The sequence below is a fragment of the Aotus nancymaae genome, unplaced genomic scaffold (assembly GCF_030222135.1).
Source record: "Aotus nancymaae isolate 86718 unplaced genomic scaffold, 86718_ANA_hifiasm-v0.15.2.pri h1tg000011l, whole genome shotgun sequence".
Classification (NCBI taxonomy): Eukaryota; Metazoa; Chordata; class Mammalia; order Primates; family Aotidae; genus Aotus; species Aotus nancymaae.
In genome coordinates, this window is record NW_026988422.1 from 3,376,627 (window position 1) to 3,664,984 (window position 288,358).

At 40.9% G+C, this 288,358-nt stretch overlaps 6 protein-coding genes and 1 long non-coding RNA gene across 14 annotated transcripts; 3 read left to right on the forward strand and 4 right to left on the reverse strand.

Moving 5' to 3' along the window:
- Window positions 1-4,140: 4,140 nt before the first annotated feature.
- On the reverse strand, window positions 4,141-35,899 carry ZBTB11 (zinc finger and BTB domain containing 11). Its single transcript, XM_012476771.3, has 11 exons — window positions 35,143-35,899; window positions 28,178-28,413; window positions 27,318-27,549; window positions 20,927-21,768; window positions 20,507-20,683; window positions 14,390-14,635; window positions 10,242-10,386; window positions 9,434-9,551; window positions 7,493-7,651; window positions 7,212-7,387; window positions 4,141-6,668 (listed from the first exon to the last, which is right to left on the reverse strand). Exons 1-11 carry the CDS (start codon window positions 35,450-35,452, stop codon window positions 6,151-6,153), a joined length of 3,159 nt encoding a protein of 1,052 aa, XP_012332194.2. The 5' UTR covers window positions 35,453-35,899; the 3' UTR covers window positions 4,141-6,150.
- Window positions 35,900-39,053: 3,154 nt separating this feature from the next.
- On the reverse strand, window positions 39,054-45,631 carry RPL24 (ribosomal protein L24). The gene is made up of 6 exons (XM_012476762.2): window positions 45,547-45,631; window positions 45,358-45,433; window positions 44,662-44,772; window positions 41,050-41,186; window positions 40,342-40,405; window positions 39,054-39,178 (listed from the first exon to the last, which is right to left on the reverse strand). The coding sequence occupies exons 1-6, from the start codon at window positions 45,549-45,551 to the stop codon at window positions 39,098-39,100; spliced, it is 474 nt and encodes a 157-aa protein (XP_012332185.1). The 5' UTR covers window positions 45,552-45,631; the 3' UTR covers window positions 39,054-39,097.
- Window positions 45,595-102,424, forward strand: CEP97 (centrosomal protein 97). 5 transcript variants are annotated; one of them, XM_012476742.3, is made up of 12 exons: window positions 45,595-45,913; window positions 68,245-68,420; window positions 70,270-70,412; window positions 71,064-71,222; window positions 72,508-72,609; window positions 76,065-76,178; window positions 76,728-76,894; window positions 90,147-90,311; window positions 91,749-91,882; window positions 92,308-93,082; window positions 97,768-97,843; window positions 100,071-102,424. In XM_012476742.3, exons 2-12 carry the CDS (start codon window positions 68,378-68,380, stop codon window positions 100,773-100,775), a joined length of 2,583 nt encoding a protein of 860 aa, XP_012332165.1. In that variant the 5' UTR covers window positions 45,595-45,913; window positions 68,245-68,377; the 3' UTR covers window positions 100,776-102,424. The 5 variants fall into 5 exon arrangements, with proteins under 5 accessions (XP_012332165.1, XP_012332159.1, XP_012332172.1 ...); XM_012476736.2 differs by lacking the exon at window positions 45,595-45,913 and having other exon boundaries at window positions 66,567-68,420; XM_012476749.2 differs by lacking the exon at window positions 45,595-45,913 and having other exon boundaries at window positions 66,567-68,420; window positions 92,485-93,082.
- An 11,213-nt stretch (window positions 102,425-113,637) lies between these two features.
- On the forward strand, window positions 113,638-155,833 carry NXPE3 (neurexophilin and PC-esterase domain family member 3). Of its 4 annotated transcripts, none has more exons than XM_012476716.2 (7): window positions 113,638-113,719; window positions 116,552-116,732; window positions 119,466-119,751; window positions 135,674-136,428; window positions 141,526-141,599; window positions 149,669-149,875; window positions 154,416-155,833. In XM_012476716.2, the coding sequence occupies exons 3-7, from the start codon at window positions 119,659-119,661 to the stop codon at window positions 154,964-154,966; spliced, it is 1,680 nt and encodes a 559-aa protein (XP_012332139.2). In that variant the 5' UTR covers window positions 113,638-113,719; window positions 116,552-116,732; window positions 119,466-119,658; the 3' UTR covers window positions 154,967-155,833. The 4 variants fall into 4 exon arrangements, with proteins under 4 accessions (XP_012332139.2, XP_064230642.1, XP_012332134.2 ...); XM_064374572.1 differs by lacking the exon at window positions 113,638-113,719 and adding an exon at window positions 114,187-115,294 and having other exon boundaries at window positions 119,423-119,751; XM_012476711.3 differs by lacking the exon at window positions 113,638-113,719 and adding an exon at window positions 114,187-115,294.
- Window positions 155,834-164,079: 8,246 nt separating this feature from the next.
- LOC135274211 (ran guanine nucleotide release factor-like) lies at window positions 164,080-164,731 on the reverse strand. The gene has a single exon (XM_064374573.1). The coding sequence runs from the start codon at window positions 164,729-164,731 to the stop codon at window positions 164,171-164,173; it is 561 nt and encodes a 186-aa protein (XP_064230643.1). The 3' UTR covers window positions 164,080-164,170.
- A 16,363-nt stretch (window positions 164,732-181,094) lies between these two features.
- On the reverse strand, window positions 181,095-184,382 carry LOC105733993 (uncharacterized). The gene is made up of 2 exons (XR_001111402.3): window positions 183,725-184,382; window positions 181,095-181,668 (listed from the first exon to the last, which is right to left on the reverse strand). It is a non-coding gene; the product is annotated as an uncharacterized LOC105733993 (long non-coding RNA).
- A 374-nt stretch (window positions 184,383-184,756) lies between these two features.
- NFKBIZ (NFKB inhibitor zeta) lies at window positions 184,757-195,799 on the forward strand. Its single transcript, XM_021667016.2, has 12 exons — window positions 184,757-185,150; window positions 187,245-187,375; window positions 187,863-187,893; window positions 188,014-188,117; window positions 188,219-188,991; window positions 189,685-189,790; window positions 190,167-190,313; window positions 190,500-190,563; window positions 190,851-191,020; window positions 191,880-191,990; window positions 192,116-192,283; window positions 194,086-195,799. The coding sequence occupies exons 1-12, from the start codon at window positions 184,871-184,873 to the stop codon at window positions 194,137-194,139; spliced, it is 2,139 nt and encodes a 712-aa protein (XP_021522691.2). The 5' UTR covers window positions 184,757-184,870; the 3' UTR covers window positions 194,140-195,799.
- The last annotated feature ends 92,559 nt before the right edge of the window (window positions 195,800-288,358 follow it).

Here is a 288,358-nt window from a genome sequence, read left to right on the forward strand (position 1 = left end):
AAAAGAAATAATTACTTCACAAAAAGGATATCTGAATGGTCGATACGATTTGAGTGTGTCTCCACCCAAATCTCATGTCAAATTATAATCTTCAATGTTGGAGGTGGGGCGTGGTGGGAGGTGATTGGAGTATGGGGGTGGATTTCCTCCTTTAGTGCTATTCTCTTGATAGAGTTCTCACAAGATCCTGTTGTTTAAAAGTGTGTGGTACCTCCCCACCCTCTCTCCCTCCTGCTTCAGCCATGTAAGACACGCCTGCTTCTCCTTTGACTTCCGCCATGATTGCAAGTTTCCTGAGGTCTCCCCAGCCATGCTTTCTGCACAGTCTTTGGAACTGTGAGCCAATTAAACCTTTTTATAATAAATTACCTAATCTCAGGTATTTCCTTTTCTTTTTTATTCTTTTTTTTGTTTGTTTTTGTTTTTGTTTTTTTTGAGACGGAGTTTCGCTCTTGTTGCCCAAGCTGGAGTGCGATGGCGCGATCTCGGCTCACCGCAACCTCCGCCCCCTGGGTTCAGGCGATTCTCCTGCCTCAGCCTCCTGAGTAGCTGGGATTACAGGCACACGCCACCGTGCCCAGCTAATTTTTTGTATTATTTAGTAGAGACGGGGTTTCACCATGTTGACCGGGATGGCCTCGATCTCTTGACCTCGTGATCCACCCGCCTCAGCCTCCCAAAGTGCTGGGATTACAGGCGTGAGCCACCGCGCCCGGCAATTCTTTTTTTTTTGAGACAGAGTCTCGGTCTGTCGCCCAGGCTGGAGCGCAGTGGCACAATCTCAGCTCACAGCAACGTCTCCCTCCCGGGTTCAAGCAATTCTGCTGCCTCAACCTCCCGAGTAGCTGGGATTACAGGTACGCGCCACCACACCTGGCTAATTTCTGTATTTTTAGTAGAGACAGGGTTTCACCATGTTGGCCAGGCTAGTCTCAAACTCCTGACCTCAGGTGATCCACTGCCTTGGCCTCCCAAAGTGCTGACATTACAGGTGTGAGCCACGGCGCCCAGCTGAACACATTATAAAAGTTGAACATTTGTAACCATCTGACTGGTTCTTTCTGTGCACTGCAAAAACAAAATAAATTCATCTCCTTGTAGTAAAGAGTTTAATTGATATAAGGCCACCCATGCCACCACCTGGGAGACAGAGTTACTACTTCATTCAATCTCCTTGAAGGCTCATAAGTTAGAGATTTTTCTATTTTTTTCTTTTGTTTTTTTTTGAGATGGAGTCTCGCTCTTCAACTAAGCTGGAGTGCAATGGTGCGATCTTGGCTCACTTCAACCTCCGCCTCCCAGGTTCACGCGATTCTTCTGCCTCAGCCTCCTGAGTAGCTGGGGCTACAGGCGTGTGCCACCATGTCCAGCTAATTTTTTTGTGTTTTTAGTAGAGACAGGGTTTCACCATATTGTCCAGGCTGGTCTCGAATTCCTGACATCGTGATCCACCTGCCTTGGCTTCCCAAAGTGCTGGCCAAGGTTAGAGATTTTTCAAAGGCAGTTTGGGGAAAGGGGTAGGGGTTGCTAAGCTATGGGCGCTGATTCGATGGTTTGGAGGTGAAATCACAGGGAGTGAAGTTGTCCTTTTGCCCTGAGTCACTTGTGGCTGGAGCCACGGGAGGGTTGTTGGGTCCAGATGAAGCCATTGGGATGAGACATGCACAAAAACCTGAAAAGATAGCTCAGAACGCCAGTTTCAGGTTTATTTCTGAGGCAGAGTCTCGCTCTGTCGCCCAGGTTGGAGTGCAGTGGCACGATCTCCACTCACTGCAACCTCAACCTCCTGGGTTCAAACGATTCTCCTGCCTCAGCCTCCCGAGTAGCTGGGACTACAAGCACACATCACCATGCCCAGCTAATTTTTGTATTTTTAGTAGAGACGGGGTTTCACCATGTTGGTCGGGCTGGTCTCGAACTCCTGATTTCAAGTGGTCTGCCTGCCTTGGCCTCCCAAAGTACTGGGATTACAGGCATGAGCCACTGCACCCGGCCCATAATTTTTTTTTTGAAATGGAGTCTCCCTCTGTTGCCCAGGCTGGAGTGCAGTGGTGCGAACTCAGCTCACTGGAACCTCTGCCTCCTGGGTTCAAGCAATTCTCCTGCCTCAGGCTCCCGAGTAGCTGGAATTACAGGAGTGCTACCAGGCCCAGCCAATTTTTTTTTTTTTTTTTTCAGAGGGAGTCTCACTCTGTCATTCAAGCTGGAGTACAGTGGCACGATCTTGGCTCATTGCAACCTCTGCCTCCCAGGTTCAAATGATGTTCCTGCCTCAGCCTCCCTAGTAGTTGGGATTATAGGCACCTGCCACTATACCCAGCTAATTTTTTTGTATTTTTAGTAGAGATGGGGTTTCGCCATGTTGGCCAGGCTGGTCTTCTGACCTCAAGTGATGCACTCACCTCAGCCTCCCAAAGTGTTGACATTACAGGCCTGAGCCACCGCACCTGGCTCAATAAGAATTTTAAATGAACATATGAATAAAATCAGCAAAGTAAGTTGAATGGAAATGGGAAGCAGAAATAAGCATCTATGAAGAAACAAGTGGAAATTCTAGCATAAAAATATAATGTTTGAAAAAACAAAAACAACAAAAAAACTATATAATTTTTGAAATGAAGAATTCAATAGCTAATTGAATAAAAACAATTAAAAATCAGGTCAAGGGACTCTCATAGGTTATCAGGAAGGGAGAAGAAGATGGAGAGAATGACATACAAAGGTGCTGAGGGTGAAAATAAAACTGCCAAAATATGATGAATGGGAAGGAAGACTGCTAAAATACGACACCCCAAGGAAGAAGAGAGTAACTAGAGGGTAAAAATATTTTTAGAAACAACACGACGCCGGGCGCGGTGGCTCACGCCTGTAATCCCAGCACTTTGGGAGGCCGAGGCGGGTGGATCACGAGGTCAAGAGATCGAGACCATCCTGGTCAACATGGTGAAACCCCGTCTTTACTAAAAATACAAAAAAAAAAAAAAAATTAGCTGGGCATGGTGGCGCGTGCCTGTAATCCCAGCTACTCAGGAGGTTGAGGCAGGAGAATTGCCTGAACCCAGGAGGCAGAGGTTGCGGTGAGCCGAGATCGCGCCATTGCACTCCAGGCTGGGTAACAAGAGCGAAACTCCGTCTCAAAAAAAAAAAAAAACTGTGCTGAATTTTTGGAACCTTAACATTTGTTTCTACATGAGATTTATATAATTCCACACATTTAAATTATTCAAAGCTGATGGCTGATGGCACAATATTTAATTTTATGGCAAGATTATAAAACAGGAGAGTTCCCTGACACCCTCACAGGACATGCCATGGCGGTATGGCTCATCTATTCAGCCAAACCTCTTACAGAAGGGGGAGCACACAGACTGGGCAAGTGCAGGAGCTGGATTGAGCGCTTTTGAGCTCTGGCCCCATAGTAGCGTCTGGTTGGGGGTGCCTGCGACTCCTGAAGCCCCAGTGGGCATGTTACAGTGCTCCTTTAGCACTGCTGTCCACAGATGGCTTAAGTGTTAACCAGCTCAGTGCCCTCTTGGTATCTGGGTTCTTGTCTGGCATCCAGGAAGAATCAGGTCACATGGACAAATTGAAGGATGGTAAATGCAGGGGATTTTATTGCCGGATAATGGTGGCTCTCAGCGGGGTGGATGGAGAGCTGGAAAGGGGATGGAGTGGGAAGATCATCGTCCCCTGGAGTTCAGCCACCCCATGGCTGATCTCTCCCACCATCCCCAGCTGAACTCCTTTCAACGTTTAGATGCTCCTTCTCTTCTCTCCTTCTCTGCTGCGTTGCTCTTCTGCTCATGGAGCCTGGGGTTTAGGGTTTATATGGGTACAGGATCGGGGGCTGTGGTGGACCACAAAGCAGCATTTGGGCGTGAAAACAGGAATGCTTGTTCCCATTTAGGGCTGTGGGTTTTCCAGGCCTTTGCTGGGGAACTGCCCCCTTCTACCCATTATGTCCTTGCCTCCTGTCCATATCAATTATATTTAAGAGTAAGAAGTTTTAATATTAAGTGTTCCTCCGATTGTTATTTTTTCATGTTTGATTTCCTTTCCATTTTAAAATAAATTAACTTAATAACATCAGGTAACAACTGACTTATGAATTGAAAATAGTGACAAGCCCAACTCCAAAGCTCATGCTTTTAAACAAGATTCAACATCTTTTATTTACATATTTATGACATACATTAATGGTCATATACAATTTTTAAACTAAATTTAATAACAACAGTGAGGATGGAACATAAAAGCCACAATTCCAAATTTTCGACAGGTTGAAATGCCTTTTCACCAACTGAAAGATAAATGAGCAGCCATTATAAAGTTATGGGCTATATGTCAATTCACTTCTTGAAATTGAAAGTCAGCCACACAGCTGTTAAAACAATGAAAAATTTGCAAATGCAAATATATAATGCATGCACAGCTATCACATTTATTCTTTATTCTTAAAGCCATTTTTAAAGTAAACTGGGAGAGGCATCATAATAATATATGTACATCAAGGCACATTCTTTTCTTGTGCTTTAGGAATGATTTACATGTGATCTGCTTATATCTTAATTTTACTTTATAACAGCTTCTAATACTTAAAGGCTTAATTTTTAACAATTATACTTTGAGTGGTAGTTCCCCAGAGAGAAATGTGGCATCCCCATGGTTATTTTCAAAGTCAGAAAATTGGATAGCGGAGGTGGGATTTAAAAATCAAATATATGAATTAATATAATTTAGTTTTCAGGTAACCTTTAAAAATAATTTATCTTCAGTCTGGGCATGGTGGCTTACACCTGTAATCCCAGCACTTTGGGAGGCTGAGACGGGCAGATCACCTGAGGTCAGGAGTTTGAGACCAGCCTGACCAACATGGAGAAACCCCATCTCTACCAGAAATACAAAATTAGTTGGGCATGGTGGCACATGCTGTAATCCCAGCTATTCGGGAGGCTGAGGCAGGAGAATCGCTTGAACCCAGGAGGCAGAGGTTATGGTGAGCTGAGATTGTGCTACTGTACTCCAGCCTGGGCAACAAGAGCAAAACTTCATCTCATCAGAAAAAAATTTACCTTTAACAATTTAGTGAAATTGTAATCAATTAATTTCTTCAAGTATTATACTATGAGGGCTGCACTGAATAATGTTCAATATTCTGAAATTATCTGACAGTTACATGGTATCCACAGAGCTGCTGTGAATTTCTATATTGCTATCCGATTTCTCAACTGCAGTTTTTCAACCAAATTAAACAAACATGATACAAAAGCTGAAAACATACCAAACCTAGCTCATCAACTTGTTCGTTCTTTGCAAAGAATGAGATTTTTTTTCCCCCATTAATTGTCCTATGTTAACAAGGAGAATTTTTCCATCAACAGTGTTTAATAACAGTTTTCTTTTCTCATGGTCAATTTACTTGCCTTGAAGAGACAGTATAATAAGCATTTCATGCATTTTAATGGCATTTGAAAAATTAGCTATTCATTTATGGGTTCCCCATATAGATAAATATATTGTGCAAACTTGATTACAACATGTAACTCATTAAGTGCTTTAAAACAGAATAAAGAATCCCTGACTTAAAAGGGGATAAAATAAATAGTCAAGAATCACAGATCTAAAGCATTTAAAAGTAATATACCTATGCATCCTATTGAAATGCTTTATATTAGAATTTTCTTTTTAATCCATAAACAGGGCAAATAAATCACAGAATTCTATATTTTGAGAATAAAACAGAAGAAAAGCCAACTGGTGCAGCCTTTTAAATGCAAAATGTGTAACAATGTCAAATGCAAATGAAACTGTACAGTTTTAAATTCAGTACAGTCATTTATAAACATTAATTCATAAAAGGTGTACCGTGATAAACCATTGCCATCAAATATTAGGTTAGTGCAAAAGTCATTAATCAGTCAATTAGAAAAGTAATTACACCAACCTAATAGATTTGTTTTCAATTCCTTTACACTAAATGGACTTTTCTATAGAACCCATCGGCCGGACAGAATATTTGGAAATGTTATGTTACCAAACAGCCCAGAGCTTTGATATGTAAACTCCAGGCACATAGTCACAAAGAACTGTAAACAAATGTTCTGTGAGTTCAGTGTACAAGAGATGTTACTTTTTATCTTCATAACATATTCATTCTCCTTCTGAAATATGTGCTACCTCTACTTTAACAGTTTGAATAGCTTCTGCAACTTCAGATAGCTTCTGTCCTTGCTGTTGTGCCAATACATAATTAACCACTTGCATTATACTTTGGTCAGAAAGTGTAGACACCGATGGATACTCTTCGGTAGCTGCAACAGCTTCCAGAGCTTCCATAGTTTCTCCTGTCACTACTACAGTCTCAAGTTCTTGAGGGCCACTGCTTTCTTGTTCCTGCATGTCTGCTGTTAAGATGCTAACAGCATGTGCCACCTGAGTTCCTTGGTTATGAAACTGAAGGGTGTCTTTTTCCAGCATAATTTTGCAAGGCACATAGTCTCTGTGGAATTTAGTCATATGTTTACGGAGTGTTCGAGCATCTATGTAGGCTTCACTACATACGGGACAGACGTAGGGCCGTTCACCTGTATGTGTTCTGACGTGGCGTTTTAGAGATCGGGCATCAGCCCAAGCGACTCCACATGTTAAGCACTCAAATGGCTTAACTCCTAAAAAAATAAAAAATAAAAAAAGCATGTGTAGTGAGGTGCAAGTACCGAAATACATTTAAACTGCCTGCCAAATTTCCTTTTATTAAAAAGTACAGTAGATAAGCCTTTCTGTCTTGACTATGGCAATGTTTTATTTAGGCCCTAATGGTTTTCCTTAGAATAAACAAGATTCTAAACTATAAATCTCTCTAAAGATCTTTCTATGGACAGATGTGATTGAGAGACAAATTTTAGTTTCTTTGCATGATCTCATTTATTCCTTCATTCCTACACAGCAATCCTATAACCCTAGGATAATAAAAAAGAGGCTTCAAATAGTTTAGTTCAGCATAACAATGTTGATATGGAATTCAGTTCACTAAAATAGGAATCTGTTTGTATACACAATAATAGGTACTCAGGTTGAGGATCACTCTGTCATTTGAATAAAGATATAAAATTAATCTCTTACCAAGGAAGGTGAAACAGCCGGCAAAAGGAGAATCACTACTGGATTGGCTTTTATTCTATTTAGATACATATAATACAAAGCATAGATACCTTCATGGTTGTTCATGTGTCTCCTATACTCTCTTAGCTGAGTGAATTTTCTTCCACATTTCTCACACACCCGTTCCAGGTTTTGCTTTGCTCTTCCTTTTTTCCCATGGGTAGCTTTCTTTACATGCCTTCTGAACAAAGCTTTTTCATAAAATTCTTTGCCACATATATTACACCTAAAATAGGGGAAAAGACCGAATTATTTTGTCCAAAGCAGCAACAGCCATAACAATCCGAGAACATACATGTATCAAGTTCAGCTCCTTCTCGAATTTACCCACCTATAAGGCTCAGTGACAGAATGAGACTTCACATGAGAATACCAATCTTTCTTCCAACTATAGCACTTATCACAAAATTGGCACTGGAATGGCTTCACACCAAGATGTTTGTTCATGTGCTGGCGAAGATCTCTAGCTTCAAAGAAACTTTTTTCACATCTGCAATAAAGTTCAGTTACCCAAATGTATAATCTTATTCCTTTAAAACAAGTTTCTAAGAACTCAGTAACTATTTTTAGTTTTTTAGAACTTCAAAAGATGATCTCAGCCTAAAAGAATTCCCTAATTTTCCAATCTTGCATAAAGGCTACAGGGTTTCAGGTTCTTTTTATCCTAAGACCACTAGAAATGTTTTAGCAAGAATCGTGCATGTTCTCAAGTTATTACAGAGGAAATTTATTATTCTCTTTCTCCCCTAACTGACCCCACTTTGAGATCCCTATTCAACCCTCTAATTCTCAGTCCATGTGTTGAGGGTAGGCTTTACCTTTGACCCTAGGGAGAGAGCAACGACTTGGGCCTAAGTCAGCCACAGCAGAGCATTCCCTTACAGTGATTGACTCAGGGTTGACGGACTTAACTTGATGTAACTGGAGTAACCCTCAGGGCTGATGGAACTACCAGAGACAAAGTTTGACAATTTGGGATTTGAGAGGATGTGAAACTGAAACCACTGCCACTGCCACTGTCCTTTGAGGATGTGAGACTGAAACCACTGCCATCATCCATATGGTGCCTCTGAGAAAACAAGCGCTAATGAATTTGAATACAGTTTACATTAAACCACTCAGACTCCTAGACTTTACACTTAATTCAAGCCTGTTTTGGTTGGGTGTACTTTCACTTACAACTGAAAATGTACTGATGACAAACTATCTTTGTTTCAAAATAAGACTAATTAGAATAACATCAACAAATATGGCAAGTAGGAAACTCCAAAAGCCCATCTCTCCATAAAAGCAGAGGATAAACTAGCAAACTGTCAGAATCAACTTCACCAGGAACTCTAGACACTAATTAAAAGCTTATACTGACCAGGCAAATGTTTAATAAAGAAAAAATTACTGAATCCCTGTAAGAGAGCTTTCTGATATACCCCTGAACCTAAAATAAAAGTTAAAAAAAAAGAGAGAGAGAGCTTCCTAGCTTTTTTTTTCCCCAAGAGACAGGGTCTTGCTATGTTGCCTCCCCAGACTAGTTTTGAATTTCTGGCCTTAAGCAATCCTCCCATCTCTGTCTCCTGAAGTGCTGGGATTACAGGCATGAGCCACTGTACCCACTCTAAAATGATTTTTGCTTTTTAGGTGAGTCTCACTCTGTCACCCAGGATGGAGTGCAGTGGTTCAATCTTGGCTCACTGCAACCTCCATCTCTCGGGTTTGTGATTCTCCTACCTCAGCCTCCCAAGAAGCTGGGACTACAGGCATGCGCCACCACGACTGGCTGATTTTTGTATTTTTAGTAGAGACAGGGTTTCACCATGTTGGCCAGGCTGGTCTCGAATTTCTGACTTCAGATGATCCTCCCGCCCTGGCCTCCCAAAGTGCTGGGATTACAGGCTTGAGCTGTTGTTGCTTGGCTCTATTAATTCTATGCTATATGAATTTTACCTTGATTATAACAGAGATTTTAGGAGGCTCTGGAAATGTAGACAAGTAGGGGAAAGAAACTGGCTGCTAGTGAGACCCTTCTTTCCACAGTCCCCACCTCCAGGTAGTACATTTGAAAATCTCCTTAAATCACTTTAAATGAGTGATTTGTATGGCTTATAATTTACATCACAAAGATGTTTAAAAATAGTAACACTTAGGCGAGGAAAAAAAGGACTTTAAAATCAAGAGGAAACTGAAGTTACAGTTTAATATCATCTTCAAAATTTTTTTGAAACCTGAGTAAAAACATAATTAAATTAATTGAATGCCTCACATATTGAATACTTACTGAGTACAATGATAGCCTCGAACCTCAGGCTTTGGTTGGTGTTTCTTGAAGTGCTTGCTGAGTCCAGAACCCCTATGAAAAGACTTTCCACAAACTGAGCAAAGGTACTTGGACTCTCCTATTAAAAAAAATTAAAACCCGTCACATATCCAGCAATCAGTCCTCTTTTAACAGAATTCTTTATGTCGTATTTCAGAAGTTATTTTACCAAAGGGACATGGAAGCTATAACATTTGGCAGACATCTAAGAATAACAATAAACCACGTCAAAATCCCCCTTTCCTCTCAACAACTATAGTACTATCAGAGGCTACGATCCAAGAAATGTGAACAGTTGTATGACCTGTGGATTGTAATAGTAATAGAGTTGAATACAGGTTGCAGCAGGTATCTACCCTTCATTGGCTATTCCTACATTTCTATTTAAAACATCTAAAAATAAGTAAATATGGACAAAAAATATAAACCAACTCCTACGGTGACAATTATGTCTACCTACCGTTTAATTTTTTAAAAGCATGATTTCTTTATGCCTAGATTTAAATTATGCCGATTTTAACACTTAGTACACACTTTTCTACATTGAAGCAAACAATGAATATTCTGTACACAAACACAGCTGTAAAACCAGATTTAAGAAAATGCAGCAGTTAAAAAAAATGCTTTTAATTTTAAATACTGTCTCAATACAAAATTGAGCACACACAACTATCAGTTTATCAACATAATTTCTGGTATAATTAAAGCATAATCATTATAAATTAATAGTTTATGAAATGTAACTATGTCAATATAAATTTCTCATTACCTGTGTGAATACTCATATGTTCTTGAAGACTCCGTTTTGTAACAAATGACTTAACACACAGCTCACATTGGAACTGCTTTTGTGACTGATGAAGACTCTGGTGTAATTTTAGACCATGCTTATAGATAAAAGTCTTTCCACAGACCTAAGATAGAACGGGGGTGATTAAGTCAATAAAACAAAAAGGGAGACTTTCTAACAATGAGGACAGAGAAAATGAATGTTATTTTAAATAAATATTTAAGTTATTTAACTTATAATAAACATAGTGACAAAGTGAAAGTTGAAACCAACTTGAAAGTTGACCCCTCTTCTGATTCAGTATTCAATAGATATTGTTATCTTTCTTAAATCCATGTGATCACCAGAGACTCTCAAAATAGTAAAAATCAGACAAACCTCATGCTATCCTTGAGACTGGTAAATAGTATACCTTATATTAAGAGACATGGGAGCTTAATCAAGAACAATATACCATTTCCTGCTACACTAACTAGAACAGTACTTTTCAAACTGTGATGAAGAACTAATTACTTTTTTCCTTTCCACAATCCAGTGAGAGAAATTTCTGTTAAACACAATAAAAATGATGGTTCATGTCTGTAACCCCAGCACTTTGGGAGGCTGAGGCAGGCAGATCACCTGAGGTCAGGAGTTCAAGACCAGCCTGACCAACATGGAGCAATCCTGTCTCTACTAAAAAATACAAAATTAGCCAGACGTAGTGGCGTATGCCTGTAATCCCAACTACTTGGGAGGGTGAGGGAGGAAAATAGCTTGAACCGGGGAGGTGGAGGTTGCAGTGAGCCGAGATCGAGCCATTGCACTCCAGCCTGGGCAACAAGAGCGAAACTCCATCTCAAAAAAAAAAAAAAGATGTGACAATGGTCAAATTGCTATGACAGTTTGCACATGTTTACTCTATTTCTGTACTTATCTTCTACAGGCCACATATTCTGAGTAGTGCCACATGGGAAGACGAAAGGCCCAACTAATACTTGGTATTTAAATTTATGGTTGGGCACGGTGGTTCACACCTATAATCCCAGCACTTTGGGAGGCCGAGTCAGGCAGATCATTTGTGGTCATGAGTTCGAGACCAGTCTGGTCAACATGGTGAAACCCCATCTCTACTAAAAAAAAAAAAAAAAAAAAAAAATTAGCCAAGTATGGTGGCAGGTGCCTGTAATCCCAGCTACTCGGGAGTCTCAGGCAGGAGAATTGCTTGAACCCAGGAGGTCGAGGTTGCGGTGAGCCAAGATCACGCTGCCACACTCCAACCTGGGTGACAGAGCAAGAATATGTCTCAAAAAAATAAAAATACATACATTTATGAATAAAGTGATCCTAAGGACTTGGCTTCAAAATAACTGGCGGGGCAGGGGGGTGGTGGGAGTAGGGTAATGAATAAGAGTATACATAAGGTTGGGGGTGGTGGCTCATGCCTGTAACTCCAGCACTTTGGGAGGCTGAAGCAGGTGGATCACCTGAGGTCGGAGGTTCAAGACCAGCCTAAACAACATGGAGAAACCCAGTCTCTACTAAAAACACAAAATTAGCTGGGCATGGTGGCACATGCATGTAATCCCAACTACTCGAAAGGGTGAGGCAGGAGAATTGCTTGAACCCATGAGGCAGAGGTTGCGGCAAGCCGAGATCATGCCATTGGACTCCAGTCTGGGTAACGAGAGTGAAACACTGTGTCCAAAAAAAAAGGAGTATACATAAAACACATGTGACCACGAGCTGGTAACTACTGAAGCTAGGCGAAGGGTACATGAGGGTCCACCTCATTCTCTTCTAATATAATAAAAGGGTACAAAAAAGAAATATAAAACATCTTATTGAAGGCTAGGTGTAGTGGCTTTTGCCTATAATCCCAGCACTTTGGTAGGCCAAGGTAGAAGAATAGCTTGAGACCAGAAGTTCAAGACCAGCCTGGGCAGTATTATAGCAAGATCCTACAAAAACTAAAAAGAAAGAAAAAAATTAGGCGGGTGTGGTGGCATGCACTTGAAGTCCTAGCAACTCAGGTGACTGATACAGGAGGATTGCTTGAAATCAGGGGTATGAGTTTACTGTGAGTTAAGACAATGCCACTGTACTCTGACCTGGGTAACAAAACAGGAAAGACCTTGTCTTTAAAAAATCTCATTGATATATGAAAAAGGTACTTGCACATGCATATTTACAGCAGCACAATTCACAGTTGCAAAAAATATGAAACCAGCCCAAATGTCCATAATTCAACAAGCAGATAAAGAAAATGTGGTATATATGGGTGCGTGTGTGTGTATACATACACACACACATACACATACACACACACACACACACACACACGAGTGCAGTGGCGCAATCTCGGCTCACTGCAACCTCCGCCTCCCAGGTTATAGCGTTTGGAGATCATTACTCTAAGTGAAATAACAACTCAGGAATGGAAAACCAAACATCGTATGTTCTCACTTATAAGTGAGAGCTAAGCTATGAATAAGGGGAAAGGGTGAGTTGGGGGTGAGGCATACAAGACTACATCACCAGGTACAGTGTATACTGCTCAGGTGATGGGCACACCAAAATTTCAGAAATCTCATCACTAAAAAACTTATGCATGTAACCACACACCACCTGTTCCTCGAAAATTAATAAAATAAAAAAAGAAAAAAAATCTCATTGGTTCCAAAACTTTTTTTTTTTTAAGTCAGAGTTTTGCTCTTATTACCCAGGCTGGAGTGGAATGGTGCAATCTTGGCTCACTGCAACTTTGGCCTTGCAGGTTCCAGTGACTCTCCTGCCTCAGCCTCCCAAGTAGCTGGGATTTCACACAGGACACCACACCTGGTTAATTTTGTATTTTTAGTAGAAATGGGGTTTCTCCACATTGGTCAGGCTTGTCTCAAACTCTCAACCTCAGGTGATCTGCCTACCTCAGTCTCCCAAAGTGCTGGGATTACAGGCGTGAGCCAGCACACCTGGCCTCCAAACTGTTTTTTAATTAAAAAAAACTGAGTTAGGCCTGGCATAGTGGCTCACACCTATAATTCCAGTACTTTGGGAGCCTGAGGCAGGAACACTAGTTGAGCCCAGGAGTTTGAGGCCAGCCTGGGCAAGATGGTGAGATCCCATCTCCACAAAATATAAAAAAAAAATTAGCCAGGTGTGGTGGTGCACACCTGTAATCCCATCTACTTGGGAGGCTGAGGTGGAAGGATGGTTTAAGCCTCTGGGAGGTGGAGGCTGCAGTAAGCTGTGATCATGCCATTACAATCCAGCCTGGGTGATAGAGCAATACCTTGTCTCAAAATAGACAGAAAAAACCCAAACTGAGTCATACTCATATATAAGGTTACAAGTGCTACTAGAAATTTTTCACTGTTCCAAATAGCCCGAAGCGGCTAATTACAGGATTCATGATTTGGCATTTAGGTACCTTTTTTTTTTTTGAGACAGATTCTTGCTCTATTGCACAGGCTGGAGTGCAGTGGTGCAATCTGAGCTCACTACAACCTCTGCCTTCCAGGTTCAAGTGATTCTCCTGCCTCAGCCTCCCAAGTAGCTGGGGATTATAGGCATCTGCCACCATGCCCAGTTAGTATTTTGTTTTTTGATTTTTAGCAGAGATGGCGTTTCACCATGTTGGCCAGGCTGGTCTCAAAACTCCTGACCTTGTGATCCACCTGCCTTGGCCTCCCAAAGTGCTGGGATTACAGGCGTGAGTCACTGCTCCTGGCCTGGCATTTAGGTACTTTCAATCCTTAGCTCTAGAGAAGAACACAGCTTAGGCGGGACTTTTACGGACCATAGAGATTTGTTAAAGCCATGGGTTCCTTTCCAGTCCAGGTTGGTCCTGTTGAAGATTAAGGAATGACTGGAAGGATAAATTGGTTATTTTTTACCCTATACATTCTCTGGACCCTAGGAGGTTTTCACAAACATCATAAATAGATTTAAATTACAACTTCAGAGAGCAAATTAAAAATGTATGAAGATAGGGAATCACCTTTGATCTAGGCAATAAAGAAGTCACACATTTCCCTGACATTTTACAAATATGAGTGACTTGAGAACACTTATCTCACCAGTCTCTTTGGCGCCCATAGTTAAGTTCTAATGTTCTTTAAATAGCAAAATAAATGTTATAGCTTTACCTGGCATGCATGTGGCTTTACACCTGTGTGCTTTAACATATGTATCCGAAGAGAGTATAATTTAGGTAATGTTCTTCCACATATGGAACATATAAATTCCCGTTTGGTTCTGCCCTTCTCAGATGATGTTCCTGATGCTTCATTAGATGTGGAATTGGATGAAGATGAAGAGGGTGCATCTTTTCTGGTATGACGAATAAGGTGTGCTCGCAAGGAGGCACTGTACTGAAACTGTTTTTTACACAACTAAAAGAAAAGTAAACAAAATTCTCATTAAATGTATTACCATTACAAAATGTTAAATGAAACTCAACTCATTTGTTTCTGTTACAATTATATAATCAATAAACACATATACTATGTGAAAAACAATAGGTACTAGATTATAAAGATAAAAGGGATAAGACTCAAGCCCTATTCTGGAGAGGCTGAAGTCTGATGACAGCACAAGATTTTTGTTTTCTTAAATTTTATTTTATTATTATTATTTTGAGACGGAGTCTCACTCTGTTGCCCAGGCTGGAGTGCTGTGGCGCAGTCTGGGCTCACTGCAACTTCTGCCTCCTGGTTCAAGCAATTCTCCTGCTTCAGCCTCCTGAGTAGCTGGGATTACAGGTGCCTGAGACCACGTCTGGCTAATTTTTTGTATTATTAGTAGAGACGGGGTTTCACACTGTTGGCCAGGCTGGTCTCAAACTCCTGACGTCATGATCCAGCCACCTTGGCCTCCCAAAGTGCTGGGATTATAGGCATGAGACACCTCGCCTGGTCATTTTTTATTTTTCTTTTCTTTCTTCTTTTTTTTTAAACCTGAAATAATTGGAAGACATTTTTTATTTTTTTGAGACGCAGTCTCACTCTGTCCCAGGCTGGATGGAGTGCAGTGGCGCGATATTAGCTCACTGCAATCTCTGCCTCCCAGATTCAAGCGATTCTCCTGCCTCAGTCTCCAGAGTAGCTGGGACTACAGGCGTGTGCCACCACGCCCAGCTAATTTTTGTATTGTTAGTAGAGGTTGGGTTTCACCATGTTGGCCAGGATGGTCTCGATCACCTAACCTCGACAGCACAAGACTTGTACGTTAAAAAAGTGAAGTATCAACAAGGTTGGGCTTCAAATAGTTCTTACAGGAATGGTTAAAAAAAAAGAATACTATCATTAGTATGCGTACTAATAGTTGTCATGTGGAATAGAAGTAGGGGCTGGAAATAGAAATGTAAGGCCATGATTAATGGTCCTTAGATTTTATCTCATAGTTGAAAATTCACAAAATTTTGTTCTTTTTAAAATGAAAGTTATATACGCTTACCCTCTTCAAAACCTATTTTTTAAAACAAGTAAAACTGGTCTCCTGGCCAATCATCTCCACTATATTTTGCTTCTAGAGTTATCTTTGACTTTGTTTTTAAGTGCAGCTGTGCTTGGATGAAGCCCTCAATGCTTCTCTTTGTAACTCTATGTAACATACATAATGGAAGTTGATTCGCATTTTCACTCCTCTACTCCCTACTTAGACACGTAAACCATCTCCATTACCCTCTTTATCAATACTGTTAGATCATATTCTTGAGTAGACCAATTTCAAGGCTTGCATTTTTAGGATGTAAATATTATTACCACTGGGCCACATATAGTACACTATAATTCTTTTTCCTTTCTTGCTTTTTGTTTTACCTATTTCTCTGTGCACTTACTAGTTTGCCAAACCCTGCCCCCAACTGTACTGGGAGGAGATTTAAAACCCATCACCTTTTTGGAAATCTCTTCAAACCATTATGTCCTGGGCTGGGCATGGTGGCTTATGTCTGTAACCCCAGCATTTTGGGAGGCTGAAGAGGGCGGATCGCTTGAGTCCAGGAGTTTGAGACCAGCCTGGGCAACATGGTAAAACCGTCTCTACAAAAAAATACAAAAATTAGCTGACCATGGTGGTGCATGCCTGTGGTCCCAGCTATTTGGGAGGCTAAGACAGGAGGATCATTTGAGCCTGGGATGTGGAGGCTGCAGTGAGCACTGATAGCGCCATTGCACTCTAGCCTGGGTAACAAAGCAAGACCCTGTCTAAAAAAACAAAACAAAACATTATGTCCTGGGGCTAATTGTTCCCAGTGCCTGGTACATAGCTTCATCCTGGGATCTCCCTTCACTATTTTCCTGATGAATCCCCTAGGATTCTGTTGAATTGAACACCAAGTTTTCCATTTACCATGTCTTGCTCATTTTAGCGAAACATATATCAATAGCTTCTTGAGAAAATTTGGGTGGTAATACTTTAGAGACCTGGCATGTCTGAAATATTCTTATTCTACCAACGTAAGTAATTAAAAGTTTGACTGATTGGCTGTAAGATTTCAAGTTAGAAATCATTTCTCTTTAGATTTTAAACACATTGTAGCTTTGTCTTCTAGTTTCTGTTGCTGTTGTTGAAAAGCCTACAGTCATTCTGATTCTCATTCTTTTTGAAACTAACAATGTTTTCGTCTTTCCTCTGGCAATTTATTTTACTTTTGTCCCTTCATTCTGAAATTTTATAATGCACTTTTAATAGAGTTTTATTTTCATCCACTGTTCTGTGTATTCAGTGTACTCCTTTAACAGAAACTTCTAGCCTTAAGTTCTGAAATTTTTCTTTATTAATGTTTTCCATGTTGTTTGAAAATAATAATTGTATACTGAATATCTTAGACAAATCCTATGATTTTCTTTCACTGCCATTTCTAACTTGTCTTTTTGCGCTATTTTCTGAGAGATTTCATTAGTTTTATTTCCCAACTTTTCTGAGATTTTTAGATGGTATTGTATGTTTTATTCCTAAAAAACTCTAGTTATTTTAATGTGTCCTTTATATTAATAAATTTTTTTTTTCTTTTGAGATGGAATCTCCCTCTGTCGCCAGGCTGTAGTGCAGTGGTGTGACCTTGGCTCACTGCAACCTCTGCCTCCCAGGTTCAAGCAATTCTCCTACCTCAGCCTCCCGAGTAGCTGGGACTACAGGTGTGTCCACCATGCCCAGCTAATTTTTGTATTTTTCGAAGAGATGGGGTTTCACCATGTTGGCCAGAATGGTCTTGATCTCTTGACCTTGTGATCTGCCCGCCTTGACCTCCCAAAGTGCTGGGACTACAGGTGTGGGCCACTGTGCCTGACTAATAAAACTTTTTTTTAGACTTTTTTTTTTTTAACACTAGTCAAGTGCAGTAGTGAGAAGGGGGTAAAGAGTTAAACGAGTTCGATCTGTAACTGTGAACAATCAATGGAGATAACTCACTAACTTCGGACCAGTCAATGTGATCTTTTATTAAAAACATTTTTTTTTTTGGTAGAGATGGAGTCTCGCTATATTGCCTGGTCTTGAACTCCTGGGCTTAAGTGATCCACCTCTGCCTCCAAAGGGTTGGGATTACAGGGATAGGCCACCATGCTCAGCCTCAATGTGCCCTTTTAAAAACATAGTACTGCCTGGTGTGGTGGTTCATGTCTGTAATCCCAGCACTTCTGGAAGCCGAGGTGGGTGGATCACTTGAGGTCGGTAGTTCAAGACCAGCCTGACCAACATGAAGAAACCCTGTCTCTACTAAAAATACAAAATTAGCCAGGCATGGTGGCACATGCCTATAACCTCAGCTACTCAAGAGGCTGAGGCAGGAGAATTGCTTGGGCCTGGGAGGCGGAGACTGCGGTGAGCTGAGATAACACCATTGCACTCCAGCCTGGGCAACAAGAATGAAACTCTGTTTCAAAGAAAACAAAAAACAAAAACATAGTACCTGGTTGTTCTATAAACATAATTTGTTCATTTATCTCTTTCATAAAATCTCTTACATAAAATACTTTGAGGTTTTTTCATTTTTCTTGCTAGTCTTGGGTTCCTCAAAGTTGTCTTTTTTATTATTTATTTATTTTTTTTTTGAGACAGAGTTTCGCTCTTGTTACCCAGGCTGGAGTGCAATGGCACGATCTCGGCTCACCGCAACCTCCACCTCCTGGGTTCAGGCAATTCTCCTGCCTCAGCCTCCTGAGTAGCTGGGATTACAGGCATGCGCCACTATGCCCAGCTAATTTTTTGTATTTTTAGTAGAGACGGGGTTTCACCATGTTGACCAGGATGGTCTTGATCTCTTGACCTCGTGATCCACCCGCCTCAGCCTCCCAAAGTGCTGGGATTACAGGCTTGAGCCACTGTGCCCGGCCTTTTTTTTTTTTAAATTTTTAAGAGACAGGGTCTCACTCTGTCACCCAGGCTAGAGTGTACTGGGGCAATCTTGGCTCCCTTTAATCTTGACCTCCTGGATTCAAGCCATCCTCCCGCCTCAGCCCCCCACAAGTTGCTGGGACTACAGGTGTGTGCCATCATGTCCATTTTTGTATTTTTTTAGAGACAGGGTTATACCATGTTGCCCAGGCTGGTCCTGAACTCTTGAGCTCAAGCAATCCACCTGCCTCGGCCTCCCAAAATATTCGGATTATAGGTATGAGCCACTGTGCCCAGCCAAAGTTGTTTTCTTGAAATCTTTTGTCATGAGTCTAATAGTCCCTAATATCTGTTCATATTTTAGAATAAAACATTAAAAAATTCATTGGGGCCAGGCGTGGTGGCTCATGCCAGTAAATCCCAGCACTTTGGGAGGCTGAGGCGGGTGGATTGGGAGGTCAGGAGTTTGTCTGAGACCAGCCTGGTTAACACAGTGAAACCCCATCTCTTAAAAAAAAAAAAAAAAAAAAAAAAAATTCACTGGAATTTCCACCTGAGTGAGGAGGGGATTGTTTTTAACCATGAGCTTTAGTCAGTAGTATCTTTAGGTCTTTTGTTATTGGGCTTCAGATTTTTCATCTCTGAGAAATCCTGCTGCTTTACAGTTAATGTCTGGATGCCTATCTCCCACGACTTGAGTAAAGAACGAACTTCGGCTGGGTGCGGTGGCTCACGCGTGGTATCCCCTACCTCGGGGAGGCCAAGGCAGATGGCTCATTTGAGTTCAAGAGTTTGACACCAGCCTGGTCAATACAGTGAAACCCTGTCTTTACTAAAAATACAAAATAATCAGCCAAGCATGGTGGCTCATGCCTGTAGTCCCAGATACTCAGCTGGCTGAGGCAGAAGAGTCATCTGAACCTGGGAGGTGGGGGTTGCAGTGAGCCAAGATCATGCCATTGCACTCTAGCCTGGGTGACAGAACAAGACTCCATCTCCAAAAAACAAAGAAACCAAAAAGACAATATTCAGTATGCTTTTATGCTTTTCCCCTTCCCCCTTTTAGGTATTGTACATTTGGCTTCACTGTACATAGCACTCCCCAGTGGAGTTATGGTTTTATCGTTTCCTTTTTTTTTATCTTGAGACGGAGTTTAGCTCTTGTTGCCCAGGCTGGAGTGCAATGGTGCAATCTCGGCTCACCGCAACCTCAGCCTCCTGGGTTCAAGCGATTCTCCTACTTCAGCCTCCTGAGTAGCTAGGGTTACAGGCATGTGCCACCATGCCTGGCTAATTTTGAATTTTTTAGTAGAGACATGGTTTCTCCATGTTGGTCAGGCTGGTCTTGAACTCCCGACCTCAGGTGATCCACCTGCCTTGGCCTCCCAGAGTGCTGGGATTACAGGTATGAGCCACCATTCCCGGCTTATCTTTTCCAAGGAGTAGAAGATGGTTTTTTGGCTAAGGGGGCAGTGGTGGTGATTTAATTGCCTCTACTTTCAAGGCAGAATAGCACTACTAATTCCTGAGACATTCTGGTGGTTCTACAATACAATCTGTGTTGATTCTTAACTTTCCCCACGGAAAACCTGGAAGTGAATCCTTTCAAATCTGCTCAATCAGGTACTCCATCTATTTATTCATATCTAGAATTTCGTTGTTAAGATCTCCTGTTCTCTCTGCCTTTTTATGAGTTACATTTTTAAGATGATCTTTTTACTGTTGTTTTACTAGGGTATCAGGAGGAGGCAGAGATAAGTCACCACATATTTTGGGGAGGCAATTAATGGCATGCACATTTAAATCAGAAGATGACTCTTACGGCCATATAAGACAAGTGAAATACAAGTGAAAAGACAAGCCAGCAGTAAGTTGGATTCTATATAAGAGTAGAGTTATCTTCAATTAGCCTTCTAAATACTTACTGGACATTTATAATCTCTAGCTCTTTCATGTTTCAGTTTGTGCATTATAAGGGCATATCGTCTCTGAAAAACCATTCCACATTCCCCACATTTATGAGATGCTTCTTCGGTGTTCTCTTTAGCATCTCTTTTTGGCTGTTTCATTTTTTTTCCTCTTTGAACTAACTTCTGAGCTACCTAATAAGAGACAGAAATCATAATCTAAGTAAATATACTCAATTTTTAAAGTCATGCTGTAAATTTCTAACAAAAAGATTTCACATTCACATTATCTTATTAACATTGGTATTTAAAGCACCAAGTTGCTACCTTGCACCCATCTCCCCTCCCAAATAATTTTCACTATAGCCATAAGTTCATCAATAGAATGCTTTTAACCTAAAGCTAAAGCTACAAAGGTCTACCCTTTTTGCATCATACCTGTTGAACTGCTGACTTGGGAATGGTTTTCCGTTTCTGCAGCCTTTTCTCCATTCCCTTGTGTAGTCGAATATATGCCCCTTCATTAACAGAACGCTGTCGAAGCCTGCTTCTGTAAGTTTCATCATCAGGGCCAAAGTCTGTCTTTGCTGATGATGCAACTAGATTTTCCTGATCTTCTAAAGGCTGGTCAACATTCTGCGTGTGTTTTGGAATGTCTTCGGCACAGATATCCTCAGCTGATATATCATTTCCCACATCACTACCGTCTGGTGAGCTACTAATTACAGTCTCTTTTGAAAGTTTAGGATATGTATTAGAAACTGTGTTATTTTCTCTGTTGTTTGAAGTTTCTAATTCCGTCTGGTTGTTTTTTGTTAAATCAACAGACCCCATTTCAGGATGGGAATCAGCTATACATCCTACACATGACTGGACAGTTTCAGCCTCTGAAGAAACCTGGGGCTCAGGCTGTCGTCCTACCTCTCCATTCTGCTCAGCTTCTGGCAATTCTCCATTTACTAACAGTACAATTTCACAATCCCCAAGTTCCGTAGATAAAGTGGTTGTGCTTCCCTCATTGCTAGCCACAGAAGGTGCTGGACCTCCATTCTGTACTGGTAAGTCCTGGGTGGATGCAACTGTTTGTACTTCGCCCTTCTTATATACTGTAAGCTGCTTCTCTTCCATTAGCTTATGTACACTTTCACAAATCTCTAAGACTTCTGACATGAAAAGATGACGAGCTAAGATGGCTACATCAGCCATGCTACAGAAGTCAAAACTTAGTACAGAAGTATAGGCAAATTCCAGTAAAGGAAGGAAACTGGCCTTACAGAAACCTGTATGAATACAAGGAAGGTTAAGACAAAAAAGTCAATTACCAATGAAACAATACAGAATTATGACAACATAAAATATAATTCAAAGGCAAATATGACCATTTATTCTGAAACTAATCATCCCTGGATTTGCATTTTGTTCTGGTTTCTTATTAAACCTTGACTAACTCACTTCTATGAGCTGAGTCTCAGTACCTAATATAGAAAATAGTATCAGACTTACTACCTCAAGAGTTGCTGTAAGGCAGTCATTTTCAAACTGTACTCCTTAGAACCCCGGGGATTCCTCAAATTCCCCTCAAGAACAGCTGCTGGAGAATGGAGGGTTAAAAAAAAAAAAGAGGAAGGCAGGTGAGTAGACAGGGTTCAACCAACCTGTCCCCTAATCTCACTTCAGTAAATATAGCTGTACTTCCAAGTAATAGTGGTCCATATAAAAATGTGATTGAACAGTGTTATATGACTAAAAGTAAAAAAAAATAATAATAATAACCTAAGGGAGAGGTCAACAATATTTTTCTGTTAAGAGTAAGATAATAATATTGCAAGCCACGAGGTGACTGCTAAAACTGCTCAGCTTGGCACTGTAGCTGAAAAGCAGATATACACCACTGGTGTGGCTATATTCCAACACAACCTTCTTTACAAAAAGGGAAGGAAGGGAAGATTGGTCCTTGGGCTGTAGTTTGCCAATACCAGGTATAAAGAATGAAATAATTACTATATACGTGAGTTATTACATTCTTCTGCGAGAAAACAAGGTCAGTTTCTTTTCTAAAATTCTCAATAATTCACTTTCAAAACTCATTTTCAATTCTTAATATTCACATGAATCAAAAATCAGAAAAAATATTACACAGTCATAATTCTAACTCTACATCCATAACCAGAATGATTAAGAATTTGTATGGCTCTTCAGAGTTTCTTCATACAGCCAAGCATTCATTCATTCATTAATTCATCCAGCCATTCATTCATTCATTTAGAAATGGAGTCTCACTCTCTCACCAGGCTGGAGTGCAGTGGCACGATCTTGGCTCACTGCAACCTCTGCCTCCTGGGTTCTTCAAGAGATTCTTCTGCCTTAGCCTCCCAAGTAGCTGGGACTACAGGCGTGTGCCACCACGCCCAGCTAATTTCTTTATTTTTAGTAGAGACAAGATTTCACTATGTTGGCCAGGATGGTCTCTATCTCTTGACCTTGTGATCCACCCGCCTTGGCCTCCCAAAGTGCTGGGATTACAGGCGTGAGCAACCATGCTCGGCCGAAAATATTTTTATTTTTTTAGTTACTTTGAGACAGTGCCTTGCTCTGTCATCCAGGCTGAAGTGCAGTGGTTTGATCATGGCTCACTGTAACCTTGACCTCCCAGGCTTAAGTGGTCCTCCTGCTTCAGCCACCTGAGTAGCTGGGCAGGTACACATCTAGCTAATTTATTTTTGTATTTTGTAGAGATGGAGGTCTCCCCATGTTGTCTAGGCTGGTCTCGACCTCCTGGCCTGAAGTGATACTCCTGCCTTAGCCTCCCAAAGTCCTTGGATTACGGGTGTGAGCCATCACACCAAGATGGAAGCAACTACTCGTATTCCGCCTTCTCATACTAGGTGTCACATTACACATACTTTTTTGCTCTTTGTTTTTCTCACACAATAATTTATCTTAGAGATTTTTAAATATACAATTGAGAGCCCTATTTGCTGTAATTTTCAGTTTTGACTCAAAGTACGTAAAGTGTGGTTCTTTATGCAAAAGAACCTACAAAGGATGAACAAGCATACAGAGAAGACTTAAACTGTGAGATGTTAGGATTCAGGCTGAAAACTGAGGGGATTCCACATTAACATTAACATCATGGTGAATTCAGCCATTCCTAGGAAAGCTAATTCTTAAAAAGGCTGAAACCATATTAATCCTGCTAAACATTATGAGACCAAGTTTGAGGTAAATAATATTCCTTTAAAAAAATCACATACAAACAAAATAATGCATTTTGGTCTTTTACCTAAGTCCCTTTAAATTTCTTCCTTTCTTTTTTTTTTTTTTTTTCTGAGACAGAGTCCTACTTGGTCACCCAGGCTGGAGTGCAGTGGTGTCATCTCAGCTCACTGCAACCTCCACCTCCTGGGTTCAAGCAATTCTCGTGCCTCAGCCTCCTGAGTAGCTAGGTTTACAGCTAATTGCTACCATGCCCAGCTAATTTTTGCATTTGCAGTAGAGACGTGGTCTTGCCATGTTCACCAACCTGGTCTCGAACTCCTGGCCTCAAGTGATCTAACTGCCTTGGCCTCCCAAAGTGCTGGGATTACAGGCGTGGGCCACCATGCCTGGCCTACCCTTTACATTTCTAAGTCCAAAGTCCTAAGAAAAATTTTCAAATTCCTAGGAAAACATTAGCACTGCTCCAAATAGCATTTTAAATACCATTTTTACAAAGATATGCTCATAGGTTTAATGTAAATACCATAAAAGAAAAAGAAACTAAAAAAAAAAAAAATCACTTATAGGCTGGGTGCAGTGATTCACACCTGTAGTTACAGAACTTTGGGAGGCCAAGGGCAGGAGACTGCTCGAGCCCAGGATCAAGACCGGCTTGGACAACATGGTAAAATCTCGACTCTACAAAAATTACAAAAGAAATCAGCCAGGCATGGTAGTGTGCACCTGTAGTCCCAGCTACTTGGAAGGCTGAAGTGGGAGAATCACTTGAACCCAGAAGGTCAAAGCTACAGTGAGCTGAGATGATGCTACTGCACTCCAGCCTGGGTGACAGCAAGATGCTGTCTCTCAAAAAAAAAAAAAAAAATCACTTACAATCCTACCATCAAAAGAGAATAGGCAGATAATTTTGATATGCCATTTTTACCTTCAATCTTTTTACACACGCATGCCCTACAAAACATTTTAATCAAATGAAATGGACAATTTCCCAAAATGAAAAGGTGTAGACATCTATTACAGGACAATGTGAATATAGTTAACACTACTGAACTGTACACTTAAAAAAAATCATTATGGCTGGGTGACGTGGCTCATGCCTATAATCCCAGCACTTTGGGAGGCAGACTGCTTGTGGCCAGGAGTTTGAGAACAGCCTGAGCAATAGCGTGAAACCCCGCCTCTACCAAAATTACAAAAATTAGTTGGGCATTGTGGTGCATGCCTGTAATCCCATCTACTCAGGAGGCTAAGGCAAAAGAACTGCTTGAACCCAGGAGGAGGAGGCTGCAGTAAACCGAGATGGTGCCACTGCACTCCAACCTGGGCAACAGAGCAAAACTGTCTCAAAAAACAGTAATAGTAATAATAATCATCATCATTATGGAACTCTTACACAGTGTTGGTGGGAATGTAATTAGTACACCAGGATGAAAAATAATATGGAAGTGCCTCAAAAACTAAAAGTATAACTACCATATGATCCAGCAATCCCACTACTGGGTATTTGTTGTTGTTTGAGACAGGGTCTTGCTCTGCTGCCCAGAGTAGAGCGCAGTGTTGCAGTCTTGGCTCACTGCAACCTCTGCCTCCTGGGGTCAAGTGATCCTCCTACCTCAGCCTCCCAAGTAGCTGGGACTACAGGCATGTGCCACCATGCCTGGCTAATTTTTATAAATTTTGGTAGCCTCAGGATTTTACCAGGTTGCCCAGGCTGGTCTCAAACTTCTGAGCTCAAGCAATCCAACTGTCTCAACCTCAAAAAGTATTGGGATTACCTGTGTGAGCCACTGTGCCCAGCCTTATCTATTTAATATTTAAATCAAACATATTTTTAAAATATTGCCTATTTCACCTACGATTGGCTTACATAATATTTACTGAACAATATACAAAAATATGCATATGGAATGAAGATTTAATGATGTATTTTGTTGGACTATTAGGATGCTGTGCCAGTGTTTTCACGCAGACATTTCATTTGCTATATGCTGCTGAGAAATCAGAAAAGAGCAATATTCATGCTTTCTCTTTATGCTTCAGATGCATGAAATATAGAGAAAAAATTCCAACGCTAACATACCAAAAGAATAACCTGTGATAGGTTTTTATATTCAGATGGCTCAGTGTAAGATATATTCTCTTCTTTGAGTCACCAAACCCAGAAAAAAAACCCCAAATACACTAATCTAGAATGTAATGCCAACTCTAAGTGCCAAAAAGTTTTTGCTTACATGTATATCCCTAAGCCTAGACTAGTTCTTCGTATGCAGTGGATGCCTAAAAAATATTTATTTATATAGAGAAAGCTGTTATTTCTTTCTATAAACATAAAGCCACTGCTAAGGAAAAATTTATCTTCCCCAAAGATGTAAAAAAAATTAAGCACAAAAGGATCAGTGGTTAAATAATTAAGAGTTTATATATCTAGATAAAGTAACTTTTTGTTTCAAAAAGGAAAAAAGTATTTCATAATGATGTAAGTAATTCAAAAGTTATAACAAGTTTGTATTATGAGAAAATGTGTAAATAATGTTACCTATTTTAATTCTTCCTAAACTTTCATCTGTTGACTCAGAAACCAATATATAAATTCTAGTGAAGCCAAAAGAAAGTCGAACTATTTATCTGCAATAATATGATACACACAAAAAAAAACCCCTGGAATTTTGACTTTTCTATATTGATAATTTGATTATTGAACTTAATAAAGATGAATCTTTAAAAACCAAAAGACTTACAAAACACTCTATAATTACATGCCCCACGAAATAAGACATAAATAAGTCAATTTCTGTTCACTTTTTTTTTTTTTTTTTTTGAGACGGAGTTTCGCTCTTGTTACCCAGGCTGGAGTGCAATGGCGTGATCTCGGCTCACCACAACCTCCGCCTCCCAGGTTCAAGCAATTCTCCTGCCTCAGCCTCCCAAGTAGCTGAGATTACAGGCATTCGCCACCATGCCCAGCTAATTTTTGTATTTTTTTAGTAGAGACAGGGTTTCACCATGTTAGTGAGGCTGGTCTCGAACTCCTAACCTTGTGATCCACCTGCCTCAGCCTCCCAAAGTGCTGGAATTACAGGTGTGAGCCACTGCGCCCGGCTGTTTACTTTTTATTCTTAGAGGCAGGGTCTTGTTATGTTGCCCAGTCTGGAGAGCAATGGCTATTCACAGGTACAATGACACACTACAGCCTGGAACTCCTGACCTTAAGCAATACTCATATCCCAGCCTTCCGTGTAGGTGGGACTACAGGTGTGCACCACCATACCTACCTTAAACAATCAATTTTTAAATAACATATTCATTTAATGTAATAATTCTGATGCAGTTGTGGATTTCACTCAAACTGTTTTTAACAGTTTAAATCCCAGAAATTATTTTTCTGCTGTTAACTGTCTCACTTAAGAGGTAGTGAAAGGAAATGACAGCCTCTTCCATAATTCTTCCATAGAAATCTTGCTAAAAGGAACCTTTTCAGTTCAGCTTAGTCTGCTGCTGTACCTGGGCTTCTCCTACTACTTCAGCATAAAGTCTGTGTGTGCAAGACACATATCCCCCTCTTCTTGAATGTCATTACAAACAAAAAGCAAGAGTAACAGAAAATCCTTACCAGAAAGATCCACCACAGCCTCATGACTGGAAACAGCTCCTTTCTCAATAAAAAGGTCACGAAAATACTCGCTATTTGCTGACAAAACAGATTTATGAGCTTTGTATTCTTCTCCTTCAATTAGCAAAGTAACATCACAGAACTGGTTGGAAAGTCTCTGTTCGTTCAGCTGTTTTAAGACAGCTTGACAATGTTTTGGAGAAGAACGTTTTACCACTCCTTTGGTGTCAACCTGTCAAAACAAGTTTGAGAGCAGGAGTGATATATTACCTGTATTTTTTACCCTTAACAGGCTTTAAAACAAGAAACAATATTTACCTTTTACCAGGTATGAAGAAATAATATTCTTTCTTTGTTATCTATGTATTTAAATAAAAAGATATGTTGTCCTATCCTCCCTATTTTCTGCCACGTTCTTCATTCTGCCTGACCTAACGAAAACCTGTATCTCACTTCTGGCTGCCTCTTATTACTCATCAGAAATGTGATGATGTATGAAACTGATGCAGGCGAAAAATGAAGACAGATTAATTTTACCCTGGAGCATAACCCAGAGACTGCTTTCAGAAATGCAAATCTGTCTATTTGTACCAATATATTATCACAAAAGAAGGGAGGGGGAATAATTAACAACCAACCAACAGGTAATTATTAGTAAGTTCATCCTGAAAAAATAAACATTTATGATAAATGATGAGGCAGTATTAGCATAATTTCAGCTTACATAACAACACAGTACATTACCCATTTTGTCTTACTCAATACGAAGTCTTAGTGGTTTGAGAAAAGTAAGTCACCAAGGCTGCAAATACTAGTACACTAGTTACAAATGTTAAAGATGAATGGAGAGTACCACTTACAAACACAAGTTCATGTTTGGATACCGGCTTCTTTTTTGCAGGCTTGGAGGCTGTAGTTGGAGATGAAGTAAAGTTGCTCAGGTCATCTTCTGATTCATTACTTTCTTCTCCAGATTCTAGGTCTAGTCCCAATTCTTCCAACATTTCTGAAACATCTGATATTGGACGGGATCGATCTAGTTTCTCCTGGCATTTGCTACACTGTTTAATGTAATCTTTGACTTGCTTCAATATACCTACAATGAAAATGTTAACAAGTCAAATTTAATACTGTTCTTAACTTAAAACAGGGAATATATTTAGTCTGTGTATATAAATACATGTTTCAATACATATGTACAGACACTCACATCCCATAAAATATGTAGAGTTCATTAGAATGTAAGATACACTTTTTTTTCCCCAAAAAATACAAAATAAGTAGTATTTCCCAAAATACTACTAAATAACAAGGTTATTCAGTAGACAGAGGAAGAAAACAATTAAAAAATATATATATAAGGTTATAAATGATGTTCCCATGCTGAGGTAATGTTGTTTATTTCCAGTTATTTGTTTCCCCAATCATAAGATGACTATATAGGTCCACCCATTTCCATATAAGTTGCAATGTTTTCATGCAAAGGGGAAAATGCCAATATTCAACTGGTTTTGACTTATGCAAATTAACAATTGAGGCTGGGTGCGGTGGCTCACACCTGTAATCTCAGCACTTTGGGAGGCTAGAGGCAGGTGGATTTGCCTGAGGTCAGGAGTTTGAGACCAACCTGGCAAACATGGTGAAATACGTGTCTCTACTAAAAATACAAAATTAGCCAGGCATGGTGGCACACGCCTGTAATTCCAGCTACTCTGGAGGCTGAGGCAGGAGAATCGCTTATAAACTGGGAGGTAGAGGTTGCAGTGAGCTAAGATTGCACCACTGCACTCTAGCCTGGGTGACAGAGACTGCCTCAAAACAAAAAACAAACAAATTAACAATTTAATATGGCTCAAGCTAATACTTCTCCACCCCAGTGACATCAGGCATGGCCATGTGATTTGATGTGCACACATGTGATATGTACCATATCTGAACGGAACCTTAAGGGGTACTGAATATTTCACACCAGTTCTTGAATCTTTTTCCCCTCTCGCAAAGAACAGCATGTCTGAAAGGATGTTGTTCTTAAACTTGAATTTCAGATGAAAAAAGTTGAAACCAATCTGTAGCCTGGAACGGGACTATAACCAAAACTTGTAATGAAAGTTTAAAATAAATCTTTTGTTTTTGAAAGTTATGAGATTTTAGGGTTTAGTGAAATAACAGCATAAGCAATCTAACAAAAGTTGACTGTATACAAGCCACTCACAAAAGATGATTTTGAATTTCAACTTCTAGCTCCCGGACATGCTGGGGTAGGGTGAGGGTGCAGGGATAAGGATATATATATTTGTGTGTATATATATATATATATATATATACACACACATATATATATAGATATATAGATACACACACACACACACACACACACACACACACCATGTTGGCCAGGCTGCTCTACAACTCAAGTGATCTGCCCATCTTGGCCTCCCAAAGTGCTGGGATTACAGTTGTGAGCCACCATGCCTGGCCTCTGATTTACTCTTATCCACACATTTTGGATCCACTTAACTGTAGATACCCACACACCAGCTTTTGATTTAGGCAAAGGAGAGTCATTTTGAAACTCCAGCACACATAACACAGGATAAAATAGGAAGAAGCGGCAAAAAATATCAATATCTTACATTATGAAATGTTGGGGTAGCTAATATACATAAACTTTAGGCACTGAGCTAGTTTTTCACTGTCCCCAAACAAGGTAATCTTGCCTAAGCACTAGAATATAGCTTATGATAGGAGCTTTCCTGAAAAGAACAGCATAATATAAATTCTAGTAAACTATCCCTGGTACAACTTTTAGTAGACTGACTTGTAAACATTGCCCCTGAACAAATATGCCATAGCATAATTCTGACTAAAATAGAAAAGAATCAATAGAATATGTACTTTTCTGAGCATCTAAACCAACCAAATTTTATTTGCTCATATAGTCTACAATGGCTTCAGAATATATATCTCTGGAGAGCCCATTTGGAATATAAAACACACGAAAAACTAATAGTTAAAAATGCTTGTTTTATCAATTATCAGTTCTAGATCATTATCAATACCTGTTATAAATACCATCTCTGGAACTATCAATCAGCTTAAGATTTCTTAATTGCTCAGAAGTGTGCTATATAAGTTGCTTAAAAAAGACCTTTTAGGCCGGGCGCGGTGGCTCAAGCCTGTAATCCCAGCACTTTGGGAGGCCGAGGTGGGTGGATCACGTGGTCAAGAGATCGAGACCATCCTGGTCAACATGGTGAAACCCCGTCTCTACTAATACAAAAAATTAGCTGGGCACGGTGGCGCGTGCCTGTAATCCCAGCTACTCAGGAGGCTGAGGCAGGAGAATTGCCTGAACCCAGGAGGCGGAGGTTGCGGTGAGCCGAGATCACGCCATTGCACTCCAGCCTGGGTATCAAGAGCGAAATTCCGTCTCAAAAAAAAAAAAAAAAAAAAAAAAAAAAAGACCTTTTAAAATTTTGGAACAAATTACTTATGAAGAAATTGATTAGTGAAAACTCCTTCCATTCCACTAATGTATCAAGAATGTAATAATATTGGTCTAACAGTGTTTGATGCAATTAAAAGAGAACTGAGCTAGGATACACCTTCTTGAAAATTTGTCTTTAACACACAAAATTGTAGTTGTGAATTAACTGATTCCTTATTGATTCCCTCATGTACCCAAGTATAAAAATTTAAGTTTCTCTTGGCTTCAGAATACTATTTGGATTTTATTTCAGAATTTAAAATAAATAGTAGAATAGTTTTTAAAAGAGTAATCTTTTCTATGTAGTTTTGTTAATCTAATAAGCCTATAATAAAGAAACAATAAGCAAAGTGTTAACACAATAAACATCAAAATAAACAGATAATAATTGAGAGAAAACTGCTCTTATGCTTACTGACTAGGAATTCCAATTTTAAATAAGGAAAGACTAAATGAAAAATAGTAATATGATTAAATAATGTAGTACACCCATTACATGCTAACATAAATAGCACTTGTATGAAAAACAACTATTTTCCAGGACAAAAAAAGAGTAGTGAGAAAAATGGTACTCTTACATATTTATAAATCTTTTAAATATGTGGCTAAACAGAAGACGGGTCTGTTTGTTTGAGACGGAGTTTCGCTGTGTCGTCAGGCTGGAGTGTAGTGGCACGACCTTGGCTCACTGCAACTTCTGCCTCCCAGGTTCAAGTGATTCTCCTGCCTCAGCCTCCCAAGTAGCTGGGACCACAGGCGTGCACCACCATGCCCAGTTAATTTTTGTATTTTTGGTAGAGACGGGGTTTCACCATGTTGACCAGGATGGTCTCGATCTCTTGACCTCGTGATCCACCCGCCTCGGCCTCCCAAAGTGCTGGGATTACAGGCGTGAGCCACCGCGCCCGGCCCCAATTTTTTTTTTTTAAGACAGAGTCTCGCTCTGTTGCTCAGCTGAAGTGCAGTGGCATGATCTCGGCTCACTGCAACCTCTGTCTCCCAAGTTCAAGCGATTCTCTGCCTCAGCCTCCCGAGTAGCTGGGACTACAAGCGCGAGCTACCACACCCAGCTAACTTTTGTATTTTTAGTAGAGACGGGGTTTCACCATGTTGGTTAGGACGGTCTCCATCTCTTGACCCCATGATCCACCTGCCTGGGCCTCCCAAAGTGCTGGGATTACAGGCGTGAGCCATCACACCAAGCCAATTTTTTGATGGTGGCAAAGTGATTTTCATTCAGCAGAAACCATACTTCAAATACCCAGATAACCATTCTGTTTTTCACTTTCAATGTCAACAGTCAATAAATTTCAGGAGATACAGTATTCACCACTTTATTATACAAGAGGCTTTGAGGTAGATGATTTTTCAAATGTTAAGTGTTTTGATCATGTTTAAGGTAGACCAGGCTAAACTATGGTGGGGTTAGGTGTATTAAATGCATTTTTGTCTTATGATATTTTCAATTTACAATGGGTTTATTTGGCTGTAACCCCACTGTAAGTCTAAGAATATCTAAATACTCATCAGAGAATGACAGTGAAAAGGCAAGTGATACTTAAAGATTATGAAAATGATTTTAAACTTGTGGATACTGTGAAAGGATTTCAGGGCTTCCTTCCTCTAGGGGCTCCTGTACTTTGAGAACAGCTGTTCCAGATGTTTAAGGATTCTGAAACCTATCTCTTTCAGTTTTAAATTAGGTTAAAATATACATCGTCTCAGGCCAGGCGCAGTGGCTCACCTGAGGTCAGGAGTTCTAGACCAGCCTGACCAACATGATGAAACTCTGTCTCTACTAAAAATACAAAAATTAGCTGGGCATGGTGGCAGGCACCTGTAATCCCAGCTACTCTGGAGGCTGAGGCACGAGAATCGCTTGAACCCAGGAGGCAGAGGTTGCAGTGAGCCAAGATTGCGCCACTGCACTCCAGCCTGTGCGACAGAGTGAAACTGTCTCAAAAATGAATAAATACAGGCCGGGCGCGGTGGCTCACGCCTGTAATCCCAGCACTTTGGGAGGCTGAGGCGGGTGGATCACGAGGTCAAGAGATCGAGACCATCCTGGTCAACATGGTGAAACCCCGTCTCTACTAAAAATACAAAAAATTAGCTGCTCATAGTGGCACGTGCCTGTAATCCCAGCTACTCAGGAGGCTGAGGCAGGAGAATTGCCTGAACCCAGGAGGCGGAGGTTGCAGTGAGCCGAGATCATGCCATTGCACTCCAGCCTGGGTAACAAGAGAGAAACTCCATCTCAAAAAAAAAAAAAAAAAAAAAAAAAAATAAATACATAAAAATAAAAAATAAACATCGTCTCAGGTTTTTGTCTTTTAAGACACCGCACACTAAAAATTTAACAACAACAACAAAAACTGCATTAGAATTACAGATAATCAACTTAGAAAAAGAAAATTCTGAATACAAAATACCACGTAACACAGGATCAAGAAAAGTATTAAGATCACAAAGGTCATTTGTGTGAATTTTGTTGTGTTATTTCACATCCTAGTTCTTTTTAGTTTTTTCATCTGTAAAACAGAGATAGAAGCTGAAATGGGAGGATCATCTGAGCCTGGGAGGTGGAGGCTACAGTGAGCTGTGATCATGTCATTGTACTAAGCAAGAGCTCCCACCCCATCTCCCCCCACCCCCCAAAAAAAGGATTACGGTTTTATGAGGGTTAAATAAACGCCAAATGCTAACAACTACATCCTGTATATAAAAGCTTGGTCAGTGTTACCTACAGTTACAATTATCACCTTTAACAAATCCTAAAGTATTAAATCTGAGACCTTTGTTCAACAAACTAATGTCTACCCAAATCTATGCCAACAAAATGCACTATTACTTCATTACCTCATAATTTACTCTTCGCGTTTGTCTATCCTTACAGGAATTTAATCAGATATGGGTTTAAAATAGAAAATAAATGAAAAAACCTGATTATTCAATAGTTTGTAAATGAATAAACTTGAAACTATTCAGTAATTTCCTTATTCACAGACGAAGTAACCATGAATTAACTTTTCCGTAGCCATATGGAGAACCGCAGAACTGTTCCTAACAAAATTTCTTCAATAGGCCTGTAAACTGTTACTAATTCTCTTGGTTTGAATATTCATCAACTGCGGAAGGGAAGATGGTTAAGAAGCCAAGGAAGGACACTTGCTCTCCTCCTCTACAACTGGTTACTAAGGAGTCAAATAACTTTAGAGCTGTATTTTTTGACAATCAAAAAGTCACAGTAGGCCGGGCGCGGTGGCTCACACCTGTAATCCCGGCACTACGGAAGGCAGAGGTGGGCGGATCACCTGAGGTGGGTAGTTCAAGACCATCCTGATCAACATGGTGAAACCCCATCTCTACTGAAAATACAAAATTAGTCGGGCGTGATGGCGCGCGCTGTAATCTCAGCTGCTAGGTAGATTGAGGCAGGAGAATCGCTTGAACCTGGGAGGCGGAGGTGGTGAGATTGCGCCACTGCACTCCAGCCTGGGCGATAAGAACGAAAACTCCATCTCAAAAAAAAAAAAAAGTCACAGTAATCGTATCTTTCATGTGTATATATAATGCCCAAACGCGCTTTTCACATTAGGGGGAAGATTATTAAAACATTCAGAGTTATGAATATCAAGCTGGGCGGGGTGGCTCACGCCTGAAATCCCAAGACTTTGGGAGGCCGACACGGGAGGAGCGCTTGAGGCCAGATGGAGACCAACCAGGGGAAGGAGGCGAGACCCGTGTGTACTCAAAACAACCAAACAAAAAAACCCACGAAAACCAAACAAACAAAAAAACGAGTATCTGACATCCCTTACATTTAATTCTTCTAAAAAAGAGGCTCAAGGCCACCTCTCAATCACTCATCACTTCTACACATAACTGTATTATTCCTTATTTACGCCGCAGCGGCATAATTTGAGGAACACTAGCGAATGCGTCTAAAGCAGCTCACATCCGATCGCCAAAACCCAAGCTCAGCCCTAAGGAAACGCGAGACCGGGTTCCGGGCGAAGCCTGCCTCCCTCCAACCGTCAGCACGGCGTTAAAAACGCGCACCCCGCAGCCTCCACTGCCGCGGGCCAAACGCCACCTCGCGAGGGCCGGGGCCTCAGCCTCCAGGGGCCGCCCAAGGAGGCGGGCCTGACGCAGCCCGGGCGTGCGGCCCCTCCCCGCGGCTGGCCCGGCCTCCGGGGAAGCCCCCTTGGTCCCACCCAGGGCCAGGGCCCGCCCCCTGCTTCGCCGGCCTCCTTCCTGTGGGAAGTGCGGCTCCTTTCGCGTCCCCTACCCTCTCAGCTCCGCCAGCCCGCCCCCTCGCCGCGGGCGAGGTCTCACCTCGCCACCAGTACGTCTTGGACAGGTAGTGCCAGGTCTGATGCCGGGTGTGGTGAGTGCCGCCCGGACCCAGGTGCGCCGCTTCGATGAGGTCCCGGCGTCGCTCCGGCTGCAGCACCACCTCCAGCTCCGCGAAGGTCTTGCGGTGCCGCTGCCGCCGCTGGTAATACAAAGTCCCACCGCGCACCACGTAGCAGGCGGCAGCTTTTCGGATTTTACGCTTGACATTACCCTCGGTGCCCGGGGCGTACGGCTCGCGCTCATTCGTCAGGTAGCGCAGGATGGCCCGGTAGCTTTCCTCGCTTGACATCGCGGACCACGGCTCCCTGAGGGCGCCTGTCAGGGGCAGGTGAGGAAAACAGCGCACTACCTACGCGTGGCTGCAGCAGGAGCGGCGGCACCGTAGGGGGAAACGGCTGCGCCTTTGGCGAGCACTCTTCGACGGCTCCCTCAGTGCGAAGGGAAAGCGGACGAGTTGGTAACCAGGGGGAACTGCACTTCTCCAGCGCGCGGGATCCGCTGGCGACTGACAAAATGGCTGCTGCACCACCGGAAGTGACGCAAGCCAAGGGCGGGGACTGAGCCCTGATTGGAGCACACTCTGGTTTTCTGGCTTGATGGAGACGATCGAGTGACGTCAGGAATGCGGGTGGACATTTTGGAAGCGGGTAGAATCTTCATGGCAGCTCGAAGGGTCTTTAAGCAGACATCTTAAGTCCTGGCAGTTTCTCTTTTCATTTTTCCCTTCTTTTCCACGCTTTTAAGGAGCCACGTGTAGGGGGAGCTGCTGGGCAGTTGTGAGCTCATCCGAGACACCTAGAATGGTAAAGGAGTCTGTTTTTCCGTTTACCTTGAGACTCCCGACATCATAAAAGCATCACATTTTCAGGCTCTTGGAAAAATAATATTAGTCTCGACACGAGACCAGAGACAGCCCCATTCACATGGAAATTTAGATTCCAGTTAACAACAGAAAATTGTCAGTGTTTCCCTCAGTGATGAGTTGTTGTTTCTAAACTTGGAACTGCTAGCTCCAGGCTACTCAAGGAACTGTCGAGATTTTTCTGGAATGATCAGCATATATAGTCAATCTTATTGGGAGTGGAAAAGGGGGTCGGTAACACTTTTCCTAAAGCTTTATTTACATACATTTTTACACAAACGTAGGGGAAAACGTTTTCCATTTTGCACCCTTGTACTAATGGCACGAGAAGGGCAGTGGACTTGAACTGCGTTTCCCAGTGCGTGCTGAGAATCCTAATTCAGATATTTAGCTGGTAATCCCGGAGGAGCGATCTCGGTCACCCTTTCCTGGAACCAATCTGCAGCGCTCACAGGAGCCTCCTCTGCGACTGGGGTTGGCCACTGTCACCGCTTTGCTAAAGCCAGAAAATTTCAGGGCGAGGGCTCCAGCTGCAGACAAGGCTAAGTACACTTCCCCACCAGAGGGTCTGTAGTCTCTGGGTGAGGCCCTTTGACCTTGTAGAAGTACCTGACAGGTGAATACAATAGGCTCGAAAACGGAATGATACACCCAGCCTCTGGCGTTAGGAACGTGTGTTTGTGTGTGTGTGTGCACATGCAGTAGTTCCCAGACGGCCCGGACATTCTTGAAAGATTCCAGGTGCAGGGACGTGAGCTCCCAAGGCCCAGAAGAAAAACAAAACTACTAGGCCTGGGATCTACTTAGTTGCTGACTTTGCCACTATAGCTGAAAGGAGGAATTTAAAAACGGAGAGGCACCTCTTCCCCCATGGGGTGGGGCAGTGAGAGCAGAAGACCAAATGCACCCTCTGTGCATATCGGGCCAGCCCCACTCTCCTGTCACATTGACGGTCTTTAAAACGAAATGTTTTAAGTGAACTGATATTTAATATTAAACATTAATATATTAAGTGAATACATTCAAATTAAACAATACAGATAGGATGTATGAGAGCCAAGTTAAAGAATCCCTCCACTCAGTTTAGTTTTTGCCAGAACATCACCTGCAAGCATTGAGAAGCCCACTAATTTATGCATTATCCCTTGGACCAATAGAAACAAACGTTTTAATAAAATGCTTTCCCAGTGGTCAAATTGTCTTCCTAAGCAAAGCTAAATTTGCTGTAGTGAGATTTATTTCTAGCTTCTGGGTCCCAGGTTACCTAAGACTCAAGGGTAATCAGAATGGGCAGTTCCACTTTATTAAAAGCCAACATTTAGCCCAGAAAAGCAATACTTTAAGAGGATGTTTTATTCTCCAAAAATTAGCAAGCATAGCTTTCTTTACATTCAAGTTGGGTATAATGACTATTTTCCTAGTAATTCCCTAAATAAAACATAACATCATTACAAAAAAGGGTTTTTCCTATGCAAAATCTTAACATTTTCCTTTTATGAGCAAAAGCCTGTATTTTACATATATATATATATATATATATATATATATGAGAGTCTCGCACTGTCGCCCAGGCTGTAGTGCAGTGGCGCGATCTCAGCTCACTGCAATCTCCGCCTCCTGGGTTCAAGCAATTCTCCTGCCTCAGCCTCCCGAGTAGCTGCGACTGCAGGTGTATGCCACCACGTCCAGCTAATTTTTTTTTTTTAGGAGAGATAGGGTTTCACCATGTTGGCCAGGATGGTCTCCATCTCCTGACTTCGTGATCCGCTTGCCTCAGCCTCCCAAAGTGCTGGGATTACAGGCATGAGCCACTGCGCTGCATACACATTTCTTAATACTGATTTTGGTTTCCGTTTTCAGTTCCCCAAAGGACTTACTCATTTTATCCATAACACTTGGATGTCTGAATGTAACATGCACTAGAATAAGAATCACCCTGGACAGAACAGGGATAGAGGAAAATGTTGACATTGACTACATACCCTCACCTATTATTCTCTGTAAAATCATGTTTCCCTAAAGAGGACTATCTATAATTTGTCCAGTTGTATCCTTACAACTTGGCGCAGCTTAGCAGGTAAAAACGATCTACTTTCTGTAGAAGTACAAGCCTATTCTTCACATGTAAGTTCTGATTACTACTATCTTATCACATCTTAAATATATAAATATCTTGAATATCAGTTTATTCAGACATTTTAACACGGCTCTGGGAAGCCCCCAGCTCAACTACTCTGGGAATTTAGCTAAGGATACTCTACTCAAGCAGCAGTGCTTTTAATTTGGCATTACTTTCTGAAAATGAATGGATTAATACAGCTGATAGTTTAAGCACCTTCAACTCAGCTATTAGCAAATGGTAGGTGATATACCAATGGCTACAAGCAAACCAATATAAACTAAATTTGTCTATCATGGGAAACGGTAATTTAACAAGGAAATCAAAAGTACATCTTTTGTTTTTTTGAGACAGGGTCTTGCTCTGTCACCCAGGCTGGAGTGCAGTGGCACGATTTCATCTGCAGCCTCAACCTCCCTGGCTCAAGCTATCCCTTCCACCTAAGCTTCCCAAGTAGCTGAGACTATAGGCACCTGCCACCATGCCTGGCTCACTTTCGTGTTTTTGTAGAGATGGGGTTTCACCACGTCACTCAGGCTGGTCTTGAACTCCTGAGCTCAAGTGATCAGCTAGTTCACCTTGGTCTCCCACATGTTGGGATTACAGGTGTGAGCCACTGCACGAGCAACATCCTAGTACTGACAGCCATGTAACCGAAAAGTTAAGGCAATGAAGTTTTTGTAATGTGCCCTATACACCCCAGCTAAGGTAGCATCTGACTATACCCATCTTCTTACATCATTTTGCTTAACCTCTCTCCAAGGAAGCAGCTTACTTTAGGATGCATTATTCCTGAGCAAGACTTTTTAATAAAATAGCTACATCTTACATTCTTAACTTTACTAGTTCACCTATGACCATGTAAAGTCCAACATGCTTGTTATGAGAATAAAAAAATCCAGCACAATCTAGAGTTATAATCCAATCTTTATTTAAAAATCTAATCTGCCAGCTTAGCGTTTTCCACCAACTCGGGGAGCTGAAACTTTCACAGGCTTCACAATCTTTTGCTTAGGTGCTGCCTTTGTAGGTGCCTGTAAAAAGATAATGTGACATTATTCCACAAAACTTTTGTCACCCTACTATTACCCATCTTTCACATCCAGATTATTTATGTATTTTAGATCACTTTCTTAATAATTTAACTGTATTTCTAGTGTCAATCTTTTAATGTGAATCCCCTTAAATATTTAAAGCCCATCTTTACAATGAAAGACAAAGACTAAGACACCATCAGATTGGAAGAAAGGAGACACAACCAAGTGCAGTGCACAATCCTGAAATGTATCCTAACAGAAACTCACTGAAAAGTTCTCAGTAACAGTACAGTGTTGACTCAGCTTTTCTCAATGTTATCAATGTAGATAACCATAGTAACTAACTTTCAAAACTGGGCAGGGCGCAGGAGCTCATCTCAACACTTTGGGGCACCAAGGCAGGTAGATCGCTTGAGCTCAGGACTCTGAGGCCAGCCTGGGCAACATGGCGAAACTATCGCTATAAAATAGGTATTAGCTGGGTGTGGCAGCGCTCGCCTTAGTCCCAGCTACTTAGGGGGCTGAGGCAGGAGGATCACCTGAGCCCAGGAGGTTGAGGCTGCAACAAGCCCTGCACTCCAGCTCGGAGTACAGAGTGAGACCCTGTGTCAAAGGAAACAAAAACCAAAACACAAAACCAAAAGCCACCCTTTATTTTCCCAATTCCTAACAGTAACAGATGCTTTTGGCTATGGAGTGGACCACCTCTCTGGAGACCAAGTAATCGGTTCTAGACATCATTTCCAATTGAGCCTTGCACTCAATTCCTTAAAACTGTGAAACTTTCATTTATCACAATTTAGATTGAAAATAAATTCTGGCCAGGCGCGGTGGTTCACACTTGTAATCCCAGCACTTTGGGAGGCTGAGGTGGGGGGGAATCACCTGAGGCCAGGAGTTCAAAACAACCTGTCCAACATGGTGAAAACCCTCTCTACTAAAAAAAAAAAATTAGCTGGATGTGATGGCACATGCCTATACTCCCAGCTAAGGCTGGAATATCGCTTGAACCCAGGAGGTGGAGGTGGCAGTCAGCCAAGATCACATGCCACTGCACTCCATCCTGGCCAACAGAGAGACTCAGTCTCAAAAAAAAAAAAAAAAAAAAAAGAAATTTTCCTGTTGTAGTATTTAAGAAAATCAAGAAACCCCTTAATTACCTTAGCAGCAGCCATTGCAGTCTTTTTAGATGCTTGCTTAGCCTTTTTTGCTTCCTTGGCAGCCCTGTGGGGTAAAAACAACTTAAGGCAAAAGCACTTTACTCCTTAGTGGTACAACTTATTATTAACTAGGAGTTAGATGGTACTAGACAAGTACAATGATCATATATTCCTTCCTTCCCCACCTCCATTTATTTGTAGGCTAAATCCAAGGAGTTTGTCAATAATTTTCATTAACCACCAAATCAGCTTAACATAAGACTATATGGCAACATTAATTAGTTAAGACCCAAACCGGCCGGGCACGGTGGCTCACGAGGTCAAGAGATTGAGACCATCCTGGTCAACATGGTGAAACCCCGTCTCTACTAAAAATACAAAAAAATTAGCTGGGCATGGTGGCGCGTGCCTGTAATCCCAGCTACTCAGGAGGCTGAGGCAGGAGAATTGCCTGAACCCAGGAGGCAGAGGTTGCAGTGAGCTGAGACTGCACCATTGCACTCCAGCCTGGGTAACAAGAGCGAAACTCCAACTCAAAAAAAAAAAAAAAAAAAAAGCTGGGCCTGGTGGCACTGGACTCCAATCCCAGCTACTCGGGAGGCCAAGGCAGGAGAGTATCTTGAACCAGGAGGCAGAGGTTGCAGTGAGTGGAGATTACACCACTGCACTCCAGCCTAGGTGACAGAGCAAAAAAAAGGCATTCCTCACCTGATAGCTTGTTCTCGTTGAGCCTTTCTAACTTCAGGTTTCTGATTCCTCTTGGCCATTATATCAGCAAGAGATGCACCAGTAATGGCCCTCTGGAATTTGACTGCTCGGCGCGTTCTTTTCTTTTGAATTTCTTCCTGCAAAATAAAGTTGAGGGGCACACTTAGGAACCTTCCTTCAAGAATTTAGAGGGAGGAAAAATTAATTCTAAGGTTGATATTCAACAAAAAATTCATAGTTATTTGAAATGAAATAAAACATGTTTTCCACTTATGGATTAAGCCCTTTATTATGAATCCTAGCCATTTTTTTTAACTGAATAGACAACAAAAAAAATGAACTCTTAAGAAAAATGGTTATTGCATGGACTGCAGTAATATAAATGAAGACTGTTTACACTTTCAATGATTTACATATTGAAAAAAATTATGAAACTTTAATTCAGCTATTTTAACTCAAAAGCCAGTCACTAGGAGAAATACTCAAGTTAGACAATGACTTATGACGAGAGCCACCAAATGTTAGGCAGGGTATATTTAAGAATCAAGGCAGAGTGGAATCTAACCTAACATTTTTTGTAGATTCTATACGGGAAACCTATACTACAGTGTTTATGAGACAAAGATCTTGCAGTGCATCTTTAAGTCCAAGAACAAAGTATATTTGAAAAGTTGTTTATTAAGGCACAGAAACATAAAATTATCTTAAAAACTTCTAACAAAAATAAGGCACATTGGTGTTTTACAGACATCCTAATTTTAAACTTTTTAGAAAGATTAAATCTTGTTTCTACAGTAAATGGCAGTATTTACTTAATATTTTGATCTCAAACCCACACTTAAACATTTTTCTTTCAATATTTTTTATCTCAAACCCACACTTAAACATTTTTCTTTTAAACTTTTTTTTTTTTGAGACAGTCTTGTTCTGTTGCCAGGCACCAGGCTGGAGTGCAGTGGCACAATCTCGGCTCACCGCAACCTCCACCCCCTGGGTTCAAGCAATTATCCTGCCTCAGCCTCCCAAGTAGCTGGGACTACAGGCACGCACCACCACGCCCAGCTAATTTTTGTAGTTTTTAGTAGAGTTGGGGTTTCACCATGTTGGTCAGGATGGTCTCGATCTCTTGACCTCATGATCTGCCCGCCTCAGCCTCCCAAAGTGCTGGGATTACAGGCGTGAGCCACCACGCCCAGCCACTTAAACGTTTTTCTTATTGTGGTAAAAACATGAAGCTGACAATCTTAATCTTCTTTTTATTTTGTATTTTTTGAGACCGAGTCTTGCTCCACTGCCTAGGCTGGAGTGCAATGGCATCATCTCAGCTCACTGCAACCTCTGCCTCCCCGGTTCAAGCAATTCTTCCTCGGCCTCCTGAGTAGCTGGGATCAAAGGCATCTGTCACCATGCCCAGCAAATTTTCCTATTTTTAGTGCAAACCGGGTTTCACCATATTGCCCAGACTGGTCTCTAATTCCTGAGCTCAGGTAGTCCACCTGCCTTGGCCTGCCCAAGTGCTGAAATTACAGGTGTGAGCCACCACGCCCAGCCCATCTTCTATTTTTTTAAAACAGAAACTGGAGTCTTCGCTACTATGTTGCCCAGGTTAGTTTCAAACTCCTGGCCTCAAGCTCAAGGGATCCTCTTGCCTGGGCCTCCCAAAGTGCTGGAATTACAGGCGTGAGGCACTGCAGCAGGCCCATTTTAACTTTTTAAATTATAATTTAGCAGGGACGGATTGGCTCACGCCTGTAATTTCAGTACTTTGGACGGCCAAGGCAGGAGGATTGCTTGAGCCCAAGAATTTGAGATGAACCTGGGCAACACTGCGAAGACTTCCCAGTGTCTACAAAACATAAATCAGCTGGGGCTGGGCGATCACGCCTGTAATTCCAGCACTTTGGCAGGCTAAGGCAGGTGGATCACAAGGTCAGGAGATGGAGACTATCCTGACCAACATGGCGAAACGCTGTCTCTACTAAAAATACAAAAAAATTAGCTGAGTGAGCCGGGCGCGGTGGCTCACGCCTGTAATCCCAGCACTTTGGGAGGCCGAGGCAGGTGGATCACGAGGTCAAGAAATTGAGACCACCCTGGTCAACATGGTGAAACCCCGTCTCTACTAAAAATACAAAAAATTAGCTGGGCGTGGTGGCACGTGCCTGTAATCCCAGCTACTCAGGAGGTTAAGGCAGGAGAATTGCCTGAACCCAGGAGGCGGAGGTTGCGGTGAGCCAAGATCGTGCCACTGCACTCCAGCCTGGGTAACAAGAGTGAAACTCCGTCTTGGGGAAAAAAAAAAAAAATAGCTGAGTGTGGTGGCACATGCCTGTAGTCCCAGCTACTCGGCAGGCTGAGGCAGGAGAATTGCTTGAACCCAGGAGGTGGAGATTGCATTGAGCTGAGATGGCACCACTGCACTACAGCTTGGGTGCCAGTGGGAGACTCCGTATCAAAAAAGAAAAAAAAAAAAAATCAGCTGGGCCATGGTGGCATGTGCCTGCGGACCACCGGGTAGGCTGAGGTGGGAGGATCATTTGAGCCCAGAAGGCTGAGGCTGTAGTAAGCTGTCATCTTGCCACTGCTCTCCAGCCTGGGCAACAGAGAAACTGTCTCCAAAAAAAAAAAAAAAAGAAAAGTGGCCTTATGTTCATTCACAGTGCTGTGTAGCTATCACCATTATCCATCTAAATAACTATTTTTAAGGTCTCCTATGTTGTCTAGGCTGGCCTCAAGCAATCTTCCCACCTTGGCCTCTGGAGGAGTTAGAGTACAGCTGCTGCCACCAAGCCTGGATTTGCTGGGACACTGATGTGTAAGTTATGAATCCCCGCCTTCAACTGTTTTGGGGATAACTTAGAAGTGGAATTACTGGGATAATTTTTATGTTTACCCTTTTGAGAAAGCACCAAATGGTTTTTCACAGCTGCTGCATCATATTTAGCAATGCATAAAGGTTCCAATTTCTCCCTATCCTCACCAACACCTGTAATGCTTTTTCTGAACAGTCACCCTAATAGGTACATCATATCCACTTTTAAGATCCTCCTTCCTAACTTTCAACATATTTTATGTCTGATGGCATTTATTTCTCACAATACCTAGAAAAGTCCTTCATCAAAAAGGTGCTAAGTCTTTCCAAGCCTCCTGAATATTAGTTTTACCATGGCGCTCAAACTTTTTCTCACATACCTCCTTCACCCAGCTAAAAGGACACTTAACAAGGACCAGAAAAACCATTATCTTGAGAACGAACCAGTACGGTGGACTGGTTCACAGTCAACTGATGGCTACGCTAGGACTAATACTATAAATATTGTAATCAAAACCAAATTATGGCAACTACTCAATTTCCTCCCACTGGAAAACTTGAGTGTTTCCACCGTGCCTTATAACCCAAATGTGCTTAACGTTATTTATCTGACTTTAAAATCTCAACTCGGTATTGCTGTTAGCCTAAGATGTATAGAGACAGTTCCTATTGATGCTTTACAGTTTAGGAGCACTTTCGCATACAGTCTGATTTAATTTTACAGAGCAAGAAAGCCAACGTTCAGGGAGCTTAAACAAATTAAGAGATAAGCCCCACAACATCAAGGCCAGTCCACTTACCGACTGTCCCTTTTTGTGCTTTCTTCTGTAGAGGACAGTCCAGTTTATCTGCCGAGGATTCCTCTTGGAAAGGAACGCCGACTCGCATTTTGCATTAAGAAACTGGAAAACCTAAAGTGACAAATTCAAAGGAATTACCTAGTCAACTATACAAAGTACAAGAAGCTGAGTGAGCTTGAAATCCTTGGATCAATATTCTAGTTCTGGCTTCTCATTTTACAAAACTGAGGCCCACAAAGACCAGAAGGCAGGTAACCGTGTGTCATCATGAAGGTCCCCGCGTTTAGCTTTTCTTAAGAGCAGGAAATCTACGCTCATAGCGAAGGTCAGGGTGGTGCGTCCTCCTGGGAAGCATTCTGCTCTTGTCGGTCCTGGGATTCCAAAAGAAAACTGCCAGTTATCTCGGTACCTCAAAGAAGTTACTGTGAGCTGGTCGGACATCAGGAGGGGTTTATGTACATAAAGTTACATAAACCTACATCAGTTACATAAACCCCTCCCGATGTCCGACCGGCTCACAGTAAATCACGCTGGCTCACTTAGAGGCTTCTGGTCCTAACGACCAGTCCACAGAGCGTCCACGAAGCTTTCCAGAGCCCAAGGGTGATGTGGGGAATGAACCTGTTTGAACCGAATTAGACCAGCCTTTCCTCCGGAGAGTACAAGAAGTTAGGTGAAGCCGACGCGGCTTTTTACCTTCCCGTCAGTCCTGGCGTAGCGCCTCCCGTGTCCGGGGTAGATCTTGTAACCGCTGAAACTGCACAGCTCGACCCTGCAACAAAAAGTGAAAGTCCATCAAGGAGGGTGTCTACAGCCATGCTCCGGACGTTGGACAGGCGTTCTGCCCGAGGATGTAAGCGGATTGGAACCACAGGTCCTGCTTACTTCATGGCGGCGGCTCAACAAGAGGAGAAAAGATGGCGAAGAGAAGGAGAGAATCATGGGAAGAGACCTTATAAAGTCGTGGCGCGGGTGGGGGCCGGAAATCTGCCCCAATTCCCGCCGCTTCTTGATGACGTCATCGCCGCGAGGCGACAGATCTGGTTTTCCTTGACAACTGACTTCCACAGGTGGAATTGGAGGACTCGAGCCCAGAGGGCCTGCCAAAAAGGCAGTCAGTTGGTTTCTGAGTCATTCTATCTCTCCTACGCCAAGCGTTCTAGAGCCATCTTCCGGCTGCAGGGAATGTGAACTGAAGAGAAAGGTGTCCTCTCTCTTTTCATAAAGAGACCCAAAGACGAATGCCCTGCAGGTAAAACAAGTCACATTTTGCCTTCCCTATTTGCTCATTTCCTCAACCAAACAAGTTAATAGTTTAGCCATTTGTAAGAAAGTGATGACAACCGAACCGTCTCCCAGGCTGTGCGAATCCAACAGTGCACGGTGGTGCTTTGCATTAATTATAATTAACATCCATTCAGCGCTTTCTCTGTACCAGGAATTATGCCAAAGGCTTTGCAAACATAAGCTCATTCAGTTTCCAAAATTTCTATTGAGTACCCGCCTAAGAACTACAATTCGGAGCTTCTGCCTAGTGAAGTAGAGGGGGTCGGTGGAGCCCCGCTGGGAGGCCGAGGGCTCAATCTGTTGAGTCCTTCTATGATGCTACAAATTTCATCGTGTGACAAGGAGTAGCCAGAGGCAATTCTTGAGTTCTGTGGGAGGCTGGAGTATATGACTAGGAAACAAATGTAATAATTGATTTCTGCTTTCTGTGTATGCAACTCTAAAAAGGTTTTGTAAGATGGCTGAAGAGATTTGGAATGTCTAATAAAGTAGCTGACTGATGTTAGGAAAACTGTACAATTATGTTGGGACCAGTCTTAAGAATGAGTTAGGTGTCCTGGCACGGCGGCTCACTCCTGTAATCCCAACACTTTGGGAGGCCGAGGCGGGCGGATCACTTGAGATCAGGAGTTCGAGACCAGCCTGGCCAACATGGTGAAACCCCGTCTCTACTAAAAATACAAAAATTAGCTGGGCGTGGTGGCACGCGCCTGTAATCCCAGCAACTCGAGAGAATGAGGCAGGAGTATCCTTTGAACCTGGGAGGGGGAGGTTGCAGTGAGCAGAGATCGCGCCACTGCGCTCCAGCCTGGGCAACAAGAGCAAAACACTGTCTCAAAAAATAATTAATTAAATAAATAAATAAATAAAGAGTGAGGTGGCGGGGCGCGGCAGCTCACACCTATAATTCCAGCACTTTGGGAGGCTTAGGTGGGCAGATCACTTGAGGTCAGGAGTTCGAGACCAGCCTGGACAACATGGTGAAACCCCGGTATCTACTAAAAATACAAAAATTAGTCTGGCGTGGTGACGCGTGCCTGTAATCCCAGCTACTCGGGAGGCTGACGCAGGAGATTCGCTTGAAACCAGGGTAGGGAGGTTGCAGTAAGCAGAGATGGCACCATTGCACTCCAGCCTGGGAGACAGAATGAGATTCCGTCTCAAAAAAAAAAAAAATGAGGGGACTTTATAGAATCAAAAAGCAGAGCAAAGAGTAGAAATGTGACAGCCTAACCAACACTGACCAGTTGTTGAGAATACTTTCTACACTTGGAAGAGTTGTTTTCTCAGACTTAGATGGCTTGGATGGATGACATTCATCCATCTCTGTTCTGAATCATGGCTGATTGAACAAACGTTTGGTCATTTAAAAAAGTCTTTCTGAAATAGTCCTGGCTTCTACAAGATCCAAGGTACAGCTGTGTTTAGGTAGCTGGTGGAACCAAGATCCACCTGCAGGAATGCAGTCCTTTTTGCTCTGCAGAACCTCAGAATTCATAGTCCCTTCCCAATATTTTAGAAAGATTCTGTTTTATTGTTCTTTGAAATCACGTTTGGCCTTACTGGTTCTGTGGAAGAAATGCAGGAAACTGGGTCTTAGGGATTTTGGCTGTATTTTACTTTTTCCTGGAGGGCATTCTTGAGCTGGTCTGTCAGGGTTCCTTATAACACTCCCATAACAAACAAACTGTGCTCAAAATGCTCTTAGAATAGGGAGAAATTATGCAGAGAGAGACCCCTAAATGAATTTGTATTATACAGTGTCATAAAGTACAACTTGTGACACCATCTATAAATTATTGCTGACTTTATCCATGCTTTCTTTCTCTTTTATCATAGGCAAAAGGTTCAGCTACACTCTATTCTCTTTTTATTCATTTATGGAGCAATACTGAACCAAACTTGGTGCCCTTTTCAGCCTCTGTACCTCCTGAGAACAGTGTGTGCTTCCCTTCACAGTTTTTTCACTCATTTGCACATATTTCCCTGCTATATTAGTTTCCTGTGGTTGCTGTAACAAATTACTATGGACTTGGTAACAACACAGATACTTATTTTCTCATAGTTCTGGAGGCTGTAAGTTCAAAATCAGTATCACTGCTGAAATTAAGGTGTCTGTGTGCTCTCTGCATCAAGGATCTAAGGGAGAACGTGTTCCTTACCACTCTTGAATTCCTAACCCATTGCAACTGTTAGATCATAAATGTTTGTTGTTTTAAACTATATTTTGGGGAGTAATTTGTTAACATAGAAATAGATAATATAGGAGGTAAGGAAAAATTGACAATAGGGGCTTGGCAAATGGTGGTGTCATTTATCAAGAGAGACAGACAAGAGGAAGGGAGTAGGTTTGTCAGGGAAAGAGTTAATTTTATGGGGTGTTTTGTTTTGTTTTGTTTTTGAGATGGAGTTTCATTCTTGTTGCTCAGGCTGGAATGCCATGGTACCATCTTGGCTCACCACAACTTCTGCCTCCTGAGTTCAAGCTATTCTCCTGTGTCAGCCTCCCAAGTAGCTGGGATTACAGGCATGCACCACCACGCCCAGCTAATTTTGTATTTTTCAGGGTTTCTCCATGTTAGTCAGGTTTGTCTCAAACTCCTGACCTCAGATGATCTGCCCGCCTTGGTCTCCCAAAGTGCTGGGATTACAGGTATGAGCCACTGCACCCTGCCTGAAAGGGTTAATTTTGAAAAGGCTGGGTTCTAGATGCTGATAGATATATTAAAGTAAAACTGTAAGAGTAAAAGTGGGAAGTTAAACATGCTCAGAAGTGTGTTTGTAATCAAATTTATTTGATTTTATTAATTTTTTTGAGATAGGGTCTCACTTTGTCTCTCAGGCCGAAGTGCAGTGGTAGATCAGGGTTCACTGCAGCCTCTATCTCATGGGCTCAAGTGATCTCCCACTTCAGCCCCGTGAGTAGCTGGAACTACAGGTGTTTCACATCACGGCCAGCTAATTTTGTACTTTTAGTGGAGATGGGGTTTGACCATGTTGCCCAGGCAGGTCTTGAACTGGAGTCAAGAGAGCAGCCCACCTCAGCCTTCCAAAGAGCTGGGATTACAGGTGTGAGCCACCATGCCCAGCCAAGGATATATTTTAGTAGTAATGAACTTATGGTGACAGAATATGTGGGATAATATCACCTACTGTCACAAGCTGGCTTCTCTGGAAACCAGAGAAACAGACACTGAGACCAAGTTTGGGGTTCAAGATATTTGTTATAGATTAAGTCTCATAAAAGAAGCGGGAGAAAACAGTGTTAGGCAGAGGAAGAAGTCGCATACATTATAGGCCCAACTAAACCTCAGTCAGGCCAGGTGCTGTGGCTTATGCCTGTAATTCCAAGGCAGGAGGATTGCTTGAGCACAGGGGTTTGAGACTAAAGTGAGCTATGATCATGCCACTGCAAACCATCAATGAACAAACCTCAGTCAACCCTGTCAGGAGCTATGGAACAGTTATTGCCTGTTGGAGTGTTCTATGTTGGAAGAAATGGTGAAGCCTCTTTATACTTCTGCCTTGCTCAGTCACCACAAGTGTGCTGCCCCAGAGAAGTCATGACCTCAAGTGAGGGGGTACTCAGCAGCTGAGCCAGGCCCTACTGATGGCTGGAGGATGCTGGTGCCCATGCTGCCCACTGTGAGTCAGCAAGGCCTTGCTTGAAGGGAGATCTGGATAGTGTGTTTCTGTGTCTACCACCATGGAAATCATGACTAGAGGAAGTCATCAAAAAAAGAATTAGGATAGCCAGGCATGGTGGCAGGCACCTATAATCCCAGCTACTCAGGGGGCTGTGGCAGGAGAATCGCTTAAACCAGGGAGTCAGAGGTTGCAGTAAGGTTAGATCACATGACTGCACTCCAGACTGGGTGACAGAGCAAGACTCCATCTCAAAAATAAAAGAATCAGGAAATACTAATATTTAAAGGATAGATGAATGAAGGAAAATAATCAATTGAAGGAGGCTGAGCAGATGGGGCAAAGAAGATAGAGATCCATAACAGTAACCTCACAGAAGGCTATGGAAACATTTTGACAGCACTAAAAGCCACTTAAATTTCAAATAAGACAATTTCAGAAATGTATAAACATGAATGCCTTTGCAGTGACTTAAGTGTGATTCTGGTGTTTCCTTCTAAAAAATACTTCCTTCTCAGGTGTGGGAAGGATTCTATCGTTTTAGACTTTACCATCAGAGTTCTCTGCAGGGTTGCAATCCTGACTCAGGTTTGACTTCAGAAAGTGCTTTGAAAGGGAGGCCAGTTTTGGTGGCTTACACCTGTAATCCCAGCATTTTGGGAGGCTAAGGTGGGTGGATGGCTTGAGCCCAGGAGTTTGAGACCACCCTGGGAAACATGATGAAATCCTATCTCTACAAAAAAATGCAAAAACTATCTGGGTGTGATGGTACATACCTATAGTACCAGCTACTTGGGAGACTGAGGTGGGAGGATGGCTTAAGCCCAGAAGAGGAGGTTGCAGTGAGCCCAGGTCGTGCCTCTGCACTCCAACCTGGGTGACAGAGCCAGACCCTGTGTCAAAACCAAAACCAAAAAATGATAGACTGATGGATAGATAGATGGATACAAAAATGAGCCCAGTGTGGTGGCATGCTCGCTGTAGTCCTAGCTACTCAGGAGCCTGATTTGGGAGGATCACTTGAGCCCAGGAGGTGGAGGTTGCAGCGAGCCTTAATTGTGCCACTGCACACAAGGCTGAGTACAGAGCCAGACCCTATCTCCACATCACCCTTTCAAAAGAAAAAAAGTATAAGTAAATGAATGTTTATTGAACAATTCTTTGAATTTTTATGTATGTTTGAAATTTTTCCTATTATTTAGGGAAAATAAAGGGAGACATCTTCTGGAAGAAACTGGTATTACTGATTGGCTCAAAAAGGCAAATGCAAGAAAACATGTTTTTTATTTGTTTGTTTTTGTTGTTGTTTTGAGACAGCATCTCCCTCTGTCGCCCAATTGCGCAGGGGCACAATGACAGATCACTGCAGCCTCAAATTCTTGGGCTCAAGCGATCCTCCCATCTCAGCCTCTCAAGTAACTGGGACTACAGGCATGTGCCTGGCTAATTATTTTTATTTTTTGTAGACAGGAAGGCTTTGCTTTGTTGCTCAGGCTGGTTTCAAACTCCTGGCTTCAAGTGGTCCTCCCACCTCAGTCTCCCGGTGTTGGAATTATAGATGTGAGCCACTGTGCCTGGCCAAAATATGGTTTTAAAATATGATTTGGTATGGAATGATTGCTTATTTTTGACATACCCCATTGGTTCTTTCTCCTGTGCCCAGGCTGAAAACCTTTCTACTCTTCCACTGTCTAACTTCCTACCTAGATTTTACTTTATATAGAGCAAGAGTTAGTAAACTTTGTCTGTAAAGGGCCAGATGGTAAATATTTTAGGCTCTATGGGCTAAGGGGCAAAACTGAAGATATTATATAGATACTTGTAGAAAAACAGGGAAAACCAATTTCCACAGCATTTTCACTGATGAAATTCAAAATGTAATAATATTGAGTTCAAGTTTTTGAAAATCTGGTATACTAATCAGAAGAATGAAATTTTTTGGGAGGGAAGAGGTAGAGAATAACATTTTTCTTAATTAGGTTTCAAAGTTCTTAATCCCTATCAAAATCTATTGCAAATGTTCATCTGTTTATCATGATCTGAAACAAAAGTTTACAGATTCTATCTTTGAAAAATATCTTTTCATATAGGCATTGCCCAATATAATGTCAGTCCAAGGGCATATGATTTAAATCAAGCATATTATGCTCTTGGAAAACAATTACAGAAACACATTATTCTCTTGGTATCTGCCTTTTAGCATGTCAGAGGAATCATTTCTAACTGATAGTTAGGTGGAAGCTCCTCAATTGCACAGTTAAATGGATTTTGAAATATGAAAATTTCCTTTGTGTTTGCAGAGATCAGTAAAACACTACTAAAACTATAGTTCGAGCTTGAAAAATATAACCACTGCAAACTTGTGCAAGGATGGAGAGCTTGCTTTTTTTTTTTTTTTTTTTTTTTGAGGCGGAGTTTCGCTCGTTACCCAGGCTGGAGTGCAATGGCGCGATCACGACTCACCGCAACCTCCGCCTCCTGGGTTCAGGCAATTCTCCTGCCTCAGCCTCCTGAGTAGCTGGGATTACAGGCACGCGCCACCATGCCCAGCTAATTTTTTGTATTAGTAGAGACGGGGTTTCACCATGTTGACCAGGACGGTCTCGATCTCTTGACCTCGTGATCCACCCGTCTCGGCCTCCCAAAGTGCTGGGATTACAGGCTTGAGCCACCGTGCCCGGCCGCTTTTTGTTTTAACTTGTGACTCAAATAATGTTAGTTGTCAAAATGACTTAATCACAGTAAGTTTTGCATGTCAGTACTGTTTTGCTTTTTAATTTATGTTGACTTTATTAAGAAGCATCATCAAATGATCAAAATCAGCAAACTAGCAAAAATGAATTTAAAAGTCATTCAGTCAGTAGTGTAAACTAAAAATAAAATCCTGAGCCTGCTGCCAACTGCATAAATGTACCCCTCATGGCCAAGGGGGCCCAGAAAAACTTTTAAAATGGAGTTTCTGACCATAATAGTACAGGAGGTCAGACATGATTCATTACACTCCCTCCCTTTTGGAGTTTAGATACAACTGACCAGCAGTGATGTTAAAGAAGAGATCACACGACTGACAAAATGGACTTTTTGTGGCAATAAGATAGGCCTAAGGCCATGTCAGGTAAGGGTTAAGTCATACACCCCTACACTAAAAGAATAAACTGTTTCTTTTGCTGTGCAGAAGCTATGGGGTTTGATTAGGTCACATTTGTCTATTTTGGCTTAAAAGCGGGTAAAGGATATGAACAGACACATTACAAAAGAAGATATACATGAGGCCAACAAACATATGAAAAAATGCTCATCATCACTGGTCATTAGAGAAATGCAAATCAAAACCACATTGAGATACCATCTCATGCCAGTTAGAATGGCGATCATTAAAAAATTTGGAGACAACAGATGCTGGAGAGGATGTGGAGAAATAGGAACACTTTTACACATTGGTGGGAGTGTAAATTAGTTCAACCATTGTGGAAGACAGTGTGGAAATTCCTCAGGGACCTAGAAATGGAAATTCCATTTGACCCAGCAATCCCATTACTGGGTATGTATCCAAAGGATTATAAATCATTCTACTATAAGGACACATACACATGAATGTTCATTGCAGCACAGTTTACAATAGCAAAGACCTGGAACCAACCCAAATGCCCATAGATGATAGACTGGACAGGGAAAATGTGGCACATATACACCATGGAATACTATGCAGCCATAAAAAACAATGAGTTTGTGTCCTTTGTAGGGACACGGATGAACCTGGAAACCATCATTCTCAGCAAACTGACCCAAGAACAGAAAATCAAACACCGCATGTTCTCACTCATAGGCAGGTGTTGAACAATGAGAACACATGGACACAGGGAGGGGAGCATCACACACTGGGGTCTGTCGGGGGGAAATAGGGGAGGGACAGCGGGGGGTGGGAGTTGGGGAGGGATAGCATGGGGAGAAATGCCAGATATAGGTGATGGGGAGGAAGGCAGCAAATCACATTGCCATGTATGTACCTATGCAACAATCTTGCATGTTCTTCATATGTACCCCAAAACTTAAAATGCAGTAAGAAAAAAATAGGGTATGTTATAGGATGTGAGTATAACACCCATGAGTAATTCAGAGTAATTTTTATGTCATGATAAAATTATTTTGGCTGCCAGCTGGCTAATAAAAAATAATTATTTTAACTGAAAAAAAAAAAAATAAAAGAATAAACTGTGTTCTAACTGCCACAAAGTTTTTCCTTTTTTCTAACAGCTAAACCATCACTGGCCTAGAGAGAAGCAATATTACAACAATTGTAGGCCGGGCGCAGTGGCTCACGCCTGTAATCCCAGCACTTTGGGAGGCCGAGGTGGGTGAATTGCTTGAGCTCAGGAGTTCGAGACCAACCTGGCCAACATGGTGAAACCCTGTCTCTAAAAAAAAAAAAATAAAGAAAAAAGAAAAAAAAACATTTGTAGCTCACCATCAGACACTGAGTAACTGATCCCCATTCCACCAGCTTTGATTGGATAAGAGACTGATTTTAGTAACTTTCTCCTGATAAGAATACCACCAGCCAGGGACTGATTCTTGCAAGCTTGCAGAGGCTGCATACTTGCATGCCTTCATGTCTTGAAAAGATCTTTTGATGTATGGGAGCTAATTTTAATACATTCAACTGTTAAATCTCCACTCCGAAGTGAACATCGATCTATGTTACATGCATATTTATTCAATACCTATGTGTCAGGATCACCTTTATGAATAGTCATAGTTTCTTCAGTAACCTGTTGAATATATATGTTTACCCAAACTGTTCAGCATAAAGCTCCTACCCCAACCACTCCTCCTTTGAAGTGCCTGTCACCAGTCTCTCTGGAGGCTATGCTTCTCAGCCTATGGGATGGCCACCTTGCAGGCTGTAAGCCTTTATAAGACATAAAGTCTTTCTAAATTTATAGGTATTGTAAAGTTAACAGTGGTTAAGAAAAGTTCTTTTCATTTAGAAAAATTTCAATCTTGGCTTTAAAAAAAATCACAATAGAATGTTATCATTGCTAAGTCATCAAATGCTGTATGGCGGGGCAAGGCAGGATATTCTGCTATTTTGACCAAAAATTCATGGACTAACAACAGTTAACTCCATGAGGATGAATGAATTTTATCACTGATACTGCAGATTCAATAATAGCTGTATGTGGTAAGTTCAAATGTTTTCCACAAACTATGTTATTTAATAATCCAATGATGTTATAACCATAGGATTTAAACACCTTACATTTTCATAAGCATTGTAAATCTGTCAGGTCTTTCTGTTTTTATGTCATCAGTTGCAATATAGCAAAGAGATTCTAGTTCAGGTGTACTTAATTAGTGTTTTTTCACCTTCTTTAAAAATATTCTCACCTATTTCATGCAGCTATTTATGGAGCTAATTATTCAGTCGGTTCAACCGTTGACTCCTTGAGTAAATAGGAACAAATTAGAAACATCAATAACAACTGTCAATTCAGTACAAACTAAGAAAAACCATTTAGAATCACTTGCTGTGCTTTTTTTTTCTAATTGAAAAAAAATTTTTTTTTAGAGATGGGATCTCCTGTGTTGCCTAGGCTGGATTTGAACACCTGGGCTGACTCAGTTCCCTGAGTAGCTGGGACTACAGGCATAGGCCATCTCATGTGGCTAATTTAAATTTATTTTTAAATTTACTCTCCATGTTGTTTCCTGTATCCTTAACACTTTAAGCAGCTGTACTCACCTAAAGGCTAATGGTTTTAAGCAAAGTGTTTTTCTTTTTTAAATTAAAATGTTTTTTTTAATTTAAAAAAATATATTTTTAATTAAATTTAAAAAATTTAAATTACTATATGCTTATTGTTTGTTTGTTTTTTGAGACAGAGTCTCATTCTGTTGCCCATGCTGGAGTGCAGAGGGCACTCTTGGCTCACTGCAGCCTCCACCTCCCAGGTTCAAGCAATTCTCTGCATCAGTCTCCAGAGTAGCTGGGATTACAGGTGCCTGCCACCATGCCCAGCTAATTTTTTTGTTTTTTAAGTAAAGATGAGTTTCACCATCTTGGCCAGGCTGGACTTGAACTCCTGACCTTGTGATCTACCTGCCTTGGCCTCCCAAAGGATGACTGCTTATTCTAATAATATTAACATATAGCATTCCTTTAGCACATATATAGTTTCATTTGCATAATAAGCACAATGCTTTGTCATCAAATTTGATAAAATAATGCATGCTTCACTGTACCTTAGAGATGGGATATTTTGCCAAGCGTGGTGGCTCACGCCTGTAATCCCAGCATTTGGGAGGCTGAGGTGGGTGGATCATGAGGTCCGGAGATCGAGACCATCCTTGCCAACATGGGGAAACCCCATCTCTACTAAAAATATCAAATTAGCTGAGCATGGTGGCACGCCTGTAGTCCCGGCTACTCCTCGGGAGGCTGAGGCAGGAGAATTGCTTGAACCCGGGAGGTGGAGGTTGCAGTGAGCCGAGATCGTGCCATTGCACTCTGGCCTGGCGATAACATGAAACTTTGCTAAAAAAAAAAAAAGAGAGAGAGAGAGAGAGATGGGATATTTTAAGTCCACTTCTCTCTCTCATTATTTTCTTTTTTAGAGACAAGGTCTAGCGTGACCCATGCTGGAGTGCAGTGGTGTGATCATAGCTCCCTGCAACCTTGAACCCCTGGCCTCAACTGATCCTGCCACCTTACCCTCTGAGTAGCTGGGACTATACTGTGTGCATCTATTTTTTTTCACATGAGGAGTATATACTGGTAATAAAAATGATAAAATTTCAGGGAGTGGCAATATGCATGCTATGATTTGTAATGGCAGCAGTGTGAAGTGATGAGAATGGTCTCTGGTCATGACTACTCTGCTACAGTGTAAAAGCATCCATAGACAGTAGATAAATGAATAAGTATGGCTGTATTCCAATAAAATTTTTCTCATGGACACTGAAATATGAATTTTGTAAATTTTGTGTGTCACGAAATATTAATTTTTTTTCTAGCCATTAAAAATGTACAAAGGATAATTAGCTGTGGACTGTACAACAGCAGGAAGCAGGTCAGACATGGCTCTCAGGCCATAGTTGGCCAACTCCTGCTAGAGAACATCTATACATAGCAGCCTTTTGAGTATTTTTGTTCATTTGAGATCGTGAAAAGGAATTAGTGTTGGCCAGGTATAGTGGCTCAGGCCTGTAATCCCAGCACTTTGGGAGGCTGAGTCGAGTGGATCACCTGAGGTCGGAAGTTCGAAATCAGCCTGATCAACATGGAGAAAACCTGTCTCTATTAAAAACACAAAAAAATTAGCCAGGCATAGTGGTGTATGCCTGTAATCCCAGCTACTAGGGAGGCTGAGGCAGGAGAAGCACTTAAACCTGGGAGACAGAGGTTGTGGTGAGCTGAGATCGTGCATTTGCGCTCCAGCCTAGGCAATAAGAGCAAAACTTTGTCTCAAAAAAAAAAAAATTAGTATTTTAAAAGAGATTATTATTCATATTCCTTCTGTGTTGTAGATTTTGTATTGTAGTTAAATACAAAACTCCTAGCAATTTCAAAGTTTTAGAAGTCCAGTTTTTTTTTTTTTTTTTAATACCAAAGTGCTGGGATTACAAGAAGTCCAGTTTCTAAAGAGAAAAACACATTTGCCTTTCTCAGCATACTCAGCATACCAATATCTATTACATATTTCTGTGTTTGATATTACCTTCTCCTGACTGGAAAGGTAAAATCTGTTTTGTTTTGTTTTGTTTTGTTTTGTTTTGAGACGGAGTCTTGCTCTGTCAACCAGGCTGGAGTGCAGTGGCTCAATCTCAGCTCACTGCAACCTCTGCCTCCCAGGTTCAAGTGATTTTCCTGCCTGCCTCAGCCTCTTGAGTAGCTGGGATTACAGGTGCATGACACCACACCCATCTGATTTTTATATTTTCCGTAGAGAGATGGGGTTTCACCACATTGGTCAGACTGGTCATGAACTCCTGACCTCAGGTGATCCACCCACCTAGGCCTCCTAAAGTGCTGGGATTACAGGTGTGAGCCACTGCTCCAGGCCTGAAAGGTAATTATATATATATTTTAGACAGAGTCTTGCCCTGTTGCCCAGGCTGGAGTGCAATGGCATGATCTCAGCTTGCTGCAGCCTCTGCCTCCTGGGTTCAAGCGATTCTTGTGCCTCAGCCTCTGGAGTAGCTGCAACTACAGGCATGCACTACCACTTCCCACTGATTTTTGTATTTTTAATAGAGACAGGGTTTCACCATGTTGGCCAGGCTAGTCTTGAACTCCTGACTGCAAGTGATCCACCTGCCTTGGCCTCCCAAAGTGCTGGGATTACAGGTGTGAGCCACGATGAATGGCCTAAGGTTAAAAAAATTTTTTTTTTGAAATGGAGCATCACTCTTGTTGCCCAAGTTGGAGTGCAATGACGCAATGTCAGCCCACTGCAACCTCTGCCACCCAGGTTCAAGTGATTCTTGTGCCTCAGGCCCCCGAGTAGCTGGGATTACAGGCATGCACCACCACACCTGGCTAATTTTGTGTTGTTAGTAGAGGCAGGGTTTTACCATGTTGTCCAGGCTGGTCTCAATCTCCTGACCTCAGGTTATCTACCCACCTCAGCCTACCAAAGTGATAGGATTACAGGCGTGAGCCACTGCGGCCAGCAAACATTTTTAAAGGCTACATAGCATCACCAAAAATAGGTCACACAAAAATGTTTAAGGCATATTACTTGAAAATAGGTTGGGCACAGTGGCTCACGCTTGTAATCCTAGCACTTTGAGAGGAGAGACCAAGGCAGAAGCATTGCTTGATCCCAGGAGAACAGCCTGGGCAACATAGTGAGACTCCCTTTCCTCTCTCTCTCTCTCTCTCTCTCCCTCTCTCTCTCTCTCTCTCTCTCTATATATATATATATATATACACACACACACACACACACACACACGCATATATGTGTGTATATATATACATATACACACACAGTCTACAGCTTTTATATATATAAACATACACACACACAGTATGTATTCTTTTTTTATTTTTATTTTTTTGTGACAGAGTTTTGCTCTTTTGCCCAGGCTGGAGTGCAGTGGCATGATCTCGGCTCACTGTAAACTCCACCTCCTGGGTTCAAGTGATTCTTCTGCCTCAGCCTCCTGAGTATCTGGGATTACAGGTGCCTGCCACCATGCCCAGCTAATTTTTGTAATTTTAGTAGAGATGGGGTTTCACCATGTTGGCCAGCATGATCTCGATCTCTCGACCTCATGATCCGCCCACCTTGGCCTCCCAAAGTGCTGAGATTGCAGGCGTGAGCCACCCCGCCCAACCATATATTCCACATATATGTGGTAGGGGGAGCAGAAGGCCTAAATACATTTCCATCAATGAAACACTGCAAGGAAACACGCCAGTATGATAACAGACTATCTGTGTAGTGAGTTTATGGGAGATTTGTATCTTTTCCTTGTATAAATGTTTAAAGATTTTAAAATAACATGTTCTTTAAAAAAAAAAAAAAGGTGGGGCTGGGCAGGGTGGATCACTCATGTAATCCCAGCACTGTGGGAGGCTGAGGCAGGTGAATCACCTGAAGTCAGGAGTTTAGACCAGTCTGGGCAATATGGTGACACCCCATCTCTACGAAAATTAGCAATACAAAAATCAGTTGGGTATGGTGGTGCACTCCTGTAGTTCCAGCTACTCAGGAGGCTGAGGCAGGAGAATTGCTTGAACCGGGGAGGTAGAGAGGTTGCGGTGAGCTGAGATCGAGCCATTGCACTCCAGCCTGGGTAACAAGAGCAAAACTCCATCTCAAAATATAATAATAATAATAATAATAAACGAATGTATTCTTTTTTTTTTTTTTGAGACGGAGTTTCGCTCTTGTTACCCAGGCTGGAGTGCAATGGCACGATCTCGGCTCACCGCAACCTCCGCCTCCTGGGTTCAGGCAATTCTCCTGCCTCAGCCTCCTGAGTAGCTGGGATTACAGGCAGGCGCCACCGTGCCCAGCTAATTTTTTGTATTTTTAGTAGAGACGGGGTTTCACCATGTTGACCAGGATGGTCTCGATCTCTTGACCTCGTGATCCACCTGCCTCGGCCTCCCAAAGTGCAAGGCAGTAGAACTTTTATTAAAATGTTTCATTATATTCTCAATTGAAAATTAAGTGGCTGGGTGTGGTGGCTCATGCCTATAATCCCAGCACTTTGGGAGGCCAATGCGGGTAGATCACTTGAGGTCAGGAATTAGAGACCAGCCTGGCTTACATGGTGAAACCCTGTCTCTACTAAAAATACAAAAATTAGCTGCTGGGTGTGGTGGTGCACACACTTGTAATCCCAGCTATTTAGGAGGCTGTGGCAGGAGACTCACTTGAACCTGGAGGGAAGGGGTGGAGGCTTCAGTAAGCTGAGATTGTGCCATGGCACGCTAGTCTCGGCAGCAAGACTGAAACTCGATCTAAAAAAAAAAAAATTAATGCAAAATATCTCATTTTTTATATTGTTTATATGTTGAAATGATAATATCAATAAATATATATATTTTGTTTTTAAAATATGGCTATTAGCAAACTTAAAATTTCATATGAGGTGCAGCAATTTCTATTGGACAGTGCCACTTAGCAATAATTAAAAAGTCGGTACTTTGTATTGAATATTTATCACATGTTAGGCACTATTTTAATTTCTAACAAGATTTAATTGATTGGATTATCATAGAAGTGATACAGATTGGGAATTATTAATATTACCATTTTTCACAGGGCAGACCACAGAGTTTAAATTGCAAGTTAAGATATGCAGCTGGTAAATGATAACAATGGGATTCTTCCATGGTCCTGCTTTGTAGCCTGGTGCTCCTTCAGTATGCTAAATAACCTCTGTGTCTGGGGTCTCCATGGTTCGGACTTCATTAAATTTTTTCACACTTTCCTGATATAGAATTTTTTTAAAAAAGTAGAATCATAGTATACTTACTATGTTGCAACTTGCTGGGAAAAAGACAATCTTATACCTTGGTTATCTTCCCATTAACCAGGTGTGCTAGTTGGTACCCAGCAAAACATCATCATCATTGCCATGTTGACTCAAACATACTATTCACAAGCATTTCTTATATTGTGGTTTCTTTCCATTGTCATGCAATTTGGGCTCTAGTTTCTCTGGGGGTTTTTGTTAGCCATAGACACTGTAGTAATAATTTTTTGTCTGCTGCCATTATGAAAAACAAATTTTAAAAATTATTATTATTTTTTGAGATGGAGTTTTGCTTTTATTGCCCAGGCTGGAGTGCAGTGGCAAAATTTCAGCTCACCACAACCTCCAACTCCCAGGTTCAAGCGATTCTCCAGCCTCAGCCTCTCGTGTAGCAGGGATTACAGTCATGCGCCACCCAGCTAGTTTTGTATTTTTTTTTTTTTTTTAGTAGAGTCAGGGTTTCTCCATGTTGGTCAGGCTGGTCTTAAACTCCCAACCTCAGGTGATCCACCCGCCTCAGCCTCCCAAAGTGCTGGGATTACAGGCATGGGCCACCGCGCCTGGCCAAAAATTATTATTATTTTTTTGGAGATGAGGTCTTCCTAATTTTAGTACCATTCAGTTTTTCCTCATCATTTACAGGACAAGAATGAAGATGAGATTTAATCTATAATTGGAGAATCAGAAGCTGCAGCTTCATGCTATGTGATTCAGGCCACACAGCCACATTCCTGTCAAGGCTGAAAGTATTTTGAAGTTCCAACAGCTTTAAGTTTACATTATTTAATTTCATACTATGTTGCGCAGGTTGTAGTGCAGGGGCAATTCACAGGCATGATCATAGGGCTCTGCATCCTCCAACTCCTGGGCTCAGGTGTTCTTGTTTCAGCCTCCAGAGGAGCTGGGACTATGGTTGCATACCACTGCACCTGGCTTGGAAAACTGATTTTTCTATTTTTCTTTTCTTTCTTTCTTTTTACTTTTTTTGTTTGTTTTTTCTTTCTCTTTTATTTTATTTTCTTTTAAAATGTAGTATTTTGAATAGGCAAAATATTCATATGATTTTAAAATTTGTAAATATATTCAGTGAAAAGTTTCTCCCCAACTCTGTCCCTCATCAATCCCTCTGTCGCATTTCCATTTGCCCCTTCCCTCAGGTAACTACAATAGTTTCCTGTGGCTCCTTCCAGAGTTCTTTCTAAACACAAATATGAATATATATGTCTATTAAAATATTCATTAGGCTCTAATTAGGAAAATAAAATGTGCATCTGGCCAGGTGAGGTGGCTCACACTTGTAATCCTAGCACTTTGGGAGACTGAGGCAGGAGGATTGCTTGAGCCCGGGAGTTTGAGACCAGCCTGGGCAACATAGTGAGACCCCATGTCTATTAAAAAGTGAAGAAATTGTCAGATGTGGTGGCTCACTCCTGTAATCCCAACACTTTGGGAGGCCGAGGGCTGAGGTGGGTGGATCACCTGAGGTTAGGAGTTAAAGACCAGCCTGGCCAACATGGCAAAACCCCATCTCTACTAAAAATACAAAAATTAACCTGGTATGTTGGCATGCACCTGTAGTCCCAGCTACTCGGGAGGCTGAGGCAGGAGAATCACTTGAACCTGAGAGGCAGAGGTTGCAGTGAGCTGAGATCGCACCACTGCACTCCAGCCTAGATGACAGAGTAAGCCTGTTTCAAATAAAAAAGTTAATAATTTTTTTAAAAAGTGCAGCTAATAATATTTTTAAATCAGTTATTGGAAAGTTTATTTCTTTTGTTGTTTTGTTTTTTGAGATGGAATCTCACTCTGTCACCCATGCTGGAATATAGTGGCAGGATATCAGCTCACTGCAAACTCTGCCTCCCAGGTTCAAACTATTCTCCTGCCTCAGCCTCCCGAGTAACTGGGATTACAGGCACCTGCTACCACCCCTGGCTGATTTTTTTATTTTTAGTAGAGACAGCATTTCACCATGTTGGCCAGGCTGGTCTTGAACTCCTGACCTCAGGTGATCCATCCACCTTGGCCTCCCAAAGTGCTGGGATTATGGGAGTGAGCCACCACACCCAGTCGAAAAGTTTAATATGTAGTTGCACATGGATTCAAAATTCTGGCTGGGAGTGTGGTGGCTGATGCCTGTAATCCCAGCTACTCAAGAGGCTGAGGCAGAAGAATTGCTTGAATCCAGGAGACAGAGGTTACAGTGAGCAGAGATCGTGCCAGTGCACTTCAGGCTGGGTGACAGAGCAAGACCTTGTCTCAAAAAAAATAAATAAAAAAAGTTACCCAGGTATGGTGGCGAGCACCTGTAGTCTCAGCTACTTGGTAGGCTGAGGCAGAAGGATCTCTTGAACCTGGGAGGTGGAGGTTGCATTGAGCCAAGATTGTGCCTGGGCTACGGAGCAAGACTCTGTCTCAAAAAACAAACAAATGAACAAAACCAAAATTCTGTCTGTCCTTCTTACTAGGTTGCTGGAAATTAAGAAATTAAACATAAATGCAAATAAAAATATAAGACATCCAGTTAAATTTGAATTTTGGATAAACAACACTTAATTTTAAGTATAGCTGTGTCCTAAATATTGCATATAAGTATTGCACAAGATGTATATTGCAACATGGATATTTGGGACATACTTATACTAAAACATTATTCATTGTTTAACTGAAATTCACATTTAACTGGGTGTCCTTTACATTGTTTCCAACAACTGTAACATAATCTCTTGTCATCTACTTGTAGGGATTTTGTGAAAACTAGAGCTAATATATGTAAACTAGTTATCACAAAGCCTACCACATAGTAGGATACAAATAATAATTATAATTAATAATGAGAAAAGTTAATCTCATTTGGAGCATCTGGATAACCTGTGAATATTGGCAATTTCTCTTTCCATGCCATAGGTCATACATAAGGAAGCAGGACCTGAAGAGTCTAAACATGAATATTAATCAAGGAAGGAAATATTTATAATTTTATGCACCTAAACCTTTGCATGAATATTTTTTATTGTTAAACCCAGGCATGGTGGCCCACACCTATAATCCCAACACTTTGGGAGGCCAAGGCAGGAGGATTGCAATATGATGAGACCTCTGCCTACAAAATAAAACAAAAGCCGGGTGAGGTGGCTCATGCCTGTAATCCCAGCACTTTGGGAGGCCGCGGCAGGTGGATCACCTGAGGTCAGCAGTTCAAAACCAGCCTGACCAACATGGAGAAACCCTATCTCTTTTTTAAAATAAAAATAAAAAATAAAAACAAAAAATTAAAATTAGCCAGGTGTGGTGGTGTGCACCTGTAGTCCCAGCTATTTAGAAGGCTGAATTGGGAGAATTGTTTGAGCCCAAGAGGTGGAGGCTGCAGGGAGCCAGGAGGATTGCACCACTGCACTCCAGTCTGGGCAACAAAGCAAGACCCTGTGTTGAGAAAAAAAAAAAAGATTTTTTGTTAGAAAAATTTGCGGGCAGATCACGAGGTCAAGAGATCGAGACCATCCTGGCCAACATGGTGAAACCCCATCTCTACTAAAAAATACAAAAAAATTAGCTGGTTTTGGTAGTGCACGCCTGTAGTTCCAGCTACTCAGGAGGCTGAGGCAGGAGAATTACTTGAACCTGGGAGGCAGAGGTTGCAGTAAGCCGAGATCATGCCACTGCACTCCAGCCTGGTGCCTGGTGATATAGCGAGACTGTCTCAAAAAAAAAAAAAAAAAAAAAAAAAAAAAAAAATTCCATGTTTTCCAAATCTTTACAGTGTTAAAATTCTTTATATTAGTAACTTTTTCGTTTTAAAACTTGAATGAAAACTTCAAAGTTATATTCTTTCAAATATGATCATTTCAATCCTAATTAGAAAACCACCTTCATGTAATCCCAGCACTTTGGGGGGCCGAGGCAGGTGGATCACGAGATCAAGAGATTGAGACCATCCTGGTCAACATGGTGAAACCCCGTCTCTACTAAAAATACAAAAAATTAGCTGGGCACGGTGGCGCCTGCCTGTAATCCCAGCTACTCAGGAGGCTGAGGCAGGAGAATTGCCTGAACCCAGGAGGCGGAGGTTGCGGTGAGCCGAGATCGCGCTATTGCACTCCAGCCTGGGTAACAAGAGCGAAACTCCGTCTCCAAAAAAAAAAAAAAAAGGAAACCACCTTCATTTCCTCAAGGTAAATGTTCCAGTTTCTTGTCCACCTAGTCTCTTAACTCTGTGTTATCCAAAAACTTGTTTATAATATTCTCCTGAAACCGCTGTTAAAGGTTATCAGCCTCTATTACTACCATCTCCTTCCTGCCACTATTCTTCCTTTCAATTCATCCTTGTTATATGAGCAGTTTAACCTTTCTAAAACACAAGTATCGTTAAGTCAATCCCTCCCTCAAAAACAACAAATGAAAACCAGTGGGATGAATGGTGGGAGGTAGGGTGAGGCCAGATTATAGTGGCCCTTGCAAGTTGAACTTCAAGTGAGAAGTTTTTGAGAGGGGAATAATATGCTAAAAGGCATTGTTTTACTTAGATCATGCCAGTAACTGTGGGCAGATGAATTAAAGATGGCAAAGATCAGGGTAATCAGCCGTTGTAGGAATCAAGTGTACTGTGCTGAAAGGAAAGTCTTTCTCATAGAGCCTGGGCCTGCCAAAGAAACATTACCTTACTGAGAGGTTCGTAGTTTTAATAGTTTAGTAGAATCCTAATTTGGTTGGAGCCTATAGGGTTTAACATTATATACAAAATAAGGCAGTTTAAAATGTAGCAATTTGATTTTAGGTGTAAAGGCTGTTATTTGAAGCACAAAAGAGTTTCTGTGCTGTAATTTTAAAGGGTTGCTGAGTCACTTGGGCATGTGAGACCTTGCCCAGGAACATCTGGCTACTCTCTTTAAGAGCTGTGACTATACTTAGCCCCATTAAAAAAAGTCCTTTGGTCCTTTCCTGTGGATTCTAGGGCAGATGAACCAGGCAAAATAATGTTTTAGCTATTGCTGTAAACTTGCAGGAACCTGTGCTTCCTAAGTACCTTTTAAGCTTCCAGGACCTTCCTACCAAGTAATTACCTTGTGTTAGGGATAGGGCTGTGCTGCCTCAGAAAACCCCCTCCGCGCAGGCTGACCCCACTCGCGTAGGCTGACCCCATCCCACTCCAATTGTTCTGCAGCTGCGTTCCTGAACCCCTACCTAGGCGCCACATTAAGGTTGCCAGACAATTAAGCAAAGCCTAATTACAGCTATCGGAGCAGCACGGGCAGCTCGAGGGAGGACGGAGAAAACATGTTGGTTATCCATACTTGTAAATTCCTGTTGGACACATATCTGTAAAAAATTCTGGTTTCTGTCTTTTTTTTTAAAGACTGCTGCCACAAAAGTCACAGGATAATGTATTGTAGGTCTGTTATAAGTTAACAAACTATCTCAGTTTGTGCCTGTTACCAGTAAATAGATTATGCCCCTCTCACCCTATATAAACCCCTGGTGGTGTCAGCTCAGGGCTGCTTCCTCTGTTATGGAGCAGCCCGGCAGGTTAATAAAATTTTCTTGCCTGACTTTGGGTCTATTCTCCTTTCGCTCAGCTACCCTTACACCTTACTAAATTGGAAAGAACTGTAAACCCTTTCTCCCAGATCTGTATGGCCTATTCCAGGGAATGAGGGTTAACATAGGCAGTATTCAGGCTTGCTTTGTTCTTTTTTGTTTTGAGAAGGAGTTTTGCTCTTGTTGCCCAGGCTGGAGTGCAGTGGCAGGATCTCAGTTCACTGCAACCTCTGCCTCCTAGATTCAAGTGATTCTCCTGCTTCAGCCTCCCAAGTAGCTGGGATTACAGGCATGTGCCACCATTTTGTATTTTTAGTAGAGATGGGGTTTTGCCACATTGGCCGGGCTGGTTTTGAACCCCTAACCTCAGGTGATCCATCCACCTCGGCCTCCCAAAGTGCTGGAATTACAGAGTGAGCCACCTCACCTGACCTTGCTTTGTTCTTACACATATAGTAAGATTGTGTTCTCTAGGTAAGGAGTTTCTTGGTTAGAAGGAAAAATAATCTTACCCTTAATTTCCCCTTCAGAACTAGGAAATTTGTCTTTAGACCAAAACAGCAGGAAACAAGATTCGAAAAGAGTGAAAAAAAGTGTAGAGAGATAGGAGAACCCAGGAAGGAGGGAATGCTCAGAGAATCCAGTGCCTGGAAATCTAGAAGCATGAGTTACTAGATTTTCCCAAGCAAAAATAATCAGACTTTGGTGTTTGCTGTTTCATAAAGAGAGGAGTTCAAAATAAAGGTTGCAAGAGGAAATGGGAGAGTTGGGAGAGTTGGTAGTAAAAAGCAGAAGCTCTTTTGTTTCTTCCTTTTTTTTTTCTTTTTTCTTTCTTTTTTTTTGAGACGGAGTCTAGGTTTCTCGCCAGGCTGGAGTGCAGTGGCATGATCTCTACTCATTGCAACCTCCGCCTCCCAGCTTCAAGCGATTCTCCTGCCTCAGCCTTCAGAGTAGCCTGTGAGCACTACTTCGTTACCATCTGCAGCCTGTGCTAATGTCTTCATCTTTTGCTTTTCAACTGTTCAGTCTACCCATCAAAAGATGGGTACATTTCACTTCCTCCATTAAGTCTTCACTGATGATTTTAGATTCTATTTCTTTCTCCATTCCCTGAAATCTTACTGAGTTCAATCACAGTCACACCATTTAGCATATAATAGTTGTATCAAAAGAGGGGTGGCTCATGATTGTAATCTCAGCACTTTGAAGGGCCCAGGCGGAAGGCTCACTTTAGCTCATCATTTCAAGGCCAGCTTGGACAAAAAAAAAAAAGTCTCCTAAAAAAAAAGTGTGAGCCTGCTTCCTTTCAACTAGGCAACGTAATTCTTGAAGTTGGAAACTGTCTCTCTCTCTCTCTCTCTTTCTCTTTTTGAGATGGAGTTTTGCTCTTGTTGCCCAGGCTGGAGTGCAATGGCCCGATCTAGGCTCATTGCAACCTCCGCCTCCCGGGTTCAAGTGATTCCCCTGCCTCAGCCTCCAGAGTAGCTGAAATTACAGGCATGCGCCACCATGCCCGGCTAATTTTGTATTTTTAGTAGAGACGGGGTTTCTCCATGTTGGTCAGGCTGCTCGAACCTCAGGTGATCTGCTTCCGTCGGCCTCCCTAAGTGCTGGGATTACAGGCATGAGAAACCGCGCCCGGCCTGAAGACCATATTTTAAATTTATTTTGAATACTTCCTGGAAAAGCTCTTGGTTCATACTTATAGCCCTAAGACAAAAGATTTGTCAAATATTCAAGAACCACTTAAAAATACTGTATAAAATTTTCTATTTCAGCATGTTTTACTTTTACTTAAATAAATTCTCAAATAAAATGCATTCACTTTTATGATCTCAACAAGATCGCTCATTCCTATAGCGGAGTTGAAGTTCAGCTTATTCACAATCATCAAAAGAATGGAGTAGTTCCCACAGACTTCCAGCAATGAGCTGTCAAATTCAGTCTGCATTAAGTAGCCTCCTTACAATCGTCCCGACGGTAAAAGTATCAAATTCCGCAAACACTTGGACAAGGAAGTGAAATGACCATCAAATAAAGTAGTTAACTCATGTCAAGCGAGTGGACCAGGGTCCCTGAGCTCACTACTCTCAAATTCTAACTCCGGCTTCACATCATTAGGCGTAAGCAGCCAATTGGGCCGTCTGGGAGCCGTGCATCCTGGGAGTTATAGTTTCCGGCTCCCTCCTTCAGACTACAAGCTCCACAGAGCCGTGGGAGGACGGTTGCCTGGTATTATTAGCAAGCAGCAAGTATGGCGGTGGCGCGCGTGGACTCGGGTTTGCCTCCCGGAGAAGGTAAGGTGATGCCTACCCCTGAGTCCTAAAGTTTACTCTATGGAGCTGAATTAAATAGTGGAGAAGAGAAAGCCTAGGTTTAGAGGTGAGTTCTGGACCAGTTCTTTTGATGCGGGGCTGTGGTCGTCGCGGAGGCGCTCTACCCTCTGGGAGTTGTAGTTCGCCTGCCGTGCCCAGCTCTCCGGCGTCGCGGTGAGGGCCGAGGCGGGGACTACAGCCCCCAGAAGCCTTCGCGCAGCCCGGCGCCCTGGCTCCCGCGCTCCCGATGCTGAGGAGGCGGTGGGTTTCGGGCTGGGATGACATTTCTTGGCCATTTACTTTGAGTCCTGGGTGCCTAGGCGAAATGTTTGGGATCTCCGTCTTTTGGTTCATACATTCCCCTTTCTCCTTGGTTTCCGGAACGTTCAGGAAAACCTACCTTCAGAGACCGCTGCCGAGACTGACTTTGAACCCTTCCTCGGAGGTGGCCAGTGGCTGCGATAAAATCTAGGGGATGATCCAGAGTCCACAGTTCTGTACTCCTTGTTCTGCATACGGGTCCTAGGGTCGAGTTTGGTCGCTGCCCAGTAGAGCACAGGAGTGTGTGGGTGCTTCCGTGGCCTGAAGATACCTCTTTGGGGAGCCGGACGCGAGCTCCTTTTGTTTTGGTTACGGCTCCAAGGCTTGGCAGCAGTCAGTCCTCTAAATCGGAGACAGGGCCCAGGGGTCGAGGCCCGTCTTCACTGCTTAGACCAGGAGTGCATTTTCTGAGAGCCGTAAATTCTTGCGGAAAGAGTTGGTGGAACCCTCAGAGCTGTTTGTCGACCTCTTGGAATTGTGTACAAAGGCTGTGCACTTTTCTGAGACAGCACACAACTTTCACCAAATTTTCAGAGGGGCTCACGATTCCTCACATGCTAAGAGCCATTAGACAATGGGAAAACGTTGAAATCCTCCAGGAGAGCAGTCTGGCATAATTATTTCCTGCAGTAGTCCTAGTCTGGCTGTAAATTCGAAATTGGCAGTTTCTCTGGCCCCGCCCTCTTTTGGAGATCGGCTTTTCTTAAGCCCCACCTCTCTAGCGCACCAGGGCTACTTAACAGTTAATAGCAGTTAACATTGACAGAGTACTTTTTATGACCCAGACCGTGTTCTCAGTGCTTTATTTTTTATTTTTATTTTTTTAACATTAACTCATTTTCTCTGTAGAACTACAGTTATAAGGCAGGTATTACCCCATTTTACAGAGTAGAAAAGTGAGCCCCAAATAAATCAATAATTTGCCTACTATACCACAGTGGTTAACTGGTAGAGGCAGGGTTTGAACGTCTGTGTTGTACTAAAGTGCTTTATTGAGTGCCCTGTGCCAGGAAAGGGGCTAAGTGCTGTTCATGATTTCTTTTTAATTCCCATGTCAAGCTAGTGAAATTTTATGGGCGAATTAATTGAACTATACTTTGATTTTCAAAATCACAGTTTGGGCACTTTAGGATATATTGGTAGTTAGGCTGTAAGCTGGTGGATTGCAGTCAAAGGTTTAGTAACATTTAAACAATAGTATCATTACTTAGGCACAACAAATGAAAGCAGTCGTTCATATTTAGATGTGAAGATTTCCAAAGTATATCATACAAACTTGAGGAGAATATCACAAATCTAGTTTTAATTGGATATTTCTGAAGAAAAATGAGTAATCCAGTCTGGTCATTTAGAACTCAAGATTGCTTTAATTTTACAGTGTTGATATTTGTTATGCTCTACCGTTTTTTAACTTGAAATGCATAGAGATTTTATAATTCTACCCCTATGGTCAGCTGTTGTAGATGTTTTATTTTATCTGTATTTTCTAACACTTCCGTTTCTTTTCAAGGATCAGTGGTCAATTGGACAGGGCAGGGACTACAGAAATTAGGTCCAAATTTACCCTGTGAAGCTGATATTCACACTTTGATTCTGGATAAAAATCAGATTATTAAACTGGAAAATCTGGAGAAATGCAAAAGATTAATACAGGTAGGTATTGCAGTTTGGGAAATGGTTACATAGGACCAATTTATTATTAAACAAAACAATAAAATAACCTGACTAAAAGTAACTGTGTAGGCCTAAAAAGCAGTAATTGTTTGTTGCCTTAAATTTTTACATGACAGTTTCTTCTCAAGATGAACATACATGTACTACATTGAAAGTAGATTAGGAAAAGAAGCATTGTTAAGAAAAGGAAGCATTTTATGTTGGCAAAATACTGGGTTACTAAAGCAATCTTTTACTTCATGATGGAGGCAAAGAGTTCATTCATTCCTTCATTCAAGAAATGGTTACTGAGTCCCACTTATATGTCTGGCACTGTATTAAGTTTTGACTGAGAGAGTGTAAGAACCCTATTCCGTGGAACTTACATTCTCAAATTGTTGCTGTGTTAAAAATGTCTCAGTAGTGGGAGGAGTTCTGATCACTGAGCTTTCTCTGCATTTTCTATTGCTTAGGGACAATAACAAAAAACTGATAGTCATATTAGAATATTTAGACAATGTATGTGAAATATACAAAAGGAGTTTGTCTGTTTGAGAGTGTTTGGCTGTCTGAATAAACCTTTTAAGTCACTTGAAGGTGAAATATTTTATATATATTATTCCTAAAAATAACAATGTTTCCTTTTCACAGTTATCAGTGGCTAATAATCGGCTGGTTCGGATGATGGGTGTGGCCAAACTGACGTTGCTTCGTGTATTAAATTTGCCTCATAATAGCATTGGCTATGTGGAAGGGCTAAAGGAACTAGTACATCTGGAATGGCTGAATTTGGCAGGAAATAATCTTAAGGTGAATGGTTTCTTTTTTGTTTACAAAACTATTCTGCATAAAAAAATTCAAGCAATGTAGAAATAAGCCAAGTTAAAAAGTGAAAGTACCCACTCCCACTCTCCAGGGATAATCTCTGTTAAACCAAAAATAAATTTCATTTTGAAACATATGATATGGTATAATTTTTTTTTAATGTTAAAGAATCTATATTGTACTTAAGGAAAGCAGATCAAACCAGAGTGTTTAGGGAGACTATATCATGATGAATTAAGCTTTAAGTAGATGTTTAATGCTATAATGGAGAATACACAGTTTTAAAAGTCAGGAGATCTGAATTCTGGTCCTACTTCCACCATTTAGTAACTGTGTAATTTTGGGTAAATTAATACATATTTCTGTGTCTTATTTTTTGACATGATAGCTGAGAGGACTAGATTAAATGATACTAATAGCTGCCTTTTATTAAGCCATTAACGTACATGAGCTACTGTTCTAAGCATTTATCTGTATTAACTTATTCGATATCATGGCAGTATATGAAGTAGATATAGATATTATGCCTGTTATAAAGGTGAGGAAAGTGAAGCACAGAGAAGATAAGTAACTTGCTTGAGGTTACACAGCTAGGAAGTTGCAGGGCCAGAATGTAAATCCAGGCTGTTTGGTCTCAATCTAAAGTTGTAAACTCTGTTCTATACCAAATGTCATATATTATTACTATGATTTCTTTTTCTTTTTCTTTTTTTTTTTTTTGAGACAGAATTTCGCTCTTGTTGCCAGGCTAGAGTGCAGTGGCGTGATCTCAGCTTACTGCAACCTCCGCCTCCTGGGTTCAAGTGATTCTTCTGCCTCAGCTTCCTGAATAGCTGGGATTACAGGTGCCGCCACCACGCCTGGCTAATCTATTTTTTTTAGTAGAGATGGGTTTCACCATGTTGGGCAGGCTGGTCTTGAACTCCTGACCACAGATGATCTGCCCATTTCAGCCTCCCAAAGTGTTGGGATTACAGGCATGAGCCACAGTGCCTGGCTATTACTAAGGTTTCTTCAAACTGTAAATATCTTGGATGGTATGAACCATTTGGTAGCCCTCTACTCATAGAGAGATAATGAAAGTGTAAGTTTACAACGTGACAATCTACTAAATTCTGTTAGTACTGCCCCTTTTCTCTTGCTAAGTTCTTCTACTCTGCTTCTAATAATAAGAGGAGCCCAGACACTCTTTCAGCTACAAAGAACTAGGGAATAATTTTATGTTTTGATTTTGTTTTCATTAAATAATATGATGCTTTTCTTGTGATAGGCCATGGAACAGATCAATAGCTGCACAGCTCTACAGCATCTCGATTTATCAGATAATAACATATCTCAGATAGGTGATCTATCTAAATTGGTATCCCTGAAAGTAAGTATGTTTTCTATGTCATTTGTTAAGTTTTATACCAAAATATCAAGAGGAAGTAATCTTATTGACTTAAAATTAGCCTACTGTGTATGAACAGATTATTTTCTTTTTCTTTTTTTTTTTTGAGATGGAGTTTCGCTCTTGTTACCCAGGCTGGAGTGCAGTGGTGCGATCTCGGCTCACCGCAACCTCCGTCTCCCGAGTTCAGGCAATTCTCCTGCTTCAGCCTCCTGAGTAGCTGGGACTACAGGCTAATTTTTTGTATTTTTAGTAGAGACGGGGTTTCACCATGTTGAACAGGATGATCTCGATCTCTTGACCTCGTGATCCACCCGCCTCGGCCTCCCAAAGTGTTGGGATTACAGGCGTGAGCCACCGCGCCCGGCCCCAGATTATTTTCTTTATGATAAGAATTATTGGCCGGGCGCGGTGGCTCAAGCCTGTAATCCCAGCACTTTGGGAGGCCGAGGCGGGTGGATCACGAGGTCAAGAGATCGAGACCATCCTGGTCAACATTGTGAAACCCCGTCTCTACTAATACAAAAAAAATTAGCTGGGCACGGTGGCGCGTGCCTGTAATCCCAGCTACTTAGGAGGCTGAGGCAGGAGAATTGCCTGAACCCAGGAGGCGGAGGTTGCAGTGAGCCGAGATCGCGCCATTGCACTCCAGCCTGGGTAACAAGAGCGAGACTCCGTCTCAAAAAAAAAAAAAAAAAAAAAAAAAAAAAAAAAAAAGAATTATGGGCTGGGCATGGTGGGTCATGCCTGTAATCCCAGAACTTTGGGAGGCTGTGGCTTGTGGATGGCTGGAGCTCGGGAGTTTGAGACCAGCCTGGGCAACATGGCAAAGCCCCATCTCTACTAAAAATACAAAAATTAGTGGGACATAGTGGTGTGGGACTGTAGTCCCAGCTACTCAGCTGAGGCGGGATTGCTTGAGCCTAGGAGGTGGAGGTTACAGTTACCTGAGATTGGACCATGGCACTCTAGGCATGGCACCTGGGCAACAGAGTGAGACTCTGTCTCAAAAAAAAAAAAAAAAAAAAAGGAATAAGGAATTATGTTAGAATACCAGAAATTAAGTCTGGAACTTTTTGTTGTTAGTTCTGTAACTGATTTATTTGATGTGAAACTGGTTATTGTAGTTAAGGTTAATTTTACTGACAATTTTCTGAACATGATGGTATCCCTCTATGCCCAACCAACCAATGCTAGTAGCTTTGTTTGTTAGATAGTACATAATCTTTGGTGAGGTTGAGATTCATCATTCCTGAATTTGAGTCTGTCTTCATTTTTGAGACAGAGTCTTGCTCCGTCACCCAGGCTGGAGTGTAGTGGTTTGATCTCACTTGACTTCCCAGGCTCAAGCAATCCTCTCACCTCTGCCTCCCAAGTAGCTAGGACCATAGGCATGTATACATCACCACACCTAGCTAATTTTTTGAGTTTTTGTAGAGATAAGATCTTTTTTGAGATGGAGTTCTGCTCTGTCACTCAGGCTGGAGTGTAGTTGTGCAGTCTCAGCTCACTTCAACCTCTGCTTCCTGGGTTCAAGTGATTCTTCTTCAGCCTCCTGAGTAGCTGGGATTATAAGCGCCCGCCACCACACCTGGCTAATTTTTATATTTTTAGTGGAGACAGAGTTTCACCACGTTGGCCAAGCTGATCTTGAACTCCTGACCTCACATGATCCTCCTGCCTTGGCCTCCCAAAGTGTTGGGATTACAAGCATGAGCCACTGCACCTGGCCAGAGATGAGATCTTACTCTGTTGTCCAGACTGGTCTCAAACTCCTGGACTCATGCAGTCCTCCTGCCTCAGCCTCTCAAAGTGCTAGGATTACATGTGTGAGCCACCGAGCTGGCTGAGTCTTTTTTTTTTGTTTTTTAATTCAGGATTGCTATTTTTAAAGTAATAGGTATTAGTTAATTATCAAAATTAGTTTCACTTAAAAAAATAAACATGTAAGGCTGGGCTCAGTGTCTCACACATGTAATCCCAGAACTTTGGGAGGCCAAGACGGGTGGATCAGAAGATCAGGAGATTGAGACCATCCTGGCCAACATGGTGAAACCCCATGTCTACTAAAATACAAAAAACTAGCCAGGCATGGTGGCACGTGCCTGTAGTCCCAGCTACTCAGGAGGCTGAGGCAGGAGAATCAATTGAAGCCGGGAGTCGTAGGTTGCAGTGAGCCGAGATCGCGCCACTGCGCTCTAGCTTGGCGACAGAGCGAGACTCCATCTCAAAAAAAAAAACAACAACAAAAAACATGTAGCATATAGCACTTTTTATGGAGGGGAATGTATCATGCAGTCAAATAAGTAACAGTTGAAATCATAATCTTGAAAAACATATGTAGAACATTTTAAATATTGTTGCCTCGTTGGATATTATTAGCATCGGATGTATTCATTAAGCCCTAGAAGCAGTATCTTAGTTCAGTTTTTCCCAGATCTTTAGCAGAAATCATTTTTAGCAATAATTATTCTAAACAATTATATGTAGCCAGATGCTGTCCTGATAGATGCTGAGAGAATTCAAATGAGCTAAAGATGATTGAATGTTTGTTTTTTTTTTTGTTTTTGTTTTTTCCCTGGAATAGAAGCACGTTTATCTGATCAGAATCCTGGTGTTCAGTTTTGAGTTTATTCTTGTTTGTTGCTGACTTAATGTGAGTCAGCTCCAACTGAAAGTAACACATTCTACCTTCCTCTAGTTTTTAGTTACCTAGAGAATACAGTTGCAAATATGGGTTGTAGGTTATTGCTCTCTTTTTCAGAAAATTTACTTTATATGTGGTTGTTTTAATGCCTTTTGTTTTTTTAACTTGAGACACCAGAGTCTTGCTATCACCCAGGCTTGAGTGCAGTGGTGCAGTCATGGCTTACTGCAGCCTCAACCTCCTGGTCTCAAGCGATCCTCCTACCTCAGCACTCCCTAGTAGCTGGGACTACAGGTGCACCCCATCATGCCTGGCTAATTTTTTTATTTTTAGTAGGGAAAAGTTCTCACTATGTTGCCCAGGCTGGTCTCAAACTCCTGGGCTCAAGCAATCTTCCCTCCGTGGCCTCCCAAAATGCTGGGATTATAGGCAAGAGCTACCACATGTGGCCTGTATTTTGATGTTTTAAAAGAAACTGAACAAGTATGTTAGAAATTGCTTAGTGTCTCATAACATAAATCTCATAGCATGCCTAGTTGCCATGCCAACAATGTGTTTTAAGGCAAGTCTTTAAAGTATCTGGAGCTTAGGATGTTGGTATGGAAACAGAGAGTTGGACCAGAAGAACATCAAGGACCCTTCTAGCATTAACAGTCTTTGATTTGTGTGTGATGAGAAATATAATAAAGTAGATTCTTTTATTCTTATATATGCCATTTTGGTGTTGTCACAATAGGCCAATTTATTTGTAATCTTTTTATTTGTAATTTATACTGTTTTTACTTTCAAGACCCTGCTTTTACATGGAAACATCATCACCTCTCTTAGAATGGCACCTGCTTACCTACCCAGAAGTCTTGCTATACTTTCTTTGGCAGAAAATGAAATCCGAGACTTAAATGAGGTAAAATTTGAGGGCATTTTGTGAGATTCAGGAAGCTGGAAAGTCCAGGAAAGACAATGGAGAGGGTTGTGAGCTTGCTTTTAGACTGTGAGCATCTTGGAAGAAACTTCCCTTCAGATGAAGCGCTTGTGTCTAGATGATCATAAGTTTTCTTTCCACTTTTCCTTAGTGTCAGTGGGTCATTAAGATCTAATTTCCTTTGTAAAGTTGTAATTATCATTCCACTGGGAAGTAATTGGTGGTAGAGGGACATCTACCTCATAAGGGTTTATAAGACTCCCTGTCCAACTTTCCTGGCTGCTCTGATGTTTTCAAAATAGGGTTCTTTCTGCTAGGAAACAGTGTGCTGATACTTGCTAAGGGATTTTGTGCAGCAAGGATGGATGGCTATATTGTTGGAATTTTGGAAGTCAGTGGATACTTGTTACTTTTCAGAACAAGAGGGAAATTATCACATTCTCAAATGCTGCCAAAGATGTGTAATCAGTGGAAACCTTGTGCTTGACACTGAATAGTCCTTTTGTTCAACAAAGATATCTTTTGTTCCAGATCTCTTTTTTGGCATCCTTAACTGAATTGGAACAGTTGTCGATTATGAACAATCCTTGTGTGATGGCAACACCTTCCATCCCAGGATTTGACTATCGGCCGTACATCGTCAGCTGGTGCTTAAACCTCAGAGTCCTAGATGGATACGTGATTTCTCAGAAGGAAAGGTGAACATACCCTCTTTAACATGACAAATGTTACTGAAAAGACCATTTCTAGTTTACTACAGATTAATAGAGTATTTCTTCAAATGTGCATTTAGAAATTAAGAGTATTACTGTAGTCATATAGCAGACTATGTGCTGGTCGTTTAGGATTTTCTGTCATTTCTAAAAAAGGGTAAGAAATAAATATTGGCCTGGTGCAGTGGCTCATGCCTGTATTCCCCACACTTTGGAAAGCCGAGGCAGGAGGATCACTTGAGCCCAGGAGTTTGAGACCAGCCTGGGCAATATAGGGAGACTGCATCTCTAAAAAAAAATAATAATTAGCTGGACATGGTGGTACACATATGTAGTCCTAGCTACTTAGGAAGCTGAGTGGGAGGATTGCTTGAGCCCAGTAATTTAAAGTTACAGTGAGTTATGGTTGTGCCATCTTGGGTGACAGACAGAGACCCTGTCTCTGAAAAAAAAAGAAAGAAATCTCAGCCCCGGAGGTTGGAGCTAGTAGTCTTAGTGCCCTACATACAACAATTTGATTTCTAAAAGTTCTTTTGTTAATCAGTTGTTTGGAGCTTGGAACACTGTTGCATAGAAACCATCATGTTATAGAACCTGTGTAGGGTCTCAGATCATTCTCACAAAAGCTTGTGATCTATTAATCTACCAGGGCCACTTTCTTTTTTTTTCTTTTTTTTTTTTTTTTTGAGACAGAGTCTTGCTCTGTTGCCAGGTGCCAGGCTGTAGTGCAGTGGCGCAATCTCGGCTCACTGCAGCCTCCGCCTCCCGGGTTCAAGCAATTCTCCTGCCTCAGCCTCCCAGGTAGCTGGGACTACAGGCACGCGCCACCAGGCCCAGCTATTTGTTTTTTGTATTTTTTAGTAGAGACAGGGTTTCACCATGTTGGCCAGGATGGTCTCGATCTCTTGACCTCGTGATCCGCCCGCCTCGGCCTCCCAAAGTGCTGGGATTACAGGCTTGAGCCACCACGCCCGGCCCCAGAGCCACATTTTTATTCATTTTATTTTCTATTTATCATCTAACTCCAAGTCACATAAGGGCAGTATTAGTAATATCTTCAAATTCTCCAAATACTCATTATAATGATAACTCTGGGAAAATGCAGAGTTTTAATTTGGAACTGGTAGCACACATGGTGATTGGTCCTCTCCCCCTCTTTTTTTTTTTTTTTTTTGAGATGGAGTTTCGCTCTTGTTGCCCAGGCTGGAGTACAACGGCACGATCTTGGCTCACCACAATCTCCGCCTCCTGGGTTCAAGCGATTCTCCTGCCTCAGCCTCCTGAGTAGCTGGGATTACAGGTATGCGCCCATGCCCAGCTCATTTTGTATTTTTAGTAGAGATGGGTTTCTCTATGTTGGTCAGGCTGGTTTCTGAACTCCCGCTCTCAGGTGCTCTGCCCGCCTCGGCATCCCAAAGTGCTGGGATTACAGGCATGAGCCACCGCGCCTGGCCAGGTCCTCCTCTTCTTATACCTGTGAAGCGGCAGAAGTGAGAATTCCCCCATCTGTAGATCATTAATAGTTTCTGTGGCTTGGAGCTGGTTCTCCTACAGGATGGAGTCTTCTGGATCCTGGCACATGATCAGTGGAATCAGAGCTTTAGGGGAGGTAAGGAACTAGGATATGGGAAAGACGGAGTGGAATTGGGATAGTGAGAGTTGAGATTACTTTATTCTCTCTACTGTGTTTCATTTCACTTTTTCCTCTCAGTACATTCACACATGCATTCATGGACTCAACACATACATTCTCCCTCACCATTTTTTGTTCCTCTCTACTGTAGACTGGTAGTTACTTGAAGAGTTTCCTGATGGGAGAATGGGTTATAGATTACAGACAGCATCTCTGTTCTCTGTCTCTCTGCTGTTTTGTTTAGTTTCTGAGTAAAGCAGGGGGCCATCGGGAATGGCAGCCAGGAGCTAGATTGTGGTGGTACTGGTGTAGGGTGAGGGATTTGTCTGGTCTAGTTTGCCTGCAAGAAAGGGTAGCTTTTTCTTTTTCCTGCTGTGAATGTTGCTCTGAGAGTAAACCTTACTTTGTTTCAAACTGTGACTAGTTCTAGATCTGGAATATGGGTCTACTTGGATTATCCTCTCTACAGTTGTTGACTTTTTCTATGGGAGTAGGACTGGCAACATTTTCATGTCTGAGAGGCAGCATGGTGATGTGGGCAGAGATAAAGGTTTGGTGTAAAGAGAGACCCACAAAGAGAGGTGAGACCTGGTTAGGAGAGACAAGGGAAGGCTTCACTTCTTTCTCTGCTACCTGTTAGCTATGTGGCCTTGTCAAGTTCCTTAGTGCTTTTCTGAGCCTAAGTTTCCTCATCTGTAAAATGTGAATAGCAGTACTACCTAGCTTTCATGGATATTAGGATTAAGGATGATGTATAGAACATAGAACTGGAATATAGTAGGTGATTAATAAATGATAATTATTATATAAGGATAGAGACTAAAGGTTGAAGAGTTTGTTGAAACTAAAGAGACTGTTAAGGCAGAAAATATTTGTTGATTGGGTAAATAATGATACAAAAATCTATGTTGCTATACTGTGGAAATTGTTTTAATCCAAGTGACTTTAAGGTGAACTTGAATATGTTTTTAACTTTCTCCATAATGCTTTGCAAACATTTAATTTCAGGGACTTCAGGAGATAGGGAAGAGTGGACTCCCACCTGGGGTAGCCTCTCTCTCTCAGGTTGTCTTGCACTAAAGAAGTGTTGTGGGGTGGCTGGCAAGATGGCCAAATAGGAACAGCTCCATCTGTAGCTCCCAGCAAGATCAATGCAGAAGGCAGGTGATTTCTGCATTTCCAACTGAGATACCCAGCTTATCTCACTGGGACTAGTTAGACAGTGGGAGCAGCCCACGGAGGGCGAGCCAAAGCAGGGTGGGGCGTTGCCTCACCTGAGAAGCTCAAGGAGTCGGGGAACTCCCTCCCCTACCCAAGGAAATCCATGAGGGACTGAGCCGGGAGGAACAGTGCACTCAGGCCCAGATGCTATGCTTTTCCCACAGTCTTTGCAACCTGCAGACCAGGAGATTCCCTCCAGTGTCTACACCATGAGGGCCCTGGGTTTCAAGTACAAAACTGGGTGGCCATTTAGGCAGACATTGAGCTAGCTGTGAGAGTTTTTTTTCATACCCTAGTGGTGCCTGGAATGCCAGCAACACAGAACTTCACTTCCCTGGAAAGGGGGTTGAAGCCAGGGATCCAAGTGGTCTAGCTCAGCGGATCCCACCCCCACGGACCCCAGCAAGCTAAGAGCCACTGGCTTGAAATTCTCGCTGCCAGCACAGCAGTCTGAAGTCGACCTGGGAAGCTCAAGCTTGGTGGGGGGAGGGGCATCTGCCATTACTGAGGATTGAGTAGGTGGTTTTCCCTTCACAGTGTAAAGAAAGCCTCCAGGAGGTCTGAACTGGGCGGAGCCATTGCAGCTCCTCAAAACTGCTGTAGACAGACTGCCTCTCTAGATTCTTCTCTCTGGGCATGGAATCTCTGAAAGAAAGGCAGCAGCCCAGTCAGGGGCTTATAGTTCAAATTCTCATCTCCCTGGGACAGAGCACCTAGGGGAAGGGTTGGCTGTGGCTACAGCTTCAGCAGACTTAAACATTCCTGTCTGCTGACTCTGAAGAGAGCAGTGGATCTCCCAGTACAGTGCTCAAGCTCTGCTAAGGGACAGACTGCCTCCTCAAGTGGGTCCCTGACCACCATGCCTCCTGACTAGGAGACATCTCTCAGCAGAGGTTGACAGATACTTCATACAAGAGAGCTCCAGCTGGTATCTGGTGGGTGCCCCTCTGGGATGAAGCTTCCAGACGAAGGAACAGGCAGCGATCTTTGCTGTTCTGGGGTCTCCCTGGTGATACATAGGCAAACAGGGTCTAGAGTGGACCTCCAGCAAACTCCAGCAGATCTGCAACAGAGGGGCCTGTTAGAAGGAAAAATAAAAAACAGAAAGAAAGAGCATCAACATCAACAAAAAGGACATCCACACAGAAACCCATCTGAAGGTCACCAACATCAAAGACCAAAGGTAGATAAATCCACAAGGATGAGGAAAAAGGCTGAAAATTCCAAAAACCAGAATGCCTCTTCTGCTCTAAAGGATCACAACTCCTTGCCAGTAAGGGAACAAAACTGGATGGAGAATGAGTTTCATAAATTGACAGAAGTAGTCTTCAGAAGGTGGCTAATAACAAACTCCTCCGAGCTAAAGGATCATATTCTAACCCAATGCAAGGAAGCTAAGAACCTTGAAAAAAGGTTAGATGAATTGCTAACTAGAATAACTAGTTTAGAGAAGAACATAAATGGCCTGATGGAGCTGAAAAACACAGCGCAAGAACTTCGTGAAGCATACACAAGTATCAATAGCCGAATTGATCAAGCAGAAGAAAGGATATCAGAGATTGAAGATTAACTTAATGAAATAAAGTGTGAAGACAAGATTAGAGAAAAAAGAATGAAAAGAAACAAATGAAGCCTGCAAGAAATATGGGACTATGTGAAAAGACCAAACCTACTTTTGATTGGTATACCTGAAAGTGACGGGGAGAATGGAACCAAGTTGGAAAACACTCTTCAGGATATTATCTAGGAGAACTTCCCCAATCTAGCAAGACAGAAGAACATTCAAATTCAGGAAATACAGAGAACACCACTCCTTGAGAAGAGCAACCCCAAGACACATCATCAGATTCACCAACATTGAAATAAAGGAAAAAATGTTAAGGGCAGCCAGAGAGAAAGGTCAGGCTGCCCACAAAGGGAAGCCCATCAGACTAACAGCGGATCTCTCTATAGAAACCCTACAAGCCAGAAGACCGTGGGGGCCAATATTCAACATTCTTAAAATAACTTTCAACCTGGAATTTCATATCCAACCAAACTAAGCTTCATAAGTGAAGCTTAATAAGTGAAGGAGAAATAAAATCCTTTATAGACAAGCAAATGCTGAGAGATGTTGTCACCACCAGGCCTGCCTTGCAAGAGCTCCTAAAGAAAGCACTACACATGGAAAGAAACAACCAGTACCACCCACTGCAAAAACATACCAAATGGTAAAGACCATTGACACTATGAAGAAACTATATCAACTAGTGGTCAAAATAACCAGCTAGCATCATAATGACAGGAACAAATGCACACATAACAATATTAACCTTAAATGTAAATGGGCTAAATGCCCCAATTAAAAGACACAGACTGGCATTGGATAAGGAGTCAAGACCCATCTCATGTGCAAAGACACACATAATCTCAAAATAAAGGGATGGAGGAGTATTTACCAAGCAAATGGAAAGAAAAAAAAAAGCAAGGTTTGCAGTTCTAGTCTCTGATAAAACAGACTTTAAACCAACAAAGATCAAAAAAGACAAGGGCATTATATAATGGTAAGGGGATCAATGCAACAAGAAGAGCTAACTATCCTAAATATATATGCATCTAATACAGGAGGACCCAGATTCATAAAGTAAGTTCTTACAGACCTACAAAGAGACTTAGACTCCCACACAAAAATAGATAGAGACTTTAACACCCCACTGTCAATATTAGACATATTAATGAGACAGAAAATTAACAAGGATTTTCGGGATTGAACTCAGCTCTAGACCAAGAGGACCTAATAGACATCTACAGAACTCTCCACTCAAAATCAGCAGAATATACATTCTTCTCGGCACCACATTGCATTTATTCTAAAATTGACCACATAATTGGAAGTAAAACACTCCTAAGCAAATGCAGAAGTATGGAAATCATAACAGTCTCTCAGATCACAGTGCAATCAAATCAGAGCTCAGGATTAAGAAACCCACTCAGAACCACACAACTACATGGAAACTGAACAACTTGCTGTTGAATGACTACTGGGTAAATAATGAAATTAAGGCAGAAATAAATTAGTTCTTTGAAACCAATGAGAACAAAGACACAATGTACCAGAATCTCTGGGACACAGCTAAAGATGTGTTTGGAGAGAAATTTCCAGCACTAAATGCCCACAGGAGAAAGCAGGAAAGATCTAAAATTGACCCCCTAACGTCATAGTTAAACGAACTAAAGAAGCAAGAGGAAACAAATTCAAAAGCTAGCAGAAGATGAGAAATAACTAAGATCAGAGCAGAACTACAAGACATAGAGACACGAGACACCCTTCAAAAAATCAATGAATCTGGCTTGGCACAGTGGCCTCACGCCTGTGATCCCAGCACTTTGGGAGGCTGAGGCAGGTGCATCACGGGGTCAAGAGATTGAGACCATCATGGTGAAACCGTGTCTCTACTAAAAATACAAAAATTAGCTGGACGTTGTGACATGTGCCTGTAGTCCCAGCTACTCAGGAGGCTAAGGCAGGAGAGTCACTTGAACCTGGGAGGTGGAGGTTGCAGTGAACCGAGATTGCACCACTGCACTCCAGCCAGACTGTTTAAAAAAAAAAAAAAAAAAAATCCACGAGCTGTTTTTTTTTTTTTTTTTTTTTTAAAGATCAACAAAATAGATAGACCTCTAGCCAGACTAATGAAGAAAAGAGAAGAATCAAATAGATACAATAAAAAATGATAGGGGATATTACCACTGATCCCACAGAAATACAAACTATTATCAGATAATACTATAAACACCACTACACAAATAAACTAGAGAAGAAATAGATTAATTACTGGACGCATATACTAAACCAGGAAGAAATTAAATCCCTGAGAGACCAATAACAAGTTCTGAATTTGAGGCAGTAATTAATAGCCTACCAACCAGAAAAACCCAGGACCAAACGAATTCACAGCCAAATTCTACCAGAGGTACAAAGGGGAGCTGGTAACATTCCTTCTGAAACTATTCCAAACAATACAAAAAGAGGGAATCCTCCCTAACTCATTTTATGAGGCCAGCATCATCCTGATACCAAAACTTGGCAGAGACAAAACAGAAAAAGAAAAATTCAGGCTAATATCCCTGATGAACATCAGTGTGAAAATCATCAATAAAATACTGGCAAACTGAATCTAGCAGCACATCAAAAAGCTTATCCACTACGATCAAGTTGGCTTCATCCCTGGGATGCAAGTCTGCTTCAACATATGCAAATTAATAATTGTAATCAACCACATAAACAGAACCAGTGATGAAAACCACATGATTAATAGATGCACAAAAGGCCTTCGATAAAATTCAACACTGCTTCATGCTAAAAACTCAATAAACTAGGTATTGATGGAATGTATCTCAAAATAATAAGAGCTATTTTTGACAAACCCACAGCCAGTATTATACTGAATGGGCAAAAGCTGGAAGCGTTTCCTTTGAAAACCGGTGCAAGACAAGGATGCCCTCTCTCACCACTCCTGTTTAACATAGTATTAGAAGTTCTGGACAGGGCAGTCAGGCAAGAGAAAAAAAATAAAGTGTATTTAAATAGGAAAAGAGGAACTCAAATTGTCTCTGCAGATGACATGATTATATATTTAGAAAACCCCATTGTCTCAGCCTGTAAGCTGATAAGCAACTTCAGCAAAGTCTCAGGATATAAAATCAATGTGCAAAAATCACAAGCATTCCTATACACCAATAACAGAGAGCCAAATCATGAGTGAACTCCCGTTCACAATTGCTACAAAGAGAATAAAATACCTAGGAATACAACTTACAAGAGATGTGAAGGACCTCTTCAAGAAGGACTACAAACCACTGCTCAAGGAAATAGGACACAAACAAATGGGAAAACATTCCATGCTTATGGATAGGAAGAATCAATATCATGAAAATGGCTATACTGCCCAAAATAATTTATAAATTTGCTATCCCCATCAAGCTACCATTGACTTTCTTCACAGAATTAGAAAAAACTACTTTAAATTTCATGTGGACCCAAAAAAGAGCCTGCATAGCCACGACAATCCTAAGCAAAAAGAACAAAGCTGGAGGCATCAAGCTACCTGACTTCAAACTATACTACAAGGCTATAGTAACCAAAACAACATGGTAGTACCAAAACATATATATAGACCAATGGAACAGAACAGTGACCTCAGAAATAACACCACACATCTACAATCATCTGATTTTTGATAAACCTGACAAAAACAAGCAATGGGGAAAGGATTGCTTATTTAATGAATGATGTTGGGAAAATTGGCTAGCCATATGCAGAAAACTGAAACTGGACCCATTCCTTACACCTTATACAAAATTAACTCAAGATGGATTAAAGACAAAGATAAGACCTAAAACCATAAAAACCCTAGAAGAAAACCTAGGCAATACCATTCAGAACGTAGGCATGGACAAAGACGTCATGACTAAAACACCAAAAGCAATGACAACAAAAGCTAAAATTTACATATAGGATCTAATTAAAGAGCTTCTGCACAGCAAAACAAACTATCATCAGAGTGAACAGGCAACCTACACAATGGCAGAAAATTTTTGCATTCTGTTCATCTGATAAAAGGCTAGTATCCAGAATCTACAAAGAACTTAAACAAATTTACAAGAAAAAAGCAAACAACCCCATCCAAATGTAGGTAAAGGATATGAACATACACTTCTCAAAAGAGGACATTTATGCATTCAACAAACATATGAAAATAAGCTCATCATCACTGGTCATTAGAGAAATGCAAATCCAAACCACAATGAGATACCATCTCACGCCAGTTAGAATGGCGATTATTGCAAACTCAGGAAGCAACAGATGCTGGAGAGGATGTGGAGAAATAGGAACACTTTTACACTGTTGGGAGTGTAAATTAGCTCAACCATTGTGGAAGACAGTGTGGTGATTCCTCAAGGATCTAGAACTAGAAATACCATTTGACCCAGCAATCCTATTACTGGGTATATATATACCCAAAGGATTATAAATCATTCTACTATAAGAACACATGCACACATATGTTTATTGCAGCACTGTTCACAATAGCAAAGACTTGGAACGAACTCAAATGCCCGTCAGTGACAGACTGCATAAAGAAAATGTGGCACATATACACCATGATATACTATGCAGCCATATAAAAGGATGAGTTCATGTTCTTTGCAGGGACATGAATCAGGCTGGAAACCATCATTCTTAGCAAACTAACAGAACAGAAAACCAAACACCGCATGTTCTCCCTCTTAAATGGGGGAGAACATATGGACACAGGGAGAGGAACATCATACGCTGGGACCTGTTGGGGAGTGGGGAGCTAAGGGAGGGATAGCATTAGGAGAAATACCTAATGTAGATGACAGGTTGATGGGTGCAGCAAACCACCATGGCAAGCGTATACCCATGTAACAAACCTGCACATTTTGCGCATGTATCCCAGAACTGACAGTATAATTAAAAAAAAAAGTGTAGGAAGAAGGAGGAGGTGGGAGGGTAGCTCAATGGCAACCTTTTTTTTGACACATTTTTAAAAATTGTAGAACTACCACATAATTTAAGATATAGTTTAAAAATGATTTTTAAATATATCCTTATAATCACTACAGAGAATAAGACTAGAACATAACTGCACGTGGTGGCTCACACTTGTAGTCCCATTAGTTAGGGAGGCCAAGGTGGGTGGATTGCTTGAGCCCAGGAGTTTGAGTTCAGCCTGGGCAACATAGTGGAACCTCGTCGCTACAAGAAAAAAATACAAAAAATTTGCTGGATGTGGTGGTGTGCGCCTGTAGTCCCAGCTACTCAGGAGGCTGAGGTGGGAGGATTACTTGAGCCAGGGTGGTGGACATTGCAGTGAAATGAAATTGCACCACTGTACTCCAGCCTGGGCAACAAAGTGAAAAAAGAAAATACAATTTGCATCCAGAGCTCCCCTTTGTCCCCCTCTGGTCATAACTCCCCTCCTCATTAAAAGTAACTATTATGGTAACTTTTTAATAACTCAGAAAGATTATTATTTCTTTCCTGGCTATTATGGCATCTTCAACCAGCTTCCACTATAATAAATTTTTTTTTTAAATCCAGGAACACTTGTACTTTATTGAATGCCATTCTAGAAAAGTGTGAGGATAAAGGGCTGATAGAGGACTTGGCCCTGGGGACAGGGCGAGGAATGGAAGGTGGAGTTCATTGGAAACAGGTCATGGGCAGAGCTGCTGGCCTGGGCGCTGCCTCCTGATCTATTGGTAGACTTGCAAGATCAGTACTGGGATGATGATAAGCAGAATGGTCATGATGATGCCCCAAATCAGGGCCCGGAAGTTCAGGCACTTGGCGGTGGAAGCATAGGCCTGGGCCCCAGTCAGGTCACCAATTATCTTCCTGTCCCTAGACTTCACAGAGTAGGCGAATGCTATGAAGCCCAGGTAGCAGGAGTTCATGAAGAGGGTGTTGAACAGGGACCAGACAACATGGTTGGGCATGGACGTCTCACTGCGGATGTGGATGTCGGGGAGCAGGGTTGTGGGGTGCCCCCAGCACAGCCACCTCATGCTCCTCCCTCAGCGTCTCATGGTTAGGGGGTAGCTGCTGTTGGCAGGAGTGAAGGTTTGCACAATGTGGTTCATGGTGTCCAGGGAAGACTGACTGTGTATGGGTTGCTGGGATGGTTCTCAGTGGGTCCTCCCTTTCCCCAGTAGTTTTGATTTCTCTGTTTCTCACTTTTGTTGTTGTTGTTGTTTTTAAGATAGAGTGTCACTCTGTTTCCCAGGCTAGAGTACAGTGGCATGATCCTAGCTCATTGCAATCTCACCTCCTATGCTGAAGGGACCTTCCTGCTTCAACCTTCCAAGTAGCTGGAACTCAGACACGTGCCACTGTGCCCAGCTCATTTTTAAATTTTTAGTACAGATAAAGTCTTGCTATTTTGCCTGGGCTGGTCTTGAACTATTGGGCTTGAGCAGTCTTGCTACCTCAGCCTCCCAAAGTGCCGGGATTGCCCTCCTCACTGAGTAGTTTCTCAGAGTTAAGCACACCTGTGGAGAGATGAGCATCTTTGTGAGCCACTGCACCCAGCTAGACTAACCAGAATTAAAAGACTGATAATACTAAGTGTTGCTAAAGATGTGGGGCAATTAGAACGCTCATAAACTATTCTAGGGGAGTATAAATGGTACAACTACTTTGAAAAACTAAACATACATATATACCCCGTAATCCAGCAATTTTAATTCAGATGTATGCTGTATAGAAATAGCTACTTACATCTATCAAAAGACATGTGCATGCATGTTCACAGCAGCCCTATTCATAATGGCTTGTTAGGCTGTACACGAATGGATAGAATTCCCAAAAAAAAAAAAAGGCTGGGCACGTTTTTTTAGTGGCTCATGCCTGTAATCCTAGCACTTTGGGAGGCTGAGGCAGGTGGATCACTTGAGGTCCAGAGTTTGAGACCAGCCTGACCAACATGGATAAACCCCATCTCTACTAAAAATACAAAATTAGCCAGGTGTGGTAGTGCATGCCTGTAATTCCAGCTACTTGGAAGGCTGAGGCAGGAGATTCACTTGAACCCAGGAGGCGGAGGTTGCAGTGAGCCAAAATTGCACCATTGCACTTCAGCCTAGGCAACAAGAGCAAAACTCTGTCGCAAAAAAAAAAAAAAAAAAAAAGAAAAAAAAAGAAAAGAATGAATAGAGTTACACTCAAACTAAGGAACCTAGATGGTTGATGCTGTACTAGAGATGAAATGCTGTTACAGTTGTAGTCTGTCAATGGTGCTCCCATGTTTTAAAGCAACTCTTGAAGTATTCTGTTCAGGAAGGAGACGTTATTCTAAGGGAGAGCTATTGCCTTAAAATTCGGTGTTTGGCCTGAGCAGTGTTCAAAATATTTTCCTGGTCAACATTGAGAATTGCCCTGAAGGACAGGAGGGAATTTTCAGGTTTTAAAGTCTGCCCATCCTGGATGTTATTTGCTAAGGACATCCAAGTTAAAATTGTTCATTGTGAAATGTATCCTAGATTCTTTGACAATGTCAGGTGGCTGGATCTTGATTTGAGTGTATGTGTCACCTAAGAGTAACCTGAGCAGTAACCCAACCTTGCGGTGCTTTGGCTGAGTAGTTGCTCAGAGTTAAGCACACCTGTGGGGAGTTGAGCATCTCTGTGTAGCACCTCAGTGTTTGGAGTTCTTTCTGAATGTGTTCAGATCTCTGTTTTATTGTTGAGAGGACCTTGCTCAAAGCTATAACTCTGTTGCCTAGTTAGAGATGTGATTGGAGCAGAACTTTGGAGAAAGTTAATAGTCCTTTTTAAAATTAATTATTTAAGGAGAAATTCCTAGTGCTAGAAATTATTTTTAGTTTTTAGAGATGGGGTATCGCACTAATGTCTAGGCTGGAGTGCAATGACATGATGACAGCTTACTGCAACCTCAACCTCCCAGACTCAAGCCATTCTTCTGCCTCAGCCTCCCAAGTAGCTGAGACTACAGGTGAATGCCACCAAAAAACATTAGCCTGATTAATTTTTAAAACTTTTTTGTAGAGATGGGGTCTTGCTATGTTTCCCAGTCAGGTCTGGAACTCTTGGGCTCATTGGATCCTCCCTCCTCAGCCTCCCAAAATGCTGAGATTACAGATATGAGCCACTGTACCTAGCTAATATCCTTTTTTTGTTTTTTGAGATGGAGTCTCGCTCTGTCGCCCAGGCTGGAGTTCAGTGGCGGGATCTCGGCTCACTGCAACCTCCGCCTCCTGGGTTCAAGTGATTCTCCTGCCTGAGCCTCTCGAGCAGTTGGGACCACAGGCGCCTGCCACCATGCCTGGCTAATTTTTTTGTATTTTTAGTAGAGACAGGGTTTCACTGTGTTAGCCAGGATGGTCTTGATCTCCTGACCTTGTGATCCACCCACCTTGGCCTCCTAAAGTACAGGTGTGAGCCACCATGAATAGCTGAGATTACAGGCACATGCCACCATGCCTTGCTACTTTTTTTTTTTAACTGTCATTATGAACTAATGGATTTAAATGCAGTTGATCTATTTAGCCATTTCAGTTTGACAGAGTGAATGAAGAGAATACTCATTGCTTTCTTGAAAATGATTTAAAAATATTTGGCACCATTAGTGGAAGCTCTATGGAAGTGCCCCTAAGTAAGAAAAAGGGTTTAAAACATTAGAATGAGGAATATGAGTCAGAATGATTGATTAAAAAAAAAAAACTTGAGTGAATTTTATTTATGAAAAGCATCCAGTAGCGCTGTAAAGGTAAGTTAAGAAGGAAGATCGTTATTGCCTGACAATATGTGTTGACTCGACTTGTGCCATCTCCTCTTCTTTATGTTCCTCAATTCCAGCTTGAAAGCTGAATGGCTCTATAGTCAAGGCAAAGGGAGAGCATATCGGCCTGGCCAACACATCCAGCTTGTCCAGTATCTGGCTACAGTCTGCCCCCTCACTTCTACACTAGGTCTTCAAACTGCAGAGGATGCCAAACTAGAGAAGATTTTGAGCAAACAGAGGTAAGTCCATTTATTTCTAACAGCTGATGAATTCACAAGTTAAAATACCTCTGAGTCTCTGCTATGGTGTTAGTAGGCCCGAGGCAAGTGCTATAGGCCATATTTCTGGATAATCAGTCCCCTTGTCACTGTAGCAATTCCTGCAGGGAAGCTGAACCATGCACTGCAGACAGCCAAACAATATGGCATGGGGGAATGGAGAGTTTTTTTTGTTAGTTTTTTGCTTTAAAGACAGGGTCTTGGTCTCTTGGTCTGTGAGTACAGCTGTACAATCATAACTCACTGCAGCTGAAACTACAGGTGTATGCCACCATGCTTGACTAATTTTTTGTAGAGATGGGGTCTCACTTTGTTCCTCAGGCTGATCTTAAGTTCTTGGCTTCAAGCAATTCGCCTGCTTTGGCCTCCTAAAGTGCTGGGATTATAGGTATGAGCTACTATATCTGGCCAGGAAATGGGATGGGATTCATGTATTTGTTCTTTTTTTTTTTTTTTTTTTTAATTGAGACAGAGTCTCACTAAGTTGCCAGACTGGAGTGCTGTGGTGTGATTTTGGCTCACTGCAACCTCCACCTCCCGGTTCAAGCGATTCTCATGTCTCAGCCTCCCGAGTATCTGGGATTACAGGCGTGTGCCACCACGCCCAGCTAATTTTTGTATTTCTAGTAGAGATGGGTTTCGTCATGTTAGCCAGGCTGGTCTTGAACTCCTAACCTCAGGTGATCTGCCTGCCTTGGCCTCCCAAAGTGCTGGGATTACAGGCATGAGCCACTGTGCTTGGGCTCACTTTGTCATCCAGGCTGGAAGCATAGTGTGTGATCTCAGCTCACTGCATCCTCAGTCTCCTGGGCTCAAAAGATCCTTCCACTTCAGACCCCCAAGTAGCTGGGACTACACGCACCACTACACTCTGTCTAATGTTTTATAATATTTTAGAGATGGGGTTTCGTCATGTTGCCCAGGCTGTTCTCAAACTCCAGAGCTTCAGCGATCCGCCTGCCTTGGCCTCCCAAAGTGCTGGGATTACAGGTGTGCACCACCATGCCCAACTTATTTGTTCTTTAATGTAGGTGTTTCATGTGAATTTCTGAATACTTACATTATGAGGTATATCTGCCTTTAAAAGGTACAGTGAAGAAAAGAAAAAGTATTGCCAGAAGCATTTAATATTTACTTTATCAGAGATCCTGCCTTTAAATGTTTTTGTATGTGTGTATGTGTGCATAGGAGGATGTCTGTCTTTGTAATTAAAAAAATAAGTTTCTTAACCTTCTTTATCCAGTTCTTTCAAAGGAGGCTTTATAATTTGACAGTGATTAAAAGTGCCTGCTTTGAGAAATTGTAAACTTCTACCTTTTTGACATTGTTACCTAGGAAGCAGAAAATCTTTCTTTTTTTGGTTTGTGTTAAATCAGACCAGATGTTATTGATTTTTAGGTTTCACCAGAGGCAACTGATGAACCAAAGCCAAAATGAAGAGTTGTCTCCTCTTGTTCCTGTTGAAACCAGGGCATCCCTTATTCCTGAACATTCAAGCCCTGTTCAAGATTGCCAGATATCTCAGGAAACTGGTAAGAAATTGATTTATCTCTGATCTCTTTTCTCCAAGTCGTTTAATTTGTTGGGTATCATGAAGCAGAAAAAGGTGCATATTTTCATAATTTTTTGTTAGTTTGCTAACTTCAGTAATCATTTAGATCTTACATATATGTATGTATTTATGTATGTATATTATAATTACTGTATTTCTAATTTTAAGAAACATTTCAAGGACTGCTACCATTTGTATAGACCTGATGCTTTGATTATTCTTGTGATTATCACAGGAATTCATTTTCTTAAAAAGGTTTGGTTTGATGTTTTAGGCATATGGGAAGAAATCACTGAGGGCATTTTATTGCATTCTACTCTATTTCAAGGATTAGATTTTATTAAAAGGACATAACTAAAATGTAAATATTTAGTGGTTTAAATGACACTCTGTTGATTCTTCTAGAACCCGTCATTCAAATCAATTCTTGGGTTGGGATAAGCAGTAATGATGATCAGTCATTTGCGGTTAAGAATAATTTTCCAGCCTCTGTACACACTACAAGATATTCTCGAAATGAGCTGCACCTGGAAGATATACAGACAGATGAGGACAAGTTAAATTGTAGTCTTCTCTCTTCAGAGTCTACTTTTATGCCAGTTGCATCAGGACTATCTCCAGTATCACCTACAGTTGAGCGGAGGCTGCAAGGCATTAACTTGGGCCTAGAAGATGATGGTGTTGCAGATGAATCTGTGAAAGGGCTGGAAAGCCAGGTATTGGATAAGGAAGAAGAAAAGCCTTTATGGGCTACAAATGAGAATTTGGTTCAGATGATGAAAAGTGAGATCAGTACAGAGGTAAATGAGACGGCTGGGCTTTCTCCTTGTCCTGAGCCAACAATAATCAGCTCTGTCTTGAAGGATGATAACCACAGTCTTATATTTTTTCCTGAGTCAGCTGGACACAGTGTCTCTCATATACAACCAGAAAATAAAGAAACCATATCTCAAGCAACTTCAGAGAAACTTCCCTGCATGATTTTAACCCAGAGATCTGCTGCTTTGGGACAAGATAAAATTACTCTTCAGAAATTAAATGATGCAGCCACCAAGCTTCAGGCCTGTTGGCGGGGCTTTTATGCCAGGAACTACAACCCTCAAGCCAAAGATGTGCGTTATGAAATCCGGCTGCGCAGAATGCAGGAGCACATTGTCTGCTTAACTGATGAAATAAGGAGGTGGGTCAGAAGTGCTGTTGATGCACTGTTTTGTTAGTTTGGGGCTGTCAGATTCTTACAGTTGATTGAGAACACTGTGCTTCTGTAATTATAACACTTTTCACACCATGTAGCCACTGTGGGTTTGCTTGTCTCCTACAGTGTACTGAAAGCATCTGGAGAGCAGAGACTGTTCTATCTGCTGCATCTCCATCCCCAGCAAAGCACTTGATACATACATGCAGTGTAGCAATAAATGTTCAATGAACATGAACTTTATAGGGATCTATAATTCTAAACATAGAAACGTACAGAAAATGTAGAAAAACTAAGTATAAAAATGAGAAGATGATGAAGTCTACATGGAATTCGGTACATGACATAAGAATTAAAGAAAATAGCAGGGATTCCGAAGGGACTAAAATTCTATAGGACTATAATAGGAATTATTCCTTAATCCCACGGTGCATATGTTTTACTGACTGCTAACCCAGGAAAATTAGGATTTCGTTAATATTGCAACTAGTAATATTTACTGATATTAGGTAGCAGAGAAAGAGGCAGCAAAGGGACAGAGAAGGGACAGCCACAGTGGTAGGAAAACTCGGAGACTTCCACCTGCAACAGGAGAAAGCGTTTCACGAGAGATGAGAGGTACCATAGGGAGGACACAGGCATTAGACTTGGAAGTTGGAGGTTATTGGTGACTGTGTTGGTGATTTTCCAGACTGTCCTCAGGTTGGATGATTTGCTAAAAGGACTCACAGAACTTGGGAAAATATTATTCTGTTCGTCATTATGGTTCATTACAGCAAAAGGATACAGATTAAAATCAGTAAAGAAAAAAGGTGCCTATGGCAGAGTCCAGGAGAGATGAGGTGCAGGCTTCCAGTTGTTCTCTCCCAATGGAGTTGTACAGACAGGGCTTACTTCTCTCAGCAATGATGTCTAATAACACATAAGAAGTATTGCCAACTGGCAGAAGTCACCTCAGCTTTGGTGTCCAGGGTTTTTATTGTGAGTCAGTCACATAGGTTTTGAGTACTCATGTGACTGATCTTAACTACTCAGACCTCAGGCCCCATAGAGGTCACACTGATACTCCATGGCCCAGGGCCCCAGGTAGACAAAACAGATGTTGACTAGAAATCATTGATTGCCTAAACTATCTGATGTGGACCAAGAAGACCCCAGGTGTACAAAGATATTCTTTTTCAGGCAGGATATTCCAAGGACTTGGAGATTATCTCCCAGGAGCCAGTCAAGGGCCAGTCCTATCTTTGCAATGTACAGTGTTGAACATCCCAATCCTGCGACCAGGCACGGTGGCTCATGCCTGTAATCCCAGCACTTTGGGAGGCCAGTAGGTGGATCACCTGAGGTCAGGAGTTCGAGACCAGCCTGACCTACATGGTGAAACCCCATCTCTACTAAAAATACAAAAAAATTAGCCAGGCATGGTGGCAAGTATCTGTAATCCCAGCTACTGGGGGGCTGAGGCAGGAGGATCACTTGAACCTGGGAGGTGGAGGTTGCAGTGAGCTGAGATCATGTCACTGCACTCCATCCTGGGAAACAGAGTGAGACACTGTCTCAAAAAAAAAAAAAAAAAGAACATCCCAATCCTGCTGAGTTAACCCTTTACCACACAAGGACCTTCCCAAGAGCAGCTTCAGTGGTGTAGGGGGACGAAGGCCATTTTGGGATGGGTTGAATAGTGAATGAGAGGTAAAGAGTTTGAAGGATGAGTGTAGCCAATTCTTGGAAAGAGTTGTTTTGTGGAGGAGACTCATTGGTTCCTGGAGGAGAATCTAGGGTGAAGAAATATTCTTTTTTAGAGACGAGATATAGAATGTGTTCATGTGTTGATGGAATGAATAAATAAGGAGGGAAAGGCTGGGCGCAGTGGCTCATGCCTGTAATCCCAGCACTTTGGGAGGCCGAGGCGGGTGGATCACGAGGTTTAGAGATCGAGACCATTCTGGTCAACATGGTGAAACCCCGTCTCTACTAAAAATACAAAAAATTAGCTGGGCATGGTGGCGCGTGCCTGTAATCCCAGCTAATCAGGAGGCTGAGGCAGGAGAATTGCCTGAACCCAGGAGGCGGAGGTTGCGGTGAGCTGAGATCGTGCCATTGCACTCCAGCCTGGGTAACAAGAGCGAAACTGCGTCTCAAAAAAAAAAACAAAAAATAAGGAGGGAAACACTGATGGTGCAGCAAAAAAAAAAAAAAAAAAAAGAAAAGAGAGGAAGGGCAGGATTGCAGTTCTTGAGAAGGTAAGAGAAGAAGAAATGCAGCATCGAAGCAGAGGAAGTGGCCTGAGATAGGAGCAGGAGCAGGTAAGGTAGTAGGTTTGATGATGGCGATGGGAAAAAGTCCTGTCTGATGCTGCTGCTTTTTCAGTAATGTGTAAGATGTGGTCAACACCTGAAAATAAGTAGAAGAGGAGTGAAGGAGGTGTAAGGAGAGAAGTAAGAGGTGTGAGGTGGTCATTTTAAAGATGACCTTATGAGGAAAATGGAGGAAGGTTGCTGGATAATGTGAGAAAACAAGAGTGCAAAGCAATAGATCAGGTTGTATGATTTTCATTAGCAATTCTTAGCTATTCTCTTCTGATTCAGGCATAGTTCATTTGGTTAAGCCAGAAATTATTATTTTTTTCCTAGGTGATATTGTAGAGAGAGTGAGGGAAGGGCAAGAGAGCTAAAGATATTTCAGAGGGAGTAATAATGATAGATCTTAGATTTTATATTTTTTGAGACAGGGTCTTGCTCTGTTACTGAGGCTGGAGTGTAGTGGCATGATCATAGCTCAGTGTAACCTTGAATTTTTGGGTTCAAGTGATTCTCTCACTTCAGGCTCCCAAGTAGCTGGGACTATATGCATGCACCACCATGCCTAGCTAATTAAAAACAATTTTTTTTTTTAGAGATGAAGTCTATGTTGCCCAGGCTAGTTTTGAACTCCTGGGCAAAAGCAATCCTTCTGCCTCAGCCTCTGAAAGTTCTGGGATTTCTGCTGGCTGAAATTTTACTTATTTTTATTTTTTCAAAAATTTTTTGAGATGGAGTCTCGCTCTTGTTACCCAGGCTGGAGTGCAATGGCGCTATCTCAGCTCATTGCAACCTCTGCCTCCCAGATTCAAGTGATTCTCCTGCCTCAGCCTCCCGAGTAACTGGGATTACAGGCACCTGGCACCACGCCTGGCTAATTTTGTGTGTGTGTTTTTAGTAGAGATGAGGTTTCGCCATGTAGGCCAGGCTGCTGTCAAACTCCTGACATCAGGTGATCTGCCCACCTTGGCCTCCCAAAGTGCTGGGATTGCAGGTGCAAGCCACTGTGCCTGGCCTGGGTGGAATTTTAATTGAAGTAAGAGGGAAGTGAAGGCAGGAGGGAAGGATCATTAGACTGGAGGTCTAGACTGTTGCAGTGGGGTACAACAGCAAGTCAACTGGGAGGATAGGAAGTAGTGGCTGGTGTTGGGTGTTTAGAACCACTTCTGAAAGTGGTGCTGTCAAATGATTTGGCCTAGGGTGAGACTATGACAATGGGTGACTGACATTGGGTGGATTATTGTTAGAGCATCCATATGAATGTTGAGGTCTCCAAAAATGATGACAGGAGTGGGGCAAAGAGAAAGCCTGGTGCTGAGACTTCAGTGAACGGGAGCGGAGGGTGAGAGGTCAGTACTTGACAAAGAATTGTGGGAAATTACAGGATGGCAGAAGTTAAAGGAGGGAGATGAAGAATCATTTGAAAACAGCAGTGAGAAGCAATCTTCCAACCCTGATGAGTGAGAGGGAAAAATAGCTTCCACTTAGAGGGCTATAGTGCTTTCAGAGTGGATCTGCTTTGGACAAGGAAAAGTTTAGAGAGAGGTGAAGTATGTAAGGGAGTTTGCTAATTAGAATTCAAGAGCTCTAGATGGCATAGGAGAAAGGCTTGAGGGGCTATAGAAAGTGGATAATTGGGTCAGAGGTGTGAAACAAAATGCTGTTGACAGTTTGGGTGACAATGGATCACTAATGGAGGAGCCTTAGGTTTGTGAAAACCCTGAGTATGGAGAGAACAGCAGTGAGCCCAGAGCTAAGACTTTAATGAATGAGGAATAATGGATGGGAGGTCTCTTGTTAGCAAGCAGTAGATCAGAGACCTGGGCAAACAGAAAAGTGAAGTTGGGTGGGATTAGTCTTTAGGAGAGAGTGTTTCAGACTGTGATCACGTTTCAGGCTGTGATCATGTTTCAGGCTCTGGTCATGTTTCAGGCTGTGGTCATGGGTACTTAAGTGTGACCCTTCGTTGTTTTGGATGCTTTGGGTAACCACTCCTTTTTGCACTTTCTGTTCCTTTGGTATGTTTGGTGGAGAAATTGAAGCCAGACAAAGAGCATTTTAACATTTTATTTCTTAGTACTGGAAATAATTTGTAGAACTAATACCTGAATTTCAGTCGTCTCTCATTTGGCTTCTACTTTGAGTCACAGTTCAAAATTAAGGTTTATGATGTCACTTATAACACTGTTCCATTTTGATTCTGAAGTTAAAAAAAAAAATAAAATAAGGTTTTAATTTAGATATTGTAAAAGTGAGAAAGATAACTTAGATTATTAATCTCTTTACAATGCATGCGTTTATTAGTTGTAACAGGAAGTATCAGTCAAAGCACGCTTCCTTACATCAATAATGTGTTTTGAATTATTGTAGGTTACGAAAAGAAAGAGATGAAGAACGTATTAAAAAATTTGTACAAGAAGAAGCTTTCAGATTTCTTTGGAACCAGGTAAACACTCTCCTCCTGATTTACCTCATATATGATCAAATAAAAATTCCATATTCATTGAGATAATCATAGAGTACTCAGGTGTATTAAGCACTCTTGTTCAAGGTTAAGGGTATGGTTTGTGTTCTTTGCCACTAACTCTAAGCTAGGACAGTGAATTGTTTTTTTTTTTTTTTGAGACGGAGTTTTGCCCTTGTTGCCCAGGCTAGAGTGCAATGGCACAGTCTCACCTCACCACAACCTCTGCCTCCCGGGTTCAAGCGATTCTCCTGCCTCAGCCTCCTGAGTAGCTGGGATTACAGGCCTGCACCACCACGCCCAGCTAATTTTGTATTTTTAGTAGAGATGGGGCTTCTCCATGTTGGTCAGGCTGGTCTCGAACTCCTGACCTCAAGTGATCCACCCACCTTGGCCTCCCAAAGTGCTGGAGTTACAGGCGTGAGCCACCGCACTGGGCCAGGACAGTGAATTTTGTTGCATTTTATTTAATCTGAAGAAAAATATTCTGACGATTTTGACAAGAAAGACAAAATAATATAAAGCAGGAGGAAAGTGGCTTAATTGAAGGCTGTTACAGCTTTCCAATAGATATAACAGCCCCAATTTCAAGTTTTATGTAGCTATCTATCTATCTTTTGGGAATATTTGAATGAAAGGTGATTAAGATGGTATATGGCTACACTATGCATATCCTAAAAAGTATACATAACTGTACAGGAGAGTGTTTGAATCCTATAATACCACACTTTAGGGACAATTTAGGCAATTGGTTTTACTAGTATCGTATCATATCAAATACTTATTGATGATAATTTCTTGGGAATATTTTAATAAAATTTTCTTTTCTTCTTTTTTATAGAAATAGGGTCTTGCTCTATTGCCCAGGCTGGTCTCAAACTCCTGGGCTCAAGCAGTCTTCCCTCCTCAGCCTCCCAAAGTGAGCCACATCACCTGGCCAAATTTGTTACAATAGAATTTGACCTATAAAATGAAAAAATAATTATTGATTTGTAAGGTTTTATAGTTACCAAGAATAGAGGAATGGTTAAATTATAGAATGATAATACTGTGGAATACCATGGAACAGTTAAAAAGAATAAGACAATAGTATGAACCAACATGAAAAAATCTCCAAAATAATACTGGTTAGTGAAAAGACAGCACTAGTGCACCACAGCCTTGAACTCCTCAAGTGATCCTTCTGCTGCAGCCTCCCGAGTAGCTGGGACTACAGACACACACCGGTTTGTCCAGATTCCCTGTGTGTTTGAAAATACTGCCTAGAAAAGAGTCTGGAAGGAGATGCATCAAGTTGCTGTCAGTAATTACCTTGGAGGGGGGTCAAAAGGAAACTAAAAACTGTACATATTGCTTTCTTGTCTGCAGTTTTTACAGTAAAATTTTGGAATTTTTGTTATACTTTAGAAATGTAGAGGTCATATTATCAAGAATTTGATATATTTTTAGGTATTTTAGCAAGTTGCATATACTGTATTGTTAGATAATATTTTAAAACTCTAATCTCTACCTGGGTATCTAAAGTGAGACTTATTTTACAGGATCTACTTCTATCAAGGGCTCTAATCTGTCTTATTGAATAGATCTCATTATATATTGAATGCATGATTGACCCCTTAGCTAGACACGTGCTGTTGTGCTTCTGGCTGTTTTTCTAGCAGAAGCAAGAGAATCGCTTTCACCCATCCCTACTTTGGGTGAGGGCCTTTTGTTACCGGGAACATGTACTATTTGTGCCAGTGTGGTTTAGGCTTGGGGTGCTACAGAAAAGATAAAGGGAGTCAGCAGTTTCTAGCTCCAGTTCTACCGTTTGCCAACTTCGTGACTACTGGACAAAAAGATCTTGAAGGAAAATTGTAAAATAGACAGGTGGGGTGCGGTGGCTGATGCTTGTAATCCCAGCACTTGGGAGGCTGAGGCCAGAGCATTGCTTGAGCCCATGAGTTCAAGTCCGTCCTGGGCAACAAAGTGAGACCCCCATCTCTACAAAAAAATTTTAAAAACTAGCCAGACATGGTGATAGTCACCTGGAGTCCCAGCTACTTAAGAGGCGGAGGTGGGAGGATCATTTGAGCCCAGGAGGTTGAGACTGCAGTGAGCCATGATCATGCCACTGCACTCCAGCGTGGGTGACAGAGACCCTGTCTCAAAAACAAACAAACCCAGACACTTTTTGTTTTATAACATGACTGTATTTTCTGGTTTATAGGTAAGGTCTCTACAGGTTTGGCAACAGACAGTGGACCAGCATCTAAGTTCCTGCCATACTGATGTTCCTCCTATATCAAGTACTGTTGTGCCATCTAAACCTCCATTATTTACCCAAAGCCAGGAGTCCTCTTCTGATCAAAATGCTGATTGGTTCACTGCTTCTGATGTAGCTCCTCAAGAGAAATCATTACCAGATTTTCCAGACTCTGGTTTTCATTCCTCTCTAGCAGAACAAGTTCACTCTTTGCAGGATTCTTTGGATTTTGAAAAAAGTTCCACAGAAGGCAGTGAAAGCTCCATAATGGGGAATTCCATTGACACAGTTAGATATGGCAAAGAATCAGATTTAGGGGATGTTAGTGAAGAACATGGTGAATGGAATAAGGAAAGCTCAAATAATGAGCAGGACAATAGTCTGCTTGAACAATATTTAACTTCAGTTCAACAGCTAGAAGATGCTGATGAAAGGACCAATTTTGATAAAGAGACAGGAGACGGTAAACTGCACATTGCTTGTTTCCCAGTACAGTTAGATACCTTGTGTGATGGTGCTTCTGTAGATGAGAGTCATGGCATTCCTCCTACTTTGCAAGGTGAAATTAGCCAGACACAAGAGAATTCTAAATTAAATGCAGAAGTTCAAGGGCAGCAGCCAGAATGTGAGTCTACATTTCAGGTATTGCATGTTGGTATTACTGTGTAGAATGTCCTGGTCTTTTGGGAAGCAGATATCCACTTAACTTTTCCTTTTTTTTTTTTTTTGTTAGGGGAGTACTCCCTAACCCTAATTTTGTTACTATTTATATAGGATTTGTATTCATATCTCATGTTTTCCAGATTCTAGGTATTGAGCTGAGTTTTCATTTTGATTTTGTACATACAGCTTTTTACTTAGCTGTAATGTATCAAACTATTTATATTGAAAGCTATATGCACTTTATTTCTTCACTAAATTGTATCAGCAATGTTCCCGTTTCTTTCATGTACCCATTTACTTTCATAAATAAGTTAGAATATGTTAAAGAAAATAGAAAAAATTACCTTAAATATATGAATTTTCGCCCTTCTGTATCTGAGAAAATTAATTATATAGTAAGGAATGAAATTTGATAATGTAAATATAAATGAGAAATGTGAGGATTCTGAACTATTGAAATTTGCCAGTCTCCTTGGTGTAAAAATGTTTTTTTAAAGCCTTTTTTCTTTCTTTCTGAGCCAAGGAAAGCCTTTCTATAAACAAATTAAGGAAGAAAAGGTAGGATTATAGGATTTCTTAGTGCGGATGATTAAATTGTCTCATGGAAAACTTCAGTTAATGTCATGCATCAGTTTTTTTTGTTTGTTTGTTTTTGAAACGGAGTCTCACTCTGTCGCCAGACTGAAGTGCAGTGGCATGATCTCAGCTCACTGCAACCTCCGCCTCCTGGGTTCAAGCGAGTCTCCTGTCTCAGCCTTTCAAGTAGCTGGGACTACAGGTGTGCACCACCGTGCCCAGCTAATTTTTGTATTTTTAGTAGAGATGGGGTTTCACCATATTGGCCAGGATGGTCTTGATCCGTCTGCCTTGGCCTACGAAGTGCTAGGATTACAGGTGTGAGCCACCGTGCCTGGCTATCAGTTTTAACATATGAAGTAAAGTGTTCTATCCAAGATTAAAGTCAAGTTTACTTAGGTAACACAAGGATATTTCACTTAGATATGAAGAAAGGAAACACTAGTCTCCATTCACTTGAAATACTGTCATGGCAAATATGTATCCTTTCATGAAGTGCTTTTTCACCCTATAGATAGGCATTTATATGCCAATATATTGTCAGAAATTAATGTATGTTCATCTCCTCTGTTCCTGTTTATATTTACTAATGTATTTCAGCAGAAGGTCCATGGCTATTCACTTCAGTTTTGACCTCTGTCCCATAGTGAAGAACATTTAAAATAATACTAGTGGTCAAATATGAATGACTTTTTAGGAACTGCTTTTTGCCTAATCTGAAAAAGTGCCACATTCAGAAGACAATTTAATGATGCTTAAGAAATAATAAACCTCACTTTACTTGTTAAAAAGATATATATGTCTGCAACTTCAGGGAAAAATAAGATTGTGTTTGAATATTCTAGGTAGATGCATTTGTAATTAAGAATAATGTCATTGAACAACATGTATTTGGTTTCCCCCAACTTATAGACATACAAGTGTTTAAAGCTATGGCAATACATAAGTCATCTCTACATTTAGGTGCTAAATATCTATTAATTATTCTGTTGTGGTCATTAGGTGCCCTTCTTTGAAGTCACATAAAATAAAAACATCTGATCCTTCAAGAATAAAGTTGAGGATCACATGGTACGTGGCATTTGTTGTTGTTTTTTAAAAAGATGGAGTCTGGCTCTGTTGGTGCAGTGCCATGATCATAGTTCACTCTAACCTCGAACTCCTGGCTCAAGTGATTCTCCTGCTTCAGCCTCCTGAGTATGTGGGATAACAAGCAGGAGCCACTGCTCCCAGCTCATGGTATTTGTTGATAGTCGTAACATTTCTCCTGTATGGTAAGAGGTATTTTTCTCTGTTTATAAATATGTAGCACTCAGGTTGAGAAGACTTGGATTTTATTCTTAGAAATCCAGAATCCTTTGAAAAGGAAATGTTTTCTGTTTCTTATATTATAAATAAAAGTAATCTTACCTTCAGAAGGATTTTCCTTAGTGAAACGTGTAACATTGAATGCATGTTAAATAAAAATAGAATTTATAACTTTTTCAATAGTGCTAATTATCTTTTCTGAATGATTTTGGATGTCTTCTTAAATATACCCTATTTTTCTATTTTACAGTTAAGTGCCTCACTTGCTGTTCATTGTTAGACAAAGAAAAACCAATTTGCACTGCACTAGTAAAAATACTACTTTATACATCCGTTTTTCATAAAAGCTGCTGGAATGTCATGAATCAGTATTGCCTAACTAGATTTCTGCTAACATCCTCTCCCTCCTGTCTTTTTAAAGTAATTGCAAAACACAACTAAATTCATTTGATCATCAGCATTTGTCAGCAGGATTGGCTTCTTCACCTTTGCCTTGTTTCTCTAACCCATAAATAGTACTTAGCATACTTTTATTAAACATTTGGCAGAATATGGTAATTATTAATATTCTGTTCTTCGTCTGTATTTAACTTTTACTAGTGTTTAGAAGTGTAAGAATATTAAATAGACCCTTCCTTAACTGTACATATTATCTTGAATGTAGATAAAATGAAAATAATGTAAATTAGAATGTAGGAAAACTGGCATAGACTTAGTAAATTTAATGGGTTTACATTATACTTTTAAAGTGATTTATATAATTAAGATATTTGGTTTCAACTCTGTGGGCTATTCTTTGGTCTGGCTGAAGAGGGAATGGGTCTAGTAAGGTTTGGGAAGTTAAGCTTTGAACATGGTCTTTGTGTTTTTTTTCTGACAAGGAGAGGCTTGGTTTAGCTGTGCTATTTTAGTACACATCAGTTCTCTTGATTTAGGGAAGATTCAGTTTATCAATTAAGAATTCCTGCAGAAGCACAGAATCATACTATGTGAGAGTTGGAAGGAAGCTTAAGATATTTGTGTTCGAATCTCTTTGTTTCAAAGATGAAACTAAAGCACAGCATGTTAAATGACTTGTCTAAGGTCATAGCTAGTTAGTAGTAAATAAACTGTGAAAACCTGTATGCTACTATAGTCCAAAATTTTATTATGTCCTCTTAACCTTTACATTTAGTCAGTAAGGAAATCTCTGCATATTTTTCATTCTCTTTGAAAGAGGAAAAAAACTTATGAGAGCTACAACTCTATCACTCATGACAGAGTTGCTTGTAGAAAATAATTCCTTCCCCTTAGTGAATTTTCTCCAAAAACTGTGACTTATTAAAATGGTTTCAAAAGAGCAATAGTGGAAATTAAAGTTTTAGAAAAGATATTGGGTGTGGTGGTTGATGACTGTAATACCAGTGCTTTTGGAGGCCAAGGCCGGTGGATCACTTGAGGCCAGGAGTTAAAGACCAGCCTGGACAGCATAGCAAGATCCCTCTCTCTAAAAAAACAAAAATTCTGGAAAAAATAACTACATTTTAGAGTTAATTTATTTGATGACAGGCAGTATGACGGGTTGCTAAGATATATAAAATTTTATAGAGAACTGCTGAGTTTGATTACATTTTATCTTTAGTTTTATAGAACAATAGATGTTAAAATTTTAACTCTCTTGGTGTGCAGAAAGCTCTAATCATGACAGTTAATAATATGCAAGTTGGCTTTATAAGTTTAATTATAAAAGCCTTGACAATATGCATGTTTTAGGAAAACATTCATTTAGTCATATAATTGTTAGTATATATGTAAATAACTTTATTCTTGAATAATGTGGGTGCCATCTTGAGTGTATGTTTTTATTTGTTTTGGATTATTTTTTGTATACAAACACCATAATAGTGTGTTTTCCTGTTATCTACTTAAGACAAGTCTAGTTCTACTTTATACCAATAATTTCAGGAAAATACAGGTTTAATATATTAGACTATATCACTTGGTATTTTTTGTATGTGTGCAAAGTCTTAGAATTGGATATATAACATTGATAATAAAAACATAAAACTTTTTTTTCTGGAGAATTAAGACAGTAAAAATTAAAAATAGAATGAATATGATAATTTTCCCATCATAAAGGAAAGAAGAGACTTTTTTTTTTTGAGATGGCGTTTCACTCTTGTCACCCAGGCTGGAGTGCAATGGTGTGATCTTGGCTCATTGCAACCTCCACCTCCCTGGTACAAACGATTCTCCTGCCTCAGCTTCCCCAGTAGCTGGGATTACAGGTGTGCACCATAACGCCCGGCTAATTTTTTTGTATTTTAAGTAGAGATGGGGTTTCACCATGTTGTCCAGGCTGGTCTCGAACTCCTGATGTCAAGTGATCCACCTGCTTCGGCCTCCCAAACTGCTGGGATTACAGGTGTGAGCCACCATGCCTGGCTGAAACTTCATTGTTTAATGCATATCTTTATTTTTTACGAACACCAACTTGAACCAGAGTATATTTTTATTTTGCCACATACCTTTAAAAGGTATTTATTGTGTCATTATATAACGTTTTAAATGTTAAATATATGATACCTCATTCCTGAAGTGAAGCAGAAAGGATCTGTAAGGAACATTCTAAACATTTTTAATGGTATTGCTTTTACTGATCAAGCTTGTTGTGCCACATTAAAGTTAAAAGTCAAATAAATCAGTCCTCATAGCCTTGGAAAGAAACAGATAATTCTTTTTAAAATGAGGTGTTTTTTATCTGTGGATGAATGGAAATCACACTGAATTTTAATTGTTATTTATTTTAGTGGATAGCAGGAATCATCCTGTAGTAGTTTTGTTCATTTTCTTTTTTCTTGAGATGGAGTCTCATTCTGTCGCCAGGCTGAGTGCAGTGGTACAATCTCGACTCATTGCAACCCCTGCCCCACGGGTTCAAGCAATTCTCCTGCCTCAGCCTCCCAAGTAGCTGGGATTACAGGCGTGCGCCACCATGCCCAGCTAATTTTTGTTTTTTAGTAGACACAGGGTTTTACCATGTTGGCCAGGATGGTCTCGATCTCTTGACCTCATGATCCACCCACCTTGGCCTCCCAAAGTGCTGGGATTACAGGCATGAGCCATTGCACCTGGCCTTGTTCATTTTCTAATTAAAGCTCTTTGAATCTTTTGTAATAAATTTAATGTTGACAATAAGCGTTTAAAAATAATTTGATTTTGGACTGTATTTAAATTTGTCTTTAATTTTGTTGTAGAACTAGTAAATGATTTAAAGTGATTATGATCTGTTTTATGAAGGCTTACTATTATGTATTGTACTTATTTAATTTGTATTTGAGTCTCTCTAATTTTAAATAAAAGGTTTATACATTTGAGTGCTTCATCTGTTTATTTTAGTGATTAGTAGTAATGATTGTTACTCATTGTGCCTGTAATTAATGGATAAAGTTTAGAATAAATTGCAAATAGAACTCTACTAAGCAATGTCCAGAGTATTCTCATTATATAAGTGAATTTACCATAAAACAGCTCTTGCCTTATGAAAATAGATATGAAGTGGAAGGAAAGCTAATTTAGTTTTATTCAGTATAGATTTCATTACCTCTAGATACTCACTAGAATTCTCTAGACAGAGAAGAGCAGACATCCTTCAAAGAGCATACATGACATTGTCCAGGGTTAGTGAGGATAGTGGGGGTAAGTTGAGTAGAAGCCCTCTCATTTGACACTATTGGAACCTGTAGTTGGTTGGTGAATAAAAAAATTACAGCAGGGAATCATAAAAGATATATATATATGTATCTATACACCATAAACTTTAAAATATTTTTATTGAAATATAATTGGCATATTTAAAGTGGACATTTAAAGGCATAATTATTTTTAATTTTTATTTCATTTAAAAAAATTCTTAAGGCATAATCAAAGTTGCATATTTAAAGTGGACAATTTGGCTGGTCATGGTGGCTCACGCCTGTAATCCCAGCATTTTGAGAGGCCAAAGCAGCTGGATCACCTGAGGTCAAGAGTTTGAGACCAGCCTGACTGACAAGGTGAAACTCTATCTCCACTAAAAATACAAAATTAGCCAGGCATGGCGGCGCATGCCTGTAATTCCAGCTACTTGGAGGCTGAGGCAGGAGAATCACTTGAACCCAGGAGGTGGAGGTTGCAGTGAGCCGAGATTGTGCTGTTGTACTCCTCCAGCCTGGATGACAGTAAGACCCTGTCTCAAAAAAAAAAAAGTAAAAAAAAGGCGACAATTTGATAAATTTTGACACATTGTGCTCATAAAACCATCACAACAATCAAGATGGCAAACATATCTATTATCTCCAAGAGATTCTTCATTCCCTTCATGACACCTCCTATTTTGTCTGGTTTCTTTTACTCAGCCTGATTATTTGAGATTCATCTGATTGCTTTCCGAGTAGTATTTCATTGTATGTATTTGCCATAATTTGTTTATCCATTAATCTGCTGATAGACATTTGGGTTGTTCGTAGATTTTGGCTATTAGAACTGAAGCTGCTGTGAGCATTTGTGAATAAGTCTTTGTATGAACATATATTTTCATTTTTCTTGGGTAAATACCTAGAAGTGGAATGGCTGGATCTTACAGTAGGTGTATGTCTAACTTTTTAAGAAACTGCCGAACCAATTTTGTTTTCTAAAGTAGTTGCAGCATTTTGCATTCCCACTAGCATTATAGGATGGTTCCAGTTTTTCTGCATCCTTACTAATATTTGATATGATCGATCTTTTTAATTTTGGCCATTCTAGTGGCTACATAGTAGTATTTCAATGTGGTTTTATGTTTCCCTAATGACTAATGATGTGCAGCATCTTTTAATTTATTTGCTATGTGTATATCTTTGGTTCAGTGTTCCTAAATTTGAAATATTCAAACAATTTACTCATCAAAAAAAAAAAAAAAAAAAAATGGGGGCCAGGCGCAGTGGCTCACACCTGTAAATCCCAGCACTTTGGGATGCCGAGGCGGGTGGATCACCTGAGGTGAGGAGTTTGAGACCAGCCAGGCCAACATGCTGAGACCTCATCTCTACTAAAAATACAAAAATTAGCTGAGCGTGGTGGTGCGCACCTGTAATCCCAGCTACTCTAGAGGCAGAGGCAGGAGAATCACCTGAACCCGGGAGGCAGAGGTTGTAGTGAGCCGAGTTTTCACCACTGTACTCCAGCCTGGGTAACAAAGTGAGACTCTATCTAAAAAATAAAATAAGTAAAAATGAAATTGAGTTCTCTGTTTCCTTATGTTGAGTTGTAAGAATTATTTAGGCTGGGAGCGGTGGCTCATGCCTGTAATCCCAGCACTTTGGGAGGCCAAGGCAGGCGGATCATGGGGTCAAGAAGTCGAAACCATCCTGGTTAACACGGTGAAACCCCATCTCTACTAAAAATACAAAAAATTAGCCGGGCATGGTGGCAGGAGCCTGTAGTCCCAACTACTTGGGAAGGTGAGGCAGGAGAATCGCTTGAACCCAGGAGGCAGAGGTTGTAGTTGGTCGAGATCGCGCCACCCACTGCACTCCAGCCTGGGTGGACAGAGCAAGACTGTCTCAAAAAACAAAAAAAAGGGGGGAAGAAAAAGAATTATTTATACAGTCTAGGCACAAGTCCTTGAACAAATATAAAACATTTTGTCTCATTCTGTGGGTTGCCTTTTCACGTTCGTAATCATGCTTTTTGAAGAGAAAAGTGTTAAGATTTTGGTGAAGTCTAATATGTCCATTAAAAAAATTAGTTTGTGCTTTTGGTGTTGTGTTTAAGAAATCTTTGCCATATTCAAGGCCACAAAGATATTCTAAGTTTTTTTTCTAGGTGTTTTTTTTTGGTTATAGCTCTTATATTGAAACCTATGATCCATTTCATGTTAAATTTCGTATATGGTACAAGATAAGTTTGAGGTTTCTTGGTTATTTACATATGGTTATCCAGGTATCCAGCAACGTTTGTTAAAAAAGATTGTTTTTCCCCCATTTAACTGCATTGGGAGCTTTCAAAAATCAACTGGCCATGTATGTATGAATCCATTTCTGGATTGTCTTCTGTTCCAGTGATTTATTTATGTTTCATTTCTACACTGTCTTCATTACTTTAGTTTTATTTATTTATTTATTTACTATAGTTTTATACTAAGTCTTGAAATCAGGTAGTGTTTGAGTCCTTTTGTTTTTTCCTAATGTTGTTTTCTTTGAGTACAGATGCTGTGTAGTTCTGTGTCTAAATTTTACCTACAATGCACCATTTCCATTTTTAGTTTCTTTTAAAATAGAGTGAGAATTTAAAAACATGTATAAAGCCATTGGAATGCACAATACTTCTAGGTTTTTATAATTTCTCCATCTGATTTTTGACAGATTTCTTGTCCATACCTAACTCAATTGCAGTTTTTTTTTTTTTTACCTTTTGAAGCAATTCACTTTTGAGTCTTTCCAAAACACTCAACTTTGTTTTCCTTGAATATTTTATCTTTTTACACTAGATTTCAAAGGTTCACATAATAAGTACTTAGATTATATGATTATAATCACATTATAACTGGAATAAACTGGTTTAGAAACAAATACAAATCAAATTGGTGGGAGTGGAAGTCCACATTCTGGAGAGGGAGTAAAAAGTAAGTCAGTAGGATAGCAAAGCTTTTCTTATATTCTTTCATCTATCTTTGAAGGAAAAGAAAACCTTTTTTCCCCTCAAACAATTGAAGCTGATTCCCAGTTTGGTGATGAGGTGGATGTTGGTGATTCATCAGATAGTATTGAATTAGCAAAAGTATTGGTTCCCAAACTTTCTGGTAATCATAATCTGGGGAGTACACATTGTATGATTCTATTTATATGAAATTCTGGAGAAAGCAACACTATGAGGAGAGAAAATAGATTAGTGGTTGCCAGAGATTGAGGAAGAGATTGACTATTCCCAAATGCAATGGGCTTGCATTTGGGAATTTTTAGGGTGATGAAACTATTCTGTATGGCACTGTGATGGTGGATACATTGTCTATAAACTTGTCAAAATCCATAGAACAATACATCACAAAATCTGAACTTTTTTCAAGCTTTGCCAATAAATCTCTATTGAGGATGTCAAAGGGATCTCAGAATGGAGTGTGGACTGTGACAAATGACACCAACTGTATTACAAATTTATGACATAACTCACTGAGCTAGAAACAAAAAGAACTGCATAGGAACACTGTACTCTGGTTGGTAAATGTTTCTTACAGAGGTACAGGTTGTCTCTTCTGCAACTGCATCCATACTAGGCTCGAACAAGTAAGTCAATATAGATAATGATGGCCAGGTACCTCACTGTTAGAAAAGGAAATTACAGATATGCAAAGGAGAAATGCAGGAATGAACTCTGTGGTGCTGGGTTGGAGTTGGAGATATCAGTTCGAACTCATGCCTATACAGATAGTTATGGAAATAAACATATACATATATATGTCTATATAAATATAAATGTTGCTAGGAAAATGGCTGACACATGACCTGCTTATCTGGCACAGGATGGGAGTTAATGGAAGACCATGCTTCATGCTCAAAGCAAGGAAGACCTCTTTGAAGCACCAGAATGTGGTCAGACTTGCTGGCTCTAGCTGTAGCCTTTTCCCATCTGTTTACTGATTGGCTCTAAAGTAGAGCATGCTCTGTACCTCCAAAGGAAATGCCAAACTGCCACAGCTATAGATCATCTGCTTGATGCTTCGCTTCCTTTTCACCCCCTACGTCCCTGAGCACAGGCTTTTTTGTTTAAGCACTCAATAAATAGTGTGAGTCTCCAGTGCTCTGGGCCTTCGCATCCTCCTACTCAGGAGTCAGCCCCCTGGGAGTCTACCTTTATGCATTCTTACTTTTGTCTCTTAATTTCTTTGTCTCTGCAGACCGTCATTACTTCCTAGGTTGTGTCTGGGCTGGACCCCGACAAATGTGTATATATGTATTTATATAAGTATAAAGATATAGTGTATATGTTAGTTCATGAGTTAGTATACACACATACATTTCTAGCTCTGTACAGGCCTAGAAAGAATGATCCTTCAGTGGCAACAAGCACACCTAGCACCCATGTCTTGGTCTCTATCATTCTTCAATAAAAGGGAACAAGGCTCTTTGGTTGATTCCAGGGATGAGGCAAAGAAAAAAAACTGATCCCAGAACATCTGATAGTGCCAGAAAGTAAGGAAGTGATAAGCAAACAAATGATCAAGTGTGTCAAAAAGACACATGAACCAACTCCAAAGAGATCCCAATGGCAAAAGCTGGAACAATTTGAGCAGTAAAATAACAACAGATTATAAATCAAAGAATAAAATAAATATCCATGAGTGCACCCTGATGTAAATAAACTATTGAATAAATAAATAGGTGGAGAAGACGGGACAACTCTTTTTTTCTAATGTTTTAGTCCGCTCGGGGTACAGAAGGACAACTTTTACAGAAGACTTCCAAATGATAAATGCAGAAGGAATGAAGGAAATAGAAAAATCACCATTAGAAAACCACTATAATAATTGCTACCGCAGAAATCCACTGATGAATGCCAAAATTAATGGGCAAAACTATAAGAAGAGATAGAATATTTGTAGCTTCAAAGTGTCTTCCCTTAAATATATATTGATTATTATGACAGTTTAAACATGTATCCAAAAGTTCTTTGATACTCCTTTCTTTATAAGGTAAAGCTTAATTTCCCTCTCCTGAGTGCGAGCTGGACTTATGACTTGCTACTAACAGATGGAGTACGGAAAAAGAAAATTAGCAACTCTATTTAGTGTCTAAATCACTTTTGCAGATGGGACAGAAATTACTAGTTCCTTAGGTTTCATATCATCATATAAACCTTTTTTTTTTTTTTTTTTTTTGAGATAGGGCCTCACTCTGTCATCCAGGCTGGAGTGCAGTGGCATGATCACAGTTTACTACAGCGTCAACCTCTCAGGCCCAAGCTATCCTCCCACCTCAGCCTCCTGAGTAGCTGGAACTCCAAGCGTGCACCACCATGCCTGGTAAATTTTTTTTTTTTTTTTTTGAGATGGAGTCTCACCTAGGCTGGAGTGCAGTGGCATGATCCCAGCTCACTGCAGCCTCCACCTCCTGTGTTCCAGCAATTTTCCTGCCTCAGCCTGTCACAGGTGTGTGCCACCACGCCCAGCTAATTTTTGTATTTTTAGCAGGGACGGGGTTTCATCATTTTGGCCAGGCTGGTCTTGAACTCCTGACCTCAGGTGATCTTCCCACCTTGGCCTCCCAAAGTGCTAGGATTACAGGTGTGAGCCATCGTGCCCACCCTGGTTAATTTTTGTATTTTTTGCAGAGATGGGGTCTCACTATGTTGCCCAGGCTGGTCTCAATCTCCTAAGCTCAAGCGATCCACCTGCCTTGGCCTCCGAAAGTGCTGCGATTACAGGTTTTGAGCCACCATGCCAGGCTGTGAGATGATCATAAATGAACATTCAGTGGTGTCGCTCCTAATTTACAGTAGAGGGAATGAGTGCAGAGAAGTTAAATAATTTGCCTAGGATGGCGCTACTAGGAAGAAGCAAAGCTGTGGTCCAGATCCAGGTAGGCTAGGATGCAAAGTGAATACTCTGCGTGACAGTATTCTTCACTGAACGTGCTGAGTTGGGAGAGTGGTGACTTTGCAGTGAGGAATCTTTTAAGAAACTGGTAATGATGGATGGGCTTCTCTGATTGGGACTGCTCTTATTTCTGGTTATGACTGTAAAATATGGGTAAATATGGGTAAGATCACTCAAATGCCTCAGGGTTATAAGTGCCTGGGGGAGAATGGGGTCAATGAGGTCCAAAACCATGACCTAGAAATCATCTTGTCCTAAGTATTTTACCACTTGTAAGACAGCCAAACTGTACATGAGGTGGGGGATCCTTCTGGGAGATAAAGCATAGTCAGAGGAGAGAGCTACTATATGGGGCTCTTCTTTGATAGTGGAAGGAAGCTACCTTTATGTCCTCAAAAGGCCCCAGTGTGTGGTATTTCCTCGAGGAAGAAGGAGCATCAGATTGTTACTAGAGAAGAGATCTTTCACCCTGTGGCAGAACTTCCCTTTATCCCATTCGCGGATCAGGTTGCCCACGATGCAGGCCTGCCATGAAACACATCTGAATGAGCACGCAGAGTCCATTACGGTCAAGAAACAAAAAAATACTTAGTTATCATGTATGTTAATTATTTCTTAAACCTTGGATAATAGTACGGTGGTAGGCCTGCTTTTGGGGCCTGTGTTAACCCCACTGTGCTCTGAGCCCTGAGAAACACAGTGCAGCCCACAATCCCTTCGGGTTTCTTGAGCAAGTGTTGTCTTCTAAGGACTCCTCTCAGTTCCTGAATTTCACATAACTGCTACCGACGTTTTACCAGTTAGAAAAATGTCCAAAATGGAATAACCCAGAACTGGGGATGGTGGGGTGAGGAAAGTGTTCTTTGCCAAGAGACCCACATCATGTACAGTGAGGGTAAAAGAACAGGCTGTTTCACTGGCGAATAGAAGTTGTGGACTAATTTCAAAGCAAGGGAAGATTCAAGGATCCGCTATATACGCGCTCATACTTGGCAAACCGCATTTCTCCGGTTCAGGGCACAGCGAATTCCTCCACTGCACAGCAAAGACTGCCCTACTAGAGTCACCTGCGGTGTGGGCACTTTCGCTGACAAGCTTCAACCCCTGAGGCAGGGGGATGCTCCCAGGAGAACCCTGATGTCCGAAGGCCACGAGGATTTGGGTCGCGAGAGGGGCGAGATCTCGGGCCACGGGGCGACAGCTGCAGGGCCGCGTCGCGCGCAGGAGCTCGGCGGCGAGGAGCGCCAGGGCGCCAACTTCGCTTCCAGGCCCGTGGGTTCCGCCGGGCGCGCGCTGCTGTCAGTCAACGCCCTCGGCCCGCCCCCGCCGGAGCTCCACCAATCGTAGCCGGGGGTCGGAGGTGAGAAGACGTCGCGGGGTGAGGAAGGGGGGGCTAGCGGCCTGGCGCAGCGGCGACCGACCCGGGCGTCAGGATCCTTGGCCCCCGGAGAGCGAAGGGGTGGGGCGGGTCCCGGAGGTGAGTGCGGGGTGCGGTCTGCGTACGGGCGCCGGGAGGGGCCGCTGCGGGCGGAGCGACCCATTGCCCGCCCTCTCTAGCGCGCTCCTTGGCTGCGAAGCCCTCCTCCGCGCGCATCGGCTCCCGCGTCCGCAGCCCCATGCGGAGGGTGCAGCTCCGGGGTCGTGGCCGGGAGCGCAGGGGCCAGGGAGGGGAGGCCCCGGTCGAAGGCGTAGGCAGTACTGGAGCCCTGGGTTGCCACAGCGTCGCAGCTGGGAAGCTGGAGGCGAGGCGGGTACCGGCGGGGCGGGGCGGGGCGGGGCCGGGAGCGAGCATCTCCATCCTCAGTTTCCTCGGCTTGCCGCAACGCCACTGCTCGGTGGAGTCCGGACCTCCACGCCGCCGCGAAGGGCTGCTGTCCCCCGGGCACCGCCACCAACCCGGTGCAGGGCACTTGGCGACGCCTCGCTGCCCGTCTCACGTCTCGGCTCATCGCTGCTCTGGGCACCAGCTGCCTCTTGGCTGGCGCTGCTGTCACACGGTGGACTGTTCCTGCCTTACTGAGCTGCCGTTTGGGGACATCAGATTCAGGTCGTATGGGGAGAAAGGAGTGTAACTTTACAAAGTGTGATATGTAGACCCTGGCCTGTTGCCCATTTCTGCCTGATCAAAGGCCAACTAGGGTGGTGATAAGAAGGGTTCCGAGGCAGGATTTATGCAACATTTATGTAAAATTGTAAATTTTCTTTGCTTTCCATTATCTACGCTAAAGGGGCATTGTGGCCACATAAACTAAAGATAAAGAATCACACTGCTCTGGTGGGGCTCCCCCCGCCTCACTGTGGTTAATTATCATTTGGAACATTAGGATATATTTGAAACTGGCAGGACTCCCAGACCCCGATAATTGTCTGAGTGGAGGCAGCAGCATACAATTTCTCCGTCGTGTTTAGCTTCTGCTTTTCTTTTCTTTTCTTTCTTTCTTTTTTTTTGGCTTCTGACCAGAGATTCGGTTCACAGCAAAGGTTCTGCTTTTCTTTGACTCTCTTAGTATTTTTTTTTTCCATGTCTGTTACCCTCACAATCTCTTTGGGGCTGATAGAGTGCTGTTATTTGTTACTGAGAAAGGAAACGAAGGGGTAAATCACAGAAGTGGAGTCGGCTGTCCCTATTGCCCGGGAATTGGGTTATTCTGACTGGATAATTCAAACATCATTTTGAAAAGGTCATCCTTTTACCAACTGAAACAAATAACACCCCCTGGTCATTCTATACTAGTGGTTCTCCTGCTGGGCTGTATGTTGTAATCATCTAGGGACCTTAAAAAAAAAAGCTGCTGCTTGGGCCTATTCCCACAGATTCTGATTTAATTGGTTGAGTGGGGCCCAGTTATTCATATTTTTAAAAAGCTTCCACGATGATTATTAATGTTCATGCAGGATTGAAGACCACAACCTCTCAATGTGTTCGATATTTAAAAAATAGCACTTAGTACGGTGTGACTTACATAACTGATTTTATTACTTCTCCACCTGCCATGTAACCTCCATGAATACATGGGGCCCTGCTTTGGAAGAAGGGCAAGGGAAGGTCCAGGTGAGTCAGCACTTTGGGCATGTGGGGTTGGAGGACATGAAGGAGAAGTGGCATCTGTGGAAACAAGTCTTGTAGACTACTGTCTCTGCTTCATCTTTTTTCAAGGATTGGCCCCATTTCGTTAACCCATCATTGTTGTGGTCTTGGATGGGTCTCCAGTTCTTCATTCTGTAGATCCTGCCCTGTTTCAAGGTTTTTCTCTGCATCCTATGAAATACAGCTACTCTTTGCAAAGTTTGAAATATAAGCATTTAAGTGTAGATACTTTCCATGTAAATCTGTGCTTTTGTCTCTTACTGTTCTTCCAAACTATGTGTTCTGAACTAAAGTTGCTCTGACTAGTACAATTACATTTATGTGGCTAACAGGTCAGACTATTTAGGATAGAGACTGCCTCAGAAACTGGACAGTTCCCATGCAGTTGTCCTCTAATATATTGTCTTTGTGGAATGGTTGCCTGAGAACATTAGCTCCCCAGGGGATGTAGGGTTGCTGTCTAATTTTCATTGTTTAGCATTGAATTCAGGAATTTCCTTTGTGTTACTGACAATTGTAAATCTAAATGATGTAAGCAACTACTTTGTAATTCTCTTGTGAGATGAGGTAGAACCCTAACGGCAATCTGGGATTACTGTCACAGGCCATAATGAAGTTAGATTGGCCACTGTGAGTCCTGGATATGGAAGTAGGCTTAATAAAAATTTGGCAGAACACTTCCAACAAATACTGGGTCCCACATGTAAGGCAGAGCACGCATTTAACTTTTTACTTGTGCTTTGCACATATTAATCAAAATAAAGTGTGAATAAGTGGTGGTCTGACATTTGAAAACACGATCACTCAAGTTTAGATTCCTTGAATTATAACTTTTAGATCTGTACAGATACTTATTTTTTTCTGTAGTGGAAAACAAGATCATTGAATCATTGAGCTTACAGAATTATAATAGTTTTTAAGAAAAAAACATTTAGAGCTTTTATCTTTGGTTTCTATTTTTTCACTTATATTGCTATTTATAAAGTTTTGACCTTCAGCCAAGGTCTGAGAATGATTTACCAGTTTGAAGTTAATGTATTTAAATAGACAATTACTATTTCTTATTAGTAAGGAAAAGGAAACATTCCTATCCCCACTCCTTCTACTGTATCATATATAACTCTGCCTGTTAAATTGTACTCTTAATTTCTACATGTTTTTTTATTTTATTTTATTTTCAGTATCTTTAACCTTTGTATCATGTGCATATTTCCGTTGCAGCAAGAAGAATGATATAAAAATGAAAAAAACATTTATGTGTGTTTCAAATGTGGCATGAAGAAAATAAGGACTGCTGGTCAAAATTGCCTGAGTTCAGAATTTCATGCTGGAAGGAAAGTTAGACATAACTTCTAATTTCTAGTTCCAGTAAGCCTCTCTTCTTGGAAAATTTCCAAAAAAGGTAAATTGCATTGAATTATATATTTTTACTTTATTGGTTAATCTGAGAAACTTTGGAATCATTCCCTGCCAACACTGTTGTTTTTACTTGATTTTAAGGCTCCTTACAAATAGCTTTCTTGTTATAATGCGTAGGTTTTATATTTATAGGACAATACCAGAAACCTGTTATAGGTTTTTTTTTTTAAACTGCAATTACCTCATGCTGTAAAATAGGTTTCTTCTTTCACTTAAAAAGTCTTTCAGTTTAAGTTCAATTGATTTCGCATATGATTTAATGCTTTGTTTCTCCTGTGTCTCATCTTTCATTTTTACTTTTAGAAATTGGTTTTATTCTTTATTTTATTTTATTTTATTTGAGACAGAGTCTCGCTCTGTTATCCAGGCTGGAGTATATTGGTGTGATCATGGTTCACTGTAGCCTTGACCTCCTAGGCTCAAACAATTCTCCTACCTCAGCCTCCTGAGTAGCTGGGACTAAGGCAAGTACCACCATGCCCAGCTAATTAATTTTTTTTTTTTTATAGAGTTGGGGGTCTCACTATCTTGCCTAGGCTAGTCTCGAACTCCTGGTCTCAAGCAATCCTCCTGCCGTGGCCTCCCAAAGTGGCGGGATTACTGGCGTTTGCCACCATGCCTGGCCGAGCTTTATTCTTTGTGTTTTTGATTTTTATTTCCTGGTGAAAAATTGGGACATACAGATAAAGGAGAAAACAAAAACTGCGCAGAGGTGACAACTCTTAAAATTTTAGTGTACATCTTTTCAAAGACGTCTCTCTAGTGTGCCTCATGTAACATCTACTTAGGTGTACAAATGGGTCTCTCAAATGTCAGTGTTCTGCTTGCTTATGGCACAAAGTCAGGTCTTTACCTGGCACGATCCTCCTAAATTATTGTCAGTAGAGGTCTCTAGCTGGGAGGGCCTTCTTGCGTTGCTGCCTTTAGAGTCTCCTGCCCTTGCCTTCCTTCTGCATCACTGACAGTGTTGTGTTGCTGCTGCCTGGCTGAACCACGCTAATGTCCTTTCAATGGCTAGTGTCCCCACAACCCATGACCACACCTGCCTATGGTGCAACTGAGTTCCTGTGGAGGACCATCTTTGGTCTTTTCCCTCTCTAGCCATCAGGGAAACCTGGTTTGTTTTTTTTTTATAGACAACTTTTTGAGAAGGATTTTGATAGCAGCACAACTGGGGCCCTGATGACAGAGTTATCTTCTGTTTTTACAGCCAGTCTCTTCCCAGAATTTGTAGGCAGTTTGAGGTGGATGAGTGTCTGGATATTGGAGAGGGGAGGTGTTAGGGGGCCAGGGAATGGAGAAGCACAGTCTTTCACAGTTCCCGCATCCCTGTGGAGGTGGCCAGAACTGGTGGATTTATTTTTCCTTAAGAAGGGACTGACGTCTTGTCTAATATGAGTGTAAGCTTTTCAAGGGGAATTTCTGGCACTTAGTACAGTGTGTGGTACAGAGAAGGCCTCCATAATTATTTGTTGCATAAGTAAAGAACTAAGTACCTCGAACAAATCAGAAAAGTATGATACAGTTCACTAAGTTGCTTTTTCTCTGATATATGGTTTAAAAAATATAGTCATAATTGGTATAGTCTAGTTTGAGAGAGAAGAAATGGAAGGTGACAGAGAAAAAAATACAAATAGAGATCAGCTGAGAAGTGAAAATAATAAGTGCTGTGGGAACTCTGAGGATGGAAAGCTTGTTGGAATGGCTCACCCTTGTCTCCTGTGTAAAGCTGATTGGTATTGTCACTGAGGTTGGGAATGGTTCAGACAGGTGAGGCAGAGGAGTGAGAGAATGGGGGCTTGCCAGGTCCAACACAAAGCGGAGGGAGGCGTTGACACAGCTGAGCTATTCTGAGATACTCTGTACCATGATTTTGTACCCTTTCTGCCTTTATTTCTGTGTCCTTCCCTCCATGGAAAGCCTCGCTGGGGACAGAATACTAGGACATTTTCTGTTTACTTACCTCAAAATAGCAAGTGGAAAGAGCATTTGAAGTTGTTGCATGAGAGAACACTTAGGCGTGGCTGACTCTGAAGTCCTGTCTCTAGCAGATATGATGAAGGATTTTGGGATCCTGTTACCCATTTTTCAAGGTTGATTTTTCTACCCCCAATCTTCCAGGCAGATGTGTGTCCTCCTGTGCCTTATTACTTAGCTGAGGGAGCATCAGGACCACATATGTGGTGGGAGAGAGCTGGAAACCCAATGACTGTGTCCTATCTCCTACCATACTTAGGAGTGGCACTCCTTGTTTTCCAGAGAATGTCAGGATGCTTTGCACTGTATCCCAGAGCTCTTCATGAAAACAGTTTCCTCTTCATGTTCTTTAAGTGTAATTAATATAGCAGTGTTATATCACTTAAACTAAAGGGGAAGGGAAGTGATTTTATTTACTGAGATCTCTAGAAATTTAACGGTTACTTTTATTTCACAATTTCTGAGTTTGAAGACGTACTTCCTTGATTCTTAACAGTTAAAACCTAAATAGACAATAGGGAAAATTTTACTGTATTTACACAGAAGCCTGCACTGGGAAAGGAGACTTTGAGGAGATTGTCTGGAAATGAAAAGACATCACTGTGCTCTGGCTCTTTGCTTTCTCCTTGTGACTTTGGGCCTTAGATAAGGTTAAGGAAGAGGAAATGTGATGTTATTCCTCTCACCCCACTCTAGGCCATTGCAGTTGGTGATGTTCTCTCATCTCCCCTCTTTGAAGCAGTTCTTTGAAGAAAAATGTGCTGCTTGAATCAACTGCAGTCTCTTCGCTACATAAGAGCTGTTAAGAGTACTAGTCTTAGAAGCAAATGAAACTGGAAGCTCATCTGCAGCTCAAAAAAACAAAGACATGGAATTTTAAAGAGTGGAGGTAGCCGGGTGTCGGCCATGGGTGATCAACACACAGCCAGACAATGTGGACCAATTTCTTCAAACTACGACTTTTCTGCTGTCTGCTTGCAGTGTTGATGGTGGTGGTGCTGGTCATCAATGTTACTCAGGTAGAGGTGAGTACCCAGTGTAATCCCTCATAACTAAGGAAGCCCAGTCTGGGGATTTGGTCCTAATCAGCCTGGGAAAATGTTGGTTATTGGAAGCTTATCCTAGTTACAGTTCTTGTTTTCATTTATTCAATAAATATTTAAGTGCCTACAATGGTTATATACTGGGCTAGTCACTGAGGGTACAGTGAAGACATTTCTTCACTTACGGGCCTTCAATTCTAGGACTCATATTGTAAGTGTGCATAGAAGAAAATAATAAGTAATAATCACATAATAATCATAATGATGGCTAGGTGCGGTGGCTCACGTCTGTAATCCCAGCACTTTGGGAGGCTGAGGTGGGTGGATCATGAGGTCAAGAGATCAAGACCATCCTGGCCAACATGGTGAAAACCCGTCTCTACTAAAAATACAAAAATTAGCTGGGCGTGGTAGGCGCATGCTTGTCCCAGCTACTCAGGAGGCTTAAGCAAGAGAATTGCTTAAACCCAGGAGGCAGAGGTTGCGTTGAGCCTAGATTGCGCCATTGCACTCCAGCCTGGGTGATGGAGTGAGACTCTGTCTTAAAAAAAAAAATAGTAATGATAATTGGAGATTGTGAAAAGTACAATAAGGAAAGGGAGCTCTTCTAGGATAGCTTTAGAGTGATGAAGGAAAATCCTCTTCAAGGAGGGGACCTTTTAGTCGACACATGGGAAAAAGCTGAAGGAGTATTTCAAGGGAGGGAGTAGATGGATCTGTTTTGAAGATTACTAGATGGCACTCAGGGGTGGGGACCATGTCTTACTGAAGCCCTCACAAGGGCCTGGCACTGAGAAGGGTCTTAGCAGTGTTCCTTCTTCCTTGCCCCCAGCCCCAACATGAACTCATATAACCAAAACTTATGGAGGAGTTCTCGATGAAAGGATGCTTTCCTTTTGTTTTGTTGGTTGTGGTACTTCTCAGATTACATATCCAACTTAATTATGGCATTTCTTTTCTTATTAGGGGTAGCATAAGATTCTCTAAAAGCTAAGCCATAGGCTTTTAAAAAAATTTCTCCTGCTGGAACCAACTTTGTGGTTTTTAGGAGAACACCTAATCTCACTATGAAATGGGCACACTAAGGTTCTACAGATCTTTTTATGTGTGCAATGAGTAAAACTTGTTAGGTACTTTGGAGAATGTGAAGTAATTCTGTTACAGATTTCCTATTGGAAATAGCTTAAGGCATAAAAGGTAGGTATTTCTTCTTCTTTTTCTTTGCTTAAACTGTTCTTGCATGTTTTACTATATAAGGTACTACCAATTCTACACCAGTAGTTCCTTTTGCCTGGTAGCTGTTGATGATGTGTCTAGGTATTTTAGAAACGCCTCTTTTTTAAAAAAATTTTTTGTGGTAAATATACATAACATAGACTTTGTCATTTTAACCACTTTTAAGTGCACAATTGAGTAGCATTAAGTACATTCATGTTGTTGTGCAACTGCCACCACCATCTATGTCTAGAACTTTTTCATCTTCCCAAACTGCAACTCTTTACCCATTAAACAGTGATTACCTAGGCCAGGTGCAGTGGCTCATGCCTGTAATGCCAGCACTTTGGGAGGCTGAGGCAGGAGGATCACTTTAGGTCAGGAGTTCAAGACCAGCCTGGTCAACGTGGTGAAAGCCTGTCTCTACTGAAAGTACAAAAATTAGCTGAGCATGGTGGTGCAAGCCTGTAATCCCAGCTGTTCGGGAAGCTGAAGCATGAGAATTGCTTGAACCTGGGAGGCAGAGGTTGCTGTGAGCCGAGATTGAACCACTGCACTCCAGCTTGGGTGACAGAGAGAGACTGTCTCAAAACAAAAACAAAACAAAAACAAAAACAATAACAAAACAAAAACCCAATGACAACAAAAAAACAATGATTACCCATTCCTCCCTACCCCCTGCTGCTTGGCATACACTCTTCTTTCTGTCTCTATGAACTCAACAACTCTAAGTACCTCATATAAGTGGAATCATATGGTATTTGTCTTTTTTTGAGACATAGTCTCGCTCTGTTGCCCAGGCTGGGGTACAGTGGCATGATCTTGGCTCACTGCAACCTCTGCCTCCTGAGTTCAAGTGATTCTCATGCCTCAGCCTTCCAGCTGGGATTATAGGCATGTGCCACCATGCCCAGCTAATTTTTGTACTTCTAGTAGAGATGGGGTTATGCCATGTTGACCAGGCTGGTCTTGAATTCCTGGCCTCAAGCAATCCGCCCATCTTGGCCTTCCAAAGTGCTGGGATCAGAGGTGTGAGCCACCAAGCCTGGCCAGGTATTTGTCTTTTTGTGATTGGCTAATTTCTGTTAGCATAATGTCCCTAAGGTTTACTTATGTAGAATGTATCAGAATTTCTTTTATTTTTAAGGCTGAGTAATACTTCTCTGTCTGTCTACACAGAGATGGAGGAATATTATTCAACCTTAAAAAGGAAGGAAATTCTGATACATGCTACAACATGTACATACATACCACATTTTGTTTATCCGTTCATCTGTTGTTAGATGTTTGGGTTGCTTCTACCTTTTGGCTATTGCAAATAACAAGTATTTCTTCAAGACTCTGCTTTTAATTCTTTGGAATATATACCCACAAATGGAATTGCTGGATCATATGGTAATTTTAATTTTTTGAGGAACCACCATATTGTTTTCCATAATAGCTGCATCATTTTTTATCCTCATCAACAGTACACAAGGGTTCCATTTTCTTTGCATCCTTGCCAGTGCTTGTTATTTTTTTGATAGTAGCCTTCTTTGTGGGTGTAAGGTAGTGTATCACCGTAGTTTTAATTTGTATTGCCATAATGATTAATGAAAGATGTTGAGCATCTTTCTATGTGCTTTTGGAGAAGTATCTATTCAATTCCTATACCTGTTGTTTAATGGAGCTCTTTGTTTTTTGTCGTTGAGTTGTAGGAGTTCTTTATATATTCTGGATATTCACTCCTTATCAGACATATGATTTTCAGGTGTTTTTTCCCATTCCATAGGTTGCCTTTTCACTCCGTTGATTTTGTCCTCTGATACACAAAAATTTTTACTTTTGATGTAGTCCGGTTTATCTATTTTGACTTTTGCTGCCTGTGTATTTGGTGTTATATTCAAGAAATCATTGGCAAATTCAATGCTGTGAGACTTTTCCTCTGTGTTTTCTTCTAAGAGTTTTATAGTTTTAGCTCTTACATTTAGGTCTTTGGTCTGCTTTGTTATCCTTTAAAACAATTGTGATAAAACACGTAAAATTTGCTCTTAGTTATTTTTAGGTGTACAGCTTATAAGTTTTTTTTTTTTTTTTTTTTTTTTTTTTTTTTTGAGATGGAGTCTGGCTCTGTTACCTAGGCCGGAGTACAATGGCACAATCTTAGCATACTGCAACCTCTGCCTCCCAGGTGCAAGTGATTCTTCTGCCTCAGCTTCCCAAGTAACTGGGATTACAGGTGTCTGCCACTATGCCAAGATAATTTTTGTATTTTTAGTAGAAACAGGGCTTTGCCACATTGACCAGGCTGGTCTTGAACTCCTGACCTCAGGTGATCCACTCGCCTTGGCCTTCCAAAGTGCTGAGAATATAGGCGTGAGCCACCATGCCCAGCCTCAGTAGCATTGTCTTATTTGCATTGTCTTGAAATAGATCTCCAAAACCCCTTTTATCCTTTTAATATCTGTAGAATTGTGTTTTATCTTATTACTCCTGATCAGTCTGAGCAGAGTTTTGTGTTTTATTGATCTTTTTGAAGAACCAGCTTTTGGTTTCATTATTTTTCTGTATTTTTTCTGTTTCCTGTTGGGTGAGTTTCCATTTTGATCTTTATTGTTTCCCTTCTTCTGTTTCCTTTGGATTTAATTGTCTCTTTCTAGTTTCTTAAAGTGGTAGACAAAGTCGTTGTTTTGAGATCTTTCTTTTCTAATTAAATGTTTAATGCTATAAATTCTCTTTTACAAGACTGGGTGTGGTGGCTTATGCCTGTAATCCCAGCACTTTGGGAGAGTGAGATGGGAGGATCACTTGAGGCCAGAAGTTTGAGACCACCCTGGGCAACATAGTGAGACCCCATCTCTACAAAAAATTTTTAAAAATTAGCTGGGTATAATGGTGTGTGCCTGCAATCCTAGCTACTTGGGAAGCTGAGTCAGGATAATCCCTTGAGCCCAGGAGTTTAAGATAATGGTTAGCTATGATCATGTCACTGCACTTCAGCTTGGGCAACAGAGTGAGACCCTGTCTCTAAAAAAAAAATAAAAAAATTTATTTCTATATACTGCTCTAGTGTATACCACACATTTAGATATGGTTTGTTTTCATTTTCATTTTCATTCAGCTGAACTACATTCTAATTTTCCTTTTTCTTTTCTTTAACCCATGTGTTATTTAAGTTTTTTTTTTTTTGAGACAAGTTTCATTCTGTCACCCAGGCTGGAGTGCAGTGGCATGCTCATGGCTCACTGCAGCTACAACCTTTGGACTCAAGTAATCTTCTCACCTCACCCTCCCAAGTAACTGGGACTACAGGTGTCTGCCACCATACCCAGCTAATTTTTTATGTTTTTGCAGAGATGGGGTCTCACTCTGTTGTCCAGGCTTGTCTCAAACTTCTAGACTCAAACGATCCTCCTGTCTAAGCCTCCCAAAGTGCTGCAATTACAGGTGTGAGCCACTGCATCCAGCCCCATATATTATTTAGAAGTGTTATTTAACTTTCAAATATTTGGATATTTTGCAAATACCTTTCTGTTATTGATTCCTGATTTAGTTGTCTGAGAACATACTTTGTATGACTTGAATTCTTTTAAAACATTATCCAGATTTGTTTATGGCACAGAATATGTTCTATTTTGGTATATAGTCTATGTGTACTGGAAAGGAATGCATTCTGCTGTTACTGCATGGAGTATTCTATAAATGTCAGTTAGATCCACATGGTTCATGGTGTTGGTCATCATCTGTATATCCTTCCTGTTTTCTGCTCTGTCAGTTATTGAAAGGAATATTGAAATCTCTGACTATAATTGTGAATTTGTCTAGTTCACCTTGCATTTCTGTCAGTTTTCACTTCATGTGTTGTGAAGTTCTATTCTTTTTTGTTCTTTTTTTTTTTTTTTTTGAGACGGAGTTTCTCTCTTATTACCCAGGCTGGAGTGCAATGGCGCGATCTCGGCTCACCGCAACCTCCGCCTCCTGGGTTCAGGCAATTCTCCTGCCTCAGCCTCCTGAGTAGCTGGGATTACAGGCACGCGCCACCATGCCCAGCTAATTTTTTGTATTAGTAGAGACGGGGTTTCACCATGTTGACCAGGATGGTCTCTATCTCTTGACCTCGTGATCCACCCGCCTCGGCCTCCCAAAGTGCTGGGATTACAGGCTTGAGCCACTGCACCCGGCCGAAGTTCTGTTCTTAGGTACTTAATGTTTAGAATTGTTGTGTCCTCTTGATGAATGCAGTTGCTTTATCATCACAAATTGGCCTTCTTCATCCTTGGTAAAATTCTTTCCTCTGAAATGTACTGTATATGATATTATATAACCACTCTAGCTTTCCTTTGTTTGCTGTTAGCAAGTATATCTTTTTCCATCATTTTGGTATTATTTTTTATTGTTTTTGAGACAGGGTCATGCTCTGTTGCCCAGGCTGGAATGCAGTGGCACGATCATGACTCATCACAACCTTTATCTCCCACGCTCAAGCAGTCCTCCCCACTCAGCCCTTCCCACTCAGCCTCCTGAGTAGCTGGGACTACAGGCATGGGCCACCATGCCTGGCTAATTTTTTGTATTTTCTTTTTAGATACGGGTTTCACCATGTTGCCCAGACTGGTCTTGAACTCTTGGGCTCAAGTGATCCGGCTGCCTTAGCCTTCCAAAGTGCTAGGATTAAAGGTTGAGTCACCATATCCAGCCAGTTTACTATTTTTTAAACCTATTTATGTTTTTATATTTATTTATTTATTGTATTTTTTAAAAAATTTATTTTAGGTTTGAGGGTACAGTCCGGTACCCTCTCTGCTCCTCTCCCTCCCCCCACTCTTCCCCCTCAAGTAAACCCCTGTTTTTTCTTTCTTTGTATTCATAAGTTCTTATCATGTAGTTCCCAGTTATAAGTGAGAACATGCAGTATTTGATTTTCTGTTTCTGTGTTAGTTTGTTAAGGATAATAGCCTCCAACTCCATCCATGTTCCCATAAAAAAACATGATCTTGTTCTTTCTTATGGCTGTATAGTATTCCTTTTTTTTTTGAGACAGAGTTTCGCTCTTGTTACCCAGGCTGGAGTGCAATGGCGCGATCTCTGCTGACCGCAACCTCCGCCTCCTGGTTTCAGGCAATTCTCCTGCCTCAGCCTCCTAAGTAGCTGGGATTACAGGCATGCGCCACCATGCCCAGCTAATTTTTTTGTATTTTATTAGCAGAGACGGGGTTTCACCATGTTGACCAGGATGGTCTCGATCTCTTGACCTCTTGATCTACCTGCCTTGGCCTCCCAAAGTGTTGGGATTACAGGCGTGAGCCACCGCGCCCGGCGGCTGTATAGTATTCCATGCTATATATGTAATATAAGATTTTCTTATATTTCATATGAATATAAGATTTTCATTGTCCAATCTGTTATTGTTAGGCATTTAGGTTGATTCCATGTCTTTGCCATTGTGAATAGTGCTGCAGTGAACATTCACATACATACATCTTTATGGTGGAATGATTTATATTCCACTGGGTATATACTGAATAATAAGATTGCTGGGTGGAATGGTAGTTCTGTTTTTAGGTCTTTCAGGAAATGCCATACTGCTTTCCACAAAGGTTAAACTAATTTACACTCCCACCAACTGTGTGTATGTGTTCCCTTTCCTCTTCAACCCTGCCAGCATCTGTTATTTTTTGACTTTTTAATAGTTGCTATTCTGACTGGTGTGAGATCTCACTGTGGTTTTGATTTGTATTTTTCTAATGATCAGTGATGTCGACCTTTTTTAAATATGCTCTTTGGCTGTATGTATGTCTTTTGAGAAGTTTCTGTTCATGTCCTTTGCCCACTTTTTAATGGGGCTGTTTTTCTCTTGTAAATTTGTTTAAGTTCCTCGTAGATGCTGGATATTAGACCTTTGTCAGATGCATAGTTTGCAAATATTTTCTCCCATTATGCAGGTTGTCTGTTTACTTTGTTGATATTTCCTTTTGCTGTGCACAGGCTCTTAAGTTTAATTAGATCCTACTTGTCAATTTCTGCTTTTGTTGCAATTGCTTTTGGTGTCTCTGTCATGAAATCTTTGCCCATTTGTCCAGGATGGTATTGCCTAGGTTGTTTTCTAGTGTTTTTACAGTTTTGGATTTTACATTTAAATTTTTAATCCATCTTGAGTTGATTTTTGTATATAGTGTAACTAAGGAGTCAGTTTCAATGTTTTGCATATGGCTAGCCAATTATTCCAGTACCAGTATAATTTTCCTCATTGCCTGTTTTTGTCAGCTTTGTTGAAGATCAGAAGATGGTTGTAGATGTGTGGCCTTATTTCTGGATTCTCTATTCTGTTTTGTTGGTCTCTGTGCCTGTTTTTGTACCAGTACCATGCTGTTTCGGTTACTGTAGCCTTGTAGTTTAATTTGAAGTCGGGTAACGTGATGACTTCAGCTTTGTTCTTCTTCAGCTTTATTCTTTTTTGCTTAGGATTGCCTTGGCTATTCAGGCTCTTTTTGGTTCCGTATAAATTTAAAAATAGCTTTTTCTGGTTTTGTAAAGAATGTTGTTGGAAGTTTGATAGGAATAGCATTGAATCTGTAAATTGCTTTGGGCAGTGTAGCCATTTTAATGATACTGATTCTTTTTATCCATGAGCATGGAATGTTTTTCCATTTGTTTGTGTCTTCTCTGATTTTGTTGAGTAGTGTTTTGTAATTCTCATTTTAGAGCTCTTTTACCTCCCTTGTTAGCTGTATTCATGACTATTTTATTCTTTTTGTGGCAACTGTGAATGGGATTGCCTTTCTGATTTGGCTCTTGGTTTGGCTATTGTTGATGTATAGGAATGCTAGTGATTTTTGTACGTTGTTTTTGTAGTCTAAAACTTTGCTGAAGTTGTTTATTAACTGGAGGAGCTTTTGGGCCGAGACTGGGGTTTTCTAGATATAGAATCATGTCATCTGCAAACAGAGATAGTTTGACTTCCTCTCTTCCTATTTGGATGTCCTTTATTTCTTTCTCTTGCCTGATTGCTCTGGCCAGAACTTCCAATACTATGTTGAATATAAGTGGTGAGAGGTGACATCCTTTTCTTGTGCTGGTTTTCAAGGGAAATGCTTCCAGCTTTTGGCCATTCATATGATGCTGTCCGTGGTGTTTTTATATTTAAAGCAGGTTTCGTCTAGCTAGTGTGTAATTGGATCTTGTTTTTTATCCAATCTGACAGTCTTTGCCTTTTAGTTGAGGTGCTTAGCCTGTTTACATTTAATATATTTTTTGAAAGCATTATGGTTACATGTACCATTTTGCTGTTTGTTTTATATTTATCCCACATCTTCTTTATTCCTTTCTTCCTTTTTTGTGCCCCCCTTTTTTTCATATTAATTGACCACGTTTTTTTTTTGTTTTTTTTTTTCCCCTGGGCTTTTCCAGTGTGGCTGGTAAGAAGTACTATTCCTGTATAAACCTAGGTTATTGTTCACTTTTTTTTTCTCTCAGATAGTTCTTTACTCAGCCTCCAATAGTTTCCTTGTACACATATGCTAATCATCACTCTGTTGAATACTTGAGTGGGACTCTCTGTAATGTCCTGAGTTATTTTCTGCACAGTTGTTCTGCTTTCCTGTGAATTATAATCATCATGGTCTTTAAGACTCTCAGCCTCATCTCCTTGCCTTGGGTAGTTTGCCATGCTCCACCAGGGCTCCTCTCCCTGTGCTGCAGCCTGGAAGCTCTCTCAAGATCTAAGTAAAGGAGAATCATAGGGCTCACCTCATTTGTTTACTGTCTCTCGGGCATCACTGTGTTTTATTGCCTGATGCCTAGTGTCTGGAAAACCATTGTTTTATGTATTTTGGATTTTTTTTTCCCTTGAGTTGTTTCATCATGTGGGAGGCTAAATCGCATAACTGTTTCTCTATCTTGGCTGAAAGTGGAAGTTTGAGGGACTTGAATTTGAGGAGAAAGAGAATATAGAGATGCGGAGGAGGAGGAGAGGATGAGATCTACAGCACAGACGGAGCATGCAACCTTCTATAGGACAAGGAACATGAGTGTATTGTGAGTATTCTTGTTATTTTATTAAGTATATAGGAGGAGCCGTGTTCCTTCTTCTGACCTAAGAGGGAAAGAAAGCTGTTATGATGGTTGGCAATGCAGATACATTTGCTGCCAGAGAGTAGGACATTCGGGGATTTTCTGGCTGTGAAGGAGATGGAAGGTAGAAGGAGGGTGGAGCCCAGGAGGTTTGTGTATAGGGGTTTGAAATAATGGATTTCTAGATGGAGTAGGACGGCAGTGGGACAATAAATTTCAAGACCTTAAGTGTGCATGGCACTCAGCTGCATTGGTTTTGTGAGTGTGTATGCTAATTTTGTCATATTCAACAGACTAGGTATTATAATAGAGAACAAAAGATAGTTGTGTAGATCTTGAGAGAGGAGGAGGAAGGTAAAGAGAGAGACAGAGGGTAGGCTACAGTCCCGCAGCAGTAATGTTATAACAGTCAGGGGCCGGGTGTGGTAGCTCACGCCTGTAATCCCAGCACTTTGGGAGACTGAGGCGGATGGATCATGAGGTCAGGAGATGAGACTATCCTGACCAACATGGTGAAATCCCGTCTCCACTAAAATATATATATATATAAAATTAGCCAGGCATGGTGGCATGCTCCTGTAGTTCCAGCTATTCGGGAGGCTGAGGCAGAAGAATCGCTTGAATCTGTGAGGCAGAGCTTGTAGTGAGTCAAGATTGCACCATTGCATTCCAGTCTGGTGCCAGAGCAAGACTCCATCTCAAAAAATACCCAACAAACAAAAAACAGTCAGGAAGGAATGTTAGAAAATTCCCCTTTTGTTCTACTTTAGTTCTTGGAAACTTCTGTACTTAATGCCAGTTAAATGCTCTAATTATCTGAACAAACTAACTCTTCTCTACTGAATATAGAGGAGGTATCAATATTGAATAAACAGTTCTGATATTGAAAATCAGATGCTTCTTTTAGTGGAGTGAGCTATAAGCGTTTTCACCTGTCTAAAGAGGTCATCTCGTCCAGCATGATACTATTGTCATGAATTTTAAGCCATTTATTACTATGATGATCATGGATAAAGAAGCTTAGAGTAAATGGGGAAAAGACTCTGAAATTTGGCAGTCTCTCACTCCCTAATTCCTTTCTATACTATGCTGCTGATCCTCTCTATACTCTTTTTATGATTGGAGTATATGATCATTTTCTAAAAAGCAGACTCAATTTTAATTAAAAATATTACGTTAGTCGGGCACAATGGCTCATGCCTGGATTCCCAGAACATTGGGAGGCCCAAGTGGGCAGATTACCTGAGGTCAGTAGTTTGAGACCAGCCTGGCCAACATGGTGAAACCCACCTCTATTAAAAGTACAAAAATTAGCCGGGCGTAGTAGTGGGTGCCTGTAATCTCAGCTACTTGGGGACTGAGACATGAGAATCACTTGAATCCAGGTGGTGGAAGTTGCACTGAGCTGAGATTGCACCACTGCACTTTAGCCTGGGCGACAAAGTGAGACTCCATCTTAAAAAAAAACAAACCCATAATGTGAGAAAGAGGTATTGGTATCAATATCTAGCAAAAGATTGGAGGGAGAATTGCAGTCTTTTACTTCTCGGATGAGCTCTCATTGAGCAAGGCCTGCATTTTTTTTCTTTTGCCTTATTCATTGATATTTTAGACATGTATTATAACACCTGTGTATTAGGGCTTTGGGCTTCAAGTAAAAGACACCTGATTCAAGCTAATGATAATATATATTATTCATTTGAATAGAAGTCAGTAGATAGGTTGGGCATAATTCTTTTGGGAGCCAGCCTTTGTTTGTCTGTAAGCCTCTTAACTGTGCCTTCTTTTGTGTTACCTTTTATCTGCGGCATCCTCCTTCATGGTTGGTTGTAGGATGGCTGCCAGAGCAATAGGGTGGTTGTCTTCTTGTACATGTCCACCTGAAGAAACAGTTGTTCTCTTGAAACCATCTCAAGATACTACTTGTGTCAGGCCAGCTGCTGTGGCTCATGCCTGTAATCCCAGCACTTTGAAAGGCCGAGGAGGGCAGACCACCTGAGGTCAGGAGTTTGAGACCAGCCTGGCCAATGTGGCGAAACCCCATCTACTAACAATACAAAAAATTAGCTGAATGTGGTGACACGCACTTGTAATTCCAGCTACTCGGGAGCCTAAGGCAGGAAAACCGCTTGAACCTGAGAGGAGAAGGTTGCAGTGAGCCAAGATTGTGTCACTGCACTCCAGCCTGGGCAACAGAGCAAGACTCCATCTCAAAAAAAACAAAAAAAAAGATATTAATTGTGTATTTTTCATTTGCAAGTGAAATTCAAACAGCTGTTACCAGGGGGATTAGTGGTCCTTGGATTTGGCTGCATGCAAGCATAAGCCTCCAGCAACCTCTTCTGATTCTCATAGTCCGGAATTGGGTCACATGCCCATTCTGAACCAGCCATTTACCTGAGACTACCCCTCCATCAGTTAGGCCCACCGTTGAGCTGATAGGTCAGCAAACAGCGTTGCTGTGGTTCAGTGGGCCAGGAGTGAAATGGATGTGGGACAGGCAGTCACCATGTTCACTCCAGCCCATAGGTTATGATGGCTTGAGGAGTGAGCCATCTGTTTGCTGTTTCCTCTTAGCCCTAAACCTAAAAAGATGGCAGGCGTGAAGTTGCCCCTATCTTTAGGAAAATTAAGCAAATTGACATTTTCACATTTTTTTCATTTGCAAGTAAAATGCAGGGGAATTACCACCCAGTGTTTGGTGATTTCTGGATTGGGTTGCATGTGTCAGTCAGTTGGCCTTGGAGAATTGGTGTGGCTACCCAGGGAACAAGAGTGAGAGCGAGCCAGGAATTAGGAAGAGAGGAGGTATGTTATGAGCACATGGTGCATGATTTGGACCTTAATGGTGTGTCACAGACTTACAACAACTAAACAGGAGAGGGTGGCTGGAACATTTCCTGAAAGGTAATCAGTAAGGTAATAAGAGAATTTTTCAGTCAGTTTTGTTTTCCCCATGCCGCTTTTTAAATGAACAAATACTACCATGTGCCGCTTTAAAATAAAGGCTCCTAAATAAGATCTTTTAAAATGAAAATGTATATATGTTAGTATAAAATGAGAGGGGGAAAAATACAGAATCTAAGAAGAGCATTAAACGTTATTGTATTTTGAGATTATTTTTACCTTATGTAGGATTTTGAAGTGGTTTGTCATAGGTGGGGAGCCCGAGGCCTTGTTAATGTTTTGCTAGAAACGAGGAAATGCTATAGCTATTGAGAGAGATGTTTGGTTTTGCTCTGCTGTTGTTTGTTCCCTGCAGTTTAATTGCGTAATGTAAGATACAGTTTTCTACGTTTTAGGTAGATTAGTTATATGCCTCAGGTTAGGTCTATAACTTTTTTCCTGCTCATTTGTTCCTCCATCCTGTTTACTAATAAAATAACTCATGGAATGTATAGACATTTCAAAGAATAGAGAATGGCATTAAGCACACAGTTGGATCCCCTCCCCATTCTTTACTCTGAGTGAATGTAATTGCTTATTTTTAATTGTTTGGCACTAATTATACATTGTTTAGCACTAATTATACATTACTAACTTGTATCTTGATTTGTAAACTTTATGAGGTATCTCCCAACTTGTTCATATGAGGTAGTGTAGCACGGGTGGTTAAGAAAACAGGCCTCACTTCAGACAGCTTGGCTTCTAATCCTTTGCTGCTTCTAACCTACATGGCCTTGAGCAAATTGTTAAGCTATTCGTCGTCTCAATTTCCTTGTCTATAAAATGGACATAATAACAGGACTTATCACATGTGATAATTTGAACATTGAATTTAAAGATTCATGGATACTCTTTCAAAGAGTATCCATAACATAAGGGCTCACAGTAAATATTGGCTGTTTCTGCTACTACTGAATTTTTCTTTTTCTTTTTTTTAGGCACAGGGTCTTACTCTGCTGCCTAGGCTGTTGTCATTGCTCACTGTAACCTCGAACTCTTGGGTTCAAGCAGTCCTCATATATATATTAAAAGAAATATATATATATATAAAATAATAACTATTATTTTCCTTTTTAAAAATATTTGAGACAGAGTCTTGTTCTGTTGCCCAGGCTGGAGTTTAGTGGCATGATCTCAGTGCACTGCAACCTCTGCCTCCTGGGTTGAAGCAATTCTTGTGCCTCAGTCTTCTGAGTAGCTGAGATTACAGGCATGCACCACCACGCCCAGCTAATTTTTTGTACTTTTAGTAGAGACGGGGTTTCACCATGTTGCCCAGGCTGGTCTCAAACTCTTGAGCTCAAGCAATCCTGATCCGCCCACCTCTGCCTCCCAAAGTGCTGGCATGAACCACGGTACCTAGCCTAGTTTTAATTCATGTTTATTTATTTGTTAGAGACAAGGTCTTGCTCTGTTGCCCAGGCTGGAGTTCAGTGGTGGGATCATAGCTCACTATAATCTGGAGTTCCTGGGTTCAGTGGTACTCCCAGCTCAGCCTTTGATGTAGCTAGGACTACAAGCATGTGCCACCATGCTTGGCTAACTTTTTAAAAATTTCTTATAGAGATGAGTTCTTGCTATATTGCCCAGGCTGGTCTTGAACTCCTGGCTCAAGCAGTCCTTCTGCTTCAGCCTTCCAAAGTGTTAGAATTACAAGCATGAGCCACTACGCCTGACCTACTACTGTTAACATAATGAAAGATAAGGTTTCTGCTTACTTCATTCTTTTTCCACAATTTGAAAATTAATTTTATTTCTATATATAACATAAAATAATGTATTTAGACCTTTTATTTCCCCAACAGCATGAGATAACATATCTTAACTTCCTACTCTAAGTGATGAAGAAAGCACGACTTCGTTCTTTTATATTTGTTTTCCACTAGTTACAATATTACTTTTGCATCATTAGGTGCATTCTTTATGGATTGTACCCTTCAAGGAATTGGTCCATTTCATCTGGATTGTCAAATTTGTGGACATAGAGTTGTTCATAATATTCCTTTATCCCTTTAATGTCCATGGGATCTGTGGTGATAGCCTCTCTTTCATTTCTGATGTTAGTAATTAGTATCCTTTCTCTCTCTTTTTTTTTAAGCCTGGTAGAGGCTTCTCAATTTTATTGATCTTTTAAAAAAAAAGCTTTGGGATTAATTGATTTTTCTTTATTGATTTCCTGTTTTCAACTGCATTGATTTCTGCTATCATATTTTTAATTTTTCTTCTGCTTATTTTTGGATATTGTTTGCTCTTCTTTTTCTAATTTCCTAAGATATAAGCTTACATTATTGATTTTAGGTCATTTTTCTTTCCTAAAATATGTGTAGTACTATGAATTTCCCTCTAAACACTTCTCTTGCTTTATCCTATAGTGTTTAATAAATTATATTTTCACCTTCACCTAATTAAAAATATTTTTAAATTTCTCATGAGATTTTGTATGTTGTCCATTTGTATACCATTTTGGGATTTTTCCAGCTATCTTTCTATTATTGATTTCTAGTTTAATTTCATTATGGCTTAAGAGAAGATACTGTATGATTTTTATTTTAAAAATTTGTTAAGGTGCATTTTATGGTCCAGAATGTGGACTGTTTTGGTTACTGTTCCACGCGACTTGATAAGAAGTAGTTTACAGATGTCAGCTATATCCAGTTTGTTGATGGTGCTGTTGAATTCAACCATGTCCTTACCGATTTTCTGCCTACTGGATCTGTCTATTTCTGGTAGAGGAGTGTTGAAGTCTCAGACTATAATGTAGATTCATCTGTTTCTCTGTTAGTCTGTGCCTCACATATTTTGATACTCATTGGTTAGGTACATACATGTTAAGGGTTGTTACTTGTTTTGGAGGATTGACTCCTGCATTATTATGTGATAACCCTCTTTATCTCTGATAACTGTCCTTGCTTTGAAATCTGCTCTGTCTGAAGTTAATGTAGCTACGACTGCTTTCTTTGGATTAGCGTTAGCGTGGTGTATCTTCCTCCGACCCTATTAATGTAGCTACGACTGCTTTCTTTGGATTAGCGTTAGCGTGGTGTATCTTCCTCCGACCCTATTAATGTAGCTACGACTGCTTTCTTTGGATTAGCGTTAGCGTGGTGTATCTTCCTCCGACCCTATTAATGTAGCTACGGCTGCTTTCTTTGGATTAGCGTTAGCGTGGTGTATCTTCCTCCGACCCTATTAATGTAGCTACTGCTGCTTTCTTTGGATTAGCGTTAGCGTGGTGTATCTTCCTCCGACCCTATTAATGTAGCTACGACTGCTTTCTTTGGATTAGTGTTAGCGTGGTGTATCTTCCTCCAACCCTTTACTTTGCTTTTTTCTTGGCGTCTCCCCCTCTTAGGTTAGACTGTGTGACTGGAAGGGGCTGGAGTTAGGTACTTCCCTTCTCTCAGTTTGGTTAGGCTCTGATACAAAGCTCCAGTAGGCTAGGTTCTGATAAAGTAGTTTCTCTTCAGCCGCTTTGTTAAGAACAACACAGTGCTCTGCATACTTCAAAATGGGTCCTATTTCCTTTCCCTTGCCGGAAACCCCAGGGGATTTTTCTTTGATATATACTGTGAGAATCTGATTGAGCTCCTGGAGCTAAAACTCACAGATATATGGGAAGCCCTCTGTGAATTTATGCCGAAAATACAGAGACTTATACAGTGGTAATTTCTGTTGTTTGTGTCTTCTTCTTCAGTACTTGGACCATGAGACTGTTTCAGCCACATTCATCGACAGCAGTGGGCAGTTTGTTTCCTCCCAGGTGACAAGAATTAGCCGGAATCCCTACTGTGGCTATGATCAGCAGACCCTGTCCAGCCAGGAGCGCATGGAGGAGGACTCCTTGCTGGCTGCCTTGCACGGGCAGGTTCCAGATGTGGGCCCAGTCCCCTTTGTGAAGAGCACTGACCCTTCTTCCAGCTACTTTGTTATCTTGAACTCTGCCACCTTCTTTAAGGTCGGAAGCCAGCTGGAGGTACTGGTTCATGTACAGGATTTTCAAAGAAAGCCCAAGAAGTATGGTGGAGACTACCTGCAGGCCAGAATTCACTCCCCCAAGCTGCAGGCCGGGGCTGTGGGCAGGGTGGTGGACTACCAGAATGGGTTTTACAAAGTTTTCTTTACTTTGCTATGGCCAGGCAAAGTTAAAGTGTCCGTATCTCTGGTCCACCCCAGTGAAGGGATCAGAGTTCTTCAGCACTTACAGGAAGATAAACCAGACAGGGTCTATTTCAAGAGTCTCTTCCGTTCAGGAAGAATTTCTGAAACTACTGAGTGCAACGTGTGTCTTCCTGGGAATCTGCCCCTGTGTAACTTTACAGACCTCTACACTGGGGAGCCCTGGTTCTGCTTCAAACCAAAGAAGCTCCCTTGCAGTAGCAGAATTACCCATTTCAAAGGTGGATACCTGAAGGGTCTCCTAACTGCTGCAGAGAGTGCATTCTTCCAGAGGTATGTGCTGCTTTTTCTTGGGGATAATTTGAAGAGTTCTTTTCCACTGTCCTTGTCCCATTTAGGAGACTTTGTGGTATTGGGTATGTGTTTCTTATTTCTCTTACAACTTGACCCAATTCAGAAGAGATACTGAATTAAAAAAAAAAATACATTTGTATTTTTCCTTAGTGTTTTAAAAGTGAAGCTTAGTGCTTATCCAAGTCCAAATTAAAGACCTTTTACCCTTGAATTTTTGTTCTTTACCCTTATATCTGTGTTTTACTTTCAAACTACATAGCATGTTTACGCAGTAGCTGTGTAAGCAAAATCCCTTATTCACAGAACAGATAAAAAATGATCCAAGGGCCAGGTGTGGTGACTCATGCTTATAATCCCAGCACTTCAGGAGGCCGAGATGGGAGGATCGCTTGAGCCCAGGAGCTTGAGACCAGCCTGGGCAACATAGCAAGGCCCCATCTATTTTATGCAAAGAAAAGAATAATCCAAGAACAGGGCTGGTAGGGCTAGTAGTCAGGCTGGTATTTTATATTTGTATCTAATGAACTGAAACTTTTAAAAGTGATACAATATCAGTGTTTAAAATCATTTGAACATATTGATTAAAAAACTATGAATATGGCAACATTGCTGGATGGACTTATTAATAATAAGCATAGGAAGCTAGGAATGCCACAGAAAATTATATTTTTTAAGCTAAATAGTTGTTAAAATTATTGCAGTAATGTGTTCAAATTTCTGTTTCAAATATAAGCATATTTTGAGCTTGATAAATACATGGAATAATGTTCAGAAAGGAATATGAAACCAATATGAATTAAAATTTGTGTTTTCTTCAATATTCTATAACATCACTAAGAAATAAAAAATTGTAAAAGCTTCTTGGTTTACAAAGTACCATTTTGGCCAGGGGTGGTGGCTCATGGCTCTCAGCACTTTAGGAGGCTGAGGTAGGAGGAAGGCTGGAGCCCAGGAGTTTGAGTGTGCAGTGAGTATGATCACAGTTGCACTACAGCCTCGGCAACAGAGTGAGACCCTGTCTCAACCAGAGGAGTACCATTGTTTGAAATAATGTATACATATTTTTTACTTTTTATTGAAATATATTGTTTTTAAACATTCCTTGGTAGAGAGGATTTTTTTGTTGCCTAAAAGGGAGGTATTTTTGTTAAGTACATCTGGGCAACCTAAAAATTTTCATAGTTTATGTCCACTCATTACTGGATGGGAGAAAAGTTGCTATCATAAAGTATGTGGTTTGTAGGCGCTCCTAAAATAAAACCCTTGAGTTTTCCACCCTGTAGTCAGCTTTTGGTCATACCAGGTTACGTACATATATAGTAGATTCATGCCATACTTTTAGAAGGCCAGCAGAGGGAGCACTACTCAATGTACAGTGTTTACTGCTGAGAAGACTAGTATTTTCTATGGCTCAGTACAAAATGAAAACATAATTAAATTTCAAAATCAAAACAGAATTTTTCATTTTATTCTTGGATTCAGGTTTCAGACATGCTGTTTATCAGTGACTAAGCAGATTATTTTATTTCTGTGTACTTTTTTGCCTATGTATGAAGACTACTCATTTACCCTATTGTAGAGGATTTGTTTGCAACAGGGTCTTGCTTTGTCATCCAGGCTGGAGTGTAGTAGCATGATTATGGCTCACTGCAGCCTTGACATCCTGGGTTCAAGCGATTCTCCCACCTCAGCCTCCTGAATAGCTTGGACTACAGGTTTGCACCACCACACCCAGCTAGTTTTTGTATGTTTTTCAGAAATGTGGTTTCATTATGTTTTCTCCTTTTCAGAAATGTGGTTTCATTATGTTTTCTGGGATGGCCTAAACCCCTGGGCTCAAGTAGTCCCCCTGCCTTGGCCTCCCAAAGGGCTGGGATTACAGATGTGAGCCACCATGCCCCATTAGAGTTGTGTTTTTAGATTTTTAAATTATGGATACATACTACTTGCATATATATATTTTTTCTTTTTTTCATTTTCCCCCAGAACCTAAAGTATAATACTTGCATATATTTTTGAGGTAGATGTGATATTTTGATACAAGCATATAATATGTAATGATCAATTCGAGGTAATTGGAGTATCCATTACCTCAAGAATTTATCATTTCTTTGTGTTAGGAACATTCCAGTTCCACTGTCATAGTTGTTTTGAAATATATAGTAAATGATTGTTAGCTGTAATTCCCCTATAGAGTTTGTTGTCAGTCTACATAGTGGCCTAGCAAAGAGGGAGAAGCACAGTAATTTACTCAGATTCCATGTGGAAAATAGATAAGGGTTAGAGAACTAAATTAGTGTGAAACTTAAAAGTATTTCTGACTGTAAATTCTACTATTCAAAACAGAAAACACCCATGAACCCACGAGGATAAAATAATGTGTTTGTCTCTGCCCTTACTTGCATGTCCTGGGTGAGGCTGGTTGATGGTACATTGTTGTAGAATAATTGCAGAATTCTACTGACCTGGAAGTTTGCTGAGAAAACAATGTTTGTGGTGGCATAAGGTTTTGGAAAGCAAACATTTGACAGAGTCCTCATAACTGATTTTCATTTTTCTGTCCCTTGTTCTGTTAAAGTTCTGAAGTATTACATAAGGCTGTCTGAAAAGAAAAAGAAAAATACTGATACTGATTTTTTTTGGTGATTTTTGGGTTTATTGTTGTGAACTTATGGCCCAAATATGTTGAGCTGATAACCTTTTTTACTTCTCTTCCTTGGTGACTCATAACCTTACTTAAATCAGAAAGAATTAAGAAGCTTAGCCTTGGTATTTGGTTCCGTAAATGACAGTTGAACAATTAAAGGATGTCATCTTTGTTCTTATAAGGGAATAAAAATGTTACTTTTGGAAAGGACAGCAAGTCTTTCCTTAAAGATCCAGTTAATATAAGGGCAGGCCTTTTAAAAGAATGGGCTTATCACCTAAAACATTTCCCTTTATTTTAGCATGATTGCTACTTTTTTCTTTTTAACTTTGTATTAAAAAATGGAATCTTTAGAAACATTGCAGGAATAATAGTGAACTCTTAGATTCACTATTATTAAGTTTTGCCACATTTTGTTCTATGTCTCTCTGTTTATATGTATCTGTGTATAATTTTTTCCCCCTGAACCATTTGAGAGTATGTTGCAGATATCATGGCACTGCACTCCATAAATATGCCTCTTCTAAGAAAATGGACTTTCTCTAACATATAACCATAATGATCACATTTGGGACATTTATCATCATTACAGTACTATTATCTAATGTGCAGTTCATATTAGATATTCAAGTTTCTTCAGTTGTCCCAGTAATGACTTTTATAGCTATCTTTTTAATTTTAACTAATCTAATCTATGATTACACAGTGTGTTTGGTTATCTCTTTAATCCAAAAGAGTTCTTTTTCTTTAGCTTATTTTGTTTTGTATGGCATTGGCTATTTTGATGTTGCTGTTTTGTAGAATGTCCTTTGCTTTTTTTTTTTTGAGACAGAGTGTCGCTCTGTCACCCAGGCTGGAGTGCAATACAATGATCTTGGCTCACTGTAACCTTCCCTCCTGGGGTCAAGTGATTCTTGTGTCTCACCCTTCCGAGTAGCTGGGACTACTAGGCATGCACCACCACACCTGACTAATTTTCGTACTTTTAGTAGAGATGGGGTTTTGCCATGTTGGTCAGGCTGGTCTCAAACTCCTGGCCTCAAGGAGGTCCGCCCATCTCGGCCTTTCGAAGTGCTGGGATTACCGGTGTGAGCCACCATGCTCGGTCTACTTTGGATTTGCTCTATTGTTTCTACTTTCCATGTGATTAGATTGAGGCTAAATATTTTTGCAGGAAAATTACAGAAGAAATTTTCCTGCAAAATGGAAATTATGTTTTTGCAAGATAATTATTATACAATAATAATTAAATAATGATTATAACTATAGAGAAGTAAATTGTATTTCTTTTTTTCTTTACCATAAAACTCTAAGCTCATGAAAGTGGTTTATATGTGCTTTCTTAAAAAATCACTTTATTTAATCTATGAAATTCGATTATTCTCTAATGTAGCCGGGCCTGTATATTTCCTTCATTCCTTGTTTTTTATCTGTCTCCTCTCTGTGAGCTCCATGAAGAAGGAAGGGCTGTGTATTTTCCTTACTGTAATAGCCCAGGAGTCTAGGACAGTACCTGGCTTAAGAAGCTTAAGAATGATTTTGCTTATTTATTGAATAAACAGTTTTTTTCTGAAATTGATGAAATAATAAAAAATGACTTCACATTCCCATATCAAGAGTTTGGAAAGTTAACATTTTATTTTGTTTTTTTGTTTGTTTGTTTTTGGTCTAAGTACAAGAGGCCTAGTTTTACTGTGACTCAGTTTCTGGAATAGTTACCCTGGGTTTTCAGTGCTTTTATCCTTTCCTTCAGCCTTCCCCATGTTTTAATGCAGCCCTCCAAAAATATTGACTGAGTACAGAGTCTAGACCAGGGCCTGTGCTAGGAGACACAGGTGAATGGGGCACCATCCTTGTCTTTGATTAGTGTATGTTTTATTTTATTTTATTTTCTCCCCCGCTGCCTCCCTCGAGTGGTGTATGTTTTAGTAAGGAGAGCCGACACCAAAGAGTCCTGTAATGATGAACAGAGTACTGCATGAGTACATATCTGGGGGCAAGTGTCCCCAGCAGGGCTCCTCTCACATCTGGAAAAGGCCTAGGGAATCTGACTCATGACTTAATGCAGCCTGTAGTTGCAGCCCGAAAACTAGGTAATGACAAAATAGACATTCTTGTCAGTGTGAGCCACTCTCAGTCCAAGGGGAGTACGTAATTCAGACCAGAATTGGTCATTTTGGAGTTTGCACTCTTAGCAGTATAGAGTGCAGTGAAATTTAAGAATCAGTTAAATTTCTTTTCAGTTTATGTGTACATATAACCTGCTTATTATAAGAGACCCAGTTTATTATTTGTGTTGGTTAACATAAGTATATTTCATCATAATAAGGCTCCGTGAAATTAGTCATTTTATCATTTGCTAATAAAGACATATATCTGAAAATAAATGTTCCAGAACCTAAGCTTGTACTTTTTTATTCCTCTTAAAGTGGTGTCAATATCAAAATGCCAATCAACTCCAGTGGACCTGATTGGGTAACTGTGATTCCCAGGAGAATAAAAGGTAAAAAAAAAAAATGAGCTTGATGATTTGTTGTTTTTCTTACTAAGCAGTTGAGGCTCTGTCATTTCATTTATGTTGTAAAAACTTATATGCCATAGTTACTTCTGGGGGCAATTGAAAATATTAAAAGTACTGTTTGATTAAAAAAAATCAAATCTTGTGTGCATAATTCTGAGTTTTGCTATTTATTGTTATTTTATTTTATTTTATTTGCTGTTACCTAGGCTGGAGTGCAGTGGCACAGTCTTGACTCACTGCAGCCTTGACGTCCTGGGCTCAAGTGATCCTTCCACCTCAGCCTCCCGAGTAGCTGGGACTATAGGCACACACCACACCTGGCTAATTTTTGTATTTTTTTTTTGCAGAGACAGATTTTTGCCCAGGGTGGTCAAACTCCTGAGCTCAAGCAGTCCTCCCACCTTGGCCTCCCAAAGTGCTGGGATAGCAGACATGTGCCCGGCCGAGTTTTGCTATTTATGCTCATGTAAAAGTTTTCTTTTCTTGCTAGCCCTACTCTTCTGTTTGGCTCTTCAAGAGTCTTTTTAACAGTGTTGTCCAATATGATAGCAACTAGTCACATGTAGTGATTCAAATTTAAATTAAGGTTAAATAAAATTCAAAATCTAGTTATTTAATCACACATGCCCAGTAGCTATATGTAGACAGCATTTTATACCAACAAAAAGTTGATTGGATATTGCTGCTCTAGAGATACTTGAGAAATATAGGTAAAATTATCATGGAAATGTTTAAAATAAAAAAAAGTTGGGTTGGAGAATAGCAGCTGTTCTCAAAGTGTGATTTGTGCATCAGTGGCATCAGCATTACCAGGAGACCTGATAGAAATGCAAATTCTCAGGTCCCATTTCGGCTACTGAAACAGAAACCCTGGCAGGTGGGGCCCAGCAGTTTATGTTTTAACAAACTTTTCAGGTGATGCTGATTTATTGGTGTACAATATTAATAGTAGAAGAACAAATTCAGAGGAGTAAATGTGTATGTTATGTTTTTGCAGAATAGATATAATTGCTGTCGTGATTTTTAGAAGGAAGGGATGAACGTTACTAGTGAGGCTTAAGCAGATGGCAGGCGAGGTCCTTTTAGCTTTTAGAAGTGTGTTAACTCATAGTCCTCTACTCAGCAGATGTCGCAAACCCTTTTGCTGCAGGGGCTCGACATTTAATGCATGTGGATAGAGCAGAGTGGATATTAGCCACATGTCCTGTGCGGGTGCCGGGGAAGGAACTGAAGAGCAAAGACTGTCTCAAGGAGCAGTCTCTCTTTAGTTCCTGCTGCTTTGTTACCATGAAGAAACAAACTCCGTGTGGCCAGATCCGTAGATTTGTCTTTTCCAAGAGAAACCAGAACTTCGAATTTTTTAATGTGATATCTCCAGATTTTAGAACATCGACACCCAATTCAAGACTTTAAAAATATTGTATGGGCTAAATAAAATTTGCTTGGCCCATATGCAGCCAGGGCACTGTCAGTTTATATTTCTTGTCTCTACTATCGTATGCCCCAAGAACTCCCAGTCTTTTCCTAATGAAGAGCTGTATCTGATTTACTTGAACCAAATGAATTACTAATTTTAGAGGATATATATGTGAGGCATCAATAGTGGAAATATTTATCTTTTGTCTCTTTGGGCCTCAACCCTGAGGTCAAGATGTCGGTAGACATGGTGTCTACTCTAAACACTCTCCATGTCCAACATCCTCAGGAGGCCCTGTCTCCACTACTGGATCCGTCCTTCTTTCTCACAGACTCGACTGGCTTGCCCTTATTGTGATGCCCTAGGTGAACCAGGGATGGTTAGTGGGAAGAACTTTGGAAAGTTTACCTGTACCTGACAAGTCTTGAGGATCAGCCAGGAAGTGGCCATGGGCTTATGATTTACTCTTCTGGTTAGAGGGAAGATAGATTTGGTAATTACTGAACTTTTTGATTTATTTTTAGAGGAAAAAAATAATTTTGAATTAGTAGGAGCAGGAATTCCTGGTTTTGAATAGGAAAACCATCTTGCGACAGGTATATAATTGGAAAGAAAAGAGGAGGGCAATTGCTTTTTGGAATATAGAAGGAACCCAGCTTGGTACAACTTCATTGAATTTCATGCTCGTGACCAGCAGGGGGCACTCAAAGACCCTATATCAAGGGCTTATATATTTTTTTCCTTTTCAACTTCATTCTAGGCAAACATTCTGTTTTTGCTTAAACTTTCACCAACCTTGTTACCAATTACTGCCAAAAAAAAAAAAAAAACTCACCCAAAAACAAACAAAAACCTTTCACCAGCCAATTTTAGCATTCATCGAGGTTCATCAGATCTTGCCTGTAGCAGTGATTTCTGAGGCATTCTAATGGTGACTTTTTTATGTCTCTCATCCTTTCAGCATTTATTAGTTGGAATTCTTCTGCAAAGAAGAGTTGTCCCTTCTTCACTTTAAGTACTTATATCAGTGTAGACTCATGATTGCTTCATTCTTTGGGTTATAATCCAATTCAATCATTCTTTTCTTTTTCTCAAATCGTTCCCGTTTTGGCAGTTGGGAACACCTTCAGGCTGGCCTCTTTGTCATCCTGGGTGCTGTCATCCGTTTGTTTGTTTTCAGCACTTCCTTACTTCCTGGCACCACAAGATACTGGAGGCTTGTCTTGTGTTTTCTTTGGATTAGCATTAGAAGGGGTTTATAGTATTTCTACTTTTATTTCACTTACGAATCCTATATTTTGAAGCTTTTTCCCTATGAAATTGTATTTATGTATTAGCTAATAAATATGAAATTGTAAATGTATTAGCTAATATTCTTACAAGGTAAAATTATGGCTAAGATTCATATTTAGATTGCTTGAGATTGCCAGTGCTACCGCTACTTGTGGACATAATTCCAGACAAAAGCAAGGAAAAACAGTTTTTAACTCTAGTTGACTACCTTATTAAGGGCAAGCGTCTGGTTTATGTCAGGTTTTCCCATTGCTAGAATTACTGCGGAATTTTCATTAGTACCTGTAATGTGGTCCGCAGATTATCACAGCTGTAAGTGGCTCAGGGACCTTGACAGATTCTAACCTCATCAACAACTTGAGCTTATATTTTTTGGGGGAACTTACTGAGAGTTTGGGATAAGACTTGATCTAATAGCAACAGTATAGATAAGAACAATGAAGTTATATATTTGTGTGTATCTTTGTAACTACGGTAGGATGAATACTGAGATGACTAACAGTGATCTGTGCTCTTACATAATCTCCTGCCCCGTAAGTATGGGAGGAACATATAAATATGATGGTATATCATTCCTATGATTTGGTTATGTTATATTTCAAAGTTGACTTTAAGAGACTGATATTATCCTAGGTAGACCTGACCTTATATCAGATAAGCCCTTAACAGGGGCCATGTTCTTCCTGAAGAAAGAGATACAAAGTGTAAGAAGGATTCCACGTGAGGGAGATTCTTCATTGCTGGTTTTAAAGATGAAGGGGAACACCTGGCTAGGAATATAGGCAACTTCTAGGAGGTAGAGGGCATCTCCTGGCTGATAACCAACAAGGAAATGGAATACTCAGTCTTACAACCACAAGTAACTGAATTCTGCCAGCAACAGTATCAGAACTGTTTATGCAATATTGATACCTCCCTTCTCCATTCAGTAGAGAAGAGTTGGTTTGTTCAGATCATTAGAGCTTTTAACTGGCATTAAGTACAGAAGTTTCCAAGAACTAAAGTAGACCAAAAGGGGAATTTTCTAACATTCCTTCCTGACTGCCATAACATTACTGCTGCGGGACTGTAGCCTACCCTCTGTCTCTCCCTTTACCTTCCTCCTCCTCTCGCAAGATCTACACAACTATCTTTTGTTCTCTATTATAATACCTAGTCTGTTGAATATGACAAAATTAGCATACACACTCACAAAAGCCATGCAGCTGAGTGCCATGCACACTTAAGGTCTTGAAATTTATTGTCCTACTGCTGTCCTACTCCATCTAGAAATCCATTATTTCAAACCCCTATACACAAACCTCCTGGGCTCCACCCTCCTTCTACCTTCCATCTCCTTCACAGCCAGAAAATCCCCGAATGTCCTACTCTCTGGCAGCAAATGTATCTGCATTGCCAACCATCATAACAGCTTTCTTTCCCTCTTAGGTCAGAGGAAGGAACACGGCTCCTCCTATATACTTAATAAAATAACAAGAATACTCACAATACACTCATGTTCCTTGTCCTATAGAAGGTTACATGCTCCGTCTGTGCTGTAGATCTCATCCTCTCCTCCTCCTCCGCGTCTCTATATTCTCTTTCTCCTCAAATTCAAGTCCCTCAAACTTCCACTTTCAGCCAAGATAGAGAAACAGTAATGCGATTTAGCCTCCCACATGATGAAACAACTCAAGGGAAAAAAAAATCCAAAATACATAAAACAATGGTTTTCCAGACACTAGGCATCAGGCAATAAAACACAGTGATGCCCGAGAGACAGTAAACAAATGAGGTGAGCCCTAACATATATAGGAAAGAAAAGTAAATTTCCAAGGTTTCATAGGGGGAATTCAAGGAGTAAACTCAAACTTAAGCCATTACAATTACTGTGTAGCTGGGTCCTTCTCATATTCCCAGTGCTTGACAGAGTGTTCCTAACCAGCTCAGTACACACTGTCTCCATTCCTCACCCTGTCGAGGACTATCTCCCCCTACTGACCTTATCCCAAGCTTCCTATGCTCATGGCAGTCTCTGGTGCAAGGAGTTGGTTGATCCCATTTCTTCTGTCTTGTCTTTGCCTTATAAACCGTATACTCCTTTTGTCCTGCCTTTTCCTGTTCTTAATTCTGCAGGCATTTCCGTACCATAAAATAAAGGGACAGGTTTGCTACACATGCTCACCTGGTGCTCCCCACCCCTGCCCTGCCTTAATTCATTCTGTGTCCTTTTCATCCAGCTCTTTCTGGATGATTTAGGAAAATTTATCTCTCTGCCTTTTTCTCTCTCTCATTTTGTTCTATTTTTGGCCCAGATAGCCCTCATTATGGCTAATGGATTACATGGATGACACCCTTTGGAAGAAAATGCAAACCATGGGCTTTAAAGAGAAGCCAAGAAATTTTAGAGATGTAGAGACATTATCTTCAAATAACAAAAAATGTCCCTTCTTGTTTTGCACAAATCTTCATATCTACTTTTACAACCACCCCTGTTTAAACTTTTTCCTTCACCAGCAATATTCAAGATAACCATAAAGTTGGGTAATAACTCATTTTTATTTTTTTGTTTTAATTTTATTCCATGTGAATAGTACGTTAGGGGTTATATAATCTATTTAGGAGACTTTTATGTCTCAGTTATCTTACATGAAATGCATTCTGGGTTCCAAGAAACACTGTTTAATCAGCCACAGACTGCTTAAAAATAAATTGCCAGAAAATGTTTTTGTCCCAGCTGACCATAAGGGGGCAGTGTAGGTACGTGCATTTCATTTAAAAAAAATTTAAAAAATTTTCCTCATTTAGCATGCGGCATGTTTAAAGAATTAACGTCAGATTTAGTAATTGATTTGCGTTGCTTGACTTAGCTCTGGTAGTAAATATAATTAACATTTGAATGGAAATGGTAATTGTTTCCAGTGTGACATATACTTTTCTTTATAACACATATTTGACACAGAATAGCCGAGTCTACTGAATTAACAGTGGTAAAAAATTGTAACGTCAAAATTACTTTTAATTCTTGTTCTAGTAAATGTTTTCTATGGACCCTGGGCCCTCTGTGTCGTCTCTGGAGCTCTCTAGCTATGCAGCCTTGATGTACTGAAATAATGAGGGAGCTTTGCAGAAGGTGCAGTAAAATGGTAAAGCTACACCTGATAACATGTTCAGAAATTGCTTTTGAACAAGCCAAGGAAATATTTACCCTACCTCCCAATTTTTCTTTGATAATCACATTTACCAAAAAAGCTTTTAAAATCAGCATTGGGTTTCCTTTTCTACTTGGGCTCTGAACCTGCAAAGAATTAGCAGATGCCTAAGAAAAAAGATTAGGTATGCATTCTCTGTCAAATAGAGCATCATCGTTGGAGGGAGAAAAACCAAAATAATTTTGAGTGACACAGATAGTGTCGAGTCAAATAAAGCTAAAAATAGTCACAAATAGGGGACTCACTTAAATTTAAATTTCTCAGTTGTGTAAGCATTTAAATTCCAAATTGTGGCCTAATAGGTGACTATAGAATGACTGGATTATGACTAAGGTTGTGTAAGAAAATGATATAACCTGGTGGTTTCTTGAAGATTGTATGTTTGAAATGAATAAATATATACCTCGAAGAAAAAAAAAAAGAAATGGCTGACATCTGTAAACGTCTTGTTTTGAGATGAGCTCTAGCTCAGTGGTTAAGATCATGGGGGCTCCCCTGCCTGGGCCAGGTCCTGGCTTCGCTCCTTACAAGCTCAGCTCTGGGACCTTGGTCAAGTTGCTTAGCTGTTCTGAAAGGCAGGGATAGTAATGGGACCTACTTTAAAGAGTTACTGTGAGCATATGAGATAAAATGTTTGCTCAGAATAGTTTCTGCTGCAGAGTAAACTTGCAAGAACTATTAGCCATCACAATCCATTTTGAAGCATGTAATGTGTGTTGTTTCCACAGCGGCATTTTCTACAGGAGGTGTTAGGGCAGAAGGATGTTGACTCTCCCTCTGAAAGGTGTCCTTTTGCTTGTGCTATCATGTGTAGCTAGGTTACAGCCAGGAGTACACATTGGTGATGTATTTTTAGTATTGTTCATTATGTATAAAGACTTTCTGAACCTTTTGTATTATGGAGAATAATCCTTTAGATTGTATGCCATTAGTTTGTTCTCCATATTAAGTGGTTTTTTTTGGAATTGGAATTAAAATTTGAAGGTAGGATTCATGGATTCTAACTTTGCTTTTAATGGGCTGAAAACAGTGAACTAATACTACTCTGTATGTGTAAAATATCAGTCTGAGTTGTTACTTGCCTCACAGGCATGTGGGTGAGAAACTCTTCTGTTGTGGGATAACGCTGGATAAATGCTTATGTCCACACATTTTCTTGGCTTTTATCATCCTTTATATTTGGCTTTGATAAAAACATACGTAATCAGGACGGACACGGTGGCACATGCCTGTAATCCCAGCCCTCTGGGAGGCCGAGGCGGGCAGATCACTTGAGATCCGGAGTTTGAGACCAGCCTGGCCAACATGGTGAAACCCTGTTTCTGCAAAAAATGCAAAAATTAGCCAGGCATGGTAGTGCGTGCCTGTAATCCCAGCTACTCGGGAGGCTGAGGCAGGAGAACTGCTTGAACCCAGAAGGTGGAGGTTGCAGTGAGCTGAGATTGCTCCACTGCACTCCAGCTTAGGCAAAAAGAGTGAGAGTCCATTAAAATATATATATATATAATCAGAGGGAATGCCGAAAGTCTTCCTTTTCCTTTCTGTCAACCAGTATCCTCATGCCTATTTCATATTTGTCCATTTTTGTATAAAAGAAAACTTTAAAAAAATTTTTTACTTTACGTTCTGGGATATATGTGCAGAATGTGCAGGTTTGTTACATAGGTATACATGTGCCATGGTTGATAGGTTTGCTGCACCTGTCAACCCATTATCTAGGTTTTAAGCCCTGCATGCATTAGGTACTTGTCCTAATGCTCTCCCTCCCCTTGTCCCCAGCCCCCCGACAGGCCCCAGTGTGTGATGTTCCCCTCTCTGTGTCTGTGTGTCTCATTGTTCAGTTCTCACTTATGAGTGAGAACATGTGGTGTTTGGTTTTCTGTTCCTGTGTTAGTTTGCTGAAAATGATGGATTCCAGCTTCATCCATGTCCCTGCAAAGGACATGAACTCATTCTTTTTTTATGGCTGCAGAAAACCTTTTTTTAATCAGGAGAAAAGTCTGGGATTTGAGAACTGACAGCAGGAAATGTTTCCCACATGCCAGCAGGCTAACAAAAATACATGGGCACAATTGTTTCTTGGGACATCTTTCATCTGTTGTTCGAGGATAATGTTAAAATATTTTTTTTTTCCTTTTTTTTTTTTTCAGAGACTAATAATCTAGAACTATCTCAAAGCTCAGGAACTTTTCCTTCTGGGTATTATTATAAAGACCAGTGGAGGCCCAGAAAGTTTAAGATGCGTCAGTTTAATGACCCTGACAACATTACAGAGTGCTTACAAAGAAAAGTGGTGCATTTATTTGGTGACTCAACAATCAGGCAATGGTTTGAATACCTGACTACGTTTGTTCCAGGTTGGTACTTTGCTTTTTGTTTCATAACTCCTTTCCACATTAGCTTTGAAATAAGCAGACTCACTCAGGTGCCTGAAGAAAGGTTATCAGGTGAAGAAACATGTATTTCTCTGAAGGACTGAAGAGGCGTGTGACAGTTTCTGATCAATAGCTGTGTTGTGTTGTACTCACAGAAGCACTGGGTTCTCATTGAGGTTTATGCCACTGATGAGCTGTATGACTTTGGGCAAGTCATTTACTTCTCAGGGCTTCATTTCTCCATGTGTGAGATGAGACAGCTGGACCATGTCACTTCACAGCTGTCTTTCACTTCTAATATTCTGTGTTGTGAAATGGAGGTGGACATTTCTAGTTGTTTCTCCCCTACTTCTGTCTCATCCAACTTTAAGCTTATAGTAGCTTTAAGTAGAAGGAAGCAGCCAGACCTATTGTTGTCCATTTTAATGCATTCTTGCAGCAAAGCCATCCCTGTGTTATCCATTGGGTCTACCATTGGTGTGCCTCTGAGGTGGAGTTGGCTCCTCCTGAGGGAGTCTGGGTAAATTCCAGCATTCTTAGCTTCTTGATTTCTCTGTTTGGCTCTGGGGCTGTTCTCCAGACTCAGAACAAAATCCCCGTGGCTGGAGGCCCACTCCTTCTTCACAAGGGCATTCTTCTTTCTGAAACGGGTGTGGATGAGGTAAGGAAGGCGGGATCTTGGAGGAGTAGAAATAAAGACCCTGCTTACAATTTGGAGAGCTGATAAATAGTTTCATGGGAACTGTTTTTAATGGCTATGTGTGGGCAAGGCTTTTAATAAAGTAAAGCCTGATGGTTTATTGTGAGTTGTTTGTGATTCTTTTAATCAGCTCTTTTTTTATTAGGTCAACTTAGTTTTGTTGATTGATTGAGACGAGGTTTCACTCTATCTCCCAGGCTGGAATGTGAAGGTGTAATCATGGCTCACTGCAGCCTCAACCTCCTGGGCTCAAACGATCCTCCCACCTTAGCCTCTCAAGCATTTGGGACCATAGGCATGAGCCACTTTACCCGGCTAATTTTTTTCTATTTTTTTGTAGAAATGAGGTCTCACCATGTCGCTCAGGCTAGTCTCAAGTTCTCATGCTCAAGCAGTTCGCCTGCCTCAACCTCCCAAAGTGCTGGTGGCTCACACCTGGCTTCAACTTAGTTTTAAATTTAATTTTTAGAAGGAAAGGAGAAGTACATATTGTCCCCAAAAGTGTAAAGTCAGTTCCACTTTGTTTTGCTTGTATTTGTAATTGAAACAGATACAACTAAACTTTATTTGGTAAAGTGTTAAGTTATCCATTAGGAGAAGGGAAATGCTTTGTATGGCATGATGCTAGGCGAGGTTTGATGTGACGCTGACCAGTGAGGGCCTTCCTGGGCGTCTGCAGTTGCTGCTTCTTAAGTTCCAATGATGTAGCTTGTTGTTGCCTTTGATAGCAAGGATCACACTGACTGTTCTGCACACTTCCTACCATATCCTTTACCGACATATCTTCACCTGCTAAAAATAAAGACTTGTGTCAGTGCTTGATCTTAATCAAAAGAAAGTGGTAGCTTGAGCTTTCTCTTCAGTTTAAATGGAGCTAGATGCTAAATAGTTATTAGGTAGGAAAATCTAGAAGAGAAGCCTGGAACTGCCAGGAGAAAAAAGTGAAACCCACTTTAACCCTTAAGAAGAATATATGACAATTATATTCTTTTTGTTTGTTTTTGAGATGAAGTCTCGCTCTGTCGCTCAGGCTGGAGTGCAGTGGTGTGATCCTGACTCACTAAAACCTCTGCCTTCCAGGTTCACATGATTCTCCTGCCTCAGCCTTCCAAGTAGCTGAGATTACAGGCGCCCACCACCATGCCTGGTTAACTTTTGTATTTTTATTAGATACTGGGTTTCACCATGTTGGCCAGGCTGGTCTCAAACTCCTGACCTCAAGTGATCTGCCTGCCTCAGCCTCCCAGAGTACTGGGATTACGGACATGAGCCACCATGTCCAGCCTATAGAACAATTATATTCTGATGTTACTTCTTCAGAACTGACTGTGAACTCCCTGAGGGCAAGGACTGTAGCTTATCCATGTGAGCTTTGCTGGCTTGTAGCACATACAGTAGTGGGCACTAAGTAGGTGCTTAGGAAATATTAGTTGAATTGGATTGTCAGCTTAAGGCGCTTAAGGGAATATTTAGGGCTATAAGACAAATCCTGTTTCCTCACGGGGCACATGCTAAGTGATGAATTATACAGAGTTGTTTTTAGGAATAACAGTGAGTCCCACTGATTCCTGGGACCTTCAGAATGTCTCCAGGCAGCTAGACCTTGAAATACAATTTAGAAAAGGGAATTCTAACCTGTGATGCTATCTACATCATTCCATGATAGAGATGGAAGTTTTTCTGTGGGACATTGACATGATTGTTCATCTATAGGGTAAAATTGAAAGTCAAAAGAAACAGGGCTGCTTTTTCCTTTTGCTTATTGCAGAAAGAGGTGTTTGTTTTCATTTTTCAGAGTTACATTTGAACTTGCTTTAATTTTATTTTAAAAACATTTCAATTTTAATCAATAGGCAGGTATATTTCTGGGGTACAGTGTGATATTTTGGAATTATTATATCAAGTAAATTAACATATCCATCACCTCACATAATTACATTTTTATAGTGAGAACATTTAAAATCTCCCCTTTTAGCAATTTTGAAATATACAGTACATTATTATTTACTACGGTTACCAGGTTGTACAATGGATCTCTAAAATATTTTCCTTCTGAGACTTTGATTAACATCTCCCCATTGCACCTAACCCCTGGGAACCACTTCAACTTTTTAAAGTTCCACATATAAGTCAGTATAAGACAAATATTGCATGAGGTTCCACATAACAGACATCTGTGTCTGGCTTATTTCACTTAGCATAATGTCCTCTAATTTCCTTCCTTTTATTACAAATGACAGAATTTCTCAAAAGAAGTATTTGGTTACTAACATGTGCTCATAAAACAGAAGTTAAAGCCCCTGTCTTGAAAGAAATAATATTTATCTGTAGGAGAATAAAATGTAAATGGCAAGTTGATTTTTATAAATTAAATGATTATAAACAGACAACGTCTCTGAAGAAGACATACATATAGTCAACAAACATAATGAAGAAAAAGCTCAGTGTCACTGATCATTAGAGAAATGCAAATCAAAACCACAGTGAAATTGTGGTTCTCACACCAGTCAGGATGGCTACTACTAAAAAGCCAAAAAATAACAGATGCTGGCAAGGTTGCAGAGCAAGGGGAACACTTTTACACTGTGGGTGGGAGTGTAAATTAGTTCAACCCTCATGGAAGGCAGTATGGTGATTCCTCAAAGAGCTAAAAGCAGAACTACCATTCGACCCAGCAATCCCATTACTGGGTATATACCCAGAGAAATATAAGTCATTCTGCCGTAAAGACACATGCAAGTAAATGTTCATTGCAGCATTGTTCACAATAGCAAAGACATGGAATCAACCCAAATGTCCATCAATGACAGATTGGATAAAGAAAATGTGGTACATATACACCGTGGAATACTATGCAGCCATAAAAAGGCCATCCCTTTTTTTTTTTTTTTTTTATTTCCGAGACGGGGTTTCACTCTTATTGCCCAGGCTGGAGTGCAATGGCATGATCTCAGCTCACCAAAACCTCTGCCTCTTGGGTCCAAGCAGTTCTCCTGCCTCAGCCTCCCAAGTAGCTGGGATTACAGGCATGTGCCTCCATACTCAGCTAATTTTGTATTTTTAGTAGAGACGGGGTTTCTCCATGTTGGTCAGGCTGGTCTCGAACTCCTGACCTCAGGTGATCCCCCTCCGCCCTGCTGAGATCATGAATGTCTTTTGTGGGAACATGGATGGAGCTGGAGGCCATTATCCTTAGCAAACTAACACAGAAAACACCACATGTTCTCACTTATAAGTGGGAGGTAAATGAAAAGAACTTATGAACACACAGAAGAGGGCAACAGACACTGGGGTCTACTTGAAGAGGGAGAGTGGGAGGAAGGAGAGGAGCAGAAAAGACAACTGTTTGGTACTGGGCTGAAAACCTGGGTGATGAAATGGTATGTGACACGCTTTCCTATGTGACAAACCTTTACATGCACCCCCAAACTAAAATAAAAGTTTAAAAAACCTTTAGACTAGAGAAAAAAATTGCAATGATCAACACAAATAGCAACATTTCTCGGCCTAATAATTAGAGCAAAAGGGATTATTTTGTTTTTTAGGCATAGGCACGTGTAGAATCTATAACTGATGGTGTTATTTATAATGAATGTTATGTTTGTGGAATAATTTGAATAATAAATATGTTAGAATAAAGGCCCATTGATACACAAAAGGGGGCAGAATGCAGTGAAATAGGTATTCCCTTTACATTTATATTGTACCTTTTCGTTGTACTTTACAAAAAAGCTTATTATTTGAAGCCACTTAATAAGGTATAATCAAAATATATGTGCTTGGTGTGAATGTTTTTATGAACTTGAGTTTTCCTTGTTTCAGATTTAGTGGAGTTTAACTTGGGTAGTCCCAAGAATGTGGGCCCCTTCCTTGCAGTGGACCAGAAGCACAACATCCTGCTCAAATACCGCTGCCATGGTCCACCCATCCGCTTCACCACCGTCTTTAGCAGTGAGCTGCGTTATGTGGCGAATGAACTGAATGGCATTGTGGGAGGGAAGAACACAGTGGTTGCCATAGCTGTGTGGTCTCACTTCAGCACCTTCCCCTTGGAAGTGTATATCCGGCGGCTCAGGAACATCCGTCGAGCGGTGGTTCGGCTCCTCGATCGAAGCCCAAAGACCGTGGTGGTCATCCGGACGGCCAATGCCCAAGAGCTGGGGCCTGAGGTGAGCCTTTTCAACAGCGACTGGTACAACTTTCAGCTGGACACCATTCTTCGGAGGATGTTCTCAGGGGTTGGAGTATATCTTGTGGATGCCTGGGAGATGACCCTGGCCCATTATCTACCACACAAGCTGCATCCTGATCAAGTTATTGTGAAGAACCAGCTGGACATGTTCTTGTCCTTTGTGTGCCCCTTGGAGACCTAGCCTGTCCTGGAAGGGACTGGAGGAATCATATTCAATGACCTCAGTTGACCTGAGCTACAGAAAGTGGCCCCAGTGAGAGATGACTGCCATTAATAAGTATAAAATTTCAAAAAGAGCTGGACTTTATATGATAACTTACAAGGAGCTTAGAAAATGCGGGTTACATTTATATCTACCTATAGGATTTTATCCAGTCTTGACTTAGCCATGGTAGAACTCTTATTAACAGCAGCTATACACTGTATTGCTCTTGTAACCAAAGATGCTAATGAGTGTATTTGAATTAGCTTCTCCTGAGAGGGGTGATTACTTTGCTAAAGACTATGAAACGTGTTCTGATGGAAGGGACGATGGCAGTAGAGTGTTTGTAGCTTATCTGGTAAAGGGAATTGAGTGCATCTGCATGAATAGCACAAGTAGTCCATCTTCTAGGGGTCAATCAGAGAAAGCTTATAGTCAGAGGCTCTTGTGAATGCCCTGAAGACTGCTGTGTCTCAGGAGTTTCTCTTGATGATCTACCTTTTCTGAATTATTTGAAAAGGCCAGTGTGCTTGGTTCGAATTTTATAGTGAGAATATTTACAATTTCCTGCTTTTATCTAGAAAAGAAGCAAAAGGGAAATATGAAAGCAGTACATATAAAATCTGTGTTTGGAATTAATATTTGCATTTGGTGATTGTTTTTTATTTGATCCAGCTAAATTTTATGTGTTGAATACTTACTCTAGAATAACTACTTTTGGAACTGGAAGGGGAAATCTGTAAACAGAAATTTATTTTTATGTTCTGAAATTTGAGGGTTTTAAGAATTGACTTTTATGTAATGAATGCTATTGTGTTATAAAGCTGTGAAAGTTTTTCCCACCAATTTCAGGTGTTTTTCTTGTTGTTATTTTGAACTAGTTACCAAAATTAGAAGTTAAACTCTAATTAGAAATTAGCAAGATATTTTGGTATTTCTTGATTTGTTGTTGTTGTTATTTCTTGATTTGGGCATAAGGTACACCCATTCTCTCATGCTTGGAAGAAACTGCTGTTCCTACTGGCTATCTAAGAATAAGAGAATTATTAATTTTAAATGAGCTTAGTTAATCTGGGGTCATTTCGTAAGTACTTTTTTCTTTCTGAGCTGTGATAGATTGTAGTTTAGTTTAAGTCTCTCCTAAGCGGACATGTAAAGAAACTAGGGAGGCTTTAGAGAGGAAGACAGATGCTTGAAGTATGAAAAATATATACCCTTAGAAGAATGGGTCAAATAATTTGGGTTTTTAATTAAAACAGAGGGCCCCCGATCTTACTTTCCTATCCTTGAGGAACACCTTCAAGTTTTTAAAGTATTTTATGAGGAAAGAAGATTTTTTTTTTTTTTTTTCCTGAGACGGAGTTTCTCTCTTGTTACCCAGGCTGGAGTGCAATGGCGCGATCTCGGCTCACTGCAACCTCCACCTCCTGGGTTCAGGCAATTCTCCTGCCTCAGCCTCCCGAGTAGCCGGGATTACAGGCACGCGCCACCATGCCCAGCTAATTTTTTGTATTTTTAGTAGAGACGGGGTTTCACCATGTTGACCAGGATGGTCTCGATCTCTTGACCTCGTGATCCACCCGCCTCGGCCTCCCAAAGTGCTGGGATTACAGGCGTGAGCCACCGCGCCTGGCTGAAAGAAGATTTTTAATTGTTTCTGAGTCTGATGAGGCAGTAAATATATTAAAATAGCTTAATTTTAATGGTCCTTAAGCTTTATACTACCTGAGGATCACTTGTAATATCTGACAAAAATGCAGAATTAAGAGTCATGGCCGGGTGTGGTAGTTTAAGCCTGTAATCCCAGCACTTTGGAAGGCCAGGCAGGAGGACTGCTTGAGGCTGGGAGTTTGAGACCAACCTGGGTAACACAGCAAGCCCTGGTCTCCACAAAAAATAATAATTTAGCCAGGCATGGGCCTACAGTCCCAGCAACGAGGGAGGCTAAGGCAGGATGATTGATTGAGCGCAGTAGTTTGAGGCTGCAGTGAGCTATGATTGCGCCACTACACTCCAACCTGGGCAACAGAACAAGACCTTGTCTCTAAAAAATTTTCTTAAATAATAGAAGAATTAAGGCCAGGCATGGTGGCTCACATCTGTAATCCCAGTAGTTTAGGAGACCAAGGCGGGCTGATTGCTTGAGCCTGGAAGTTCAAGACGAGCCTAGGTGACATGGTGAAACCCCATCTCTACAAAAAATACAAAAACTAGCTGGAGGCTGAGGTGGAGGACTGTGTAAGCCCAGAATGCAGACGGTTGCAGAGGTTGTAGTGAGCCTCGATTGTTCCACTGTTCTCCAGTCTAGGCAATAGGGCGAGACCCTGTCTCTAAACAAACAAACAAAAAAGCGGGATCATGATGCCTCTGGGATTTATGGAACCAACCTTTGTGGCAAAAGCTCAGTGATTCTGATGGTATTCCACATTTAGAGAAACACTAAGAGGTAAGACAGAATGAGGAAATAAACATGGCTTGTTTATTATTTTAGGGGGTTTTACCAATAACTAATTTAATTCTGTTCATGGTCCAGTAGTGTAGGTGATATTAGCTCCATTTTATACATGAGGAACTTGAGTTCGGATTTGAAATAAGGTATGTGACAGTCCATATACCTTTTCCGCTAAACGTGTGAGACTTTTGTAAAGAAGGGTATTTATTTATTTATTTTTGAAACAGGTTCTTGCTCTTTTGCCCAGGCTGGAGTGCAGTGGCATGATCATGGCTCAATGCAGGCTTGACTTCCTGGGCTCAAGCCATCCTTCCATCTCAGACTCCTGACTAGCTGGGACTACAGGTGTGCACCATCATACCCACCTAATTTTTGTATTTTTTTTATAGAGACTAGGTTTTGCCATGTTGTCCAGGCTGGTCTTAAACCCCTGGGCTCAAGCAATTCACTCACTTTGACTTCCCAAAATGCTGGGATTACAGGTGTGAGCCACTGTGCCCAGCCGAGAGGATTTCTTTTCATGAAATAACTTACAGACATTTCCTCAAGGATTTATAAAGGAGGCTGAGGAGTAATTTTCCCAGAAGAATTTTAAAAAGAAAGAGGGCATTGCTTCTCCAGTGGTTTGGAATGATGCTACTTGATTGTGCAAATGATTTCTTATGATCTTGTCTCATTTCTGTTATTTTTTGATTTGGTGACATAGCTCTTAAAGATTTGGTGTCACAGCTTCTTCAGGTATTCTTAGTCACTTTTATCTCTCTTAAAAACTTTTTTAACAACTTTTAAGTTCAGGGGTACATGTGCTGGCTTGTTTCATAGGTACGCTTATGTCATGGGGGTTTGTTGTACAGATGATTTCATCACCCAGGTATTAAGCCTAGTACCCCTTAGGAATTTTCTGGTCCTCTTCCTGCTTCTGCTCTCCACCGTCCGACAGGCCCCAGTGTGCGTTGTTCCCCTTTATGTGTCCGTGTGTTATCATTTACTTCTCACTAATCAGTGCGAGCAACTTTCATTCCACATCTAAGTTGTCTTTCTTCACTCTGGTGTGGAAATTTTGATAAAGATTTCAGTATCACTTAAACCTTTCCCAGAATATAGATAGAATAATTTAGTTTCTTCCAGAAAGTTAAATTTAGGCTAGTGCCCCATGGTTGTGAATATTAACTATAAAATCTAGAAGAAAAATCTACAGCTAAAATCCATAATTCTATCATCTGAACATAATGAACAGTAGTATTTGGTATATTTTCTTGTAGGTTTTTTAACCATATGGTTATAGAGAATATGTAATTTGGATCTGTGTTTTTTACATATAAATATTTATGTTAAATAGTCTTCATAAGTTATATAGGTCTGCTTAATAGTTCTGCTACTGGAGTTTTCATTATTAGATAAGTTGGTCGTTATGGTTGGACATTTAGGTTTACAATATTAAAACAGTGGTTTATATACAATTTCAGTGGTTGAAAAACATGAATTTCTATTTTGGAATGACAGTATTAATTTAACTTAGTGAATCTCATATTCTAGAACTAAGATGATTGATTTGATGCTGTTTGTGACAGAACCCATAATAAAACCTTTACACAAATTACATTTTATAGAATTATCCTGCTAAAAGTAACCTTTAGGGAATGTAAAACAGTCCTTTGATGTTCCCATATCATTCACTTTGCCATTCTGAACAATTATCATTTTAATTAAGACCACTTAACAGACACTTGCTGGATATAATTCTTAAGTTTCAGACTGAAACTTAATCGATCCGGTTTAATAACTGAATCCAGTTTCACATTTATCAGCCTGAAAACTTAGTTTGCAGATTGGTAAATCAGGGTACTTGACAAGAATAAATATGGTAAGCCTTTACATATTCATGTGTTACATGCCAGAAATGAGTGTTTCTGGACCCTGTTCAAGGAAATAGTGATCACTGAGAAAGGTACAGGGAAATAAACACCCAAGGGAAACAACAGAACTAAGCGTTCCCAACTTCACAAAAAACTGCTCAGCATTATCTTTGTGGGTTCTGGGTAAGTTCAGCTTTTTAACATCAGCTAGTCACTAATGCCAGAAATTCCACCTTAAGTGTATTTATTTTCTTGTGTTAAGCATTATTCAACCTGGTTTATGTCTACAATGTATTATCAGTGTACTTAGGATTCTTGATACCTCAATGTGCAATAAATAAAATTTTGAAGTTGTTAGCTTTTCACTTGGAAGGTGAGACCACAGCCCCTGAGTTCTAAGGGGACCTGGGAATCCCAGGAGAATGGAGGTGGTGGAAGATAAGAGGATGGTTGAGGGCAGGAGTTTAAAGGACACAGAAGCTAGGAGAGCACAAAATGTACTCCACCAACTCCAGTCTAACTTCTCTCTTAAACGTGCTTTTACATTTTAACTTTTTAAAAAAGTGTGGGCTGGGTGTGGTGGCTCACGCCTGTAATCCCAGCACTTTGGGAGGCCGAGGCGGGTGGATCACCTGAGGTCAGGAGTTTGAGACCAGCCTGACCAACATGGTGAAACCCCGTCTCTACTAAAAATACAAAATTAGCTGGGTGTGGTGGCGCATGCCTGTAATCCCAGCTACTCAGGAGACTGAGGCAGGAGAATCACTTGAACCTGAGAGGTGGAGTTTGCAGTGAGCCGAGATTGCGCTATTGCACTCCAGCCTGGGCAAACGGGGAAACTCTGTCTCAAAAATAAATAAATAAATAAAATAAACATACAGGGTGAACTTAAATACATTTATATGTGTGTACATATATTTTCCTTTTTAATATTCTGGTTAAATGAGAGGCCATCAGGCCTCTTTGAGTTTTAAGAGCCTAATGATACGTAACTCTAATGCCCATTTCAACTGGATTGTAACACTCCCTAGGGAATATAACTTAAAAAAAAAAAAAAAGCAGTACCGAGATTAGCATCAAGTGTCCTGAATGGAGAAGAAGTGAAACTAAAAGTCATAGCAGAAATCCTTTCAGTGTTGTGCAATGGTTTATTTGCTGTTAAATCCACTCCATTCCCATTCCCCTTCCCCCTTGAAAATAAAGTGATCTTCATGTTACAGGACCATTCCTTTATGTCACAGATGCCTTGTTCGTTAATTAGTCAATGAAGGCACATGATAGCTATGCTAGTTTTTGATTGCATTGTAAAAGGTAACTTCACCCGCTCACTGCACCCCCACATTTAGGGGCCCCACAGAAAAAGCGAAATAAGATGAGGTGAATCTAGTGAGAAGGTAACTCTAATGCCCAGCAGGAGATTCACTAGGACATTTTAAAAGGACGTCTTTAAGGAAAAAATTTTGTTTGTAGATGTTGCCTCTGATTCCTCCCCGCGGTTCCAGTCCTGGTCTTGGAGCCGGCCATCCAGGGGAATGTCCGGGACTCGGGTCGGTACCTTTTGGCCTGGGAATTTCCAGTGTGCAGAAAAAAATCCACAAACCTAGTCCTCGCTGCCCCCTCCTTGCCTCCTCTGGCCCTCCTCAGTGCCCACGCAAGCCCGTTCGAAAGAGAGCATGACCGTATTCTGTATTTTATTAAACAGGCTCTTATCCCCCGCCCCCGTCCTTCCTTCAGTGGTGAACAGAAAGCAAACGCTATAAAGGGCGCCAGTGAGAGGGGCTGGCCTCCTGTTGCCACGAGGTCACACGGCGAGTTCTTAGAGAAAAAGGCTGCTTAGTTGCTGCTTATCATGTAACCTCAAAAGGAAACTGATCATCTTTCTCACGCTGTCACGTACTTGGGTTATTATCGCTGATTACAGCTGGAAACAATTGATTTGCTTTTACGTATTTGTGCGACTTGACTCTTCAAACACAAAGGTATATTTTTATTATTTGATATTTGGTATTAAGATATCTTGAATCTTAAATGCTGAGATCTTTTTTTTTCTTTTACTTTCCTTTTCCCATAGTCGGATTCTTTACTTTGGAGGCAGTCTCTGATGTTTGGGTAGTCATACTTGCTTTGGGGCAAAATATTGGGGTATAGTTGTTTAGAGAAAGAAAATCTGGGTTTTTTTTTATAGTTTAGTAATAGCAAGAATCATGTCTGTTTGCTTTAAAGGCCCAGGAAGGACTAAGATGCTAATGGAGGAGATGGATAGAATGGTGATGAAGTGTCATAAATTGAATGTAACACTTGATCTTCTGTCAGTGACCTGTGGTATCCCAAGGCAGAAGTCTCCCAGGAGATTTGATATGTGGGTTTAGAGGTATACTTTCCCACTAAGTGTAGGCGTGAAACTGTATCTTTATGGGAAAATAGATCAGAGTAAATTGAAATACTTTATAGCGTGCCCTAATTCATTCTATTACTTCTGTAAACTTAGAATGTATAAATGGCAATTTTATGAATGAAGAAAGCCTGAAATTTGATGAATTGGCTGGACCTCCAGATTCATGATCATCTGTATATGTTAAGGGGTTTTGTTTGAATAAAAGCATATTTCTAAATAGAATGGATTAGAGATTCTCTTCCCTGGGATTGGTGAATTTGCGGTAGTGGCTGAAGGTGCTGTCCCAAAGACGATGACAGTTATGTAAATTTTAAGCATTTGGTAATATATATTCCCTCTATTTAAATCTGACATCTGAAGAAATATCTGGCTGGGTGGAATATTTTTTTGCTTCTGTTAGTCCGACAGTAGGTGGTTCGGACAATAAAAGGAGAGAAAAGTTTCCAAGTCTCATTCACCACCCTGCGTAATCCCTGATGGAGCAGGGGATCAGCCACACAGATCATCTAAACATGCAGGTAACCGTGCAGTCTTTTGATTTGGCGTCAGAGTACAATGTATGGTCCACGACCCATCTCCATCGTCTTTCTAACATCATTACTGAGGCTGAAGACACAGCTGGGCGGGGTGCAGGCGTGGAGCACTGCAGCGACAGAGGCGTCAGTCTGAGAGGAGTTAGCACATGACATCAGTGCACAGCGCAGATGATGGGAAACGTTTGGCAGCATCCTCTCCAGTGTGGAGGGGATGACCGAGGTCAGCAAACTCTAGCTGTTCAGATACAAACTTTTCCTGGCTGAGTAAAAGGAGGCAGACCCTTCTTTTTACTCATCTTGAAACAGACCTTGCTCTCAGAGAGCAAAATAAACCCTTTCAGAAGCTACAGAGTCATGGAACGAAAGGATTATAGAAGGGAAAGATTTTCTAATTGTTCTGAGACCAACAATGAATTGCTCCTGGAAAACACCATTTCCTTTTGGCTCACAGCTGACACTGATCTGGAGGCTCTTGATTTTTTTCTCCCAGGTTAACAGGAGGATCTCGAGGGCCCTGGCTGAACTTCACCTTTCGGCTTTCTTGGCCTGACGCAGAACTCCCGAGGGTGAGAAGGGCTGACATTTCTAAACGAGTAGCGTCAGGCGTTACCTGGCTCCTGCTGATGTCAAAAAGGGTGGTGGGGTGTGTTCTAAGATTTTCCTCTTAAATTAGCCATTTTTTTGAAGTTGCTGAAAAATTGCTATGAATTTTACTTATAGGCATTTTACTGTGATTTCATGAGAACTAAGTTTTTTTTTGTGTGTGTGGTTTAGTGTATATATATATATATATATATATTTTAAATTTATTTATTTTACTTTAGGTTCTGGGGTACATGTGCGGGTCATGCAGGGTCATTGATTAGGTGCATACTATATCCGGCATTTCTCCCCATGTTATCCCTCCCTACCCTTCCCACCCCGTGCTGTCCCTCCCCTAGCCCCACCAACTGCCCACAGTGTGTGATGCTCCCCTCCCTGTGTCCATGTGTTCTCATTGTTCAACACCCATCTATGAGTGAGAACATGCGGTGTTTGGTTTTCTGTTCTTGTGTCAGTTTGCTGAGAATGATGGTTTCCAGATTCATCCAAGTCCCTACTAAGGACACGAACTCATCGTTTTTTATGGCTGTGTAGTATTCCATGGTGTATATGTGCCACATTTTCTTTGTCCAGTCTATCATTGATGGGCATTTGGGTTGGTTCCAGGTCTTTGCCATTGTACTCAGGGCTGCAGTGAACATACGCGTGCATGTGTCTTTACAGTAGAACGATTTATATTTCTTTGGGTGTATATGCCCAGTAATGGGATTGCTGGGTCAAATAGAATTTCTATTTCTAGATCCTTGAGGAATCACCACACTGTCTTCCACAATGGTTGAACTAATTTACACTCCCACCAACTGTGTAAGAGTGTTCCTATTTCTCCATATCCTCTCCAGCATCTGTTGTCTCCTGATTTTTTAATGATCACCATTCTAACTGGCATGAGATGGTATCTCAATGTGGTTTTGATTTGCATTTTTCTAATGACCAGTGATAATGAGCATTTTTTCATATGTTTGTTGGCCTCATATATGTCTTCTTTTGAAAAGTGTCTGTTCATATCCTTTGCCCACTTTTGAATGGGGTTGTTTTTTTCTTGTATATCTGTTTTAGTTCTTTGTAGATTCTGGATATTAGCCCTTTGTCAGATGGGTAGATTGCAAAAATTTTTTCCCATTCTGTTGGTTGCTGGTTTGCTCTAATGATGGTTTCTTTTGCCGTGCAGAAGCTCTGAATTTTTTTTTTTTTTGATTATAAAGCAAATTTATTCTGAAAAGGGATTGTCTTATGTTTATGCACAGGGAAGAAATAAGAGGAACCCAGATATTCAACCTCTTTTCCCCCTCACAGAACCAAGTCCCCAAGTCCTCAGCAACATCGTGCAGTGCTTCAGCGCCTTTACTGGGGACCAAAGATGTTGGGATCATGAAGGGTCAGACTGGTCACCAGCTGTTGAAATTCACCCAGGCTCCAGGGTGGAGGTGACAGATTTTCAGGGCCAAGAGATGACCTGTTGTCAGTCGGGGGCTGATTGAAGGTGAGCAAGAGATCAGTCTGGTATTGGGGCAGCCGCAGCAAGGCCTGATGTAGTGTCACGTCCTTTGCTACCTGCTGGTTTTCCTTAGCTTCCTGCTGCTTGCCGGAGAGGACCCAGGCTTCTTGACAGCAGCCCCTCAGGGCCAGGTTCTCCAAACTGAGAGGCTGAACAGACTCCACATGGACAGCCCTAGCCCCCTGCACACCACCAACATCCTCAAAGTGGTACTGCGCAGCCCCTTCGCCCCGCACGTGGGCCTGCAGCTCGAGAAGTTCCACAATCAGGCTCTGGTCCGTCACGGGATGGCAGAAAACTTCTTGATTGTCCGGGACCGGTCGGAGGTCACTTACATCAATGGCCCCGGTGGGGAGGATGGCGGAAAAGGCGCCCCTGAACAGCGGGCAGTCTCTTGTGGGCTCCATGGGCCTGAGGCTAGGTATACGGGCATTCGAAAGGTTTAAAAGAAGCCCACTTTGTGTCACGTGGCATCAGCTCCCTGGGTTTCGCAGCAGCCCCCTCCACCTGGGTCTGGCTTAGCTCAGAAGCCCTGAATTTTAATTAGATCCCATTTGTCTATCTTGGCTTTTGTTGCCATTGCTTTTGATATTTTAGTCATGAAGTCGTTGCCTATGCCTATGTCCTGGATGGTTTTGCCTACGGTTTCTTCTAGTGTTTTTATGGTGTTAGGTCTTATGTTTAAGTCTTTAATCCATCTGGAGTTAATTTTAGTGTAAGGTGACAGGAAGGGGTCCAGTTTCTGCTTTCTGCACACGGCTAGCCAGTTTTCCCAACACCATTTATTAAACATGGAGCCCTTTCCCCATTGCTTGTTTTTGTCAGGTTTGTCAAAGATCAGATGGTTGTAAACGTGTGGTGTTTCTTCTGAGGCCTCTGTTCTGTTCCAATGGTCTATGTCTCTGTTTTGGTACCATTACCATGCTGTTTTGATTACTGTAGCTTTGTAGTATAGTTTGAAGTCTGGCAGTGTGATGCCTCCGGCTTTGTTCTTTTTGCTTAGGATTGTCTTGGCTATGCGGGCTCTCTTGTGATTCCATATGAAATTTAAAGTGTTTTTTTTTCCAGTTCTGGAAGAAGGTCATTGGTAGCTTGATGGGGATGGTGTTGAATCTGTAAATTACTTTGGGCAGTATGGCCATTTTCACAATAATGATTTTTCCTAACCATGAGCATGGAATGTTTTTCCATCTGTTTGTGTCCTCTCTTATTTCGTTGAGCAGTGGTTTGTAGTTCTCCTTGAAGAGGTCCTTTACATTCTTTGTTAGTTATATTCCTAGGTGTTTTATTCTCTTTGTAGCAATTGTGAATGGCAGTTCACTCTTGATTCAGCTTGCTGTCTGTTATCGATGTATAGGAATGTTTGTGATTTCTGCACATTGATGTTGTATCCTGAGACTTTGCTGAAGTTGCTTATCAGTTTGTGAAGATTTTGGGCTGAGATGATGGGGTCTTGTAAATATACAATTATGTCATCTGCAAGTAGAGACAATTTGACTTCCTCCTTTCCTATTTGAATACCCTTTATTCTTTTTCTTGCCTGATTGTTCTGACTAGAACTTCCAATACTGTATTGAATAGGAGTGGTGAGAGAGGGCATCCTTATCTAGTGCCTGATTTCCAAGGGAATTCTTCCAGTTTTTGCCTGTTCAGTATGATATTGGCTGTAGGTTTGTCATAAATAGCTTTTATCATTTTATGATATGTTCCATCGATACCTAGTTTATTGAGAATTTTTAGCATGAAGGCTGTTGAATTTTGTCGAAGGCCTTCTCTGCATCTATTGAGATAATCATGTGGTTTTTGTTTTTGGTTCGGTTTATGTGATGGATTACGTTTATGGATTTGCGTATGTTGAACCAGCCTTGCATCCCTGGGATAAAGCCTACTTGATCGTGTTGAATAAGCTTTTTGATGTGCTGTTGCATTTGGTTTGCCAGTATTTCATTGAAGATTTTTGCATTGATGTTCATCATGGATATTGGCCTATAGTTTTCTTTTTTACTTGAGTCTCTGCCTGGTTTTGGTGTCAGGATGATGTTGGTCTCATAAAATGAGTTAGGGAGGATTCCCTCTTTTTGGATTGTTTGGAATAGTTTCAGAAGGAATGGAACTAGCTCCTCTTTATATGCCTGGTAGAATTCAGCTGTGAACCCGTCTGGACCTGGACTTTTTTGGTTGGTAGGCCATTGATTGCTGCCTCAACTTCAGCCCTTGCTATTGGTCTATTCAGGATTTCAACTTCCTCCTGGTTTAGTCTTGGTTGAGTACAAGTGTCCAGGAATTTATCCATTTCTTCCTGGTTTACTGGTTTATGTGCATAGAGCTGTTTGTAGTAATCTCTGATGGTAGTTTGTATTTCTGTGGGCTCAGTGGGGATGTCCCCTTTATCTTTTTTTATTGCATCTATTTGATTCTTCTCTCTTTTTTATTAGTCTGGTTAGTGGTCTGTCTATTTTGTTGATCTTTTCAAAAAACCAACTCCTGGATTTATTGATTTTTTTGAAGGGTTTTTTGTGTTTCTACATCCTTCAGTTTGGCTCTGATCTTAGTTATTTCTTGTCTTCTGCTAGCTTTTTTTTTTTTTTTTTTTTTTTTGAGACCGAGTTTCACTCTTATCGCCCAGGCTGGAGTGCAGTGGCACCATCTTTGCTGACTGTAACCTCTGCCTCCTGGGTTCAAGTGATTCTTCTGCCTCAGCCTCCCATGTAGCCGGGATTATAGGCATGCACCGCCACGCCTGGCTAATTTTTGTATTATTAGTAGAGCCAGGGTTTTTCCATGTTAGTCAGGCTGCTCTCGAACTCCCGACCTCAGGTGATCCACCTGCCTCAGCCTCCCAAAGTGCTGGGATTACAGGCATGAGTCACCATGCCCAGCCTGCTTTTGAGTTTTTTTGATCTTCCTTCTTTAGCTCTTTCAATTTTGATGATAGGGTGTCAATTTTAGATCTTTCCTTGTTTCTCACGTGGGCATTTATTGCTGTCAGTTTCCCTCTCGACACTGCTTTAAAGGTGTCCCAGAGATTCTGGTAAGTTGTTTTTTCATTCTGATTGGTTTCAAAGAACATCTTTATTTCTGCCTTCATTTCATTGTTTATCCAGTCGACACTCAGAAGCAAGTTGTTCAGTTTCCAAGTGGTTGTGCGGATTTGAGTGTGTTTCTTAATCCTGAATTCTAATCTGTTTGCACTGTGGTCTGATAGACTGTTATGATTTCTGTTCTTTTGCATTTGCTGAGGAGTGATTTGCTTCCAATTGTGTGGTCAATTTTAGAGTAAGTGCAATGTGGTGCTGAGAAAAATGTATATTCTGTGGATTTGGGGTGGAGCGTGCTGTATATGTCTATTAGGTCTGCTTGGTCCAGCTCTGCATTCAAGTCCTGGATATCCTTGTTAATTTTCTGTCTTGTGGATCTGTCTAATATTGACAGTGGAGTGTTGAAGTCTCCCTCTATTAATATGTGGGAGTCTAAGTCTCTTTGTAGGTCGTTAAGAACTTGCTTTATGTGTCTAGGTGCTCCTGTGTTGGGTGCTTATATATTTAGGATACTTAGCTCTTCTTGTTGGATTGATCCTTTTACCATTATGTAATGCCCTTCTTTGTCTCTTTTGATCTTTGTGGTTTGAAGTCCGTTTTATCAGACTAGGATTGCTATCCCTGCTTTTTTTTGTTCTCCATTTGTTTGGTAAATATCTGAATTAAACTTATCAAAATACCGTTAATTACTTAGATGTTATATCTATAAAATGCCAACCTCCAGATATTTGGAGACATTAAAAATGAATTTTTCACTGTTTCTCAGATATTTAGCAATATGTGGGTACTTTTAATATTGGTAGAAGACTTTTGGATACATTTTAGCATTGAGTAGTTCATGTGCATCCCCAGTCCTCTGATTATGTCAGTCAAGTTTACTAGACAGCCTAATACTGTGAATTTGTAAAGGATCTCATGCTGTAAATCATGCGTTCTCAAAGAGGGTGATATTATCTCCAAGAGGGCAAAAATTGGTTCTTTAGGGAAAAATCTTAGATATGACAATGGTCTGTGGCCCCCAAAGGGGGCGTAGCGCATAGTAGATATACAGTATATCTGTGGTATTAAACTTTCTTCAGGGGGTGATTAGGAAAGAGATGTCTAAAAAGACTCCATAGTGGGTATAATATGAAAGGAAGGTTGAGACATGCTGTTGTAAATGCTCTGCGTGTACTTACGATTCAACTGAGGTCAAAAGAGCCTTCTGTGGTTTGTTGTCTTTTTGTGTCTTGCTTTGTGTTTACATTCTCATTTTTCATGGATTTTAAAAGTACTGGTTTCCAGGCGAGGAACAACATTTTTTGTTTCTTTTCTCTTTTCTTCTCCTCCTCCTCCTTTGTCTCCTTCTCTTCCACCTCCTCTTCTTCTTACTCTCTCTCTCCTTTATTTATTTATTTATTTATTCATTTATTTATTTACTTTTGAGACAGAGTCTTGCTTCATCGCCCATGGTTGGCGTGCAATAGCTCCATCTTGGCTCACTGCAAACTCCGCCTCCTGGGTTCAAGTAATTCCGGTGCCTCAACCTCCTGAGTAGCTGAGGCCACAGGCACATGCCACCATGCCTGGCTAATTTTTGTATTTTTAGTAGAGATAGGGTTTCACCATAGTGGCCAGGCTGTTCTTGAACTCCTGACCTCAAGTGATCCACCTGCCTCTGCCTCCCCAAAGTTTTGCTTTTTTTGAGGGGGATGGAGTTTTGCTGTCACCTGGGCTGGAGTGGAGTGGCATGATCATAGCTCACTGTATCCTCTACCTCCTGGGCTCAAGTGATCCTCCCGCCTCAGCCTCATTAGTAGCTGGGACTACTACAGGTGCATGCCATCATGCCAAGCTTATTTTTTCTTTTTTCTTTCTTTCTTTTTCTTTTTTTGTAGAGATGGGGTCTTGCTATGTTACCCAGACTGGTCTCAAACTCCTGGACGCCCAAAATGCTGGGATACAGTTGTGAGCCACCATGCCTAGCTTTATATTTCTTTATTTCAGGAAAGTTTTCTTCTATTATATCCTTAAATGCTTTAAATATATATATATATATTTTTAAATTGTGATAAAAGATACATAAAAGGTGCCATTTACCCATTTTTAAGTGTGTGGTTCAGCACCACTAAGCCCTTTTCATACTACGGCGTTTAACACCAGCCATTTCCAGAACTTTTTCATCTTCCCAGACTGAAACTTCATATCCATTAAACAATAATTCTGCATTCCTCCCTCCCTCAAGTCCCTGGCAACGACCATTCTATTTTTTGTCTGTATGAATTTGATGACTCTATGTGCCTTATATAAGTGGAATAATATAATATCTATCTTTATATGACTGGTTTATTTCATATAGCATAGTATTTTCGAGGTTCATTCATGTTGTATGAATGTCAGAATTTCCTTCCTTTTTAAGGCTGAATAATATTCCAGTGTGTGTGTGTATGTGTGCATATCACACTTGGCTTATCCATTCATCGGTCCATGGACACTGGGATTGTTTCTATCTTTTGGCTATTGTGAGTAATGCTGCTGTGAACATGGGTGTACAAATATCTTTTTGAATCCTTGCTTTTATTACTTTTGGGTATATATCAAGAAGTGGGATTGCTGAATTATATGGTCATTCTATGTTTAGTTTTTTTTTTTTTTTTTTGAGACGGAGTTTCGCTCTTGTTACCCAGGCTGGAGTGCAATGGCGCGATCTCGGCTCACCGCAACCTCCGCCTGCTGGGTTCAGGCAATTCTCCTGCCTCAGCCTCCTGAGTAGCTGGGATTACAGGCACGCGCCACCGTGCCCAGCTAATTTTTTGTATCTTTAGTAGAGACGGGGTTTCACCATGTTGACCAGGATGGTCTCGATCTCTTGACCTCATGATCCACCCGCCTTGGCCTCCCAAAGTGCTGGGATTACAGGCGTGAGCCACCGCGCCCGGCCTCTATGTTTAGTTTTTTAGGGAAATGCCATACCATTCTACACAGTGGCTGCACCATGATGAATTTCTTTTTAATTCATTTTGTGCAGTATTCAGTAGGGTGCAGTGAATACGTGTGTACACCGTGAATGAGACGGAAAATGACACGGAGTTCTGAGTAAATCTGCTGAATGATTCGGCACCACTATTAAAACGTCGTCTCCTATTTACTCATCCTTGCACGTCCACATACTACAGGGCACACACTTACAAGATGTGCATGCTTGGGAATAACTCCTATGAGAATCATTGAGGTAATGCACTTAGATTTAAAGTGGGGCAGATCTCTTTGGAAATTTGGACCACTGGCAGCGGCGTTCTACATCTAAAAGAAACCTAGGGAGGATTGCTGGCGATTTAAAAGGGCCAGAGCTAAAGAGGTGATGCATAGATGTGGGGATTAGGTCTTCTGAATGAAGATGGACTGAGGACACTCTGAAGATAGCAATTGTGTGAGTTCTGATTTCTATCCTTCTCCTTCCCTTCTACACTCATTCCCTCACCTCTGCAGCATAGCACAAGGTCACTTTACACATTTTGGTTGAACAAACAACCCAGGATGGAAAAACAAATGAAAGGATGATTTATTTTTAATCATAATAGCTGTGAAACGTTGTTCTGAAGTCCTCAGAACTTTCTTTGTTGTATTTCTGCTATGGGGAAAGGAGGTATGTTTAATTTGAGGTAGAAGATAAGAGTTTGAGGAAACTGAAAGCGATCACTGGGCAAGGCTGCCGAATTTACCCTTGGCATTTCTAGTATTATGAGAGATGAACTGTCTGAAAGATGGGAGAGGCTGATATATCATGGACTTTCCCAACCCTGTTCTTTTGTGGTGAGGTTTCATATCTCATAAACAGCCAATGAAAACGCTTCTTTGTGTTTACCAGTAGTGTTGAACAACATCCAGCATTTAGATGAGAAAGGGATTGTTAAACCCAACGACTAATGTCAAAATCTAGGGCAGAGTGACAGATTGCAACCAAACTGTAGCAGGCAGGAGGTGGACTGGGTGGGTAATCATGTTAAAGGACACGCTTTCTCCACCCCAGACATCACTTAGGTTTGCCGGCTCTCCACCTTTCATGGTGGTTCATTTCTGGGAGCCGCTCTTAAAATGCAAATAACCTTTCAGAAGGGCTACTGTTGATGCCGTGGTGTGAATTAATTTTTAGATTCTTTCTTGAAGTTTTACTGAATGAGAAGGGCACAGAGACTGCCCCAGTCAGATTGCAGTTAAGGGGTGAGGTAGAGTGGCAGGAGCAGTGCAGGGAACCGGACGTGAAGGTTAAGATCGGGCTTGGTGCCTCCCCTGCTCTCCTTCACTTTGCTTTCCTGTTGCTGTTCTTGGTGGCCCCACGACCATTCTCAAGGCCCTTGGAGTTACCTCTGACCCTCCTCTCTCTTTCTTTTTTTCTTTTCTTTTTTTTTTTTTCTTCAAGACAGCGTCTTGTTCTGTTGCCCAGGCTGGAGTGCAGTGGCATGATCTCAGCTGACTGCAATCTCTGCCTCTGGGGTTCAAGCAATTCTCCAGCGTCAGCCCCCAGAGTAGCTGGGACTACAGGCACCCACCACCACACCTGGCTAATTTTTGTATTTTTAGTTGAGATGGGGTTTCACCATGTTAACCAGCCTGGTCTTGAACTCCTGACCTCAGGTGATCCACCCGCCTCAGCCTCCCAAAGTGCTGGGATTACAGGCATGAGCCACCACATCCGGCCTCTCCCCTCTCTGTGTTCAATCTTTTGTCGGTCCTATAGATTAAATGTGTGAAATCTCTGAACAATTCCCCTCTTTCCATGCCTGGGAGCACCACTCCAGTTCAGACCTTCATGACCGGTCACACTGACTGTGGCAGTGTCTTTCCTTATCACCTACACACAGCTGCCACTGCGATCATGTTTTTACCGTGTTCAAAACCCCTGAATGGCTCCCTGTCACATCAGCTATCCCCTGTTCGCAGGCAGCATCAAGGCCCTCAAGGGTTCCAGACTGGACTCTGGTCCTTCTCTTCTCCTATGTTCTCTTCAAGTTGGGCTGATGGTCCAAAGAGGCCAAAATGATTAACAATAAAGTATTAATTAGAACTTTGAAGAATGAATAATAGTTATAACTACCATCATTGGATGTATATTATGTGCCAGGAGTTGTGCCAGGCATATCATACCACATTTAACCTACATACTGGCTGAATGCAGTCAATCTACCCATTTTTTGGACGAGCAAACAGTCTTAGAGAAGTTAATTAAAGCTGGATGGTTATTGAGTGAATGGAGTTGGGATTTGAACCCACATTTGTTTGGCTTCAGAACCCTATGCTTTTAATCAAGGGAAGAAGAATATTACAGACAAGAATTCTAGCTTGGATAAAAGTTTGGGGCAAGAATTAGTGTGCTGTCTTAGAAGATATTCCTAAGGACTGCATGTTGAAGAATAGAGATGGAAGCATGATGGGTTAATGTTTTAGCATGCTAGGGCTGCCATAACACGATACCACAGGCTAGTTGGCTCAAGCAACAGAAATCTGTTTCTCACTGTTCTGGAGATTGGAAGTCCAAGATAAGGTGTTGGCAGGTTTGGTTTCTCCTGGGGCCTCTCTCCTGACTTGACATGGCCACCTTCTCACGGCGTCCTCACCTGTGGTGTTTTTTCTGTGCATGGGCATCCCTGGTGTCTCTTCCCTCTTAGAAGGATGGCGGTCAGAGCATATGAGGACTCACCCCAACAGCCCATTTCAACTTACGCTCTTTAAAGGCCCTGTCTCCAAACATAGACATACTCTGCGGTACTGGGGGTTAGGACTTTAACGTGAATTTTGGGGGGACACCATTCAGTCTGTAACAGGTTTGATGTAACTTGATTTGAGAGGATGTGAAAACCAGGCATAGACATTTAGTTTGGATCTGGGAGGTCACAGGGTCCAATTGTGGTTCAGCAGGGGAAAACTTGAATACCATTGCTTTCTCAAGCAAACTTCCAGCTACTCTAACATAAAGGTAGTTAGAATGAGTACTAAGGGGTGAATGGGAACCATTTTGGAGAGGAAACTATTAGCACTTTTCTATAGTGGAATGAAAGGGTAGACATGGTCTCATCTTTAATTCCTCCAGAGGTTTCTGGAAAAATGAAGATAATCTTTTGGTGAGGGTAGAGGGACAGATGGGGGATATGGCAAGTTTCATTTTAGACTTGATTATACTCTTGGCAACATAGAATTAGAACTCAGAGGAAAGATGAGAGCTAGTAATAGGAAATCAAATCTACACAGGTCAGAAGTGAACCTGTGGAAGTGGATAAGATTGCTCAGACTTCAAAAAGGACAGGAGACAAGAGTCCTCAGATCCGAAACCGCTTTGTTGTCACATTGGTTTGGAGGATAGTCGGGAGGCTATCCAGGAACTCTCTAGGCAAAATGGCACCTCTGGCTTTCTTCCTTGACCTTGCTTTGCTTTTCTTCATAGCACATCGTGGCCACCTGCCATCGTATTATATAGCTTTTTAATTGTTGTCTGTCTTTCCGAGTAGAATGTAAGCTCTGTAAGGGTATCGACTGGCTTTCTGTTCAGTACTGTATTCATAGTATCTGGAAGAGTGTCTCGAATATTGAATATTTACTGAGTGAATAGGAATAGGTGAATCTCTATGATCAATAGAGTTTGATTTGATAATTAGATTGCTGGATATTTCTCTTTTATCTTTTCTTAAAGTAAAAATTTGTTCTTTAACAAATGCCTTTTTTTATTTTTTATTTTTTTTATTGCACTTTAGGTTCTGGGGTACATGTGCAGATCATGCAGGATTGTTGCATAGGTACATACGTGGCAATGTGGTTTGCTGCCTCCATCCCCCCATCACCTGTATCTGGCATTTCTCCCCATGTTATCCTTCCCCAACCTCCCTACCCCCTGATGTCCCTCCCCAGCCCCACTCCCAACAGGCCCCAGTGTGTGGTGCTCCCCTCCCTGTTTTCATGTGTTCTCATTATTCAACACCTTCCTATGAGTGAGAACATGTGGTATTTGGTTTTCTGTTCTTGTGTCAGCTTGCTGAGAATGATGGTTTTCAGATTCATCCATGTCCCTACTAAGAAAATGAACTCATCCTTTTTATGGCTGCATAATATTCCATGGCATATATGTGCCACATTTTCTTTGTCCAGTCTATCCTTGATGGGCATAACAAATGCCTTTTAATAAATGAACGTACAGACACATGTATCTGAGAATCTCTAAATATTCAAACTAAAAACTTGGCTTTATTTCTGTGTTTTCCATTAACTTGTGCTTTCCCCAAACCAAGATCTCCTGGTCCCTTCTCTGCTACATCATTTCCTTCTAAGAAAGTAGGTATGACTCTCTTTAAAAAGCCCGGCATTTTGGCACTCCGGTTACTTTGATCAGATTATCTATTTGTATCTACTTTTATATTTTTTGTAATTTTCATAGGTTATTTGTGCAGTCCTTGGTTTCTCTGAGGTCTCTTTTCCCTTTGCTCACTGTACCTGTATTTAAAGATTCCCATCTCATTGTACCTATGTGGGTGCCAGGTCATATGAACATAAGGAATCTGTTTACACCCTTCTCCATTCTTTTCTCTGGGAGTACTGCCAATTATAGGATGGTGTGATGAAGTAATAAAATACAAGCTTAGGTAGAATAGGCATTTAAACCAAGTCCACCATCTTTCCTTTTTTTAAGGGATCATAATCAAACGTAAATCTGAATCTACTTGTATGTCATACGGGTGAAGAGTCTGGGTAAATCTAGCTTTTCTTTCTTTTTTTATTTGAGACGAAGTCTTGCTGTCTTGCTCAGGCTGGAGTGCAGTGGTGCAATCTCAGCTCACCAAAACCTCTGCCTCCGAGGTTCAAGCGATTCTCCTGCCTCAGCCTCTTGGGTAGCTGGGATTACAGGAATGCGCCACCACACCTGGCTAATTTTGCATTTTTAGTAGAGAAGGGGTTTCTCCATGTTGGTCAGGCTGGTCTTGAACTCCCAACCTCAGGTGATCCTCCCGCCTCGGCCACCCAAAGTGCTGGGATTACAGGTGTGAGCCACCGTGCCTGGCCTAGCTTTTCTTTTTCAGTAGTCTGAGTGGTATACCTGGCACTAGAATTATTGTGTTAAGTAATTTAAAGCAGTGATTCTTCAGCAGATGGGGAATTCCTCCTTAAAGGACGATCAAAAAAATCACTGAGGAAATGTTTTCAAGGGCCACACATCTCCTTTTTGAAAATCATAGTGGGTCAATGAGCCACAACACTTACTTAGTTTGAGTAACAGAGTGAGACCCTGTCTCAAAAAAAAAAAAGAAGGAGAATCATACAGGTCATAGAGCACCTTTCTGATGGGGCATGGTATACCTATCAAGTGGAAAACACAGGGTTGAGAATCACAGATCAAAGAATCTGAGAGTTAAAGTGAACAGAGCATGTAAAACTAAAGGGTGACTTTGTTTCCATCCTCTCCTCGTTACTGCCAATAACCTTTGGTCCACTCGACCCTTGTTTGCCAGAATCTTATGGAACTTTAGCTTTGTATGGAATGATGTAGGCCGATGGGAAGAGGACACTCTGCAGGGCAACAGGACAAGTCTATAAAAGCCAGAATGAGATTAGAAGAGAAAGAGAGAAAAAGAAGGATGTCGACAAGAGAACCTGTTTACTGAACCTGTGGCCGATTCAGTGCATCTTTAGGAACTGCTCACTATCGTAGTTGTCTGACTTACAAATTCTACAGTTATGATATTTTTACAATTATGCTCCTTTGTTCAGTTTGATTGTACACATGTGAAAGTGCTCCGGGAGAAAAATTCAATGCAGATGCAAGGTATGACTAACGGGTTTTGTCCAATCTGTAATCTATCATTTTCCACTCCCTGTAGCCGTATACACACACAGAAGAGGGAGATTTACTCAATGGTCACAATAATTTATGGGAACAGGAAGGGAACTAACACTTATTAAGTGTCGAGTGTGTCAAGTACTGGACATGCATTGCACAGTATCTCATGCCATGTTAGAAATTTGATTTAGATACTAGCATTTATAGGCAATTTATAGGCAAGTAAACAGGCTCAGAGGTTAAGAGATTTGCCCAAGGTTCACGTAGCTGGTAAATGCTACAGATGGTATGCAGGCTTCAAAGTCATGACACTACAGTGCCTCTAAGCACTTTTGCTTAAAGCAAGGGTTGGCAGACTTTTTCTGTAATGGGCCAAATAGTAAATATTTTAGGTTTAGTGGGCCAAGAGGCAAGATGGGGATATGATGCAGGCCCTTATATAAACATTAAAAATGCAAACACCATTTTTAGGTGACAGCTGTGCAATTGGTTGGATTTGGCCTGCAGGCCGTACTTGCCAACTCCTGGCCTAAAGTATCCAGAAAATGTAAGCAAAAGCAATTTTGGGGAAGTAAGGTGATTGTTTGAATAAATAATTGTCATCTTTGTATTAAATTCGCATAGTCTTTTAGTAACTGACAATTCAGATTTCCTCATTAATTCCAGTATTGAATTATCCTCTCATAAAATTCTCCCTGTTGATAGCTATGCATGTTTGATGTATTTTGTCTGCTAGTATGCATTGTGGTCGGCAAGATTTCGTAACTACGTATCCTTCCTGCGTCTTTAACCATCCTCCCAGCTGTGTTTCTAGTACATTAGCGATACTGTATGTATATAAAGTACATAGTATTCTGTATATGGTTGATATTCAATAGTGGTAGCTATTATAAACATTATCAGTTTTCCAAAGCATTATTATATTATAGATCTATAGTTTATTATTATTTTATTCGTATGGATATATGTTTTACACGTGATGTAAACTGATTTCTCCTTCTCGGATCTTAAACATTTTTATAATTCTATCTGGCATACACTATTGTCCTTGTTTATAGAAATTCAATATAAATCCCTAGAGAGTTATAAAAACAAAGAAAAATTTTCTAAAATCCACCAAAACAAAAAAACCTCAAGTTTTAAATTCTGAATTAAAGGTTCCAGAATTAAAATTCTTTTTGGAAAAATGTGGCATATAAGGCATTCATGCCTCTAAATAAGACATAAGATTATCTTCTTATCCCTCATTCAGTTTGACAGATACGTGTTATCTGTGTTAAAAAGGGAAGGGGGAAGGAGATTTTGGATATGAAAGTTTTGAAAAACATAAATTCTAATCAACATGTTTATGAAGCAACGATGTGCTGAACATTTATAAGTCCTGGCACCCCATTTCTATATTAATGAGCTCAGTTTAAGCTCAGTTTAACTGACCTCTCAAATTTAGCATTTTCTTTGTGGGAAAAGAGAAGGTTTTAAGTCAAAATATAAAGGAAAAGTGTAATGGTTGCAAGTTCTTAGCCTTAGGACTTTGCAGGTCCACGTAGGCCAAAGCCTCATACAAAGGAACGGTGAAGGGTCTTCTTGTCAAAAATTTGCTTTACTTAATTTCTGTGGATCCTAAAATTCAACTATAAAATATTCAGTTCTTTGGGGTTAATTAATTGCCTTGAGATTTTTTTTTACTCCTTAAAAAGTAAATATTACCAGGAAAAGTAACAAAGTTATCATTTATTTCTAGTACAATGTAAATTAGCTCATCAGTTTTCTTCCTGAAAGCTGAGATCCATTCCCAGAGCATGTATATTTTTTATAGTGGGAGGGCACAGGGATGGGTAATTTTGAGTTATGTATTACTGTCTAGAATCTGCGGATTTGTGTAGGAAAGGGTGTCATAAAGAAGAATGGAGAGGAAAAAAGGAGGGAGAAAGGGGAATGGGGATCAGAAGATACTTTTTTGTCCTTCACCATTCTTTTTAAGGAAGTTCAGATTTTAGTGTTCTTTAAAGCAGGCAAGAGCTGACAGTATTCCCACGTTCAGTGTTTAGCAGGATGCTCTCATTCATACACGAGGAAATGAAATTTTTGGAGCTGTCAACAAGTCAGAGAAAGCAGAAGCATCCATGGAGCTTGTAACTCTCTCTGCCTTTTTGGACAAAGCTCACTTACCTCATTTTTATTTCTAGGTGTCTAGTGGATAAAGTTCCTCATTATAAATAGAAACCAGGAAACACGTCTTGAGCTAAGAACCATTTACAGGGTGAAATTTAGGAAGGTGCACTTGTTTGATTATCAGTATGAGAGAGAGGGTGTGGTACCCAGGTGGGCCTTCAGACTAACACCAAACAGTACTCCATCATATATATGATTTTGCACGAACCATATGCATTTTATAGTATATGAATATTTTCTGAAATCAAATGGGAAATCTTTTAGAAAATTTAGAAATGAAATTTCAAAGGGGGATAAAAACTTGTTTTGTTTCCAGTTTATACACGTGGATTTCTGCTGGGCTAGAAGGATGGGATGCTGTAAAGGTATTTCAGGGTACTGCAGCATTGCTGTGATTCAGGGTCTGTTTGTAAGGCACGTATTGATTGGGACGTTCAGCTGTGTGACCTACTTTTGCAAGGTGCCTCTCTGGTCGCCCATCAGAGGACAGACCTCGTGTACCTGCTGGGAAGCAGTGGAGTTACTTTTCGTAGTAGATGACTAACTCACACATCGTGGGTACTCAGAAATATTTGTGAGGAGGACAGAGTAGCATATGGCATCTCCTTTGATGCTTTCATATAAGAGGGAGTTGCAGAGAGATGACTCCAGGGACACTATTAATTTTGCCTTCACACAATCAGTCCATAATACGCAAAGTTGTGCATATCATGCATATAGTACTCAACGGTGTACTAAGTTCCTTCTCTTAGCACTGAGAAGGATGTTCTGAGATATGCAAACCTTTTGCTGATTCACCTCTATGACGATTAGGTAACTGCTTGGAGAAATTTCCTCAGTATGGTATGCTGTGCTTTGATGTCAGGTGCTACTAATTTGCTGCCAACAGGACCCAGAGAATTACTTTTAAAGACAACCTTTTCCTTGACATGTACAGGTAATAATAAAAAAAGACGACCTTTTCATCTTTCCAGAATAGAACATTCAAAATAATTTGTAAGGAAACAGTTTATAGAACTCACTAACTCCAGCTGTCTGTGCCGTAGCCTGGTTGGTGAGGTGGTCTGTTAGGAAGTATGTGAGTGCTAGTAGCACTGAGTTCATATATCTCAGACATAGTAATAGGATCTATTATATGGATGCTATATGGACCAGAATGTCCATATAGCCAGGTGTAAGCTTCACAGAGACAGAGATTTGTGTTTGTCTGATGCACCTCTGTGCCCCAGTACTTAGAAAAGTACCTGCCATTTATAAAGCACTACCGTATTGAAGAATAACTAGAATTTGAAAGCATGTGGTCTAATTTACTCATCTGCATTAGAAAAATCTGTTATGAGGGTTAAATGTTTCTTGAGATGTTAAGTATGTTTTACAGTGCCATGGAGATAATAACAAATTGCTACTTTTAAGGGAAAGCATTCAGCAAATCAGCACATAACATGATATCAGTTTTGAAAGCTCCTGAAAGATTTCACATTCTTTACAAAGAATTCTGGGCAAAAGACGGCTGTGTTTTTATATTTACAAGATAGATGAAAGTAGTTTTATAGTAATCCAAGTGCTGAGAATGAGGGGATTCTCATTCAAGGGGCCAAAGTGTTTGTTCTGATGTCTGTACGGTATTGACATAAAATAATTTTGGAAGCATTTCCAATTGTTTCTACCACCCAGTAAAATATGTACCGAGTAACTACCTACTAAGTAACAGGTTCTTGGCTATTGACAAGGGGTACATGTCTTGGGAGCTTATAGTGGAATAGAGGAGACAGACTCATAAATGGATAATTTTAGCATATCCTGAGAGCTATGATAGAAGTCTGTGTGGGGACTGGGAGGAAGGGCCCTTAGCCCAGAAGTGGGAGTGAGAGTTGCGGTCAGGGGAGGGAAGGAGGGTCAGGAAAAAGGCCCCAGGAGTGTTGGAGATTAAGTGAGTTTTGAGTGAGTGTTGGATATTAAGTGAACATGAGTTGGTGGGTGAGGAAGGGGCGAGAGGAACAGCAGGAGCCAAGTCCCAGAGCTGTGAGAAACATTACTCAATTTCATGTTACTGAAGGTAAGGAGGAAGATGAAGCCTGTGAGGAAGGCAGGGCTTGGACTTCTGTCATTCTAAGGAGACTGGACTCCATGCTAAAAGCAGTAGAGAGCCACTGAAGGATTTTTAAATAGTGCAGGACAAGCTTGTCCAACCTGTGGCCCATGGGCTGCAGGGAAGATACTGTAAGATACTGGCTTTTTTATTTCAAGTTTGAAAAGCTGTTCCAAATTACCTTTGGTTTTTCAAAAGTTCATTATATCTACACTTAAAAATCCAATTTCTTTTTCCTTTTCTTTTTTTTGAGACAGGGTCTTGCTCCATCACCCAGGCTGGAGTGCAGTTGTACGATCATAGCCTATTGCGGCTTTGACTTCTTGGGCTCAAGTGATCCTCCCACTTGTGCCACCACAGGCATGTGCCACCACATCCAGCTAATTTTTTAATTTTTAATTTTATGTAGAGATAGGGTCTCATTATATTGCCCAGGCTGGTCTCGAACATCTGGGCTCAAGCAATATCTCCTGCCATGGCCTCCCAAAGTGCTGAGATTACAGGTGTGAGCCACCGCACCCAGCCAGCCCTCAATTCCATTGTTGAAATTCTGAATTATTGGTCTTAAGACAGTGTTACAATGTAACTGGCACCATAAAACTATTAAAAAATGTTTCATTGCTAAGACACATTAAGGTAAATTATTAACATTTATAAAGCCGGGGGAAAGACAGCGTTCTCATATTTTATTTCTTCTTTACAGTTTCTTCCAGTAGCTTTGGACTAGAACTCTCCTCTCTGTGAGTTGTCACAGAACTCTCTGATATATCATTTCATCTTTTTCAGTATCTTTAGATGTAGACAGTACATCTGAGCCTGGAGGAAATGAATCCTCTAATCTCTTTCTTAAAGCAAAAGATGAGGCTCCTGAGTCAGTTAGATGAGGATTTTCATCCCTTCTTTGCTTATGATGGAGCAGTGTAACCGGACAAATTCCCAAGGCACGTATTTCATATACAGTTTTTGTGCATCAGAAATCTATGAGTGTCTTTGAGGGTTCTGGCTCAAAGTCTCTCATGAGACTACGGTCAAGATGTCGGGCAGGGCTGTAGTCATCCGAAGGGCTGATGTGAGGCTGGAGAATCTACTGTCAAAGTAGCTCACTCACATGGTGGGCATATGGGTGCTGGCTGTTGGCCTCAGTTGACTTTTCCAGACAGTGTCCTCATAACAGGGTGGCTGTCTCCCACAGCATGAGTGTTCAACCATATTTGATGAGAACAATGGCAGCATCCTGTAAGTTGACTTAATAGAACAAATTGAATTTGTATTTCAACTTTTACATAAAGCAAAGTACATTTAACATTTTTTTAAGAGCGATATTAACTGTTTTTGATGTGTGTGGGAGGGCTTCTGGGCATTGGGGTTGTGGTCTTGTCAAACAATATTGTTGCTCTGGCATTGCACAGACAACTTTGGTTTGAAACATTAGTATTTCATTGACCATCTTGGTCTATATTAAGTTCTCCAGAGGCCATGAGTTTGTGGCTTGAATTTTCATATCTCATGTAAAATGGGAAGATAATTAATTAAAACAGGAGGATAATTAATTTTGTAAAAAAATTATTTTCTATGGATTTATTTGAATGGGCATTTAAATCCATTATTATACATAAAATATTAGTGGGTAGAAAACAAAATTCAAGTAGATTTTATAGAGAAACTCTAATGTATTAGGGTTCTCCAGAGAAACAGAACCAATAGGGCATATATAAATATGTAGAAAGAGGTTTATTATGAAGGATAGGCTCACACAATTATGGAGGCCATGAAGTCCCACCATGTGCCATCTGGAAGCTGAAGAACCAGAAGAGCTGGTGCTGCAGTTCTAGGTCAAGCCTGAAGGCCTGAGAACCAGGCGAGCTGGTGGTGTAAGTCCTAGTCAGAGTCTGAAGGCCCAAGAACCAGGCGTGCTGATGCCTAACAGCAGGAAAAGATGGATGTCCCAGACCAAGAAGGCAGCTTCAGCCTTTTTGTTCTATTCTGGCCCTCAACGGATTGCAGGATGCCTGCCCACATTGGCGATGGGGATCTTCTTTACTCAGTCTACTGATTGAAATGCAAATATCTTCCAGAAACACCCTCACAGACATACCCCAAAATGATGTTTCACCAGCTGCCTGGGCATTCCTTAATCTAGTTGAATTGACATATCAGATTAACCGTCACACTCAGCATCTTATTTGGAGCATCATTTAAATAATTTTGGTTTCCAAGGCATCGCAATTACTGGAGCCTTGTATTTTCCGTAGATACATCAAGGGATTTGTTTTCTTTTTATTTGTTTTTTTAAAGCTATCAAAAAGTTAGAGGGAGAGACAGCAAGAAGTCTTAGGGAAATACACTTGTGAGAAACAAGGAAATACAGTCATGCGTTGCTTAACAACGGGGACACATTCTGAGAAATGTGTCCTTAAGTGATTTTGTCAGTCGTTCGAACATTCTGGAATGTACTTGCACAAACCTAGATAGTCTAGCCTACTACTCACCTAGGCTCTATGGTATGGTCTATAAACCTGCACGACATGTTACTGTACTGAATACTGTAGGCACCTGTAACCCAGAAGTATTTGTGTATCTAAACATAGAAAAGATACAGTAAAAATACAGTATTACAATCTTACAAGACTGCCATTGTATATGGAGTTCACTGTTGACTTAAACATCACGTTGTGGGGCATGGCTGTATTTACTTTGGACTACCCCCACCAGGGTCTTACACCACCTACTAATACCGAGTGACAATCCAAACTCATCGTGTCCCTCCCTTCCTCCTAAAACCTGAGCACTCTGCTTGGGTGATGTCCTTGTGATCTGCAGCTGGTGGCCCTGTTCACCTGGTCATGGCTCCAAGCCATGGCCTGACTGGGGACCCTTTCACTGCTCCTCACCTCCAGAAGAGCCAGGCCCGCGGGTTCTGCCCGCCTCAGCAATGCTGCCCCGCTCTGCTTTCTTTCCCACTGTCTCTGCCCCAGTGGCCCTCATTTCTCTCCTGGGCTACTGCAGAGGTTCCTAATGGCCTCTGGGCTCCTCATCTTCTCTCAACTGCTTGCAGATTAATTTTGCCTGCCTAAAATTCATGTTTTCTCAATGATTATTAAATAAAATTCCAGTGTCTCAGCTGCTGGAGGGGCTCCACCCAAAGGCACCAAGTTACCTTTCATATTTAATGTCATCATCTTCTCTTGACAATCGTAAAAAGGGGACCGTACACTCTTAATATGAACCCTCTCCTTAATTCTTTGCTCTTGTTTTCTGTAAACGCTGTGGGCCCCAATCCCACCCATCCTTTACGACTTACCTTAAATGCCGCCGCCCCTGCAGATTTTCCTCCTGACCTCCTTTTTCGACTGCCAGACCTGTTGTTTCTCTTTTTTGGTGGCTCACTGAACTTTGTATCCCTCGTGCTATTTAATCATAATCGGTTTCTTTTAACATAGCATGTGTGTACTTAGCCTTATTCCTGCATTTTTTTGCTAGCTGGACTTGAATAAATGGTTGTATAAATCCATTGGGAAAAAAGTATTCAAGATAGGAAAGGTCAAAATTACAGTTTTATCAGATACAATGTAAAGCTATGCAGAATTTTAAAAATTACATATATATAATATAGATACATGCATGTTTGTATATTTATTATTTTGCTAAGATGGCTTTGTTCTAGTATTGAAGGATACAGAAGTGTGGCATTACTTTTTATTCATGGCTGCACTTAAAAAATTATTTGCTTCCTAGAAGATAATTTGAGGACATAAAAATGCTCCAACATCTCTTTCATTCGGGGTCTTGCCTAAAAACGCCGACAAACGCTATGTTTGAGAGGGGAGGTTACGCTGAGGCGCGGGAGGAGACAGGCCCTTAGGAACCTTCCAGAGATGTCTTAACTCGGGCTAACAGCTCGCCGAGCCAGCAGGCAGAGGGGTGCGGGGCACGCTCCTTCCAGGACTTCCCAGTCCCCAAGAACCAGGCCGACCGGTTCCCACCGCCGACTCCCGCCTCCCTCTGCAGGCCCCGGGCCCCTCTCCCCGGCGGGGGCCTGGAGGGCAGGGCGGGCGCGGGCGAGGGTCGGGGTCCTGGGGGCGGGAGGCCGCGCGCAGTCGGGGTTTCCAGGTGAAGGGCAGGAAAACAACCGGTCGGTCTGGGCGGAGCCGGGCGGGCGGGGCGAGGGCGGAGGGCGCATTGCCTCATCCTGTACATTTTACTGGAAACCGGACGCATCCGGAGGAGGGGCTGGGAGGCGGCCCGGGCACCGCCAATGGCCGGGCCGGGCGCCGGGGAGGCCGGCGAGGGCAGCGGCCGTTAATAAATACCCTGGCCGCCCTGGGTCGCGCCCGTACCCGCCCGCGCCGTGCGCCCGCCGACAGCTCCCCGAGCCCGCCCGCGAGGCAGCCGCGCGCAGCGAGCCGGTGGCGCAGGTGTCGGGTCCCCGAGCGCGCAGCCCGGGAGCATGATCGTGGACAAGCTGCTGGACGACGGCCGCGGCGGAGAGGGGCTGCGGGGCGCGGCGGGCGGCTGCGACCTCATGACCAGCCCGCTCAACCTGGCCCACTTCTACGGCGCGTCGCCGCCCGCCGCCGCCTGCGACGCCGGCTGCTCGGCCTCGGGCCCCTCGGCGCCCGGCTCGCCCGGCTCCGACTCCTCCGACTTCTCCTCCGCCTCGTCGGTGTCCTCCTGCGGCGCCGTGGAGTCCCGGCCGAGAGGCGGCGCGCGCGCCGAGCGCCAGCCAGGTACCCCCCGGCCCCACCGCCGCGTCCTCGGGGCGCGCGCGCCTGGGAGGGTGGGAGCGGGACTCCCTGACGGAGGGTGGCCGCTGCGCCCTCCTGAGCCCTCCTGAGCGGCGGGGCGCGCGCACCTTCGCCAGCGGTTACCGAGAGACCGCGCCCTGCCTGGCCCGGGCCTGCCCGCCTCGCCGGCCCGCGGGCCTCGGGGCTTCGGAAACGCCCAGCCCAGCGCTGTTGCCGGGCGAATGACCCGGAGATCGCTCACTCTCTGAGCAGCAGCTTTGTTGAGTCATAATTAATTTACTGTGATGAGACTTGGGGTCTGATGTAGGTGTGATTTTCTTCTTGTAACCATTTCAGTGAAAAACTGTAGTTAGGGGATAAGGGTTTGGGAACTGTGTTAAAAGGTCATGACTTACTTCCTCCTATTTATCGAAGTTTTAATTGAAAGGGTTTGACTGTCCAAGAACTGCTGTTATCAACGTGAAGCCGGGCTGAAAACCAACTCAAGTTATGCCATTAGTTTGGCGAGTTTCGGAAGTCTGCCCAGAATTTCTGAGGTCTTGTTTTTGTTCTGTGTGCCTTAAAAAAAAATGGATAAGCCAGAAAGAAAGACGTAATGTTATCTTTTGTCGGCTGCGAATTGGTTGGTTTTCTCTTAGTGAACGGAGTTGCATAATTTGGGGGGAACAGGATGCCCCTGTGGGTAGGCTAGAAAAACGCCTCAATTGAACGTTGAGAGTCTTTTAAAGAACGTCTCCTTCCGGTGTTCCCCACTCTTAAGTTTTGGTTGTCATTTATTTTAAAAAGTGATTTCTCATTTTCATTTTAAGTCATTTAAATCATGTAAAAAGTGATTTAAACCACTACTTGCTAAGTGTGTAGCAGATCCAGAAAGAATGTGTGTATAGGACCTTTTCTCCCACATTTGGCCTTCATCTGGCGGAAACTTTGCTAGGCCCTTGGTTTACCGCACAGCCACAGGGGATTTCTGAAACTGCATTTTTTTCTCTCTGTGACGTTGGATTACTAACTGTTGTCATTCCAGAGAAATGCTGTATCTTAGATTCTGCCAATTCTGGTATCTCTTGAAGTCCCTAAACTTAAAAATAAAGCCACCTGATGTTTCACTTACTCTATCATTGAACTGTTTATTTCATGCATTTATGATAGATACATGTGTTCCAGTTATGAGTTGTTTTTTGTCCCATCTTATTGTTTTCTACACTGGTGTAGCTGAATTATTCATTTCCTGACCTTTTGTGAATTTGTCTTCAACACACATACTAAGAGGTTGTGACATAATAGTGATCAGAAGTGTAGTACTGCATTTTGATACTAAATGCTAAAGTGGATTTCAGAATTTAAAAGTGAAACAAGCATATTTCCTTTTTACTTAGAAGACCTGTGTAAGTAATTCCAGAAACAGTCAGTGAGGGGAAATCCTGTGTGCTTATGTGGCAGTGTGTTTAAGCTCGGTGAATTTAAGCAGCTTTCTTGGCACAGTTGAATTGAAGGAAATAATAAATCATAAATCTAAGACATTGTTAATTGTCAGGTTTTGGTACATTGAGATCTTTGAAGGATGTTGTTTTGTGCCTTCTTAGGTGAGCGGAATTAATAGACTTTAAAATTTTGACGTGAACGTAAAACCATTGGTTTAAAAAGCTAAAAATACACCATTTATCACTTGCTCCCCGAGGGTTTTCAAAAGTCAAGAATAATTACAGAGCTGTGAGAGTCACAATGGTAAAATCTGTGATCCATTCTCATGGGTGGTTGGAGCTGAGAGGAAGAGGCTTGATTTGGGTTTATCTATTGGCTCTGAGGATCCCTGACCACATTTTTATCCCTGACCACATTTTTATGAACTTAAATTTCTTAGGGTACCCAGTAGAGAAAGATATCAGGCGACGTAGGACTCTTGAGCAGAGCTGGGGACACACAAGGCCATTGATTGACCAGAGCGAGTTAGAAAGGTTTTGCAGTCTGTTGCTTGGGGATTTTATGCATTAGGCAACAGCTATACTTTTGGGATTATTAACGTTTCTGTCTGTGAAGCTCTTTAACCAGGAGTATGTTTTGTTTTCTTTTGAACAGTTGAGCCCCATGTGGGGGTTAGCAGGCAGCAGAGAGGCCCCTTTCAAGGTGTTCGGGTAAAGAACTCGGTGAAAGAACTCCTGTTGCACATCCGAAGTCATAAACAGAAGGCTTCTGGCCAAGATTTTAAGGTGACATCATTTTTCTGTTTTGAGTGTGGGGTGGGGGTTAGTCTGTCGGGGTTATGATGACCTGGGTCCGGTCATCAAGTAAGTCACTTGATGTTCATAGGACAGAGACCATATTTGTCGTCTGCCGTATCCTACTGCTTAGCCCAGTGCCAGACACCTGGTGTAGGTGGGCAAGAGAGACTTAATGAATGAATAAATGAAGGCAAGTTCAGGGACTCAGTTGAAATGGAACATTTTAACTAGAAGGGGAGAAAATCAAATGGTCTTATTAATTTCATCTTGACTTGCATTGAGCTAAGGTGAAAGTGAAAATGAGAAAGTTTCAAGATAGAATAAAAATTGACATAGAAAATAAATATTGATAGAAAAACCATATCAGAGATTTATGGTAAGCTATAAAGGGTGGTGGAGATAAACCTACTTATTGATGTACATTAAGAGGAGGTCATATCGTATATACTAATGTGGAAACTTTTTTTTTTAATAGACACAAGGTGTGAACATAGAACAGTTCACAGGTAAGAGTCACTTGTATTCATCGTTTTTTGGGGGCTTCAGAGTAAAAGAATAGAGTATAATTGTGGGTAACGTTTATAAAATAAAATGACACAGAGGCTGTATTCCTTTTTTGGGTACAGAATTGAAGAACGCAGTATCATATAGTGGGAAAAGGAAAGGGCCCGACTCGTTGTCTGATGGACCAGTTTGCAAAAGGCCAGCTCTATTGCATTCCCAATTTTTGGTGAGTATCTCACCATTTTCCTCTGACTCTCCTTTGGGAATTACTCCTGGGATAATTTTAGAAGGAAGTGAGTGTGCAAGTTGCATTTTCTTTCTTTCCAGACACCACCTCAAACACCAACACCTGGGGAGAGCATGGAAGATGTTTATCACAATGAACCCAAGCAGGACAGCAGTGCTGATCTGCTTCAGAACATTATCAACATTAAGAATGAATGTAGCCCCGTGTCCCTGAACACAGTTCAAGTTAGCTGGATGAGCCCTGCGGTGGTCCCTCAGAGCTCCCCGGCGGAGCAGTGTCAGGACTTCCATGGAGGGCAGGTCTTTTCTCCACCTCAGAAATATCAGCCATTCCAAGTCAGTGGCTCCCCACAAATGATAGACCAGGCTCCCCTGTACCAGTATTCTCCACAGAACCAGCACGTAGAGCAGCAGCCGCACTACACCCACAAACCCACTCTGGAATACAGTCCTTTCTCCAGACCTTCCCAGTCCCCCACTTACGAACCAAACCTCTTTGATGGTCAAGAATCACAGTTTTGCCCAAACCAAAGTTTAGTTTCCTTTCTTGGAGGTCACGGGGAATCTGAGAATATTGCTCATCCCATTCAGACTTCCTCCAGTGTTCAGCCGCAAAATGATGCCCACTTGCACAACTTCAGCGTGATGCCCAACAGCGCCTGTGACGCCATGGCGGGGCACCAGATGGCCCCTGACTCTTCAAACACGCCACTGCCATTCCCTAACATTGGAAATCCAATGAGCACCACACAGTTAGGGAAGTCATTTTTTCAGTGGCAAGTGGAGCAGGAGGAAAGCAAATTGGCAAATATTTCCCAAGACCAGTTCCTTTCGAAGGATGCAGATGGTGACACGTGAGTATCCTTTTATTTCATGTTCTTAATTCAGTAAGCCACACTTGTTGGAATAGTGAGCCTAGACTTTCTCTAGGGATTACCAAGGTATACCTTAGTTAGTGGTTGGCTAACCAAGATGACTAGTGTAGACAGGTGCCACTCAGTGATAGCTAATATGTCAAGAAAGGGTTTTCCTGCAGAAATTGTTTTTGGCTGAAGAAATAACCTGTTCTCAATTGATAAAAATATCTGTATCTTCTAAAATAATTGGGTTTGGAAGACCAGCTTAGACTATGCCTGTAGAACAGAAACAATTAGATCATGATTAGGGATAAACTGAGCTGGTTTGTAGATCCTAATCTGTCCTGATGTCTTTGTGGCCTTGGGCAAGTTATTACCCTCTTTGTGTCTCAGTTCCTTGATGTGGAAAATGATAATATCTCCCGTATAGGAGTTTTATGAGTATTAAAAATAATAGACTTAAAGTGATCAGCAGGGTGCTTGGCGTTGTTTTTCTTATTTCTGATAGCCTAACATCCTGCTCCAACTGGGATGTATTATCAGTGTAGCAGGAAAGACAAATTATCCTTTGTCATGTTTCACTTGAGTATACCAATATATGAAAAGGAGGCTAAAGGAAGATTTTTTTTTTTAAGAGGAACTTGGCGAAATCAGAAATAATTCACCTCTTTTCCTTTCCTTTTTTCCCAGGTTCCTGCATATTGCTGTTGCCCAAGGGAGAAGGGCACTTTCCTATGTTCTTGCAAGAAAGATGAATGCACTTCACATGCTGGATATTAAAGAGCACAATGGACAGGTGAGGGCCTTGGCAGAGTCTGAAACGGCAAAGAGGGGGTCATGGTGAAGTGAATGATGACCAGCCTCCTGTGTAGATCATCTCAGAGCTCAAGATCAAGAGAGTTTAGTTAATATTAACTTTGAGATACTGACTTTTTGCCACTGTCAACCTTGGCGTTATTAATGTTAACTTTGTAGCTATTCGACCGAACACTGAGGGTAATAAAGCCACACCCTAGGCTTATTTTGGTTTCCTCGTCTTGCAGGATCTGATTGCTTATTAAAAGGATTGGTTTTCTCTGTGGGTTTTTCCCTCAGTCACAGTTTAGTTTCATATTCCTTGTTAAGATAACATTGTATGTTTAAAATGACTTTTTTTCTCTGAATATCCACAGAGTGCCTTTCAGGTGGCCGTGGCTGCCAATCAGCATCTCATTGTGCAGGATCTGGTGAACCTGGGGGCGCAGGTGAACACCACCGACTGCTGGGGAAGAACACCTCTGCATGTCTGTGCTGAGAAGGGCCACTCCCAGGTGCTTCAGGTGAGAGGCAGCAAACCAGGCTTCCGTCATCGCAAGGCCAGAGAGATAGAGTTGGATATTAGAAGTTGGAAATAGGTTGCCTGTTGCAATAATCTATTTTGAGTTAACTTATTCATTTCTTGGGGATTCTAATAGGTATCTATACAGCTTGTGATGCTAACAGATGTTTGTTTTTAAAATCTGCAGGCGATTCAGAAGGGAGCAGTGGGGAGCAATCAGTTTGTGGATCTTGAGGCAACTAACTATGATGGTAAGCAAGTGAAACTTATTAGATTCAGAGCCCTTAGAGAGGGGGACCCATGAGGTCGAAGAGTGCTGAGTATCATACTAAGCAGGAAGGGAGATGTTAAAGCCAAAATATTCTGTAGATAAAATTAGCACCAAGACCCAATGAAGGGACTATATTCAGACTGCCTTAGTTCTGGTGGAGCCCATTTGTAGGTAAAGTTAGAGGCCATCCTCAACGTTCGTCATTAGAGAAGGACTAAAAGACCCGATGGGATGCTTGACCACTGCTTGATTGTACTTTTCTTCCAGGCCTGACTCCTCTTCATTGTGCAGTCATAGCCCACAATGCTGTGGTCCATGAACTCCAGAGGAATCAACAGCCTCATTCACCTGAAGTTCAGGAGCTCTTACTGAAGAATAAGAGTCTGGTTGATACCATTAAGTGCCTGATTCAAATGGGAGCAGCAGTGGAAGCGAAGGTCAGTTCACAGAAAAGGTCTGAGGTGGGTGGGGAGAAAGTGGTTCTAGCAAAAGACCTTGCTTCCAAGTACAGATTCAAACTTCCTTTTTTCTGTTTTTTGAAATTAATGGTGAGAGTAGCCATGTATGGGTGGTTAAGAAGCCCAGATTTTAACAGATCATTTCATGTTTTCTTGATTTGCTTTAAATCCATGGATTATTATCCAAAAGGTCAGTTGGGTGTAAAATAAATTAGTCTTTGAAAGGAAAAGAAATGCTTGACATTGATATTGTCATTTTGGCTTCCGTTTTCATACACTGAGGATAAAGGTAGGGCTTTTTGTAAGGGTTTCTTCATTGTTGTAGGATGTAGAATCCATCTCCTGTTTTTTAAGCTGGAAATATTTTATTCTTTTTCAATTTTGGTTTTATTCACTGGGTACCTGGGGGAAAAATGCCTAGTCATAATCTGTTTGGACTCTTGAGGCTTACTGTCTAGTAAAAGAGGTGAGAGATACCACTAAATATAAGTCTGCAGGGAGGCCATCGAGTCTGGAAACACAGGCGAATACATAGTAAATGGTTTACTGCTGTGTTATGACATGGGATTTAAAAATATCATTTATTTTTTTCTACATTTTATGACCACTCTGTATAAAAGGGTACATTGTGACAAGAGGCATATTGGCAAATTCATAGGAAATTTAAGAAGAATAAAAGATTCCATGTAGCTTGAGATTAAGCAGGGCGTTGTGGAGAAGGGCACATTCAAAGTGAGTCTCCGAGGCTGAGTCAGACATTCGAGAGACTGGTGAAAAGTGTATTCCAAGGCGTGGTATCTAAATTGTCTTTTTTCCCCCTCCTCTTGCCTTTGACAAGGATCGCAAAAGTGGCCGCACAGCCCTGCATTTGGCCGCTGAAGAAGCAAATCTGGAACTCATTCGCCTGTTTTTGGAGCTGCCCAGTTGCCTGTCTTTTGTGAATGCAAAGGTACTTCGAGAAAGCTTTAATAACCACACCAGAGTTGGAATGGCCTTCTGTACACCTTCGCAGAGTATTCGAGCTCCTTCCGCGGGATTCCTCCCTCCTGATGGTGTTTCGTTCTTTCTCTTCAGGCTTACAATGGCAACACTGCCCTCCACGTTGCTGCCAGCCTGCAGTGTCGGTTGACACAATTGGATGCCGTCCGCCTGTTGATGAGGAAGGGAGCAGACCCAAGTACTCGGAACTTGGAGAACGAACAGCCAGTGCATTTGGTTCCTGATGGCCCTGTGGGAGAACAGGTGAGAGGCACGGGAGTGGGAGGAAGTACTTTTTGGCACCCCAGTCTGAAACATAAAGGGAGCCGAGGCTGTCGGGGCAAAGGCCAGCTGTTGCTCTTCGGGTGGGCTCTGTCAGTGTGTGTCTCACAGTAGCCTGGAGTTACTCTTCCTTTGGAAACAGAGCAATTAAGAAATTGGAGGGTTTATCTGTAGACTCAAAATGGTTAGAGGTCAGGTAGTCGTCTTTTCTGTGACACAAACTTAGGTTTAGAGTAAGTCAGAACGGTTTAAGGCTCAGAAAGGGAAGGTGCGAAGATTCCTGCAGATACCAAGGAAGGAGAATCTTAGTTTTATAAGGTGTGTGCCTTCACATGTTGTGGATATTCAATGAGTTGTTATTTGTGGAGTGCTCAGAATAGTCCCAGCCACAGAGTAAGAGCTCAGGGAACAGCCATAGTTAGAAGTATTTCTATTTACAAAGTGATACTGAACAAAAAATGGAAAGGTTACTTACGTAATTTCAAACCTAGAAATATTTTATACTTTAAACAGAATTAATGCTTTATTCATCAAGTGTGCTTTTATATTATTGAGGATTGGGTAGTTTGATGAGTAAATCAGAACTTACTCCTTTAAGAATCTGAAATGTTTTTGATGGAAATCCTTTCCTGGGAGGAATGAGGGGGATTGTGGCTGTGGGTAGGCCATTACATACTTCACTAATCACAGAATAAAATATGTGGAATGCAGTTTAGCGTTTTCAATTTGATTCTGAGCTGTCATTATGACCACAATGTTACAGTAGCCCCTATTTGTAGAGCTCTTTGTAAAGAAAAAGTCTTTTGATAGTTTGTAAAGAGTTTTCATGTGTATAGTTTAATGTTAGAAGAACTTTGCAACTTTCAAGTTTCAGCTGAAAAATTGATCTTCAGAGAGTTTCCAAGGACCAGAAGCATCATTAACTTATAAGAGGCAGCGTCCCAGGCCCAGTATTTGCTCCTACTTCCCTGTATGTGGAGTCCTATAACTATGCTCTCAGGGATTATTGAGGTGTTGAGCCATTTAGCTCTTCATTAAATGTTTTCAGATCATTCTCTTTGTTGCTTTGGTATTTTGTGTATTTTGGGCAGGTAGAGGGTCTTCTCCCTTTCTTTTATCGTCAGCCTGTGGTCGTGTGTTGCGTTCTAGCAGCTATCAATTGTATCCGCCCCCCCAATCTCCTTTCTTCTAAATGGCTGCTGCTAATCTGCTGTAGGCTGAGACATAGAAAATAAAATTTATCAGACCGGGGTATAAAATGAATCACTCCGAAGGAGCCGGATCTCTTCTGTGATCCACGAAGTTAAGTGCAGATGCTTTAATACTTGGATATCATGACAGCTGTTTTGACTCGAATGTATTAGGGATTGACTTTTGTGTGTATCATAAGGTGGGTTTTGTGTTCCTGTTAGTTGAGGCTGAGATATTATAATATGCCTTAATTACTGCCTTATATTAAATGTTCTCGCAAATAGCAAGAGTAAAGATTAGGAAGAGAACCTAAGTGTTATTTAATCCAACCTAAGTGGATAATTTTTAATGGAGATGTTTTACTTTCTTGGACCCAAAGATTGTTATAGGAGATCCAAAATAAGCTTTAAAAGGAGTTTAGGATTTTTAAAAGTCACTTAAAATCTTGACAAGTGTTGTGTGTATTTCTTTGTATACCTACAAGATAATAGGAGTAGTGTAGCATGTATAAGAAAGGAATGAAACTCAGAAGGAAATGCACCATATTGGCCATAAGAAATAAACCTCATAAATTTTATTTATTTCTTTTCCAGATCCGACGTATCCTGAAGGGAAAGTCCATTCAGCAGAGAGCTCCACCGTATTAGCTCCATTAACTTGGAGCCCTGGCTAGCAACACTCACTGTCAGTTAGGCAGTCCTGATGTATCTGTACATAGACCATTTGCCTTGTATTGGCAAATGTAAGTTGTTTCTATGAAACAAACATATTTAGTTCACTATTATATAGTGGGTTATATTAAAAGAAAACAAGAAAAATATCTAATTTCTCTTGGCAGATTTGCATATTTCCTACCCAGGTATCTGGGATCTAGACATCTGAATTTGATCTGAATGGTAACATTGCCTTCAATTGACAGTAGCTTTTGAGTAGGAAAGGACTTTGATTTGTGGCACAGAGCGTTATTCATGTAGCTATTGCCAGTCTCAAAGTAAATTGTGAATGGTTCTTTAAGAAAAACGAAAGCATGTGAAAGGAAGAAGGTAAATACGGCATTTAGGCTTCATTTGGCCTGATGCAGTACCTGGGAGTTACTGGCATTGGAGAGGCTTCACTCATTGGACTAGATGAAAGGTGTCCATGTTTAGAATTTGATCTTTGTAAACTGTATATAATTGTTATTTTTGTCCTTAAAACCATTGTACATACTTGGTCGTTAACATGGTCATATTTGAAATGTATAAGTCTAAAATAGAAAAGAACAAGTGAATTTTTGCTATTTAAAAAATTTTTACAATTCTAAGGAGTTTTTATTGTGTAATCATGAAGTCTTTGTAGATAAAGCAGATGGGGAGTTATGGAGTTGTTCATTTAGTGGCTGAAAGATATATTTGAATTGTAAAGATGCTTTTTCTCATGCATTGCAATTAGACATTATTTGTAGGGAATTGCATGCTTTTTTTTTTTTTTCTCCCAAGACAGTGTCTTGCTCTGGCACCCAGGCTTGAGTGTAGTAGCGTGATCCTGGCTCACTTCAGCCTTGACCTCCTGGGCTCAAGTGATCCTCCCATCTCAGCCTCCTGTGTACCTGGGACTACAGGTGTGCACCACCATGCATGACTAATTTTTTTACTTTTTGTAGAGGCATGATCTTGCCACCTTGCCCAGGCTGGTCTTGAACTCCTGAGCTCAAGCCATCTGCCTGCCTTAGCCTCCCAAAATGATGGGATTACAGGAGTGAGCCACGGTGCCCGATTGGCAATTGTACGCTCTTGAAGAGAACATCTCTTTATGGCTTACCCTCTAGAATTTCTGATTTATGTGTTCTGTTGAAATTTTTGTTTTTTTACCTTTATAGAAACAACAAAAAGTCAATATTGAAATATGTCTTCCTATTTTCTGTTGTCAAATGATGATAATGTGCCATTATGTTTTATATAATATCACTCAGAAAAAGTTATATTTTTTAATAACATTCTATTAACATTATTTTTCTTACCTCTGGCATACCTGAGGAGTGCATTTGGCTTTGATTACACACACTAAGTTTTTGTAATAAATTTGACTCATTAAAAACTTTTTTTTTTTAATGAGAAATCTCATTAGTGACTGACTACCTTATCTTTGCAGCTGAGTACTTAAATTCTTTTTTAAAAGATACCCTTTGGATTGATCACATTGTTTGACCCAGTATGTCTTGTAGACACATTGGTTATAATCACCTTGTATCTCTAAATATGGTGTGATATGAACCAGTCCATTCACATTGGAAAAACTGACGGTTTTAAATAAACTAATTCACTAATATTTTTTGTCTTATTTGTATTTTCTTTTCCCAGTGCCTTATTTATATTTCCCTAGGTAGAAAAAGTACTATTAATGACAACTTTAAATACCTTTGAGTTAGTTAATGTATCTTAATTTGGGTTTTTTGGAGAACATGTTTCCTGAAGGTATACAAGATTTAACATCAAAATCTATTTGCTAAGTTTACTAGTAGTGAGGTGTGTTAGGTTCTGAAAATATCATGGAAGTTTAACAGATGCTGTCGATCATTCAGACGCTTATATGCTAAAAAAAAAAACAAGCTAAGTGGGAGCGATGAATCACAGGAAAAACGGTAGGATCATCCTTAGAGGGATGTAAACCTGGAGAAGATTCTTCACTTTCCCAGCAAGCCATTTTGACGTGTGAAAACAAACACATCAATATCTGTCAGTATGTCATTATAATTACTGCACATATATTCTAGTTCTTAATTGATAGCCTCTTTTGAGAATCTGGTGAAAGCTATGAATCCTTTCCCTGGAAAAATGCGAGTATGTAATACGCACAAATGCTGTGTACAATATTTGGGGCTTCACAGCCTTCAGAAGACCATGACTCACAAGTTAAGAATCCACTTCAGTTTCATTTCTGCACATCAGATAATACCTTTTCTTGTTCCATATAATGAAATTTTAAGAGTAATTTGCTTTGCAGATGCAACCTGTTAACCAGAACAGCAGAAATGATGGAACTCTCATGAACGTAGCTCTACAGTGAGCTTTACCTAAGTGAGCTGCTATGTTCTCTCTTAATCCCAAATTCTCTCATAATTAATTGAACCAGGATCTAGCAAGTATGTTTGTGTGCGTGTGCAAAGATGTGAGTAATTTGAGGTGAAGACATATAAGAGATTTCTGAGCCCTAAGATGCTTATGTGAGAGACGTGGCATGTACTTTATTAGGTAGACTATGTTAAGTAGCATTAAAAAAGGAAGAAGTATAGACATTCAGAAGGGACATTTCTTTCTGACTGGGGAGGATTCAAGGTAGAGAATTTGAACTGTATTAGTTGATTTGGATGTTCATATAAAGGGAGGAGAGGCAGGTGAAAGAAACAGCGTGAACCAAGGCACAGTTGTTTGTGGGAATAGCAGGTGATTTTCATATAGTTTAGTTAGAATCTGGAACGGCCAATAAGATGCATCTTGTGTTCCACCTCTGGTAATATTCTCAAATATCAAGTTGAGAAAGATCCTCAGGCTCGTAGGGGCTTGTCAGGAGAGGGTGCTGTGATTGATTCATGATATTTGCTACAGGGATATGGGAAATGGCTCTTGATTGAATACAACTTAAAACCTCACAGAAGCCAAGAGTGTGCTTATTGCTAACACTTCAGTGCCTAGCACTGTGCCTGGTACACGGAAGCAGTTCATAAAATACTGGTTAAACGAGTGAATGAATGTGCCTGGTACATGGAAGCAGTTCACAAAATACTGGTTAAATGAGTGAACGAATGTGCCTGGTACATGGAAGCAGTTTACAAAATACTGGTTAAATGAGTGAATGAATGTGCCTGGTACATGGAAGCAGTTCACAAAATACTGGTTAAATGAGTGAACGAATGTGCCTGGTACATGGAAGCAGTTCACAAAATACCGGTTAAATGAGTGAACGAATGTGCCTGGTACATGGAAGCAGTTCACAAAATACCGGTTAAATGAGTGAACGAATGTGCCTGGTACATGGAAGCAGTTCACAAAATACCGGTTAAATGAGTGAACGAATGTGCCTGGTACATGGAAGCAGTTCACAAAATACCAGTTAAATGAGTGAACGAATGTGCCTGGTACATGGAAGCAGTTCATAAAATACTGGTTAAATGAGTGAATGAATGTATGCCAATCCTGGTTAGAGTCACTGGTTTTGTTTGGGGAGGTGATGTTTTGAACAAGACTTATACTATTAATTACTAATGAATTATTGACTATGATGGTTCTGAATTCTGTCACACGATTTCACAATGACATGGATGACATGTTAATAAAAATGGGCATAGTTGGACTCATTAAAGAAAACAATCAGGCAGTCTGCCTTTGCAAAGGACTGTTAGCGCTGTAGTTTGATATTGACTGAGGAATCCCTACAGGAGTCAGAGATCAAATCTTCCAGCTCAATTTGTTAGTCAAATCAGTAACATTTAATATCTTTTCTATATTTTTACTTAATCAGGACAGGAGAATTTCCTCAAACTTCTCTGACTTTTAATAAATGTCAACTTCTTAAATATACTGCCACTAACTTCCGTTTTCTGACAACCTCAGTTGTTCTGTATTGAATATGACCTCAGAGAAATCCGCTTCAGCCACTGGCTAAATTTGCGGTGCTTCCTCTGACATCGGGTCTGGGTACAAGGTTTGAGATTACTTGTAACCATGCTACTAGGTTTTGGCTATTCTTGCTGGTGCCCTGGATTAATCCTTGAGAGGAGAGGTGACACTGCATTATTCGTCACCAGAGGCCCTGCACCTAGCACAGTATCTTGACACATTGTAGACATTCAGTTAATAGTTCCTAAATTAAATTTAATTTTAAGACTTTGTAAAATTTATTTTTTCTTGATGTATTTTATTCTTCAGTGTGTAAATATTTTTATTATTCACATACAGTTTATGACAATCCAGAAGTACTTTTATGCTTCTGTGCAGACCCAGAAACATGGCATGGACGGCACATTTCTAGGAGGAGTAGGATTGGTTGTTTCCTTTTTGTTTGTTTTTTTGAGATGGAGTCTTCCTCTGTTGCCCAGGCTGGAGTGCAGTGGCATGATCTTGGCTCATTGCAGCCTCCACTTCACAGGTTCAAGCAATTCTCATGTCTCAGCCTCCTGAGTAGCTGAAATTACAGGCACGTGCCATCACGCCTGGCTAATGTTTTTGTATTTTTAATAGAGATGGGTTTCGCCATGTTGACCAGGCTGGTCTCGAACTCCTGGCCTCAAGTGATCCACCCACCTCAGCCTCCCAAAGTGCTGGGATTACAGGTGTGAGCCATCGCGCCCGGCTGATTGCAGATTCCTCTCAAAATGTGTCTTGCTCTCTTCTTTGCGCTCCTCGTCCTCTGGCCTGTGCTCCCTGCTCTCTCTATCATGCCATTCCCCTCACATATTAGTCCAAGAGAGTTTGGAGATAAGATAGTGCCGCTGCCGAGTGCCCTAGGTTCAAGGTTTCAGTCTTTGGTGGACATTCGTATCTCGTGCGAAGCTTGTTAAACATGCAAATGCCTAGGCCCCATCCCAGTCTTCCTGGATCAAAATCTCCAGGGTTTTCAGGGCTTCTGGCAGGTTATACGTGGTGATTCTAGCGCAGTTCTAGTCTAAATTAATTAGGGAATGCAGACTTTGGAGAGTAGCTGTGGTTGGGCAGTTGCCACATGGTGGTAACAGAATGGATTGCTGGAATGCCTATGGTGCTGAACTAGCAGCAATGAAGGTATGCAGCGTGCCAGCACGTTGGCTCCTATGGTGTAGAAACCAGCTTTGAAGATACCATCATGAGTCACCTCAATTTTTCCTTCCTGCTTTCAGAAAACACTTTTCTAAGATGATTCTGGTGTTTAAGTTTCTCAACCATATTAGTTTCCTAGGACTGTGTAACAGATAGCCACAAACTTGGTGGGTTAACTCAGAGAAAAACATTTCGTCACGGTTCTGGAGGCCAGAATTCTGCAATCAAGGTGTTGGCAGCATCACGCTCCCTCCAAAGGCTCGAGGTGGAATTCATGCCTCGCCTGTTCCAGCTTCCAATGACTCCAGGTGTTCCTTGCCTTGTGGGACTCTAACTCCAGCCTCTGCTTCATCTCCACACGGCCTTCTCTTCTTCCTGTGTCTCCTCTCTGTGTGTCTCTTACAGAGACACTTACCACTGAATTTAGGGCCCACCTGAGTAATCCAGAATGACCTCATCTCAATATTTATTAATTTTTGAGACTGAGTCTCTCTCTGTTACCCAGGCTGGAATGCAGTAGCATGATCTCAGCTCACCGCACACTCCGCCTCCTGGGTTCAAGCAATCCTCCCACCTCAGCTTCCCAAGTCGCTGGGGTTACAAGCATGCGCCACCATGTCCAGCTAATTTTTGCATTTTTAGTAAAGACGAGGTTTCACCATTTTGCCCAGGATGGTCTCGAACTCCTGACCTCAGATGATCTGCCTGCCTCAGCCTCCCAAAGTGCTGTGGTTACAGGCGTGAGCCACCATGCCTGACCACAGTATTCTTAATTGTACAAAGACCCTGTTTCCAAATATGGTCACATTCACAGGTTCTGAGGATTAGGATGTGGACATATCTTTTGAGCAGCCTTAACTTAAAACTCACTACACCAGGAAAGAGGATTTATAATAATTTCTGTTATTATTATTTCTCTTATAAAATAAGTAAGATTAATATTTCTTTTTTTTAAAAATTATTTTATCATGGTAAAAATATTCTCCTTAGAAACTGTAAAGTGTACAATATATTATTGTGAGCTATAGGGAAAATGTACAACAGATCTCTGGAACTTATAAGATGAATTTCTTTCTGAGCAATTCTATGGTCTGTTCAGAATCTATGAGTACCTTTTACATATTATTATTGATCTAATGTATGGTAAAATATCTCTATTTCATTTATTAGCTATAATACCGTTGAACAGGTGACTCATTTACCATTGATAAACTTCAAGAGAAGAAGAATATTTATTGAGCTGTAACTCAAAAATCAAGATAATGATTAAAAGCGCGTTAAGTATCTTAAACTTCCGACAAAGCTTTTACAATTATCCCTTGTCATTTTGCTTTCTGGTACAAATGTGAATGTGAATGAATCTGCTGCTCTTCACCTTGGATCACATTACCCGGAGCTGCCCATGTGGGAACAGCATGATCCCAAATCAAATTAAATCCCCATGCTTTCCAGCATCTGATCTTGTAATGATAACAGTAGTCACTGAAAACTGCAAATGTTTAAAAGCAAAGGGTCAAATCCAGTTTCACACAATAACAATTGATTCCACTTTGCTAAAACTCAATTGAAATAGACCGTTTTAGGTCTAGAGGTTATCTTTTTAAGGATTCTGGCTATTGGCCCAAAAATAAAGATTTCAGCAGCTCTGGAAACTTGGTAGCCGCGTCCAGCAGGCGTTTACCCGTTGGAACAGCAGAGTTCCTGTCGGCTTGACAATCGGGACAAATTTCAGGTTGTGATACAACCCTAGATTCCTTAGCTTAATTGATCTGGGATTTACATTTTAAATTACTATTTATTTTTATCAATTCATGGTATATTAATTCACATGGCTTGCTCTCCCTATTTGCAGCCAACCATCTCTCGGGTAGGACTTTAATTTCAAGCGATTGCATAAGATCATAGGGTACTTCCTGATTGGGCTTCGTGGAGGCCCGAGGTGTTGACAGCTCTGGAGGTGAACTGCTCGTTTCTTCCAGCACTCCAGGGTTAGTTCTGGTGTTTCCCTCAGCAGGAGTGTGTCCACTGAGAGCCTGCTTTTCCAAATTGGCTCCAAGGTTTTTTTTTTTTTTTTTCGTAGATATCATCTTTCATTTGTCTTTAAAAAAGGTATCCTTTTCTTTTTCCCCTCAAGAAGTATTCCTTCCAGAACACTTTAAAATTTCCAAAAAGTTCTTTCTAGGCTCTCATAGATAGGGAAGAATTGGTCATCTTCAGGATAGCAGTTTTGTCTGGTGTAACTTCTTATACATACGTAAGGAAAATTCAAAATATATCATTTGGAAAAAACAAGCATTTGGATGGTACCTCTACCCAAAATATTCCTGGAGATTTTTTTTTAAAAGACACATTTTTAGCCAGGTATGGTGGTACATGTCTGTGGTGTCTGCTACTTGGAGGCTGAGGCGGGAGGACTGTCTGAGCACAGGGGTTCTGGGCTTCGGTAAGCCATCCATGATCATGCCAACGCTGTGTAATAAGGCAGAGACACAGAAATGTAATTCACACAGGTTATTAACTTCCATACACACTCTAATCATACAGGCTGATGAGGTACATCATTTAAACTGCAGGATTTATAGACAGCTGACAAGTTTCTCTTTTATGACATTATTCTATTTCCCTGCCTATATAAATCAATCAGTTTTGTTTCTTCCCTCAGCTAAAGTTATATGAAATCTGTTATCAAGGTCAAAATGTCTGTTAATCAGTTAATAAGGTAGCTAAAAAAAATCTGTTAAATTTTTTTTTTCTATTTTCTCTGCCACCACCCACATGTGGGTTTTCAAGACTTTATTCTTGGATTACCCAATAGACTTCTTGACTTTTTATTATGGAATCATTCAAACCCACATACAAGTAAGCAGAGTCGTATATTGAACACACATATATCTATCATGAAATTCATTAATTATAAACATTTCACCATTTTTGTTTCTTCTTTCCCTCCATATTTTTTCTAGAATAAGTTAAAGCCCACTCGAAGCATCATACATTGTCAGTAAAAATTGCTAACAGATAAAGTAACTTGTGTTCCCAATAAACAGCCTTCTAATTATTTTTCCTCCAATCTTCCAGCTTTTCTTACCAATCCAAAATTTCCAACCACTTGGCATACTGTTAAAGAATCATAGAAAGGTTTTCAAAGGCTCAATGCTGCCTGTTGACTCAAATGCAAACTTGTGCCCTGGTTTACAAAGCTACGTTGACCTTAGCTTGACCCTGACTGTCTAATCCTACCTCATTTTTCCCCAGTTATCAGGTGAGCATCTTCAGTGCATCAGCTGATGCTCTGTTTATTCCTGTCTCTTGTCATGTCCTCACCTCCCCAAATTCTGTGCATCCTAGAAAGCCCTGATTGGGTGCCGCCTTCTCTATTAAGCTTTTTCCAGCTCATACTGACCTCTCCCTTCCCTGAACTCTTGGGATTGAAACACAATTCCTCTAACTTTCAGAGCTTGCCTCCTGCCCTGCCCTGCCCTGCCCTGCCATCCCCTCCCCTTCCCTCCACTTCCCTTCCCTCCCCTCCCCTCCTCTTCCCTCCTCTCCTCTTCTTTTTTCCTTTCCTTTCTTTTCTTTCCAGGGTCACACTCTGTCATCAGGCTGGAATGCAGTGGGATGATCATAGCTCACTGCAGCTTTGACCTCCTGGGGTCAAGTGATTCTCCCTCCTCAGCCTCCTGAGCAGCTGGGACTACAGGTGCATAGTACCACGCCTGGCTAATTTATGCTTGTTACAAAGAAGGAGGTCTCACTATATTGCCCAGGCCAGACTCTTGGCCTCAAGCAATCCTCCCTTCTTAGCCTCCCAAAGTGCTGGGATTACAGGTGTAATCTGCAGCACTGACTTTTTAAATACAACTTTAAAATGTCTGGGTGAGTGGTATTTTTGAGGACACAAAGGCGAGTGTTGTGGATAGAATCTAGCAGGCAGAATTCTAAGACCGTCCCAGGGCTATCTTTGCCTCAGGCGTTACTCCGGTGATTCTGTTAGGATACACTGCAAAGGTGATTTTGCAAAGGTGAATAAATTAGTTACTAACCAGCTGATCTTAAGTTAGGGAAACGATTCAGGTGGACCTGATCTAATCACACGGGCCCTTTAAAATTGGAGCGTTTTCTTTGGCTGGAGGCAGAAGAGGAAACCCTGGAGACTCCAAGCCTGAGAAAGCACTCAACCCACAATTCCTGGCTTTGAGGATGGAGCAAGGGGACGATGAGCCAAGGAATGTAAGTAATTTCTAAATATCCAAACAGAAAATGGAATCTCAGTCCTACATCCGCAAGGAACTGATTTCTGCCAACAAGCTGATTAAGCTTAGAAACAGATTCTTGCCTGGAGCCTCCAGATAGGAGCCCAGCCCTACTGACACCTGGAGATGGGCTCTGTGTTACTCCACGGAGAGAGTCAAGCCAGCCCCACCCCGACTCTGACCTGCTGAACTGTGAGATAATACATGGGTGGTGTTTTGCGCTGCTAAATTGAAGGGTAATAATTTGTTATGCAGCAATAGAAAGTGAATACAATATATAGCATAGGGTTTGAGCTTAGAGTGCAATTTTATGCATTTCCTGCTATTTTAATTAATGCTCCAAATCAGCAAGAGAGCTTTTCCAATAAATGGGGGCACTGGTCTTAGCATGTATGGTCATTACACAGGCTAGCAGTGTCTTTATGATATCTCACTTTAGTCCATCCCTTTGACATTGCAGATAGGAAAATTTCAAGGAAGAGAAAGTTTAGCTTCCCTATTGCAAGTGTTTTCAAAAGAATCTATAAAAAGGTCCTTGAGCAGGGGAAGGGGCTTAGGACAGCGTATCTGACCAGTCGTAGCGTCAGCTCACTGCATTGCCAGACTCTCACCATTTGCCTCTGCTGTGAGAGTGGGGCATATTTTGTGGGGTAGCGGTCTCTAACCGTTTCTTTCGTGGAAGACAGTTTTTCCAGGGACGGGGTGTGGGTGGGCGGATGGTTTCGGGATGAAACTGTTCCACTTCAGATCAGGCATTAGATTCTGATCAGGAGCAAGCAACCTGGATTCCTTGCACGTGCAGTTCCCAGTAGGGTTTGTGCTCCTGTGAGACTGGAATGCCGGAGTCTGATCTCAGGAGTCGGAGCTCAGGCGGTAATCCTCGCTGGCCCATCTCTGGTACCGGTTCACGGCCCGGGAGTTGCGGAACACTGTTGGAGGGAAGGAACCCCTCAGCTCTGCAGCAACCAAGATTTCAGATGGTACAACTTGTTTAAAACACATACAGACACACTCACTTCAGAGACTGACCAACAAATAGTTGCTGAGAGCTGCTGGAACTAAGACGAGAACTAAAGTCACAGTTTCTTCTGCAGTCTAGAATCGCAGATGATGCACGGGGGCTTTATTAGTTTAACCGGGATCTGTTTCTCCAGCTGTGCACATGGAAATGAAGGCATGATTAGACATGCAGTTGTAGTGCCTTTGTGTGATTCATAAAGAACTCGTTCCTTATAAAATTTACTGCTGAATGACTCATTAAAGAGTGATGATGAAAATAATAAGGCTTCTAATTTAAAGGATTATGCAAGTGTTCTTTTAAAAATCAACTTTGGGCGGGGCGCGGTGGCTCATGCCTGTAATCCCAGCACTTTGGGAGGTCGAGGTGGGCGGATCATGAGGTCAGGAGATCGAGACCATCCTGGCTAACACTGGGAAACCCCGTCTCTACCAAAAATACAAAAAATTAGCCGGGCATGGTGGAATGCACCTGTAATCCCAGCTGCTCGGGAGGCTGAGGCAGGAGAATCGCTTGAACCCAGGAAGTGGAGGTTGTAGTGAGTCGAGATTGCGCCCTGCCCTCCAGCCTGGGCGACAGAGCAAGACTCTGTTAAAAAACAAAAACAAAAACAAAAAGCAACAACAACAAAAACAACTTTGCAAGGTGTAATTAGTGCATAAATTTTAAGTGTACAGTTAACGAATGTATACACTCATGTAAACACCACCCGATCAATATACAGAACATTTTTATCACCCCAGAAATTCTCGTCATGCCTCTTTGCAGCCAGTCTCTCCTTCCACGCAGCTATTGATCTGATTTCTACTATATCATTGTAGATTAGCTTTTACCTCTTCAGGTACTTCATATAAATAGAATCATAGAGTCTGTACTATTTTCTGGATTTCTTTCACTCGGCATGATATTTTTGAGATTAATCCACTTCGGTGCATTTATCACTAAAGTATATTTCTATTGCTGAGTAGAATTCCGTTGCACTAATAACACAGTGTGTTAGTCATTCACCTATTAGTGGATATCTGGATTGTTTCCAGTCTGGGACTATTATTGAATAAAGTTGATATGAACAGTCTTTGTGTGGACATATGTTTTCATTTAAAATTTTCAGGAGTGAAGTACCTGATTCATATAAGTGTATGTTTAGCCTTAAAAGAAATGGTCAAACTCTTTTTTAAAGTGGTTGTATCATTTTTCTCTCCGAATAGCAATGCAGAAGAGATTTCTCAATCTTCTGCCAAACTTGGTATTGCCAGTCTTTTTAATAGTAGCCCTTCTAATGGATGTGTAGTATTATCCTATAGATTTAATTTCCCTGGTGACTAATGTTGAGCATCTCTTGTTAGTGAAGAATCTGTTCATGTTTTTGTCCATTAAACTAATTAGATTGTTTGTATTTTTGAGTTGTAACAGTTTTTAAAAATATATATTCCAGATATAAATGTATTTTTAGATATATGTATTATAAGAATTTCTCCCAGTCTGTGGCTTGCCTTTTTATCACTTCTTAAAAAATTATTTTGCCCCATTTTCATTTTCTTCTTCTTCTGGGTCTCTAATTACACTTAGTGATACTATTTTCTGTTGTCCTGCAGGTCTCTGAGGATCTGTTTATTTTTCTGGAATCTATTTGATCTCCATCCATTAGCCTGAATAGTTTCTATCAGCCTGTTTTTCTGTGTTCAATCAACTTCACTGCCTTTCTTCTACCATCTCTGATCTACTGTGATTTTTTTTTGGTCATTAAATCTTTGAGTTTCAGTATTTCTATATAGTTCTTTTTTATAGTTTACATTTATCTGCTGAGATTTTTCTTTTTCACTCATTAAACCAATACTTTGATTCTTTGAACATATATCTTTTAATTCTTTGAGCCCAGGCAGCAGTGGTTGCACTGACCTGAGATAGCACCATTGCACTCCAGCCTGGGCAACAGAGTGAGACTCCGTCTCAAAAACAAACAAACAAACAAACAAAAGGCTTGGTTTTAAATTTTGTTAGTGTGGGCCTGCAGTGGCCATTACTCTAAAGCATGGTTCTAATTGCTTCTGGTATCTCAGTTAGATGTTTGGTGTGTTAATAAATTAATAACAAGATCTTATCACTCTGGATTTGCCAAAACTTCAATGTTCTTTAGCGCTGTTTAATGTCTACAATTCTGTTCTGTACTTGTCTCTGCACTAACGACTCTCTACAGTTACTACAAGACCCAGGTAGTCTTGACATGGGCATGTGTACTTTAGCCCTGAGTTGAGAATTCATAGAGGATCTTCCATAGGACTTCTGGGACCCACCTTCTGACCACCCCCAAACCCCTTTCTTTTTGGTGCCTTGCTCTACAGATGCATACCGCGTCATATCTTCTGAACTCTGATCTCTGCCTCGCCAACTCAGCAGAATTGTGCTCAGCTTGGATTCTAGCTTGCTATGCTGTGGTTGGAAAATCGTGCCCCTGCAGAGATCCAGGATAATTATGGGGCTCACCTAATGAATTTTTCCTCTCTCGGGGATCACAGTATTTAATTTCCTGTTGTCCAATGCTTAAAACCAGTTGCCTCATTTATTATTTTCCGTTTCACTGTTTGTGGCTGGTCCAATACCAGTTGTTTCATCATAGTTGGAAGTGAAAGTTTGCAAGATGTGCTCTTAAATTATGTAAACAGAAATGAATTGACCAGAGGGGCCCAAAGATGCTGTTTGGGCTGAAAAAGCATTTATAATAGTCATGAGTCCCGTCCTACGGCTCAGTCACTGACTCCATTCACAGGAAGTTAGTATGGTGGCGGACCGTGTAGTTTCTCTGTGTTGTTTCTAAAAATTGAGGCTAATAGCCATCTCGCCTCTAAGAAACAAAAAGGTTTCTAAAAATAATAGTAGTAATAACAACTTACTATTATCATATACTTAATGTTCTAGGTTCTGTCCTTAAGGCCTTATATTTATTAACCAATTTATTCTTTATAATAACTCAATTATCACCAATTAACTACTAGGTAGTACCTGAACATGCTTAATTACTAATTAAAAACCCTATTAACAGACCAGCCTGGGCAACATGGCGAGATCATGTTTTTACAAAAAATAAACAACTTAACCAGTCATGGTGGCGCATGCCTGTAGTCCTAGCTACTTGGAAGGCGGAGATGGGATGATTGCTTGAGCCCAGGAGTTCAAGGCTGTGATTGTGTCACTGTACCCCAGCCCGAGTGACAGAGCAAAACCTTGTCTCTAAAAAGGGAAAGAAATGTCATATAGCACAAAGGATCCTAGAAACTCAAATTATGTTAACATGCATGGTAAATTTGTGGGGGAATTTCTGAGCGCACTAGGGTATGTGGGAGTGTGTGTGGGCGTGCGGGAGTGTGTGTGGGCGTGCGGGAGTGTGTGTGGGCGTGCGGGAGTGTGTGTGGGCACAAAGGATCCTAGAAACTCAAATTATGTTAACATGCATGGTAAATTTGTGGTGGAATTTCTGAGCGCACTAGGGTATGTGGGAGTGTGTATGGGCGCGCGGGAGCGTGTGTGGGTGCGTGGGAGCGTGTGTGGGGTGTGTGGGAGTGTGTGTAAGGTGTGTGGGAGTGTGTGTGGGTGTGTGGGAGTGTGTGTGGGTGTGCGGGAGTGTGTGTGGGTGTGGGAGTGTGGGTGTGTGGGAGTGTGTATGGGTATGTATGTGGGAGTGTGGGTGTGGGAGTGTGTATGGGTGTGTGGGTGTGTATGGGTATGTATGTGGGGGTATGTGGGTGTGTGTGTATGGGTGTGTGGGAGTGTGTATGGGTATGTATGTGGGAGTGTGTATGGGTGTGTGTGTGAGTGTGTATGGGTATGTATGTGGGAGTGTGTGGGTGTGTGGGAGTGTGTATGGATGTGTGAGTGTGTATGGGTGTGTGGGAGTGTGTGGGTGTGTGGGAGTGTGTATGGGTGTGTGGGAGTGTGTATGGGTGTGTGGGAGTGTGTATGGGTGTGTGGAAGTGTGTATGGGCATGTGGGAGTGTGTATGGGCATGTATATATGTGTGAGTGTGTATGGGTGTGAGTGTGTATGGATGTGTGTGTATATGGGTGTGTGAGTGTGTATGGGTGTGTGTGAGTGTGTATGTGTGTGTGAGTGTGTATGGATGTGTGGGAGTGTGTATGGGTGTGTGTGTATGGATGTGTGGGAGTGTGTATGGGTGTGTGGGAGTGTGTATGGGTATGTATATGTGTGTGTGTATGGGTGTGTGAATGTGTATGGGTGTGTGGGAGTGTGTATGGGTATGTGGAACTCCGACCTCCGGGTCTTTCCAAATGTTCGTTCCCTTAAGCACAACCTTATCCTCTTCAATCAACTTAAATGTATAAGTCAGAGTTTAGCTTCAGTATTACTACTTCCAGGGAGCTTGTTACAGTGCTTTCATAACATGTATTTTATTTTTAAAAATCACAGTTGTAATTGAACTTACATGAATATTTATTTAATGGGTGTCTTTTCCACTAGACCATAGGCTCCATGAGACCTATTTCCTACCACTGCTCCTTGCCGTTTTGGGCGTGGCGTATGTGTTCAGTAAGTATTTGTTAAATAAAAGAAGAGATGTTGAAGAGCGAGTCGGCTTTCTGTCCCAGATTCTTGTGAACTTGATTTATCATTGAGGATTGTCTGTTTTTTTTGCCTTTTTCTCCTATTTAAAAAAATGACATGCAGTAACATTTATTCTTTTTGGTGTATATGTTTATGAGTTTTTACGAAAGTCTAGAGTCATGTTACCACGACCACGATCAAGATACAGAACAATTTCGTGTCCCTCGACTCCCCACCAAAAAATCCCCTCTTGATAACTTTCCTGGTCAAACCCCCAACCTTTAACTTCCAGCAACCAAATAGAATTGTTTATTTTACATTATCTTGGGCTCTTCTTTTCTTTTCCATCCTGCTTTGTCTCTATTTCAGCTATCTTACTGCTCAGAAACGCTCCTAAATATCAGAATGTGAAACCGAACTTAGACTGCTGTCTTGCATTTATGCCCTACGTGGAATCATTTGAGCAAATAATTTGACTACTTGGAAGAATCGGAAGACGGACACTAAGTCAGCTGAGCTTTTGTGAATGGCCTGTTATTTCTACCCTGAATTACATCTACTCTGAACAGCTGTAACATCTGTACCCATCTCTATTTCAGCATTTCTGCTTTAATTTGGGCGTTACGATCCTGTCCGGATCATTGCAATGGTCTCCATCCTGGTTTTTATGCCTCTAGCGTCTCTTTCTTATAGTCAGTATCGACTCTAGACTTAAAGTTCTTCATTGTTGTCCATTGAGCCTTAGCACCTGGCATATCATTTACAGCTTCTCATGAGGAGTTGCTTCCTTAGAATCGTGCTCATCGAGTCTTGTAGCTTGCAATCTATGATGTTCCAGTTGTCCCAAATTATTTCATTTTTCCAAAGATACCATAGATTTCATGACTGAGGCTTTTGTTCATGCTTCCCTGAAAGTTTCTCTTCAAACACCTACTCATTGTTGAAGACTTGACACGCGCTATCTCCTGCTTTCTTTCCGAAGACCACTTGACTCTTCCCTCTTCTGTTCTTACAGTTACCTGTCCACCCACCTGCTATGACACCCATAATTCTTATTGCTAACCTATGTTCACATATTTGTCTCCTACCTACGAGAAACAAAGCTCTTTGGGGTAAGTCTGTTTATTCATCTTTGAATCCCCAGTGCCTAGAACAGTAACTGCTATATAGTTAGTATGTGATCAATGAACATTTGCTGATTACATCAATGAATACATTTTTACTGCATTTTTAGCTGAACACTTTAATAATTTTCATAAGCTTATTTTAAATGTATATCTTTTTGGTGCTTTTAAGAATATTTGATCAAGGACTCTCCCATTTTCATGAGACACTGATGATCTTATTTTGCATGGCCACGTAAAGTGCCCTCCAGCTTTCTATCAGACACTGTGCATTTATCTTTGTGTGACCTGGTCAGCTGGCACTACTTCAAGTGGGCTTATCCGTGGCTGTCTGCTTGCGTATAGAAACTCAACTTGCAACTGTGGAAGTGAAAAAGGGAAAAACAGGCGATGTTGAAAATGAATATGAATTTCCCTTTAGTTGCTAACTGGCTTTGAACTTCCTCTCCATTGAGGCTCACAGTCTAAAGTGTAAACTCAGGCCTCACCCGGCTACAGATCACACTGTGATTCAGCTCTTTCACTGTTGTGTTCAGCGCCGTTTTGAACTCTCACGCTAGGGATCTTAGTCCCAAGCTTTTTGTGTTCAACTTTTTTTACCGTGAAAATGGAGATTTAGTTCTTCCTTGTGAACATGAAGATATGACATTCTCTAAAAAGTATTCTGCCTTTAATCTTTTTTGTTGATATACAAAAGAGTATTCAGTCCGACTAGTTTTGTCATTTTATTGCAAAAAAAACCCCAAAATAAACTAATGCTGACAGAGGATATGATTCTTAGTGATGAAGCAGCCGCATTTGTGACCGGCCAGCTGGTGGTTGGCCAGGAGTGAGGGCAGGTGGGGAAGGGAGGAAATTGTCTACATCTTGATCTCCTATGACCAGGTATAGGATCTGAGTTGGAATCTGCCCCTTTCTTATTGAATGCTTATACATATAGGCTTGGAGCTCTCTGGAAAGGAAAGGGCCATCTCTTAGGGCAATTAGATAGCCTAGGAGAGATCCAAATTATAAAGAAAGTGTTGGCTGGGCACGGTGGCTCATGCCTGTAATCCCAGCACTTTGGGAGGCCGAGGCGGGCGGATCACGAGGTCAAGAGATCGAGATCATCCTGGCCAACACGGTGAAACCCAGTCTCTACTAAAAATACAAAAAAAATTAGCTGGGCGTGGTGGCACGCAACTGTGGTCCCAGGTACTCGGGAGGCTGAGGCGGAAGAATCGCTTGAACCCGGGAGGTGGAGGTTGCAGTGAGCCGAGATTGTACCACTGCACTCCAGCCTGGTGACAGAGCAAGACTCTGTCTCAAAAAAAAAAAAAAAAAAAAAAGTGTTTAGTGCCATAGCACAGTGAATGACGCCATGATTTTGAATGATTGTATCACCAATTTAGGCTGAAGCAATATTTCTCTAATTTGCATTTTCACTAGGATCAACTAGGAAGCTTGTTAAAACGGATACCCCTGATTTCTACTGGAAATTCTGTAGATTCTGGTTCAGTAGACTTGGAGTGAACTCTGGAAAAGTATATTTTTAACAATTTCCCAAGGTGATCCTGTTGCATGAAGACAGAAAACTTTTTTTTTAAGGACTGTTGGAGATGGGCAGGGCAATGTGATCATTATGAAAGGATCCCTTAGTATTCTGAGTTTATTGATATCCCAATGACTTTTGTAAAAACAGGTTCTACAGACTGGGCTTTCTGATCCAAACGTCGACTATTTTCAGTATCTGAAGGTCCGATTATCTTGTGGAAAACACACAGGAGCAGAAAGCAGAGGTGGCACCCGACAAGGAGTTGCAGTCTCGTTCAGTGAAATTTAGGGGGAGATTTTCCAGCCCACTCCTGATGTTTCTCCTCAGGCTGTGCACTGTGGAGTGAGTACAGTTAGCATCACGGCCCCGTCTTGCTATGACTTATGTAGTTGTTGTAAGGGTAGTGCCAGGCTAAAGTTTGGGCATATTTGACATGGTGGTTGTAGAAATAGGGTGGAGGCAGAGCAGGGATACAAGATGCACAGCTACTTAAACAAATGAATGCATATGTCGATGTGCTATCTGTGAACCTGCTTTCTGCTGTGAGTTGAATTCCAAAAAGTTGGTTCAGTCTTCCGGGTTTGGTTCAGGTCTCCAAAAGGTAGGTTTGCTCTCAATATTAGTAGCATTTTTCTGTTGTATAAGCTCTGGAATTAGGAGAGTCCGGTGAAGGGGCATGGGAGTGGTGGAAGCTGAGGAGTTTTGCTTAAGTTTCATTAAATGAAAACTTATATAGCATTCCTGAGAAGCACGAAATTTTCAGAGAACTTTTAACCAACCATTTCTTGGATGCTATTTTGATCTTGGGGAACTTGGGGTAGGAGGGGACACGGAACCTTGTGGCGGACTCCAGAAATGCTTTAGCATGTCTCGGTAACCCAAATGTTGTGTCTATACAAGGACTGGGTATTGCTGTGGTTTCTTTTTTTATTTTTATTTTTTTGAGATGAAGTCTCACTCTGTCGCCCAGGCTGGAGTGCAGTGGCACGATCTTGGCTCACTGTAACCTCTGCCTCCCAGGTTCAGGCAATTCTCCTGCCTTAGCCTCCTGAGTAGCTGGGACTACAGGCATGTGCCACCACGCCCGGCTAATTTTTGTATTTTTAGTAGAGGTGAGGTTTCACCGTATTTGTCAGGCTGGTCTCGAACTCCTGACCTCGTGATCTACCCGCCTCGGCCTCCCAAAGTGCTGGGATTACAGATGTGAGCCTGTGGTTTCTTTTGAAGAAAGAATTCCATGAAACCATCAAGAGCAGTTTTCTATGTACTATATCCTCATTCCTGAGCCTGAAGTAATTAGTAGAAATAGTACTGCTCTTAAAATAATGTGATATAATTACTTTTAGGTTTGGAAAACTAGAAACGGGTGCTAAAAACAGGGAGTTATGAAATATAAGAGGGGAGGAACTGTATTTATTTACTTATTTTTTGTGACAGTCTCACTCTGTTATGCAGGCTGGAGTGCAGTGGCTTCATCTCAGCTCATTGCAACCTCTGCCTCCCAAGTTCAAGCGGTTCTCCTGCCTCAGCCTCCTGTGTAGCTAGGATGACAGGTGCCACCACACCCAGGTAAGTTTTGTAGTTTTAGCAGAGACAGGGCTTCACTATATTGGCCAGGCTGGTCTCAAACTCCTGACTTCAAGTGATCTGCCTGCCTCGGCCTCCCAAAGTGCTGGGATTACAGGTGTGAGCCACCGCGCCTGGCTGGAACTTTAGAGGTCTTGGGTTCAACGTCCTGGAATCACCTTTCTCTTTCTCTTTCTCTTTCAAGTCTTTGTCTGGCTTCATACTGATAGACAATATAAGCCAATGCTACACTTCTCTACTAAGTCACTGAAATTTATAGGGGGTGGGCACGGACCTTCGACCCGCCCATCCGCCCTTTGTCTCTCTGGAGTGCAGTACTCCAACACTTGCTATCACTGACCTCAGAGTTTGGCTCACGTGTTCCCCCCCGCCCCCCGATAATCACTTGGGTAGAACATAAAAGTCCGGACACAGTGTCTTTTGTCTGAAAAATAGCATTGGCATTGCAGCCAGACACAGCAGTAAAAATTTCCTGCTTGTTTGACTTTAAATATGTAATTCAATCTGTCAAGGCTTTGTGTTCTCACCTGTGAAATGTTATCACTAATACCTTGCATGAATTGAACAACAACGCATCTGTAAAATATCGCCTGGTATACAATAAAGACGGTAAGTTACATACTTTGCTTGGATAAATAACATTTTTATGATAAAATTACTCTCTGTCACTGATTGCGACCTTTCAAAGTAGGACAGCGTGAGTCTGGATTAAGCAGGGAATGCTGAGAAGGAAACACACATGTAATTTAGAGAGGCAGTTAAAGGTGATCCTGTTGTAAGACAGCAACCAGAGCCACTCTTTACAGAGCGATTCCTGTTGGCACTCTGACAAAAGCATGTGTGGGCAAACAGATACCTTATTTGACACTCTCTTCAAAAGGCCAAACTCTAGTGACAAGGTTTGCATCTCTGGCAAACAGTCTTAAAAAACTAAGTTCTTTAAAACATGCAGACACAAATTGTGTTTTACACAAAATAATTTTTAGTAAAAGTACATTTTCTCTTGTTTCGTTTTTTTCACATGACTCTGCATAAGTCTGTATTATTGTCTCCCTAGCACTCTTTTCTCAAGCCGAACTTTAACCTTTTCTCCCCTGCCCTGGAATCCTTTCCATATTCTCCCCAAATCCTGGCTTCCCATGGTGTGCATATTTTAATGGAAGAGTATCCAGGGTTGGTAACTTTTCACCATCATGATAACAACGTAACTTATATAAACCTCTTCGCTTTACAAACTGATTTCATAGGCAAGATTCGGTTTCCTCCTCCTACTAACTCTGTGTGGTGGGTTATCTCACTTCTGAGAATGAAACGATTGAGGCTGGGAGAGATGGCAAAGCAAAAAAAATCAGGTCATGGCATGCTTCATCTCATCTTTTACTGCCCATCTGCTTTATCTATCATACAACATTGTCTCCTTTGCAGAGAAAAATCTTGTATTGACCAGTGGCTATTTTAATCTGCATTAAAAAATTATGATCCTAAGTATTGCTTTAATTAGGCCAGTGCTTTGTGGAGATTCCTATGTTGTTGTATATATGACTATATTAGGATGGCCAGAAAAGGGAAATTGTCTTGGTTGTTAAGAAACTGCTGAGTATTAAAAAAAAGGAGAAGGAAATATATTATTTCATCCAAAATGAGAACGTTTAAGTTACTAAAACAAAACATGATTTGAATAATTATGAGTTCAAAGTCCACATGGGCTTACAGTCTTGCTAGTGAGATTCCCTGAAGGGCTTTTCTAGAACCTTGCTCAGCAACTAGTGAAAAAAAATGCTTGAAAAACAAAGACAATTCTGCCAGTTCCCTGTTGTGGTTATATACTTTTGCTTGGGTAAAATTTTACATAATAAATTTGCTTGAGACAAAGTTTATATAATAAAGTGCTATGTGAAGAATGAGCTGTGGTTTTATACAGCTGACTTAATTGTAGAGAAAGCACGTCGAACACTTTGGTTGAAACTTATGGAGCCACATAAATGATTTAAATCTCACCATGTCCCTGAAAGATTAGTAAATGCTTTTCTTTTTGTCCCAGAAGCCCAGAAATGAATGTTAACTAAAATGCTACTCCATTTATACAATATAATTTGCTACAAAATTGAAACTCATCCTTTATATTAGTAGAATTGAGCTGAGGAGGCAGGAAAGCAGCAGGCAGACCCTGTGGTGCTTGATGATTATTTTGAAAGTTGTTACTTCTGGCTTTGGTTGGTGGTTATCTCTCTCTTTTTTTTTTTTTTGAGACAGAGTCTTGCTCTGTCGTCCAGGCTAGAGTGCAGTGGTGCGATCTTGGCTCACTGCAATCTCCACCTCTTGGGTTCAAGCGATTCTCCTGCCTTAGCCTCCCGAGTAACTGGGACTATGGGTGCGTGCCACCATGCCCGGCTAATTTTTTGTATTTTTTAGTAGACATGGGGTTTCACTGTGTTAGCCAGGATGGTCTCGATCTCCTGACCTCGTCATCCGCCCGCCTCGGCCTCCCAAAGTGCTGGGATTACAGGTGTGAGCCACCGTGCCTGGCCCCATTTCTTTTTGTTTTTTTGAGACAGGGTCTTGCTTTGTCACCCAGACTGGAGTGCAGTGGCGTGATCACTGCTCATTCTAGTCTTAACATCCTGGGCTCGGGCTCAAGTGATCCTCCCACCTCAGCCTCCTGAATAGCTGGGACTATGGGCATGCACCACCATGCCCAGCTAATTTTTTTTTGTAGAGAGGAGGTCTTGCTATGTTGCCCAGGCTGGCTTGTATTCCTGGGCTCAAGTGATCCTCCCACCTGGGCCTCCCAAAGTGCTGGGATAACAGGCATGAGTCATGTGCCCAGCAAATGACAGACAGTCTTTTATCTGAAGCGTGATAGGCCATGGTTACCAGGAGAGAACTCCAAGAGCGGCCACACTTAACCCAGTGTTCTCACACTCTTTTATTTCTTCTTGGCACGTGGATACCTGTATACACAGATTCATATGCACTGTATACATACCCACTATAGATTCTAAAGGAATATGACTTTCTTTTTGACAAATACACCTGAACTTATATATCCCAATGCAACCTACCCACTTCCAAATGAAAGCATATTTCTACATTATCATGATTTTCCAGCGTTGGGGATTTCACTTTTGGGATTTTGTTTTTTTATTGTACTTTAGGTTCTGGGGTACAGGCGCAGATCATGCAGGATTGTTGCATAGGTACACACATGGCAATGTGGTTTGCTGCCTCCATCTGCTTGTCACCTATATCTGGCATTTCACCCCATGTTATCCATCCCCAACCTCTCCACCTACCCCCGCTGTCCCTCCCATAGCCCCCCGACCCCGCAAAAGACCCCAGTGTGTGATGCTCCCCTCCCTGTGTCCATGTGTTCTCATTGTTCAACACCCGCCTATGAGTGAGAACACGTGGTGTTTGTTTTTCTGTTCTTGTGTCAGTTTGCTGAGTTTTTAAAATACCTTCCAGGGTAGAAGGTTTTGCTCCTTAGAGTAGGTTTGGGTTTTTGAGAACAGCTTAACATCATTTGAAACCGAGTGAAGCAGACAGCAGTTTGAGTAACGATAATTGTGGTAGAACGTGAGCAGAGGGCATGAAAAATCCTGCCTGAGGGGTTCCCATCCTTGTTGCTCTGATCTCTTTTATAAAAACTGCCAGAGTTGACTTTTAAAATTTGAACTCTGGAGATGAAGTTTTTAGATGCCAAGGCCGCCTCTTTGCAGAGTAATAGTATCAAGACCTTCCCTAATTGAGCTCAACCTAGCTTTATAGCCGTACTTCCTATGACAGTGCCATTAACTCTGGTTACTTACATTGAATTACCTGACTTTCAATATTCACCAACTCTATGACTTTGCCCACGTCGTTCCTATGGAATAGCCTTTCCTTATTCCCATTGATTTATATTTATTACCCCCTTTTTTCAGAAGTTTTAATGTGGCCTTCTTCATTCCTGTTGAATTCCTATTTATCTGTTTTATTCCTATTTATCTGTTTTATTCCTATTTAACTTCTCAGCCAGATTTCAGAAAATTTTAGTCCACACATATCTCTATTTCCTTATCTCCTCCGTCAAGGTATATAGAGAGCTATATAATGACAGTTTCCTTATCTTCCCAATTGTAAGTTAATCTCTCTGAGCTCCAATGGTATTTTGTGTTGACTTTCGTCTTTTAGTTTAGCTACTAGAACCACTCAGATTTTGGTTTAAGTGCCTTCAGTTTTGTATGACTAACCTTTAGCAGTGACTTACAGTAATACCTAGTAAGTGTTCAATACTTGTTTTTAGCATTGATCTGGAAGACAATTTTTTTCTTTTTTTTAATAGAGACAAGGTCTCACTATGTTGCCCAGGCTGGTCTCGAACTCCTGGGCTCAAGTGATCCACCTGCCTTGGCTTCCCAAAGTACTGAGTTTACAGGCATGAGCCACTATGCCCAGCCCTGAAGACAATTTCAAAGGGGACGCCCAAGATATTTTGAGTAATGAATGTAGCTTTTCAAGGATATTTTAGAGATAATACTCATTGGGCATATACATTCTATATTCAAATTTTTTTCTTTTTTATTCCATAATATTAGAGAGATCCAGAATGGCAGATTGCTTGTTCACTAGCTCTTCTTTACAAAGTGACTTTAAAAATCTTCCCACAAAGAGGCAGGATCTGTATTTCCTACCCTCAAATCTGGATTCAGAAGTAATGCTACGTTACTCCTGAAGCTAAGCCATAAAAGCAACATGGCTTCTGCCTGGTTCTCTTGAGGCACTTGGGACCAGCCACCATGCTGTAAGGAAGCTTAAGTAGCCTGCAAAAAGGACTGTGTGAAGGGAAACCCGGCCCACAGTCCTGATTGAAGTCCTGATTGACAGCCAGCACCAGCATACCAGCCATGTAACGGAGCTGTTTTGAAAGTATATCCTGAAGTCTCCCAATGAGCTGCCCCATCTGAGGCACGTGGAGCCGACATAAGCAGTTCCCACTGAGTCCTGCCCAAGCTACGGATTTATGAGCGAAATAAGTGATTTTTTTTAAAGCTACTAAATTTTGGAGTGGTTTGTTATGTAGCAATAGAGAACTGATCTTTCCTGTATATAGGTCATAAATCACAAAATTTTGATTTGTAAGTCTTTTTTTTTTTTTTTTTTTTTTTGAGACGGAGTCTTGCTTTGTCACCAGGCTGGAGTGCAGTGGCACAATCTTGGCTCACTGCAACCTCCACCTCCTGGGTTCAAGGGATTCTTCTGCCTCAGCCTCACAAGTAGCTGGGACCATAGGCGCATGCCACCATGCCCGGCTAATTTTTTTGTATTTTTAGTAGAGACGGGGTTTCAATGTGTTGGCCAGGATGGTCTCGATCTCTTGACCTCGTGATCCGCCCGCCTCGGCCTCCCAAAGTGCTGGGATTACAGGCGTGAGCCACCACGCCTGGCCGATTTGTAAGTCTTACACATGATCGTATTTCCCTTGTTTCAGAGATAGGATGTGAATAGTCCAGAGGTAGATTTCAGGTATACTGTTATTGTGCTCACCTGCTTGGAGGAAGATGGTGTGAAGAACAGACTCCCTGATCTGAAGTGAGGAGCCATGGACTTGAGGTAGAATTTGGGCAAGAGGCTTCATCTCCCTGAGCCCAGTTTCTTCTCCTGTTAAATGGGAACAATAATAGTAATAGACCCATATTCATCTTTCTTCTTCCCCCATTCATTCACTTATTTAACAATGATTTATAGATTAACTGCAATGAGCTGTGCAAGCAATAAACATATAAAGATAAATATTACAAATTTCTTGTTCTGATGGAGTTCAGAGCTTACTGGAGAGACAGTAACATAGTGAAGTTATTATTTCAAAACAGTGCAATAAGTACCATTATAGATCAAAGTGTGGGGTTAAATTGTGACCAGAGGCGAGAGTAATCAGTTATGCCTTTGAGCGGTGGGGGCTGTTCCACAGAACAGGAGATACCAGATCAGTCTGTCAAAGGATGACTAGGTGTCACCAGGTAGAAAAGGATCCGAAGGGCATTCCAGAGAGGAAAGATATATAAAGACATCCATGTATAAGAAAGCATTATGTCTTCAGTCAACTCTAAATATTTGAAGTCTAGAGGGTAAGGAACCAGGCAAGGAGAGCCTTGTGTACTCTGGAAAAGAGTTTGGATTTTGTGTAGGTTAAAGGGATCCTCCAAAATAATTAAACTACAGAGGTAGCAGGATTGTTCTGTAATTTAGAAGGATCCGGAGCAGCAGAGACTTTGCAGGAGACAGCGGAGACAGAGGAAAAAGAAAAGCAGGATGCTGGCTGGTCTGGCTGGCTCTTTACGATGCTGATATAAAAATCCGGGTGAGAATTGATCAAGGCCTAACGTAAGGCAGAGGCAAAAAGAAAAAGGGTAAGTCGGGTCTGAGGATTTAGCAGACAGATTCGACAGAATTTGTGATGAGGCTTTTAAACTGATGCAAGGATCAAATGTAATGATATATGCTCAGGTATAAAGTGTGCTCTCTACAAAGATGAGCAACTATCAATTAGTGATAGAATTTATAACATAAAGCATTTTACATATTACTCCACAGAAAACAGCTTAGTAGAAAGAGTTGAAAAAATTAATATTTAAATTAACAATTACGTTCTGCTAAATCTTTACTGCAAGTCCAGTGACTATAAAGCACTAAACTTGGTGGACATGAGATGGAGAGAAGTGGGAAGAAGGACCCTGACAGATCCATGTCCGACACTCTATAAGCATCTTCAATAGTGTGGACCATCGCTACCTATAATCTTCAAAGAAGAAAGTCATCTCTACCGTCCTCCTCAGTGGCCTTGAGGAAAAGCATCTGCTTAAATCTCCCTCCGTCATCTTCCCTCTAGGCACAAGAGGGCTAACCACATTGGTTGAGAAGTGTTGCTTTTTTCACTACAGAAAGTAGGACCTGGAAGAGTTGTTTGCACATGAGAATTGATTACACATGGCAATATAAAAATGAGCTCTTGCCTGTTTCTCATGGCCTCATTTGCATACTGCCCCAGGGTCTAACTCAGGAAAGGAGTGACCGTAGCTTCAGATAGTAGGGGTTTGTCAGGTAGTCAGTCCGACAGAGGATAGAGTAAAGACACGTACAAAAGGCACAGAGATATGAAACAGAATTTTGTGTTGACTTCTTTGCAAGAGTCTGAGACCTGGTATGGTGAGAAATGAGACTGGAGAAAGAGAGAGAGAGAGACGGACAGACAGACAGACACACACACACACACTCACACACACATGGCTAGATCTTGGAGGGCCTCATTGACTTTGAAGGAAATTGGGATGTAGGAGAGAAGAATCCCCAGAAACAACTCAGTCAAGGAAGAACCAGGATCAGGTCATAATTTAGAAAGACCTGAAGGCTGTGGGGAGGATGCTGTGGCCCACAGAAGTCTGGGAAGGTCAAGATTTCAAGTCCCTGTTTCCCCAGGAAGAACACAGGGGACCTGATCATGGTGTTTGCATTATAATGCTGTCTGGGTCTGGGAGTTCTTAACTCAGGGGATCCCTGAGTAAAAGTGATAGTGGGATGTTTATAGTGATCCCACTAATGGCAAGTTACCAGGTCTTCATTATCTTGCCATCTGTTTAATCACAGTTAAGCGTTCTTCATACTGGCCTTTTCTTTCATCTCTAGCCTGAAAACCATCGATACTTGTCACAGGTAGGAGGAGGAGCAGAGAACAGAAGGTTTCTGTGAAGCTGTATTAATCACCAAGGAGAGGCAGGTGGCTACAAACCCACAGAGTGTGACCCAGGTAAGTTTAAAAGTGTGGCTGAAACCCAACAAACACCTCCCTGTAATTTTGCCCTCTCTACCCTTAGGTGAAAATGAGTCAAGCGAGGGAGGATCCAGGCCGAATGCGGGGGCAGTCGTGGTTCTTAACAGACAAGGAGGCCCTGTGGTCATTATTAGCAAGCGAGGAAGATTTTCAAAGGGTTCAGAAATTTTCTGATTTTTTGATTGTTTTCCTATTTCTTCTTCTTTTTTAAATTTTTATTTTTAAGAGTCAGGGTCTTACCCTGGTGCCTAGGCTGGGGAGCAGTGGTGCAGTCATAGCTCACTATAACCTCAAACTCCTGGGTTCGAGCAATCCTCCTTCCTCAGTCTCCTGAATAGCTAGGACTGCAGGTGCATGCCACCACCCCCAGCTAATTATTATTATTATTTTTGTAGAGATTGAGTCTCGCTATGTTGCCTAGGGTCTTGAACTCCTGGCCTCAAAGGATCCTCCACCTTGGCCTCCCAAAGAGTCGGGATTACAGGCATGAGCCATTGTGCACAGCCTACTTCTGTTTCTTTCAATCTGCTTTCTCATTTCGCTCTCTAGCATAGTAAATTTTCCTCTATTACTCAGAAAACCTATCCCTGTGCTGAGTACTTAATAGATTCTTAAAATTTGCCAGTGAGTTTATTTTATTTTGAAAGGTTAAATAGGAGTGAGGAAGCAAGATTTAGATGAGGTAGATTTGTTAATCACGGAGGGTAGAAAGACAGTTTCAGTAACCTGTGTTGCTGCAGTGACTGACTCTCTAGCCCCAGAGGTATTGTGCAGATGAATGCCTCTGCCTTGATTTTCACCTACAATTTTAAGCAGCAGTTCTCCTGATGACCATGAATACATATGGCATAGGCATCTCGTGGCCTTTCTGAGCAGCTCCTCTGAAAGTCAGAACTGAAATCTGCTTCTCATAATGATCACCCACCACTCGGAGTTCTAATCTCCTACATGAAATAACTTTTACCATTTCCTTGTGATAGAGTAGGGGAACTATGAATGACACTACAGTCACAAGCACAGCAACCACTTTCACAAGCACAGTGACCATTGTCACAAGCACAGCAACCACTGTCACAAACACAGCAACCATCACAAGCACAGCAACCATTGTCACAAGCACAGCGACCACCGTCACAAGCACAGCGACCACCGTCACAAACACAGGAACCATCACAAGCACAGCAACCACTGTCACAAGCACAGCAACCACTGTCACAAGCACAGTGACCACCGTCACAAGCACAGCAACCAACCATTGTCACAAGCACAGTGACCAACCATTGTCACAAGCACAGCGACCACCATCACAAGCACAGCAACCAACCACTGTCACAGGCACAGCGACCACAAGCACAGCAACCACTGTCACAAACACAGCGCCCACTGTCACAAGCACAGCAACCACTGTCACAAGCACAGCAAGCACTGTCACAAGCACAGCAACCAACCATTGTCACAACCACAGCGACCACTGTCACAGGCACAGCGCCCACTGCAGCAACAGCTAGGGCCGGTGCCACATGTTTTGCCATCATCGGTTTCTGACTGATTGCATTTGCTGCCCTTTGCAAGTTGTTACTCTGTCCCCGATTTTCCTTCCCTTTAGCCTGCTCTTCCAATATGTAAAATATGAAGAATCCGGTCTTTACTAAGAGCAGGATAAATTTGGTTCTTAAGCCATTCCCAATTTCGAGTACTGCACACTGTGCTATCCTGAGCTTCAGATTGAGGCCTCAGTTTTCCTGACTTGACTTTTAAAGGGAATTCTTTTTGTTGTTCTTCCTGGTGAAACTCTGCAGCTTTGCTGAGAAGAGCCTAGTGGGTAGGGAGTATCCAATTTCTTGTCTCCTGGCACCATGAGAATTCCAGAATCTTCCACGATCACTAAAGGGTCAGATCTTTGGGACTTCATCCCTTTGCTATAAGGTGACTTAGTAACAACAGTTTTGGTTGTAATTGAAGATGCAGCTTTGAAGTATTGCCTCTCTGTGACCTCTCTTCCTCCCTCTCTAGAATGAGCGAGTAGGCGGGTGGATGTGTATGGCAAAAGATGGAAGGAAAAGGTGTGGGCCAGGCGGTTGGAATTGTTCTTAGCGTGGTTGGTCTCACAGCTTTTTATGGTTATTTTGCTCCTATCCTCTAGGCCTCTTTTGGCCACCTCCTTCCCCACCTCTTCACCCTAAAGCCCCAAAAACCACAACCACAGTCAAATAATTAAACACATGAAACAAATAAAACTGCCTCTGTGTGAATATGCTTCTCTGGTCACGCCATCCCTGTGAGAGATGCCTCCCTCGTAAACAGTAACAGGCGGAATTTCTCTAGCAAGGCAGGCACACAACAGACTCTGCACCTTCAAGGCAGCAGCAGAAGGCAAGGCCAGCACTTCTGGGCTAGGGCCTGTTGGTTCTTGGAAGCAGGGCAGGGTGAGGTGAAGGCACTCCCGTGGATGCTGGCAAACTCTGAAGGGAGAGGAAGACAAAAATTTCCAGTGTTTGCAGCCATCAGGGCCACGTGTTCAAGAAAATTTATGACTTGGTTGGTTTCTATAGTCTTTTGGCTGAGTGAAGGTGAGAGAAATCTGCAGTAATTGTACTCTAGCATGATCAAAGATGAGCCAATTTTGAACAATCTTCTAATGTAAACTTTTAAGGAGACCTTTAAAGCTTCGAGCTTTGTGGCTCACGCCTGTAATCCCAGAACTTTAGGAGGCCGAGGAGAGAGAAGTGCATGAAGCCAGGAGAGTTTGAGACCAATAGGAGCAGCATAGTGAGAGAGTCTCTATAAAACCTAACATCAGCCAGGTGTGTGGCATGCCTGTAGTCCTAGCATCTTGGAAAGCTGAGGCGGGAGGATTGCTTGAGCCCAGGAGTTTGAGGCTGCAGTGAGCCATTATTGCACCACCGCACTCCAGTCTGGGCCACAGAGTGAGACTCTGTATCTAAAAGAAAAAATAAAGATAAGAAAAACTCTGTCTCAGAATTTTAAAATCCAACGAAAAACTTCTAAAATGATCATCATACATTTTGCAAATTTCCTGTCCTTACAGTCCCAGCACGAAGTCACAAGGTTATTAGTGAGCACCAAAACTCATCTGAGAAGATTTTGGAAAATATTGTTATTTGGGGCTTACCAGAGACCAGTTAAATCAGAAGTACTACCAGGTGGGATATTGACATCCCTGTAAAAGTTCTCAGTGAACATAATCGCAGTCAGGGTTCAGCACCACTGCATTGAATAAACCAGTCTATGAAAGTCTTTCCAGAGGTTACTCGGTTTTAACATTGTGCTACATTGCTACATTTTGGGGTTAGAGATGATATGGACCCTCAAGGAGAGGAACTGATGATAGCTGCTCAGTCTGAGGAAGGAGAACCGAGAGAGCACAGGGTCAAGGACAGTGAAGGAGGAAGAAGATGTTTTAAGGAGTATGGCCTGGTCAAAGGGGTCTGGTCCCACAGTGCAATGACTTAAAATGTCTCTATATCGTATAACAGGTGGATTATTGGTGACCGCGGTGAGATCAGTTGCGGTGAGATTTCACTTGACTGAGGAGATAAGGAAATAGAGATATGTGTGGACTAAAATTTTCAGAAATCTGGCTGAGAAGCAACAGAAAGTCTTAAGGGATGTCAAAAGGCAGAATTACAACAAATTTAGTTTAAAAATTGAATTGGCTTTATTTGCAATTCTAGACTCAGCAATACCTTGTTCTGAGGGTTGCAATTTGCTGAGCAGAGGAGGCTGGCTTTATAGGCAGAAAATAGCTGAAGAAAGCGGAAATGAACAACAAAAAACAGATTCGTTGTTTCAAAATGACATCCCTTATAGAGTTAAAACAGAGGGGACTTCCTTACTACACTGACTCAGGTTGACTGGAATCTCCTGATTTTTAGAAAATGGGCTCATTTCAAAGTTCACTTTGATTTTGTGGCACTTAGCACAAGTGACTTCATTCTGATTTGGTCTGGCCTGCCAGGGTCTAGTGCAGGAGGCTAGCCCGAAACAGTAGCCTTCCATAAACGTTCACAAAAGAGGTATAGAATTCAGGAGTTTCCTTTTTTTTTAATTTTTGTATTTATTCAATAATGGGTTATATCTGAGTATATGTGTATGCCAAGCGGGGGAGGAACGGATGCAAATGTAGGCTAGAGGGAGTAATGGTGAAACACGGTTCCTGAAAATGCATAGGAATGGAAGTGGTAGCCTTGGGCAGGAAGAAAGGAGAGACGCCACTGCCATCGTAACAGAGAGGAGGAGGGAGGCACTGGTGTGGATGCAGAATGTTTAGGCATAGGCCTGGGCATGGGTGGGCACGTGAGACTGCCTGATGTGAATTCACTGTGAATTGGAGGTAAGCTCGGCTACAGGGTTTCTTAGTAAGCCATTCCCCTCTGAGACCTCTGGAACCATGGAGATAGAGTGAGGCCACAGTTGAGCACACTCTTATTTCTCACTCCCTCCTGACACATGGAAGGGTGGACAGGTGCTGTGTTTCCTGGGAACTGAGGTGCAGGCAATATGGGAGACGGTTGGTCCGCTCTGTGTGGCCTTCTCCATCTCTCATCACTCCTTACCTCCACTCCCCTGCATTCCCCTGCCTCTTGCAGACTGCAGAGCCATTCTGTTTTCTGTCTTTTCATTGTTCCTTCTTTCCTTCCATTGTGTCAGCATCTCAGCCTTTGGCCACCACTGGGGCTGTTCTTAAGTATCTTTGCCTTTTGTTATGAATGCTGAAAGTCTCATAGTATATCACTATTGATAGGTAATCAGAGGGCTCTTTTCCTTCCACAAGGCTTGCTGGTCAATGAATGACTTGTTGGAAGTCATTATATATCATTAGAAACATTTCTGACCTTCTCAAAAATAAAAGGCTAAATTCAGTGATAAGTAGAAATAAATAACGAAGGGCTGGGTTTCTGGGCCGGTGATCTTTCATCGGCATCTTGCTGCTTCTATTCTTCACTTCTCCAAGCTCAAGCCTGGGAAAGGTGAGATGAAGACTATCAAAGATGAATGCAAACTATAGTATGCAACAGCTACCAAAGGGCAACTCAGTATCAATTTTCCCCTCAGCGAGTCACAGGTCTGGCTTGCTTGGTTTAACATCCTGCTAGAATCAGGCGGTCTTTGGACTCAGTCCTGCAGTTTCCGGTTGGCATGATTATTCCTCTAATGGAGAAATTGAGAACACTAAAAATCTTTAATTGTGGTAAAACACACATAAAATTTACCATCTTAACCATTTTTCAGCGTATAGTTCAGAAGCGTTACGTATATTCACTTTTCTCCTTATATGAATATATAAGTAGACACTTTGTGTGTGTGTGTGTGTGCAACCAATCTCCAGAACTCTTTTCATCCTGTAAAACTGACACTTTGTATCCATTAGACAACTCCCAGTTTCTCCTTCCCCACACCTCCTGAAAGCCACCGTGTACTTTCCGTCTGTGTTAATCCGATGATTCTCAGTGCCGTCTATGAGTGGAATTATACAGTATTTGTCTTTCTGTGACTGGATGATTTCACTTAGCATAATGTCCTTAAGTCTCATCCATGTTGTAGCATGTGTCGGAATCTTCTTCCTTTTTAAGGCTGAATAATTTTCCATTGGATGTATATGATGTATCTTGTTTATCCAATCTTCTGTTGATTAACACTGGGGTTGCTTCCTACCTTTTGGCTATTATTAATAATGCTGTATGAACATGGATGTATAAGTATCTGTATGTGTTTCTGCTTTCAATTATTTTGGGTGTCTACCTAGAGATGGAATTTCTGGATCACATGGTAACACTTTTTAATTTTTTAAGGAACTGCCATACTGTTTTCTATAGTGGTTACACCATTTTACATTCCTACCACCAGTACACAAGGATTTCAGTTTCCTCACAGCCACACGAACAGTTTTCTATTTTTTGATAGTAGCCATGGTAAAGGCAGCATCTTGGGGGTTTGATGAACATTTATCTGATGCTTAGTGATATTAAACTTCTTTTCATGTGATTGTTGGCTATTAATATATCTTCTTTGAAGAAATGTCTATTCAAATAATTTGCTTATTTTTAAAGTCAGTTTTTTTTTTTTTGTGGTTGTTGCTGTTGTTGAGACTGAGAACATTTTAAGATTTTTGCAGTAAGTATTTAGAGCAATATTGTAGGGTCTCAGTAAGTCCGAGGCTTTTTATTTTTCTCCAGTGACTCTGCCACAGTCCCTGTTGTAAAATACAGTATCTCTTTGTGGTAAATTCCAATTTTAAGCAGCATTAAATGTGGTTGTACTCAGTTCTTTAATTTTAAGTCATAATATTCTGGTTAGCATTTTTAGATAAAGCAGATGCTGTGTCTTTTGCCATAGCACACAGGAAGGTATCCATTATTCTCTTTGCTGATGACGTGGTCCTACACTGAATGGTTGCTTTCCGTCAGGAGGAATAGCTCAGTGTCAAATATGCATTTTTAGCATTACTCCTGCTTAACAGAGCTTTTATTACATAGATAAGTAAGTACAGTTGTTTTTCAGGGGTGGTGCTGTGTGTTTTGGGAAGAACATCACCTATTGGAGACACGGAGATTCAATTCTGCTTCAAATTAATAGCTCCACAGGATCCACATGAAAGTTCTCAGTGGCAGGTACAGATGGAGGCTAACTTCTATCCTAAAAGTCTTTCAGGCCAGGGGTAGCTCTTATGTGCCGTAGGTGCAGAAATTTAGGGCTTCACTATCCTTGTTAGTGTCTTGGAGACACATCCAAAGCTGCTTTGCAGAGAGAAGTCTTACTTATCTCTAGATGTTCTTAGCTCACTCTGTGTTTAAGGCCGCACTCCTGGGCAAGAGCATAAACCAAACTCTACTTCCCTTAATTATCTACATGTTGGATGTTTCAGCACAATACTCTCCTTTCAATCAGGTATGAACATTATAAATCATTAGTAAACATCATTTTTGATTGTTTTCTGTGGAAAACTTGTTAAAGCCCAGATGGGAACAATGATATGTGAGAAATACAGCCAGAGAGAGATGCTAAACACTCACTTCTTTAGCTTCTCCGAGCTCCTTTCTGGTATTGAGTTGCCATTCCTCAAACTCAGTTCTGCAGTATGTTATTGCTCTGGCTGCACAGGAAAATTCTGTGCCCAAACTTAAGACCTAACAACATTCCCTCAAATTTTACGGAGGCTCTCTCTAATATATGGAACACCTGTTTTTTTTTTTTTCTTTTTTCAGTAGAAATCAGAAGCAGAAAAAAAGTTGTTTCTGAAAAACTATAGTTTGAAGTTTCCCTCAAAAGTTCATGTGTTAGAAACTTAATACCTAATGCAACAGTGCTGAGAGGGAAGTAGGGCTTAATAAGCAGGATCCAACCAATGAATTAATGTCATTATTGAGAGAGAGAGTTAGTTATCACAAAGTAGGTTGTCATAAGGTGAGTCCAGCCTTTGGTGCCTCTCTGTCTCCCGTGATTCCTTTTGTCTTCTTCTCTTTCATCATGAGATGACCCTTACCAGGCACCATGCTCTTGGACTTCCCAGCCTTAGAACCATCAGCTAAATAAACTTCTATTATTTATAAATTACCCAGTCTGTGGTATGCTGTTATAGCAGCAGGAAACAGATAAAGACAAAATTTGCATTTTAATTAAAAAAATTTTTTTTGAGACAGGGTCTCACTTTGTCACATAAGCCAGAGTAAAGTGGCATGAACAGAGTTCACTGCAGCCTCAACCACCTGGGCCCAAGCAACCCTCCTGCCTCAGCCCCCGAGTAACTGGGACCACAGGTGCATGCTGCAATGCCCAGATAATTTGCATTTTTTGTATAGACAGGGTTTCGCCATGTTGCCCAGGCTTGTCTCAAACTCCTGAGCTCAGACAATCTGCCCTCCTCAGCCTCCCAAAGTGCTGTGATTTTAGGCATGAGCCACTGCATCCAACCAAAGACAAAAATATAGCTTTTTTTTAAAAAAAAAAAAATTATTTCCATAGGCTTTTGGGGAACAGGTGGTATTTGGTAACATGAGGAAGTTCTTTAGCAGTGATTTGTGAGATTTTGGTGCACCTATCTCCCGAGCAGTATACAATAAACCCAATTTGTTGCCTTTTAACTCTCACCCTCTTCCCACCCTTTTCCCCTTAGTCCCCAAAGTCCATTGTTATTCTTAGGCCTTTGCATCCTTATAGCTTGGCTCCCACTTTTAAGTAAGAACATAAATATTTAGCCTTTTTAAAAAAAAATTGAGATGAGGATCTCACTGTGTTGTCTAGGCTGGTCTCAAGTTCCTGAGTTCAAATTATCCTGGTTTTGAATTCCTGAGCTCAAATTATTCTCCTGTCTCAGCCTCCCAAGTAGCTGGGATTACAGGAATGCTTTTTTTTTCCTTTCTTTATTTCTTATCTTTTTAAAACAAAAATGATATTATATAGCCTCATGAATGTCTTTGTCTTTTTCCTTGGCTGTCAGAAAATTAGTTTCAAAATCAATCATCTAATTTTGTTTGATAGCAGTATTTGCTGACTTTGCTTTTTATTTGATATATGTATTCTTTTTAATAGCTTTATTGAGGTATAATTACATACCATATAAATAAGCCATGTGAACTGTACAATTCAATGATTTTTAGTAAATTTACAGAGTTGTGCTGCTATCATCACAACTCAATTTTAGAACATTTTCATCATCCTGAAAAGATCCCTTTTCCCAGCACTGGGCAACCATTAATCTACTACTTTCTGTCTCTGTGATTTGCCTATTCTGGTCATTTCATATAAAAAAAATCACACCAGAGTCAAACCATTTGTGGCTGGCTTCCACTACCAAGCATAACAATTTCGAGGAAAATCCATGTAATAGCATGTATCAGTATAGATGCTCCTTGATTTATGATGGGGTTACATTTTGATAAACTCATTGTAAGTCAAAAGTATTGTAAGTGGAAAATGCATTTAATACCGCAATAAACCCATTGTAAAGTCAAAACTCGTAACCCAGGGGTTATCTGTACTTCATTCCTTTTTATTGCTGAATAATATTCCCTTGTATGGATATACCACACTTTGTTTATTCATTGACCAGTTGATGGACATTTGGATTTTTTTCAGGTTTTGATATTGTATTAGTCCATTTTCACACTGCTAAAAATAACCACCTGAGACTGGGTAATTTATAAAGAAAAGAGGTTTAATTGACTCACAGTTCTGCATGGCTGGGGAGGCCTGAGGAAACTTACAATTATGGTAGAAGGCAAAGGGGAAACAAGGCATGTCTTACATGGTGGCAGGAGAGAGTAAAGTGGGGGAGTGCCACACTTTTAAACCGTCAGCTCTCATGAGAACTCACTCACTATAATAACAGCATGGGGAAATCTGCTCCCATGATCCAATCATCTCCCACTAGGCCCCTCCCCTGACATGTGGGAATACAATTCGACATGAGATTTGAGTGGGGTCACACAGCGAAACCATACCAGCTTTTACGAATAATCTTCTATGAGCATTCACATACAAATTTTTGTGTGGATGTACATTTTTATCTCTTGAGTACATACCTAGAAGGATTGCTGGATCTTATGGTTAATTTGTGTTTAACTTTTAAAGAAACTGTTTGTTTTCTAAGGTAGCTGTACCATTTTATGTATTCCCCAAGGATGTATGGAGGTTCCAGTTTCTCTGCGTCTGTACCGACACTTGCTATTGCCTGTCTTTTGGATTATAGTCATTTTAGTGGGTGTGCAGTGGTATCTCATTTTGGGTTTAGCTTGCATTTCCCAGCTGGGTACAGTAGCTCATGCATGTAATCCCAGCATTTGGGGAGGCTGAGGCAGACAGATCATTTAAGCTCAGGAGCTTGAGACCAGCCTGGCCAACGCGGCGAAACCCTGTCTCTATCAAAAATACAAAAATTAGCCAGGCATGGTGGCATGCACCTGTAGTTCCAGCTACTCGGGAGGCTGAGGTGGCAGGATTGCTTGATCCCAGCAGGTTGGTGCTGGAGTGAGCCATGACAGTGTCATGGCTCAGTCCAGCCTGGGTGACAGAATAAGACCCTATCTAAAATAAAAAAAAAGAATTTGCATTTCCCTAGTAACAAATGATGTTAAGCATCTTTTCTCGTGCTTATTGACCATTTAGATATCTTCTTTAGTAAAATGTTTATTCAAATGTTTTGCTCATTTTAAAAATTGAGTTTTCTTCTTACTCTTAAATTGTAAGAGTTCTTTATATATTCTGGATATAGGTCCCTTATCAGATATATGATTTACAAATATTTTTCTACCAGTATGTGACTTGTCTTTTAATTTTCTTAATGTTATCTTTTGAAGTGCAAAACTTACAACATTTTGATAAAGTCCAATGCATTTTGATTCATTTTGAATTAATTTTTGTGTATGATGTGAGGTAAAGGTTTGAATTAATCCTTTTCCTTCTAGATATCTAATTATTGCAGCACTGTGTGTTGAAAAGATGGCTTCTCTTTTTCTGGCTTCACTTTTATTTTATTTTATTTGTGCCTATAAAGAAAAGGTGAAATAGGCATAAATAATTTATGAACAAAAATGAAGATGATCTTCTGTGTTGAATTTCCAAATGCTTAGATGAGACGATGAGCATCAGACTGATGTTTTAGGAAGACTTGAACCACACTCTGATCTTGTTTGCTTCCTTCATCTTCCCCATTCCTTCCCCAACCCCATCGTGAACATCTGCTTCTCTCCTGAGAGAGGAAGTGAAAGATATAGATCAGGCCCCAAACCAAACTATCTTTACTGCACTCTTCCCTTTTAAGAAAAAAACCCACCCTGCTGGGTCTCTTTAACACTAAATTACCCTATATCAACAGTTCCATTGTGATTTTTGGTAAGTCCGTCCTCCTCTGCAAGCAGAACTGCTGTTGCTGGGACTGGGTGTTATGAAATCAATCCAGCTGGTCACTTTGAAGGATGCTGACAGGAGTCCATAGAGACCGTCCTTCAAGTATCACAGGACTTTCCCTTATATTTGCTTTACAGATACATTTTTCTCTTTTTTAAAATTATACTTTAAGTTCTGGGATACATGTGCAGAATGTACAGGTTTGTTACATAGGTATACACATGCCATGGTGGTTTGCTGCACCCATCAACCCATCATCTACATTAGGTATTTCTCCTAATGCTATCCCTCCCCTAGCCCTCCACCTCCTGACAGGCCCCGGTGTGTGATGTTCCCCTCCCTGTGTCCATGTGTTCTCATTGTTCATCTCCCACTTATGGGTGAGAACATGTGGTGTTTGGTTTTCTGTTCTTGTGTTAGTTTGCTGAGAATGATGGTTTCCAGCTTCATTCATGTCCCTGCAAAGGACATGAACTCATCCTTTTTTATGGCTGCATAGTATTTTATGGCTGCATGGTATATATATGCATGGTGTATATGTGGAACATTTTCTTTATCCAGTCTATCATTGACAGGCATTTGGGTTGACTCCAAGTCTTTGCTATTGTGAACAGTGCCTCAATAAACATACATATGCATATGTCTTTATAACAGAATGATTTATCATCCTTTGGGTATATACCCAGTAATGGGATTGCTGGGTCAAATGATATTTCTAATTCTATATCCTTGAGGAATCACCACACTGTCTTCCACAATGGTTGAACAATTTACACTCCCACCAACAGTGTAAAAGTGTTCCTGTTTCTCCACATCCTGTCCAGCATCTGTTGTCTCCCAAATTTTTAATGATCACCATTCTAACTGGCATGAGATGGTATCTCATTGTGGTTTTGATTTGCATTTCTCTAATGACCAGTGATGATGAGCTTTTTTTCATATGTTTGTTGGCTGCATAAATGAATTTCTTACAAGAAATATCTTAAGAGAATATTACCAGAGCTGGAGATCTTCCACATTCAGATCCTGTATATATCTGTGGTGCTGGTCAGAGGTAACCCCACATAAGAATAGGTTCAGTTGACTGATTGGGGAAGTCTATCTCTAGAAAGATATTATTCATCCTGCTATCTTAAGTCATTATAAAGAACAGGATGATTGCGTCTTCCTTTATGGATATGTACTGAGTTCCTCTGTTTTATGGTGCTAACCTAACAGCTGTAACTGGGATACTTTTCTACCCTGGCTTTGCCAAAGATCCCTCAAAATCAGGGCTGTGGCATAATAATGAAAAAATCATACCAAATATGCGTATAGCACTTATTATATACCAGCAACTCTTTTGCTGTCTTAACATGTATTAACTCATGTAACTGCCTTGAGTATATACATTAAAATAAATTACTGAGGCTGGGCACGGTGGCTCATGCCTGTAATCCCAGCACTTTGGGAGGCCGAGGTGGGCGGATCACGAGGTCAAGAGATTGAGACCATCCTGGCTAACATGGTGAAACCCCGTCTCTACTAAAAATACAAAAAAAATTATCTGGGCATGGTGGCACATGCCTGTGGTCCAAGCTACTCGGGAGGCTGAGGCAGAAGAATTGCTTGAACCCAGGAGGCAGAGGTTGCAGTGAGCCGAGATTGTACCACTGCACTCCAACCTGGTGACAGAGCAAGACTCCATCTCAAAATAATAATAAAAAAAATTTTTTTTGAGGGGATTAGTGATATAGAAGCAATTGACATGTTATTTTGACTCTATGGGGAACTCCATCTCCTAAAGGAGCTTTGAGACCAGAAGGAAAGCCCTGAGACAGTACTTGAGGGGTAAAGTCGAACAGAAGCGTCCTTTATTAGGGTCCCATATTCTTTCATCTCTAGAACTCATTTGCAACAAAAGTTACGGGGAGAAAACACCAATCTTCATTTCCCTGCTTTGGTTAGATCCTATGCTTTTAGAATCCTTCTTCAAGGGCCTCTGGAATCCCTGTCGTCCCCCATTTCCAGGCAGTCACCTTAGTGTCTGCTTTCCTTAGTGTGGCATGGGACCATTTCCCAGCTATCCAGGTTTGTCCTTGGCAGGCTGGGGTCCTCCTTGATGCTTTCCTGTCCTGTCTTTCAACGTGGCAGCTGTTTGCTAGAAGGGGGCAGTTTCGGCATTAAGGGCAAGGTCCTCTAACATTTTAACTCACTGCAGGTCCAAACAAAAAATTTCACCGAGTTTAAAATTTTATTAATATACAAACGTTTTGGCTTCTTTTAGGCTATTGGCCAGTTTTTTCCATTTTAGTGTAAGATTCAGAAGCTAGTTTCTGGGAGGAAACGAAAGGAGAGGGGAGAGGCTGAGGGCACAGGGTGTCTGAAACGAGAAGAGCTGGAAAGGAAGGAAAGAGTGGAACGCCTTTGTCTACATCAAAATTTTGCTGAGGTCTTTCCCTGATGAAAGGCTGATAAGAGATGCAGGTAGGTCCTTTATTGCTGCCCCCAAATCACACCAATGTTATTAATGATGGTCTCCTACAAACCATGCACCCACCTTTGTTGTCTAACATAGGAGAATGACTCAGATGGGGGGAATGTCCAGACCCATCAGAGTTAGGTTATTGCAAAGGGAGGTAGGCAACTCATTTTAGACGGGTGCTTCCAGAGAAGATAGGCTTTAGAGGGCAGTCTCTTCACTGATACATTAAGATGGACCCTGCCAAGCTGCGTATATGATCAAGATGATCTTAAAGTTCCCCTCAGCTTGACTAAACTTTAGACAGGCTTCTTCCTGAATATAGGCCCTTGACCTCTCTTTTTTTAAGAGCATGTACTTTATTTCTTCTTTCCTTTTTCCCTTTCTTTTCTTTTCTGTTTTTTGAGACTGAGTATCGCCCTGTTGCCCAGGCTGGAGTGCAGTGGCGGGATCTTGGCTCACTGCAACCTCCAAGTCCCTGATTCAAGTGATTCTGCTGCCTCATCCTCCTGAGTAGCTGGGATTACAGGTGCATGCCACCACACTTGGCTAATTTTTTTGTATTTGTAGTAGAGATGGGGTTTCACCGTGTTAGATCCACCTGCCTCCACCTCCTGAAGTGCTGGGATTACAGGAGTGAGCCATGGCATCCAGCTTCCCCTTTTTCATAGAACTATAGTTCAGAAGGAAGAACATTTACTTTAGATAGCTTGCGATTATAAATTCTTTGTCCCTTTGAGAGGTACATCTTCTCCCAACCTCTTGCCAGTTTTATAACCCAGGAATGTCTTTCTCAAAACCCTGGGAGCCATCACTTTGAAATTAATTATCAAGAAAGAATGTTCCCCTATTTCCCAGTATCTGTGGGATGATAGGAGCCTAACTTTAATAAATAAGCAAGCACCAACTAGCAAACACAAATGGCCTACTCCCACTGGCCAGCAGTAATGTCCTCTAGAACTTTTCTATTAGCTTGCTCCAGTGCTGAATATTCTCCCTTTTTGTTTTAAAAAATTCAAGTTCAGTCATTCTCCCCTATTGCAATAGACTTGGCTCCTATGGTAATAAGTTTTGAATAATATCTTTCTTGCCTGTTTAGCTCTATGTAACACAATTTTTCTTTGACACATAGAAACTTGTATAGTATTTTATCTAAACTGACTCCAAATGAATTTGAAAAGCTGTTAACCCAGAACACAGGATAACTTTATCACGGTACACTGTTATTTGGACTAATATTTTGGGGGATTCTGACACATAAAACATTTTGCTTGCTATCACCTTTAATAAGTCCAGCACCAAAACCAGAATGCTTCTCATCTTTCTTTGTCAAGAGATAGACCAGGTATCTCAAATATATACACACACAATTTTACACACACACACACTCTCTCTCTCTCAATAGCCTTTTTTTAATTGTAGGCCTACTATGTGCTAGGCACCATATACTTCCTATACATAGTACTTTATATATATATTTCCTCATTTAATTCTTTTTTTTTTTTTTTGAGAGTGTCTTGATCTGTCACCAGGCTGGAGTGCAATGGCACAATCTCGGCTCACTGCAACCTCTGCCTCCTGGGTTTAAGCGATTCTCTTGCCTCAGCCTCCCGAGTAGCTGGGATTACAGGTGCTTGCCACCACACCTGGCTAATTTTTGTATTTTTAGCAGAGATGAGGTTCCACCATGTTGGCCAGGATGGTCTCGATCTCTTGACCTCGTGATCCACCCACCTCGGCTTCCCAAAGCGCTGGGATTATAGCCATAAGCCACCACACCCAGCTGTCTCATTTAATTCCTGTGGCATCTCTATGATTAGGCCTCATTATTTATTTCACAGATGAGGAAGCTGAAGGTCAGAGAAGTTAAGTAATCACCTAAATCACACAGCTGGTACATGTCAGAAGTGTGATATAACTCAGTCACTCAGTCTGTAATCATAACATCGTGCTTTTAATGGTGGTTTTTCAAGGATCCACTGGGCTACCTTGTTAGGATTCTGGCCCAGAGAGAAAGCTGCATTTCCAAAGGGACTAAGGATGCGCTCCTCTCAGGCTTTGCTTCTGTCTTACTTCCTGGAGGCATTGTACTATTTCCCCGAGTAAAGATTTTACTCTTTCTTGGAGGACTTATTCCCAAAGTACGTCCCCCCACTCTCTCCCTCCCCTGTTTTCTCTGTATCCGTCGCCTATAATTCTGCTTTGTGGCCTAGTCCAGTCTCTTGCAGTAGCCGTTCTGATCTTGGTTTCAGTTGCTCTGACGGGAACAGCTGGGGATCGCCCCTGGTGCTTCCAGCATTTGGCATATACTTCCTCAGTAGACCTTGAAGATGGTAGCAGTTTCCTTTCTGACTCATGCATGGGAGGAGATTCCAACATTTTCTCCGTCATTCTCTTAATCATCTGTCCTCTCAGCAGCACTTGGGCGATGAGCAGGGCTCAAATAATGCACCATGATGTCATCAGTTCTGAGCTGGTGACATCACAAGGCACAATGATAACAAGAGCATCAGGAAGCAGACAGAGCAATGGCTTTTACGTATTTCGACATATCAGCAATGCCAGAGAAACCAGTCCCTGTTTAAAAGCCCGAGTCTTTCTAGCTTCCAGGTTTTTTCTCTGAGATGGAAGGAATCTTTCTAGTATCGATTACCTTCATTAAATACCTTTTATCTCTGAGTCTATGCTTGAAAGTATCCTAGACAGAATTTCAGAACCACTTCACTGCCTAGAAAAAGCATTTCTGGGAGGATGAACAACTCTGTGCTCCAGGCAGGTGATAAGCCATGTTTTTGCTGAGAGCCTGGTCTCCTGTCGTGTAGGATGCTGTAAGGTTTTATTTTGTGAACCTGTAGGTGATAAGCCATGTTTTTGCTGAGAGCCCGGTCTCCTGTCGTGTAGGGTGCTGTAAGGTTTTATTTTGTGAACCTGTAGAAGGCGCTCTGTGGGTTTATGAACAGGGGGGCAATGACGAGGGCACTAAGATTCTCTGCCTCCAGCTTTTCTCTTTTCTTCTGCTGGAGTGGCTCCCTCTCAGTAGGCCTCCAGCATGTATAGCCTGTGCCTTGGATTAATGTAAGAATCTTACTTCTGTTTATTACTGGTACCACGTTTAGATAATTTTCAATGTCGATGAGGCATTTTGTGGAAATCAACTTATATTGTCATAGATAAGAAAAGTTAAAATTACTTAAAAGAATAATTTTCTCTTGCTATAAGCACTTTGTGGAAAATTTGGAAGTTGGAAAATACAGAAACAAAAAAGTTAGGCACAATCCCATTAACCCAGAAGCGACCATTACTAACAGTTTTTAAAAAATCTTTAAATCTTTAATTCTGAAGCTCTGTTGTTTTCAAATGAAAAGGCAGGGCCCCTACCCCCTAAAAAATGAGAAAAATTAAGACAAAATGAGACTGGAAACCCAATAACATGTGGAATATTGGTGGTAATAGAACTTCAATCCTTATGTAAACATGCCTACTCAATTTTTATTTTGAAATGAGAAAATTCTAAAAATCCATATACAGTCAATTTGGAAGAAAGGTGAGTCAAGCTCTCAACGGACAAGCTACAGCTAGTTAGTGGCTACAAAACAATTAATGGATGAGCATAATGAATAAGTTTGGGGCTAATTCGGAAAAGAAATATGAGATGACTTAGTAAACACTGACTTTCTGATAGGCTCCCTGACTTGTAAAGGTGCCACTGAGACACACAGGCCTGGCATCAGTCACATCCTGTCTTGTTTACCGCTGTTCGTATATCTGTAGGCAAGTGACTTAACCTCTCATGTTTTTCTCAGCTATAAAGTAGGGAAAACAGGTTGTTGTGAGTATTAATTGCGATAATCCCTCTAACATGTTTAATGCAGTCCTTGATGTGTGATAAGTGCTCAAGAAGTGCTGAGTATGATTAGAGGCGGTGGAAGGTGATGGGTAGGAGGACAAGCTCTGGTCGGACTGCCTTGCCGCTCTTGTGGCGTTTTTTCTACTGGCTTTTAAAACTGGATCATCAACAATGACATGAATTTGAACATGAACCCATCTAGTCTTTGAATTGCTTTAAGGTGAATTATCAATCAAAGAAAGCACTCACTAGATGCTTCTGCGAAGTCTAGATTTCTTTTCTTTTCTTTCTTTGAGATGGAATCTTTCTCTCTTGCTCAGGCAATGGTGTGATCTCGGGTCACTGCAGCCTCCTGGGTTCAAGTGATTCTCCTGCCTCAGCCTCCTAAGTAGCTGGGACTACAGGTGTGCACCACCACACCTGGCTAAATTTTGTATTTTTAGTAGAGACATGATTTCACTACGTTGGCCAGGCTGGTCTCGAACTCCTGACCTCAGGTGATCTGCCCACCTCAGCCTCCCAAAATGCTGGGATTACAAGCATGAGCCACCATGCCCAGCCAGTCCATCTTTTTCTAATGAAGACTTTTTTCATCATTATAGACTCTTAGAGAGTAGTAGTTGTTTACTTTTAATGAATCAACATACAGTTTCACCATTAAGATGGTAAAACCAAAAGCTGAAAAAACAATTCTTTACTTTAGAAAATGCATTTGGAGCCCATTATAAATTGACCTTTTGTGGCCCTCAGAGCTGCCCACTATGAACCAGTTATTGGTGGAGGATGCACAGAGAGAAAGGGTCAGAGAGAACCCCAATATACGTCACACTGTGATGCTTACGGAGAAGCCAAAAACTTCTTTTTAAACCTAGTCTTCAATGTGTATAGTGTGGGATAAGGTTAATTTGTAAAAAAGAAAATGCATTTTAAAAACGAATATTTACTGTTTTAAATTACAAAGTTAAATCATAGTTTTTAGAAAATCTAGAATGCAGAAATAAGGGGGAAAACTCAATTTTAACATTTTAGTGCCTTTCCAGTTTTTGTGTAGTTACATCTAAATATATGGTTCTTTTAATTTCAAAATTTCTAAAGAACCAATAAGTTGGCTGGGCATGGTGGCTCACATCTGTAATACCAGCACTTTGGAAAGCTGAGGTAGATGGATTGGTTGAGTTTAGGAGTTTGAGGCCAGCCTGAGCAACATGATAAAACCTTGCCTCTCAAAAAAAAAAAAAAAAAAAAGTTAGCTGGGCATGGTGGTGGTGCACACCTGTGGTCCCAGCTACTCGTGAGGCTGAGGTGGAAGGATTACTTGAGTCCAGGAGGTCGAGGCTGCAGTGAACCATGATCACGCCATTGCATTCCACCCTGGGTGACAGAGCAAAGCCCTGTCTCAAAAACAAACTAACAAAATCAGTAACTTACTTTGGTTTGCTAGACATTGATTTTCAGAAGATATTTCTGTGTCTGTTGCAGGAGGCTCGTGGTTCAAAATCAGTTTGTTTCCTCTTGAGTTCCTGAAGGATAAGACCTTGCTACTCAAAGTATGGTCTGGGAATTAGTAACATCAGAATTAAGTGGGAGCATATTTGAAATGAAGAATTTTGAGCCCTACCCCAGTCCTAGTGAATGCAAAACTACATTTTATTATGATTTCTGGGTGATTTGTCTACACATTCAATTTTGAGTGAAACTACCATAGGGACAATTTGACAAAGTATCTTTTCTCATATGAGATAGTTGTTGAAGGCCCGATTAGTCCTAAATTTCCAGGACAATATTTCTCACTTCCATGAAAGTGCTGTTGGAACAAGAGTAATTAGAGATCCACAAACAGCCTGCAGGAAAACACGGAGCTCGCTCTGTGCGTCAGGAGATGAAAGATGTAAAATAAATCTGGGATACGCTAACATGCCAATAAAACTCTGTAAATCTCAAGTCTGTATTGTTCAACATTTTAGTACCTTATCAAAGTACTCTTCCTAGGCTCACTGTTGGCTTAGCAAGAAATGGTGTTGCACCAGTTGAAAAACCCAGCAATAAAGTTCACCAATAGCATTTTTGTTATCAGGGATTTGATGGAGGGGTCTATTTGACTCGGAGAATTGAGACTGACTTAAAAAACAAACAGAAACGAAACACTCCTGGAACATGTCCCGGAAATAGAGCACCTTTTAGGATGGGAGAACACACTTTTTTTTTTTTTTTTTTTTTACCCTCACATCCCTAATTTGCTAGAATAGAAATGTAGCTCTCCAGCAGGGTTGAACCAGTTTCATGGTGAGCATGACTAATAATAATAATGGCCTACATTTGACAGAATTTTATGATTCACAAGGCATTTTCCACTGCTTCTCAAACTTCAGTGTACACACAGATTACCTGGGGATCTTGTTGACGTGAGAATACTGTTTCAGCAGGTCTGGAGTGGGCCTACCTTTGCCTTTTTAGCCAATTCCCAGGTGGTGCTGATATTTCTGTTCCACAGATCACACTTTGAGTAGCAAGTGCTTATCATGATCTCTCTGGAAATTCACAGAAATTAGGTAGGTAGAACAGGGATTTTTTTTCTTTCCCTTCAGAATATTGGCTCTATGAAGGTAAGGATTTGGTTGTGTTGTGTTCATTGCTATATCCCAAGTACATATATTAAGAAGCACTCAATGTATTTTTGTTGGATGAATGAGTGACTGCGTTTTAATTTCATAGAAGAATTTAAATGCCTTACCTAAAGTCACATTCTAATAAGTGGCAAGGCTGACATTTGAACCTAAGAAGCTATTTGAATCAAAAAATTTGGTACCAAATTAATCATTTTAGTGGTTTGCCCTTTCTTCCGGTAATTTTTTTGAAGGAACCTTTTTGATTGAAGCCTAACATAGAAAAATGTGCAAACCTAAAGGCACGGTTGATGCATTTATACAAAGGGAACCCATTTATGGAACCATCTCTCAGACCAGGGAATCACCAGCTCCCCAGAAGCCTCCTTCATATCTGCTCCCGGTCATTATTTTCTTTCTCAAAGGTGGATGCTTTTATGACCTCTATCACCATAGAATACTTTTGAACTTGACAGAAATAGAATTTTATAACATGTGCTTTGTAGTATATGCCTTTTTTTCATTCAACATTATGTTTGTGTTCTTAAATACAGCAATAATTGTATAGTATTCCCTTGTGTATATTCCGTTAATATACTGCCATTTATCATACATTTCACTGTTAATGGGCATTTTGGTTGATCCCAGTATTTGGCTAATATAAATAGTGCTACTATGGAAAATTTTGCATGTGATTTTTTGATGTACTTATGTAACTACTTCCATTGCATATACAGGTAGAAGTGGAATAGATTTTGCATTTATTCAGATACTATAGATATTACCAAATAATTTTTCCTTTCCAGCTTTGTTGAAGTATAGCTCTTAATAAAAATTATATATATTTAAGGTATATAATGTGATTTTTTATATATGTATACATTGTGAAATGATTACACATCAAGCTAATTAACATATTTATCCTCCTGTAGTTAGCTTTCTTTGGTGATAAGAATACTTTTGTTTAATTTTAAATTTTTTAAAATTATACTTTAAGTTCTGGGGTACATGTGCAGAATGTGCAGGTTTGTTACATAGTTACACACGTGCCATAGTGGTTTGCTGCATCCATCACCCTGTCATCTACATTAGGTATTTCTCGTAATGCTATCCCTCTCCTATCCCCCACTCCCTGCTATCCCTCCCCTATCCCCCAACCCTCCAACATGCCCTGGTGTGTGATGTTCCCCTCCCTGTGTTCATGCATTCTCATTGTTTAACACCCACTTATGAGTGAGAAAATGCAGTGTTTGGTTTTCTGTTCTTGTGTCAGTTTGCTAAGAATGGTGGTTCCCAGCTTTATCCATGTCCCTGCAAAGGATATGAATTCATCCTTTTTTATGGCTGCATAGTACTCCATGGTGTTTATCTGCCACATTTTCTTTATCCAGTCTATCATTGACAGGCATTTGGATTGGTTCCAAGTCTTTGCTATTGTGAACAGTGCTGCAATAAACATACGTGTGTATGTGTCTTTATAACAGAATGATTTATAATCCTTTGGATATATACCCAGTAATGAGATTGCTGGGTCAAATGGAATTTCTAGTTCTAGATCCTTGAGGAATCGCCACACTGTCTTCCATAATGGTTGAACAATTTACACTCCCACCAACAGTGTAAAAGTGTTCCTATTTCTCCACATCCTCTCCAGCATCTGTTGTTTCCTGATTTTTTAATCATTGCCATTCTAACTGGTGTGAGATGGTATCTCAATGTGGTTTTGATTTGCATTTCTCTAATGACCAGTGATGATGAGCTTTTTTTCATATGTTTGTTGGCTGCATAAATGTCTTCTTTTGTAAAGTGTCTGTTCACATCCTTCACCCTCTTTTTCATGGGGTTGCTTGTTTTTTTCTTGTAAATTTGTTTAAGTTCTTTGTAGATTCTGGATATTAGCCCTTTGTCAGATGGGTAGATTGAAAAATTTTTTCCCATTCTGTTGTTTGCTGGTTCACTCTAATGACAGTTTCTTTTGCTATACAGAAGCTCTTAAGTTTAATTAGATCCCATTTGTCAATTTTGGCTTTTGTTGCCAATGCTTTTGGTGTTTTAGTCATGAAGTCCTTGCCTATGCCTATGTCCTGAATAATATTGCCTAGGTTTTCTTCTAGGGTTTTTATGGTGTTAGGTCTTAGGCTTAAATCTTTAATCCATCTGGAGTTAATTTTTGTATACAGTGTAAGGAAGGGATCCAGTTTCAGCTTTCTGCATATGGCTAGCCAGTTTTCCCAACACCATTTATTAAATAGGGAATCCTTTCCCCATTGCTTGTTTTTGTCAAGTTTGTCAAAGATCAGATGGTTGTTGATGTATGGTGTTATTTCTGAGGCCTGTGTTCTGTTCCATTGGTTTATATTTCTGTTTTGGTACCAGTACCATGCTGTTTTGATTACTGTAGCCTTGTATAGTTTGAAGTCAGGTAGCATGATGCCTCCAGCTTTGTTGTTTTTGCTTAGGATTGTCTTGGCTATGGGGGCTCTATTTTGGTTCCATATGAAATTTAAGGTGATTTTTTCTAATCCTGTGAAGAAAGTCAATGGTAGCTTGATCAGCATAGCATTGAATCTATGAATTCCTTCGGGAAGTATGGCCATTTTTATGATATTGATTCTTCCTAACCATGAGCATGGAATGTTTTTCCATCTGTTTGTGTCCTCTCTTATTTCCTTGAGCAGTGGTTTGTAGTTCTCCTTGAAGAGGTCCTTCATATGCCTTGTAAGTTGTATTTTTAGGTATTTTATTCTCTTTGTAGCAGTTGTGAATGGGAGTTCACTCATGATTTGGCTATCTGTCTGTTACTGGTGTATAGGAATGCTTGTGATTTCTGCACATTGATTTTTTATCCTGAGACTTTGCTAAAGTTGCTTATCAGTTCAAGGACATTTTGGGCTGAGATGATGGGGTTTTCTAAATATGGAATCATGTCATCTGCAAACAGACAATTTGACTTCCTCTGTTCCTATTTGAATACCTTTATTTCTTTCTCTTGCCTGATTGCCCTAGCCAGAACTTCCAATACTATGTTGAATAGGAGTGGTAAGAGAGGGCATTCTTGTCTTGTACTGGATTTTTAAAGGCAATGTTTCCAGATTTTGCCCATTCAGTATGATATTGGTTGTGGGTTTGTCTTAAATATTCCTAGTTTATAGAGAGTTTTTAGCATAAAAGTTGTTGAATTTTATCAAAAGCCTATTGTGCATCTATTGATATAATCGTGGTTTTTGTCATTGATTCTGTTTATATGATGGATTACAATTATTGATTTGCATATGTTGAACAGGCTTGCATCCTGGGAATGAAGCCAACTTGATCATGGTGGGTAAGCTTTTTGATGTGCTGGTAGATTCGGTTTGCCAGTATTTTATTGAGGATTTTTGCATTGATGTTCATCAGAGATATTGGCCTGAAATTTTCTTTTTTTGTTTTGTCTCTGCCAGGTTTTGGTATCAGGATGATGCTGGCCTCATAAAATAAGTTAGGGAGGAGTCCCTCTTTTTCTGTTGTTTGGAATAGTTTCAGAAGGAATGGTACCAGCTCCTCTTTGTACCTCTAGTAGAATTCAGCTATGAATCCATCTGGTCCTGGGCTTTTTTTGGGTGGTAGGCTATTAATTACTGCCTCAATTTCAGACCTTGTTATTGGTCTATTCAGGGATTTGACTTCTTCCTGGTTTAGTCTTGGGAGGATGTATGTGTTTAGGAATTTATCATTTCTTTTAGATTTTCTAGTTCATTTTTGTAGAGGTGTTTATAGTATTCTGTGATGGCAGTTTGTATTTCTGTGGGATTGGTGGTGATATCCCCTTTATCATTTTTTATTGCATTTATTTGATTTTTCTCTCTTCTTTATTAGTCTGGCTAGGTGTCTGTCTATTTTGTTGGTCTTTTAAAAAAAACAACTCCTGGATTCACTGATTGTTTGAAGGGTTTTTGGTGTCTCTCCTTCAGTTCTGCTCTGATCTTAGTTATTTCTCATCTTCTGCTAGCTTTTGAATTTGTTTGATCTTGCTTCTCTAGTTCTTTTATTGTGATGTTAGGGTGTCAATTTTAGATCTTTCCCCCTTTCTCCTGTGGGCATTTAGTTCTATAAATTTCCCTCTACACACTGCTTTGGCTGTGTCCCAGAGATTCTGGTACATTGTGTCTTTGTTCTCATTGGTTTCAAAGAATTTATTTATTTCTGCCTTAATTTTGTTATTTACCCAGTAGTCATTCAGGAGCAGGTTGTTCAGTGTCCATGTAGTTTTGTGGTTTTGAATTTCTTAATCCTGAGTTCTAATTTGATTGCACTGTGGTATGAGAGTCTGTTTGTTATGATTTCTGTTCTTTTGCATTTGCTGAGGGGTGTTTTACTTCCAATTATGTGGTCAATTTTAGAGTAGGTGTGATGTGATGCTGAGAAGAATGTATATTCTGTTGATTTGGAGTGGAGAGTTCTGTAGATGTCTATTAGTTCCACTTGGTCCAGAGAAGAGTTCAAGTCCCGAATATCTTTGTTAATTTTCTGTCTCATTGATCTGTCTAACATTGACAATGGGGTGTTAAAGTCTTCCACTATTATTGTGTGGGAGTCTAAGTCTGTTTTGGGCTCTCTGAGAACGTGCTTTATGAATCTGGGTGCTCCTGTATTGGATACATATATATTTAGGATAGTTAGCTCTTCTTGTTGCATTGATCCCTTTACCATTATGTAATGTCCTTCTTTGTCTGTTTTGATCTTTGTTGGTTTAAAGTCTGTTTTATCAGAGACTAGGATTGCAACCCCTGCTTTTTTTGCTTTCTATTTGCTTGTTAATATTCCTCCATCCCTTTATTTTGAGCCTATGTGTGTCTTTGCACTTGAGATGTGTCTCCTGAATACAGCACACCAATGGGTCTTGACTTTTTATCCAATTTGCCAGTCTGTGTCTTTTAATTGGGGCATTTAGCCCATTTACATTTAAGGTTAATATTCTTATGTGTGAATTTGATCCTGTGATTATGATGCTAGGTGGTTATTTTGCCCATTAGTTGATCCAGTTTCTTCATAGCATTGATGGTCTTTACAATTTGGTACGCTTTGCAGTGGATGGTACTGGTTTTTCTTTTCCATGTTTAATGTTTCCTTCAGGAGCTCTTGGAAGGCAGGCCTGGTGGTGACAAAATCTCTCAGCATTTGCTTGTCTGTAAAGGATTTTATTTCTCCTTTGCTTATGAAGCTTAGTTTGGCTGGATATGAAATTCTGGACTGAAAATTCTTTTCCTTAAGAGTGTTGGATATTGTCCCCCACTCTCTTCTGGCTTTTAGGGTTTCTTCATAAAGATTCACTGTTAGTCTGATGGGCTTCCTTTTGTGGGTAGCTTGACCTTTCTCTCTGGCTGCCCTTAATATTTCTGCTTTCATTTCAACCTTGGTGAATCTGATGATAATGTGTCTTGGGGTTGTCCTTCTTTAGGAGTATCTTTGTGGTGTTCTCTTTATTTCCTGAATTTGAATGTTGGCCTGTTTTGCTAGATTGGGGAAGTTCTCCTGGATAATATCCTGAAGAGTGTTTTCCAACTCAGTTTCATTCTCCCTGTCATTTTCAGGTACACCATTCAAATGCAGGTTTGGTCTTTTCACATAGTCCCATATTTCTTGAAGGCTTTGTTCATTTATTTTCATTCTTTTGACTCTAATCTTGTCTTCACACTTTATTTCATTAAGTTGATCTTCAGTCTCTGAAATCCTTTCTTCTGCTTGATCGATTTGGCTATTGATACTTGTGTATGCTTCACGAAGTTCTTGTGCTGTGTTTTGCACCTCCATCAGGTCATTTATGTTTTTCTCTAAACTGGTTATTCTAGTTAGCAATTCCTCTAACTTTTTTTCAAGGTTCTTAGCTTCCTAGCATTGGGTTAGAACATACTCCTTTAGCTTGGAGGAGTTTGTTATTACCCACTCTCTGAAGCCTACTTCTGTCAATTTGTCAAACTCATTCTCCATCCACTTTTGTCCCTTGCTGGCAGGAAGTTGTGATCCTTTGGAGGAGGAGAAATATACTGGTTTTTGGAATTTTCAGCCTTTTTGCACTGGTTTTTCCTTATCTTATGGATTTATCTATCTTTGGTCTTTGATGTTGGTGACCTTCAGATGGGTTTTTTTGTGTGGACATTCTTTTTGCTGATGTAGATGATATTCCTTTCTGTTTGTTAGTTTTCCTTCTAATAGTCAGGTCCCTCTGCTGGAGGTCTGCTGGAGTTTGCTGGAGGTCCATTCCAGACCCTGTTTGCCTGGGTATGACCAGTGGAGGCCACAGAACAGCAAAGTTTGCTGCCTGTTTCTTCCTCTGGAAGCTTCATCCCAGTGGGGCACCCACCAGATGCCAGCCGGAGCTGTCCTGTATGAAGTATCTGTTGACCTCTGCTGGGTGGTGTCTCCCAGTCAGGAGGCATGGGGGTCAGGGACCCACTTGAGGAAGCAGTCTGTCCCTTAGCAGAACTCAAGCACTGTGCTGGGAGATCTGCTGCTCTCTTCAGAGCTGGCAGGCAGGAACATTCAAGTCTGCTGAAACTGCATCACAGCCACCCCTTTCCCCAAGTGCTCTGTCTAGGTTGATGGGAGTTTCATCTATAAGAGATTCATTGCCCAGAGAGGAGGAATCTAGAGAGGCAATCTGGCTACAGTGACTTTGCAGAGCTCAGTGGGCTCTGCCTAGTTTGAACTTTTTGGTAGCTTTGTTTACACTGTGAGAGGAAAACTCCCTACTCAAGCCTCAGTAATGGTGGATGCCCTTCCCCCTACCAAGCTTGAGCATCCCAGGTCAACTTCAGACTGCTGTGCTGGCAGCAAGAATTTCAAGCCAGTGGATCTTAGCTGGCTGGGCTCTATGGGGGTGGAATCCACTGAGTTAGACCACTTGGCTCCCTGGCTTCAGCCCCCTTTCTAGGAGAGCGAAGGGTTCAGTCTTGCTGGTGTTCCAGGTGCCACTGGGGTATGAAAAATAACTCCTGCAGCTAGCTCTGTGTCTGCCCAAACAGCTGCCCAGTTTTGTGCTTGAAACCAGGGCCCAGGTGGTGTAGGCACCCAAGGGAATCTCCTAGTCTGTGGGTTGCAAAAACCATGGGAAAAGCATAGTATCTGGGCTGGAATGCACCATTTCTCACAGCACAATCCCTCAAGGCTTCCCTTGGCTAGGGGAGGGAGTTTCCCGACCCCTTGCACTTCCCAGGTGAGGCGACACCCCACCCTACTTTGGCTTGCCCTCTGTGGGCTGCATCCACTGCCTAACCAGTCTCAATGAGATGAGCTGGGTACCTCAGTTGGAAATTCAGAAATCACCCACCTTCTGTGTTGATTTTGCTGGGGGCTGCAGACAGAGCTGTTCCTATTTGGCCATCTTGCCAGCCAAATATTTTCTTAAGAAGATTAAGTTAATAGACCATCTGACACTGTGTTTCACAATATGTTGATGGGAGTTTTAGACCTTTGACAGAGTTTTGGAATTGAATTGATGATAAGTAAATATAATACTAAGCTTATGAACAAATAAGGAGAGACAAACAGCAGTTCCTTCTCACCTGGCTCTTGCTTTCCCCCATTCCTAATCAACAAAAGCTTGTGCAGGAAATGACATTAATTGTAGTAGACCACATGTCTCAGCTGTGAATGATATTTACATAGTCACGATAATGTAAACAGTGAATGTTGATCTAACCGAAATTTTAGTACAACTCTATAAGTGAATGAGGGGGTGTTGGTAGTAACAGAAAAAATGTGTTTACTGTGGGGTGCAGGGAGGGTTAAAGAAAGCTAAAGCTTTACCTTCCCTGGCAGAAAACCAGTAGACAATCACTAAAACAGAAACATGAAGAAATACTATATAATCATATTATTTAGAGATACAGTGATAAATTCCAAAGAATCCTCTGAAGGAGAGGAATAATGTTGCCTCTGGATCAAGGGCTACTATTTTTTATATTTAAAAATATTATATGTCTTTTCAAACTATGTAAAAGTATAAATCTGATAAAAATAAAAAAGAATATTTTATTCTAATTCCATCACTGATGGCTATTCAGCTTTCTTAAGGCTTAGTTATCTATCAAATGAACATTTTAATCAATGATTAAAAGATGTCTTATTCTGGCCAACTGTTCTGGTCTCTGGTCCCACAGAGTCATTTGCAGGTATCTGGAGGAAACTATTTGAAAGTAACTGTCTATTGTTTCTCCTTCGTTTACAATGGTTCTGGGGAGGAGTGAAAACAACAAGAGAGGTGGCAGGAAGGAGGAGGATGTTTGGATATTCCCACAAACAGATGACTAGTCAGTGAATTAAAGAGAGTCCTTGTTCCTGGATAATTTGGAATGAACACACTTCCTGTTCATTCAGCGATACAGCAGCAAGTTTACTCTGGTTAGCTTCCACAGTGACCAGTATGGAGAAGAAATCTTGTAATTGAAGAATCATAGCCTTGTAATTAACACAGATGTTCAGGTATGAGTCATTGAAAAATTATCATCCTTACTGTGAAATAAGACTGGTCAAGGCAAGGCTGGTCCCTCAGAGAAAGAAAAGCCAACATGGTGCAATGTGTGCTGCAGGTAAGGCTGTGGGTGTGACTTTGAACACAAAGTTGCCTCTGGCTCAAGTTCTCTTGGGCTCAAGTCCCAGGCTCTTGCTTGTAAGTCCTCTTTTGCTTGTCATTATTATGTAGAACAGTGCTTCTCAAGTTTGAGTGAATCTTCAAATAACCCGACAGGCTTGTTAAAACACATATTCCTGAGTTCAATGTCCAGAAATTCAAATTTAGTAGGTCTGTGGTGGGGTCTAGAATACTCATTTTTAGCAAGTTGCTATGTGATGTTCCCGCTGCTTCTACTAAATGTTGGATCACACTTTGTGTAGCACCAAGTACGGAATTCTGAGAGAGTCAACGAATATCACATGAGTTTAATGAGAATGAATGAATGTGTCAGGTGTTCCTAGGGAATAGTGTGTTTTTTTTTTAATTATGAAATATATTCTACAAATGAAGGGGTGCACAAAATGTATTTGAACATATATATATATATATATATATATATATATATATATATATAAAAATAATATATGTTTGTTCAGTTTAAAAGGTAATGGTTTAAAAAACCCAATGTACCCACCCAGTAGGAAGAATGACCTACCGAGTAGGTCAAGAAATTAGAACATTTCAGTACATTAGAGAATACTGGGGTGACTTGTTTAGCGTATATTATGTTTAATTTTTAACATCTATGCTCATGATTGAAACTGGCCTATTATTTTCCTTCTTTGTACGGCTTTTGTCAGTTTCTTAAATAAAGGTTATGCCAAGCTAAGAAACAGAATTGAGTGTTTTCTGTTTTCTACACATTTCTATTCTGTTTTCTGGAATAATTTGTGCTAAATTGTAATTATATTTAAAAAATTAACTATATGCCTTCAGTAACCAAATATACACTCTGTGAGGTAAAATGTCATAGAATTCGGCCGGGCGCGGTGGCTCACGCCTGTAATACCAGCACTTTGGGAGGCCGAGGCGGGTGGATCACGAGGTCAAGAGATCGAGACCATCCTGGTCAACATGGTGAAACCCCGTCTCTACTAATACAAAAAATTAGCTGGGCACGGTGGCGTGTGCCTGTAATCCCAGCTACTCAGGAGGCTGAGGCAGGAGAATTGCCTGAACCCAGGAGGCGGAGCTTGCGGTGAGCCGAGATCGCGCCATTGCACTCCAGCCTGGGTAACAAGAGCGAAACTCCGTCTCAAAAAAAAAAAAAAAAAAAAAAAAAAGAAGTCAATACAGGTGGTTAGACTGCAGACCCAGTATCTTTATTTTATTTTTACTTTTTGGATTACAAAACACAATTTTATTAAAATGTCAATTCTTCCAACATTGACTTATAGATTCAACACAAACACAGTTAAGATTCCAGCAGGTGTGTGTTTCTGTGTCTGTGTGTCTGTATCTGTGTGTGTGTGTATGTGTCTCTGTGTGTGTGTATATAGATTAATTAGGTGATTCTAATATGTATATGGAAATCAAAGAATTTAGAATAGTGAAAACGATTTTAAAAGAGAAGTATACAGGTGAAGAATTCTATTACCTGATGTCCATACTGCATATGAAGCTATACTAATTAAGACAGTGTGGTATTGGTGTAAAGTTAGGCATTTAGAATAAAGGAACAAACCCATAAAATTGATTTTTGAGAAGCTGCTAGAGACCCAGTATCTTTAATGGTTATAAAACTATTAACATGTTCTATTTGAAGGGATTTTTGTTGAGTGATATTTTTCTAGACATTTTAATGTATCTAAGTTTTTTTTAAAAAAATTATTTATTATATTTTAAGTTCTGGGGTACCTGTGCAGAACGTGCAGGTTTGTTACATAGGAATACGCGTGTCATGGTGGTTTGCTGCATCCATCAACCCGTCATCTACATTAGGTATTTCTCCTAATGCTATCCCTCCCCTAACCCCCACCCCCTGTTTTCAATTATATTTTTTCTTTTAAAAGTCCTGACTTTTTTTTGGTACTTTTTTCTTTATCCATTTTTACCATAGATTGGTAAAAGTTATATTAGTTTTTTAATTAAACCATTTCAGCCTTGTTATGTGTCTCTATTATATAATGTTAATGTGTTTGTTTATTTATTTATTTATTTATTTAGAACAGAGTCTTGCTTTGTTGCCCAGGCTGGAGTGCAGTGGCGTGATCTCAGCTCACTGCAGCCTCCGCCTCCTGGGTTCGAGCGATTTTCCTGCCTCAGCCTCCAGAGTAGCTGGGACTACAGGTGTGCGCCACCAGGCCCAGCTAATTTTTTGTATTTTTAGTAAAGGTGGGGTTTCACCATGCTGCTCAGGCTGGTCTCAAACTCCCAACCTCAAGTGATCTGACAGCCTTGGCCTCCTAGAATGCTGGGATTACAGGTGTGAGCCACTGCGCCTGGCCTATTTTTTATTATTTGACATTTCTCCTATCAGGAGTTGGGGTCTATTTCTCCTTCACTTGAATCTGAGTGGGCTGGTAATTGCTTGGCCCAGTTCGGTGCAGTGGAAGTAATGCTAGGTGACCTCTGGCACTGGGTCACGAGAGGCCATGAAGCATCTTTCTTGTTCACTGGAAAGTTTGTTCTTGGCACCTTGAACTGTCATGGAAGACATCTGATTACCTTGAAACTGCTAGAGAGGCCACATGTAGGTCCTCTGAGTGACAGCCTCAGCTGAGGTTGTCCTTCACCCACTGCAGACCAAATGCCAGCTGTGTGAGTAAGGAAAGTGAATATTGAAGGTGCATTCTCTGTCCCTGCTATTCCAGGCATACCCTGTGAGTCACCTCACAGCCTTTGGAGTCATCATAGCTGAGACCCCAGATGTCACTGGGCAGAGACAAATTGTCTGTGTCCTGTTAAAATTCCAGACCACCAGAATGAAGGAACATAATACTATGTTTATTGTTTTATGCCACTATGCTTCAGGTGGTTTGTTATGGAGATAGATAACCAAAAGATGAATGCCTACATACAGGCAGTTGAGACTCACTTTTCTCAGACTATCACCATTTCTCCATGTAGTCACAGCCACATATCACAAAGATCAATAAATTTGATGGGCACAGAAATGCCTACAGAGTCATCTCTGCCCTCACTTGGACTTGAGCTTGGCTGAGGGTCTTTGTCAACTAGATGCCAAGCTTAGCAGATAAATCGTTTTAAAGAGCAAAGTGTCTCTAGGATTTTCACTTGGAAGAAGATGATCGCCCCTCACAGATGGGTTCATCCTTCACAGTTAGATTTCCTCTTTCTGTGGCTAAATGTATCAGTTGATAATCTGGAAAGACTTGCTCCAGTCTAATTCCGTTTTATTCATTTACTTCTTAAAAGCAAACCAAATATCCCTTCAAGACTTCTGCATTTTCTTATTATGCAGTGTGCATTTTCTTATTAATTGTAATTAAATTGAATTAATTAATTATTTTAGAAACAAGGTCTTGCTCAGTTGCCCAGGCTGGAGACCAGTAGTGTGACTGTGGCTCACTGCAGCTTCAAACTCCTGGGCTCAAACGATCCTCCCACCTCAGCCACCTGAGAAGCTGGGACTACAGGTGTGTGTACTGTACCCCGCTAATTTTATTTTTTATTTGTAGAGATGGGGTCTTACTGTGTTGCCCAGGCTGGTTTCAAACTCCTGGCCCAAGTGATCCTCCCACCTTGTCTTTCCAAAGTGCTGGGATTACAGGTGTGAGCCACAGCCCCTAGCCTTGCATTTTCTTTCGAGAGGGTCTTAGAAGAAAGATAACCTTATAGAGTGGCTAAACGTCATGCCTGCCAGATTTCAGATTGAGCCAAAATTTTGGCCTTGTCATTTTCTGTTGAAATACTAGAAAGTATTGTAATATTTCATAGAGTGCGATGAATGGTATTTATTTAATGAGGACGTTAGTACTTATATGTTATGCTCATGGCCTTTATAAAACAAAACTTCATTTTTCATACCTTTTCTGGAAGCGTTTCCTCTTCTTTAGTACCATAACACCCAGGTACTCATCAATAATATTCCTTCTATTTCTTTATATGCAAATAAAGGAGGACACGCTGCATAGCTGTCTCTAAACTTGGATTACTCAGAAAGTTCTAAAGTGTTATAAACTTCTATAGGGAAAATCCTGCGGAGAATTAACTGAGATTTGGCAAAGAAAGAAAACTTGACAGCTAAATGGGTGACGAAGTCCAGTTAGTTCTGCCATGTGCTTGGGGTTTCTTTAGCTTCACTATCTCCTCTTCTTTGACTATGACAAAGGCTCCTACTGTCCTTTTGCCCTGGGACTCGGTACCTGCAGCTTCCCTATTTTCCATGTGGTGGACGTCGCTCTGTAAGGGCGCAGACTCTGTCTTATTTGCAGTTATATCTCCATTGCCTAGCACAGTGCTAATGCATAGTTCATGCACAAAAAAGGCTTGAAAAATTATATTCTTCTCCTTCTCTGAAACCTTCAGTGGATCCAGATGCCCTAAAGAATCACATCTGCTTTTCTTGGCATGATCCCAGCAGGCAGTAGATGCACTCAGGCAGTGTTGCAGCGCCAATGAGTAGAATAGGGGTGTGGTGGCATTGAGTGGAGCTAAGTGATAGGGTTGCCAGAGGTTTAAATAAAAATATTCTGGACATACTTGATAAAAATTTTAAATATAAGCATACATGTATCTATACATATACACACACAGATACAAAAGATATGAAGATTTTAGTGACAATTTGCACCATATATTTTGCATAAGGTACCTTGATCTTCTTTTTTTTCCTTTTTATTAAAAATACCCTCATTATTTGACTGGGCACAGTGGCTCACACCTCAATTCCAATGCTTTGGGAGGCCGAGGCAGGAGGATTGTTCGAGGCTAGGAGTTTGACACCAGCTTGGGCAACATGACAAAATCCTGTTTCTACAAAAAATGCAAAATACATGGTGTCATACACCTGTAATTCCAGCTACTCAGGAGGCTGAGGTGGGAGGATTGCTTGAGACCAGGAGGTGGAGGCTGCTGTAAGCTATGATCACACCATTGCACTCCAGCCTGGGTGATACAGCAAGTCCCTGTCTCAACAAAACAAAACAAAAAAACCCTCATTATTTGATTTTTACTAAGTCAAAGGTAAAGTTAAAGAATTACTTCTTACAGATTCAAAACTCAATCTTTTACATTGACAGACTTCCCAGGGCACTAAAAATGCTATCTAAACTGGTGGTTAACAAAAGGATTAAAATGAAATATTGAACTAGTTTTTACAAATCTGAAGTAACAGGCCCTTTGTTGTAAAAACATACCCACTTACAAAAAGTCATCGCTCCTCAAGAGAAGGAGGCTTGCTTCTCACCTTCCTCATGGGAGACTATGAAAGGAAGGGTGTGTGTGTGTGTGCGTGCACACGTGTGTGCCATGGTGAAAACATTCAGATCTTAAACATCAGGAGATTATTCACAATTGATTTTTCTGGAGGGCTTCCAAGCTCAAGAAGGTAATTTTTTAAAGGTAATATTTTTCTTCTTGGTATCTGAGAATTATTGTATGCATATTCAATATGTTTCAGTGGAAAATTTACTATCCATATTAAATACACATTACTTTATCATAAACATTTAGCTTTTTTGGGGGGTCAAAGAAATAACACTGAAGTTTTGATTTTGAGCTATTGTTATTTTTTTCATAAAGCTTCCAGAAGCTCTGCCATGTAGAAAGAAAGGGAGCTGGCTGGACTCCTCCACTGGAAAAAGGGCAGCGTTCCCTGCAGTCACGTGGGCCCAGGTGACATCTGGGTGCCAGGGCGTCTTGCCCTCAGGACCAGCTTCAGAGCTGGTTTCCTGGTAGAGAATCAGACCTACAGAGAGGGAGGGAAGGACTGTCTGAAAGCTGCAAGGCATGTGACCAAAACCACTTAACTAGAAATCTTTTCTCAATTGTTTTCCCTGACAGAAAAGTTCAATTCTGGAAAACGCGAATTTGAGACATGGGCAATGCTACGGGGTTGGAGGAGACTCCTCAGTCTCCTATCTTCCCTTCTCTACACCACACTCCCACACTGTTCCCCACTTAACAGCTGGAGAAATCCTTCTAAAAATGCCTCAGTTACATCACGCAACCTCCCTGTTCAAAAAGACCCAGGGCCCAGGGCTTTGCTTAATATTCACAAATACAACCCAAAAGGCCTCGTGGATTCTGGCCAGCTCTCAAACTCATCACATGTCATTTTTGCCTTTGGGCTCTCAGCTCATTCATACTGAATGTTTCCTTGCTGTTTCTGGAATTCTTGAATCCCACTGCTTTGTGAAGGCCTCTACTGTTGCTGCTCCCTCTGTCATGAACACTGCTCCCCCAGATACTTCACATGGCTCATCTCCTGGCTGACTTAGCTCTTTGCTCAAATGTCGCTTTTTCAGAGGCCTGAGCACCCTGTCCTCAATCCTCATCTTAACGTTCACTCCTGCCTGACTGCCTATCAGGTGCATATCTCTGTACTGTCCACTCCACTGAAAGTGAATACTGATATGTCTCCAATGCCTGGGATGGTGTCTGGAATGTAGCTGGTGTCCACTATTTGTGGAATGGATGAATGAATGAATGAATAAGTGAGAGCAATAAAAAATAATTATGATGAAAAAATCAGGTAAATGGGCTTATAAATGCTTCTTGAAAATATTCCCTCTATATAGATAATCTTATGAGCAATTTATTGGAATTGAGCTTTGCAGAAAGAAAGAGGAGGGAAGGAAAGAAATGAGGCAGGAACAGAGAGACAGTAGTAGAGATGGAAACACAGAGATGGGCTCAGTGGTTAGGATAAGTAGTGGTATAATTATTTGTTCATTCTAGCAGGCAAAAGATTTGATCAAGCCTGAAATGGCCAATGTCTTTAGTAAAAATCCATGGAATGGGCTGGGCGTGGTGGCTCATGCCTGTAATCCCAGCACTTTGGGAGGTTGAGGCAGGTGGATGACTTGAGGTCACGAGTTCGAGACCAGCCCGGTCAACATGGTGAAACCCCATCTCCACTAAAAACACAAAAATTAGCTGGGCATAGTGGCGGGCACCTGTAATCCCAGCTACTCAGGAGGCTGAGGCAGGAGAATTGCTTGAACCCAGGAGGCGGAGGTTACAGTGAGCAGAGATCGCGCCATTGCACTCCAGCCTGGGCGACAGAGCAAGGCTCTAGTTTAAAAAAAAGAATCCATGGAACAATTGTATGAATGATGTTAGGGGTTTTCCTGATCAACAATAAAGATGTGAAATGGATTTTCAAGGGAGTTGGTAAATGAGTGGTGAAGGATTTGTTGACAAGCTCAATGTAGGAATTGAAAATTAATCAAAAGCCCTAGAGAAATATTAGAGGAACTGATAAGATCACCAACAGAGAACATTGCACTCTATGGGGGACTTTTGGGGTTTTCAAGGGTAATTTGAATTACATAAAATTTTCACTTTATGGGCCAACCCACCTAGTCCTGGAGTCAGACATAACTCCATTGCAGAGGGGGAAAGAAAGATTCAGATTTGATCTAGTTGTACAGTAAAATTGGTAGAGTCTCTCATTTTAGGTTAAGGAGAAAAACAATTGGTAAGGTCAATAGAGGATGAAGTTCACCGGGCTAGGTGCCGTGGCTCTCGCCTGTAATCCCAGAACTTTGGGAGGCCACGGTGGGCAAATCACCTGCAGTCAGGAGTTTGAGACCAGACTGAGCAACACGGAGAAACCCCATCTCTACTAAAAATACAAAATTAGCCAGGTGTGGTGGTGCATGCCTGTAACTCCATCTACCGAGGAGGCTGAGGCAGGAGAATCACTTGAACCTGGGAGGTGGAGGTTGGGGTGAGCTGAGATTGCAGTGAGCCGAGATTGTGCCATTGCACTCTAACCTGGGCAACAAGAGCAAAACTATGTCTAAAAAAAAAAAAAAAAGATGTTCACCGTGGAAGTAGTTCTGTGTCCCACCCATGTTTCAAACTGAGAAGTATTTAGGAAGGACGTTGATGTGACCAAAAGCAAACTATCAGAAGTTGTGAAATTGAAGCACTTGTATCTGGTTTATTGTCACTTCTGCGTTACAGAGAATAAAGAGGTTGAGTACAGGCTGGCAATTTCTTTGCCTGTCATATAGTTGGTGATTCATTAGGATTTTCCAGTGAGCACTACAGGAACTAAACTTCTTGACCTGATGCACGTTGCTGCCACTGGAAGCCATCACGTGGTTTGCATGTGCTCTGCAGCATTGGGGCTGGCCTCTGTGAAGGTTTTAAAAATTCACACTCACTGGTCTGTGTATTACTTGCACAACCTTAGCTTGGCAGTCCTGAAGTAGAAATGTGTCTTCACAACTTTGAGAAGTGACAGTAGGAGTGAAGGGAAGGAATATGGAAATTGAGATGATGCAAGATCACATAAGAGATTTGGTGTGTTGGGACACCCAAAAACGCTTTTTAAAAATTAGCTCAAAGTTGAGGTCAGGGTGACTTTGTTTCCGAATTAGTGAGATAAAATTTCTCTCTCTGTTCTTTTGTGTTATGTGTGTGTGTTTTGATGTGTCGGGGTGGGGCCGATGAAATCTATTGGCGCTTACTGGGCGATTGGTTCACACTGATTTGTGTTCTAACCCAGAGAAATTACTGAGGCTTTTTTTTTTTTTTTTCAAGAGAAGGATGGGAAACAGCAAGCAGCTATGACATTACCCACAGGGCAGAGGAAGCTACCTTTGTGGCATCCTCACAAACACTGAAACGAGTCGTTGGCCTGCATCCACACTTCACTCCAAGATTTCCTAGCTCATTTATTTATTTATTTTTTGCATTCCAAAGTGAAAGGATGTAGCCTTTTGTTAACTTACAAAATTCTGTAGCTTACACAATAGAGTAAAATAGTAATTAGTACAGGTTAGGCTGTGAGGATAATCACTGTGGAAAAATTGTGATCAAATCGCCTTATTTCCTCCATTATCTAGGTCAGTGAGAAAAATAATTTCCCCTCTTTTTTTCCCCTTTGTTCCAAACTCGGTTTTTAGTGGAGAGTTGCAGGTTTTATCATTATTGTACAAAACGGAGCCATTCTGACAGTCAGCAGCTAAATTAAAATGGATGGTTAAAAACAGTTTGGTCCGAGAAATACATAATGCAGCTTAATGATAGAAAAGACGCAGCCAGTCTTTCAACCACTGGGATTGAAATTTCATGGTGACTCACTTCTTAGCTGTGTCATGAGTTTCATTTTGAAATGAAATACACCGTGTGGTTTCATCTGAGGCTTCATGTTGATGTAAAAAGGAAATGAGCCCATATTGGGAAGTCAGGTTGAAATACATACATTAATGACGAAAAAGTGTCAGGCTGCCGTTCAGCCATCCTCACGACTTCTGTTCCGGCATTACTAGGCTGTTCTGTAATTGTTTAACACCTGTTTGCCTCCCCTGCTTGTCTGAGAACTCAGAGGGCAGGAACTGGGTGAGGCAAATAGAAGGCACTCAATGAACAGCTGTTGAATGAAACAGGGAACATTCTCTCTAAAGGGAAGGAACCAGGGAATTTTCAGCTCCAATCTTCCTATGTAATTGTTGATGAGAAGAATCTGTATTCATCTTCATTGCATTTACACACTTGACAAAAATCTTATTATAGAACCTGTTTTATGGTGTTATTTTTCATAATAATAGTTACATTCCCAAACTTGCATATTGTCTTGAAACCAATGGGAGAGAGGGGTGAAGCGTAGGAAGCGCAGTGAAAACAAAGCAGATGTGATGAAAAACGGAGCAAGATTCTGAGTTGATTTTACTCTTATTTCAATTTTCTTTTACATGTTTTGAGTATGTATAATATTCCAGACTCTGTTTCAAGGATACTGGACTTTGTATCTGATTTCAAAGAATTTATACTCCCCTGGTGATGAGGAGGGCAGAAAGGAGACTTCTTAAATAACCAAAGAAATTAGAGAACAAGAAAAAACCTGTATGTAACAAAATATCCCACGGAATTATGACGTGGTAAAGCTTAGTCTTCGGTGGCACAGGCTTTTAAATCAGTCTAGGACTGGTTGCTGGTTCTACCATTACTAGCTCTGAGACCCTGGAGAAGTTATGTGACCTAATCTTATTTACTTATTTGCAAAGTGGGAATGATAATAATTGTATTTACACTAGATGGTTATTATGAGATTAAATAATATTCATGTATACCATACATCCCACAAGGAGTGTCAGATCAATGAATGATAATGACAATCTTAGTGATTAAAGGTGACAATGGAAACAGCTCTAGTAACTGAGGCTATCTTAAGATTTCTGTTCTACTATAAGGACACATGCACACGAATGTTCATTGCAGCACAGTTTACAATAGCAAAGACCTGGAACCAACCCAAATGCCCATCGATGATAGACTGGACAGGAAAAATGTGGCACATATACACCATGGAATATTATGCAGCCATCAAAAACGACGAGTTCACGTCCTTTGTAGGGACATGGATGAACCTGGAAACCATCATTCCCAGCAAACTGACACAAGAACACAAAATCAAACACTGCATGTTCTCACTCATAGGCGGGTGTTGAACAATGAGAACACATGGACACAGGGAGGGGAGCACTATACACTGGGGTCTGTTGGGGGGAAATAGGGGAGGGACAGCAGGGGGTGGGGAGTTGGGAAGAGATAGCATGGGGAGAAATGCCAGATATAGGTGATGGGGAGGAAGGCAGCAAATCACACTGCCATGTGTGCACCTATGCAACAATCTTGCATGTTCTTCACATGTACCGCAAAACCTAAAATGCAATTAAAAAAAAAGATTTCTGTTCTAATCCATGTGAAATAAAACGTTTCACTAAAAGATGATATGGTTACTTGTAGACAAATTAAAATCATACAATTGATAGGCTTTGATAAAAAACATTGAGAACAGTACTTCCTTTGGCAAACATTACTGAAGTGAACATCTTGAACTTTCTTCTCAAAAAAACACAGATAAGAGTCCAGAGAGTTGCTTTATTTCCGACAGCTAAAAGGGCTGTCTTCCTTGTCCAAATTATAACCATGCAGTCCGAGGGAAATATGTGTACTTTTAGAGAACAACAGCTTCGATTTTAGAAAAGGAAATACGTGCTATAGAGAGTAGCCCTCAGAAATTTTGAAGTTTGGTAACGTTTCAAAACTGAATTTCTATTTGTGACCCACATAAGCATTTTTCTTCCCTTTAGAGTATAAGCTCCAGCCTTTCGGAGATCTTCTTTTTCTCTTCCTGATACTGGCTATTTGTTTTATGTTTTATTGAGAATGAGGCCAGTCCATGTAAACTCCCTCAATATTTCTTGAAGGGTTACCCTCTTGTGCTTTTTGCTACCTCAAAATAAGGTAACTTGCTCTTTTCCTTGCCAAGAACACTGCTCTTAATCCTGTTACTGTCACCTCCTCTCAGTTTTGCGCTGTCCTTTAAGCCCTATCTTTCTCTCATCTTCAATCTCCAAACTCTCCTCCTCTGCCACAAATAAGACCAGGGCCCTCCATATCCTAAAATAACCCTCCTCTGACCCTGCTGCCGTAGCAGGCTGCTGCCTTATCTTTCTTCCGTTCGCTACCACACTTTTTCTAAAAGAACACAAATTCTGCTTTCACTTCCTGCTCATACATTCACTTCTTAACCCCTTGTAATATGGCTTCTACCTTTACCCCACTATGAAACCATCTTCTGGAAAGTCACTGGGAGTTTAGTTTCATATACGACAAATCTAATGGACTTGTTGCAGTCTTCATTCTCCTTACCGTTTCTGCAGAAATTTCACTTTTCGGAATGTTCTCCTTCCGTAGCCTCTGTGATACCATAGCTTGCTGATTCTTTTATCATTCTGGAAACTTCTTTTCCATCTCCTTCACTGGCTGCTTTCTTCCTCCTGCTCCATAATTAAAATATCATCTTCTCCACATTCTTTGCCACATGTGACTTCTCATCTCACATTACTTTACACATGAGTTTCTTCAATCTCTTTTCCCTTCATCTCAAAATTGTTCTCCTGATGATTCTAAAATCTAGCAATTTCCAATTGTTGTTAAGACTTTCTTACTTAGTTAACTAGCCAGAATTTTAAACTCAGCATAACTAAAATGAAGCCCATTAACTTATGTTCATCAGACTCCAAACTCCAACTGATCGTCTCTATTATGTTTTTGTAAATGACATCACTGTTAATGAATCATCTTTCACAACTCCCAAGTAATTTTTTATCTGTCCTTACTTCACACGCCGTGTGCCTAGTAACCTGTGGGGTAAGGAAGATTCTGTAGGCCTTGCGGTACACAGGGTGGGAAGAGCATGTATTTTGCAGTCAGATAAGTCTGAGTTCAGGTCATGGTTGTGCTACTTGCTGTCCTTTCTGTCTTCAGCCAGTTAGTTAAGCTCACCAGAGTCTTGATATCCTTATGCATAAAACAGGGAATATAACATTCCCTACATAGCCAACTGGGAGGATTGGATGAGAGCACACATTTTATATGAAGTCCTCAATAAATACTGATCTCATTCTTTTCCCTAATCCCGACGGTGCCTCTCATACTCACCTGTTTTTCCGTTAAATGGAATAATAGGTATCGAGGACTTAATGCAGTTCCTGAAATGCAAATGCTCATTCCATGTTTTCTCTCCTTCCTTCCTTCCTTCTGTTGTGGCCTGCGCAGTTCAGGCCTGTGTCGCCTCTTGTCTGGACAATTGTCGTGGCTCCCGACATGGCTCTCGCTCCTGCTTCAGACATTTGGACTCACCCCACTCGCTGCTGGTTGGTTTGTCTTCCTCACGCGTGCTCTGATTAGGACACTCCTCTGCTCAGAAGACTTCACTTATTCATTGTTTCCAAGAAAATGAGGTAGGAAAATATGTGGACCAAGTTATCTTAGAGACGTATGTGCCATGACTTTCTGACACGTGACGTCCATTTTGGCCAAGTGGTACCATTCACTGTTCCTGCAACATGTCCTTACTTCTCCCCCCTCCTGGGTCTAGGATGACATGTATTCAGTCTCCATCTTCGAAGTCTATTTCTACCGTGATGCTTTCTCTGATTCTTCAAACTTAGGGAATTTCTCTCTGCTTTTGCCCCCAAAAGAATTTGCACCTCTCATCTTCACCTTAGTTCCCATTTTAGTGGTTATTTACTTACTTGTTCACACTGACCCATTCCTCCCTTCATGATACCATAAGGTTTTGAGACTGTGTCTAATTAATATATTCATATTTTTAAGCAGCTACTCTTGTAGGCTCTCAAAACCTTTTAGTTCAATTAAAATAATAAAACTTTGATATACAGACCCATTCTTGAAAGTGAAAGTCTTATAGACAATAGAACCACTGTTTATGAGAAGAGAAAGAGAAAAGATAAAAGGAATAATAATACGAGAAGAAAAAAGGGCAGTTTGCTTGTGTTATGAGGTAATTATTGGGATTCAGTCAGAAAAGTAAGAAGCAGAAGTAAGTATGTGTCCCAAGAGAAGCAGCAACACCCAGGATTATGCCGACAGCGTGAGGGGGTTTAAAAGCCGTCTCCATTCTAATACTTTTTAAATTCTTGGCATATTAAAATGATTACTGTTCCAAGACAGAAGATATGTTGTCAAACTGCCCTGTAATTGAAAATAGAGGAAACGCCCTGGAAAGAATGAGATGTGGTAAGGAGAGGAAATGACAGTGTACTGAAAAGACTGGGCTGTAAGTCATCACAGGAGCGCCCTGAAACCCAGCGTGTCAGGCAGGCTGGTGGGACCTGGGATCCCTCCTGTAACGGTACCCATTCAGACAGAAGCAGAGATAAAACAGACTAAGTACACAGAGGGAGTTTAAGGTTTTACAAATGCAAGTGCTGAGTACACAACGGTGCTCAGTAAAAGCTTGTTAATTGATGGACCACAGGTTTTTGACAAGACTTCTCAGAGTCTGATTCTGTCAGGGTGGGATCTAAGAGTAAGGTAAGCACCTCAGAAGATGCCTAGGGCAGGTCGCTCGGTGTAGTTGGGACTAGTGGTATCGGCTTGACTAGGATTTAATAATACAGATGTGCCTCAACTGATGAAGGAGTTAAGTCCCGATAAACCCATAGCAAATTGGAAATACCACGAGTTGAAAGTGCATTTAATACACCTAACTGATTGAACATTAGCGATTAGCCTGGCCTACCTCACTCATGCTCTGAACACTTACATTACCCATAGTTGGGCAAAATAACCTAACACAAAGCCTATTTCATAATAAAGTGTTGAACATCCCATGCACTTTGTTGACTACTGCACTGAAAGTGAAAAACAGAACGATTGTATGGGTACTTGAAGTGTGGTTTTTGCTGAATGCGTATGGCTGTCACACCATTGTTAAGTTGAACTGTCACAAGTCAGGGGTGGTGTGTAGTCGTATCCGACCCTTACAGAAGCCACTTATTTCACAAACTTAAATCATAAGAACTTGGATGTAATCCAAGAGGGCCTTTGAGCAGCCAAATTAAGTCTGATTTAAAAAGTTCTTTAAGATGAAAAATAGCAGTTTAACCTTGACCAGCTATTTCTTCTGGTTAAGACAACATACATCTATATGGTTGAAAAAGTTTCATTTCATTATAAACTTGTCTAAAAAGAAGAGCATACAAAACAAATTTTAGAGCATAGCATAGAGCATTTGCTGCTCCATTAAACACACTTTGAAAATCAGAAGGCAGTCTCTGAGATGGTGTGATATTAGTGAATTCTGCTTAAGTTGGTGGTATTCAGGGTTTGTGAGGGCTTGGGCCATGAGTGTCATCCCTCCAACAGCTTCGCGTGTCTTAGATTGAATATATACCCACGACTCAGGGAAAATTTGTTTACTCATCAATTTATTATCAAATACACCATTATAAGTATAGTAAGCAAAGACCAAGAAAATGGACAAATTACTAATGTCGGTGTTTTAATTTAAATGCGAGATAAAAAAAATCTGGTTAACTTTATTCTCCTAAACAGTTGTTGATGCTTTTTGAACTCTAAAACGGAATTATTTGAAATGATGCCTTTAAAGTTTTCCTTTTTTCTGTTTCACTTTAGTTTCTACAAGTATATAGGCTTCACTTTCTAAGAAGATTCAGAAATCACCTTTGAGGAAAGCTTTAATAAATTTCTTTTTGGCCTTTAAACTGTGTTTTTTCATAGAATTCTGGTGCTCTTTCTTAAAATTTGCATGATTGGTGTTTAAATAATTCTGCTAGCATCATGGTCTCATACAATTATTATTCCAGAATTGACAAGAGTCACAAAACTTTTATTAAATATTCAAAATACTAAGAAAATCACTTAGAATCAGCATGCGAGAACAGCCTGTGATTGCCTTCTGTTGATTTGCTGCTTGTTTGGCAGGATATTGCAATCATGCTTTCCACTACCAGGTTCATGTGGGAAAACTTAGGACCTGCTCCATAACTGTCACATCTGTTGCCAATTTCAGATTTTTCTGAATTTCCCTCATTATCTTCTGTATTTTCACTGGTTTCAAGTTTACTCATCAAACTTCCTGTTTTTAACTACTGATCCATGCTCCCAGTTAAAAATATAATTTGAAACTATTTACATGAAAAAGTTGAATGTAGTATAACTTTACAACATTAAAAAAACCTCAGAATTTGGAGTTATTTTGTGTTATGGGAGAATTCGCTGTGTTTAGAGAAAGAAAAGTAAGTATGTATTTGTAACAAAAAGTATTTGGTCTCATAAATTGCAGTGATAATTTAACAGATCTATGAGAATTGTGTGTGTATCTATGCAAAAGTTAAAAAGAACTCACTGATTAAGTTTTTTAAACTGTATTTTATTTTTACATTGACAGGTAAAATCTCAACTTTTTTTTTTTAAAGATGTGATCTCACTATGTTGCCCAGGCTGGCCTTGAACTCCTGGGCTCAAACAGGAGTTTCTACTGAGTAGCAGGAACTACAGGCATGGCCATGGTTTTATTAATAACTACCCCCATTGATCTTAATGAGACAGACTCATTAAAAGAAACCCAACTGTAAAGTCTCTGTGGAATTGCCCAGAGATTATGTAACCTGACAGACTAGCACTCTTCCCACCAGGTAGTGATATTACCATAATCTTTTCTCATCTTAGATACGTTTTCAGGTTTCCTTACTGTAGGAGTCATGTTTATACTATACGATGTTGTCCACTCTGATTGGAGCAGAGGTGATAACTTGATTGGCCTGGGTCAGTCAGATACTCTTTTCTATAATTAGGGAATTGGAACGTAAACCTTCCAGTTTAGTTACATTTTATGGCAGTCAGAATTCTAAGATTTGCCTAATCTCTCTTTAGCTGGATATGATGCTAACCTGCAGCTACTTTGGAAAAGAAATATTGGTGGGTAACACTCCTTTATACCCTCTGAGGTATGAAGAAAAATATGCTCCTTTGCAAAATGAGCACTGACGACTATGTCTTCTGGGGTTCTTGTGTTTACTTTTCATACTTTTCTGACTTGGAACTTTCAGCTCTTATTTCTTGTTGCCAATTTGATGTCTATCCAAGAGGTGAAGAATACTCATGAGTCTCCCCGGTTGTGCCCATTCTGGGTCCATAGTTTCTATACTGGCCTTTCTGAGCTTTTTAGTTGAAGGTATACCGCAAAGACATCTGATCACTGAAGCACACTGCATACTGATTTTCTGACATATCATGGCTGAGATGTAGCCTTGCTTACATTTAGTTCAGTTGAGATAATACTGGAATCTTCCAAGAGAAGCTTTGACAAAAACTAAGGATGTAGTTTGGTGGCAGTAGAGGGGTGGGATGGTGGAGGAGCGTAGAAATCAGTGAATTCACGTAGGGCAGGGTTCTGATCTGTACTTTATGTCCAGTCAAGATTCAGTTTGGCTAGAACAGCTTCAGGGCAGGTAGCCTCTTATTCATGGACTAACTTTAAACTTCTCTGTATTGTGCATATATATTTGAATAAGCACAAAATTAAAAAAAAAAACTAAAAACACAAGCTACAGAAGGAAAATGGTAAGTGGGATTTCATAAAAATTAAAAGTTTTGTGCTTCAAATAAGATTATCAAGAAAGTAAAAAGACAACCAATGGAATGAGAGAAAATATTTACAACGCATATCCCTAATTAGAAATTTATATTCAGAATATATAAAGAACTTTTACAATTAACAATAAAAGACAAATAATTCAATTAAGAATTGGGAGATAAATTGCATAGACGTTTCTCCAAAGAAGACTTACGAATGCTGACTAAGTACATGAAAAAACACTCAACATTGTTGGACATTAAGGAAATGCAAATCAAAAGCACTATAACAATCTCATCCATTAGGATGGCTAAAATAGAAAAAAATCAAATGCCAGACCATAACAAATGTGTGTGTCAGCACACATGTGTGTAGTTTTTGCTGGACTGCTGTTTTTTTTTTTTTTTTTTTTTTTTTAATTTTTTAACATTCCGAGTAAACTGAGCCACATGAAGCATTTGTTATATTTGGGTTTCACTGCCATAACACTTTTTAGTTTAATGATTTTTACCATGTATTATCTGCCTCACTGATCTTTACAACCATGTAAAGTTGGCAAAATAGTATCTCATTTTCTCTTTTGTGAAGGTAAAGACACTCAGGCTCAGAGATATTTTGTGACTTGGCCAAATCATCCTATAAGTGGTTAAACTAGGACTTAAATTTAGATTTTCTTACAATATACCATGTTGCTTCCTAAATAATACTGCCTTACATTTAATTGCAATGTTTAGACGGCTTTAAAATATTATATTCACGGATATCACTTCAGTTTAAACTTCACAACCACCCTATGAGATGAGTAGGCCAAGGAATGTTATAATTCTATAGTTGAGGAATATGACGCTCAGAATAATCAAGTTTTATTTCAAGCTCTGCCACCTACTTACCTTGGACATGTTATATAATTTCTCAAATTCTAAGCATTTTAATATGTAAATTGAAGGCTCCTATGAGATGACCTCAAAGATCCCTCCTAAGCCTACTATTCTATGATCTTACCCTTTAGTATGTCCTTCCATTAGCAGCATATGTACTTGAGGTGCTTTTCTGGCCATGGTGAATGAGTTTCTGTTGGATGACCTGTACTTTCTTACTGGATTATTTCTGTAACCCTTATACACATCTTTAAAAATCATGGTCAAGATCAAGGGGGCAGGCTTTAGTCATATAACAGAACAGGGCTTAGGTAACTGAAACCATTTGGGGGTTAAATTTGTGAAAACAAGGCTTCGGTTTCATTGATTTGGGCTCTAAAGTAATTAAACTAAACATACACATTTTAGAATGTAATAATTTTATTTAGTTGGATGACAACATACTAACATATCAGAGTTAACTTCTTATGGTAAATAATATGCCTCACATTTTTATAACGAGTTTCTGCTGTACCAACACTGCAACCTGGCTGTAGACATAATATTCTTAATTTGTACCTCAGTAGGAAGAGTGCATCAGAGGAGATTCTTTTTATTTCCCATTTACTTTCTGCATTATATATCATTTGCTTTTATTTATTCACAATGATAATAGATTTTAAAAGATATGTTTAAAAGCACTTCTTATGTTTTCATATTTTCTAGGTATCTAAAAATAAAATAATGAACTAGATATTTAATATGTGCTTTTAGCTAAATAATTCTGTGATCTCTTCCCTTCATTGATGTTGAAGAGGTAAATTTCAGCTTTTTTCAGGATATTAGTTCAGGAAAACAGGTGGGTGTGAATGTTGCCTGACAGTTTTTGAGTTATCTGCATAATCTTTTGATAACAATCAATTAGGTTTCAGATTCTGTCAATATTTCCCCTACAACCCAAGAACCAATGATCTTATGGAAAATAAAAATTGTCCTTTTCCTTTTTAGCAGTTATAATATCTTTGTCTCTCTGTGCCCTTTTCTCTCTCTGCTGTTGAAGTAAGCTATAAATGCACTGATACTATTTTCAGTTCATCAACCATGTGGGAAATTATCATCCTTCCACTTTCTTAAGAACTGAAAGAAGTTCCCTCAAAGGAAAGAGCTCTCTCAGTGGTTGGTTGAGTTAAATACAGAAAGTCAAAACATATGGGAAAATACTGAAGCCTTTTCCTACAGCTTCCTAGAGGTGTTCTCACGAGAAATGAGAGTCAGCTTCAGGACAGCTTAATTTTGGCTTAATTTCTGCCATCTTCTCTTCCATGTCTCTATAAAGGTCACCAAGATTCAAGAGTATAGTATGCCCACCTAAGATAGTTCAGAGATAAAGCTCATCAGAAGAGATAAGAGTATAAAGCTTTCTTTGAAAACTACAAAGAACTAGTCAAATGTATAATACTAAATTTCCGACAAACTTCTTAAAACAACAAAGGCTGTTTCTGAGATGTGTTTACAGATTAGGTACACATTACTCAATAAGATAGTTAAAACCTATTTAATCTTTTCTTTTTTTTTTTTGATACAGAGTCTTGCTCTGTCACCCAGGCTGGAGTGCAATGGTGCAATCTGGGCTCACTGCAGCCTCTGCTTCCTGGGTTCAAGTGATTGTCCTGCCTCTGCCTCCCAAGAAGCTGCGATTACTGGCACCCACCATCATGCCTGGCTAATTTTTTTTTTTTTTTTGGTATTTTTGTAGAGATGGGGCTTCACCGTGTTGGCCAGGCTGGTCTTGAACTCCTGACCTCAGGTGATCTGCCTGCCTTGACCTCCCAAAGTGCTGGGATTACAGGTGTGAGTTACCGTACCCAGCCTCATCAAATTATATTCTGACGATTTATTCCCATTAGATCTCATTTATTTCATGAAATGTATATATCCTTCTTTCCTAGTAATAAGAAATAAAATTAAAAAACTTATAATAAGAAAGTAACTTAAATACACAAAGGGTTACATTGGTTTAAAAAATAACTTTTTAAAGTTTAAAATCATGATACAAGAATATGCTGAACTAGAACAATTGTGCCTGACCGTTGTTTCACAATACTATGGGGCCGTGGGAAGTTTTATAAATTAAACTTTCAAAAGATGTTTTTTTTTTTTTTGGATCTTTTCCAAAAGCACATATTTTACTGAATATAGTTCTGAACTATCTAGCTTGAACATATTATTTTTCAAAATTTACAATATTTTAAAATATACTGATTACTACTCTTCGGCATTTATTGGTTGCTTGAATATATGAATATAGAAAGCATTCTGCTAAGCACTTTCCATGTGTAAACCTGTGTAATAGCACCACAATCTGAATGAGGTTGGTACTATTACTAATTGCAAATGAGAAAACTGAGGCTCAGAAGAGTTAATTGACTTGTCCTAAGAGGGCACATAGCAAAAAATGTGGTAGTGGGAGGGTTTTTAATTTTTCTGGAGAGTCTGACTTAAGGGTTTCTGTTTGTAACTACTTTTTAATAGCACCTCCATGGTATCGCTTCTGCCTAACATCCAACTGATAGTATTTCCATTTGTACAATAGTCTTCATATTATAGAACCATTAGTTGTAGATCTTGGGTCTTAGGCTAACAGTTCTTATGGTGGGCTCTGACTTTTAGAATCGTGGTTGCTACACTAACTTGAACTCATTCTAGCATGTTTGAGTTTCTAATTTTGGGAAGTCCTGCTAGTTTCTCATTAGTGCATTCAAACAACCTCATTCTTCATGGGATAAATATGTAAAATCTTTTGTGTAAGTAATAACTCCACATCAGGTCCAGATGGTGGCATTTTTTAAGGGATAGGCATTTATATTTAAGAATGGCGGTAAAACAATCAGTGTTACTGGGTCTTTATATTAATGTTAAAATTCCATGCTGTTATTAAAGGGAATTTAGTGTGTGCCAGGCACAGGTAGGACCTGTTAACTACAGCACTGTTAACTGTAATACTGTTTTACCTCGTTCTAGTATTAGCAATACTAGAGAGGTAGCTAGTATTATCATGAGGCTGAGTATGTTTCTGTCAGCCTCCTTGGGGAAAGCAATGGATCCAAGCCTTCTTATTTTTATTTAGCTAAATTGATATATTGAGTGATTTCTCCAATATTGCTAGGCATTTGTCAGAATAAATGATAGAAATTATATTTTAGGTACCTAATTTTCTCAATAGCATCCCCAAGTAATTTAAAAAATATTCATGACTCAGTGACTTGACTATCTTGGTTAAAGAGCATTGTTTACTTGTTTATATATATGTTCACTTCATTGGCCCTATGTGTGGATTATTTACCTTTTGGATTAGGTTGTAGAGGGGATACTGTGGTGTGCCACTCAGGTCCTCTACTTCAAGTCTGAGGTACTCATTCTTTCAGCACCCTTAAAGTATTGGCTGTTGCTGATAATTTTTAACCCAAGTCCCACTCTAGCCATTGTCCTCAGCCTAAGGAGCTTTCTTGCCCAAGACTATTGACATGGTTTAGCTGTGTCCCCACCCAAATCTCATCTTGAAGTGTAGCTCCCACAATTCCCACGTGTTGTGGAGGGACTGTGTCCCCACCCAAATCTCAGCTTGAAGTGTAGCTCCCACAATTCCCACGTGTTGTGGAGGGATCCAGAAAGATGTAATTGAATTATGGGGGTAGGTCTTTCCCATGCTATTCTCATGGTAGTGGATAAGTCTCACAAGATCTGATGGTTTTATAAAGGGAGTTTCTCTACACAAGCTCTCTTCTCTTGTCTGCCACTATGTGAGATGTGCCTTTCACCATCAGCCATGACTGTGAGTCCTACCCAGCCACGTGGAACTGTGAGTCCACTAAACCTCTTTCTTTTGTAAATTGCCCAGTCTTGGGTATGTCTTTATCAGCAGTGTGAAAACAGACTGCTGTGCCTATGCTCCTTGCTCAGAAGCAGACTGCACCCATGACTATGTGATATGCAAAATGATATGCAAAATGTTCCAGGCTCCCTTGCCTCCATTTGAAGCAACTCTGAAGGGCTATTCCAGCCCCCGTGACATCAGCTGAGACTGAACTGTTCTACGTAACAGTTCAGTCTCTTCTTCTGCTCAATCCTTTTTTCTGCAGCCCCTTACTGAGATTCCTGAGATCACTCTCCAGTAAAATCCTCATGACAATCCCCACTATAGTCTCTTTTCTGGGCAACATGACCTAATACAGCTAGGGAAGAGTTTTAATTCCAAAATTATTTCTTCTTGCCACTCATTCAATGTTCTTCTGGTCTACCTTCCTTCTTTTGAGGGTTGTGTACTCGGAGAATTTTTTTTTTTTTAACCTGAGACAGAGTCTTGCTCTGTTACTCAGGAAGGAGTATAGTGGTGCCATCAGGGTTAACTGCAGCCTCAACCTCCTAGACTCAGCGGATCCTACCACATCAGCCTCCTGAGAAGCTGGGACTACAGGCCTGTGCCATCATGCCTGGCTAAGTTTTGTATTTTTTTGTAGAGACAGTGTTTTGCTAGGTTGCCAAGGCTAGTCTCAAACTCCTGGGCTCAAGTGATCCGCCTGCCTCAGCCTCCCAAAGTGCTAGGATTACAGGTGTGAGGCATCCTGCCCAGTTGAAATCAAGCTTTTGATATTTAGCCTAATTACAATGTAAGTGGGAATGCAAATGCACTGAAAATAAAATTTAAGAGAAATTTGGAATCTTACCAGTCCTTCCTCAGCATTAAAAATCATTAGAGATCTTTCCACATAATAGTACATGACAGGAAAATTAAAGCCATTCACTCAATATTTTGAGTGCCTACTATACATAAGAAACTATGAAAAATTAAAGTAAGACATGGCTCCTGCCCTCAAGGAAAAGAAACAAATTACTATAAAATAAATAAGAGAAACATTAGTTGTTTTAGTAAAGTATTATGAGTTCTGATTAGAAAGCAATTTAGCTGGGATAATCGGAGCAGTTATCTGAAAAACTTTATATTAAGAGGGCATTGCAGGCTGGGTGCAGTGGCTCATGCCTGTAATCCCAGCACTTTGGGAGGCCGAGGCGGGTGGATCACGAGGTCAAGAGATCGAGACCATCCTGGCCAACATAGTGAAACCCCGTCTCTACTAAAAATACAAAAATTAGCTGGGCGTGGTGGTGCGCGCCTGTAGTCCCAGCTACTCAGGAGGCTGAGGCAGGAGAACTGCTTGAACCCGGGAGGTGGAGGTTACAGTGAGCCAAGATGGCGCCACTGCACTCCAGCCTGGTGCCTGGCGACAGAGGGGACTCTGTCTCAAAAACAAACAAACAAACAAACAAAAAAAAACCCCCAAAAACCAAAGAGGGCATTGCAGGAAGGCTCAGTGTGTCTGAGGTCACCTTAGTCAACTTAGCATTTTAAACCTGTTAACCAATTTTTTATAAACTCTTATCTGATACGCTTGTCAAATCTTGTTGGCCAATCTGAGTCAGTTGGAAGTAAGCCAATTTTGCCACTGGTAGCGTCAGTTACCATTGACATGCCTCCACACTCCCAATTCTTTCCTTTCATAAGCCACAAGATCAAATGACCTTCTCAGTAACTTACATTGTCAGTTGGCAAAAAGTATTTTCACTGGTTCCTTCTAACTCTGTATGGGAGAAATCATGAGAAAACTTTACAAGGACTTAAGTGTGTCCACTTGTGTTGATGAATCATCTACTCCTAGCCCCAAACCACTACTTCCTGCCTCATTGGTTCTGACTACTTCTACTCTGTTAATAAGTGGTTTTGTCTGAGTTGTGCTGGAAGAAAAAGACTGGTGTGAGAACACAAGAGGTGAATGGAGAGCTTGAACCCATATTCCTTTAAATTTAGACCTGCACTTACTTCAAGATGGGGCTTCAAGATTTTAAGTTGGAAATAGTTCTGAGTTAATGCTCAGGGGATCCAATAACGATCTGTCAGTGAAGCAGCGATCTTGGGAGATTTTCCCAAAGTGTAATTTCTGGGCTTTGCATATGTCTTAGGGTAGATATGTACCCAAAGCAGCCTAACTAACCTGACCAAATGGGTGGATTTACCAATTACGTTTCTTTGAGGCCACAAATAGAAACCTCTGAATCTATTAGTAAACTCATTTTTGCTGTTGTAATTTGTCAACTGAAGGACCGTATCAAGAATCAAGGCCAACGTACCTAATTCACATGCTACTTTAGCTCTTCCTTTCAGTTCACCTGAGATTTTATTAAGATTGTAGTTTTGGAAACCATGGCAGGAGTAGGGCAGGGGCAGGGATAGGGGAGCGGAGCAGAGAGAAGGGAAGAAAAGTCTAGGATGGAAGGTAGAGCTTCCCTTCACTGCTCAACCCCTGCTATTTTGTGGAATTGGCTCCCATTCCTTGCTGTTTTATTCCAGACAATAGAACCAGTCAGACCTGCAGCACTTTATTTCAGACATTGAGTCCTATGACAAACATGTCAACAGTTAATAGCTATGTGGCTTCTCTATTCTTTCCTGAAGTAATATTTCTTCATTATTGGAGCTTGAGGATTAAATAAAAAGAACCTCTCCAAAGAATTAACGCATTTAAGCTGTATGTTTTAAAAGCTTATTTTTTGGTGATGATCCAGAAATCGTTGGAGCATTCAGCAGCAGGAATGCTCCAAGGATTTCTGGATCATCAGCACCGTAGAAAATTATTTCTCCTTTAATGTTCCCACTAAAGAATTTACATTACATTTTTACATTTTGTATTATATAGCTCCAACCATCTAAAGCAAAACGGTGGCGTATTTCTTCTGTTTAAAACATGCATCACCGGACTGGAAGTAAGCTTTATGGAAGGTCATATTTTTGAAATGTTTTTAAATCTCGGGGGCTATATTTTTTAAAAGAGAAAGTTAAACACTCATATGATAATGTTAAAAGTTAATTTTTATTCAGCTCCTCTTATGTACCAGTTTTCATTCTAAGGGCTTCACAAGCATTAATTCATTTAATCCTCATTAAACATATTAGTTAAATATTTTTATTATCCTCATTTTTCAGCTTAGGAAACTAAGACATAGAAAGAGTAAGAAGGCTGTTTAAGGTCTCACAGCTGGTAGGTGTAAGAGCCAGAATTTGTATCTAGGCAGGCTGCTTCTAAGACTGAGCTACATAGAGCTACATGATGGCAAACTGTCATTTTATAGATGATGAAATCGATATCTAAAAACATGAAATAACGGCTGGGCTCCGTGGCTCACGCCTGTAATCCCAGCACTTTGGGAGGCTGAGGTGGGTGGATCACGAGGTCAGGAGATCGAGACCATCCTGGCTAACATGATGAAACTCCGTCTCTACTAAGAGTCCAACAATTATCTGGGCATGGTGGTGCGTGCCTGTAATTCCAGCTACTCAGGAGGCTGAGGCAGGAGAATCGCTTAGACCAGGGCATTGGAGATTGCAGTGAGCTGAAATTGTACTGCTGCACTCCGGCCTGAGTGACAGAGTGAGACTCCATTTCAAAAAACAAAAAGAAAAAAAGACATGCAATAACTTGCTAAGATCATATACCTGGTAAGTTACAGAGTTGAAATTGGACCTCAAGTCCCTTGGGCCTCTTTCCAATGCCTTTGTTTTCATTTCAAGTTGACCTATAGGTAAAAGTCACAGAAACTGGAATCATACAGTCAGAAGAACAGCTGAAAGACAGTTTGGGTTTTTCCCATTATGCTAGACAAACAAAACCCGAAAAACGTAGGCATTTATTTTCATATTTCCAAATCTAATATAAATACAGGCTCAGCACCAGTTTTTCCTAACCAAGCATCTACCTTGATAAGTCCTCATTGTTCCTTCTTCCCCCTCGACCCCAACCTCCAAAAGAAGGGCTGGGGGCTAGGGACAAATCTTGACTATAAAAGTGAATAATTAAACATACTTAGGGGTTCCATTGATGAGGAATCTCCCCCATTGCTCACCTGTCTAGCGCCAGTAGGGCATCTTTGAAGAGAGTCCCAAGTCCAGTGTTGTAGAGCTGTCTCATGGGACCTCAGGGTCAACCCCGTGGTTGTTGTCACCAACAGGCTTGGGCTTGACCTACAGAAGCTACCTGGGGGAAAACTGACCCACCTCTACTCAAAATCATATCACGTGTTGACTTCCTGATAAATATGAAGATGACATGACATGTAAAAATACCATCAGTAAGTGAACAAAGCAGGACACCCATTCGAAGTTCTGATTATGATGCAAAGTTCTTTTGGAATTTTATGGCTTTTAAGGATTAAGTGAATGAGGGTATCTTAAGCCTCTGACAGTGTTTGGGACATAGTAGGTACTAATATTCTTTGCTTTCTTCCATTCCCTTCCCTGTTCATGTAAATAATGATCCTGGCAACCAGGAAACATACCAATTATTGGGCAAACGTATTTAAAATACCCACTGTATGCCTGGCATTCCTGGGCTTTGTGTAGAATACTAGAGTTGTTGTAGACTAGCCAAGTCCTTAAGAAATATACTTTAAACAATTATTTTAAAAATAATGGTTATGTAAAATTTACGTAACACAGAAATAATGATTTTAATCATTTTAAGTATCAGTTCAGTGGCATTACGTACATTTTCTGTGTTGTACAACCGTCATCACTATCCATTTCCGAACTTTTTAATTATCAGAAACAGAAACTCTGTACCCATTAAATAACGTCTTTGTTCTTCTCCCAGCACCTGGTAACCCTTTTTGTCTCCACGAATTTGCCTATTCTAGATACCTCTTATTAGTGGAATAATGCAATATTTGTTTTTTTGTGTCTGGCTTTTCTCACTTAGCACAATGCTTTTAAGGTTTATCTACGTTGCAGCATGTATCAAAATTTCCTTTTTGTTGAGACAGGTTCTCACTCTGTCATCGAGGCTGAAGTCCAGTGGCATGATCTTGGCTCACTGCAGCCTCAACTTCCCAAGCTCAGGTGATCCTCCCACCTCAGCCTCCCAAGTAGGTGGTACTATAGGCATGTGTCACCATGCTTGGCTAATTTTTTGTGTTTTTTGTAGAGACAGGGCTTTGCCATCTTGCTCAGGCTGGTCTCGAACTCCTGAGCTCAAGCGATCCACCCACCTTGGCCTCCCAAATTACTAGGATTGCACTGCACCTGGTCAGAATTTTCTTTCTTTTTAAGGCTAATATTCCATTGTATGTGTATGCCACATTTGTTTATCCATTTATCTGATGATAGACCCTTCGGTTTTTTTCTACCTTTTAGCTGTTGTGAATAGGGCTGCTATGAATATGGGTATACAAGTATCTGTCAAGTCTCTTACAGGTGGCTGTTTGAGTCCCTGCTTTCAATTTTTTTGGGCATAAACCTGAAAGTAGAATTGCTGGATCATATGGTAATTTTATTTTTAACTTTTTGAGGAAATGTCATATGTTTTCCATAGTGGCTGCGCCATTTTATGTTCTCACCAGTGATGCACAAGCGTTCCAGTTTCTACACATCCTTGCCAACACAGCTTTCATTTTAGGAAATGCACTTCTTGCAGTATTTTCCATTTAAAAAAAAAAAAAAAATCCTAATGGATGTGAAGTAATATCTCATTGTGGTTTTGACTTATACTTCCCTAATGACTAGTGATGTTGACATCTTTTCATGTGCTTTTTGGCCATTTGTATATCTTTGGAGAAATGTTTATTCAAATCCTTGGCTCATTTCTGAATTGGATTGTTTGTATTTTCATTGCAGAGTTGTAGGAGTTCTTTATATATTCTGATTTTTTTTTTGTTTTGAGACAGAGTTTTGCTTTTGTTGCCCAGGCTGGAGTGCAATGGCTAGATAGTGGCTCATTGCAACCTCTGCCACCCAGGTTTAAGTGATTCTCCTGCTTCAGCCTCTCAAGTGGCTGGGATTACAGACATGTGCCACCACGCCCAGCTTATTTTGTATTTTTAGTAGAGACAGAATTTCTCCATATTGGTCAGGCTGGTCTCAAACTCTCGACTTCAGGTGATCCACCCACCTCAGCCTCCCAAAGTGCTGAAATTACCTGCCTGAGCCACTGCCTCCAGCCTATATTCTGAATATTAAGCTGTGGTCAGATATATGACTAACAAATGTTTTCTCCCATTCTGTGGGTTGTCTTTTTAATCTCTTGATAGTATCTTTTGATGCATGAAAGTTTTTAATTTTGATGAACTCCAATTATCTATTTCTTCTTTTGTTATCTGTACTTTTGGTATAATATCTAAGAAATCATCACCAAATTCAACATCCTTCAGAAACTTAATTTTTTTTTTTTTTCCCCCGTAAAGTCTTGGGGCTGGTCCAAAGGGAGTGAATTATCTTGATTGTTCACAGTTAGTTACAGATGGGACTCCTTGTTCTATTCTTTCCCCACTTCTCACTATTGCACTTGACTAGTCTTAAAAAATAAATAAAAAAAAGTCTTGGAGGAAAAAAGAGGGAGAACAAGGGTTGAAAAACTGAGTATTATGCTTGGTGTCTGGGTGACTGAATCAATAGTGCTCCAAACCTCAGCCTCACACAATATACCCAGGTAACAAATCTGTACATGTACCCCCTGAATCTAAAATAAAAGTTGAAATTATTATTCTATTATTATTATTTTGAGACGGAGTTTCGCTCTTGTTACCCAGGCTGGAGTGCAATGGCGCGATCTCAGCTCACCGCAACCTCCGCCTCCTGGGTTCAGGCAATTCTCCTGCCTCAGCCTCCTGAGTAGCTGGGATTACAGGCACGTGCCACCATGCCCAGCTATTTTTTTGTATTTTTAGTAGAGACGGGGTTTCACCATGTTGACCAGGATGGTCTCGATCTCTTGACCTCGTGATCCACCCGCCTCGGCCTCCCAAAGTGCTGGGATTACAGGCGTGAGCCACCGCGCCCGGCTCGAAATTATTTTGAAAAGAGAAAAATCTCCAGGGAAATAGAGAATAATTGAGGTCAATGCATAATAATTTCTAGTTGAAGGTGTAGATAACGAATACATAGTTGTTCAGAGAAGAGAGAACACAATCCAAGTACCTTAATAAAATCTTAACTTTACATCAGTTTACTTTCAGCAAGAAGAAATAAAACGCAAGTACAGAAGACACGTGCTTGCCAACTAAAGAGGAGTTCCGGGAATGCGCCAGGTACTTGGATTAGGTGACAGTTGCATAATCATTTCAAATAAACAATTTGAATTTACATAGGATCTTGTATATATATTTATTTATTGTGTACACTTTTATTTCTTGAATCCAATTATGCTTTTAAGAATAGGCAAAACCTTGTTGTAAGGTGATGGACTGATGGTGAGTGGGAGTGAGAAGTAAAGCAATTTTTGCAAGCTAGAAGACCCAGTTTTGCAATCTGGGAGGCCCCTTACTTTACGCTAAAATATCTATTTGCATGGTTTTGCTCCACTGATGAGAAGAAAACATTTGCTATGACATCCATGTGTCCTGAAGCTTCTATGGCACTTACAATTTCAAATATTATGTCCTGTTGTTAGAGACCATGATGTTTGGTTTAGAAAGGAAGGATTCCCCATGTATCTAGATTATCTATCTATCTATCTGTCTATCTATCTATCTGTCTATCTATCTATCTATCTATCTATCTATCTATCTATCTATCTATCTATCTATCTATCTTGTTGCCATGTCAATCACCTAATCACTTATCTTTCAATTCAGAGTATGAATTTGCAATTAAATTCTGGGTAGTTCCTTGAAATGGCTCTGGGTCTGTTAAGAACTCCAAACAGAATTGTTTCCCTGTTATCTAAAGCCTGACTCCAAATTCCTATTTGTTATGTAATTCTTTGTTGGACTGGTGTTTAAGCACACATTCCTTTGTATTTATCTTCCATTTCCTGGGAGGTTAATTTTCCTCTTAGAGCAAATTGATCTTCAGCTTTGGGAGGGTCTGGATCATAAAGGGTTTTGCGTGTCTTGTCAAGATATGCAGACATTTTATGTCATAGATGGAGAAGTCAGTGAGGAGACAGGATTATACTGATTTGTTAGAAAGCTCACCCCGGCAGCATGGTGGAAAGAGTTTGGAAATAGATGGGATGGGGCTGATAGTTTTACCCTCTCCTTTTTCCTTTCATATTCCAACCTCACTGGGGAAAGGAGCCTTATGTTGGGTATTATAATCCCATGAAGAAACAGGGAGAAAGGAGTTTGAGAAACAGAAACATAATACTCACGTACAAACATGTTCCTATGGGGGTCTATTGTCAAAACCCTGAGATTTCTTTTGCAATGTTTACCAAGCACTCAGCCCATCAGACGTTAAACACAGAGACTCATCATTCCTCTTTGATTCTGGCAGGCAGATTTCCTTACTTCCAGTTTGTTTATCTTTCCTATAGAGCAACTGGTCAGATGCTAAGTGTTGGGGACTGGGACAGGCAATTTATATTCTAAAATAGAGGCTTTATATTTTTAACTTTCCCTTGAAAAATTTCAAATGTACAGAACAATAATTTTATTATTAAAATAAAATTAATAATTTTAAATATTTAAAATTAAATATTTAATTTCATAATATTAAAATAGCAGAGAAAGGAATGCTGCTATTCCTGTCACCCATGTTCAATAATTAGTAATATTTTGCCATCCTTGCTTTATTACTAAATCTACCTTTTTGCTGAAGTCTTTTTTATTCATATTATTTTTGACTGACAAATCATAATTATAAATATTTATGAGGTACAATGTGACATTTTGATATATGTATAAAATGTGAGATGATTAAATCAAGTAAATTAACATATTCATCACCTCAGTTATGGATCATTTTTTATGGTGAGACATTTGAAGTTCACTCTCAGTTGTTTTGAAATATATAATATATTGTTATTGACTATAATCATGCTTCTCTGCAATACATCTTAAAACCTCTTCCTCCCGTCTGCCTGAAACTTTATATCCTTTTATCAACAGCTCCCTATTTCCTCTCCAACCCCCAGCCTTTAGTAACCACCATTCTACTCTCTACTTGTATGAGTTCAGTACTTTTTAGATTCCACACAGAAGTGAGATCATATAGTATTTGTCTTTCTGTGCCTAGTCTGTTTCACTTTTTGCTGAAGTATTTTAAAGCAAATTTTCTCATGACCTCATATCATTACACTTCTACATGCTTCATGATGCAGTTCTTAAAACGAAATATTTTCTTACATAACCATAATTTCCTTATCACATTTAACAATATTAACAGTAATTCTTGGGTAACCTCTAGTATATCCAGTCTACATTCAAATGTCCCTACTTGTCTTAAAAATGTATTTGTATAGTTGATTTGTTGAGCTAGGATCCAAACAAAATCAAAGATATTTTAGGTTTTCTCTGGCAACTTCTTTAACCCCACCTTTTCAATATGTATTGGAGTGTGTTTATGTAGGTCATAATTTTGGAAGCCATTTCTATCCATTTCATTAAACGAGTTACCATGTATGGTAGGCTGAATAATGGCCTTTCCCCTCTCTTCCCCATGATATCCAGGTCCCAATCCCTGGAACCTATGAATGTTAACCTACATGGCAAGAGAGATTTTGTAGATGTGATTAAGTTAAACATCTTGAGATGGGAAGATTATCCCGGATTATATGGGTGAACATTAAATGCACTTACGTGTGTCCTTGTAAGAAGGAAGTGGAGGTTGGGTGTGGTGGCTCACACCTGTAATCCCAGCATTTTGGGAGGTCGAGGTGGGCAGATCATCTGGGTCATGAGTTAGAGACCAGTCTGGCCAACATGGCGAAACCCTGTCTCTACTAAAAACACACAAATTATTGGGAGGCCGAGGTGGGTGGATCACGAGGTCAAGAGATCGAGACCATCCTGGTCAACATGGTGAAACCTCATCTCTACTAAAAATACAAAAATTAGCTGGGCGTGGGGGCATGCACCTGTAGTCCCAGCTACTCAGGAGGCTGAGGCAGGAGAATTGCTTGAACCCAGGAGGCGGAGGTTGCGGTGAGCCGAGATCGCGCCATTGCACTGCAGCCTGGGTAACAAGAGCGAAACCCTGTCTCTACTAAAAACACACAAATTAGCCTAGTGTGGTGGCTGGCTAATTTCATCCACTTGAATGAAATCTCATTTGCTTAGGAGGCTGAGGCAGGAGAATTGCTTGAACTGGGGAGGTGGAAGTTGCAGTGAGCTGAGATCATGCCACCATACTCCAGCCTGGGTGATAGAGTGAGACTGTCTCAAAAAAGAAAAAAGAAAATTAAAAAAGAGAAGGAAGTGGAGATATTTAATGCAGAAGACAGGGAAGACAGAAGGCCGTCAGAGTCACAGAGAGAACATGCCACACAGCTGGCTTTAAAGATGGAGGAAAGGGCTGGAGCCGAAGAATGCGGGTGGCTACTGGAAACAGGCAAAGGCAATGCGAGGGACTCTTTCCTCAAGACTTCAGGGAGCCCTACCTACACCTTAATTCCATTCCAGTAAAATTGATTTTAGACTTCAGGACTCCAGAACGGTAAGAGAATAAATTTGTGCTGTTTTAAGCCACCAAGTTAATAGTAATTTGTTACAGCAGCCATAGGAATCTAATACACCATGGTTCAAAGATATCTATTAAGTAGGAATTCTATTCTTTGTAGAAGATGAGATAATTCAGAGGCCAGAGCTACTGGAGAGGCAACATGCAGTTGAGGAAATGGTAATGAACTTGGAACTGGATTCTAGACTACATTCTGCCAACGACTTTGAGCCAAGTTGACCTTTCTGATATTCATTTCCCACACATATAAAAATCAAAGGAATGGGCCAGGCACAGTAGCTCATACCTGTAATCTCAGATGTTTGGGAAGTCAAGGCAGGAGGATTGCTTGGGCCCAGGGGTTTGAGGCTGCAGTAAGCCGTGATCACGCCAGTGCATTCCGGCCTGAGTGACAGAGTAAGACTCTGACTCAAAAACAAGCAAACAAAACAAATCACAAAAGTCAAAGGAATGGATGGGATAAATTATTCTTGAGGGTCCTTTAATTTCCCTACCCTGTTTCACCAGATAAAATCAAGTAAGATGGACAAGGCAATAGAACAGTAAGGGCAGAGGAAAGCAACAGAGGACACCAAATGCTTAAAAAAGGCCTCCAAGCTTAAGGGAATGTGTGGAAGGACATGGGGAAGGTAGGGAGGAGGGTAACACTGCAAGGTAACCAGAACAGTCTTATTACTTTAAGTTGGTGTTTGTACTGGCATGGAGTGTGTTTAACTGCTGCGGATGGAAATGCCTCAGGTCTTACTGAGAGGTATTCCTCCTTTTCTTCCCTGTTTCTTCACTATGTCACAGCGTAGCCACAGCAGCCTGCTCTGCAAATCAACAGTGTAAAAAGCTCAAATCTAGAGGCTGAAAGCTTAGTGCATTGACTTTCTCATCCTAGAGGTCCCTGAATACAGAACTTGGGAACTTCTGGGCTTCCTGTGCAACGGCTTGCTTATACCTGGAAGGGGCCCCTGTCTGGGAGTAGTCACATTTATCAAACAGTTAATGGTCCTTTTACTGGGTTAAAAGCTTTATATTTGAAATCCTCCTATATTCACAAAAAACCTATCCAGAGTAGTTATTGGAGCCTCTGTTGTGTTGGTAAGGAAACGAAGTTCAGCAGAAGATGTAATTTTACCCAGATGACACAGCTGCAAGTGGTCAAGTCTGAATCCTTTTCTAATGTTCATTTAGTTATAAATTAAACTTTAATTACATTTAGCAAATTTAATGTGCCATATTTTCATTATCATTAGTTCAAATGTTTTCTAATTTCCATTGTAATTTTTTCATTAATCTATAGGATATTTAGAAGTATATTTTAAATTTCCAGGTAGGTGGAATTTTTACTTATCTGTTAGTTATTAATTCTAGCTTACTTGCACTGTGGTTAGAAAACATTTTTTTATGTATAATATTAAACTTAGAAATGTGTAAGACAGAAAACTTTATGTGCAATATTAAATTTAGGAATGTGTAAGACTTTCGGCTTTTGATTTTGTAAATATCTATTTATACTTGAAAAGAATGTGTTTTCTGAAGTTGTTAGGTGTCCTTTGTGTGTCAATTAAATCAAATTATTTGTTGTGCTGTTCAGATCTTCAATATCTTTAGTAAGATATTGCTAAGATTCTGCTAAAATGGTGGATTTGTCTATTTTCCCTTTTAGTTCTGTCATTTTTTGCCTTATGTATTTTGGTGCTATGTTATTAAGGGTATATGAATTATATTTGTTATCTATGTCTATGGAGTAAAACTTTTATCTTTTTAAAGTACACCTCTTGCACCCTTTTCAATAAATGGTATGTGGAAAATTGATTGCCACAGACAAGAATGAAACTGGATGCCTATTTCTCACAATACACAAAAGTGATTCAAGATTAGACTTAACTGTAAGACTTGAAACTATAAAAATACTAGAAGAAAATCTAGGGAAAACTCTTCTGGACGTTGGCCTAGGCAAAAAATTTCTAAGACTTCAAGAGCACAGTAAACAAAAATAGACAAATGGGACTTAATTAAACTAAAACGCTTCTGCAGAGCAAAGAAAATAAGCAACAGAGTGAACAGACAACCTGAAAAATGGGAGAAAATATCTGTGAACTATTCATCCAAAAGGTGACAAATATCTAGACTTTATAAGGAACTCAAACAACTCAACAACAACATCAACAACTACCACTAACAAACAAATAATCCCATTAAAAAATGGGCAAAGGATATGAGCACCCATTTTTCAAAAGAAGACATACAAATGGCCAACAGGTATATGGAAAAATGGACAACACCACTGATCATCAAAGAAATGCAAATTAAAACCACAATGAGATACCATCTTGCACCATTGTTAATAATTTCTATTATTAAACACAGAAAAAATAGCAGATATTGCTGAGGATATGGAGAAAATGAAACACTGTTGGTGGGAATGTAAACTAGTACAACCTCTGTGGCAAATGGTATGGAGATTTCTCAAAGAATCAAAAATAGAGCTACCATTTTATCCACTACTGGGTATCTATCCAAAGGAAAATAAATTAATACATCAAAAACACAACTGCACTCATATATTTATCACAGCACTATTCACAATAGCAAATATATGGAATCAATCTAAGTGTGCATCAGTGGATGACTGGATAATAAAATGCGGCATATACACACAATAAAATATTATTCGGCCACGAAAAGAATGAAATCATGTCTTTGTGGCAACATGGATGGAATTAAAGGTCATTATCTTAAGTGAAACAAGCCAGACACTGAAAGACAAATCTTGCATGTTCTCACTCATAAGTGGGTGCTAAAACTGTGTACACATGAACATTGAGAGTGGAATGATAGACAGTGGAGACTCAGAAGAGCAAAGGAGTGACAGAGAGGTGGAGGATGAGAAATTACTTAATGGGTACAAAGTATGTTATTTGAGTGATGGATGCCCTAAAAGCTCCGACTTGACCATTATGCAATCTCTGCATGCAATGCACTTGTACCCCATAAATTTATATTGATTAAAAAAGTAAAATACTCCTCTTTACCTCTAGTAATAATTTTCCTCTTAAAATCTATTTTAACTATGTAGCAAATCTTAATATTCTGCCCATATTTCCCTGTCACTTGCCATTGCTGTGCACACAGATGGTATTCTGCTGCCATCACCAATAGTACATTTGAGAGCTTTCTCTGGTAAGCATGGCTCATGTGCAGTGAAGTGAGACTAAATGTTCTGGGAAGTTGAAACACCAGTAGCAGTCCTCATCTAGTGACAGATGGAAACTGGAAGATAAATAACTCAGCTTCATCATCTATTGGGTGGGACAACTCTGAGGGATATTCTGTATTATCTCTCAGAGGTCCTCAGCAGGACTGATGCCCAGGTGTCCTTTGTGGTAACCTGTTCACTAATACCCAGCATTGGCTTCTTTCTCTTCCTTTTATTACCCTTTTGCCTTCTCAGTTCTCCTATTAGAGCTTCTTGGGATCACTTTCCAAATTATGTGCTATCATTTGAATATCTGTCACCTCCAAAACTCATGCCCAATTTAATCCCCAGTGTAGGCATATTGAGTGGCACGGCCTTTAAGATGTGATTGGATCATGAGGACTCTGCCCTCATGAATGGCTTAATTCATTCATGGATCAATTAATTAATGAATTAATGAGTTAATGGATTGATAGGTTATCATAGGAGGGGAACTTGTGGTTTATAAGGAGAGAGAGACCTGAGCTAGCATCTTAGCATGCTCAGCCCTCTGTCCGTGTGATGCCCTGCACTGCCTTGGGACCGTGTAGAAAGTCCTCACCAACAAGAAGGCTTTTACCAGCTATGTTCCCTTGACCTTGGGCTTCCCAGTCTCAAGAACTGAAAGAAATAAATTCCTTTCCTTGATAAATTATCAAGTTTCAAGTGTTTAGTTATAAGCAACAGAAAATGAATGAATACACAATGTGTTCTTAAATATTTGTCTCAGGTCTGTATCAGAGAGAACAATCGCAGATAGTTTTATATGTTTTAGTGTTTGCATGACATATCTTTTTCTATCTTTTTATTTCCAACCTTTCTATATCCTTTTATTTTGGATATGTCTCTAGTAAGCAGTATATAGTATGTTTTATTTTCTTTATTTAATAATGCAATAATTTGTCTTTTAATTGAATCATTGACTTCATTTCTATTTGATGCAATTACTGAAAATCTTTTTCTATCTCCCCTTTTGTTCTTTCTTAACTTTTGGTTTTATATTCATCTAACGCTTTCATTGTTCAACTTCTCCCTCTGTCAGCTTGATTCTTGTACACCCTCTTACTATTTTAGTGATTAGAGGTTACCATATCTATCCTCAATTTATCAGAGTCAACTTTCCTAGTTGAAGCTGTGACTCATTGTTCATAGCTGACATCCACGGTGGTGGGGGTTTCATTCCTATCAGCAGCTCATGTCGACTCTTTCTTAGCTTTCATTACCTGACCAACAGTCTGATGGGATCCTTAAAACCAAGAGGGAGTGGTGGTGAGAATGGTGAGGTAGGAGATAAGGGGAGGTCATCGTGGAACTAAAGAAACAGTTTTTGGTTTTTGGGATCATGGTAACATCACCTTTTTCTTTGCTCTTGACCTCTCTAAAACCTTCCTTCTGTCTCCACCCTTCCTGCTCTGTCTCCTGTTCTTTTTTTCTCTAGCTTTATCGTAGTTTACCAGGGCTGACATAATGAAGTACCATAAACTTGGTGTCTTAAACATCAGAAATTTATTGTCTCACAGCTCCGGAGGCTAAAATTCTGAAATAAAGGTGGCAGGGTCGTATTTCCTCTAAAGATTCGAAGGCAGAATATTTCCTTGCCTCTTCCTATCTTCCTAGCTTCTTCTGGTGGTTGCCAGCAGTCCTAGCCATATCTTGGCTTGTAGACATGTTATTCCAATCTCTGTCTCATCTTTATAGGGCATTCTTCCCTGTGCGTCTCTATGTCTTCACATGGTGTTCTCATAGTGTGCCTGTGTTCTCATTTTCCTCTTTTTTTTGAGGTGGAGTTTTGCTCTGTTGCCCAGACTGGAGTGCAATGGCACGATTTCCATTCACTGCAATCTCCGCCTCCAGAGTTCAAGCAATTCTCCTGCCTCATCTTCCTGAGTAGCTGGGATTATAGGCATGCACTGTTATGCCTGGCTAATTTTGTATTTTTAGGGGAAATGGGGTTTCTCAATGTTGGTCAGGCTGGTCTGGAACTCCTGACCTCAGATGATCGGCCTGCCTTGACCTCCCAATGTGCTGGGATTATAGGCATGAGCCACCATGCCAGGCTTCATTTTCCTCTTCTTACAAGAATGCCAATTATTGGATTGGGGCCACCCTAACCCAGCATGTCCTCATCCTAACTTGATTACATCTTCAAGATCTTTTTACCAAATAAGTTCACATTCTGAGGTTCCATGTGGACGTTAATTTTGGGGGATGCTATTCAACCTGGTACAAGCTCACTTACTCTGTAGAGTGCAGTGCAAGTGGCACTGTCTTAGAAAGTAGACGTTCTGGGTACTGTGCTTGTGCTACTAAGTATGTCACACAGACTTTGGAGTTCACAAGCAGGGGTCCAAATCTCACCTCTGACACTTAACTACTTTGAGCCTCAGAATAGTAAAATCAAATTATCTTATTTCTGAGATTCAGCTTTTAAGTTCTAATCACTCCTTTGGACTATTTGTTTTTCCTACTCTGCCATACCCATTTAATCCCTTTCTTCTTTAACAACTTGATCTCTTAATTCCAGTTTTCTTCCCCTTAGTTCTCCTCTTTATCCTTTTCTCCCCACTTTAAAAAATATTATTTATTTTAAATAATAGAGACAGGTCTCACCATGTTGCCCAGGCTAGTCTCGAACTCCTGGGCTCACACAGTCCCCCAACCCTGGCCTTCTAAAGTGCTAGGATTACAGGCATGAGCCACCATGCCTGGCCTCTCGCCACTTTTATTTCTTATAATTAGGGTGATATTCATCCTGGTTTGTCCAGGAATAGTCCCAGTTTATGCCCATTGTCTCAGAGTAGTTATTGATAATTCCCCCTTCTACTTTCAAAGTGTTCTAGTTTAATGATGAGTTAAATGATTGCCCTACTTAGAGTGTTCTCATAACACTTAGACCTGCCTCTATCACTGCATGATTCACAATGTACTATGTTGCATTTTAATCGTTTTGTGGATTTGTCTCCCTGGTGGGATTAAGGGTAGTCACTGCAGACTAAGGGTATTTCTGCAGACTCCAGCATATACACTTGGCATTGGGAGAATCTCAGCCATGCTCCTTGGATACGTGAATGTTTCTGAAACCTTGATTCTTTCATTTTGTGCATAGTAGCTGCTCAATAAATCATCTTTAGGTTGTAGTAGATAGCTGTCTACTATGAAAATGAGAAATGAACCTGACGAGAACAGTGTTTCTTCTCTCTGCCCTCCTTCATTTGCGGTCATTAGCTCAGAGATCTCATTTTACCTCCAGATTTGTGAGTCATTTCTTTCTCTTGCCTCACCCATAGCTCTTTTAATTCTTTGAAAACTGG

Coding starts and splice junctions, on each gene's coding strand:
- CEP97 (XM_012476731.2), top strand. CDS start 70,206: ATGGTCAGCTGTTGTAGATGTTTTATTTTATCTGTATTTTCTAACACT. Junction 71,223..72,507: donor TGGCAGGAAATAATCTTAAG/GTGAATGGTTTC, acceptor TTCTTGTGATAG/GCCATGGAACAGATCAATAG. Junction 90,312..91,748: donor AAGATTTTGAGCAAACAGAG/GTAAGTCCATTT, acceptor ATTGATTTTTAG/GTTTCACCAGAGGCAACTGA.
- NFKBIZ (XM_021667016.2), top strand. CDS start 184,871: ATGATCGTGGACAAGCTGCTGGACGACGGCCGCGGCGGAGAGGGGCTG. Junction 190,314..190,499: donor GCCACTCCCAGGTGCTTCAG/GTGAGAGGCAGC, acceptor TAAAATCTGCAG/GCGATTCAGAAGGGAGCAGT. Junction 190,564..190,850: donor TGAGGCAACTAACTATGATG/GTAAGCAAGTGA, acceptor CTTTTCTTCCAG/GCCTGACTCCTCTTCATTGT.
- LOC135274211 (XM_064374573.1), bottom strand. CDS start 164,731: ATGGAGCCCACAAGAGACTGCCCGCTGTTCAGGGGCGCCTTTTCCGCC.
- NXPE3 (XM_012476716.2), top strand. CDS start 119,659: ATGTGGACCAATTTCTTCAAACTACGACTTTTCTGCTGTCTGCTTGCA. Junction 119,752..135,673: donor TCAATGTTACTCAGGTAGAG/GTGAGTACCCAG, acceptor CTTCTTCTTCAG/TACTTGGACCATGAGACTGT. Junction 141,600..149,668: donor GATTCCCAGGAGAATAAAAG/GTAAAAAAAAAA, acceptor TTTTTTTTTCAG/AGACTAATAATCTAGAACTA.
- RPL24 (XM_012476762.2), bottom strand. Junction 44,773..45,357: donor ACGCCAGGACTGACGGGAAG/GTAAAAAGCCGC, acceptor TTGTCACTTTAG/GTTTTCCAGTTTCTTAATGC. Junction 41,187..44,661: donor AGCACAAAAAGGGACAGTCG/GTAAGTGGACTG, acceptor TTTATTTTGCAG/GAAGAAATTCAAAAGAAAAG.
- ZBTB11 (XM_012476771.3), bottom strand. CDS start 35,452: ATGTCAAGCGAGGAAAGCTACCGGGCCATCCTGCGCTACCTGACGAAT. Junction 14,636..20,506: donor CTAGAGATTATAAATGTCCA/GTAAGTATTTAG, acceptor CTTTTCTTTTAG/TTGTGTAAAAAACAGTTTCA. Junction 10,387..14,389: donor TAAAGCCACATGCATGCCAG/GTAAAGCTATAA, acceptor GTTCTATCTTAG/GTCTGTGGAAAGACTTTTAT.